This window comes from Triturus cristatus, chromosome 7 (assembly GCF_964204655.1).
Source record: "Triturus cristatus chromosome 7, aTriCri1.1, whole genome shotgun sequence".
NCBI classification, from domain to species: Eukaryota; Metazoa; Chordata; class Amphibia; order Caudata; family Salamandridae; genus Triturus; species Triturus cristatus.
Genome location: NC_140590.1, coordinates 936481741 through 936770098, shown reverse-complemented (window position 1 = coordinate 936770098; position 288358 = coordinate 936481741). Strand labels below are relative to the sequence as shown.

The 288358-nt window shown below is 44.3% G+C and overlaps 1 protein-coding gene and 1 long non-coding RNA gene across 2 annotated transcripts; both read left to right on the top strand.

The window, feature by feature from the left end:
* The first annotated feature begins 138087 nt into the window (after window positions 1-138087).
* LOC146810879 (uncharacterized) lies at window positions 138088-264177 on the top strand. The gene is made up of 4 exons (XR_014966641.1): window positions 138088-138401; window positions 185311-185474; window positions 257485-257600; window positions 262856-264177. It is a non-coding gene; the product is annotated as an uncharacterized LOC146810879 (long non-coding RNA).
* PURA (purine rich element binding protein A) lies at window positions 165560-167556 on the top strand. Its single transcript, XM_085617908.1, has one exon. It carries the CDS (start codon window positions 165969-165971, stop codon window positions 166821-166823), a length of 855 nt encoding a protein of 284 aa, XP_085474034.1. The 5' UTR covers window positions 165560-165968; the 3' UTR covers window positions 166824-167556.
* Window positions 264178-288358: the final 24181 nt, after the last annotated feature.

The following is a 288358-nucleotide window of genomic DNA, read 5'->3' as shown; positions in this document are numbered from 1 at the left end:
ATCACATGTCCTACCTCTGAAGGCATAGTTAGAAACTAGCATTTAAAAAACCTTTGAAATTCACTGAGAAAACCATAGGTTTCAGGCACGTTATAGTTAGAAACTAGCATTTAAAAAACCTTTGAAATTCACTGAAAAAACCATGGGTTTTAGGGAAAGTTATAGTTAGTTGGACATTTCACTCGTACAAAACCATAGAAATTCCCCCGTTATAGTTAGTTCAGCGAACTATAACTCGGGCCCCGCAGTGCACTGCTGATGACGTTACATGTTACATCACTCATGACATGGTCAGTGACATCACTGATGACATCTCAAATGACATCACTGATGATATCATCCATGTGATAAATTGATGCATCTTCTCACACCCTAATATAACCTTTGATACACCCACTCTAAATTACAGACGGCCATTCTCAAAACCAATGACACTCCAACACCAATATCTGCATACCCACGCACTGATTCTTAGGTCTACACACACATCCACTCACTCACCCGTACAATCACTCATACTTATGGTTACTCAGCACAGGACTATCATATGCACTCATACATCTATATAGACCCTCACACACTGCCACTCATCCATAGAGGTACTCACACACCTAGTCAGTCATGCAAATAATTATTCACACTCCCATTTACTCACCTATACAGTTATCCACACACCAGAACACTTACTCTTTCAAATACTAGCACATTCTTACGCTCTTATACAATCACTGATACAAGCACACACATCCATACAGCTACTCTCATAATCACACACTCTCACTTCTAGCCATTTATATACTCTAGTGCATTGCCTTTACTTGTTTAACATTCATTGTTCGTAAATCAATCCAAGTTTTGGGCATTAATGTTTTGGGCATGAAAATAGGGCCAGTTTTATCACCATACAGCAGATAGCTGTCTTTACTATAAGCACATATTTCTCCCATTGCGCTTGACACTGATCTTTGGATCAACTTTGGAAGGGAATAAAAACGTTTTCATCTTTTGGATACATTTTTTGGGGGAACAAATACAGCCAATCTACATCTAAAGGGGCATGCAGTCAGGGCCTAGGGTGCCACAGTGAGGGAGGTTAGTGTGACCAGGAGTCTCAGCACAATATACATAACACAAAATTTGCATTATAACACTTACCATTACCGAGGACAAACCCCAATTCACACATCCTTCCATCCACTCATAGTGTGGCAAATGGGAAAGGATGGGATCAATGCCTGTGTATGAAAGATGGTTGCCTTCATGCTGGGACTGAGACTCCGATGCCCGAAACCGTGACGCTGAAAGCTTCGCTGGCCTACAGTATTAAAAATGTATTGTAAATATATTAACTTAATTTATAAATAATTGTTTAAACTATAGTTCCAAAATATTCTTTTTGTAAATAATTATGTTTAATTAATTCAAATTACTTTAGCATGTCCCTCCCCAAACCCCTCCTTAATGTTCCCTACAACCCCCTCACTTATGAGTGAGCATTTCCAATTTTCTAACCGCTCCCCCTTGTCCTCCCACATTTACTATCAAAATGTATACCTATGAGTGTGGAGATCTCTGCACAGAAAAGATCGGAGAGGCGGAGTTCTCCACCAGTATGTTTGTGAATAGCATTTTGCAGTGTGTGAACAGTACCAATGTAGCACAGCTTTACGTACTACAAACTGCAGTTTGTGAATAGGTTCCAGTGCCACTGAAGGGGCATTAACGTCGAAGCAACTGTGGGATTGCTGTGTGTGTGTATAACATCCAAGATATTTTGACAAAAACATAAATTAGTGTTACCTATCGATTTCTCAAATTTGATATGGCACATTACAAACTGAAACAATCTTTAATTATCCCTTTAAAAATAACATTTTGCCAAGTATAATAGTAAATGGTAGCGTTTTTTTAGGGAGGGTTGTGAAGTGAGCAAGCTTCAGTGATTCTACTGTGCACCCTCCTGGACATCCCTTTTACCACTGGTTAATAGACCTCATTCAACAACAATATTATCTTACTAGCTTTCCTGAAAGCAAGTGAGCAGGTGGAGGCCAGAGTTCTTTTGTGAAGGGAGGATGGGGTGGGAGAGTTGTGCATTCTACAGAGGTGGAGTCTGGCCAGCAGGTCTACTGGGCTTCTTAGACTTGCAATGGAAGAGCAATGAAGTGTCCCGTTGTGGTAGAAAGGCACTATCAGGAACCAAGTACAGTAATTTTCTGCGAAATAAATAGGAGAAAGGTAAGCAGAAGCCACCCTTTGTTGACGTAGGTGCCAGATTATTCATTTTACACGAGTGTGACTGAGCTGCGGTCCCAGTCAGAGTAATCACAGACTAGGTGAGATGTACCTCTATTCAGAACTGCCTCCTGTGCTGATATCCCAGCACTGGACCTTTGACAGGGCTTCCACACACATGTCTATCCTGACTTGATCATGCTGTCCTACTGCTCAGAGGTTCATTGATAATCCCAATTTTGAAATATTTGCAGAAATGTCGTGACGCATATCGTTTCTGATCTGCAACATGCATAGTTACCCTCCTATTGTGATATAAAGAGAGATTGTGCAACGCACCTCTATTCTGACCCGCATGATGCACTGATATCCCAGGGCTGATACATACACAGGCTCTCACTAGTCACCTCCCTGCTGCCCTGGATCATGCATTGCGTGCCCAGTATTAAGACATTGTCAAGGTTCTCGCGACTCGCCTGTAGAATGACATGCAGCATGCACTAATACCCCAGCACTGAGAGATGCATAGTGCTGCTGCAGTGCAGCTTTATACTAACATGCATCCTGCACTAATATCTCTCTATTCCGACGTCTCCCATGAACGGCTACCCTACTACTGAGACATCACATAGCTCTCACAAGGCCCCTCTACTTTGCCCTTCCCCGTGCACTGATATCCTTAATATCCCAGTACTGATGCATTTGCCTACCTTTCATTGTGTACATGCTTCATGACTTGTAACAGATGCAGTTGTTCTGCTACTGAGCTGCCACAATGTACCTCATTCCTGATTTGCATCAAGCCCTTCTATACCAACACTGATGCATCTACAGAGTTCTCACAATGCACCGCCTTCCTGACATGCATCATGCACTGGTTTCCGAGCACTGCGGCTTCCATAGAGTCCTTTCAAAGCACCTCTGTCTTGGCCTGCATTGTGCTTGTATTCCAATCCTGATATGTCTGCAGACCTCTCCCAGTGCTCCACTGACTTGGTTTGCAGGGCACCTTGCTACCACAGGACTGATGGATCCACAGGATTCTCTGAATACACCTCTGTCCAAATATCATGCATTCATACTAATCCATCCACAAAGCTCTCACAGTTTCTTGCACCCAGTGCTAATATTCCAAAATAGGCAGGTTCACAGAGTTGGTAGAGACCCCCTTTTCGTACATTCAGCAGGTACCACTATCCTATTGTAGAGACATCCATACAATTCTTCCCAACCCTGTTATACAGAATTAAGTGGTAGCTCCATAATGACACAATTAAAAAGGTCCCACAAGGCACAGCTGTTCTTGAGTAGTGTGTGCTGGAGCCTCTGAATTAAAAGATTTAGAACACTTTAACAATTAATTAAGCCGCAACGCACCCTAAAGCAAGAGTAATTCTAAAGACGCCAATGCAGGTTTTCTACCTTATACAAATTATAAAAAGAATATCACTGAGTGTAGTGATAATAACACATCGTCCTCTGTACGCCCGAGGTAAGAAGCTTACGGGCTACCACTTCTCTTTTCTCTGAGTGTTAGGGAGAGAGGAAGAAATAGAGAGAGAGAGTATGTTTACGATATCCTTTCAGTGGGACACAGTGACTGTGATCCAAAGTAGAAGTCACATTGAGGTGAGTAAAGGCCATACTGTCATATTTTCCCCTGGAATATCTCCCTTCATGGTACTGCTGTTGTGTGATTCCAGACTATGCCACCTCCACCACCATCCACCCCATTTATTTTTTCTCTTTTTGGCTTTGGGCTTCCACTTCACATAGTCCAGGTCAACGACCAGTCCCAAACTCTTAAAACTATGAACAGGGCGGTGTGCCACGCTCTTGTGTTCAATTTTTTGACACAGGATATCTACCAACCTACATGAGTCTGGACAATGCCCCTTCTGGGACGTGTTGAGCCAATACACCTCCCGAACCATTTAGTGCACCCTCTCTGTTTCCTTTAGTGAAAGACATTAAGGATGCTATTGGAATTCATTGGGTACCATTTGAGTTTCAAAGGTGCCAGCCATTGAGACTGGACACCAGCATTTGCTCCATTGGCCAAAACTTTGGCTATATTGGCACTCCCAAACCAGTAAGCCGATTCCCTTTTGAGGCCTGAAGTAGCATTTTTGTCTTGAAGAAGGCATTGTTCAGTAGCAGGACCACGTGCTGTCATGAGCTTGAAGGCCAGGAATAGCCCTAGGACAGTGGACGGTCTCAGCTAAAGTATGATAAGATAAAGGAGCCCAACTGCCTGAGCTTTTCTTTGTCAACGAGACTTCCAGGAGTTGACCGAGGCATGTGCTGAAATAAGCCACCGTCTTGGACTCGAATCCTGGCCTGACGAGGAGCCTCGCTAAATGTTAGAGAAAAAGTTCCAGAAACACGACTAAGTGGGAATGTAAAAACTTGACCGAGGCCTTCCGCTCAGAGTATCTGATCCGTGCTCCATCGGGATCAGCCTCAAACTTTGACTTTGTCCCTGTCAAGCATGACCAGATGTCCCAAAGTTGCACTTTTAGGCACTAGAAAGTGTTTATTCTTTAAAAATTAATTTCTCCGGTTCGCTACATTCGACTTGGTGTCATTTCAATCATAAAAATGATCCTATTTTTATAATACTTTACTCACCTGTCTTCTAAGTTAAGCCTGCCTGCTTGTTGCCAGCTACCAAGGGTTGAGCAAGGGATTACTTTATTGAGACCTTGACTGGACCTTATATTGTGATTGTGGCCTTATTACTAGTGGTAGGTCCCTACCTACACCTAATAAACCACCTTCCAACAGTCATTATGTTACATATGGTATAGTAACTATCTTTTAAAAGCTGGTCTGTTTTTTAACCTTTCAGTAAGTATTTGTAAACCCATAGCAATAAAGAAGTAATAAGAGGGCTAGGGATTGCAGATCAGCACCTTAAAATACTGTCTCTTATCAATGTGAAGTATACAAAACCAATTAAAACAAAAAACAAACTAGGCACAGGGATAAGGATAATACAAAGAAATGCAGCAGGCAGGACAATTAAGATGTAGATGTTATTGTAAAGATGTAAGTTCAAGCTACTCACCCACGCCTACAAAGCTCTCTACAACACCGGTCCAGATTACCTCAACCACTGGCTGAACTTCTAACAACCCACCAGACACTGTCAATCTGCGTCCCAGGAAAAGCACACCTCCCTTGCATCAAGTAGACCAGAAGCGGAGGATGGTCCTTCTCATACCTTGCAGCCAAGACCTGGAAGGACCTTCTGAAACACCTCAGAACCTCCTCCCCCTTCATGGACTTCCAAAGGAACCTCAAGACATGGCTCTTCCAGACAAAACCGGCATGATCTTCTTTTCCCCCTCAGGCCTTCCCTACTCAGTACCTGGATACCCTCGCAGATGATTAGCCGTGCTCTATAAATTCACATGGCATAACAAAAAAAACAGATGCATAGTGAGTCAGGGAGAATGAGGGGGGTGAAGCAAATACTGTTCACCTAATTAAAAGGGCAACCATGACTGCAGTTCATACCCTAATTCCACTAGCCCATTAAAACAAATGAAACTTTCCCCTCAGGAGTGTATCTGCCATTGGTCCAGCTGGTGCAGTGCACTGGGACCGAGGTTCCTGCGGGCTCACTTAACCCGAATTATAGCTGTATTTAATCATTCAAAGAGCTGCCAGGAGGCCCATTTCCTTCCTTGCACCTGGGCCCATGACACACTAGCTAAACCACAGTTCCCTCTTTGTCACTTTTGGACAGTGCTTTGTTAGAAGTATTTAGAAAACTGCAAACATCAAACAAGCGCCACACCATTAATGCTGACCACTGGGACACCTATCAACTGTGCTTAATTTGTAAATGAATGAGTGCCAGTGTCCAAACTCTGCTCAGAAGCTTGTGTCAGTGTGCCGAATACCAAGGCTGCATAGTCTTGAATCCATCTGAGGCCTCTTTATTCTACGTCCAAACATTTCATGTCCTTTTATCTCAGTCTTGTAAGTTCCTATAAGGGGCGTAGCTTTGGGGAGGGGGGTGTTTGAGGTGTTATACCTCCTTAATAAATGTTTTCTCCAGTAAATAGTTTGGGTGCAGGTGCTTTCAGTTGAGCATATTGAGGGGGCTGTCAGATTTCACCTAGGATTTTTACATTCACACACAAGCAAAAACATACAGACACATTCTCTCTTCTCTGTTTTGATGTTCTTAAAACTGTTGGCTAGTTTACAACATATTGTCTTTTAAGTAACCATAAAAATCTGCACTGCAACTTCTTTCCACAAAAGCCTCATCATGCTCTGCTTCTCAAATAATGTATTTTACCATGAAATGCCAGCGTGATTACTGACCATTCTTACTGACCAAGCTACGCCCCTGGTAACACTCCTCCCTTAGTGACCGTTTTCCGTCTTTCCATTAATTTTTCTTCCTTTTTGTGCATTCTCAACTCTCTCGCTCTCATGAAATGTCTGAGCAGGGTTTTAAGTGGGCTGGCTCTCACCGGTGCTGGACACCGGCAGTTTTTTTAAGGAGGCCTTGAAACAGGTCTCTATCGGGCTCTGTTTTGTGCCCTGGCACAGGCGGTATGCTTTTTTTTGGACTGTAGTGACAGCAGGCACATCAATGTGTGCGTGCTAACACTGCTCACTTTTTCCTAGTAGAGAAGTTACGGCATGACGTCATGCCAGGCGAGCGTTGTAGGGGAAGGGGAATCCTTTAAAGAGAACTATTTTCTCTCTGGATTTCCCTTCTTTTTTAAAACTAAAGAGCAGCAACATAGTGGTGTGACCAGGGCTTTAAGTGGAACCTTTTTCAATATTATATACAAGATTGGTTGCTGCTTATTTATCTTATGCAACTAACAACCACTGACAAAGCCAATAGTCATGACTTGTTGTAGGTATTATGTTACTTGTTGCATCATATATCTGGATGCAATGACAGAAACAGCAAAATACAAGTCGGGCGGCACACTATGCTAAACACAGATTTTTAGCTTACATGTTTTCAAGCCACGCCCTTAATTATACTGGCCACGCCCCTTTGAGAGAACCACCCCCCCCAGTTTTTTCATCCCACTTAAAGCTTTGCCGAAGAGGAAAAATAGGTGCTTGTCCCCAAAAATAAGTTCAGGTGGCCCTCCACCGGCTCAGATTAAGCATTGCAGATTTAGCTGGGAAAGTAGGGACACTGGTGAAACAATTTACCGCTGAATACATTTCGAAACGTGTTTTGGAGCAAAGAATGAAGCTTTTAAAAAAAATCTTTGTCCCATGGGAGCTGATGTGATACCAGTTCTATACACTAGAGGGCAGCATCACACCGCCTGGGCACTATAGAAAGATCTGCGACAGAGATCAGTACTTCCGTTTATTTTACATTACCTATAAAGCTAAATAAAGCTTAATGCTACAAACGGATGTCGAGTCATTACAATGTAATGATAGCAGAATCGACGGTAAGCTCCCTTTGACTCTCATGAAATCACAGTGTATCCCCTTCGCACCACTTGTAGCGCTATTTCTAGATGTTTGCATATAACTGCCTTGTGTTTGCTGCTGAGAGGGTAGAGTTGGGGACAATCTTTAATTTGTAAAAGAAGAAGTTTCAGTCCCAAAGGTTTGCTTAGAAGACCGTGGCCGGCGCTATCAGATGTCGAATACTAAGGGTGCAGGGGCGTAGCTTCCATCGGTGCAGCAGGTACAGTGGCACCGTGGCCTGCCGGGCCCATTGAACCAAAATGATTGGTGTATTTTACAATTCAGACAGCAGCGGGGGTCTATTTCCGTACTTGCACTAGGGCTCATGACACACTGGTTAGGCCACTGCAAGGCTGCGCTGTCTTGATTCCACCCCATGGCACTTTCCTCCACCCCAGACATTCCCTGCATCTTGATCACAGTCTGGCAGGCTCTTTCTTTTTCACCCCTTGCTTCATCCTCGTTTCCCTGTTTTTCTCTCTACTCTCTATCTTGCTCTGAGTTAAAATCTGATGAAGAAAAATATGTGCTGGTCTCCAAAAATGAGTGACAATGGGCCCCACCTGCAACCAAAAGCTCAGATTAACCAATGATCAGGGAAAATAATACGAACTGCAATATGTAAACAAGCATTTGCAATGCAATAGGTCTCGCATTTGCCAGAGTTAGAGCTATTGGCGTTGTAAGTGACAATGTCTTTTATGTATGTGTTTTTGTTTGGAGTGGAGTGTATATATGTGGGGTAGTGTGGAATCATGTGGTTTGAATTGAAACTGTTACATGTGGAATTGTTTGGGGTGGAATTGTGTGATGTGTAGTGCATTTGTGTAGTGGAATTATGTGGCATGGTGAATAGATAGGGATATGTGCTGCACAGAAAAGATAGACGCCAAGATAGAGAGGGATAGGTAATTTGTGTACAAAGTGGTCAAAGAACTCCAGACAGAGGAGCAGAGAGAGTATGTGAGAAGAAAGAAAGAAGGGAGAGCAGGCCATAATGCATAAAGAGAAAGCTCCATAAATGCCTAAAGAGGAAGCTCCTGTGTAAACAGAAGACAACATAAGACGAGAAGGAGCGTGTGGGTGTGCTGGATGGAAATCTTGAAAAGGCATGGTAAAGAAACTGATCGAAGACCTGAAGTGAACCACATGAGAGATGTGGGAAGAGTGCGTGAGAGAGAGGTGTGAGAGAGAGAGAGGGATGAGTGGGAGGGGAACCCGGAGAGGTGGAAAAGTGCCCAGAATGAGGAGGTATAGGAAGGTAGTATGTGGGAGCAGGCAGTATAGAGAGGAGACATGGAGTGTGAGGGAGGGTTGCAGTGGAATTACGAGATAAGAGGGGTAGTGGTAGTGTGAGGGAAGAGGGGAAGTGGATGTGTCGGAGAGAGATGACAGGGTTGGTGGAAGTGTGAGGTAGAGATGGGCTGTTTTTGAATTGTTTGTTGTGGAATATTGTGTTGTGGAATTGGATGGTTTGGTGTGAACTTGTGTAGTGGAAATATGTGGCATAGTGTGCTGTGGAATTATGTTGATAGTAATTAAATGGTATTAACTGTCATAGAAATATGTAGAGTGAGATTGCATGTGATGGACTTAATTATGTGGCATGGTACTGTGCATTGTGGAGTAGTGCGGGGTTGAAAGGAAAGGTGCAGGGTAGAGGGGAGTGATGCAGGGTAGAGTGCAGAGGAATAGAGTGCAGTGCGATGATGCAGAATAAATTAGAGTGGCGTATAGTGGAGTGATGCAGAGTAGAGTGGCGTAGAGTGCAGTAGAGTTGAAGAGGTGATTGCAGTGGCGAGAGTGCAGTGGTGCAGTGGCACAAAGTGCATACTAGAGTGGGGCAGAGTAGAGTGGTGCACTGTAGATTAGAGTGGCATACAGTAGAGTGGTGAGCAGAGTATAGTGATGCAGAGTGCAGTTGAGCAGAGTGCATTGGCATAGAGTTCGAAGTGGCATGGAGTGGTCTAGAGTGTAGTGCAGTGGCGCAGAGCAGAGTGGCACAGAGCAAAGTGGCGCAGAGCAGAGTGGAGCCGAGTGGTGTAGAGTGCATTGTAGCAGAGTGGAGTGGTGTAGACTGGTGCAGAGAAAAGTGAAGTTGAATGCAAAGGTGTAAAGTAGAGTGGCGTAGAGTGAAGTAGAGTCGAGAGTTGAAGAGTAGCGTATACTGGGGTGCAGTGGTGCACAGTACATTGGCGTGCATTGCAGTGATGCAGAGTGCAGTGGCATAGTTCGTAGCTGTGCAGAGTGGAATAGAGTGACGAAGAGTAGATTGTTTTGAGGTGGAGTGAAGTGGCGTAGAGTGTAGTGGTGCAGAGTAGAGTAGTGTAGAGTAGAGTGCACGGGTATAGAGTACAGTGGTTTAGAGCAGAGAGGCGTTGAGTAAAGTGGCACAGAGTGGAGTAGTGCAGCGTAGAGTGCAGAGACGCAGTGTGGAGTGGGATGGCATAGTGTGGAGTGGTACAGAGTACATTGTAGTGACACCGTGTGGAGTGGTGCAGAGTAGAGTGGAGTTGGGTAAGGTGGAGTATGCATGGTGTGTTAGCGCACTGCCATTAGGAACAACACATCTTCAATTGGAATGAAAAATGCATCTGCCCTGACATACAGTTTTACTGATAAAAGTATACAACACACAAATGATAATGTGTGGAAATGTCATCACCTACTGCATTGATTTGTTCGCATTAAAATATTTGTTTCCACCATTTTGGAGCCGGCCTCGTGGCGTGGTCCTGTTCCCCCTCGCTAAGCCGCACGAGGTCCCATGCACCTCGGGGCGCCTCCATTTTGGATTGTACGTGACTCTACGTAACCACCTGCGTGACCCCGCTCCACCCGGCCTCGGTCCCAGCGAGGCCCGACATCGGGGTGCCAACCCCTGGCCAGGGGGATACCACGTGAACACCTCCCCACTCCCGGCGGAGGGCAGTATCGATGGGACCCCCAACCGTCCTTCCACACCTAGGTGCGATCGGCCCACAGCTCTCTTGGGCCTGGCGCCTCTCCTGCTGGGCGTCTGGCCGCTCCCGACCCGGCCTCTCCGCCCCCCGGGCGCAAGGGTCCGGACATCAAAGGGCTCCAGACCTATATCTGGGGCGACCCGGGAACAAGACGACAGTTGTATCCCGGAGTCCAGAGCCCTGCTGATCGGATCGCGGCTGACCCTACGGAGAAAGACTCATCCTGAAACTACACTCTGAGCCCTGCTGACGACATCGCGGCTCCATCGTGCTTAAATGACCTTCACGAACCTTTGGGGCCCTGCTGACGCTGTCGCGGCCCGACCTTGTTGAACTTACCATCAGAGCCCAGCTGACCTCGTCGCGGCTCGACCGAAGCGGACCTACCACCGGAGCCCTGCTGACTGTGTCGCAGCTCGACCCAAGCGGAACTACCACCCGAGCCCTGCAGACACCGTTGCGGCTCCCCACGTCCGAGCTGCTTTGAGACCAGCACGCAAGGTCTGGCGCAGAGCCTTCCTGTACCAGGCTGGTAATACGACTGTCCCGCTACCCTACCCCCACAAAGACATTGAGACTCTTCTGGATCACTCGATCCCCCTGTAAGTATATTGAATGTGCTACCATTGATAAAGTACCAAGATAAGCAACTGATACGGAGTCCTGTGTAGTGGTGTTACTGGGCCTAGTACGATCACAGGAGAAGGACCTCTCCTAGGAGGCTTCTCGGCGGCGCTCGGCTATAACTTTGCGGTAGGAAGGGGCCCCGGAGTAGTCCCCCCGACTCCCCGGTAGTCCTCCCTCCAACACACCACATTGTGAATTATCAAAAAATTTGCTTAGTTCGTGCTTTCCATATTTTGAAATATCTACAGAGTTCATTTACAGACATTTACATTTTATTTTGTGTCAGAATAGAATTAACATGGTACCGCATACCCGGAGTAGCCAGCATGATTGACACATAAATCCTCTCACTTTGAAGTCAGAGAAAGAAAAGTAAACATCTAAATCCCTGACACTGACATTTGACCTCTGTCTTTGAATGCACATCAAATGTGACAAGATAAGAACAAGATTTAAAGGCCTGTTTACAGAAATTGTGTAATGGTGGAAGAATACACTAAAAAGGGTTTGGGCAAGGAAAGGGACGAACTCAAGCTGGACAGCTTAAAACAAATAAAGCCAGCAAACAGAATCCAAGCAAATGTGAGTTACAAACCACAAAACCAATGGTAAGCATTGGGCGGAATGCATTCCCAGGGAACCTTTCCAAATGTCCGCAAGATGTTGTTAGGCTTTGACCTAAAAACAGCCTCCCTTGCATTCTACTGGAGGACACAGTGAAATAGACAAGAGAAAAATGGTGAGATGATCAATGATAGGCCTGAAAATGTCTCATGCCAATGGCTGAAGGTTACGGAGCTAAACAAGCCAATGGCTTGTGGCGTTGCATTCAAAGTCCATTAAAGTAAGTACAGGAGACTCAAAAAAAAAAAAAAAAAAAAAAAAAAGAGGCTTGGCAACCCATTATCCACCTACCCTCTTGTCACCTCCATTCAAGATGTAGTACTGACAATGTGAAAGAAGCAAGTCATTCTCCAAAAACACCATTCTAATTCCATATTATCTCAATCTGTCGATAGGTGCAGAGAGATGATGTGCCGTCCACTTCACTAAGCTTAGTCTGGTTGTTTTTGGAGCATTCTTTGTGTGAAACTACTCTTTCTTTGCATCTATCTTGTCACATTCTTTTACCCTCCACTGCTCCTCAGTAGCAGACGCACCCTTTTCTCACCAGCCATCTTCATCCATATAGCACTTTCCAAGATGGAGAGCAGTAGGCCTTCGACTGAACTGAAATTTGGAATGACTTCCCATTGACAAAGTGTGTCAAGAAGCACCAAATCAATAATAGGAACGTGCAGCTCTTGAGCTAAAAAATTGCTTCTCTGTATACAAGTCAGACGTCACTCAGAGGGATGATTAGTTCATGGATGTGAGGTAGGTGAGTGTCGGAATGGCACCCTGAATGTCTCTGCTGTGGACAAGGGTTCAGGCAAATAGAGCAAGAGCACCATCACCAACGACAAGGAGGGGCTGAGCAAAGAGGAGATCGAGAAAATGATACAGGATGCAGAGAGATACAAAGCAGATAATGAAGCCTAGAGAGAGAAGGCAGCTGTCAAGAACTCAGTTGAATTCTACGCCTTCAACATGAAAAGCACCGTGGAGGATGGCAAACTTAAAGACAAGATCAGCGAAGAAGATCGTGGACATATGTAACCATACCATCTCCTGGCTGGAGAGTAACCAGCTGGCAGATAAGAAGTATGAGCACCAGCAGAAAGAGCTGGAGAAGGTCTGTAAACCCATAATCTCTAAACTCTACCAGGGCAGGATTCCCAGTGCCGACTTTGGCGATCAGGCTTTACCGGGTGGTGCCAAGGCTCGCCTTACTATTGAGGAGGTGGATTCATCTAACAGAGACCTTAACACCTTCTTTCACTTTCGAATGATAATGGGCATGTTAACTCCCACTTGTTCAGTTTTCTGCCTCAAATATTACTTTACAAATGAGATTTCAATATGAAAATCACTTGTTTTTCCAGCTTATGTTGACAACAAAATATACATTAGTCCAACACGAACTGGTTTATCTCACATTAAGACTTAATTTAATGAATGTTTCAAATCTCAATTGTTGTGCTTACTAACTCTCTATTTCATATTGGTATTCTAGGTTCTGTCATGTTGGTGAATAGGTTTAGAGAGATTATTTTTCAAATATATTTTTGTTAAGAAAAAGACTACAATAAAGCAGCAAGAAATTATAATGTTTTCACTTTTCTTATTTCAGAGGGGTTTTCTCATGGCATTAGATTGCCAAGTAGGGTTAAATGGCAACTAAAGTGCTGGCTGTTTGGGTGGGTTAGATGTGGGTGGGGATCTGTAGCTGGCGGGGTCTACAGCTGTTTATTCAAGCCTGCCTGCTGTTATTAGCCGTGTTACGTTGCAAATATTTATGCATACATTCAGGGAGATATTTATGTTGTGACTGTATCTCTTTGGTGCTACCATTGTTTCATGGTAATTTGTAGGAGGCTACATTAAATGAAGTAACGTAGAGCCCCATTTAAAATGCTTTGCTGTGTTAGTCCAAACAAAAATAACGCTGCAAAACATTGCGGTTTTAAGGATACTGCACACTGCAGTTTTGCTATATGCTTAAAGGGCCACCAGGGTCATCCACTGATTGTAATGGTTCCCCTCTCCGCTTCTCATGCCTGCTTCAGGTGTCCACACATCTCCAGCTCTCAGGCCTACTTCTGTTGTCCAGACCAGGTGGCATTTCTGACACAACTGCAATGCCAATACTTCTTTTCAAGGGGCAGCACCTCTGTTCACACTGCACTGTACAAGTGTCCGCATCTCTGCATGAGTTCTGATTCAAGAAGCAGACCTTGGATTTTTGACGGGGTCTATTTTTGGTGTTCTTGTTCAGTGTGATTTTGGACAGATCGGCATAACATTCTATGTAGATGCATCACACAACACCATTTTGGGAAGAAATGTACCTTGGGAGAGGTGTGGCTCAGTAGCCAGAGCAGCTGACTCTAGAGCGCAGGGTTCACGGTTTGATCTCTGGTGCCGGCAGGCAGCTCAGCTCAGCAATATGCGACTCTGGGCAATAGCCAGGCAGATGACAATGATCTGATCCTGGAACATCCAATTCCCCTAGAAGGTGATGGAGAGGAACACAATGGACCCCTCTTTGTCCCTCCTGGAAGAGTTGGTGGTGGGCCTAGAAGGTCAAGATCTCTCTCAGTGAAGTCTAACCATTCTTACTCATCAGTAGGGACCTCTGTTTCCTCTCATAGGAGGGAAACCTCTGAGGAGAGGAGGGAGAGACTGCTTAGGTATGTATGAGGAAGCTCAGCTGGAAATCAGACAGAGGCAGGTAGCACTAGATAAGGAGGCCCTAGAGCTCTACAGAGCTAGAAAAAAGTTGGGACTAGAGTTCCATGGTGGCAGCAACATCCCTAGAGATAGGGAGAGGTCTTATGACCATAGAAACCTGAATAAGATTGTCCCTCCCTACCAGAGTGGGGTTGACATCCACAAATGTATAACTGCACTGGAAAGGGCATGTAAAGTTCAAAGGGTCCGCCAGGAGCAGTGGGCAGCAATCTTATGGCTCTCCTTTGCAGACAAAGGTAGAGATAAGCTCCTCACTGTTACAGAGCGGAGGAGGCAGATGATTACAACAGTCTGAAGAGTGCCTTGATGGGTTTGGCCTAATCACTGAGCAATACAGGTTAAAGTTCAGGGATACCCAAAAGGCACAGAATCAAGATTGGGTAGACTTTGTAGATTGTGCTACTAAGGCTCTGGAAGGTTGGTTACTTGGCAGCAAAGTGCATGACTTTCAAGGATTGTAAAATTTGATTATGAGGGAGCAGATCCTTAATAATTTTCAGAATCAGCTGTTGCACCAGTACCTGGTGGACTCAGATCTGACCTCTCCCCAGGAATTGGGAAATAAGGCAGACAAATGGGTCAGAACTAGGGTGAGGCAGAAGGTACAGCACCAAGGTGGTGAACTCAAGAAGCAAGATCCTAAAACATCTGACAAGGGTGGGTGGGGAGAAGGGTAAAGACCAGAAGTCTTCACAAGGCCCCCAAAAATCTTCTTCAGGTGGGGATTCACAGTCTACCAAGGGAAAAGGCCAAAAGAAACCATGGTGCAAAATCTGTAAGCAGAAAACTCACTGGACCAGTGACTGCACCAAGTCCAAAGAATCTACTCCAGCCACCATTGCCCCTAAGGCAACTGTTCCCCCTAGTACAGCTACAATTGGTGGTGGTAATGTTCAGAATAAGGGTGTAGTAGGGTTGACCCTGGGTTCTGAGATGGACTCTGGCCTAGTCAGAGTTCCAACTCAGGCTGTTCTAGTCTGTGATGGAGGCATGGATATGTCCTCCATTGTGAGTCCCAGTAATCTGGGTAAATACAGACAACAGCCTTTAATAAATGGAAAGGAGGCTTTGGCATTCAGGGACACAGGAGCAAGTGTCACAATGGTGACAAAAGATCTTGTGGATCCTGGGCAGATTATACTTGGTGAAATGTACCAAGTGACCAATGTTAGCAATGTCAGAACAGACCATTCTCTGGCAGTTGTTAACTTCTCCTGGGAGGGGTAACTGAACAGATAATGTTCCTGGCACATTTTAGAGTGGTGACTCAGGGCAAATGTTAGCACTTGCGTTCTCCAGAAGGTGTGTGGGACTGGTTGGATGGATAGAAAATGGCTGGGCCAGCAATGGGTGGAATGGGGCATAAGTAGGCTGTCCGGATTTCGGTTTAAACCGACTCTAACCGACAGTACCCTACCGGATGAAAATCAGCTGACCCGGTTTAAACCGAGTGTCACTGATTTTCATAGTTGGCGGGGGAGAGGAGCTGTTGTGGTCTGCCGTCTGTCTGACTGCGGCCGCACCCGAGTACTTCACAGGTCTTTAAAAAGACCATTTACATAATCTTTTACTCCAGCTCTGTTTATAAACTTGGCCTCTGGAGGTCAGTGTAGGCTTTGTTTTGTGCTCTCGCCGAGGACTTTCGGTGCGCCAATTTCTAGTAAGAAGCGTTCCCTCTTCAAGGTGTTTTAGTCTAATATTTAAATGCAATTAACTTTCTTGGTGGAACTTAGAAATGAATAAGGAATAAAGCACGAACGAGAGCGAACAGATGTGAAATATTAGAAGTTGTTAAAAAATCTTGATTGTGTTGTTAAGAATTCGTTGTAATGAACACAAGGTTCTTTAGGTTCTTTAATAATGCTAATTGCATGCAAACGTGTTCTGTGTAAATCACTTTGGATAAAAGCTTTATAAAGATAATACGGTTTAATTGTTTTAATTCCAGACAAATCAGACAGAGCATCACACAACCCATCACATTAGGTATTCTATTCCCTGTAATAAAATCCCTGTGTCACTGTTGTGGGCGGCATGGGAGGGATTCTCACTCACTCAGATGTTATGGAATCCAGAAGACACGAATGAACAGGTCACGTTTTGTAGGTCAGTTTGTGACAGTTGGAAGCTTCTAGGGAGCCCCATCTCGGTCGCTTTTCAGTGATAACACGTAAGACTCTGGTGGGCGGGGGGGGAGGGGGGTGCTGGAGAGGGGGACAGCACACCGAGCCCCTGCGATGAGATGGGTTTGTTTCTCTTTTGCGGGGAGGGGCGCTGTGCTGTTGGAGCCCGAATCATGATTTCTTTGAGTGGAAGGGGCGCCACGCTTCAGGTATGAGGGGGACGGTTCCACCGACACACATGGAGGTGACACCTGCCGATATTTACAGATGCAAAAATGCCTGCTAATGTCCCAGGACGTGGATTTTGTTGTTGCAAGTACCAGCATCGGCATATTAAAAAAAAAACCTGGCAATAGGTTCTAGTTGTCCCTGCTAATAAACAACGTATCTTTATTACGTGGTGCATTTGATTCAACACCTAACACAAGGCAACTCGCCCTGTAACATAACTCAACACAAATTCATTTTGTGTGCAGGTTTCAAGACCGATAGTGAAAGTAGCAAGACCCAGAGAAGGATCTCGCCACTGTGCAAAGGAGAGTCACCTGGATATGCAAATGATGGTCATTTCAGTCACTCAAAGCCATCAAAATCTCCCAACACACATCTGCCGTTGGTTCCTCGTGAAATGTAGACGAACAAAAACTAAACACACACACTCTGCCTCTCTCTCGCTCAGTCTGCCTGTCTGTCTCACTAACTTTCTTTGTCTTACTCTCTTCGTCCCTGTCTGAGAGAATTAAGTAGCCCCCTAAATATATATGAGAATTATAGTTGACTAGTTCTACTTTTCAGCAAAGTTGAATTTAAGCAGCCAAAAAGTTCTTAGCAGCAATGTTGCCCATACCACAGAAATGACAAAGGATTTTCAACTGCATTTAAAAGCGGATTACGTCTACACATTGGATTTAACTGAAAATGGTGTTATTTGGAACACCTGCCAAAATCTCACCTAATGTCAAATTCCAATTATTTAAAAACAGAACACGCTTTGCGGGAACAGAAGGGAAGCTTCACTTTCCTACAACTTGTTCAGTGTTACATTATGTTGCCCTATCCTGTACCAAACATCAAAGAGTGACTTACTTAGGAATACAGTCTCTAAATAATTTTTCATCAGTCTCTCCAAGTTTACACTATTTCTCTCAGTACACACAAACAGCTTCTTTACTGCTTTTTATTTTATAACTGAAGGTAGAGAAGTTTGTCAGAGCTTTATATTATTCAGAAAATAATGTTTATTTTCGTGTGTTTAGTTAGCATAATTAAGCTACAAAACTAATTTGCTGGGGCCTTTGTCCATTTCCACTGACAGCTGTAAACGTGGCTTTTAAAGGTTGCACAAATACGTTTCCTGCATGCCTGTTTCTTTCCCTCCTCTGTGTTTTTCTTTTTCATAACTTGATGCCTCTTGTTAGTGCACATTGCAAAATATAATCTGCAGGGGATAAGGATCCCTCATCTCATCACTAGCCAGAACCAATTACAATCTGCACAAGGAAAATAACAAGCAAAATATCAAAAGGACTACTGAGTTGGAGGCAGAAGAGAACATGAAAAGATTCTAGGTGCAGATTGATAGACTAACATGGAGACCAGGGCCGGACTGGGAACCAAAACCGGCCCTGGCAAAGTGCTCAGCTGGCCCCCCGGGGCTTGGGGGTGCCGCCGAGCTCTTTGCCAGGGCCGGTTTTTGGCCGATTTTGTTACAGGGCCGATTTTGCAGCTAAGCTGCAAAAACGGCCCTGTAACAAAAACGGCCCCCAGGGGCCCAAAACCGGCCCCCAGCCGTGCGGCGCACCAGGGGAGTGCCTGCTACGGCCAGTCCGGGCCTGATGGAGACCGTTCTCTAAACGGATCGGCAAAGAACCTAAGCAAGTAAATTGGTCTGACACAGGGGTCTACCTCTAAGAATATCAGGAAAAAACTTGGTTCTCCTCCAAATGGAGAGTCTTTACACACTTTTGGCACCGGGTTGTTACCACGCATGCCATTACATCACAAGTCGTATCACCGACTTGCTGTAGGGGTCGTGCAACACCAGGTAATGTGTTGGATTTTAAATCCAACACCTTCCCTGCTGTTGCACAAACTGGAGTAGTAATAGTAATTAATACTATTCCTAAATCCAGCGCGCCCCCTACAGCAATTCGTTGATATGACTTGCGATGTAATGGCACGCGTAGGAACAACGCAGTAGTTGTAACGACCGCGTCGCAAAGCCTTGCATTGTGAATGTATGCGTTGAAACGTCATGCATTCCATCTAAACAGGATCAGTGAGGAATCTCTGAACATCTGTCAACCAATAGCCGTAGATAGCATTAGGCGGGGAACTATGAGAACTGCCTGCCTTGCCTACAACGCCCAACACCCCCAGAAATCTCTCATTTCCAAAAAGTTCTCTCTGTACCCCGCAGTTCAAGAGGTGTGCCTTGCACAGAGCCACCCTTTTCAGGCAAATTTCAGAAAGTGCTGACTTAACCTTCGACTTGTAAAAATGTATTTGGACCTCATCTACACTGTACGTACACTGGCTATATACCATGCATCAATGAAGAAAGCAAGCAATAATAAAAGCGAAGCGTTCCATAAACACCGGTAAAACACCGTTTCGGTTGTTTTTTATGGCGCGAAAATGAGTAACCACTGAAAAGCACTGTTTTTTTGAGGTTTTGAAATCACTGGAAAACACTGAAAAAACACCACCAGAATTCACCAAAAATAGAAACTGAAAACAGGAAAGCCTAGGCATAAGAGACAGAGATTGGCAAGAGCTTGGAGATGGTGAAGAATTGCGCTATACAACAAAAGTGATGACACCCAAGATGATCAATGCACTGACCTGATGTAGAACACACTATTGACTTAGTTAAAGGATACTAATGGAGATATTGTGATGGGATCAAACTTTTGCTCCTCCACCCTGCCTCCATGACTTTGGTTAAGAAAGTCTCCCTGTGGGTTGTCACTGGGGGAGAAATGGGCAGGTGGCAGCAAGCAGTCTTCCCCACATCACAAGACAACAAAACCAAATAATACAAGAAGCAGGTTAAAAGTTAAAAGCAGGTTGCTGCCTGGGAGTTGTTTTCACTGATACCTACCCTTTGACCTCTCTAGTGCAGAGATCAACTGGGTGAAATCCTCCACGTTATCTCCACAGTGCAGAAGATGTCAGTGGGTCACCCTGAGTAGGAGTGTGGGGTGTGGGGGAACCTCTAGTGCGAGCATTAGATGCTTCCCCCATGTGAATTCCTCTGAATTCCAATGCGGAGTCACTTAGCAATGGCATCAGATGCCAAACCCCTCGACCCATCAGTGATGTCAGTATATTGTATGGTGTGCTGATGTTACAGATTCCACCCGAAGGCGCCACAACAAGCAGGGAAGATTGGGGAGAGGATGTGGCCTAACGGCTAGGGCGGTCGACTTCAATTCTGGGAAACTGGGTTCGACTCTCAGCAACGACGCTCAATATCCTGTGAATCTGGGCAAATCACTAAATCTCCCCGTGCCTTACAAAAATGAATGTGTCCTTAGGGCTCTGTCCACTGCTGTTTAAAAGGCCCAGGCTACTGTACCTTGCTGCTCCCTTCGCCTGCCGCCTGTCTCCCCTGCCGCCACTGCCGTTCTTGCATCCCGACGCGGCCGCAGTGAGGGGAGGACTACATCTCCCACCAGTACTTGCGGCAGGAAGCCGCACACGCCTCCTCGGCGGCCGGAGGTGTACTTAACTCGAGGAGAGCCCCGGTGGAGCGGGGGCTCTGTCCACTGCTGTTTAAAAGGCCCAGGCTACTGTACCTTGCTGCTCCCTTCGCCTGCCACCTGTCTCCCCTGCCGCCGCTGCCGTTCTTGCATCCCGGCGCAGCCGCAGTGAGGGGAGGACTACATCTCCCACCAGTACTTGCGGCAGGAAGCCGCACATGCCTCCTCGGCGGCCGGAGGTGTACTTAACTCGAGGAGAGCCCCCGCGTCACGGGATCGCGCGTGGGTGGTGCCGGGCTATGCCCGGGCAAAGGGCGGGCCGTCTGTGGCCGTCTGGGGCTGTACGAGGCTGGGCTGGGCCTACCTTCTGAGGTATAGTGGGTCCCTTGGCGTCCTGCTAAAGGTAACGTTCCAACCATTACGGAGATATCCGTCTGTGTTGGACTTCTCCTTTTGTCCCTGTTTTCTCCTCCTGGTTTGGTCACCTATTATGACTCTCTGACACTAACATTGTAAGTTATGGGCAAGAGGAAGTTGCTAGATGTTACTGAAGTGCCCCAAGCAAACATAGGTGGGGCAGCCAAACGGAAAATATCCAAGAAGTCTTGTAAGAAAGCCCTATTGAATGGCCCTGCCGCAATGGATCGTATTGAATCGTTGGTTGAGGACTGTGAACTGATATTACAAGCTGTCCCGGATGCAATACCTACACCCGGTACGGAACCTCTCACATCGAGAAAAAAACGATCTGGCACTAAATCCATCCCTCAAATGTTTAGCAAAATACCCCCTCGTCTTCCAGCACCTCAAAATGAGGAGAAAGGGAGTGATGAGGGAAGCACTCTGGTGGCCAATCCTGGACCAGATCCAATGACTATTTATGTAATCCCAGCACCCCTTGACCCTGTAGTGATTGTGTGCTCCAACCGCTATGCAGTCTTAACTGATAATTCTGATTTGGCCGCACTACCTGAACGGGCCTAGAGCATGACCAACGACTTCTGACTAATATGACAAAGGAATGTGGGCCCCAAGATCGAACGGGTGGGGGGGCATTAGATGTCAGGCAAACTGTTGATTTGTTAAGACAGGAAATTGGTGAAATGAAAATGCTAATCTCTGAACTGATGTCGATTATCAAAAAATCTGTTCCACACTTTGTATTAACCCCTACTGATAAACCTCTAGATCCTGCATCTTGCATTCCAACTCAGCCTGCCACCTTAAGATATACCGAAACTCACACTTCTCCTGCTATTTTATCTGAATGTAGCAGAATAGAACCAAGGGCAGCGCACAGACTAGACCCTAACTCTGTTAACCTTCCTAAGAAGTCCTATTCGACCCCCACTCTACCCAACCATCTTAGTCAGACCAACCAATTGCGTAGTAATCTTGATTCTTGTCTACCTATGCCCTCCAATTTAGCCAAAACATCTCTAGCCCCTAATAAGCCTACGGTCTATATGGTTGGGGTTCCGCTAGCAAAAGGTAGAGAAGATGGAAGGATCATTAAAAAATAAGGTCACCCATTGGATACGTCATGTTAGAGGTTGTCGATCCCTAATAAGGGATGATATTATCCGAGCACAAAGACATAGATCTGAGGATAGTCTCACAGAAACCGTTGAACTTACTCTGGCTAACCATTCCTTGGCTGAAGTCCTTTTAGCTTTAGAGTTTAGAACTTCTCCTTCAGATTCATCTGCCATCCAATTTAGGCAACACCCCCACGTTAATCTTAATAGGAGAAGGGGTGTAGAACAGGACCCAAAAGAGGCAAACCACTCTGTGCTTGATAATATTGACTGACTAATTCCTGATGTGATGTTGTCAAGTAATCTAGGTACTTCTTCTGGTTATGATATGCAAATGGCCCAATCCCAAAAATCTTCTGTTATGATTCATAATATTAATGCTATCGATGTAGGTGGAGTGAATACACCCCAATTACATCTATCCCATGTTAACGCTACTGACATCTCACCGCCCCCTCTCCCAAACCTCAAAATAATCTCATGGAACATTGCTGGCCTGCGAACCAAACTTTCTCTTCCAGATTGGAATGAGTTGATTGCAGGCCATGACATATGTATCTTCCAAGAGACCTGGAGCCTTGCTCCATTACATAAACATGGCTATGCCTGTTTTTGTGTTCCAGCAACCTCGAAGGGGCGAGGACGCCCCTCGGGAGGACTTATAGTCTGGGTGAGCATCGCCCTCAATCTTGAGGTTTGCGGTTTTCTCAACATTTCCCCTGACATAATGAGATTGACGCTGAGAGGGTCTAGGGGCGGCCCTGTCATTGAGCTTTTTAATGTCTACATCAGAGGAACAAGTGGTGGCTCCAAATCATCGATACTAACAGATCTGGGAAACAAACTCTCTTTGTGTTCACCTGATTCTTTTATTTTGGTGGCCAGTGACATGAACTGTACGTTCGAACCCTTGGCCACAGATGATTTCCTTGAGGTGGAGAATGAGGATGCCAGGTGGTTTATTCCACCTTTAACACTACCTCCAATTAAAAAATGGACACCAGTAGCAATCCAACTAAATGCTATAACATTAGAATTTGGCCTAAGAGCAGCCAATGGTCGTTTCCCATCCGATCTCCACGGTGCTAACACATTCAATAAAATGTCTTGCCCATCGCGAATTGATTATATCTTGATTGATCGCGACTATGGAAAAACGCAGTGGATATGGCCGTAGTTCCATCTATCGAAAGCGACCATAATCCTCTGTGCTTAACTCTGAAGAGTCCATGGTCTTCTGTCTCATCAGGCTTTGGTGTTGGTCCCATTATTCTTTCTAAAGAAGTAGTTCCATCAAATTGCAGGAGATACCTCAAATGGCCTAAAATTATTTGTAATGGGCAGAAAATGATAGCCATAAAGGAGGTCCTGCTAGCTAATATTATGGAACTGCAAAAAGCATGCAGTGATCCAGATGGGTGCCTAAGGGTGGGGACCATTCATAACGACACAGTCACGAAGATAGGTTCACTTTTTTCGATACTCTGTCCTTTGAGAACCTCTAAAAAATCTCATAACGTAGCAGGCTCATGGTATAGTCCAGAGTGCAGGCAAAAAAAGACTATACTAATATCCGCCGTTAAAACCTCTGACTCTTGCCTAGCGCAAAGAGCTAGAAAAGAGTACAGAAAGGCAGTGACGCAAGCAAAACGCGTATGGGAGGAATCCCATTGGCAGGATCTTAAAGCCGCTAGTCTGGCTAAGGACGGAAATTTCTTTTGGAAATTGTGTAGAATGTCCTCAGGTTCGGATTTTGACACTATACCCAATCATATTTCTAGCCAAGAGTGGTTTACACATTTAAAAAAACTTTATTCTGGGGATGATGCACAAAGCCCTAGATTTTTACATCATCCAATAGTAACCACCTCCACCATAGATACATGTGATCCTTTTGTTGAGTCTGAGGTTTTGATTGCCATTAATAAAATAGTCCCTGCTAAGGCTTCCGGCCCCGATGGTCTCCCTGGTGACTTGTTTCGAGCTGATTCTCGAAATTGGGAAAAGTATTTTACTCTTTTGCTCAATGCCCTCATTAATTGATCACCTGTTCCGGACTCATGGAAAGGAGCGGAGGTGGTCCCAATATTTAAAAAGGGCTCTAGAGGGGACCCTGCAAACTACCGACCGATCAGCCTCATTGATGCTGGTCAGAAGGTGGTTGGCAGAGCTTTGCTGGAGAGAATCCTGCTATGGGTTAATGAGAATAATATTCTGTCTCATTACCAGGCAGGATTTAGATCAAATACAGGCACAATTGATCAGGCCTTTAGACTCCTCCTTTTGCACTGGAAGGTGGTCACGATCGGCAAAGGCAGCCTTCATCTAGCTTTTATAGATTTGAAGACTGCCTTTGACCTGGTCCCACGTGACCGTTTGTGGTCAGTCATGAGGGAAATGGGCGTGCCTACGCCAATCCTTGACCTTCTGATCCGCCTGCATGAGGGCAATTTTGCCCAGATTAGATGGGGAACCCAGAATCAAAAAACAGCAAAAATTCCTGTTAATAGGGGAGTTTGCCAGGGCTGCGTTTTGGCACCCACCCTATTTTCCTTATTTGTGACTGGGGTGGTAAAATTTTTACAAGACATTCCAGCAGATGCTCCGGCCCTGGCGGGCGATAAGGTTCCCGCCGTCCTTTTTGCAGACGATACCCTGCTAATTTCTAAGACCCTGGCAGGGTTGCAGAAGCTCTTGGACAGATTTCACCTGTTTTGCAATTTAAGAGGACTGATCATAAACACCTCAAAGACCAAACTTCTTTCATTTAACTTACGTAGACCATCTAAATTTATTCCTAAGTTAGACGGAGTCCCTCTTGAGTTTGTGAAAACTTTTGATTATCTTGGCATTAGAATCTCTGATAACATTAGTTGGAGACCCCATTTAGATAAGATGCTTCTTAATCACAAGCGGGTTGCGGGGGCCATCATCAAAGAACATCGCTCCTCACAGAGCAGACCCATCGCACCCGCCTTAGTGATTTACCAAGCAAAAGCCGTCAGCTCCGCCCTATATGGTGCTGAGCTTTGGGGCTTTGATGATGTTAAAGAAATTTCTGGGTCAGAAAATACATTCTTGAGGGAATTGGTCTCAGTTCCAAGGTATACCCCCCTTAAACCCTTATTTTGTGACTTGGGCAGGCGTGCAATCAAGGATCTGGCAAGACTGCATCCCCTGCTTTTTTGGGCCCGCTTATGGCGAACCCCCGAGTTATCAAAGTATACAGAGGGCCTCAGAGAAGTGATAAACACTCCGGGCTCACATAGAGTTGGCTTGCTGTGTAATATCAAAAAGCTTCTTCTACAGTTAGGATTTAGAGAAGCTTGGGAGTCTGGCAAACCACTAAACAAGATCGATCTTAAAAGAGCCTATTGGTCATGGATTGATACCCAAGAGATTAGCAAACCTAACCAAGGTAGATTAACAGAAGCCTTTTATTCACACAAACAAATCGTCAGCCTTGAGCCTTATCTTGACCTCATCCAGAAACCAAGAGACAGAACACTTTATATTCAATTTAGATTAGGCACATTACCTACCCAAGAGTATACTAATAAATGGAAGCCTCCCCTCCAGACCACGGCATTTTGTCCGAGCTGTAGTGAGAAAGTTGAAAGCATGGCACACCTTATGTCCGAGTGCCCGGCTTATAAAAACCCAAGAGGCAGATGGCTAAGTCCAGTCTGCAGACAGCTGGGCACATCGAACTATCGTGTAGCCCTCAGGATTTTGCAATCAGATACCAGCCTAGTACTGGTTTGTGGTGTGGCGAAATTCCTTGGGTGGTCTTGGATAATTAGGGTTAAGAATCTTCACCCTGATACAATTTCTTAGCTTTTTAAAAATCTTTTTTTATCTTTTTAGCTTGTTTACTATCAAATCAAAAGCTTTGGGACATATATGGAAATTTGATTCCTTTTTATTTGAATGTAAATATTCTGCATCAAATGGACTTATTTAACTTTTTAATATTCTCTCCCAATCGATAAATTGCATTTCTTATGTATGTATGTTGTTGCTTTTATGATACAATTTTTATCGAAATAAAGCTTTGATGATGATGATGAATGTGTCCTTATGTAACGCAACTGGTGCTCATGTAAAGCGCTCTGATACGTGGTAGCTATGGCCAAGTTCACGCTATATAAAACTCTGGGGGGAAAAAAGGTGAGCTCCACACGCATCCAGTGGGATTGCTCCCTTGAACTATCTTTGTCAAGTTTGAGGGACAGTCACCCCTTTCCAGCAATGCCTCCCTCAAATGGAACCATGCTCTTGGGTCAGAGATGCATGGCAATCCACGGGCAGGGATCCCAGTACCCAACATATATGTTTGCTTTCGCAGATCTAGTATGATGCTCTTGGTACATATTTTCCCTGTAAGGGTCTTTAGAATAGTCTATCACATGGACCGCACGATGGAGAGACCGCTCCGTGAAAACAAATTGTGATAGACTATTCTAAAGACCTTTACAGGGAAAATACGTACCAAGAGCATCATACTAGAGTTGCGAAAGTAAATACGGTTGCACACAAGAGTGTTTTTAAAAGGGGAATACTTGCCATAGACCCCAATATTGTAGGAGTACAAGAAAAAAACCCTTATATTTCAATTTTGCCCTGAAGAAGTCCTTAGGGACGAAACGCGTTGGCTACGTTGGTTTTTAAAGAAGAAGTTAAATAAAGAAACTTGAAACCAGACGTGCTGAATGGAATGATATTCTTTGTCGTGCAATATTGTATTTTACAATGATTATGTGGAGTGCTGGATCACAGTGTTTTGTTTATGATTTATAGGGTCTTAGATCCTAGGGAGTTTAGATGTATTGAACCTCTGATCCTTGGCACCCAAAAAAAAGTAGGACCGACTATAGCCTCACTGAATGATAGGTGCATTCATCATTGCCTCATACCTCGTTCTTTTTGTGCATGGTCATTTAAACAAAGCACTTAATGCTTTATTTAAAAATAATCACAAACATAGTGGTCTGCTGTGATGGCAACTAATCGTAGTGGGTCAGAAATTGCGACCTACCTCATTAACATGCATGAGGTAAGTCAGATTTTGAGACACTGATTCAGATATTTAAGAAGCAACTTATAAGTATATAGATCAGTTCTTAAAAAATCTTTACTGGTTGCAAATTTCAATAAAATTTTTACGACCAATAAATAGTACATACGGCTCTTATTACATGTATTAGTACTTACAAAGTTATGCACTCTGCCTTATTTCTGCATTTAGTTCTTGGTTTTCCTCAAGACTGCTGGGCGATATTTATCTGAGATTTTACAAGAGAAAGACAAAAGCTAAACTGTGCTCTTTTCTTCTTTCAGTTCAGAAGAATGGATGAACGTTCAGGCTTTCAAGATTTTCTAGATGTCTTCCAGGATCTGGTTACGTCTGCTTTGGCTTAAACCACACCCTTTTCTTGACTGTTAATGCTGCAGTGGGAATCAGTTCTGAGTTAAAAGAATCTCGGTTTACCATCACAGAGGCTAAATCCCATTCTAAATCAAGGCAATGGATCTTTGCTGTTGTTTTGGAGAAGATCAGCAGCAATGCATCACATATAAATTCACAATTACTAATCTAATTTCAGGCAATCAACTAATTCACTACTTTATTCTACAGGAGCCAAAAAAGCAGGCATAAACATAAAAAATACAAAACTTTTGACATTTCAACAAAGACATAAAAGGGGTATGAAGATATGGGCACCATTGATTGCCTGGATGCAAGAAAACTGATTGCGGAAAATGGATATTGATATGTCATATATTGCAAAATTCTGTTTGCCTTTCATATCTTGTTTTTTTTCTTCTTTTCTTCTATGTACAAATAAGCTCTCTGTTGGTTAAATACACGAGTCACTTGTTCCCCGAGTGAGGGTGAGGGGGAGGGGGGGGGGGGTTAATGTGCTGTTTTAAAAAGAAATAAAAATGAGTTAAAAAAAAAAAAGACATAAACTCAAATCAGTGAAAAGTAAAGTGCTCATATTAGGTTCATGGAACATCTATATCACAGAATATTAAAAAAATGTGTATATTAATTCCTTTGCAATAAAACCAAGCATTAACATTTCAGCAAAGGCATAAGCTTGTTCAGTGGGGAATAAAAGTGCTCCAGTAAAATTCAAAGACCATATCTTTCATAGATTATTAAGATTTGTAGTGAAGACAGGGTTCTGCCGGCACACATTGCTATGTGAGCATAAGCATTTTAGAAGTTAAACGCCATCTTGCCACTTGGCTGCTTTTTGCACACGATACTAAAGGTAACTGTTATTATAAATAAAACTGTTTGCTTGCTTTTTCTTCACATGAGAACGGTCTGTTTTTCACATCCCTAGACTTACACCGCCACCTAAATCTGAACACTGTGTGCAGGAGCCTTCGAGGTCAAATAACAATGTATGCTGTTGAATTCAGGTTGATCGGCCCACGCTCTAGACACAACCAGCACACAGCTGCAAATATCTGAAACTCGGGTGCCTTTAATATTGCATTGCATGCATGATGCTGGCACTTGGAGAAAACCTTTCCGGACACAGAGAGCAGTGCGGATCCTGTGATGTGATTCACCTAGGCTGATCTTGGAGGTATGGGGTTCCCCATTCAGACCTAGAGACCTTCTATTATTATAAAACTAGCTTATAGCCAGGGGAGGGTGGTACACAAGGCGCTATAAGACCTGTTTCCACTATCATTATAATATGATTTCTCCCTTTGTGTTTTATGGAATTGTAACAATGCTGATGGTTTTATTTCTAATCCTTTGTCTGCTTATGTTTGCCAAAATACTGCATCTTAGAGCACGTAGTTAAAATAAACATTTAGGGCCTCATGTAGGTAGCCAAATACCGGTCGGTAACGGCCGATTTTCGGTAATTATACCGTTACCGACCGGTATTTTGGCTATTGGTATGTAGGGGGACAAGTTTTGGCTTCGGAATTTACCGAATCGGTAAAATTACCGATTCGGTAATAATACCGAATCGGTAATGTTACCGAATCGGTAACTTTTCCGAATCGGTAATTTTACCGATTCGGTAGATTCCGAAGCCAAAATCGAGATGTAGGGGGAGTGTGTGGGTGTGTTTTAGAGTCGGTATTTACCACCAACTTATAGTTGGTGGTAAATAATTAATGTATGTGTTTAAGCATTTTTACGCGCGTAGCAGTGTGCAATGTGGCATACATACATGCCCTTAGGGCATGTATGTGTGCCACATGTGCACACATGGCCGAATCAGGGGTGCAACAGGGTGTCAATGTGACACCCTGCCACCCTTGCAAGTGTTCCCCCCATTACCGAATCGGTATTTACCGATTCGGTAATGAGGCATACCTTCCCATCAATGGGAAGGTATGCCTCATTACCGAATCGGTAAATACCGATTCGGTAATTACCGAATTGTAACGAATCGGTAAAAAATACCGACTCATTACCTACATACGAGTTACCACTTCTAAAATACCGATTCGGTATCGTTCGGTATTTTAGAAGTGGTAACTGGTATGCTACCTACATGAGGCCCTCAAACTTTTCTGTGTCTCTGATTACTCACGTTGTGGACTGATATGAGAATAAAGACGAAAGAGTGTTCTTGATTCCCACCATTCCTGAGAGTGTCCTAAGTCGCTTGTTCTGGGTTGTCTAATCATTGGTTGCTTCGCTGAAGTATGGCGAACCAACGAGACACTGATGCTAGTCGGATAGGGGTTCTGGGTACTGAGGTGAGTTTCTGGTCCACCACAATTCGCTGAGGTCCTGGTTTCCTGCGCATTGTTCTGTGCATGAGCAGAATCCCCGCAACATGGCGCACCTAACGTTTGGTCTTTTATTCGAGACGCTTTAGTAGCGCTTTATTTGTCCACGACACCCTCACTCCTGTTTCCGGTTGTCAGAAGTGACTGATTAACCTACCTATATGAATGCATAATAGGTTCATTCAAGCTTGATAATTTTAAAGGTTTCATTTTGAATTACAACCCCTTTTAGGTGCTACAGTTTAATATAGATTGTTTTTCTTCTTAACGTCCATATGGCTGAAGTTGCTATTGCAGCGCATAGCCGATGTCATCTGACGCAGTTTGGGGTGCCCGACGATGGAATGTTAGTAATCTTTGTAGTGAGTGCCGATGCATCGTTCCCCTTTGAGCTTTTCTACTCTTGGGTTACGTTTCCTGAAGTGGATGCAGATGATAACATGTTCCACTCTTACACTCCTACGGCAGTTCCAGCGAATTACACACCATACAGGACTCAGGAAATTCCGATTTCCGCATGGCAGCATCGTTTTTGGTTCAATGGCGCCCTCCCCCACACCGTAACTTCGGTTCGGTTAGGTCCCTTGTCCATTCCTGGGGCCACTTGGCCAGTCTTGGCCAGGTTCACACCTCATCCACGTTATTTGCTAGCCCCGGTGGATGACTTACATCAGCTACATACCGCCTTGATAGCAGTGAATAGGGCTTTGGTACAATACGTCTCGCTCAATCTCCAGGTGGGAGCGCCTGGGGTTGCAACGCAGCCAGTTGGACCAGCCAGGATTACTATTAGTCCCGTCATGGTTAATTCGGTAATGGGCAAGCACCCCCAAAATAAGGATGATATGCCTTATTGGCTTGCTGAGGAATTTGACCAACTGGAAGCGGTATTTCCTAATACAACTCCTGTGGAGAAACACAGGATTCTTACAATTAGTTTGCAGAAAGACTTAGTCCCTGAGGTGACGGATTGTGAGAATTGGGGTAAAGTATTTGCGGCAGTCTACGCGAAGTGCTTCGGCACACCGTCTATGACTGTGCTGGCCTCCGTGATTAAGCGTGTTCAGGATGAGCACGGTCCGGAGGCGGTGGTCTAGCTGGGAAGGAGGCTGGTCGGCGTGTTTGACGTAGTTGCTGATCTCATCCTTGCTAACGTCAAGGGAGATGCGGTTAACTGTTAACTTTCAAATGTCGAATGAGCTGCGCCTCGTCGCCGACGCCGATAAACCCCGGCAGCTACCGAGAATTATTATAAGACCATTGGCCGCAATAGTTTGTATGTTAAGACTTTTGCTAAAATAACAGCACAACCGCAAGCTCTTACGGTTAAGTCTACTAAAGACGACCGTCCTTTTTTTCATAAACAAAATTGGAAGAGTAAAAAACAGGGGAAGCAGCAACAGAAACAAGGGTTACGTCCCACGTCACCAATACCAGTGGCTACTGAACGCACATATGAATTGCGCGATCGTACAAGAATTAGGTCTCCTGATAGATTTCAGGTTCCTGATCAACGTTCTCCTCGTTCTTCACAGGAAACATCGGTCTCACAAGCCGGTGGAGGTGACTGCGGCAGAGGTTGGGGTGCTCCTCAAGGACGTGAGCAGCCCCGCCCGGCTGATGGTAAAGGCAAGCAGGACGACTTTCCACGTCTACGACCTCAGTTTCCGAAAAAGAAGGTTGCTGCACTAACAGCGAGGTATGTCGCAAATAGTGAGAACACAGCTACGGAACCTGACATGGGCACTAACGCTGCTAGACAGCATAGCGGAGGTTACAATAGTGTGGCAAGCACTGCGTTCATATCTGAAGGCGACAGCAACTGACACGTTTATTACTGTAGAAACTGCTGACACTAGAGTGGCTCCCCCTGACAGACTATATGATATAGTCCTTTTAATTGAAGGTGACATACAACGTACAATAAAAGGGATTTTTTGTGAAAATCTAACCTCTACATATGACATTTTGTTAGCGGAGGCGACTGGCCCCCTCCTTTCGTTTTGGCGGCTCCGAGAGGGGAGGAGGTAATCCTCCCATCGTTCGCGCACACTGTGCCAAAGAAGCAGGTGCAGAACTTTGCAGAGGAATAGGCACAGGTGCTTGCACAGGCGTTGTACCGTACTCCGGTTGGGTGGGATAAATTATTGTCGCCGTGACATGAGATTCCATTACGGCCGATGCCACAGCCACAACCCCAATATCCCATGCGCTGAGAAGCTAGAGCTCACGTCGCAGAAATCCTTGACCAACTGGAATATCAAGGCTGTCAAGAATTCCTGTCATACGAGGGGAGGAAAACGGTAACCAGCGAAAACGGACTACATCTCCCAGGATGCTTAGCGGTTGAGAGGTTATGTAAACAGGAGAGCTGTTACATAACTCAAGGGAAACACGCCCTTATGTAAACAGGAGAGCTGTTACATAACTCAAGGGAAACACACCCTTATGTAAACAGGAGAGCTGTTACATAACTCAAGGGAAACACGCCCTTATGTAAACAGGAGAGCTGTTACATAACTCAAGGGAAACACGCCCTTATGTAAACAGGAGAGCTGTTACATAACTCAAGGAAAACACGCCCTATAAAGGGAGGAACCGGGAGGTACAAGGCTGTCGGATATAGTGTTTACACCGACGTACCTGCTTCGTGAAGAGCAGTGTTCCGGAGTGGTGCTCCAGTAAGGCAAGAACGGAGGTAGGTCGAGTCGTTACTCCCTGGGCCGTGTCTTGCCCCATCGTCACCTGTGAAGGACCCGGAAGCTCTACCGGTCAACCATTGAGCTTCGCTTTTTGACTCGGCTGAGTCCAAGCGCAGTGGCGCTTTTGCTGGTTGGAGTCGTAACTCCCAGCCCGACCAGAGACACAGGGACTGCCAGCTGTAACGCACACCAGGAGGTGTTTGCCGCGTTACAGACTCGGAAGTCCACAGGATCGATCGAGCGGCTGCTCTCGGTTCAGTCTTCTTGCTTGTGATTGGGGTATCGGTGACGCATCAGCAGGAGGTGACTCCGCGTCCCGGTGCAGTCTGAGGAAGAGGTTGAGCGGCTGCTCCCTTCAGGTAGAGACCCCGGCTGGGTGTTTCCCTGACTCCTCGATTCTCCCCAACACTCTTCGTGCCCCTCACAGCCTACCGATTGGCATTGTCGGCCATTTCATTTCTGCCCTCTGTTGGCATACGCCGGGATCGGCGTATATGCAGAGGACGGTTAGGACCATCCGTGCTGTGGGCTGGTAACGTACTTAGCCTGGAGGATTCCAGTGACTATAACTTTTATTTGTTCTTTGTATTTTATTTGCCTTCATTAAAAGAACTAACCCTTCACAAGTGGTTGCGTCCTCATTGTCGTGTCTGTTAAACGATCCTGAGACGTTCAGGGCGTCACAAAGGCGTAATTGAAACATGTGTGTCACCCATGAATAATCCTCTTTTCACTGTAACCAAACCTGATGGATCGTACTGCCTAGTTTTGGATTATCGGCATTTGAACTCTCATTGTCGGACATGTGCGGTACAGAATACCCACAGTTCTGCCCTGGTTGATAGTCTCGTGAGAAAAAGCTTTAATACCACACTTGACATTTCAAATGGCTTTTATAGTCATAACCTGTCCTCTATTAGTAGTCAATGGACAGCCTTTACTTCTGGCGGCAAACAAAAGAAATTTAATAGATTAGCCATGGGCTACAAAAACAGTCCAGGTCTCTTTGCCACACGTGTTGTCTCTCTGTTGGAGAGCATTGACCCTGATGCGTACTCGTATGTTGATGATATTTATGTCACAGACGACGAATTATGGCCGCACCTGTGTCGCGTTGACCGCATCATTGTTATGTTTGCGGACTTCGGTTACAAATTTAACTTTGCAAAATCGCACATTGCTGAGTACACAGTGTTGTTTTTGGGCTATGAACTCAACAACAAAGGACGAGGTTTAGCACCTCACTTCCTGGAGAAATGCGCATGTTTGCGCGCTCCGACGACTCTGAAAAAACTACAATCCATCTGGGTTTTTTGAACTTCGGACGTACTTACATTCCTGATTATGCCCAGCGTATCAAGCCGCTATATGCCTTGGTACAACCTAATTTTACCAAATCTTGCTGGCTGCCAGAACATACAGCTATACTGAACTCTTTGCAGGCTGATCTACTTGCATCTAAATACTTATTGACACGTGATAGCCACACAAACCTTGTAATAAGAATTGTGCCTGGCGCAGTGGCTTTCACGTACTTAACATTTAATGAGGGAGACACAGTCCCTATTGCTTACAAGTCACACTTGTACACTTTGGCTGAAATGCACTTTTCCACCGTCGAGAAAGTATTGACTGCTGTACAGATGGCGATTCTGAAAGAGGGAGTGCAATCGCAAGGGAAATGCATGTTGGTTGTCACACCGTATCCTACCCTTGAGGCAGTGATGAATGCCAGTGTACCTAATTCAAATCTGAAATTGAATTCTAATTCAAATCCACGTTGGATACAATGGGCCACTTCTTTGACGTCTCCGGATGTCACGTTTATCTTTGATTCCTCATTGCAAACACAGGAGTACTTGCACTGAATTTGTTCATCCAGGTCCTCTGTCCATGCGCCCATTTGAGGATTACCATTGTATCATTTACACTGACAGTTCGGCGCAACCGGTGAGGAATCTAAGCATGCGTATTCAGCGGCCAGCTTAATAGTTGCTGGTACCATTGTAAATGGAGAATTCAAGTTTTATGTTGTGCGCATGCAGACATTAGGAGGCTGTACCGCCCAGTTGGCAGAGCTACGTGCTCAGGTGCTTGCACTAGAGTTTGCTGATCCCCGTGTGACTACCCTTATTGTGAGTGACTCTTACTACTGTGTCCAGTATTTCAATGACAATTTTCCTTTTGGATTCGGAATGAATATCGAGATTCCAAAGGTAGCACAATCAAACATAAAATGCTCTGGGTCCGAGTAGCAGAACGTCTGCCTCTCGTAAATGTAATTCATACTCTTGGTCACCAGCGCGTAGGGGTACACGCTGTTGGCAACAGTGTAGCTGATGATGCAGAGAAAACAGCAGTGGCAACATATCTAGTAGCAACAGTTACAAGATCCAAGATAAGATTGATGATGACATCTTGGCGGCAATTGCTGCGACAGAGAAGGGAGATGATTACCCTAGAGGTTTCCCTTCTAAATACTCTTATCATTTAAGTCCTGATAAAGTTCCCTATGTGAGAATTAACGACGTTGGTGACAGGTTGATTCCCAACGCGGACTGCAGACTTTCCTTGATAACAGCCGCTCACGAAGGTATGGACTCAGCCCATGCAGGCATCTCAGCGACTGTCACTATCTTGCAACAACGTTACTGGTGGCGTGGATTGTATAAACAGACTCGTGATTATGTCCTTAGTTGTGACATTTGCCATCAGATTAAACCTTCGACTGCTGTGCGTTCACCTCAAACACAGTTGTACAAATCTAATAAACCACTTGGGTGTGTTTATTTAGATCACTGTGGTCCTTTCTCTTCTGATACTGCGTATAAGTTCATCTTAGTTGCAGTGGATTCGTACACGCGTTTTCTATGGGTTTGGCCACAAAGGAGTGCTGATGCTCGAACTGTCATCAGGGATTTGCGTGTCTTTGTGGGAATTTTTGCATGTGGTACCCTCCATTCGGACCAGGGTCCAGCGTTCGCCTCTAAGGTGTACAAGGATGCCATGAGGTCTTTGGGGGTCCAAGTCAAATTTTCGTCTCCATACCGGCCTGAGGGCAATTCTGTTGTGGAACGAATGAACCGTGACTTAAAACAATCCTTGACAGCTAGGGTTTTAGGTACTGGCAGAAACTGGTTGGCCCATTTGTATAGCGTATAGCGTGCACTTAATAATCTCCCAAGAAGGTCTCTGGGAAGGCGGACCCCATACGAAATGCTCTTTGGCATAAAAATGTTTGTCCCAGACCTTGATGGTCTAGACATGGTGGCGTCGGCCGCACCCTTTGACGTAGATGATCATTCTGCTGTGTTATAGAATCTACAAGAGGCTCGAGACAGTCTTGCAAAGGAATACTTGCCCTCCACAACTGATGCTGCACTTCAGATTAAGGTAGTTGGCTGGCTACCTCGAGTCGGTGACCTGGTCCGTGAGAACGTGGAGAACAAGAAGGAGTTCGGTTCCTCTTATCGTGCACCTGTTCCAGTGCTTGGTGTGCAGGGTACAAGAACAGTCATTTGACCTACACTTCCTGGTCGCAAGGATAACACGTATATCTCCATTGACAATGTCAAACTACAACAAGTGGCCGATTCTTCTTAGTATGACTCCAGAGGTCTCTTGTCCAGCAATGCTGAGAAATTCAGTTTTGGCTCCGGCAAATACGAGCAGGCCTGAGATTGCCATCGAGATGCATACAGTTACAAATCCTTTATTGACTCCACCAACTGGTGGTCCCCATGAAGATGCTGAGTATGCCTATCTCACAGATGTGTTGTTGCCTGGTGTGCAATCAAGTGCAGTTGACCAGTCACGTTTTTCATTTGACACTAACTCTACAACATCAAATGCCCCATCGAAAATCTCTATTTTTGCTGTTTGGTTTAAAAGACACTTTTTGATTCCCCCATGGACTTACATTTGGCTGGTGCCCATATCTATTTTTTTGTTTATGTCGGTTGGATTTGTGATTGTCTTTTTTCATCTAGTGAATCGACATTATCTTACAAAAGATCTGCAATTAGATTAATTGATGGAACTTTGGCACCCCACTCCTCATCACACATCATGAAGAGGGACCAGACTTTTGTTAATATTAATGTCTGGCCTGTGTTAGATTGGATTGTATGGGATGCTGTAAAATTTCAAATTCATGGCCCTACAGAGGTGATTTTTTTTTTTTTTTTTTTTTGAAAAACCTTTATTAGCATTTCAACCAATAACAAGTATGGGCCTACAACCCCCCGGGGCCGGCCGCTAAGCAGACAAAGCAACAGAGATCCAATGTTGACACAGGCAGAACCTCAGGGAGCCGATTCTCCATGCTAATATATTCTCGGCCAGTGAATGGCGCAAGTAGGACACCAGGATTAAGAAGGCTTTCATTTTATAATAGGGAAAGACGAAAGGATCAGGTGCCAAACAATTTCCCAGCAGCGATAAATGGCAGGCAGAATAACAAACGTAAACATTAAACGGCAATCTATCGAGTCAATGGCGCTAAAACAGGAAGTGCAGGATGTAGAGAAGTATCATGACCAGTTGCGCCTGCAGTCCCATGCCCTAAAGCCCAGAAAACACCCCGGAAATTGTGGCACACATGAAAAAGCAGTGATTCACAACAAAGGAGTTGTACCACGCTGATCCCAGTAAAGAAAAACAAAGAAGAATCAGAGAAGAAAAAGGAGGCCATGGAAAAAAAGGGTAAAGACTAAAGAATCCCCTTCCCCAACCCCCCACCCTGCACCTCTGCAGATGAGTACGGCCCCCCCCCCAGCAGTGTGCCTGTCGCCCTGGAACCAGACCCGAAATATAGAAGAACAGAGAAAAGGGAGTAAGAAAAGAACCCCACCAGACGGGGGGGTAGAGAGAGTATTAATAAACTGGAGGAGGGCCTTCAAAACATGCCCCCGGCTTCTCCCTCCCGCACGGTAAGTTTTCCCCAAGGCAAACAGTAAGCAGCACAAAATCGACCATGTCAAAGAAAGATGGGGAGCATTATGCACCAATTATACTAATAGCTATGCCATGAGAGCACGCAACCCCTGAGCCCGCCCGTCTACTAGATGACCACCCCTGAAGGATCAGCCTTATCCTTGACCACTCTTTGCAAATCTGCCCACGCATACCCCTCGACCCAGCGCCATGTCCAACGTTACAAGGTAAAGGAGTGTCCAAAAACGACCGGGAAGCGACGCACACAGGTGGGGTGGAAGTCTCTGAGTACCAACACAGTCCGCATCATGGAGGGACGTCTTTCCCAGTGTTGCCCCAGGATCTGCACTGCACACAAGGTCCAGGAAGTCAGAATCAGCCAAAGTAGACAACTGTTGCTTGAATTTTCCCTGGGTCGCCGGAGGCCGTGCACGGGACGAGGCCACCACCTCCCACTCAGGTCCAATACCTCCGGAACAGATCAGACCCACAGCCAGCCGATCACACGGAAGCATACTGTCCGGAGTTTCCAGCTGTTCACTAATCTCAGGGGTGGCCGCGGCATTGTCCTCCTGTGTGCAGTGTGGGAAGTCCCTGTGTACCTGAGGACAGGCCGGCCGCAACTGTCCCGACGCTGATGCCACACCATCGAGCTTACTCCCCAAGACCCCGATGCCATGAACCAAGGTGGAATGAAGGGCACCGAGAGCCTCGAGGAGGTCGCCGTACCCCAGCACAGCTCTCTGCGATCGCTCCGCCACACTCCCGAAAGTCACACACTCCCAATCCTGCTGTGACCCGGTGGAAAGGATGGTAGGCTTCATCATAACAAGATGGCCGCCGGGTAGGCCCGACCCGTATTGGGACCGGGACCCAGGGACAAGCGCCTCAAGGTCCACGTCACTGGAAACAGGGTTCCGGGGGCAGGCAAAAATTATCCGTTGTGTGGTCACGGGCAACAGTCGTCCCCACCACGGACCAGCGCCCGCGAAAATCCGGGAGCAGCCCGCAAGAATCAGGGCGAGTTACGGGCGGCGTCCGGGCAGCTCACCGTCAAAGGCAGGGGCAATCACCGGAGAATCTCAGAATTGCCACCCCGGGCATGCACTCGGTCCGCTACGCTTAGCGGTAGGAATGACCACGGCGAAATGTAGGCCGAGGTGTGCACCGCTCCGGTGGTCCGACTCCACCCAGTCACCACAGGCCGCTGTTGTTGAACTGCCACCCGGCCAAAGCGTCCACTCGAGGTCCTGGCTCCAGGGCTGCACGGGCCGCAAATTTCAAAGGCACATTTCTCCGGCGGTACAGCCGCCAGAAACTTCGGAGTCAGACGGTCGGTTGCCACTCTCCTTCACAAATACGAGCGCGTAGCGCAGGCTGAGGATCTCAGGCAGGATATCCGTGCGGGATGCGGAGGTTCACGGAGCCGGGAGTCTACGCTGCCGTCCCGGTCGCCATCTTGGCTCCTCCTCTACAGAGGTGATTAATATCCCCAAAGTACTTCGTGTTTCTATGGGGGATGTTGTCAAACGAAACATACGCTCTGACGATTGGGATGTCCAAGCCGTTAAGGCTCTTTTTTCTGATTTGAAATATTATGCTGCTTTTGATGCTGAAGATTTGTACTTAGACTCAGTGAATTATGGAGAGTTATTTTGCTACCAACATTATGGCAATCATTTCCTGCATTAAGCAAATACATTTAGAAATTTTGTTAATTATACACAATGGAAACATTGCCCAGCTCCCATTGAAGGTAGTTCGAAAACTCTATTGAAAAAATTTACATATTTTACAGATTTTAGTGAATCCAAGCCTGAAGCCTTTGATTTAAAAAAATCTGCTAAGTCCACTTCCACATACTAAATTACTGTATTCAAAGTCCTTTATGGATGAATTGGCTATAGGGGGCTATGAGCTGTGGAAAGTTACCATTGATCTTAAATCTGTTTGGGGTTCTAAAGCCTGGCAAGTCCAAGGCACAGAAGCGCTGCATTGTGCATGCCTTATCCCCAACCACATGTTGTTTTGAATTCTACTATTTTTCAAACCACCTGTTTTGGATTGGCTACTTCTAAAAAGATGAATGCCCCTACTATTCCTGACCTGGGTGCTTATCCAACCTGGGATAATCACACAGATATGTTCCTTGATGAATTGCAGTCCATAATTACTAATACATCCTTTAATATTTCCAACCTGGATCCTCAAGGATGGTTATTGTGGCAAAAAAGTTCAGATTCATGTCAACATCGTTTTCTGGGTATGATCCCAGGATATACACAGGTTAAAGTAGACCCCCGATTTGAATCTTCCCATTCTGTTACTACCTATTCGGTATGCAAATTATGTCAAAGCTGGCTTAAACATTCCACCTTAGCGTCAGTCAAACTTCATTTGTCCCAATTGACTGACGATGTTGATCTGAATGATTTTGTTAAAGGCCCTGTGGGAGGCAGGTCCAAAAGATGGGTATATGCTATTTACAACGAAGTTTGGAAATTATCTCAAATTGAAGCTGCTTCTAGATTGAGAGCTATTGATCAAGCTAATTTGGAAAAAGTGCTTGCTGCCATTGATAATAGCATTAACACTCTTTCTTCTAGAATTTACACATTAGATAATATTGTTTCATCTGTTGTGGATATTGTACAAGATGACATGTCTGTTTTATACCATAGTCAAAATCAATTGCGTTCTATAATGCAGTTTGCATGGACATTACAAACATTGAAGGCTGGGAAAGTTCCCTGGGACTACATGAATACGTCATCTTTGTTTTTACCATTTAATCTGACTGATAAACAACAATTCATGTCCATGAAGGATGCTACATATTGGCTTTTGCATATTGAAAGGTTGGAACCTTTACCATTTTCTGTGGCCGAATCAAACTCGGCTGTGTGGCTTATTCATGGGTTAATCACACTACCTTTTCCATTATTTAAATTCAGTTCATGTATGAAACACTATGCCTTAGGCAGATATGAACCATTGGGTAGCGCTTTTCTCCATGAAGTTTGGTCACTCCCATTCACATACAGGTGCCTGAGAGAGGGTAAAGAGGTTTATTTATAAGGGAAGGAGTGTATTTCTACACCTGATCACTCATTGGTTTGCAAGAATTTACAATTGCATGGCGCTTGCAACGTTCATGCACCAAATTTAGCTTGCATATTAAAGGGAAATCCTGTGCCAGCTATTACACCTACTTTCACATTATTAGCTAACGGTAGTTATTTGCTTTTAAATAATGAAGCGTGTTGCGGGATGCTAGCAGGGATTCTGTACATTGTAACTGTCTCCCAGCGTGTAGTTTGTTGTAAAAACGTGCTTTTCCCGCCCCCGCATGGGAGACTCGACATATCCATCTGGCCTTCCATACCAACCTTGAAAGCAGAGTTCAACCAGATGAGCAGAATAAGGGCTCTATTGTCCCAAAAAGAAGTCGCCCTAACATCCTCCCATGAAACATTTGTCCTTCACATGGCTAACACCCGCACCGAGGTGCATGCGCTTTTAAATACTGATCTCCCATTTAATTTAGGCGCTCTGATTCACACACTATGCAATGCCTCATCAACAACTGGCTTGGTGCATTTTTTCAAAGTTTTGGGCTCTGGCCTTGTGACCTCGTTCCAAACTATATTTGGTGTGATACCGGCATTTTTTCATTCTATTTTTTCCAGCGTCTTTGGCGGGTTTCCATTAATCCTCGCCTTGGCTGCTGGTGTGCTGCTGTTGGTTTGTTTGATCCGCAATGGCTGCACAATCTGTGTCACACGGCAGCCTGCCCCGGCTGCTCCCACTTCGCACCCGGATGCTTGAATACTATGGAACATTACCTTTGGCCACCTTAAGTGTGGCCTATGGATTGTCCTTCTGGTTCTCATACTTCACTTGCATGCAACCTGTTTTCCATTGCCTATAATGTTCATTTGAATGGGCTCTGGATTTGTGCCTCTCAAACACGGCTTGTCCTGCCCCGGATTATGATCGACTAATGAGTCCCATAGTGGCTCATGAGTTGGACTGTTCTGGCATCAGGATTATGCCTGTGCGGCTGCACATGGAGTCCTGGGAAATTGGGATATATGTGCAGCAGCCAGTGACTTCCTGGCACAAAGTTATCTCGAAGACCACGCAAGTTGTCCTCTGATGGTGCTAGAGGCTCCGGCTATCGAAGAACAGATATGTTCATTTACTTTATTGAATTGGATGGCTGACTCCTTTGCTGATGATTACAATGACTTCCTCTTAGAGGCATTTGCAACATACTGTGCCTATACGTTGATGGACTAAATTGGACATCGTCCATCTTCACGCGTACTGACTCACATTTTTACCTTTATTTTGGCTCCAGAATGGGCTGTATACCGCCCCTGCTTGATTTTGCTTTTTTTGCTTTTTTACGTTGTTCACCTCATACTTTCGAACTTTTCACTAACAATTGTCCGGTTTGGCTTAATATGAACTTGATTCTGTCTCGCTCGAACTTGAACTCTGTGTTCCTACTTTGCTTACCTGTTTTGTTCGTGGTCCGATCAAGGGAGGGTGTAGTGAAGACAGGGTTCTGCCGGCACACATTGCTATGTTAGCATAAGCATTTTAGAAGTTAAACGCCATCTTGCTACTTGCCGCTTTTTGCACACGATACTAAAGGTAACTGTTATTATAAGTAAAACTGCTCGCTTGCTTTTTCTTCACATGAGAACAGGTCTGTTTTTCACATCCCTAGACTTACACCTTAGTCTGAACACTGTGTGCAGGAGCCTTCAAGGTCAAATAACAATGTATGTTTTTGAATTCAGGTTGATCGGCCCATGCTCTAGACACAACAAGCACACAGCTGCAAATATCTGAAACTCGGGTGCCTTTAATATTGCATTGCATGCATGATGCTGGCACTTGGAGAAAACCTTTCCAGATACAGAGAGCAGTGCGGATCCTGTGATGTGATTCACCTAAGCTGATCTTGGAGGTATGGGGTTCCCCCATTCAAACCTAGAGACCTCCTATTATTATAAAACTGCTTATAGCCAGGGGAGGGTGGTACACAAGGTGCTATAAGACCTGTTTCCAATATCATTATAATATGATTTCTCCCTTTGTGTTTTATGGAATTGTAACAATGCTGATGGTTTTATTTCTAATCATTTGTCTGCTTATGTTAGCCAAAATACTGCATCTTAGAGCACGTAGCTAAAATAAACATTTTAAACTTTTCCGTGTCTCTGATTACTCTCGTTGTGGACTGATATGAGAATAAAGACGAAAGAGTGTTCTTGATTCCCACCATTCCTGAGAGTATCGCTTGTTCTGGGTTGTCTAATCATTGGCAGGTTCGCTGAAGTACGGAGAACGAATGAGACACTAATGCTAGTCGGATAGGGGTTCTGGGTACTGAGGTGAGTTTCTGCTCCACCACAAGGTCCTGGTTTCCTGCACATAGTTCTGTTCATGAGCAGAACACCCGCAACAGATTTATATTGTTTCCTAATATTAAAAGCCACTCTTGTAAAATTTAAAATTGAATACTAAATATCTGGTTATCCTAGACACTGCAAAAATACAAGCTCATCCTTAAAATGTCTCATATTTGTCTTTTGCAGAATGGGGACTAGAAAGGAGAGCCTCGGAGCTGAATACAAAGTGGGCAGAAGTATAAAGCGGCTAGTGTTCTGAACAGAAACATTATTGCAAAAGCATAGGGTTAAACCCTTTTGCCAGGCACCTGACAGGGGGAAAGCAAATTTAAAGTGCAAATGTGCAGAGCCTTAGAAGTGTAAGGTAATGGCACTGAGTAGGATTCAGTACCATCCTAAGTAGGGCTCTATGCTCCTTGTTGTCAACACTAATAAATATTTGACTATCGATTCCTTGGCCTGTGCTTTCTCTAGGCGTCAGTTCATACAGGGGTCCAGGTGGCGTTGCTTAGCCTGTTCTTTGTGTTCTGGTCCAATTATAAGAGGATTATTATGTATCTCTTGAGGGCCTATAGTCTTAAAAGATTCCCTCAAATAGGAAATCCAGTGTATCTGATCTGCCCTGTCAAGTGACAAACAGTAAGCAATAAAAGTTCTGACAAGGCCAGCCTCATGGGTTCCCCAAACTTTATTCCAAAATAGCAGTGGGGCAAGCCCAATCAGATCCTCCAGATATGGAATCTCAAGCTCCTCATGGCACATGAGTGTAGCAGTGCCCCCAGGAACTGTCAATAATCTGAGCAGAAAGTGGTTTTTAGCCCGCTGGAGGAACCCTGATTTACAATGGCCCCATAACCCGGCGCCGTATACCCCAACCGAGGTGCATTTGCATTTATATAGACTTAGCATTTCTGCGATTGGTTTATTCTTTAGCCTCTATGAAAATCTAAAATTGACTCAATGTTCCTATTACGGTACTGCATGCTTGATGTTAGAAGGGCAGTCAGCTAAAAAAATGTACTAAAAAGAGTCCCAAAATAATTTAAAAAGTTTACCTTTGCCCAGTGAAAATGCCCCATAACAAAACGCTTGAACTTTGTGCTTGGACGACCATAGGTAATTTGAGTAATACACCTGGAGGTCAAAGCAATTCATCTAGGCTAAAAACCGGTCTAAAAGAATCTGAAGACAATTTGCCGTGCGGGCGACAACACTGCATCATCAGCATATAACAGAATAGGTATACATTTATTTTCCATATGTGGGAAATCTTTTCCATTTTCCAACAAATATATATTCATACCTGTTAGGCCTAGCATCTTTGGCATGGTTCCCCCTATTTTGTTCCCTCTGACCTCCTGTTTTGCTGACTTTATGATTCTGGGCACTTTACCACTGTTGGCCAGTGCTAAAGTGTATGTGCTCTGTCCCTAAAACATGCCAACATTGGCTTATTCACAATTGGCATATTTAATTTACTTATAAGTCTCTAGTAAAGGGCAGTACATGTACCCTGGGCCTGAAAATTAAATGCTGCTAGTGAGCCTGCATTACTGATTGTGAAACCCACTTCAGTAGCCCTTTAAACATGGCTTAGACTTGCCACTGCAGAGCCTGTGTGTGCAGTTTTAAACTGCCTTGCAAAACTGGCAAGGTAACCGACTTGCAAGGCCCAAACCTTCCTTTTTAATGCATATATGTCACCCCTATGGAAGGCCCTAGACAGTCCCAAGGGAAGGGTGCAGTGTATTTAGAAAGTTGGACATGTATGTGTTTCACTAGTACAAATCCTATCATGCCCATGGATTAACATTGGGATTGCATTATTGCATCTTATAAGTGTAATTCCCAATTGGGACAAGATAGAAATTTCAAGTTTGGTGTATCTGGACTCACAATTTAAAATCACAACTAATAGTGAATTCGGATTTTAAATTGTAAATCTGAAAATGCCACTTTTAGAAATTTTGAATTTTCTTACTCTAACCATTCTGTGTCTCTGCCTGTCTATGAATCCAGGTCTGGGTTGAGTGACAGCTGGGCTTTGTGCATTTCCTCTAGACAGTCACACACAGAGGGAGCTGTGGTGAGTCATTTACATATTGATGGCCCATCATCAGGCTAATGGGCCTTCCTGAGCTAGATAGGGAAGGAGGAGCAACACTTGCACCTGAATAGGGCTGTGCCTGTCCCCACACAAAGAGCTGCATACCATCCCCCCCGGTAGTGTGTCTAGAGCCAGTTAAAAGGCTTAACTGGGTATAAGAACGGGACCCTTGACACCACCAACTCAGTACACTGTGGACCTGAGGTCACTCTACATGGAAGAAGGACAGCTTTGCTGATGAAAGGACTGACACTCTGCTGGACTCCTGCTCTGCTGTGCCAGCCCTGCTGCCTGCTGCCCTTGCCTGGTGGTGAGAAGGAGTGGACTTGAATATCTACATCCCCAAAACCAAGTGCCTTCAAGGGTTTGTTGGCTTTAGTCCTGTTCTGAAGTCACAGGGACATCATCAAGGACTTCTTCCAACTTTGTTTAAGCTGATGGGCCCTGCCAACTGTAAGTCCTGCCCTGCCAAGAGATGCCAATCCAGTCCTGGGCCTTCAAAGGGGGTTCTGCAGCTGTTTTCTATAACAATTCATGCATCGACTGCTTTGTGCCAGTTAGAACCAGCACATTCACATTTGCCACACCACCACATCAAAGACCCCACAGCGTCGACAGTGCGGCTGGGCGATTAGACAGCACCTTCACCATTAGGGGTTTGACAACAACGTAGGACCCGCCTGCTAGGCCCAACGACGATGCCGTGTCTTTATTGTAAGGTGTTCGACAACACGAGACCCGACTGCGTGACGTGGAACCGGCGAAGTTCCTCTTTGATGCTCCGGAAAGGTACTGTGTTGAGCCGGCCTGTATGGCTTCTGTATCTGAGCCGCGCTCCATCGCGGTTGGCTTGACTTTTTAGATTTTACCCCTTTGTGCGCAACCTTATATCACCTGTTGGTGCTTTATGCTTTTAAGCACTATATTCCAATTTAGTCTTTACAAATTTATAACTCTGGTTCTACTTATTGAATTTTTGTTTTTTTGGTCTTGTTTTGTTCATTACATTAAACTCTATTTTTCTAACCATGTGTGGACTATTTATTGTGTGGTGTTTTCACGGTTTTACTGTTTTAAGTGTTGCGCTAAAAGTGAAAGTGAAAGTGAAAGGTGAGAGTGACTATATTTACACTAGGGGAGCGCATGGTAAAGGGCCCCTTCGTTCTGCTGTATAACCTGACTATAAGGAGCGCCTGGCAAAGGGTTCCTAATCACGCTGTAATATCACCTGCATATTGCTTTTAAGTTGAACAATTTTTTAAAAAGTACACCGATACACTCTGTGTTTTAAAAAACCTATTTGCGCCCACACTCACCGCCTTAGTAGCACACAATCCCCGGTCCACCACCGATTTTTCGGATTGTGTGGAGGGATTCCCGTGCAACAGGAAGGGCCCGGCACTTCCGGAACAACCATCCAATCTGCTGCTGGCAAACATAGTCAAAAGCCAGATGCCAAGCGCAACGCGCAGCGGACGCGTTGAAAGTGAAAGGTGAGAGTGACTGTATTTACGATAGGGGAGCGCCTGGTAAAGGGCCCCTTCGGTCTGCTGTATAACCTGACTATAAGGAGCGCCTGGCAAAGGGTTCCTAATCACGCTGTAATATCACATGCATATTGCTTTTAAGTTGAAATTTTTTTTTAAAAAGTACACTGATACACTCTGTGTTTTAAAAAACCTATTTGCGCCACACACTCACCGCCTTAGTAGCACACAATCCCCGGTCCACCACCGATTTTTCGGAATGTGTGGAGGGATTCCCGTGCAACAGGAAGGGCCCGGCACTTTCGGTTCAACCATCCAATCAGCTGCTGGCAAACATAGTCAAAAGCCAGATGCCAAGCGCAACGCGCAGCGGACGCGCGCAGCGGGCGCACCGCCGCGCGCCAAATGCGCGCCAAAGGCAAGCCCGTCTGCGCCCATCCGCGACAGGCCGGGACCAGGGGCCACATCCCCTGCCCAAACGAGTAGTGACACCCCAGGAGAGACGAGCTGCCTTACTTACTACTGTGATGAGCTTAGGAGTCTCAACAGTATAAAGGTAGGCAAATCTGCACTATGTGCACGAATGGGACCATTAAACACCATGGGCCCTTTCTGCTGCAATAACTGCAGATGGGAGAGTGACACCTGGTAGGATCCCACTCCAACAAACACCCCAAATCTTGCCCTCAAATGCATCTACCTTAACGCCAGATCTCTTCCCAAACACGCGACGGAGATATGGGACACACTGACCGGTCTTAAACCCGACCTGGCCTTTATAATAGAGACCAGGCTGGACAATCATAGCACCCACGATGTCGCAATAGCCCTTCCAGCTGATTACAAAATACTTCATTTAAATAGAGTGAAGAAAAGAGGTGGAGGGGTAGCTTTGCTATTTAAGGACTCCCTCTCTTGCAGACAAGAGGTGATCACACAGGCCAATAGCCATGAAGCTATGGCATTTTCAGTGTCTATAAATACCAACATTCTATTAGGCGGAGTGATAATCTATAACCCCCCGGGCAGCATGCTGGACTTTAGTGTCCAGCTTCTTGCACAAATCATGCCAGTCTGTCTTAAAAATAAAAATATCCTGCTGATAGGGGATTTCAATATACACTACGACAATGGCAACAACCCCCTTACTAAACAGCTACTGGAGGATATGGAAATCCTACAGCTGACTCAGAGAATTGATCAGCCTACACACATAGCAGGACACACATTAGATCTGATGTTCTCTAACATAGGAACCATTGACATCAATGAGATGAAACCAATGACATGGACAGACCATTTTATGATTGTGTTCTCCATCAACCTATTTACTAAACACTTCAAATCACCGGCCTTGGCAACAGTAAAAACAAGGAGCTGGAAAAAAAATTCTGTAGAAAAATTCCAGCAATGTTTCACACATGTAAACACAGGAACCACTAACACGAACGACGAAATAGAACTACTCCAGAACAACATCAGGAGTGCACTGGAACATTGTTCAGTATCACACTCCAAACACAAATGTAGATCCACAATATCAGAGAAATGGTACGGACCAGAACTAAAGTTAATGAAAAGGAAATGCACATTATATGAACATAAATGGAGACTCAAAAAAAAACAAGAAACTAGAGCCACATACAAAAAAGAACTTACACTTTAAAACAAAGCCATCAGGAAAGCGAAGAAAGAATATTTCTCACGTAGAATAACAGAAAATAAAAACTCTTCAAAAGAACTATTTAAAATAGTCAAAGAACTATGTAGCCCTGCGAGTCTCTCACTCGATCTCACTCCTTCGCAAGAAAGCTGCAACAAAATAAACAAATTCTTCTGTGAGAAAATAGACACAATTTATGCCTCTTTCCCCAATATCGAACTGGAACACACCGAACCTCATGTACCATTCTCAATTCAGGCTAACTGTCCCAGGTTCGGCCCCTTCTCAGAGGAGGAGGTGGGCAAAGTTATGTTAGAAGTAAAATCAGGCTCTTCATTGGATCCATGTCCACATCATATTTTCTCGCAACTAACTCCAATAATATGCCCGGCTGTAACAAAAGCATTTAACCTTTCTCTAAACTCCGCTGAATTTCCAAAAATTTGGAAAAACGCCATAGTTACCCCTTTATTAAAAAAAGCGGGTTCTGATGTTAACAACCCGGCAAACTATCGGCCTATATCACAACTACCCTATTTATCTAAGGTATTAGAAAAACTAGTCAACAGGCAGTTGTCCAACTTCCTAGAAGCCAATGATCTACTAGATATATCTCAAACAGGGTTCCGGACCAATAACAGTACCGAGACAACACTCCTGGCAGTGATGGATAACATTAGAACCCAGGTAGATCGGGGGAAAACGGTCGCCCTGATATTATTGGACCTCTCGGCGGCATTTGATACCGTACCACACAATCGGTTACTGGAAATTCTTGCAGCAAAAGGAATCCGGGAAAATGCCCTAGGGTGGCTACAGTCCTTTTTGCAAGATAGGACACAATCAGTACGGATGGGTGACTTTTCATCCCCTTCCTGGAACATCAAGTATGGGGTCCCACAGGGGGCCTCATTGAGCCCGACTCTGTTCAATGTGTTTGTCTCTTCACTGGCCGAAATAGGACGAAAATGGGGTGTCGATATCTGTTTCTATGCAGACGACACCCAACTGATGATCACACTGGACGAGGAGGATAACCCAAACGATACGTTACTAAATTGCCTCACGGAACTAGCCAATTGGATGCATAGTCACTGTCTTAAGCTAAATGCAGATAAATCCGAAATATTGTTGCTCTGCAGACATACACAGCTATGGGACAGCAGCTGGTGGCCCACAACATTGGGCACCCCCCCCTAGCCCAACATTGACGGCTAAGAACCTAGGTGTGACACTAGACAACACTTTAAGTATGAAAACCCATGTATCAATAATCTGTGGTAAAGGCTTTGCACTACTGAAAATGCTCAGAAGAGTCTTTCCATGGATTCCTACTGAGTGCAGAAAGATCTTGGTCCAGTCTCTACTAATGAGTAGGCTGGACTATGGAAACTCCTTGTTTGTGGGAATGGCTGACTATCTCTTTTCCAAACTACAGGTCGTACAGAACGCTGCAGCAAAGGCAATCTGCAACAAAGGAAAATACGACCCAGCCAAGAGCTGTATGAGAGAACTGCACTGGCTGCCAATGAGACAAAGAGCTATCTTTAAGCTACTGTGCATAACGCATAGAGCACTGCACAATATAGGCCCACGTATTTTAAAAAACAAAATCAAATTCTATGCCCCATCTAGGAATCTACGCTCCCAAACAACAGCAAGAGCAAGAACCACACGTGTAAAAACAGCAAGGATGGGCGGGCGAGCCTTCTCCCACCTGGCGGCGACCAGTTGGAACGAGCTGCCTGTGAATTTTAGATTAGCGGACAGCTACCTGTCCTTCAGGAAGCAATTGAAAACATTTCTCTTCCCCAAGCCTGATTAAAATAATGATCCTGTTACCTGCCTTTCACTCACCACTGACACTATAGCGCCGTGATATCCTACCCAGGATGATTGTTCGCGCTTTATAAGCACTATTAACATAACATAACTTAACTTTGACCATTTTCTCTTAAGTTAAGCCTGACTACTCTGTGTCAAGCTATCAGAGGGTGAGCACAGGTTGTGTATCTGACTTACTCTGACTTGGATTGTGGTCCGTACTTGGACAGGGTGCAAACCATTTCCAAGTAGAGACCCAATTTCTAGCACTAGTAGCAACGGTAGAATAGGACTGGTGTTTGTGTAGTGTCTTACAGTAATTTGGTGTACACTACCATCCACATATAAGGCCAATTCGAATCAATTGTCTCTTATCCTCATTGAATTTTTTTTCCCTACTCTCTCTTGTTGCCATTTTTTATTTTTTTATTCTACCTGTTTGGCATTTTTGCTTTTTCCTAAAATCCTGTCTCTAACTGGAGGTTCTACGTTTGCATCTACAATTGCAAAAATGGAGTTTAAGCTGGTCAAGTTAGATGGTTACACAGTGACCCAGCTCTAGGATATCTGCAAGGACTTTGGGATTCCTGTAAAGAACACCACCTACCTACCAGGGCAGGGAGCAGTTTTTTTCATTTAGAGGCCTGTCCCCCAGAGGAGTTGGAGGACAGGAAAGAGGAGAGGGAGTTCCGATTGGAGCTGGCCATATTTGAAGAAAAGAAAAAGCAATAGGCCGTAGAAGAGGAGGAGAAAAAGGAAAGGTTAGCTTTGAAGGAGAAGAAAATGATGTTAGGTCAGGAACTGAGCTTGAGAGAGCTGGACATCAAAGCCAAGAGGGGTGAGTCTAGCAAAGATGGTGGCAGCATTTTGTCAGTGTCCTTTGATAGGTGGGCCCACATTCCCAAGGTTTTGGTGTCTGTGTTTGTGGTGGAAGACAACATAGACAGATGGTTTAAGTCCTATGAGATTGCTCTGCAGATGCACAAGGTCCCTGAGAAAGATTGGGAACAATCCTTGTCAGGGGAGGGACACCCTACTGACCCTAGAGGGGCTGTCATAGGGTTCATAATTTCTCAGTAAAACTGTGCGTTTTTTGGACAACATAAATGTCACACCATCAGAATATGTTGGTCTTAGTCATGGCTAACTCACAGTGCACCATCTGTTCCCCGAACCGAGCAAGGTAACAAGTGGTATGTGCAAACACAGAACATGACAACCCTGACTCCACAAGGAGATCGTGGAAACACTCGAGAATCCCTTTTGTTTGGTAACTCATGTATGCCCAAAGAGAAGCACAAGAAATAATCAAACTGGCATTTCAATATTTATTGAAGCAATAAGATTCTTGTGTAAAATATGTGCACTGCAATAATCAATAGAAAGAAACAAAACAGAGTATAGGCATCACAAGAATGGTAAAGAAAATGAACAATTTAACAACTGTGCTGTTACATAGAATATATACTTGCGTATAAGTAGTTACATTTGTGCTCCTACCTAGCGCTCCCAATCCTAATGTGCCAAGGGTGGGTGAATCTGCCAGAATGGCTGTAGAGTGATCTAACTCCCCAGTTACATCTGGGTGCCCATCTTGGTGTACAGCTGGGCACCATCCTTCTCAGGAGGTAGACAGGATTTATGTGGGCTGGAAAATTGGTATGGGGCGACCTCAAGAGTGTCAGCGAAATGCTCCTCTGACGACACAAAGGAGTGTTACATTTATATAATAAACTTCATCCATGTTGCCATGCCGAAGTCCTGGTCAGGCTGTCATTATTGATTCTATCCTGACAAAGCTGTGGCCGAGTGAACAATAACAAAGTTATTTCATTGAACATTACCCATACAAGCATGCAAGCAAATGTGTGTCAGATGTCAACGTTCCAAAAAATATGTCAACTTTAAAAGTGAGCATGTAAAATGATGGTGTTCCTTCCCAGGATTAATGTGACCACATGACACCCAATCCTTGGATGTGAGGTGACTAAAAAGCCATATGCAAAAAATATAGATTTGTATATAAAACCTAAAATCTTAAAAGCTTTGTGCTTCTTTAATAATTAAAGCATAGCGAAAGCAAAATTGTATTAAATGTCAATAGGGGAATAAAACAAATAAAAGCACTTGAATTTAAAAGCAATTAAGTGAATAAAAACATAGCCAAATTAAAAAGTCTCCGCTGCTCTAAACTGCAAGATTGTTTAAATATTTAAGAGGAGCAGCCAACATTGCTGTTCCCAGCTCCCGCAGACAATTGTTCTGGTGGTACCTCTCTCACCAACTTCAGGGAACAAACATGTTCAAATCCAACCCCCTCAGCAGTCACTGAAGTACTGACAGCCAATAGTGCATCTGCATCACCAGGAGCTGAAACATCCCAGGAAGGCTCATAATATGCATTTTGAAGCAACGGCAATCGCGCATCTATACAAGTGAGTCTTTAGGGGACCCAGCAGTGCAATTTCTGTAGATTGGATCAGTTGCATCCCCAAGCATATATCCAGGGCACACTCGAAAATGCACAGCTGACAGCGGAATACGGGCTGCACCCAGCATAGCCAGACAGGCCAAAAGGACAAGAACCAGTTGTCATTCAGTTCAGAAGCAAGGGTGTGCCAAAGGACTGCATCATTCTCTCACGATACAGTAGCACATGCGGTAGTGTCATGCCATTTGGCTGCATGGCAGAGCATCCATTGCGGAGAAAATAGACTAAAATCAGTGTCCCAACAATTAGGAATAGGATAAGAAGTAAGCCTGCAAAAATGCTTCCCAGCATCCCAGTGTTGTGAAAGATGGAATAACTCCAAAGAGCATCTTATGGTACTAACAAACCTGAAGCCAACTGTTTTGAAAAAGTGCACCATCCCCGCAGCATTGGAAATGTTAAAAATGCGGTGCACTTGCTCTCAAGATTTGGTGTGGGAGATTGATGCGAAGTAGTGACTGTATCTCAGAGGAAGACCTTGCAACTTGAAGATCAAACATCTCCCTTGCAGATGTTGAGGCCACATCCTTTTGAAACAATAAGGCTTTTAGTCTGCTTTAAGCATCAAAGTTCACATTCAAAATGTTTATTGAAGGCCAACTTTTTGCATCCCTAACTGTACGGGCAGTTCAAAATAACACTTGTATACAACAGGTCACAACCCCCAGAAACTGTCACCATATACTGTATTCCCGGTTTCATCCCACAGTAACCTTGACTCTTCAACATCAGATAACTCTCCTTAGAGAGCAATATGAGCGATGAACGAATCAGAGCAGCTGGGGAACCTTTCAGATAAAATGACAAAAAAATGATAAAAGTTTGGCTTGGATGCATTACAAGTGCCAGGAAGTGTAACCTCTCTGCAAACTAGAGAATGGCCTAAAGTATTCGAGGAGTCTGTACCACTAAGAAAAGCTCAGTTGCACCATTCCTACAATGATAAGTGAAAGTTAGGATCCATGCCTCATGTACAAACCCTTCTTCTAGTGCTTCATATCTGTCTACTTGATGGTGTTGCAAGCAGTATTTGATATGGAAAGTTGAAATTGGCAGATAAATAAATCTGTGTATTATCCAATCTGCTGATGGCACCTCTGCGACAGTAAATGGTAATTTTCTAACTTTTCTATATGTAACATAGTGTATGTTGTGTCTTTCCTAGCCATAGTGTTCTGTTCTTTTGTTAAGTTGCATGTTAAAAAGAAACTGCAGTGTTTCCATGGTACGCGACCAGTGGGTAGCGTCTGTAAAGTCCAACTTAGTAGCATAATAGACCTACGCTGTGATTGCTCAAGTTACAAAGAGAACATATCACTCTGTATGATGTCAATACTCGATGACACAATGTTACCTAGAGAGTATATCCTAGTGGATAATGTAGTCATACCATTGTCCACTACTGCTAGAGCCTTTTTCTAAATTTGCTCTGTCAATCTCGTGTAGTCTCTTAGCAACTTCCTGCTGTGAAACTTTCCACACTTCATTATATTTTGCATACAGAAAGCACTTTTGACGTGGCTTCTGGGAACCCAACAAAAATATTCTGTAGGGCCATGTCATCAGAAAGATGAGACAAGTGTTGCTTCACCTCAGACAATGTTAAATGTTTTAGTCACTCAAAGGCACAGCTTTCGAACGCTGAAGGTAGTGACCACTCCTGCGTGTTGTGTCTGCACGTAATGTGGATCTGGCCTATTTATCCTGAACCCTTTTGTGTTGTCAAAACATGCCTGATATCCGTTAGTATCTAACGGCCACACTAACCATCCCTCTGGATTTGAACGTGAAGAATTGTATGACCCAATTTTAAGTATGCTGTCAAAGGTGTTGTCCGTGTAATTTGTGAATTGCTGTCAATTCAGAAAATGTGCAAAGGAGGGAATTTTTGATGAATTGAGATCCTTTATCTTGGCCAAGTCGAGACAGGACATTTGCTGCACAGTTTTATTCAGGAAAATTGGTTTGTGTTGACTTCTTGTGTAAACAGCATCTTATTGGGTATTTTGTATGTTTTATTCGCTGTGCTTTTATGGATTATTATTCATCCGAATAAAGTTTCATTGACTTGACTTGACTTGTTTGTGTGGTATAAGGAATACTCTACATGAAGGCTTGTCCCCTGAATTTGTCAGTCTCTAGTTCCCCATATAGATTTTAAATCGATATTGTCTTTCCAAAAGTCATACCCTTATGTCGACAACTGGGAAATGAAAGATGCAGGATAAATCAACTTCGTGTCAGTTAGCATATTTTTCTTTACCGGTGAAGGTGTAAGTTTGTAATATTAGGACTCTGGGTCTGCTGGATTGTGACCAGAAAAATATGCAATGTTCAGGGCAAATGTCTTTGAGCAATCTTCTGGTATAAAACAATGTTCCCGTTGGGTGTAATTAAATGCTGCATGTGGAGTACTTGCTTGATGTAAATAATTGTGACCATAATGTGAAAACAGAACATTTCATCATAATTAGATGTACCATCATACATTTCTTCACCTTGTGATGCTCTAAAACAGCAAGCATGTCTTTGAGCTATCCTGTGGTGGTGTAGGAAAATGTTTCTATTGGGTGTAATTAAATGCTGCATGTGGAGAACTTGTTTAATGTAAATAATGGGGAAAACAGAATATTTCATCATAATTAGATGTACCCTCATACATTTCTTCACTATTAAAAACTGTGTAATACTCTAAAACAGCAAGCATTTCTTGCACTGTGTTAATGTACCAATCATCAGAGATAGTACCAGGAGTGATGACATCACTTACAGAAATACAAAATACATAAGGTACTTGTAAAGTTTCTGATAGTCCAAATCTGTCAAATGATACCTCACCTGATGCTAATTGCAGAAGCACTATAAAGCACCCTTCTCAACCCGGGCACGGCATATGCTATCAGGGCTACAAAGGACTACAGCCCCCAGAACCTCAATGGCGTGAAGAGAGGCCCTTTCTGCCAGCACCTGATGTTAATTGCAGAAGCGCTATAAAGCGCCTCTTCACCACTGTAGTGCAGGATGCGCTATCATGGCTACAAAGGACTACGGAACCTCATGGGCGTAAAGGGGAGAGCCCATTCTGCTTGCACCTGATGTTATTTGCAGAAGTGCTATAAAGTGCCCTTCTGACCATTGCGGCACGCAATGCATGCAGACCACGCCCAGGATGTGCCAGGGCTAAGAGCAGCCCTGTCCTGCACCCTTCAGTGCCAGGAATAGCTGGGTAGGGGCTACCCCCCTTGGCTCTACAATCAGCCAATGACTGTATATGTGCACTGGAGGCGCAAATTGTCCCAGACTTGTTTCCTTCCTAATGAGTGTCCATTCATTTGTGTGGAGCCCAATTTAGCCATTGTTTACAAGGTACAGTCAGCCCTGTTGTCAATAAGCTCTAGGGATTTTTAGTGGGTGTGCCCTAAGATTAGTTTTGGACTCCCAGTAGTTTACATTGCTGTGTCTTATGGCCCCCTCTCTTTTTCCCTCACCTTATTGAGTATCGTGTATGAGAAGGGGCTTACAGCCCGGTCCAATATATTATGTTATTTTTAATTAATATTTTTATTATTTTTTATTTTTCCTTAGTGCTCCTTTTGAGATTTTCATTGAACACATTGTTGAATATCCTGGCAGGGGTGGTGCCTAAATTAGATGCGCTATACTGTTGTTATATTGTTGCCTTGTGCTTTTGTTTCCTCCCTGGGAGCTCTTTTTATCTGGTCTAATGTTTTCTAATTGTTTTCCCTTCTTTCTAGTGGGGGCTTGGAGGTCTCTCTGTCATAATGGGGGAAAGAAAGTGTATGGAATAACTCACACAGTGAGCCCCTTGTCAAAAAATCTCCTTCACATTCAGTGCAGAGCTGCACTTTACATGATATAGGCTCACTTATTGAGAAGGTGGAGCACATTTTACACCCTGATTTATTGACCAACCTAGGAGCCAAACCTAAAAAATCTCAAGTTGCTCCCTTGTTTATCAAACCATCTGGCAAGTCTAAAGCCAGTCCATCTCCTAACAGTTGTCCTAAATCAAAGGAATGAGTGTCTAATATAAACTCAAATTCGCTCCCTCAGCCTCCTGTTTTCCTTAGTGCCTACAATTGTTTGTTCTAATCGCTTTTCTCCCCTGGCCCCTTAAGATCAGGCTGCCCACAGTTCAGATGTGCCCTTAAATCCAACCCCTCATCACTGAGCACACAGTACATACTATAGGCGATTTCCTACGGAAACATGCTTTGCACTTGTATGCCTTCTCACATCGACAGTGACAACTAAGTAAATACAGTATGTGTTAAACTCGGAAGCTTAGCTTTATATAATGTCTTGATGTATGTTTTGAAGGATGTTTATTCCCGACATAACTGCAGTGTATGTACAGTGTGGAATTAAGAAATGCCAATAAAAATGATTTTGCAAAAAATAAATAAATCCAACCCCTCGTCCTATGGCTACTGAAGAGTCTAGCGCACAAATTAGAAATCTTTGGGAACTTATTAATTCCTTGAGGGCGGAAACAGCAGACTTAAAGTGGGAGGTCTCATTACTAAAGAATTCACAGCATCATGGGCATCCACCAGCAGGCCCCCGAAAATGGTGCGAACAGCTTTACAAGCAGGGAAAAACTTTTCCACCCATTCCCCTCTCTAGCCCGATTCACCGTAGATTGCACACAGTAGTCCCCTTGACCACTTGACTCCACCTTGACTAAGTGACCCCACTAGGCAATTACACACCTTACCGCCCGTTGCACTGCATTAAATTCCATCTAGGGCTGGTACCCTCTACCGATTTCTTTAATACATCTTAGAGAAGGGAAAGTGAGATGTTTTCTATCAGATCCAAGTAACCTCCATAGCCAAAACTCTACTTCATTGGGTGCAATCCAGAAACCTGATCCGTTATCTGAATCCCACTTGTACAATGGCGTAGAGCCCAATCCTAAGCCTGACACCTTCTCATACTTTAGATCAATCTATATGGTAGGAGTTCCTGAGCTTCTTCCATTTGCTAGAGAGGATGAGACCTCACTATCTAATAAAGTGATTCATTGGATTAGAGACGTCAGGAAGTTGTACAGTGTTATTCACTCTGATCTTATCAGGGCCACCCGTCTATCAACTCATGGTAGCAAATGTGATTATCTTAAATTAGAATTCTCACACCCTTATATTGTTAATGGCCTTGTCTCTGTAAGCACAATTTCTTTCACCCACGAATTCTATGATCCAGTTTAAAACCAGACCTCAGCTCCCAGATCCTGTGGAGCAACCCGTTTTACATGCCCATTATCCCTCGTTGATTGACTGGAGACTGAAGAGACTCCTATTAAGGCTAATAGACTGACAAAATGCATTTTGTTCTCCACAAGTGTTCCCTAATAATATTAACCCTTCTGTTGATATTTCTCCGCTAACTCCTGGTGATTTTAACCAACGCAGTAGGGATGTGTTTCTAGATAGTTTGACTATCAACATAGGTCATCCTACCACTGAATTACCCACTCCCAATCATGGTGCTCATGTTTCTCCTAAAAGCAGTTTTAATATTAACTTTACCTTGATCTTTTGTAATATAGCTGAAATCTGGAATAATCTTGTCCAAGTGGACTGGGGAGCTTTTATTGATGTTCTTATGTTCCAGGAAACATGGGAAATGATCCCTTCACACAGGAAAAGTTAGGGGACTTTTTATGTTCCAGTTCACAAGTCCCACTTTGGTAGACCTTCAGGTGGTCTTGCAGTTTAATTTAGGATTGCCTCATGCTATCAACTCTCCAGATATACTTCGTTTATAAGTTAATTTACAGGAACACAATAAAATTCCTCTTTATAAATGTACATTGTTGAAGTGTCCCAAAGACAGCTGAGTCTTCAGTTTTACATCTTCTGAGAAACATTATAGCTACGGCTGGACCTCTGTGTGAATTGTCACTTGAGAGCCAGCAACGGCAGACCTAAGTGTGACACCGAGGGGTGTCCCGCCTTTATAAGGAATTCCCATTGAAGTCATCTTGATTACATTCTTGTAGATGCACATTCCTGGGAAAAAATACTTGTCATGTAGGTTATGCCTTGATATGAAAGAGACTTTCCTTTGTCCCTTTCCTTCTGGGATGACCTAAACAGTCTAGCCTAGAATCATTGTCTCCCTTGTGGAGACTTAACAATAAGGAATAACCGGAAGCAGGTCAGGTGGGAGTGTTTAGCAAACATGAGGGCGTTCATGCCTAATTATATCAGGATTTTATCCCGATTCTGCTCTTTTTTACCGAGCCTGTTCCTCACAAAATATTGGCTGCCCATGACAAATGGTTTAAGAAATTAAAAACCCATTTTTTTTTTTACTAAACCCCCCTCTGCCAGGAGTATGCACTCGACCACAGATCCTACATGGTTTAATAAGAATTATAGGGCGGCGAAGAGCTATTTAATCAACACTCTTAAAAAAGAAGTCCCCAAGATATCCGGTCTGCTAGAACTGCCTTTAAAGCAGTCTCAAAGAACACTCAGATTTCTTGGGATGCTGCCATATAGGATGATATTTTGATTGCTGCTCGATCCGGGAACCAAGCAGCTATTTTGCATTCCATATCGCGTGGTAACAGAATGACAAAGGAGAGGCCTGACTCAACCACATGACTGGGTTAACTATTTTCAATCCCTTCACAGTGATCTTATGGTTTCCTCTGCGCTATGTTTTATGGATCAGGCTAAGTCGGAATTGCTCCTCTTGCTATCCCTCGCTCTATTCATCCAAGTTTCCCTCCAAATGATATACCAGAGTTTTTTACACTGACAGAACCTTGTTCTGCCATATGTTCTAAGAAGCCTGGTAAGGCTCCAGAGATGGAAAGAATCCTGGCTGACCTCTTTATTTCAGAACCTTACATTTGGGCTCTTTAGTTTAACTGTGAGGCAAATGCTATTATGGTGGGTACCAAAATCCCTGTCTCCGGGAAAGGTGCGGAGATTATACTGATTTATAAGAAGAGTCTTAAAAGCGACCCAGAGCATTACCTGCCCATCAGCCTTATTGACTCTATTCAGAAAATATTCTGTAAGCTGGTCTTGTATCATCTTCTACCCTGGATTGATGATAATCAGATCCTGTCCTAATTCCAGGATGGTTTTTGTTCCAGCACTGTCAACCAGGTCTTTAGATTCCAACTTATCAGGTGGAAGGAGGATGACATAAATAAGGGAAGCTTATGTAGTTTTTGTTGACCTCATAGCGGCTTTTGTTATGGTTCCTAGAAGTAAACTTTGGTACATTTTGAGAGATCTTCTTCTTCTGAGTCCCTTTTATGATATCACTATGTGCCTCCATAGCGATAACTTTTCACAAATTTGCTGAGGAGACCACAGATAACTTTAGGGTTGACAAGGGAGCCAGGCAAGGCTGTGTCCTTGCCCCTATGTTTCTTCTTTTTATCGACATCAATGATTTCCCAATAATTGGAGGCACAAAAGTACTGACTCTTGTTCGCGGTAAACACTCTACTGATTTCACAAACTCTGAAAGGTATTGAGACTCTCCTTTTGAGGTTTAAATTATTTTGTCCTGACTCTGGTCTGACCATTAACACTAATAAAATGAAGTATATGGCTATACATCGACATAGGGGTTTTAGAAGAGCATTAACACTTGATGGATTGGAGCTGGAAAGTGTTCTCCATTTTGACTACCTTGGTATTCGGATATCCAGCTCCAAGTCATGGGACAGTCAAGTTACAAAAAGTTTGCTCACGTTGAAACATAGTGTGCTCTGGACCCCCTCCCAGGACCTGTAACTGACCCTTGCTGCTTGTAGTTAAGGACGGACTGTAGGGACCACTAGATGTCTTTGGGCGTAGTTTATTAAAGGAAATAACAATGCTCAAACAGAGGCTGCTGAAGACCTCTTATTCAGTCGGGAGTAACCAAAGAAATGAAAACTAAAGTCCTCCAGAAAGGAAACTGAACGATGCCCCAGGTCCGGTGGTCGCTTCCTCCGGTTCCTCTCCTACTCGCTTTACGTCAGCTTCTTAGGTTTCTCTGGGAAAGGTGGCGTCCCCGGGAGACAAAGGAAACAAAAGAACAACCTCCCGTCAGTAATAGGTCTCTCCTTGGATGTGACAAGCCCTCCACCTGCTTTTCTATCACCACGGTTTGTGAGGGTGGGGAAGTTGTGAGGGACGGGTCGGTCCTGGCTAGTGCCCCGTTTCTGGCGTTCCCCTGGCTTTCCCCCTCCCCGTTAAGCGCTTCAAGTAAGTCAGGAAAGGCACTGACCTGAAGCTACAGTCCTCCAGGACTGTAGCATGGGGTGTCTCGGCGTCCTGGCTCTCCCTGGGATGACTGGACACTAGAGCGGTGTCTGCTGGAAATCCACGGCGTCTCTGCTCTTCCTCTCCGGTGCTCCCTCGCTCCTGCCTGCTAGCCTCAATTCTCCCTGGGTCTGCTCCGCCTTCTCCTCCGTCCCTCGCTGTGCCCCTCTCCTCGTCCGTCCGCGTTTCTCTTGTCCCGGCGCGTGACGTCAGCTCCGCGCCGGCCGGGAGGACTAGAGCGCTTCCGTCCTCAGGACGGGCCTCCGCCGCCGCCATCTTGAAGGGCCCGGAGGACGAGTCTCCCGTAGTGCCCAGATCACATTGCCTTTCTCCTGGGGATGGACGATCGGGCCATTCCGAAACAGGACAACGGGAGAGGAAGTCCACATTACTTTGTAACCACCCCGGGAGGTGGATAGTCTGAAAGGAAAAGGGTTGTAGCGCTAAGAACCATCTCAGTATTTTAGCGTTGGTATTCTTATTCGTGGCCAACCAGGTTAAGGGTGCATGGTCCGTTATCAGAAAGAAATGTCTCCCCGATAGATAGTATTGCAGGGATTCTACGGCCCATTTGATGGCTAAGCATTCTTTTTCCATGGTGGCATATTTAGTTTCTCTAGGGAACAATTTCCGGCTTAGGAATAACACAGGACGTGGAAGCCCTTGAGTATCAGGTTGGGATAGGACAGCCCCTAGCCCTCTATCTGAGGCGTCTGTTTGTAGTACAAACGATTTCTTAAAGTCCGGACAGGACAAAACAGGGGCACTGCATAGGGCTGTTTTTAGGGAACTAAAACTGTCCTCTTGCCTCTGTCCCCAGTCTCTTTCTATTTTTGTAGTTGTGTGTCTCAGTAGGTCCGTGAGGGGACTGGCCAGGTCAGAAAACCGGGGAATAAATCTACGGTAATACCCCACTAACCCTAAAAAGGCCCGAACATCTCTTTTAGTAGTGGGGCGTGTAATTTTCTGTATGGCTTCCAGTTTATTGTGTTGTGGTAGAATCGTACCATCCCTGATGGTGTACCCCAGATATTCGATTTGATGGGTCCCAAGGGTGGTTTTCTTAGGATTCAGGGTAAGACCAGCGTCTCTCAAGGTTTTGAAGATCTGGTTGAGATGTGTTAAGTGTGAGTCCCAATCGGGACTGTATACTACTATGTCGTCTAAGTAGGCGACAGCATATTCCCGATGTGCTTTTAACAGAACGTCCATAAGTCTTTGGAACGTCGCAGGCGCTCCGTGCAGTCCAAACGGCATTACCTTAAACTGGTAGAGCCCGGAGGGGGTGGAAAACGCTGTCTTTTCCTTCGCTGACTTGGTTAAAGGAATTTGCCAATATCCTTTCGTTAAGTCAATTGTGGACATGACTCTAGCCTCTCCTAACCTCTCGACTAACTCGTCCACCCTGGGCATTGGGTAGTTGTCAAATTTGGAGTGTGCGTTCACCTGGCGGAAGTCTATGCAGAAACTGAGACTTCCGTCGGGCTTAGGTACCAGCACAATGGGTGAGCGCCAGGGGCTGTGAGACGGTTCGATTATGTCGGCCTTGAGCATTGATTCCACCTCTGCTTCTACAGCCCCTCTCCTAGCCTGGGGTATCCTATAGGGTTTTAGGTTCACCACTACTCCCTCTGGGGTAAGGATGTCGTGAGCCACAATAGAGGTACGTCCTGGTTCCCCAGAACTCAACCCTGTGTAGTGGGTTAGCAGATTGTGAACCTGTACCCTTTGTTCGGGGGATAGCCTGGATCCCAACTGGGGCATTTCTTCTCGGGACATACCTTCGTGCTTCATGCATACGTCCAAGGGTTTATTGAGGGTCACGTGGCATACCGGCTGTATCCCTCTCCCACCCCCGTTGCTGTTCACTCTCTCCTCCCACTTCTTTAAAAGGTTTATGTGGTATGTCTGTCCTTGATCATTAGTGTGAGGGACGGCTATTCGGTAAGAGACCGGAGTAACCCTTTGGGTTACGGTATATGGGCCTTGCCAGGTTGCCAGCAGTTTCTTTTCCGAAGAAGGCAACAGAATCAATACTTTATCCCCTACGTTCAACTCTCTCATTTTGCTGGTCCTGTCATACTGAGCTTTTTGGTTAGCCTGGGCTTTCTCCATGTTTTGATGAACCGTGTCCCACAAGGTGGCTAGGGTTTCTTTCAAGGTGGATACATAACCTAACAGGGGTTTCCCTTCGTCCTCCTCTTCCGTCCCCTGTTCCGCAGCCATCTCTAGTAAGGTGCGAGGGGTACGTCTAAACAGGAGTTCAAAAGGACTAAACCCTGTGGACTTCTGTTCGTGCGTTCTAATGGCAAAGAGGACCAGAGGCAACTTCCGGTCCCAATCTTTTCCTGTATCCCCAATCAGTTTCTTCAGGATGGTCTTGATGGTTCGGTTATAGCGTTCCACCAGTCCATCTGTTTGGGGGTGATATACCGAGGTCCGGATTTGGCGTACCCCTAGGATCTTGCAGATGTCTTTCAATAATTTGGCCATGAAAGGGGTCCCTTGATCTGTTAAGAGCTCTAATGGGAACCCTACACGGGAGAAGAAGGAGATCATAGCCTGGGCTACGGCTACCGTGGTCATGCTAGTGAGAGGGATCGCCTCTGGATAACGAGTAGCATAGTCCACCAGGACCAAAATGTACTGGTGGCCCCTTGCTGACTTTATTAGGGGACCTACCAAGTCCATGCCTACCCTCTGAAAGGGAACATCAATGATGGGTAACGGGCACAGAGGTAGTTTTCGATCTTTGGAAGGATTGATCATTTGGCATTTGGGGCACTCCGCACAGTATCGGGCTGTCTCCCTAAACACTCCTGGCCAATAAAACCTGTCCAGTAGGTATTTTAATGTATGTTCCTGTCCATAGTGTCCCCCCCCCGTTTGGTTGTGAGCAAGCTGTAGGGCCTGTTCTCTAAACGCTACTGGGATGAGCAATTGTTCAGCCCTTCCTTCGGGCCCGTTAACGGCCCTGTACAGGAGACCTTTTTTTACAAAAAAATAAGGGCCTACCTTGTTGGGGTCAACTTCCTGAACTTGCTTACAGGCCTGTAACAGGGTGCTGTCATCTTTCTGGTCCGCTCGAAAGCTGCGGGCGGGAGTAGTGTCGTTGTCTAAGGAAGAAAACATACATGAAGATACACCAGAGCAGGCCTGGGCGTATTGTTCCTTATCTCTTCTTTTCTCGCTACGGGATTTTTTTTCCCTATCTTGGAGCCTAGATATGGGTTCGGTACAGAACGGAGCCTCTTGTAGCCAGTCTGCCTCTGCCTGCATGAGTCTGGTTAAATATTCATGAAAGAGGGGAAGATCCGTTCCTAACAACACTCTTTCAGGCAGTCCCGGTACTATCCCTACTTTTCTCATTTGCGGATACCCGTCTATCTCTAGTACAATCTCAGCTAAGGGATAAGACTTAACATCGCCGTGTACACAGGATACCAACACCGTCTCCCCCTCACACCCTTTTTCCTCTTGAAGTATCTCACTGGCTATGACGGTATGGTGACACCCGGTATCCAATAACGCCTCAATAGGCTTCCCGTTTATCCTGACGGTTTTCTTATACCTTTGGCTAGGACTTCCTGTCACTAATACCCTCCCTCGGGACCACCCAACCTCCATGGGCTCTGAGGTGTCAGCGTTTAAAGGGCAATTCCTAGCTATGTGTCCCCATTCAGCGCAACGAAAACACTGGGGCCCCATGTGAGCTGGAGGTTGTTTTGGAAGGGGTTTGGGAACAGGTTTTGACAAGGGTCTCCTGGCCCCGTCACTGGGTAGTTTGGGAGGAGTCTTGAGAGGAAATGGCGGGACTCTTGCTGGTTGGGCTTTAAAGTCCGGAGACCGATGATAAGCACATGCTAAGTCAATGGCTGTTTTGTTGAGTCAACCCCGGGTGCTGTTTTACCCAAGCCCTAGTGGTGTAAGGTAGAGCTTCCAAATATTGGTCTAAGAACACCTTCTCTACTACTTCCTTCATGGAGGCAGTACTGGGTTGAAGCCATCGGGTTCCCAGATCTTTAATGCGGTAGAACAACGCTCTAGGGTTATCTTCGGTCACCCACTTTTCTTTACGAAACCTAGTCCTATAATACTCGTGATCACAACCCAGTCGTTCCAAGATAGCCCTCTTGATTTCCTGGTAGGGCGTGGTGCCAGCGGGGTTGGCAGCTTGGTAAGCGGCTTGTAATTCCCCCGACAACAGCGGTGCGATATACTGTCCCCACCGTTCCGGTGGCCAAGCAGCAGTGGTAGCCACTCTTTCGAAATTCGTAAAGAAATAATCAGGGTCCTCTCCCTCTTGGAACTTTTGTAGTACACTTCCCGGGACATGTGGATGCACCCGGGTGTTGGCTATCACATCCCTGAGTCTCAAAATAGCCGTGTCCTGTACTTGTTGGTTGTTGGATAGTAGGGAGGCCTGGTCGGTCATAGCCTTTTGGAATGACTCCCTCTCCTTTTGTGTGTTTTGGTTTTGCTGTTCAAGGACTATTTGCAAATGTCGCTGTCCCTCAGCCAATTGGGTGATTATGTCTTGTAGGGTCACGGGTTGTGTCATCTTCGAGCCTCAGATGACGATCCCACTTCTGACACCACTGTGCTCTGGACCCCCTCCCAGGACCTGTAACTGACCCTTGCTGCTAGTAGTTAAGGATGGACTGTAGGGACCACTAGATGTCTTTGGGCGTAGTTTATTAAAGGAAAAAACAATGCTCAAACAGAGGCTGCTGAAGACCTCTTATTCAGTCGGGAGTAACCAAAGAAATTAAAACTAAAGTCCTCCAGAAAGGAAACTGAACGATGCCCCAGGTCCGGTGGTCGCTTCCTCCGGTTCCTCTCCTACACGCTTTACGTCAGCTTCTTAGGTTTCTCTGGGAAAGGTGGCGTCCCCGGGAGACAAAGGAAACAAAAGAACAACCTCCCGTCAGTAATAGGTCTCTCCTTGGATGTGACAAGCCCTCCAACTGCTTTTCTATCACCACGGTTTGTGAGGGTGGGGAAGTTGTGAGGGACGGGTCGGTCCTGGCTAGTGCCCCGTTTCTGGCGTTCCCCTGGCTTTCCCCCTCCCCGTTAAGCGCTTCAAGTAAGTCAGGAAAGGCACTGACCTGAAGCTACAGTCCTCCAGGACTGTAGCATGGGGTGTCTCGGCGTCCTGGCTCTCCCTGGGACGACTGGACACTAGAGCGGTGTCTGCTGGAAATCCACGGCGTCTCTGCTCTTCCTCTCCGGTGCTCCCTCGCTCCTGCCTGCTAGCCTCAATTCTCCCTGGGTCTGCTCCGCCTTCTCCTCCGTCCCTCGCTGTGCCCCTCTGTAACGCCCTGAACGTCTCAGGATCGTTTAACAGACACGACAATGAGGACGCAACCACTTGTGAAGGGTTAGTTCTTTTAATGAAGGCAAATAAAATACAAAGAACAAACAAAAGTTATAGTCACTGGAATCCTCCAGGCTAAGTACGTTACCAGCCCACAGCACGGATGGTCCTAACCGTCCTCTGCATATACGCCGATCCCGGCGTATGCCAACAGAGGGCAGAAATGAAATGGCCGACAATACCAAACGGTAGGCTGTGAGGGGCACGAAGAGTGTTGGGGAGAATCGAGGAGTCAGGGAAACACCCAGCCGGGGTCTCTACCTGAAGGGAGCAGCCGCTCAACCTCTTCCTCAGACTGCACCGGGACGCGGAGTCACCTCCTGGTGATGCGTCACCGATACCCCAATCACAAGCAAGAAGACTGAACCGAGAGCAGCCGCTCGATCGATCCTGTGGACTTCCGAGTCTGTAACGCGGCAAACACCTCCTGGTGTGCGTTACAGCTGGCAGTCCCTGTGTCTCTGGTCGGGCTGGGAGTTACGACTCCAACCAGCAAAAGCGCCACTGCGCTTGGACTCAGCCGAGTCAAAAAGCGAAGCTCAATGGTTGACCGGTAGAGCTTCCGGGTCCTTCACAGGTGACGATGGGGCAAGACACGGCCCAGGGAGTAACGACTCGACCTACCTCCGTTCTTGCCTTACTGGAGCACCACTCCGGAACACTGCTCTTCACGAAGCAGGTACGTCGGTGTAAACACAATATCCGACAGCCTTGTACCTCCCGGTTCCTCCCTTTATAGGGCGTGTTTTCCTTGAGTTATGTAACAGCTCTCCTGTTTACATAAGGGCGTGTTTCCCTTGAGTTATGTAACAGCTCTCCTGTTTACATAAGGGCGTGTTTCCCTTGAGTTATGTAACAGCTCTCCTGTTTACATAAGGGCGTGTTTCCCTTGAGTTATGTAACAGCTCTCCTGTTTACATAAGGGCGTGTTTCCCTTGTATGACAGGAATTCTTGACACCCTCTCCTCGTCCGTCCGCGTTTCTCGTCCCGGCGCATGACGTCAGCTCCGCGCCGGCCGGGAGGACTAGAGCGCTTCCGTCCTCAGGACGGGCCTCCGCCGCCGCCATCTTGAAGGGCACGGAGGACGAGTCTCCCGTAGTGCCCGGATCACACATAGGGTGTCCACTATGTTAAGATTTGCCAATAAGACCTCCTTTCATGCTGTTTCTTCCATCTTGGAACTGTGGAGAGCTAAAGCAGTAGCAGCTGCTGCGTAACTATGGTGCAGAACTATGGGGCCACATCAACTCTGACCCAATAGGGGTTGCTCAAAATAAGTTCCTGAGGGCAGCTCTTAAATTAGCCCAAAACACCCCTTTGGTTTTTAAACAAGATCCAGGCATTCGAGCTATCTTTTCCACAGTGCATATTAAACCTATACTCTACTGGATGCGAGTTTGGGTCACTCCTGAGTGGTCACACTATAGGGTGGGCCAAACTGATGTGCTGGGTAGACAAAAAAGAGGAGCCACCCTTTTATGGTTAGAACTTGTAAACGTTTTGGTTAGATACAAACACTATCACACTCTGTTAAAAAGTTGAAGTCCCTCTATTTGGACCAAGAGGAGATGAAACTGCTAGATCAGTAGAACTCAAAGCTGGGAAACCAGGTTCGAGTTTCGGCAGGGACGCAAAACATCCTGTGATTCTGGGCAAATCACTTAATCTCCCTGTGTCTAACAAAATGTATTTGTCCATCTGTAACTCAACTTGCGCTCATGTAAAGCACTCTGATACCTCTGAGTCAAGTTCGTTCAATATAAAACACCCCCCAAAAAAACCTGATTAACCACCTACACCTGGGCTGTCTCACCAATTTTTTTTTTTTTTTTAGAGTTTAAGCCATGAACAGTCTTTAAGACTTATATGGATGAGATTAATCCTCCCTTTAGTAAAGCCCTTTACATAAGGTAAATATACTCTTCCTCTAGTCACTTTTACAGCTCAATGGAAGGGTGATTTGGGGAGTAGTAAGCTTTGCCCAGCATGTGAGGGGGAGTGCTTAAATTGATGCCCATCTCTTCTTCTTTTGCCCTAACTATGCTAGGCAGCATAAGCGCTGGATTGCCCCTTCATGTAGTCTCCTAGGAGTTTGCCAGTTTAGAGTTGTTTAAAGAATCTGTATGGCTGTTACTACTCCTAATATTGTTTTTTCTATTTCTACATTTCTGGAAAGTATTTGGCCGATTCGATGTAAAATTCTTTCGTCATGTGCTTCCACAGCTGCAGCTAAAAAATACAGAGACTGATGGGTCTCAGTTAAACTAAATTAAGTATAGGTTGATTGACACCAGTAAAGTTACTAGAGTTATTTTCGTGCCCTTGTATGTTAGGCAAATTCTATATTAGATTTTTAGATATTTATTATCGCTCGTCTTAAGATATGCGATTTATATTAATTTATGTGTATTTATGTAAATTTATATTTATGTATTATTTATTTGAGTGTTGTAGAAGCTACGAATACTTATGAATGTGTACGATTATTTATAATAGATTTTTTTGATGGATTTTTATGATTTTTGTCATATTCTTGCCTCTGATCTTGTGTATTTATAAATATATTTTAGGATTATTTAAATATATTATTCATTGGTTTTATGTATTGTATAGTTGAACTGTGACTTTTAGGGTCCATGACCAAAATTAAGTATCAAAATGAAATTAAATTTACCTTACCCCAAACAATTTCATCAGGAACTGGAACAGCTAAGATGTTTACAAGGGAAAGATCCTTTTGCACTTTGCGTAATGAAGAATGGGGTTTCAAAACCTCATTTACCAGTTTAACAGCAGAGCATTCTGGGTGAGAGCGTCCATTCAGAAGCAAGAAAAAGACAGTCACAAAACCAATCCAACTGAAGAGGAAAAGTAATGATATTGTAATCCAAATGTATATCCACGGAGGGATAAGGTATGTCTTTTTGAGGAATATGACTCATTACATCGCATAGTAATACCACGGCTGCCTTACAACGCGGGTAATACTACGCAATGTCAATTACATCGCAAAATTTTACCACGACTATGCCTTTACCACGCATGCCATTACAACGCAAAGGCATGCGTGCTAAAGGTATACTCATGGTAAACGTTCGCAAAGTAAGTGACTCTACCCTACCCCAAACCCTAATGTAGAACCCCTGCACGACCCACCCTGACCCCCAGTCCTCTCCCTACAATAGCACTACACTACCCTGCACGAACCTCCAACACTAGCCTAAATCCTAAAACACTACCCTACACTACACAAACACCACAACACTACCCTAAACCCTAAAACACTAACCTCATCACGAGCCCCCCAACCCTCAGTCCTGTCCCAACACTCAAACACTACCCTGTCCGACCGTCCGACACTACCCTTAATCCTAAACCACTACCCTACACTACACAAACACCACAACACTACCCTAAACCCTAAAACACTACCCCAGCACGACCCTCCCCCTACCCCCAGTCCGGTCCCTACACTCAAACACTACCCTGCATGACCCCCGACACTATCCTAAATCCTAAAACACTACCCTACACTACACAAACACCACAACACTACCCTAAACCCTAAAACACTACCCCAGCACGACCCTCCCCCTTCACCCAGTCTGGTCCCTACACTCAAACAGTACCCTGCATGACCCCCTGACTCTACCTTACATCCTAAAACAAAATCCTACACTACACAAACACCACAACACTACCCTAAACCCTAAAACACTACCCCAGCATGACCCTCCCCTACCCCCAGTCCAGTCCCTAAACTCTAACACTATCGTGCACGACCCCCGACACTACCCTAAATCCTAAAACACAACCCTACTCTACACAAACATCACAACACTACCCTAAACCCTAAAAAGTAACCCCCACCCTATGCCCAATACCCCTTACCTCTCTCTCCTCATGGTTCCTCTCTCCTGGTTCCAGCGTCGTCTGAGGGGCGGTGCACATAGTTGTGAGGAAACGGAACAGCCTCAGTTTCCTCACAACGATGTGGATTGCCATCACATCGCATGCGTTGTAAAAGCGCATGCGATGTAATGGCATGCGTAGTAATGGCTACGCGTTGTTACATTGCATGCATTGTAACGCATGCGGTGTAATGACTTGTGGGGAAACAGCAGTGTTGTAATGGCTATTTCCCCTTTTTGAGGCAAATAAAACATTCACATGGTCCTCTCTGTGGAGGTAGGGCTGACAAATTCGAAGAGAAGTCATAAAAAAGTCAACAAAATAGCCAAAGGCTGTTTGCACAAACATGGGAGGCGTGTGAAGCTGTGTAGAACTGGTAGCTGCCTCCAATGGCGGTACATTGTAAACACCATCATTGTCTGCTTGCAGAGTTGAAATTTGTGTAGTCGTATTTGATGATGTAACTGGAAGTAGTGACACTTCAGTGTAAGCTTTCCCTAGCCGGGAAGAAGAAGCTTCATTATTGGTCAAAGATTGTAACAGGACTTCCTGTAAGGTAGTGAGAGGAGGCAGGTAACTACCCAGACGCCCTCGAGGCTTACTATATATAGAACTGCCCACATGATGTGTTGTTTGATGAGATCAATAGACACAAATTGCTTGTGATTGCTGCCGGTAAGGGGTGGTGAAACCACAGTTTTGGTACCTTCAACAGCCAGGACAGTCATAGGCTTTCTGTAAGATGACCTAAATTCCTAAATGTCAATTATTTTCTCCTGTACTAGATCCTCAATTTTTGAGAATCCAACCATGAGTTGCCAGTTCTTCCTTCACTTCACCAGTGGCTGAACGTTTCTGTTGGACATTGCTCTGAGTGTCTCTGAAGTTGTTCAGGTCATGTAAAACATCTAAATGCTCACTGATATCAAAAGGTGTTTCCCCTGCCACTGCACTGGGACAACCAAGATCTGGAACCAACAGATTAACCCCGAACAGGACTTCATAGGGAGGCCGACCATCCAAAGATCTTCTAGGCAGATTGTTTAGGCTCCTCTGGATCCCATACAGGTGGTGAACGCAACTGTGACATCAACCTAAGACTCTAGCTGTTACAGACTGCTTTAAGTCACGGCTTTTCCTCTCCACTACCGCATTTCCCTCCGGATGATAAGGGGACATCCAATTTCTTATGGTGTCTCTTTATGTCCTACAGGTGAATGCCAGATCCTGGCCCGAATCAAATGTGGTTACTGCATATGAGCCAATAAAGACTTGCAAGTCCTTTATAACAGTTCAAGTATCAGCCAATCGCTGTGGCCAAGCACACAAGAATAGAGCAGGAATCTACTGCTAACATGGTGTATTTGTAAGACACATCTGAGTTTAAGGGTCCTCAGTGGTACAGATAAACACAAGCTAGAGGCTTGTCTGAGAAATGAAAAGAGGTGTCTGTGGTGGACGAGCTGTGGTGGACACTTTGATTGGCTTGCATGTGCCACATTTAAGGATGCAGTCAGCCTTGTTTGTAAAGGCCTTGCCACCAATAGTGTCGCTGCAATAATTAAATTGCAGCCGCCACCCCTACATGAGAAAATGCTAGACCCTCAAGTGCTGCTAGGATCAGTCCTAACCTGCGATCTGAACTAGGTACTACTCTATGCCCCAATCCGGGAATAGAAGAAAATAAAATAAATTACACACTTAACTGGTAGGAGTATTTTAGTTGGAAACCTTTCAGTAAGTGGTTGTCCTTGCGTTCAGCATTGATAACTGTCATGAGGTCTCCATCTTTCCTCGTACTAGAACGAGTTATTGCAGTGACTGAAGCAGTTTGCACTGTTGCTTTTGTGGCTTCGTCAGCCATTGAACTCTCTGAAACGTGTATTCCTAACCTGTTGGTGGCTCAGTGAGTGAAGAACATGAGCCCATTACAAAAGTAATTTAATTTTGGCTATTTGTCCCAAAACATCTTATGCTTGATCATGTACCCTGTGGAATCTCTGAATCCATTCGTGCTCCAGTACTGCAAATACTCATTGTAAGACTAGACATAATAATACGAATCACACACTATGTGTGGGGAATTCAGGATCCGTATTCTCAAGCGCCAGAATTTGAGATTTCAGGTTAGCCTGCTGTGCAGTGCAATCACCAAGTGACTGTGTGTATGTTTTATGAGGTTGGTTTTCCTGCCCCTCATCTTACACTTCACCACCATGCAAGCAGAAGAGCATTAGTATTAGTATTAGTATTAGAACCATCAGCGTAAATAATAAAAACAAGCTGATCTAAAGGCATTATTTCATTGGGAAGAGGATATTTGTGTTCATGTTAAAGGTATGCTTGCGTTTGTAGTGTAGAGCCAAATATGTAAGCTACATCTGTTGCTGTGAGTGAGTTGGCCCATTGCATCTATCTTCGATGTAAAGCTTTTGCGTTCGGAACACTGGCCTTTGTGACCGCCTTTAAGACTGGAATGGCAGCCACGACAATTATTAGTTTTCCCTGAGCCAATGATCTTTCTTTCACTACATCTGCCTGTACCGCTGTCGGGATATTTTTGTTGGTGCAAAAAGCATTTCTGCATTTGTATATAAATGAGATTTATATGCAATTGGTACAGTGTCTCCTTCATTGAGTATATTCAGATGCACCAGCAATTATGCGAATCACCAAGTTTGTGGTATTTACCCGTGTGTGAATGTTTTGAAGCCAACATGTCAGCTTGTACTGAACACAAAATATGTGTGCGCTCAGGTGCCCAATGTGTGCTTGAAACGTCTGGGCGAATCAAGTTGTAAACATTTTTTTCCCGTAGTGCATAATCTGGTATGAATGTTCTGCCAAACTTCGGAAAACACAATAGTGATTGGAGATTTTTTAATGTGTTTGTAGGTTGAAAAGCACACCCTTCTCCAAGAAATTTATCACCAGGCTCTTGCCTTCACTTGTCAGCTCGTATCTTAAGAACAGGACACTAAGATAGGCAATCTTTGATTTTTTTTAAAATTAAATTTGTAGCCCATTTGAGCAAACCCTACAACTATGCGATCAACTCTGGACAAGTGTGTTGTTAAGTCATCATCTATTAAGTATATGTCATCGACATAGGCTAATTCTTGGTCATCAAATTCTTGTAATAGCTCTGTGGCATGGTCTGAAAACAGCCCATGGCTATTCTTTTTTTTTATTATATATACATATATTTTTATTATGCTTTTTTGACCCAGAAAAATAAACCAAAACAAAATCAGGTACAGTCGTGCAGCGTCGTACATTAGTAATCCATACCTCAAATAGTACACTTTTATAGCCATGGCGGGCCATATGAAAAAGCATCAGTGCCAACCCCATACTGTTGTATCGTGGTACCATGGGGACTCCCTAGTCTTTGGGTGCCAAAGGCCCGTTACTGGTAGTTTGGCCCGACAGGAAAATCCGTGTGGGACCCGGTTAATCGTCGCCCACCGTGACATCAAAACCATAGTATTTCCTCCATTTACCCCATATCCTGCAAAATTTCTTTGGGTATCCTCTCACCTTATAGGTGACCCTTTCTGCTGCCATATACATGTCCATCCCATCTCTCCACTCTCGGAATAGTGGTGCATTGACGGCCCCCCACGTTCTTGCCACTTCCCTCTTTGCCACCACCAATGCTAATGCAGCAAAGAGTATTTGCGACCGGCTCGGGGTCTACGTCACCCGAGATTCCCAACAGTATAAATTTAGGGTCCGAGGGTATATCAACCTCCAGTACTTTACTCAGTTCCTGCAATATCCTACCCCATTAGACCTGTATTATAGTGCAGTCCCAAATATTGTGGTAAAAGTCGCCCTCCTCAGGTCCACATCTCTGACAGGTAGGGTCACTTGCTCGTCCCATTTTATGTAATCTGGCTCGGTCGTAATAAGCTCTATGGAGTATTTTGTATTGAATGAGGCGAGGGCGTGATTTAATTGCTACCTCTCTAGGGTGCATTAAGGCTGCCTCCCAGTCTATGGTCTCAAGTGTTATCAAGTTTCTCTCCCGGGTAGATTGTAGCTTGCCCAATCTGTCCGGGGCATTATTATTGAGAGTCCAGTATGTAAGTGACACTGCCTTGGTAGGAATGTGCTCCTGGAGCAGTCTCCCCTCCAGTGGTGCACAGTCCAGCAGTGGGGAATCACCTATGTTCTCTGCTTGCCATGCGTGCCTGATTTGAGCATACATGAGGAATTGGGAGGTCTGTAGTGCAAAGTCCAGTTGAAGGGTATCGAAACTTTAAAATTTGCCCTTAACCATAATATCCCCTATGGTGGAGATACCTATATCATCCCAACCTTTAAAGCCTCGTAACTTCCCTATTTCTGTTAGCCAAGGGCAATGCCAAAGAGGTGTTTGTTTAGTAAGTTTCCGATCCCACCCCATTGCCTTTGTTGCCCTCCCCCACGCCTCTATTGTAGCTTGGGTGGCCGGGAGAAGTCTTCCTTTACCTCTGCCACCATAGAGATAGTGTAGGCAGGTGCATCCCGCCATGGCTTCCCTCTCTAATCTGTAGGTGGGGTGGTCTCCTGATGCATGTAGCCATTCATTTACTGGGGCTAGTTGTTCTGCTCAGTAGTAGGCCCCTATATCAGGGAGCGATATCCCTCCATTGTACTGGTTTCATTGTAAGGTACAGAGTGCAATTCTAGGTTGTTTCCCCAGCCTCAGGAGTGAGCGTAGCTCAGCGTCTATTTCCCGGAAGGTTGCTCGCGGGAGGGGGAAGTACGTGTTCTGTGGTGCATATAGGAATCGGGGCAAAGTGATCATTTTGAACATAGCGGCCCAGCCTAGTATGGTGAGTATGCGCTTAATGTTTTTCCGATAGCAAAGGTCTCTATCAGTGGTAAGGTAGATACCCAGGTAGGTAAAACCACCATGGGCTATCTGGAGGTCCCTGGGGAGGGTGGGTCATGTGGTCAAAATGCCTGGGCTGTATATTACCGATTTGTGCCAATTGATTGTATACCCCGAGTTATGTCAGTACCTATCTATAGTATGAAACAGGGTAGGAATCGTAGTAGTCGGGTGTGTGATATATAAAAGTATATCGTCCACATACAGGAAAATCTTTTCTTCCAAAGCATCCCCTGGATGGATGTGGAATCCGCGTATCTCAGGGTGCTGACGGACCGCACATGGCAGCGTTTCTACAGTAAGGGCAAAAAGCAATGGTGCTTGAGGACAGCCCTGGACATGTGAGCAAAACCTCTGACCTCCTGGTCAGAGACTCTGCTCTCCGCCCTAGCAGCTCCGCTGTTGTGCTACTGCCGCTGCCTGCTACACCTCTCTGTGGAGGTAGGTGTTTGAGGCTCCTGCCTGCGCCTCATCCCTGGTGGTCCAGTGGGTGAGCCTTGCTTGTCTGCTGGTCCGCTGATGTCTGTTTTCGTGTTTGTGCCTGTCTTTCTGTTTTTCGTCTGTCTTTTTGTGTTGTTTTTTGATATTGTGCCTTTAATTTTCTGCCTTTAATTGTATTTGTATCTGTACCTGTGCCCTTTGTTTGTGTCCTCTGGGCCTGTTTTTTGCCGTCCTTTTCCCGTCCCTGCTGCCCTTGCGGCCCCTCCCCCCCGGCTGGTTCCTGCTCCCCCCCACCCAGCTGCGCTTCCCTCTTTAATGGCAGCCACTGCTCGGACGTGTGAGCAAGACCTCTAACCTCCTGGTCAGACTCTGCTCTCTGCCCCAGCAGCTCCGCTGTTGTGCCGCTGCCGCTCTCTGTGGAGGTAGGTGTTCGAGGCCCCCCTCCACCAGCAGGCTCCTGCCTGCGCCTCATCCCTGGTGGTCCAGTGGGAGAGCCTTGCTCTTCTGCTGGTCTGCTGGTGTCTGTCTTCATGTTTGTGCCTGTTTTTCTGGTTTTTGTCTCTTTTTGTGTTGTTTTTTGTTATTGTGCCTTTAACTTTCTGCATTTAATTGTATTTTTCTCTGTACCTGTGCATTTTGTTAGTGTGCTCCATGCCTGTTTTTCGCCATCCTTTTCCCGCAGCTGCTGCCCCACGGCCCCTCCCACTGCCAGTTCCCGCTCCCACCTCCCGGCTACGCTTCCCTCCTCCTTCCCTATTTAATCGCACTAAAGGCAAGCCTGTCTGCACCCGTCCGCAACCCTACCAGCGCCAGGGACCCTGGTTCTCCGGCCACCCACTGCTACAACTCTGCTGCCCTCCTCACACTCAACCCCAGAAGGAACAACAACTGCCAGCTGTCAATGCCAAACACCACTCATGGGCAGTTCACCTGCCGACATGGCCGACAAACCTTCACTCCACACTTCTATGGGCGCCACCCCCACGCTGAAAGCTAGCACCCCCGAGAACTGGGACCTCCTCGACACCCTCTCACTAGGCGTCACCTTCTTCATAGAAATGTGGTCCAACCCCACCTCCGACCCCGCCACAGACATCCACAAAGGATTCAAGATACAGAGAAAGGACCGCCCCTACCGCCCAGGAGAAGGACTCACCATCGCACACAACAGCTCCCTCCGACTCACCACTTCCAGCACGAGCAACCCCCCCCGTCCACCACCGAACACCTTCATGTCAAGATCCAGAGCAGCCCCAGAACGACCATGCGCGGAGCTCTTGCCTTCTGACCCCCGGACCTTGAACCACGTTCACCACTACCATCGCTGACCTCATCGCGCCCCAAGCCATCGCCCCCATGGACTACATACTCATCAGAGACCTCAACTTCCACCTCGACAACCTCAGCGACCCAAACTCCGCCACCTTCCTGGACAACATTGCCAACCTCGGACTGAAACAACTTGTCACCACCCCTACCCACAAGGCAGGACACACCCTTGACGCGATCTTCGCAGGAGGCAACAACATCCACGTCAGCCACACCACGCAACCCTCCTGGATGGACCACCACTGCGTACACTTCCACATCGACAAACCCACTGCCCCCATTCCTGCACCACGGCCTCCGCGAAGAAACTGGAGCAAGGTCACTGAGGAGCACCTCAACTCCACGCTCAACCACGATGCCCCCCACCTCGCCAGACGCCAACTCTGCAGCCAAAGAACTTCACAGATGGATCACCAACAGTGCAGACAAGCTCGCCCCCCTCTGCAACACTGACAGACAGCGGCCCAGGAAGGCCACCTGGTTCACCGCCAACCTCCAAAAATCCAGACGCACCTGCAGACATCTCGAGAAGAATTGGTGAAACAGCAAAACTTCGGAAGACCGCACCACATACAAGAACACCATGACAGGATATCACCAACTCATCAGATCCATCAAAATGACCCTAATCTGAACCAAAATCCACGCCAACTCCAGCAAAGCCAAGGAACTCTTCAACATCATTCAGGAATCCACCAAACCCCCCCCCCAGCGAAGCCACGGACATCACACCCTCACAGGATCTCTGCGACAGACTCGGCTCCTACTTCCACCTGAAAATTAGATCCCTCTACGACAACTTCAACGAACAGACTCCGGACACCCACTCCACTCCTCCCCCCAGCAACGTCAACCTGCCCACCATCTCCTCCTGGACCCCAGCCACCACCAAAGACACCGCGTCGACCATGAAAGGCCCCCACGGACCCCTGCCCTCCACACATCTTCCACAGAGTCTCCACCACCATTGCACCAGAGCTACAACGCACCATCAACGCCACCTTCGAAGCCGGCATGTTCCCCGACGACTGGAAACACGCAAAAGTCAAGCCCCTCCTCAAGAAGCCCTCAGCAGATCCGACAGACCTCAAGAACTACGACTCATCTCTCTCCTCCCTTTCTCGGCCAAAGTCACCGAAGAGATCGTGAACGGCCAACAAACGAAATTCATCGAAGAGAACTCCATCCTTGACCCCTCCCAATCCGGATTCCGCAGAAACCACAGCACCGAGACCGCCCTACTCGCCACCACAGACGACATCCGCTCCCTCCTCGACCTAGGTCACACAGCGGCCCTGATCCTACTTGACCTCTCTTCAGCCTTTGACACCATCTCCCACCGCACTCTAAGTGCCAGACTCCACGACGCCGGCATTCAGGGAACCACCCTCGACTGGCTCCACTTCTTCCTCACCGACAGAACCCAAAGAATCAGACTCCTGCCCTTCCTCCTTGAACCCACAGAGATCAACTGCGGAGCAGTCCAAGGATCATCGCTTAGCCCCACGCTCTTCAACATCTACATGCCCCCCCTTGTCACCATAGTCAGACAGCATGGACTTAGCATAGTATCCTACGCCGACAACACCCAGCTCTTCCTCTTCCTCACTAAGGACCCCCTCACCACCAGACTCAGCTTTCAGGAAGGAATGAAGGATGTTGCATCCTGGATGAGCAGCAGCTGCCTGAAGCTAAACTCGGAGAAGACAGAAGTCCTCATCCTCGGACCCTCCCCCTCTGCATGGGACAACACCTAGTGGCACACCGCCCTCGGCAGCCCCCCTACCCCCACAGACCACGCTTGGAACCTGGGCATCATTCTCGACTACTCCCTCACCATGACCCTACAGATCAATGCCGTTGCCTCTTCAACACCCTCTGCATCCTCCACAAAACCTTCAAAATTATCCCCCTGAATTAAAAACGACCATCACCCACGCACTCATAACCAGCAGACTGGACTGCGGAAATGCCCTCTATGCCGGGATCAACAAATCTCTGCTCGGCAAGCTCCAGACCATACAGAACACCGCAGCCAGACAAATACTCGGCATACCATGACACGAACACATCACCCAACACCTGTGAGACCTTCACTGGCTTCCCGTCGAGAAGAGAGTAACCTTCAAGATACTCACCCACACCTACAAATGCCTCCACAACACCAAGCCCCAATATTTCAATGAAAGAATCTCCTTCCACGTACCCAAAAGAAACCTCTGATCCTCCGGCCTCGCCCCTTGCTGAAACCCGCGCATTTGCAGAGCTAGAACAGGTGGAAGAGCCTTCTCCTACATCGGGCAAAGACCTGGAACGAGCTACAGATCAACATCGATGCACCCCCACTCTTCACATCTTCAGGAAGACCCTCAAGACCTGGCTCTTCGCCTGACAGGAGCTGCACCCCCCCGAAGCACCTTGAGACCCTGACGTGTGGGTAGCGCGCTTCACAATTCCCTGATTGATAAACAGGATTCAGCTGAGCTGGAAATCCGTCATGGCGCGACCTCAGCAGTGTCAGCGAAATGCTCCTCTGACTACACAAAGGAAATATGTTGTTTATATAATAAACTTCACTCATGTTGCCATGCTGAAGTTCCAGTCAGGCTATCATTATTGATTCTATCCTGACAAAGCTGTCACTGAGGGAACAGTAACAAACAACATTTTGCACAGTGAACTTTAGCTTTCGTACAGCATGTTCAAGGCTCTAATAAAATGCCTACGAAGATGTGTAAATGTAAGCAAAGTTATTTCATTGAACTTTATCCATACAAGCAAATGTGTGTCAAATGTCAAAGTTCAAGAAAAGATGTCAAATTTAAATGTGAGAATGTAAAATGGTGGTATTCCTGCTCGGGCCTTATGTGGCCACATGACAGGGGGTGACAGGATGAGGTATCCCCTCACGAAAGAGGCCCTGGTCGTGAAGTTTAGTCAGACCCAGAGAAATACAGACAGAAATTCTGGGATAGTCAGAAGCTTTCCCAGCAGACCGGGGTGGATTGTGTAGATTTATTTTGCAAGGCACGTGGTGGTTGGGTGAAGGGCAGTGAGGTAAAAAAAGATTACAAAGGGTTCTACAATTTGATTGCACAAGAGCACCTGTTCAGTCTTTGCTTTCCAGATCTGTGGCAACACCTTATTGACAGTAGACCCCACGGAGCTTGCTAAGGAGGACCATCGCTGGGTCAGCACCAAGGTCCATAAGAATATATCTGCGGTGGATCACCACAACGGTTGGCAGGGGCCTCACCACAAGAAGGAGGGGGGGCAAACATAAAAACAAAGAGCTCTCCAAAGGGCCACAAACTAATTCTGTGGGTCGGGGCTCCAATTCCCTGCCAACTTTGAGTGCTGCCCTGCCAACAGAAGTCAATCCAGTCCTTGGCCTTCAAAGGGGGCTCTACAGCTGTTTTCTGCAAAACTCCATGCATCACCTGCTTTGCGCCAGTCGGAAGTAACGCACTCGCCTTCAACGCCAAAGCAGTGCCACTTCGGAGACCCCACAGCATCAACCGCATAACGATGACGCAGCACCTTCATTGTAAGGGGGAAGATGACGTGGGACCCAACTGCGAGGCCTGATGATGACACAGTGTTCTCACCGTAAGGGGTTCGATGACGACGAGGGACCAGACTGCGAGGTTCAACAACGATGCAGTGTCTTCATTGTAAGGTGTTTGAGCGCTATATTTAAATGTAATCTTTAAGAATTCCTAACTCCGGTACTACTTATTGGATTATTGTTGTTTTGTTCTTTAAATGAAGCTTTATTTTTTAACCTGGTTTGGGTTATTTCTTTGTTCTGTTTTCACTATTTTACTGCTTTACATGTTGCACAAATATTTTACACATTGCCTCTTAAGTTAAGCCTGACTACTCTGTGCCAAGCTACCAGAGGATCTGAACATGTTAATATAGAATGTATCTGACTTACCCCGACTAGGATTGTGGTCCCTACTTGGACCGGGTGCAAACTTTTGCCAACTAGAGACCCAATTTCTAACAATACCATTGATATAGAGCAGGAAGAGAAAAGGAAGAGAAAAGGAACCAAGATGCACCCTTGCCTAACACCCCTGGTGGAACATTCGCCTGAGGGGCCGTAATGCACCCTTACTGCGAGGTCCTGAAGTAGGTGCCTAATAAGGGTAGGTTCTTTATCAATACCCATCTTGCCCATCAAATCCCACAGCTTGGAGCAATTTACTAGGTCAAAGGCACTTGATAAGTCTATAAAGTCCAGATGTAACTAACCCACTTTAGCTGCTATGAGGATGAGATTTAAGCACTGTTCAACAGTGCGATACCAGGTCTAAATCCAAATTAGATTTTTGTCAGAACATTATTTACCGCAGCCCATTCTTCAAGGCGAGAATGTAATACTTGGCCCAGGTTCTTGGTACTGGAGTTCAGTAGAGAGATCGGCCTATAACAGGTTGACTGAGTTCTATCCCCCTTTTTAAAAACGGCGACAACAGTAGCTGTCCTCCAAGAATCATGGATACGGCCTGACACAGTAGATCTAAAAACATTTGTCAATAATGGTGTCCACAATTTATACTAGTTTTAAAGATATCGTCTGGAACTCTGTCTGGGCCTGGGGGCCTTTCCAGGAATACATTTTATAATGGCTAGGGTCACTTTGTGGACTTCAATAGGGCTTGGGAATTTGTGGGAGTGCTCGAAATTTTTGCTGCAGTCTAGGCTTAAATCAATGGGGTTGATTTTCTGGAAAAAATATTTATGATTTTGTCCTGTTCTTCGTCACAGCAGTGGCCGGGCACATCCAGCGCAGCAGGATTGTGAAGACCTTTTAAGCGCGATGTCGTAAGATGCGGGCAGCACCTCTAAGCAAAAAGCAGACTGGAGCTTGAGGTCTCAAAAGCAGCCCCAGCAGCCCAAAACACAAGTGTGTGCAGCAGTACAGTCTAATTTAAATCAATAAAGAGAGTTTGGCATGAGTTAAAGGGTTTTATTATAAATCTTTCAGTAAGTCATCTTTATTAAATCACAAGTAAATCAATACATTTTAGTCATTATAATCTTATTAAAAGTCAATAATCAATAATCAAAAATGCAATAAAATACATTAAGTGTATTCCATAAAGGAAACAGTCCCTATTCTAAGAATTAGGAAAAGGAGCCAGTCAGAACCCATTAAGAGTTCTGGTTCGAGAAAGTGAGAAAAATCATAAAGATTTAACATTAAAGTAATCTCCATAGATCAAAAATAATTCAACGCAGAACTTCCCATAAAGAGAGGTTTATGAAACTCAGTAGAGTCTCAGAGCAACGTAAAATAGGATCTGGGTAAATGGGCCAGGGCAATTGAGTAAAAAGTGGGGTCAAAGGGGTCTGAAATAGTGGTCTAAGCCTGTCTAATTACTCAGGGAACACGCATTATTATAGACATCACATTCTGAAACATGTTGCTTCTTCCTTCTGCAGACAGACAATCCGCATTTGATGCTTTCATGGAAACAGAATCACTCCTGTTTTTCTCACCGCAATACAATAGTCCCACAGACAGCAATGTTAGGTTTGAAACTATGTTGTATAAGTTTTAAGTTCAAGTGGGTTACTTTCTCATTCAGGTCTTCTTTCCCACGTTTAAACTACATCTCTAACCTTCTAATATATCAAATTTGATAGCTAACAATGGTCTATGTACAAATTGAAACATCTGTATTAATGAAAAGAAAACATTAAGCAAAAAACATTCAGTGGAAAAACAGGTATGTGAAAAAGGTCAAGTTCATTTCTAAAAATTGTGCATCTCTGTAAATAAATATCTTCATTACCTCACTAAATGACAAAAACAAATCAGCAATTAACAGTGTTCTTTGTGCAGGTAGAAACATTTTGCGGAAACATATGAAAACATTTAAGCAACTATTATTTATTATGAAAAAACATGTTAATGGAAAGGTCAAGAATTAAACATTTTATGCACGGTTAACATTTACATACTGTTGATCCAAAATGGCCACCAAGACTTGAGAGGTCTTATGAGAATCTGAAAACTCCAAATCTCGCAGGAATACTGAGGTCTCAGCATTATGCAGTTTGATAGCCAAGATAACCATAACCTTTGGCCACCTGGAGAACAAATTTACTAACGTGTGGGCGTAGCCTAGAACTTGTCTCTTTCTCCTTCCCAGACAATAAGCAAGTAATGGATGAAATGAACCAATAAAAGTTGCTTGTTCCACATTCATTGAATTCTGTTCATTACACGCAACTTCCGCTTTCCATCAACCCATCATTAAGTTTGCATAGGTCGTGTGAATGATGTCCCTATTGCGGTTCCCTGAACCCAAAGGAAGTGCTTGTTGTTCAAAATAAATACATTATGGTGCAAACAGTAGTCCCCGTCTGTTTGAGTGCTTCAGGAGAGATATTGAACACAAATTGAGGAAGTATTTGCATGCATTGATCCCATCTACATTCTGAATGAAAGTATATAAAGAAACCACATTCACTATTGCCATGTTCCAATATATGGGGGTGTGGCCAACCAGGATTGGTGCCTAGTCACTCTTTACTGAGCTCCTGCCAGCATCTGTCAAGATTCTGACTAATCCACCCATAGAGTGCCCTGTTTCCCCCCCATCCTGCTCTGACTGTGCGAGGAAGCAGCTGGGACGATCTTGATTGCGGTGATGCCTCCTTTGGTGCAGCTGGGTGTGCCTGGAGATGGCGGTGCTCGCCTCGTATGGCGCTTGGCACCTAAGGAGGGCCCAGCGGAGACCCAGATGGAGACCGGGGCTTGGCGCTAATCAGAACATAACTGGCTCTGTGGGGGTTTGAGTGGTGCCTCTGCGCCGTCTGACACTGAAGGACTGAGCTAGTGTCAGCTGCATCCAGGTGGAATCGTCCGGAACCTTGGTTGGCTGCCTGGTGTGGTGAGCTGCGGACTCCCCTTAAGGCTGTTACAACCCTGATGGCGGAGTGAGGGTAGAGCGGCCGCAGGCTGTGAACAGCGCCTAGGAGGCCTTGTCGGGGCGGCTCGGGCCTATGTATGACTTTGATGGCCTGGGGAACCCATTGCATGATCCAGTAAGGAGGCATGGTGCAGCTGGCTTGGGGGCCAACCTGGATAGGCAGATCCCACGCCTAACAGAACTGCTCTGTTGCTGCCACAACCCTCGATAAGGGGGAGGCATCCCCAAGACTGTCCACGGGACTTGTAGGGGCAGACGGACACCTCACTACTATGACCATGAGATCCCTGCCTGGGGCTTATGCCTGATTGACCAAGGAGGCCCTGAAAACTGAAGGGGGTGCTATTGCTGTCGGGATGAGCTGCTGTGAAACAGAATGGACCGTATCCCTGCGAGGCCCCCAGTCTCCCTGTTGGGGGTGGAGACCCAGGCAAGGGCAAATTCAGCCTGAGGTGGGTGCCCCTACTCCCCTCTGGCCCATACCTTGATGCACCATATTGGGTGCATGTCGGAGTACACCACCATGGAGGACCTGGCTGCTATTTTGTCACACCCCCTGGGGCCCTGGCTTATCTGACAGTGAGGTCCCCTCAGATAAATTAAAAGGTACTGTGGCCCTGGGGAAAAGCTTCTGAACTTTCACTGAACCCTGCAGGGGATCCCCCTGGTACTGCTGTGCGATTGAGAGGCACCCAGCGGCCTAAATCACTGAAGGGGTAGCACGTTTTCTGGCAGTTTGAAAGAGGAATGCAGGCTGGTTGTGAGACTTCTGTGGCCCCAGGAGTGCAGTCATGGTGATGGACAAGACGGCACCCTGCCCAGTCCAATAAAATCATCAACTACACCCACCCTGTCCCAGCGGGTGAGTTTTCCAAACAAGGGATGCCTGGGGAAGTTGAGTCTGGACTCAATAACCCTCCTGAACAAACTCCATCACTGCTGGATGTCATGACAGCCATTAATGGTTCTCGTGCTGAACTAGGCAGCAAAATTAATGCAGTAGCCATAGATGTCAATCTCCTCGGCACAGATCCTCGGAAAGTGGCTGAACGAGTCAACATCACTGAGGATAATGTGGGTACACTACAACTGGAAGTTCCTGTATTGTAAGAGACCGTATCGTAGCTATAAAAGCTCATGGTGTGCATGGAAGAATGTATAGAAAATGCTGAGGGAAGATCACAGAGAAATAATCTCAGATTCGTAGGTTTTCCAGAAAAGGAAGAGGGTCCATCTGCAGAACTGTTTTTGGAGGACTGGGTTACTGCCACCCTGCTCCCTCAGAGGCTTTCCAAATTCTTTACCATAGAGCGGGCCCAACAGGCATTGGTAGCCCTGCCACAACCGGGTGCACCACAGCGGACCCTTACAGCACAACTGTTCAATTTTAGGGAATGGGACACCATATTACAGCAGGTCCATGTCCATGGCCCCCTACACTTTGAGAGACACCCAATTTCCATCTTACCGGACTACAACCAAAAGGAAAAAAAATCAAAGAAGTTAATTTACAGCAGAAACGCCTCCATGACCTCAATATATGCTACCGTTTGAGGTTTCCTGCAAAACTAAGAGTGGTACATGAGGGAAAGGTCCTCTTCTTTTTCACATCAGAGGAGGCTTGCGAGTGGCTCGACGGACTGCCTGGGGGTTCAAGCCAGGAGACTGGTTGGAGGGACATGTCTGGCACGAACCTGTGACAGCATTCAACTCGTCTGAAAACATGGAAGAGACAAAGGACCGGGACGTCCCTAACGCGACAGGAAAGATTCTGGTCTGCCCGGACAGCCCCCTCATGGAGGGGGGTGGTGTGCAGAGTTCCGTGATCGGTTCCCGCATTGTCAGAGTGACCCAGGCACAGGCAATAATAGCACTATCGTGGGTCCCTCCGTATAGGTATTTCTGACACTCTGAGGTCTATACGACTGTGCATAGGGCCCGGATAGTGGCATCTGGTGCAAGGGGGGTTAAGGTTACTGTTGTTTGGACATCCCTGGAACTGCTATTATAATATTTATTAGGAGGGTGGACATCAGATGATTCTTGGCTCTCTTATGTACTGTATTGCTCCTTTCTTTCTCCTGATGTTTTTTTCCAGTTGGAGGATAGAGAATGTTGTGTGATTTGGTGTGGATTTTCTGCATTTGAAAGATTTCTTCAATTGGCAGTAGCGGTAGGGGCAAAACGGGGGTCAGAGTGCAGGGGAGGCTACTTGAGTGCCTAGGCCTAGGCCTTGTGGCCCCCACTGGGCTTTGGACTCTAGCATGGCTTGTATGCGAGGTTTTTCACTTTTCTTCTTACATTATTTAATTTGTATTGATTATTTTGTATTCTTCTGGGCATGGGGAAGCAGATGCAAATTTACATCCTGCGTCGTTCTGGTCGGGACAAGTTGGTGCTACTGCCCATGGGGTGGGGGGAGTTGGAGGGGATCTACGTTTTCAAAGTCATACATTTGGGGACTTACTCAATGTTCTCATGTTTGCTACTCTAGTTTCTCCTGCTGTGGTGTCCTCTGACCGTGTTATCCACTGACTTGATTTGGAGCTTGAATGGTGGTGGGGCTTGATTTTGCATGATAATAGCAGATGATGTGTTCAAATTCATGACATGGAATGTTAAGAGGCCTAGCCCAATTCAAAAAACGTTGTAGAGTGCATGGCTATATGAAGCATTACCATGTTCCCATTGCTTTCTTGTAAGAAAAGCAAGTTTGGGGTGACTGCATTGCTATGCTCCAGAAGAGATGGAGGAGACAACTTTACGCCACCTCACACTCCGGCTATGCCCGCGGGGTCCTGATATGGAAGGCCCCAGGGTTCCCTTCTGCCATAAGGGGCACTTGATTGATCCGGATGGACGCTGTGTGATTATGTTTGGCACCCTTGATGGGCGTGAGATGTATTTGGTAAATATTTACGCCCCTAATTCGGATTGCTCTGCCTAATATCCGTCTGTTGACAGTGGACATTAGACCATACATGAGATCTGAAATGATTCTGGCCGAGGATTATAACTGTGTTCTAAACGGCTCACCTGATCGAACATCACCAAAACCTCACACCAAGCCACACATGACAAAGATACTTACCGCTAGGATACGTGGCCTTCCGCTAATAGACTTTTGGAGGGAAAGGCATCCTCACACTAACATGTATTCCTGTTAAACATTTGCGGCCGGGACATATAGTAGACTAGATTTCTGACTTCTGTCATCCAGACTAGCCCAGGATGTGAAAGACATTTCCTTTTTTTTTTGTTTTTTATTATTTTAGAATCTAGGGAAAACCAATAAGGAATATGCTACTTACCAGTATGCATCTGTTCTTGGCATGTAGAGCTGCAGAGTTGTACACTTAGCATAGATCGCCATCTGGTGTTGGGCCCGGATGTTTGCAGTTTGTTTTTCTTCTTGGACAGTCTTTGGAAGTCACGAGTTTGGTGACTCCTCCTTCGGTCCGTACTGCGCATGGGCTTCGGCTCCATCCTCAGATTGTTTTTCGCCAACAGGGAAATGATGGAGCGTAGTAATAACAGTGAGAAACCCATGTGTTGTATCTAAATAAGATGTACTGGAACGGATACAGGTAGCCGGGGAGGCGGGTGGGCGTGTACAACTCTGCAGCTCTACATGCCAAGAACAGATGCATACTGGTAAGTAGCATATTCCGTTCGAGGCATATGAGCTGCAGATTGTACACTTAGCATAGATTATATAGCAGTACCCAACCTTAGCGGCGACCACCGGTATCCGTTGCAGCTGTTTGAAAAAGTGTCTTTAGTACAGCCTGGCCCACCCTAGCTTGCTGCTTGGAATGCACATCTACACAGTAGTGTTTTGTGAAGGTGTGCGGTGTAGACCATGTGGCTGCTTTGCAGATGTCATCTAAGGGTATATTCCCTAGAAAAGCCATAGAAGCCCCTAACTTTCTTGTAGAGTGGGCTTTAGGAGGAACAGATAATGTTCTCTTTGCCTTTTGATAGCAAATTTGAATGCATTTTACAATCCACCTAGCTATCCCTGATTTAGAAATGGGGTTGCCTTTATGTGGTGGAGAGAAGGAAACGAACAATTGTTTAGTCTTCCTGAAGGGTTGCGTTCTTTGTATGTAGTATAGCAACGCCCTTTTCACATCAAGTGTGTGTAAGGCCCTTTCTGCAACAGATTGGGGTTGCGAAAAGAAGACAGGTAATTCCACTGATTGATTGAGGTGGAAGGGGGAAATGACTTTGGGCAGAAACTTCGGATTTGTGCGAAGTATGACCTTGCTGTGATGCATTTGTATGTAGGGTTCCTGTATGGTGAACGCTTGTATTTCACCAACCCTTCTAAGGGAAGTGATAGCTACAAGGAAAGCTGTTTTCCAGGTGAGAAACTGTAGCTCACATTTGTGCATTGGTTCGAAGGGCGGACCCATTAGTCGTGTAAGAACTAAATTTAGATTCCATACAGGGGAAGGTGGTGCCCTGGGAGGAATTACTCGTTTAAGGCCTTCCATGAAGGCTTTAATAGCGGGCACTCTGAAGAGTGATAAATGCTGTCTGTTTTGTAGATAAGCAGCGATCGCTGCTAGGTGTAGGCGTATGGATGAATATGCCAGGTTACACCTGTGAAGATGGAGCAGATAGCATATGATGTGCTGTATGGATGCATCTAGAGGGTTGATTGTATTGTTACGGCAGTAAATTACAAATCTTTTCCACTTTGCGGCATAGCATGCTCTAGTGGTAGGACGTCTGGCTTCCATGATGATGTTCATGCAATCAGGGGGAAGGTTAAGGTATCCGAATTCTAGGATTTCAGGAGCCAGATCGCCAGGTTGAGCTGAGCTGGGTCCGGGTGCCTGATTTCTCCATGGTTCTGGGTTAGGAGGCATGGGGATAGATGCAGTTTTTGATGTGGTACCACTGACAGTTGTAGTAGCGTGGTGTACCACGGCTGCCTGGCCCACGTCGGAGCTACCAGAATAAGTGTGAGGGAGTGCTGTTGTAGCTTCCTGACCACTAATGGAATTAGTAGGAGAGGTGGAAAGGCGTATGCAAATCTGCCTGACCAGTTCATCCATATCGCATTGCCCTTGGACAATGGGTGTGGGTATCTGGCGGCGAAGCTTGGGCATTTTTTGTTTTCGTGGGTGGCGAAGAGGTCTATCTGAGGATGCCCCCACTGTTGGAAGAATGGGTGAAGAACTTGTGGATGCAGTTCCCATTCGTGTAGTTGTTGCGTTTGTCTGCTGAGCAGATCTGCCATGGTGTTTTGTACGCCTGGAACGTGCTGTGCCAGGAGGAAGATGTTTTGGGGAATTGCCCATCTCCATATGCTCTGGGCTAAGCGGGAGAGCTGGGGAGAGTGTGTCCCCCCCTGTTTTTGGATATAATACATTGCAGTCATATTGTCTGTGCGAATGAGGACTGCTTTGTCCGAAATCTGTTTTTGGAAAGATTTTAGGGCTAGAAAGATCGCCAAGAGCTCCAGATGGTTGATGTGGAGCAATTTTTGCTGTGGCGTCCATAGACCTTGCATTGTGAGGTGTAGGAGGTGCGCTCCCCAGCCGGAGAGCGATGCGTCCGCTGTTAGAATCACCTGAGGAACCGGGTCCAGGAACGGCCGCCCTTTGGAAAGGTTTGTGGTGTTCCACCACTGCAGAGAGTGATGTGTGCGGCCGTCCACCAACACCAGATCCGTCAGCTGCCCCTGGTCCTGGTTCCACTGTTGTGCTAGGCACTCTTGAAGTGGACGCATGTGGAGTCTTGCATGGGGCACTATGAAGATGCAAGACGCCATAATTCCTATGAGTTTCATAAACACTCTTGCTGGAAGAGAGTGTTGAGGAAGGAATGTTTTGCGTAAGGCTTGAATGCTTGTGATTCTGGCTGAGTTTGGATAGGCAATACCTTTGGAGGTGTCTATAGTGGCCCCGAGATATTGCTTTGTGTGAGATGGTATGAGGTGGGACTTTTGGTAGTTCACCGTGAAGCCTAGCTGGTGGAGCAGTTGGATGGTGCTGTTTGTATGTTGCACACATTGGTCGTAGGACGCGGCTTTTATCAGCCAGTCGTCTAGGTAAGGGAAGACGTGAATATGTTGACGTCTGAGGTGTGCTGCTACTACTGCTAGGCATTTGGTAAACACCCGTGGTGCGGTGGTGACCCCGAAGGGGAGAACCGTGAATTGGTAATGTTGCCCGTCCACCACGAACCTGAGGTATTTCCTGTGAGAGGGGTGTATTGGAATGTGAAAGTATGCGTCTTTCAGATCCAAGGTTGTGAGAAAGTCTCCCTGGCAGAGGAGTGGGAGGACTTGCTGTAGGGTGACCATGTGAAAATGGTCTGAATGTATGTAGGCATTTAGAGGCCGGAGGTCGAGAATGGGTCTGAGGGTCCCGTCTTTTTTTGGTATTAAGAAATATAGGGAGTAGACCCCTAGATTTTGTTGATTGACGGGGACCTGCTCTATAGCGTGTTTTTGGAGGAGTGAGAGTACCTCTTGTTTGAGCAGTGTGGAATGTTCTTGAGACATTGGACGGTGCCTTGGTGGGATATTGGGTGGGGTAGATGTTAGTTCGAGACAGTACCCTGACCGAATGATTTGGGTCACCCATTTGTCCGATGTTATGGACTCCCATCTGTGGATAAAGTCTTGTAGTCTGCCCCCGACCGGAGTGGGATGGTCTGGGGGGAGCGGAGGGGAGTCATTGTGCGGGTGGGGTGGCAGAACGGGTGTTGTTGGTTTTGCCCCTGCCCTTATTGTTGTTGCCTCTGTAACCGCCCCTTTGATTGCCCTTTGAAAAGGTATTTTGAGGAGGGGACTTGTAGGAGGTAGAGGCGTTATCGGTGGAGGAGCCTCTGCCTGTGCCACGAAAGGACGAGCGTCGAAAGGAACGTTTAGAGGCTTGTGTTTGGAGTGCCCCCATAGACTTTGCTGTGTCTGTGTCCTTTTTCATCTTTTCCAACGCTTCGTCTACCTTTGGCCCAAAGAGAGTTTGCTGGTCAAAGGGGTGATTGAGTATGGACGCCTGGACTTCAGGCTTGAACCCTGAGATCCTGAGCCAGGCATGGCGACGAAGCAGGACACTTGTATTTATGGCTCTAGAAGCAGTGTCGGCTGCATCGAGGGCACACTTAATGGAGGTGTTTGTAATTAGTTTACCCTCCTGTATTAGGTCATGAGCCTTGCGCTTGTGTTTTTCTGGAAGGTGCTGCATAAGAGCCTCTAGTTCGTCATAGTGTGCTCTGTCATATCGCGCAAGCAGTGCTTGTGTGTTTGCAATGTGCCACATGTTTGCAGCTTGGGAGGCGGTGCGTTTACCAGACGCGTCCAGAAGTTTAGATTCCTTGTCTGGCGGTGGGGCTTCTCCTGAGGATTGGGAGTTAGCCCGCTTTCTAGCTGTGGAGACAACTAGGGAATCTAGGGGAGCAGGGCCCTTAATGTATGCAGGGTCTGTGGGTGCCGCTTTGTACTTCTTCTCTATTCTAGGGTTCAGTACTCTGGCCCTGACAGGGTCTTTGAACACCTCTGTAGCGTGCTTGGTGACACCCTTAAGCATGGGTAAAATAGAAGTGGATTTGTCTTGTATGTCAAATGTATCCAGTAGGAAGTCTTCTTCCACTGGTTCACTGTGCATGTCCACCCCATGGTAGTGTGCTGCTCTCTGCACTAAATGATGAAACCCTAAGGAGTCCTCTGGAGGAGACGGCCTGGATGGGTATAGGTCATCCTGAGGTATATCTGGTATATCAGGGTTATTGTAATCCTCCCATGGGTCTGGGGTCCCTGGTGGAGTGGGATCCATTGGGGCGTCCGCCGGGTAATTGTCCGGGTCCCCGTCATCCGGATCTGGGGATGGGGCCGGATCGTAGTGAGGTGGAGGTGGCGGAGACCTGGGAGGGGGAGGGGGTGGAGGTGGTGGAGGAGGTAGGGGAGGCGGTAGTGGGGAGGGCACTCTGAGGGGAGAAGTAGCAGAGTCCTTCCTTTTGGGTGGAGGAGGAGGAGCCGGAGTATCAAGGCGTCTTTTCTTGGTAATTAAAGTCAAAAGCCCAGTCTTTGGATCTTTGGACAGAGTCTTTTGTAGAGGGTCTGGTGTAAACAGAGCCAATGGTGCCGGATCGTCTGTCGGCACCGGTGATTTCGGAACCGAGGGTTTCGATGGTTTGTGTGCGCCATGCTTTTTTGAGGTCTCCGGGTGTTTCGGCGTCGAATGAGGTTTCGGCGCCGGGGCGTCGGTGCCGACAGATTTGTGTTTGTGTTTGGTCGGCACCGAGTGTCCAGGCTTCGGCACCGGTGGCTTCGGAGTCGAGCTGGATATTGCTTTCTTCGGTGCCGGATGCTGTTTTTCGGCACCGGGCGTCGGCTGGCTCGATCCCGAGCTGCCGTGAGACTTTGGAGGCTTCGACACTGGGCCCGTAGGTGGGGTGATAGAAGCTTTGGTTTTGGTTTTGCCCAGGCCGGCAGGCGAGGGAGTAACCGGAGTCTCTTTGGTTTTCGGCGCGGGGGTGGGAGGGGGTATAGTACTCACGGCCCGCTGCGCCGGTGTAACGTCCTCCACGTCGGAGTCGTCGGCCTCGGAAGCGCTGACGATGTCTTCCTCCTGCTCGTTGTGTGTTTGCCCCGAAGCTTCGGCGCCGTCTCCGAAGATGTCCGGTGGAGCTGCAGAGGATGAGTGCGCCATGGTGCGTCGAGCTCTTCGATCTCGGATGGTCTTCTTTGATCGAAAAGACTTGCAGGCGGGGCAGTCTCTAGCCTCGTGTTCTGGAGAGAGGCAAAGGTTACACACCTGATGGAGGTCGGTGTGGGGAAATTTAGACCCACATTTTGGGCACTTTTTGAACGGAGTCCTTTCCATCGGCCGGGACCGGAGTCGAGGAGGGCCCGAAGGCCGGTGCCGATGTACGGGATGGAGAAAGTGCCGCTTCGAGAGATGAAGATGATGATGAAGAAACTCGAAGAACGAGGATTTTCCGTCGAGGCTGGAACCGTAGAAGTTCGAAGCCGGAGCACGAAGTATCACATCCGAGCCCGATGGCGGAAAAAAACAATCTGAGGATGGAGCCGAAGCCCATGCGCAGTACGGACCGAAGGAGGAGTCACCAAACTCGTGACTTCCAAAGACTGTCCAAGAAGAAAAACAAACTGCAAACATCCGGGCCCAACACCAGATGGCGATCTATGCTAAGTGTACAATCTGCAGCTCATATGCCTCGAACATACAATTATTTCAAGCATTGACACAAAATCAGATTCATCAGTTACTTCATCAATACATACAGTCATGAATAATTATTCCTAACTTAGCTTACTGCATACCAATTATCCTACACATAAATCCTACACATAATGGGTGGGTAGAACAAAAAATAATGAGTAAGGTCATGAGTGGGAGGGAGGAGAGATACAAAAAATACCTTTTTTAAACTATTAACCTAATTCTCCTCTACTTCCCACAGTGGGCCCCACACTTGGCGTCCTCTTTTTTTTGCACTCCTTCCTTTACATTTATACAGTGCCTTCTCTAAATTAAAGACATGATAAAACCTGGCATACCACTCCTGGAAAGTCGGTGGATCTACATCTTTCCATTTAGTTGCGATTATTATACGAAAAATGGCTGTTACCATAAAAGAAAAGTATATTTGAGACAAATCCATCTGTAGACTATCGTCAAAGCCAAATATAATCAATGTAGAAGTTAATGGGACTAATCGTCCTATAGTTTGGTTCATAAAGTTTTCTATTCTTTGTTTCAAGTCGCACTATTTGCTACATCCACAAAACATGTGCACTATATCAGCCGGGCCTGAACCGCATCTCAGGCAGCAGTTAGTTTCCCTTTTTCCCCTTGAAAGACATTTCCTATCTGGCCCGTTACTTGTCTGATCATTTCCCGGTATTAATGAGCCTAGGCAAACAGTGTAGCCGCCCAGCGATTCACTTTGGCATCTTAGGGCGAAGGCCCTTATAGAATCTCCTTACCAAGCATAGGTGTGGAGGGATTATCTACTATTTTACCACAAACTGAGTAAGTCCAGAGAGCAGTGCCCTCAAATGGGAAGTGATGAAGTTTGTAATAAGAGGTATATGCCTCAAAACCTTATATGGGGCTAAAAAACAACTGGAATGAGATCTGGGCAGTCACGAGTCCCATTTAGAACAAACAGAAAAGGAGCTTCTGGTTCGCCTGTCTAGGTTGGGGGAATGGAGACAAACCCACAAAGACCTACTGGATGACTATTGTAGGCTGGAGAAACACACTGACACAGGTTAAATTCAGACGGGGACAAAACGAGAGCGCTGGTGGCTCGCCTGCTGAAACAACAAGAGGAACAGGAGCCGGTCCTAGTGCCCCAGAATAGAGGGGAGCTCTGGTAAACTTTCAGATGGCCATTAATTATGATTTTCAGGACCATCTAGCTACAACATACACAGGGCAGGGCATTGACCCAAATGATTGTGGGTGCTAATCAATAAAGGGTTCTGGCCCTTCATCAGTAAGGCTGGACCAATCTATAATCAATACAACAAAAGAACTGCCAATACTGATAATTATTCACCACTTCACTCCTAGCAATCACACGTGACACTCATAGTGATTGAAAAAATTAATAGATTTATTTTTAGTATTTTTTATCTTTTTTTCAAAAGCAACTACTTCATGTTATTACTTTCATGAACATTTCAAACGTTTTTTAGACTACAAAGAACAATACAACCATATAACACAAACTTTTACATTTACAAATAAGACACTACATTACATTTCATGATTAAAAGCATTTTACAGAATATGAGCAAGCTCAAATTCCAGCAAACACTAGAGAAGGAAAAAGAGGGAAAAATGAAAGAACCCAAGGGAAAGGTTAAAAAGATACACCACAGCAGTAATCTAGGATGCAACACAGACCCAGGGAGGAATTTGGCTGAACAGTTCAGTATTCAGGTCATAAGAACATAAAAATCATTAGTTAACATGAAACATTGTGGACCTGATACTCAAAATTTGTCAAAAGCACTTATTTGGACACAAACAAACGGTCAACGCGTTTCAAACCCCGTTATATTTTAGGGTTAATCTCAGGACCTGGAAAGTGAGCTAAAAGACAAAAGAAAAAGAAAACGTGCATGTGTTACCATCAAATCAACTTAATCTACAAGCACTCTCACGTACCTCCGATTTTTTAAATCATACTAATTTACCTTGTACACTCTTTATCCTGGCACCTCCTGTGCCGCTTGACGCTTTTACCACTGTCAACGTCAATACAAATGTCACTGTCGGGACCAAAGAAGTAAAGAGAAGGCTTTTAGTTTATAAGCCTCCACATCCGAAACAAACAGCAATTAAGAGTAAGAGAGAACCTCATTTTACCTTGCTAAAAATAGCTTGTGGACCACTAGCGGTTTTTTGGACAAAGACGGTAAAGTCAGGCGACCAGCTACATGAAACAACAGAGAGGAGAGGAAGAAGCGCTTGAGTAAACTCGGGATCGGATCACATTGTGTCAAACTGAATCTTATTTAAACAGAAGTCCATTCAACGTACCTTAAAAGTTTGCCATGATGGCTCTAGGACCGAACTCTACAACTTCGTCAAACGGCCATGCGTGTATATTTAGTCTGCAAAGGCAGAGAAATGGAAGATATCAATCAGAGTGTTCAGTCACTGTTTACGAAAGTGGCCGCAGTTCCCAAAGCGATCCATATTTATCTCACGCTTGTAGTTTTTTGTCGCATCCAATTGCCTGTCTTTCTCAAAGCCAGCGCGTATGTTGCGGTCGCCGGCGCATTTACGCGCCATCACCGGAATCTCAGTGTCACACGACTTCGGGTTTGAAGCAACTTTATTTTTTTACGTTGCTCAACATGTTTTTGATTGTCTTAAGGTGCATTTAAGGAACGAAATGCAACCTAGTTTGTGGTTCAGTTGGCCAGTAGGAATGATGTTATAGTGAGGCAAAATGATTTGGACGGCTCCCTAAATTGAATTCGAAATCCACGAAAATAGTGCATTATGGATATTGTATGCATCGTTGTCCAGATTTTTACCTCTGCATTTCTACCACTCTTTGTATACAAATAAGACGATATCAATGGTGGTTGGCTTCAATAAAAAGCCTTTGATTGAAAAAACTAAAATGCGTCAAGGAATTTCCAAACAAAAATCATAATGCACAGAACGATGATTTATGTACGCACGATACTTGAATATTCCACGTAGTGGCATGGTGTTCTCTGCTCTTGAATGCAGTCTGACATTCAATCTCTTATAGATGGAGCTCTGCAACAGAGTCCCTTTTTGCACATGACAGTCAGTTTTAAAATTTTCATAAACAAACAGCCCGATCTATATTTATCCACAAGACGTTATTGAAAAAGAAGTTATTTGAAACAAAACGAAAAGAATGAAGGGCGTCGAGAAATTTCCAAACAAAAAATCTCCAAACAAACAATCATTTCCATAATGCGCAGAATAATGTGAATTATGTACGCACAATACTAGAATATTCCACGTAGTGGCATGGTGTTCCCTGTTCTTTTTTTTAGTTCAGAAAAAGTTTTATTAAAAGAATATGCTCAAATGTTACAAAATAAAAGAAAAATAAGAAAAGTTAACAATTAGAAGTACATATCATGTTAAGTAATGACGATAACATAGGCTGTAATATCATACATCAAAAAAAAAAAAATTTGAGAATATTTATAAGCAAAAACTGGCAGTTAATATAAAATAAGGCAAGAAAGAGGGATATAAAATATACATTACAAGCATAAGAAAAATCAATAAATAGAGAAAAAAGGAGTATTCTTGTTTAAACAAAGAACAAGACGTCATGGAGGTTTAGAAACTTCTTGTTGTAATGGGGATAAAGAGAGAGAGGCACGAGCACTTGAGTAAAAAAAAAAAACGTGATTGGATTCTACAATTCTCTTCGTTTAGTAGCTAAGGCCAAGGGGTAAACAAAGGTTGTATCTAATCTATGATTGTAGCAAACTGCATACCACCAAGCCTTAGAAGATAATTTGGTATAATCCTTCCAATTTTTAGTTATTTGCTGAAATGCTACTGCTAACAATAAGTCTATTATTCTAGTGCTACAAGTGCAATGATCCCAAATGGGAGAGAGACTCCCTAAAAAAATATGAGCAAAAGAAAAGGAGTGAGTGGAAGAAAAAATCTTGTTAATTTGAGACCAAACCTGTGTCCAAAAACTAAGAACAAGGTGACAGCTAAAAAGCATGTGAAAAAGATCTGCACGCGGAGAGGAGCAGGACCAACATTTGTCAGAGGCATCTGGGAAATGTTTACTGAGAGTGAGTGGGGAAAATAATAAACGATTATAAATAAAAAATAGTGTTTGAGCGGTATTAGCAGCTCTGGAGGATCTACGAATCTTCAACCACAACTTATCCCACAACTCAATAGGCCAAGCGATTGTAAGATCTTTTTCCCAATCCTCCTCTATTGCGGTTTTTATGCGGGGGGACGACAAAGTGTGGAGGAAAGCGTATATTTTTGAAGCCTGTCAAGAATTCCTGTCATGCGAGGGGAGGAAAACGGTACCCAGCGAAAACGGACTACATCTCCCAGGATGCTTAGCGGTTGAGAGGTTATGTAAACAGGAGAGCTGTTACATAACTCAAGGAAAACACGCCCTTATGTAAACAGGAGAGCTGTTACATAACTCAAGGAAAACACGCCCTTATGTAAACAGGAGAGCTGTTACATAACTCAAGGAAAACACGCCCTATAAAGGGAGGAACCGGGAGGTACAACGCTGTCGGATATTGTGTTTACACCGACGTACCTGCTTAGTGAAGAGCAGTGTTCCGGAGTGGTGCTCCAGTAAGGCAAGAACGGAGGTAGGTCGAGTCGTTACTCCCTGGGCCGTGTCTTGCCCCATCGTCACCTGTGAAGGACCCGGAAGCTCTACCGGATAACCATTGAGCTTCGCTTTTTGACTCGGCTGAGTCAAAGCGCAGTGGCGCTTTTGCTGGTTGGAGTCGTAACTCCCAGCCCGACCAGAGATACAGGGACTGCCAGCTGTAACGCACACCAGGAGGTGTTTGCCGCGTTACAGACTCGGAAGTCCACAGGATCGATCGAGCGGCTGCTCTCGGTTCAGTCTTCTTTGCTTGTGATTGGGGTATCGGGGACGCATCACCAGGAGGTGACTCCGCGTCCCGGTGCAGTCTGAGGAAGAGGTTGAGCGGCTGCTCCCTTCAGGTAGAGACCCCGGCTGGGTGTTTCCCTGACTCCTCGATTCTCCCCAACACTCTTCGTGCCCCTCACAGCCTACCGATTGGCATTGTCGGCCATTTCATTTCTGCCCTCTGTTGGCATACGCCGGGATCGGCGTATATGCAGAGGACGGTTAGGACCATCCGTGCTGTGGGCTGGTAACGTACTTAGCCTGGAGGATTCCAGTGACTATAACCTTTGTTTATTCCTTGTATTATTTTTGCCTTCATTAAAATAACTAAACCTTCACAAGTGGTTGCGTTCTCATTATCGTGTCTGTTAAACGATCCTGAGACGTTCAGGGCGTTACAAAGCCTTAGAATGATTAGTAAGTAAAGAATTCAGCGAGGAAGCATCAGGGGGTGCATGAATTGATGGAGGATGTATAGCGAGATGAGCATCATAGGCGTGCTGTAATGCGTGTGTCAACAACAGGTATTTGGTTCGACTAGCTAAGGGTAGATTAAAAGAAGTGGCAGCTAAATCGAAGGAGATAATCTGAGTATGATGAAACAATTGACGCACCCAAATAAGACCGCGCATTCTCCAGGACCTCCAATAAATTGGTTTACTATTAATGAGGATAGACGTGTTATGCCAAATAGGTTGATCAAAAAAGGATAGAGTGTGTGGACAAGGAAGAATTTTGGAGGTATATTTAAGAATGGGAGTAGATAAAGATTGAGGTCTGCGAGAAAACATGAGATATTCTTTGAATGAAAAGGGAGAAATGAAAGACTTCTCCAAGGTCAACCAGAGAGGAGAGGATAATGAGGGATCATCAATCCAGTGAGAGACTTGATGTAAGAGAAAGGATTTATGATATAAGGAGAAGTTTGGAAAATTCACCACACCCTCTCTTTTAGAACGCATAAGCCTAGACAAAGACATACGAGATTTTTGTGCCCCCATAAAAAGGAGGATAGAATAGAGTTTATTTTCTTGAAATATTTCAAGGGAATAGCAAGTGGTATATTAGAAATTGTAAACAAAACAATTGGAGAAAGCATCATCTTGATTGTATCCAATCTACCCCACCATGATAGATAAAGAGGATGCCATTTATTAGTAAGAGTAGTTAGTTTTTTAATACAATCTTCCATACACTTAGTAATTGTACCAGAAAGAGAGGAGTGAAAATTGAGACCCAAATATTTAATCTAATTAGTGTTCCAAGTAAAACCTGAAGCAGAAAAGTCGTATTTGAAAGTCACTTTAGTGAGTGGTAAGATTTCGCATTTGTCCTTGTTTAGTTTGTAACCCGATACGTGAGCAAAAGAATGAACTTCATCTAAAAATGCTGGAAGGGAGGTATCTGGTTGAGAGATAAATAGTAGGACATCATCCACATAAGCTGCCATTTTAATGATAGATTCCTGAAAATTAAAACCATGAATGTTATCATTCTGACGGAGTCGTAAAAGGAAAGGTTCTAAAGCAAGATTAAACAGAAAAGGTGAAAGTGAGCAACCCTGCCTAACCCCTCTTCCCAGTGAAAAATAAGGAGATAAGCCCCCATTTGCTGAGATTGCTGCTCTAGGACTAGAGTAAAGGAAGGAAATTAGGGAGGAAATCTTTGGACCAAAACCAAACCACAGTTTTAAATAGATAAGGCCATTCAACCCGATCAAAGGCTTTTTCCGCATCCAAAGCTATGGCTGCGAGGGAATGGGGATAATGAGAGGACTTGGAGAGAATGTCAAAAAATAATCTAGTGTTATCTGACAACAGTCTGCCCTTAACTAAACCAGACTGCTCTTTCCCTAAAAGCTCGGGTAGTAGAGACTCTAAGCGTAAAGCTAATGCTTTAGAAAACATTTTGTAATCAATGTTTACTAGAGAAATAGGGCGATAATTTTTACAATACTGTGGATCTTTGCCCGGTTTCGGGATAATGCAGATAAGGGCGTCAGAGAAGGATACAGAAGCGGAACCAGTTTGAAGGAAATTAGAGAGAAGCAGATGTAATTTGGGGATAAGCAAATTTGAAAAACAGGAAAAAAATTCAACAGTGAAGCCGTCCGGCCCTGGGGCTTTACCTTGTTTGTGAGTATGAAGAGCCTGGAGGAGGTCCCTGTGAGTAAGATCGGATTCTAAAGAAGAAAGGTTCGGAGGAGTATCAAAAGGAGAAGAGATGGTCGACAAAAAGTGGGAGATGGACTGATCAGAGGAGGATGCTTCGGAAGAATACAATGCATCATAAAAATGTAAAAATTCCTGTAGGATGTCTTCGCTTTTGTGTTTCAATAACCCATCATGACCGTAAATAGATTCAATGTTGATTTTGTTTGGTCTCACCTTTAAATAATTGGCCAACAACTTTCCAGCCTTATTCTGTCCACCATAGAACTTGACGCTAGATTTTAAGAGAAAATTAGAAGCATTAAAGGTGGAATCTTTATTAAATTGATATTTGGCAGAGATAAGATCGTTTAAGCAATCTTTTGTTTCAGAAGTATAATATAAGTGTTCTAATCGTTTAATTTTGGAATATAAGGCATTAGTTTCTTGTTGGGCTTTCTTCCGCTTACGAGAGACATAATTAATGATGAAGTCTCTTGCTGATGCTTTAAAAGCATCCCTAACTACAGGGAATGGAACTTCACCCGTGTGATTAAGCAAGAAATACTCGTGGAAAAAGGATGTAAAAGAAGAGACAAAATGTGCATCAAGAAGAAGAGCGTTATTAAAACGCCATTTTTTAAGAGAAGTAGGCTTTCGTACAACATCCAAAACAATAGAAACTGGGGCATGATCCGAAATTAAAATGGAGCCGATGTCCGCAGAGATAAGGGACTGGGTAAGGTGATGTGAAATAAAAAAATAATCCAGTCGAGATTGAGTTTGGTGAGGGGGTGAATAAAAAGAGTATTCTCGTAAAGTGGGATTACATAGTCTCCAAGCATCAGTTAATTTGTATTGTGCAATGAGGTGAGTGAAAGATTTTTGTGACTTATGTGGAATGTAAGCACTAGCTGAATGTCTATCCAAAAAAGGGTCAAAAACTTCGTTGCAGTCACCTACTAGAATAAAGTTATCAACATAATGTTGAGTAATTAGCGGAGCTAAAGAAGTCCAAAAGGAGGCGTCGCCACTCGTTGGAGCGTACACATTTAAAATGGACATAGGGACATTATCTAAAATGAAATTAACTAACACCCATCTACCTGAAATATCTGCAAAATGCGTCACTGACTTGACTGGAAGAGATTTTCTAAACAAAATCAAGACGCCGTTACGTTTACCGTCACCTGGAGAAAAATACACTTCACCCACCCAACCCCTATTCAATTTAGCAGATTCAATTGCCGATAGATGTGATTCTTGTAAGCAGGCTATATCTGCGTTAAGTTTGGTCAAATGGGATAATACTCTCTGTCTTTTAATTGGTGAATGTAAACCTCTAACATTCCAAGAAAATAGTTTCAAAGGCATAAAACGTCATTAAGCATGCATATCAAAAAACCAGTTGAGGAAAAATCATGAAAAAGAAAAACGTGTAAAACATAAAGGCATATTAATGAGATACATCTGGAAAAAAAAGAAGAAAATTTCATATAAAGCAACAGAGTAAAAGCCAGTTACTTGATGAGAAAAAGAAAAAAGGAAAGTACAAAAGAGGAGAAATAGTGAAAACATAAGGAAAGAAGTTGGAAAATGAAGGAGCTGGATCAAGAAGAAATGATAAAGAAAGTGGTGAAAAGAGACAAAGCCAAAAGAAGAAAGAAAAAGAAGTGTAAGAACATAATAACAGAAGAAAAAGAGCAAAAGACTTGCATAATGTCGAGAACAAACAGGTGGTGAGGAGGATGGAGGCCACATAGAACGATGACGGGTCAGAAGCTCCAAAGGGAGGGCAGGGAAGGAAAACAACCGCAACGAACTCCATGAACATGAAGGTGAGTGACGATACGGATGAGAAAATCTGTGCAAGGGGGAAATAGAATAAACATTAAATATAAGAACATAGAAAAATGACGTAAAACAAACATTAGTAAAACTGTGTAAGCAAACCAATCATGTAAATCAACAAGGAACGCAGTATAAAATCCTTAACAAATGTGAGTGAAAACCAATTGTTAAGTACTTGAAGAAGCAGCAATGTCCATTCCTGTGAAAGTATGAGAATACAAAAAACTCTTGAGTTTCAACGGATCGTCATAAGTAGTAGTCTTGTTATTAAAAGTCACCCTGAAAAGACAGGGATGGAAAGTCCATATCTCGCTCCCATAGGACGTAGCTGTGGTCTAAGTGAAAGAAATTCCTTGCGCCGGTCAGCAGTGGGTTTAGCATAATCTTGCGAGAAGAAAAGCTGATTGCCAGACCAGGTGAGTCGGGGGATAGCCCTGGCTGCAGATAATACTGTAAGTAAATCTGTGTATTCCAGGAAGTAGAGGATAACACCTCTCGGTCGTTTAACGTGAGTAGTAGAAAACCCAGTAGGAGGAGGACCTAAACGATGAGCTCTTTGTATATTGAAATTGGTGGTATCTGGCAGCTTGAGAATCTTCGGCAAAAAGGATTTGAACAAAGTAAGGGCATCGGATCCCTCTGAATTTTCCGCCCGGCCATAAATACGAAGATTGTTCCTCCTATTTCTGTTCTCCAAATTCTCAAGTTGCTTGTGGAGTGTAGAGACTTGGACGCATAATGGATCAACTTTGGCAACAGATGAAGTAAGAGATTCAACAGTTTGTTCTAGGAGGGTAACACGACCATCAATAGTTGACCACTTGTCAGATAACAGCTGAAGAGTAATTTTGGTGTCATCAAGAGTAGCTTTAGTTTCTTCAATAAAAGGACGTAAGGCCCTAATTTCCTCCAGTAGGATATCCATTGTTACTTGCGAGGTTTGTTTGGGAGGAGAAGGTGGGTCTTTTTTTAGCCTTTTGATAGAACCTTTGGTAGTGCCACTTGGTTGCGAAACTGAAGCAGAGGAGGAATTTTTGGCAAAAGGGTCAGAGGAGTCATCCATCTCTAAACACTGGTATCTAGAACTCGTGTGAAGGAGAAATCTGCGAGAAGTTGGAGAAGGTTTGCGTAACTCCTTAAATGTTCTACCCATAGAAGAGGTGACAAATGCACTAGAATGAAACAGAACAGATAACGAGCAATTTGGGATTCCTGATCCTGAACCCAAAAAGGTTCAGGCTAGCGCTTCCCTTCTGATAAGTGCCCGTATCCAAAGGTTAATCCGTTGTCATACCTGTCGTTTTGATAGTGAAATAACTAAAACAACTTGGTAACCACAGTAAAAATGTCAAGAATTATAACTTTGTTTTATCATATAGAGGTAGTCTGCTCAAGGGTCTGAAGACGCAACAGCCGAAGTAAAATTCATTTTACTCAGTCACTAAGAGCAGGGCTCCAGTCAGATTTAATTAAAAGAATAGGATTCAAAGAGCATTGTATGACAGAGTAAAAGACATCGTCCCAAGCTTAAAGGAGTTAAGTAATCCAGAAACATAGGAGAATATCAGCAAGCAGAGGGTTCAGAAGGAGGTGGAGCCACATCTTGTACAGTACCTAAAATATTGTGAGGAGAAAAGCGCCACATGTATTTGCACGGAGCATTTCTGTCACTGGAATTTTCCTCACAAAGAAGAAACGTCGATGCATTCAAAATGGCGGCCGCCGTCAGCGCTACGAAAGCGCTGAGCACAACACAAAGGATTCCCGGTGCCTCAGGCAGCAAAATGATTCATGAAACAGCTTACGTGTGTCCAGGCATATTCCAACGTCAAAATCCGATCACCATTTCGGAAATGAAGTCCTTAGGATACGGTTGCTCCGACCCACGCTGCGGAGCTTCACAGGAACACCGCCATTCGCGCCGGGCGCTAAGCCACGCCCCCATGGTGTTCCCTGTTCTTGGATGCAGTCTGACATTCAATCTCTTATGGATGGAGCTCTGTAACAGAGTCCCTTTATACACATGACGATCAAGTTTGGAATTTTTATAATCAAACAACCCGATCTATATTTATCCACAAGAAGTTATTGGTGCACGAAAATGATATCATGGGGAAACCTTGTCGGTGTGTGTATCAGATTGTAAATTTCTGAGAGTTCATTTAGTCCATCGACAGCGGTGTTATATTTTACTATAAGCATTGCTTCCCTTTGCAGCAATGTCCTTTCCACGTCTCCTCCTCGAGCATTGCTCTCAATTTTCGAAAGAATGGTCCATTTTAAATCGTTATGATTCTTCAACATCCAATGGTTCACCAAGGCCGTATTAGCTACTTGTTTTCGAATCCTAGACATGTGCTGTGTAATGAGTTGGCGGGCTTCCTGATTGGTCTTGCCAATGTACAATTTTGGACACAGGCATACAATGCCATATACTACATTCTTACTTTTACAGTTAGTAAACAGATCATGTTTCCACTTAATGGCGTTCTTATCCCGCCATCCATCACCCATCACCCTTCCTAAGGACCCGATTGTACCGCTTGTATTGAGTGCTGCATCGAGAACTCACCACTCGCTCACTGCCTCGGATGATTGGAGTTGGCTCCTGTGCGGATTGACCACACTGCAGCCGTCCGTCTCCGACCATGTACTGGAGACAGACACATCAGCCCCTCTCACTCGGCGGTCGAGGCGCGGTCCCTCACAACAAATGAGCCTCGGAGGCCTACCCAACTCTGTGCGAGTCATCTTCTCTTCAAGACCGGGGAGGGCTGCCTCCTTCCACTGCCTGACCAGCTCTTGGAAGGCAGCAGACTTGTCTGCGGTTTCAGCGAGGATCGCTAGGAGCCGGAGGGGAAACAGGGTGAGTGCCTCCCGTGGCAGCTCCTCTTATTAAATTGGGAGTCCGTCGCCGTGGATCGTTGCAGCCTGTACTGCCTTCTCGAGTTCACCTCAGACAGCTGACCCCCGCACCCTGTTATGTTATGTTAGGTTATGTTAAAAAGACTTTTAGGGCGCACATTCACCAACGGTTTCTTGGCGCTTGAGCAGAGACGAGTTAGAACAATCACAGTGAGGAACAGTCAATTAATTATAGGCCAGGGTAAGGAGCCTTGTTTTGAGAGATTTCCTAAATTTTAAGTAAGGGGAGGTAAGGCGCAGTTCGGGTGGGAGGGAGTTCCAGAACTGTGGGGCTAAGGTCGAAAATCTTAGACAGCCATGTTTTTTCCTTTTAAAAGGGCAGGGGGTCAGGAGGTTCATGTTGGAGGAGCGAAGCTCTCGAGAGGGGACATATTGCTGAATTTTGGTGGCGATAAAAACTGGTCCATAGGATGAAAGGGCTTGAGAGATCATACAGCCAAGTTTAAAGAGACAGCATTGAGTGACGGGGAGCCAGTGGAGGCTTTTAAGCAGCGGTTTAACGTGGTGGGATTTAGGCTGGCCATAGACAAGCCTGGCTGCTTGGTTCTGTATTAGTTGTAGGCGGCGGGATTGGTAGGTCGGAATGCCGGAGTACAAGGAGTTAGCGTAATCGATGCGAGATATGACAAGGCTCACTTGGATGAGCACCTCCATGGAGAGAAATCTGCTAATTTTACGAATTCTTTTTAAATGAAAGAAGCAAGCAGAGACCACAGAATTTATCTGAGCCTTCATGGCAAGATCACTGCTGATTATGATCCCAAGACTCTTAACCAAGCTAACTGGAGAGGGGGACATCCTAGTGATTTGGGCCAGAAGTTGGAGCTCCAAGGGTTGGCAGGGGCCCCAGTGAGGACTAGCTCGGTTTTATCAGGATTGAGCTTGAGATGATTTAAGTTCATCCAGTTACTGATAAAGTTCATAGTGGATTGAAAGTTTTCCATTGAGGAGGGAGAAGAGTCGATGGTAAAGACTAGCTGGAGGTCGTCGGCATAGTTAAAGGTGACGACTTCTCTCTTGCGGAGGGCAAGGATCAGAGGAAAGATGTACAGGTTGAAAAGGAGAGGGGAAAGAGAGGAGCCCTGCGGGACTCCACAGGACAGTCTTCTCTTCTCCGAGGTGAAGTTAGAAAGGCAAACTGCTTGATAGCGATCGCTGAGGAAAGAGGAGATCCACTTCAGAGGGAGCCCCTGGATCCCGGCACTATCGACCCGGTCGACCATTAGATCGTGATCGACGGTGTTGAAAGCCGCCGACAGATCCAGGAGCACGAGGGCCTGCGAGATGTTGTGGTCTGCCCCCTTCCTAAGTTTGTCGAGGACTGCCAGGACAATAGACTCTGTTGAGTGTTCAGGTCTGAAGCCCGCTTGATGTGAGTCATGGTAGTGGGTGTGCTCAACAAAGGTGCTCAAGCACTTGGTGACATGGGCCTCCAGGATTTTACCAAGGAAAGGTAATAGAGATATAGGACGGAAGTTGCTGAGTGTTAGGGGTCAGAGCCTGTTTTTTTTAGGATAGGCACAACTTCTGCGCTTTTGAAGAGGTTGGGGACAATACCCTCCGTGAGGGATTTGTTAAGAAGCGATAGCCCGCTTTGACTACTGATTTCTTTCCTGGGCATGGGAGTTTCTCCCAGCATTGCCTGTGCAAGATCACTGCAGGCTCTGCCCTCTACCCGCTTTGACTACTGATTTCTGGGTGAAGGGCTGCCTGTCCTGGTGATCCGGTGTTGGGAGGCACAGCGGCCTTGCTAGCCTCATTGTGATCTTTATGGAGGGGTCCTCTGGCCCGCCATTTTAGGGCCCCCACTGCTCCTCTCTCGCGTGCCACTTCAAGAGAAAAGAAAAAAAAGAAAATTCCTAAGATGGCGACCTTCTACATGGGAAGCAGAAATAAAGGACTCTGGCCTGGTGAAACCTTTTTAAGAATAGAAAGAGGACTAAGGAAGGATCCCTTACTCTAAAGGAACCCTGATGTCAAAGGGGGCAGCCATCTTAGAATAATGGTTTAACTCTAGTCTCTCTTATTTTACCATCCCATTGACCCTCGCCTCTCTTTCTCTTCATCCATCTACACTTGTGATATTTCTCAAAACGACTACTTTCCATTGAAGAGACATCCTGGCACACAACATGGTCGATGGTTCCTGAACATAGACCTCTCCTCCTCAAACTACACCTGTGGTTATTCTGCAAAACGTTCGCACCCTGTTAGAATTGCATCTTGAATGCAACATGGTCAAGGGATCCGGATCACAGACCAAAGCTCCCAACTACCCTCCAGGACCTTAGGGTCTAATGATTACTATAGCGCCCTCATGCTACCTTTTGGTCGCACCTTGACCCAATGACAACAGTATTCACTCACTTTCTTCTACCCCTTTAGCTTGCTCCATGAGTTATGGACGCAACACTAAATCCAACAGGCTTTAAATCCAACACAATTCATTTCCTCTCTAATCTCTTAAAAAATGCATCAAGGGGGGGCGTGGCTTGGACGCACATGGTGGCAGACATGTGCGCTTGAGCCTCCGCACCGGTGCCTCTGATGTCCGCCTGCTAACCGGATCACTGGGCCAGCTTTTGCTACCGCTGGCCTGCCACGGGTTGCTGAGGTGTGGAGGGGTCGCGATGGAGCTGTAATTGCTTGGACTGTCCTGGTTCTACCGGCACCTCTTCTCCGGACGGCTTGGAGCTCCTGGCTCGCCGCCATCTTGGGTGTGCGAGGTGCGGTCCCGGGTGGCCTCGAAGGGGGCCCTGGGCCTCGGAGCCTGCACCCTGCGCCACCGGCAACGCCGCTGGAGAGAGTGGCCATCCCGACTACGCTGGTGATCAGGGGGCACCCAACCCCGGCCTGACGATCGGCGCTTAGGAGGTTCCTACCTCCCGGCGGAGGACGACAGCGGTGAGAGGCCTGCTATTGGGGTGAGCCGGGGAGGGGCCCAGTGGGCCTGAGCGGTGGCTTTGCCAGTTGCAGGGGTACCCCTCAGTGTGCCCGCGGACACCCTATCCCTTTGGCCCCTACCTCCTTACGGACCTGGCGCGAAGCTACCCTTCTGGGCCTGGGCGCTGATCCTGGCCCTGCTCCTGGGGCTCCCGGTGACCTGACCCGCCTTGCCCTACAATTTTGCTGGCCCCCCCGGCCGATTGCCTACCTGAGGGGGGCCCCACCTGCAGAGGCCTGACCTGACAACGGATGGGCCGCCATTTCAAAGCCCGCACACCCTGATGTAATGGTGGCCTGGCTCCTGCCCCCGCTGGGATGTAACAGCGGTTGGCTGGACTGCTCCTTTCTCCTGACTCGGAGGTGCCGCCTGCCATCTATTGGGTAATTCACGTCTGGTATCCCCTCGCCGATCCTGCTAAGGTACTGGGGTGTTGAGTCCCTGGACAGCTGGTGCTGGGGTGGATCCTTGGTCGGCCTGACTCCTGTGGATAGGACTGGCGAGGCCTACCTCTCTCAACTGCATCCACGCCTGGTTGTCCTCTGCCAACGGCTGCAGAGGGGGGTGACAAAGCGCCTCTTGGGGAGAAATCTGTCAGGACCGGGGGGGCCATGCTAAGGCCCTCTATCCCGGACTGGTTGCTTTGGTCTCTCTCCACCCCCTTCCCACTTGGAGTATCCTTTGAAGGCGACTTTATAATCGGAGCCTCAGTGCAGGGGAGCGGCGGGCCTGCGGCTCCTGGGGTGTGGGCTTGGAGGCCTGGGGGAAACTGATACCTTTGCGCCCCCTTCCTCTCTCTTTGCAAGGCCCAACCGACCCAGGTGTTGGAATTATCCACCCCTTGCTGAGATACCACCTGCTCGCCCTCCTTTCCCTAGCGCCTTGGACACTTTGACATTGCCCGCTATGACTCCCAAAAACAAGGGCAATAAGGAGGCAGATCCCACGACCGCCTGGGACAATCCTGTTACCCTGCTCTGGTCTAAAACTAACCCGCCCTCCCATGATGGCTCTTCTGCCCCCTCGTGGCCCGCCGGTCAGGCTGCATCGGCGGAGCCGATCACACAGGCCTTCATGACATCCTTCCTGCAGGAGATCAAGGAAGAAATTGGGGCCCTCCGCGGCGACTTCAAGACCACGCTCCAGGATCTACGTATGGATGTCACGGAGATTGAGGACAGAGTGGATGGCCTTGAGTGCACAATGGACTCCAGGACGGAGGATCTCGAGCGCCTGTGGCAGAAGGTCTCTGTGTTAGAGGACCAAAACATCTCTCTCCAGCTTAAACAGGAAGACCTAGAAAACCGCGGACGGCGGAACAACCTCCGTATCCGTGGTGTTTGCCCTAGTGGTGGAGCACCTGGCGATTGCTATACACCGGATTCAGGAGATACGGGGCATACCTATGGCTGGTATAGAGCATAAGTGCACTTTCTTCTCAGATGATCTCCTTTTGTCTTTATCCTGCCCATCCTCTTCTCTTCCTGCTGTGGCGGTACTCTTAGGGACCTTTGAAACCGCTTCTGTTTACTGTATCAATCTCGCGAAGTCTCATGCTCTTAACCTCACGCTCTCAGACTCGGAGGTCCGGGGACTCCGAGACCTCCTGCTGGTGCAATGGACTGGGACTCGACCTTACCCCCAAACTGACGTCCTGGACGTCCGCTAATTGGCCTCGGTACCGGGGAGCGATTAGAGAGGAGATGCGGAGGTGGGGGGGGGGTCTCCCTTTAGCCTGGATGGGGTGCCTTAACGCCATCAAAATGTCCCTTCTTCCTAAAATTCTATACATGTTCCAATTCCTTCCCACTCCTATTCCGCACGCTGACATTCAGGCCCTGCAACGCAAATTCACAAAGTTTATCTGGGGTAAGTCACGCCCGTGGTTTTCTCATAAAATTTTGATGCTCCCTAAATCCCGGGGTGGTCTTTCCTGCCCCAATCTACTGGAGTACTACTGGGCTTGTCATTTGCGTTTTATCACTGAATGGATTGTCCCGGAGAATGAGAAACATTGGTTCCATATGGACAAGGCTGTGTCCTGCAGGCCCTTGTGGGATATCGCCTGGTTTGCTCGCGGGGACCGTCCTCGGAGTGCATTCATTGCCACTCCTACGTGAACGGTCTTGGACATTTGGGATAGGTTGGCTGTGCCCCGGGGACTTACAAACTTCCCTTCTCCAAACACGCCACTGACGCGCAATCCCGCATTCCCCCCCGCCATGCCACCCCAGGCATTTGAGGCCTGGACTGTCGAGGGATGACGCGTCATACAAGATTTTTTCCAAGGTTCGGATCTCCGCTCTTTCGACCAATGTAAGCAGACTTTTCGCCTTCCGGAGTCTGCCCGTATGCAGTATTTTCAACTGCATCACTAGCTGAGCTCCCCGACCTTATACACGAAATGCTATTTGGCAGCTTACCCTTTTGAAAACTTGGTGCATAGGTTTGATGGCTCTAGAGGCCTCATATCTCGCACCTACTCGGTTTTACAGCACTCTCACTCAGTCGCGCTTCATGGTTACCAAACTCGGTGGGCTTCTGAATTAGCCACTGACATATCCCCAGAGCAGTTGACCCACCTGTGGAGGGACATCCCCTCAGTTTTTCGTAGCATACCGCAAAGAGAATCAGCCTACAAACTGATGACACAATGCTATTACACTCCTGCCCGCCTCTATCGGATGTTCCCGGATTCCTCTCAGCTCTGCTGGCGCTGCCGGGAGGGGCGACTTCTTGCACATCTGGTGGTCCTGTCCTTGTCTTACCCTATTTTGGAAGGAGGTGCGTAGTCACATTAAGAGGGTGGTGGGCTATCCGGTTTCCTCTACCCCAGCCCTCACGATTCTTGGTCTCAAGCCCGACACACTTAGACATAAGAGTTTGGCTGAATGGCAACTAATCCTTCACTTACTGGGGGCGGTGAGACAATCTATTGCTGCACACTGGAAGAAACCCCATGCCCACTCCATCGCCACCTGGGTTCTGCGACTATGGGATATCCTGGCACTCAAGATCCTTACCTCACATCTTAACCACACAGACACCCGATTTGAACGCATCTGACAGCCCCTTATACACCACCTTTCCAGACCTGAGCACTCTCGTCTGTTTCCCCCTCGACTGCGAGCACTCCAACTCTTTGAAGACTCCCTGGAGGCCTTCTCCCGGGGCGCGGGCCGGAGTCCCCTGCTTGATGCTCTCGCCTTGGTGGTCAGCTCCCCAGATTCTGCCCATTGAGAGCCCCTGTCCCCTCCCCAGGCTCTCTTGAGCACCCCTGTGGTTGTTTTTCTCCCCACGCTCCCTTTTCTTTCTTCCACTGGACGAGGGGTTCTCTCTCTCTCCCCTTTTTTCTCCCTATCTCCTCACCCTCTGTCCTATCTTTTCTGTCTCTATCTATTCTTGTTGACTTCTACATTAGAGGTTTATTGATAGGTTTTTTTCCCTCCTTTTTTTATTATGCCTCTTTTTCAACCAAGCATATATGCCAATAATGCCATCGCATGAGGGTACAGGCACCCTCGTGAGGGGTGAAAGTATATGGTACCCGAGCCTCTTACTGTCTACATGTGGGTTTTGTCTAATGCTTTCTCCCAGGGCCCATTATATCCGACTTTGTCAACCAGCAATGACACTCCTGTCTCCTATACCGACAGGTCTCCTCCTTGGAACTTGGCTCTTCCCAGCCCCTTTGCCCGCCATGCGGACGGTTTCTGTAATATGTCCTAGGTGGCCTTATGTCAACTTGTGGAGCGGGAGATGTGTTCTTGAGGACTGCCACGTAATCCTTTATTTTTCATTGATGTACGATGTATGGCTCTTTCTTAACACCTTCCTTGGGACGGCATGTGTGTGCTTTCTTTGCTGCTTTTCAATAAAAAGATGTTAAACAACAACAAAAAATGCATCAAAAAGTTCAAAGACTCTTTACTCAAATCCCACCCGGAAACCCTTATCTCTGACCCATACTTCTGCTCAAGTAAGGGCATGCTAACTAGTGACCTCATCTTCTACACAAAAAGACTTGCACAGAAGAGAACAGCCATATGCTCCGAATAACCAACTCCAGGAAAACACCTCATGGGCTTAACTATCAATATCCCATTCACCCATATGCTGAGCAGTCACTATCATATCTCTCTACAACAATGGCATCATCCTAATTCAATCCTCTAATGACAACCTGACAGTACTGGACAATATTTTCCCTATCATAAAAAAAACCGTGAACAAAAAGGACCCAACCACTATCCGAAGACACCGCAACGCACCTGACATCAACCCTGCATCCCTTGGTACACCCTATCCTATACTGGCCTCATCCAGCACTTTCTTGAGTGATAACCCAAGCCCCCACTCTTTTTCTCTGCCCACCACTACCCCGACTCCTCACTCTTTATCCAGATTGAGTCCCTCTCCTTACGTCAACATTGCTGCCCACATACACCAGATCCCTCCACAGCCTCAACCATGAAGTCCCTCCCTCCGGATCCTATTCCTGCCCCCGCAATCCCACCCCTACTTCCCGAATGAATCCTACTTAGACCTCCAGAAACCACCTACCAATACACTGACAACGGATATGTCTGATTTCATGTCCCGTGACATGATGACCCATACGCCTTCTAGATCCTTCAATCAGCACACTTCCTCCTCCGCCTGCCAGCCTCAGGCTATCGCCTCTACTACTCTGACAATCCCACCGGAGGGTATACATCTGACCTTCAAATTCTTCATTCACCCATTACTAACTCTTCCTCCCAACATGATACCCCCTTCCCAACCCAAAACCATCTGCCCCCACCTCTTTGGAATCTCGACACGATGAGATCTCACTTTACCTGCTACATCTTAAGGAAGATATTCTAAGACTTACCTCCTTAAACACTGAGCTGTTGCTCAACTAAAGGATTGACAGTTTGAGAATGAAGCAAGCTGGCTCCGAGCTCATCTCGCTCCTAACCGCAACCCTCACACGCCTCACTTTAATAGGAACTCCTCCCTTCCCCCTGGCTCCCCCTCTCGACCCAGGAGATTGACCTATTGCTTCTCAGACAGTGACATCCACGCACTTCTCCTTTCCTACACCCCCAATGAAGACACCACCAAGATGTGTCCAGCGCAAATCCAAACTAGCCAAAGTAATCCATACAGACTATTGAGTCACAATCCTAGAGAGATTAACAAAGCTAATCTCTAGCCAATCAATCCCAATCGGTCTGTCACAACCCACTCCAATACCCTGCTGAAATGCATGTCATTAATTGCAGATTCGCTGTTAGCCATGCATCTGACATCTATGACCTCACCTGCACTCATGAGCTAGACCTCATTATCCTGTCAGAAACTTGGTTAAACGACTCTTCAACCCCTATTTTAGACCCCCCCTAGTCACACATTATTAGACGGGACAAAACCCACAGAACTGGTGGGGGAGTAGCATGTATTTACCGTAATACCCTAGCAGTATTCAGACAGCTTTGGATGTCCTTCCTGCACAAGACTACCTTTGCATCAATATCATTATCAATGACAGACCTATTGGCAAACTTCATCTAATTTACCACCCTCCTGGAAACAACCTAGTTTTCATAGAACAAATTATGGAAGTAATCTCAAACAATGCTGACCACCAGACTACTCAGATCTTCCTTGGAGACTTCAACTTTCACTGGTACGACTTGAATGACCATTTAGTCAACACCTTTAAAGCCTTCTTATCAGACCTTGAGTTGACCCAAATTTGTGATCGCCCTACTCACAATAAAGGCGAGACCCTAGACCTAATGATCGCAAAACGGGGCATCACTACACTGGAGTCCATTCTACCTTGCAATTGGACAGACCACTACCGTATTACCTCCCTCATCAATGCAAATGTGACCCCAAAAAGAGCTCAAGTAAAAAAACAAAAACATTGGAAACGAAATCTACAGAATGTAAACCTTAATGACCTATCAGCCCTTATTCTCAACTACCTGACCCCCCCAGGTGGACATTGTAGACGTCCACAACCTTACAGAGCATTACAGTACCTACATCTTGAACATCCTTGACTCGATTGCTCCACTACAAATAAAACATTTATCCAACAAAATTTCTAAACCCTGGTTCAACAAAAACCTCAATACTGAAAGACACAATTTGAGACTAGCAGATAGAGCCTGGAGATCCTCACCTTCCATGAAAAACTTAGAAAGGCTAAAGTCAGTGGGAAACACTTCCAACAAAAGAATCAGAAACTCGAAAGCCAATTTCTTTAGAACCCACCTGGACCAAGCCAGAAATCGTCCCCAAAAACTTTTAATTGTCAAGCAACAATCCAACCCTACCCGCCTGGTATCGGTTCCAACAAGTCTCCTAATTGCGAAGTATTTGCTACCTTCTTCATGGGAAAAACGGTCATTATTGAAAAGGAGTTACAGACAAAGAAGGAAGCTGGTACCATCTAACTTCACCACCATTAGTCATCCATCACAGTCTGCTATCCCGATCGGTCACCCTGAGCTCTCCCCCAAAAACAATGCCTCCTGGCACACATTCACCCCCTCAAGGAAAGTGACATTCACTACTTGCTCACATTGCTGAAACCATCGAATCACTTCATCGACTCTTTATCTCCGATTAGCTTTAAGGAGACCAAACGGTCTATCCACCCTCTACGGATCAAGATCGTGAATGCCCCTCTCCTTCAAGGCACCATTCCTGATTGTCTAAAAGTAGGACAGGTAACACCCATCCTAAAAAAAAGCAACTCAAAAGAAGTAGTCACAGTGGAGATACATTAATCATTAGAAACAACATCACTGTAAGTAATTCCGAGTTAATTATACTTAAATATATTCACATCTGCATTCAGATTTGCTGAGTATCGGCATAGTTATACTAAGATGCTCCAAAGAGAAAGGAAATGAGTGGTCGAAGATGCGCTCAGGTGAAGGTTATAAGAAAGGGAAAGGCAATGTGCAATATTTACATCAGACAGTGACCTGTCCAGCCACATTAAGGGCTACATATACATGAGGAAGTATAGTGTTACATTGACACAGTAAATCAATTGCTGTTGTCTATACATGATGGTAACCCTGGTACAGGTGGGGGGCTCGCCGAGCAGCAAGATGGCAACTCGCTGAGAGGGCTCTGCCGGCTAAGAAAGAATCCATCCATAATCCTGATGAAAATGTGACTGCACTAATATAGAAAACTTGTGTGCAACGCTGAGGAGTGCTGAGCAGCCTATGCACCCGAAAATGCCACAATAAAAGACGCGCTGGAGCTTCCAATCCGGTTGGAGAACGGAGCGGTAAAACAGGCCCTGCATGGCTCGTGCGTCGGCTGAAGCCCTGCTGCTCGAGTAGCCCAGTGATCCAAAGAGGACGGCGGGGTGAGCCCGGCAGGAACTGAGCTGCCCGTCGTGAGTCCCGGACACAACCAGTAAGTAGAGGGAAGCGCAGGGTGCCGCTGGCGGTGCACCCCCCCCCCCGGTCGGCATGCGGGCGGCCTGAACCGTTCCAGAGGCCACGGGAAAAGCGGGCACAAATAGTCGAGAGAAAAGGCGACTGCTGCACAAACAAGTGGCACAATTTTTTTTGTGTTTTTTTTGCAGAGTTTTATATAGCGCGAACTTGACCCGAATCCAATCGGGTATCAGAGCGCTTTACATAGCACCAGTTACGTTACATGAGGGCACGCATTCACTTTTTTGTTAGGCACGGGGAGATTAAGTGATTTGCCTAGAATCACAGGATGTTCAGCGCCATTACCGAGACTCGAACCCAGTTCCCCAGGTCCGAGGTCGAGCGCCCTAGCCGTAAGGCCAACTCCTCTCCACAAGTAAGCCTCCACCATGGGGAAGCATGAGACACGCGACGAAGCTAGAACAACCAGCTGACGCTGCTCTATAACGCATTTACCCCGATGAGAAACATTTGAAACTGTGAGTGCACGAGAACGAATGGAGGTGCTGACCCAGGAGGGGCGCTCTGAATAGACACTCGCAAACTAGTACCAACCTAGTACCATCTAGCAATCGCCACCCAGAGAATACAATGGGGAAAAATGACGCGAAGCAAACAAAATTTACATTTGAGAATAAAAGACAAACCCTTCAAACGGAACCTGACCAGGACAATGAGAACGGGGCAGCGGAAGACATGGGGGGGGGTGGGGGAAATGAGGATCTACGCAGTCTACTACTAGAAATGAAATCCAGCCTCAAAACTATCAACTCTAAATTGGATGGGCATGTCTGGATCAAGTAAAAAAACAAATAGACACAGATGAACTTCGCATAGACCAGATCAAAAACCGTCATACAGAGGTGCACGAGTTTCAAATAGAAACAAAAGAGCAGATGCTGAACATGGGGAAAGTCCTAACGATCATAAAAGCCAAAAATGAAGATCTGAAGGCACGTGTCCGGAGAAACAACCTACGCATCGTAGGTATCCCCAAAACCACAGCCACTGGCAAAATGGAACTCTATGTGGAAGGACTATTAAAAGACATATCTGGCTCAGAACTATCTCAAATGTTCATAGTTGAACGTGCTAATCGCACTTTGGGCCCTAACCCCCCTCACCCTCCTCTGTAGGAGCCACCCCAAGACCAAAAATATGAAATTAAAGGGACAGAGATGCTATACTTAAGGGGGCCAGAGAGAGCGGTGAAATTAACTATAGAGGGGACACTGTAGCATTCGATCCGGACTTTACTGCTGGGGTCCAGGCGGCGCGCCACAAATTCACTTAGGCGAAAAGGATTCTGCAACAAGCTGGAGTGGCGTATGAACTACTTTATCCTGCCAAAGGTCACGCACAACAACAATACTCACTTTTTTACGGATGCAAAATCGGCACTTAAATTTGCCAAGCACATCGGAGGGACCAAGAAGCTGGCAGCGTGCACCAGTAAACCACATACCTCAGACGAGGGCCTAAGCGATAATGACTAACAAATAGTAATACATGCTCCTTAGCCTGAGCTGAAACAATAACTGTGATAAGCTCCTTTGTAAGGTGGGGCGTAGGCTGTGTCTCTTTGGTGTACGTGTGAAGGAACACAATAATTTATGTGGAATAGTCAGCGCGTGATGCATAGATCGATTCCAAGCTTGGCCACCCGGTTTCTTAACTGGGTTGTATGCCAGTGCCTCCACACCCCCGGGGGAGAGCTCCCAAGCAACTACTCAAATTCAAATGAGTGCCTAGTTCATTTCTGTTTATTCTGTTAAATAAGTTTTGTTGGGAGGCGTATGCAGACTCAACCTGTTTGGGGGGGTTGGAGTGGGAAGGGGTGGGTTCATAAAGGGGGGAATTATTAGTTCACTGGAAAAGAGGCAGCAGCACACCATGACACATAAGACTTATCATGACACAAGTGGGAAAGAGTACACAACCTAATTGACCAGAGAAGACAATGACTACTTATAATTGTTTTACATGGAACATAAGAGGGCTTAATGATAATAGGAATGTCAGACTGGTGCAATCTTATTTGGTCAGACACAAAATAGATATATGTTTCCTACAGGAAACGCATCTTCAGAACATGGCAAGCACCACACTACAGCACAGACAATGGGGAAACATATACCTAGCAGCTTACTCTAACTACGCTAGAGGAACTGCAATCCTTATTCGTAAAGGTATTGGCTGGAACCAGATTAAAACGAAGTCTGACCCGGAGGGCAGGTATGTCTTAATGGAGGGTACACTGGGAGTGGTTAGGGTAGTGTTGGTGACAGTGTATGGCCCCAATTCCGATTCGCATGACATTTACTGACCTCTGGGGCAATATAGTGCAAACTGGCTGTGCTGCAATACTATGGGGTGGGGACTTCAATGCCATCCTTGATGACTCTCGAGATCGCAGGGGAGCGACTCGCAAAATGCACCCTAACGCCAGTAGTGTACTAAATGCAATAATAAACGACAGTGGGCTAATAGATATAAGAAGAGAGTGGCACCCAGACACGATGGAGGGCACATGCGTGATAGCACAACATTCAGCTTGGTCTCACATCCACTTTTGGCTGGTATCTAAACACGTAGTGACGTGGACTATAGACATCAAACACCTCCCTCGAACTCTCCCGGATCACGCACCATGCCTGCTCCGATTACAACGACGGCACCCACCTGAGCGTTTCAATGGAAACTCCCATCTAATGCCCTACTAGTTGCTGCATTTAGAGAAGAAATTGGAAGTGACATCCTAGATTACTTTTCATTCAATGAGGGATCAGTATCCTCTCCATCATCTCCTTGGGAGGCATTTAAGGTGGTAATTAGGAGGTAAGTGCATAGCTAGACAAGCCAGAGTACTTAGGGATTTAAGACAAACACTCAAAACCCTAGAAACACAAATCCGAACACTTGAGTTGGAATACTACCAGTCTGGCGATCGCAAACTGCTATCCCAAATCAGGAGCAAACTTGAGGAGTTTGGGCAAGAGGCCCAGAGGGAAGTTCAATACTTAAGAAAAAACACGCAGACTAGAAGATATGGTGAATGCGATAGGCCTGGTAAAACACTGGCAGCCTTACTCAGACCCTCACGCACTATAAATTACATCACAGAACTGAAAGATGAGGCACAGTAGACAATCAGGGGCCCGCAGGAATTAATGAACCACATCACTAAGTTCTATTCAGAGCTTTACACATCTCAACACAAGAGTCAGCCTGAAAATATGCAACCTTACTTTGGTTCAATAGAGCTGCTATGGCTGAGTAAAGCACATAGAGCATATATGGACGAACCCTTTACCACAGAGGATGTAATCTAAGTTATCAATAGTTTACCACCTGATAAAGCTCCTGGCCTGGACGGCCTGCCAGCATCCTTTTATAAATGCTACGCTTCTATCCTCGTTCCTCACCTCATGGCGGTATACCAGGAGTCACTTCAAAATGACAGACTACCCCCTTCCCTCAGGGAAGCAAACATATTGCTATTGCTTAAGCCTGATAAAGCGCCAGATCTCTGTGACTCTTACCGTCCATTATCCCTAATCAATACGGAAAATAACATGTACGCCAAATTACAAGCCAATCAAGTACAGCCACTTCTACCACTAATTGCACGACCGGATCAATCAGGTTTTATTCCTGGGAGATCGACTGCGCATAACCTGCGCACTTTTTTCATGATCCTCCATTACCTCAACCCACAATTCCCTGAGGTGGCGGCACTCCTTGATGCCACTAAGGCATATAATTCCCTGGAGTGGACTTTTCTTTTTGCAGTCCTTGGGAGACTGGGGTTTAGCCCGCTCTTTATAAAACAGATTTGATTGTTATAATCTGATCCCATAGCACGTCTGTTCGTAAACGGCCAAATGTCAGACGCTTTCACTATAACACGTGGGACGAGACAAGGGTGTCCCCTTTCCCCCTACTATTCACGATAGAGATGGAACCACTCACAGCACGACTGCGCCAACACCACGCAGCCAGAGTCTTGGGTTTCTCTTCCAGAGGTATAGTTATATCACAATATGCAGATGATATTACCTTATATATTAATAATCCCCATACGAATCTGCTACCGGCACTCCGAGAAATTACTCAATTTGGCAGTATGTCTGACAGAGATAAACTGGAAGAAATCTACACTGTTTCCATTGACTGACAGCACAGCCTCGTTCGAACTTGAGTACCCGCTCAGTTGGGTGGAAGACCCCGTCAAATATTTGGGGATTTGGCTGAGCAGGGATACCCAGGAATTATGGCACATGAACATAGGTCGCGCAATTACCTGGCTAGAGGGGAAAATTAAAGTTCGGTCCAAAATGCCATTGTCCCTAGCAGGACGAATAGCAATTGCTAAAATGATAGTCCTCCCTAAATTTCTGTATATTTTTCTAAACGTTCCTCTCATACTTACCCAAGCATTCTTTCACACTATACGCTCCCTGCTGATATCATTAGTGTGGGCGGGAGGGCAGGCCAGAGTAGCCTGGAAAATACTGACACTTCTGCAGAGCCAGGGAGGACTGGGTGCGCCTGACTTTCCACTATACGCATAATGCACACAAGGGCAATTCCTCCATTTCTGGGTGCACCCGACCCCCTTCCAGCCTCATGTGGCGGTCGAGTGCGACATAGTTACGCCTACCCCCTTAGATGTGGCACTATACCAACCGTACAAACGCCCCCGCCATACCATTGACACCACAGAAACACTGAGATGGGCCTGGGATGGACTACGGAAAAGAGCCAATATGGAGATATGTTTGCCCCCTCAATGGTCTTGGCCAAAAACTCACAAATGCCCCCGTTAAGACGAGCAAGGCGCCATAGAGCGAGCTCACAGGCCTGGCATTAGCAGCTACGCAGATTTATACCGGGAAGAAGGGTTCATGGGACCGCCAGACCCGACAGACACGCCATATCCTAACTTTTCTGACACACTGTTGTACCACCGCATACGGGCGGTCTACCCACAGATACACAGCACATTTCCGGATTCCCCTCCAGTACTACAAGCCCTAGAGCTCGTACTCACTGCTCCCTCAGCGCACAAGTTGATTACCAGACTCTACTCATCCATGAAAACACACTGTCCAGTGATAATACCAAAACATAGTGAACAGTGGAATGCTGAGTTGAACCTACAGATCACAGAAGAGGAATGGTATTTTTGTTGTGTGTTACTCGAGCAACTGTCCCCAAATTACAAACTCTGGCTAATTTATTTTAAATTTATAAATCGATATTACAGAACGCCTATACATTGTTTCGTATGGGCATCAGGCCCAATGCGGAATGTTGGAGATGTCATACAGACCAGGCAACTTTTTTGCACCTAGCATGGAAGTGCCCCCAGATTGCAGAATATTGGAAAGAGATCTTTAACAAAATTAGCGAAATACTCATGATGCACATAGAGCGAAGGGTAATTATAGTGAGGTTAATGGGGTACGTTAAGGACGCGTCAGTTGGGGTCCACAGATTACTAGCTATGCTGTTATTATTGGCAAAATGCAGGGTAGCCATGAGATGGGGCAGATTAAACCCTCTTCTGCTTACAGACTGGATCCATGATGTCACATTTTGCCAAGAGAAACGTACTGCTTTTTGGGAACAAATGCCCTTTGCGTCTCGACCAAAGGACATTTGGGGTCCGTTTGCCACCTGGGTGAGAGTGTCAGAACAAAACACACCAGAATCCGGTGAATTGTTTAATGTTAGTTAGATTGTCCAATGGATAAGCAAACTAAGCTCTCACGCACCAGAACTGGCTGTGCCTAGTACGATGGTTCACTAGGATGACCTCTTATGTGAAAATTATGTGGTTTATGTAGTCAATATGTTATTCCTTTGCCACTTATACAACTGTATAAAATGCCAAATAAGTGCCTCTCTAATACTGTGTATGTCAAAAGGTATAATTCAAAACTGCCAATAAAAACATTTTAAAAAACCCTGGTACAGGTGTAGACAAATGAGACCGTCTACGTTTCGACCCTAATAGTGTATGAAGAGAAGTTTGATCCTTAGAGTAGGGTCTTCATCAGGACGTGAGGAGACACCTTTGTTCCACCTAGAAAGATTCTTGGTGGATCCACTCGAAATGGTGGACCGGTAGGCTCCCATGTTGAGTAGGCAAGCGCTCGCACAAGGGTTGTGGCTTTAGACGTGCCTGTATATGGTCTTGTCAGTGGATGAGATAGTAATTTTCAATTGATCGAATGCTTCAGAGAGGAATTAATCCCAAAACGATCTCTGCACTCGAAGTCACCAGATCGACTTTGATCGAGCACAGAGATCGTGTTGGGATTAATTCCTCTCTGAAGCATTCGATCAATTGAGAGTTACTATCTCATCCAGAGTGTGAATGGTTATCTGGGTCTCTGAGTGGGCATGTGAGTGGCTGTATGGATGTGTGAGTGTGGTTCTGGCTCTGTGAGTGTGTGTGTCAGTGGCTGTATGGATGTGAATGGGTGTATAAGTGGTTGTGTGGGTGTGCAAGTGGGTGTGTGAGTGAGTCTGGCAGTGGGTGCATTTTTTTAATTGAGATCACACAAGGGGCTGGACTGAGCGCTGCGCTGGATCCGCAGATCGTCACATGCCAAGAAAATGTTTTTGGACAATTTCTTGCCCTTGAGGAGTCCCTCACAGACCCCTTCATCAGTCTCATGGGGTTAAGATACCGCTATCCTGGCCTCTTATATCCTACTTACTCTTCATACCACACCCCCCTCCCCCGGATCAGTGTCTCAATTGACAAAATGGCGGCCACAAATTGTCTCTCAGGTGTGGCCAGCCAATCACAGCATTTCTGTTGGTGCATGGTTCCATGTCTTCAGATATACATAAAACTTTTCTTTAATAGCTCCAAAACAACATCTATTTAGCTTTCTGCCATATTTGGTGTAATTCCGTTCACCAGTTCGGAATATAGTTGTTTCTAGTATCCCTATAGGAAATTGCATGGCAGAAATGCATTTTAGGACCTCCCCTTCTGGAGCCATAGATGGCCCTGGGGACAGCCACCCGAAAGGGCCGGCTCCTATGCCCTGAGGTGCACATTCCCAGTAAATAGCTGTTTGCTATGGCTTGGCGGAAGCTTTACTGCTCCTGCCAAACCATAGCAAACTGTGCTCCACTTCTAGCAAGCGAGAGCACAAACAAATGCTCTTGCTTTAGGCTCCCCCCATTGTTCTCAACAGAGTGGGTGACCTGGGTAGGACCAGGGCACCCACAATTGAGGCCGGACCCCGGGGATGGGGTCTCCGGGGCTGAAATCGGCCCAGGAGGGGGTCCAAGTGGACCCCTCCCATTAGGCCAGGCCCTTAGGGATGGGATTGGTGGAGCCGAAATCGGCCTGTGAGGGAGTCAGCTTGCCCCCCCTCCCTTTTAGCTCATGAAAGTAAAAGTCTGGGCCCTGCAGAATGGGATCCCCAGAGCTGAAAGTGACCCAGGGAAGCAGGGTAACTTGACCCCCCCTCCCCGAATACATTTAAAAAAATTATTTTAAAATGAACGGCAATTTGCCAGAGGCTCTTCCCCCTTTCACCACCACTCTGCAAACGTGTCTCCTGGTGCACAACTGGTTGGGGGATGAAGTCCCCTTGGCTGCATAAGGTCCTTGGGGCCAACAAGCCCTCCTTTTACCTCCAGTAAATTCCAAACAGCAGGATTGCTGAGTGGTCTTTGGAGGCCATGTCCCCTTTTTCCACCACTCTGCAAACGCACCTCCTGGCGCACTGATGGTTGGGGTATGAAGTCTCCTTGGATGCTGAAGGTCCTTGGGGACCAACAAGCCCTCCTGTTACCTCCAGTAAGTCCCACACAGGGTGATTGCTGAGAGTACATTGGAGGCATCCCCCCTTTTACCACCACTCAGCAAACCCACCTCCGTGTGCACTGGTGGTTGGGGGGATGGAAAAATGTGATATGTCCATGTTGCTTTTTTGCCCTTTCCCTGCTGCAGACAGTATGCCTGCCACACCAGTGAAGTACCATTTCTATTGAGAGACGTAGGGTGTTTAAAGTGCTACTTAACTGGATGGCACCATTAGTGCCGTGGGCCCACTATCAGCATTTAATATACAGGTCCTGGGCACAGTTAATGCCACCTTATTAGGGACTAACATGTGAAAATGTCAATTGGGTAGAACCCAATTGTACCATGTTTAAAGGAGAAAGCACAAGTAATTTAACACTTGTTAGATGTGGTAAAGTATGCAGATTCCTAAAGCCAGCAAAAACTAAGTCAGCAAACAGGAGGGCTAAAAGCAAAAAGTTAGAGGCAAAACCACACCAAGGATGCCAGGTCTAACATAATTCTTTTTGCAGATACGATTGTAAAGACTGGATGTTAATGAGATTAGGTGTGATATTGAGGTTTTAAAGATACGTTTGACTCATAGTGAGAGTATTTTTTTGATTATTTTGAAATAAATTATATACATACACTAGATGGCCCTGATTAAGTAATGAATGTAGCAAAACACATGTTGGCCTTTATTGTGAATAAAATGTTGGACTAAATAAATCTTTCTCTACTGTGAAAAAACGGAGACTGGACTTTGCTTGTTGGTTTATTCAATAGTTTGAAATACCAACTGGGCAAATTGGTTTTTTTTAAAAGAGGGAGCACATGCAGGTATAATGGTTTTTAGTATGGCCAAGCGTGATTTCAAAATGCCAGACAGAAATGGGAGGAAAATGTGTTTTTAGGCAGAGGTTGTGGTTTCTAGGGGCTTGAGTAAAAAAAAAAAAAACTTATTAGAACCACATAAGTCACCTAGAGCTGGCTCACCGGGTAGACCTTGATTTTTTTTTGTTTTATTCTTAATCCTAAACATTGCCGGAATCTGCTGTACTAGCTCGGCGGCACTCCGTTCTCAACATCCGTCACCGGCTCTGTGTTAATAGCCAGAGAAATCTCAGGCTCAATACTCGCCTCCTGGCGATTACAAACCGCCTTCTCGAGCTTGTCCCCCGCCTTCCCTCCTGCGGCCGTCTGCCGCGTCTTAACCGGGGTACTCACGGGCTGATTGTTGGCTCTGTTACGAGCAGTCCGCTGATGCACATTCTTTCCTGGCATGCCTCTTCCGTAGACGGAACGTCTGGAAGACCCCAACAACAGCCACCGAGACCGTAGCAGGTTCCGCAGGCTCCGCAGTTCACTCCAGGCAGCCGCGGCACTGACAAAACGCCAAAGCATAGGGTGCAATATCCTCGTAGAACCCCCTCACCGACGAACTCTAGGATTTGAGGCACTGCTAGCACCGAGCATAAACGTAAGCCGGAGAATTAACTAACTCAGATGCCATCAAAACAACCCATGTACGCTGCCGTGCTGGGGCACCAGCTTAACCGGCCACTGATGCGGCCGCCATCTTGCTCCTCACCCACGCAGGGATCATTTGCTTATGCGTTTTGGGTAAAAGAAGGAAGGGGCGTGATGATAGGCGGCCAGGAAGGACAACGAACTATGGAAGCAACTCCTGTTATCCTGACCCACTCACCGGGGGCTGGCAGGGGGATTCTGGGTGATGTAGTCCAGGCAGGATCAGACCAAATACATACCGAGTTAGAAGAGGCAGCGCAACAGCAGCAGCAGCAGATTGATGAGGAAAGGCTTCCCATTGTGGGTGCCAGGGACTTGGCCAGTCTGTCCTTGGCGGGAAATCTAAAAACTGGAACTGGAATTACAGAAATGCCGAGAGAACTTTCTGACTTATTGGATAAAGCTCCTACAACGGAGGACTTTTTTTCTCTGTCTCATAGGTCCTCGGTGGATAGTGCAGTACGGGACTGGCTGGATGGGGCAAGTACAGGGGGAGAGGAGGAAAATCTGGATAATTCCGCGGAGAACTCGAGGGGGTATGGTCAGACTGCTGGTGGGGTGACTGGGATAGGGTCAGAAGCCTCTTCCACTTGGGATGAACAGTGCTCACCTAACTATGCCGGCCCTGTGCTGCCCAGTTTGGCCGTATCACCTGCTCAAGGTCAATTATTAGAGAGAAAACTGGCCCCAGGAGAAATCACCCTAAATACAATTTATGATTTAATAATGACCCATAGGGCAGAAACACAGGCCGGTTTAACCCGTACTCAGAATGCTTGCAAACGAGTACAGAATGCTGTTAGAAGAGTTGCTAGGACCTGCTCGGATGTGGCTGGAAGGATGAGTGAGGCCGAGACAAGGATATCTACATTGGAGGACGAACTGGGTGCTCAGAAGGAAGCAGCGGAGTCCCTCAAAGCTTATAGGGATGATATACATTGGAAAGTAATCGACCTTGAAAATAGGTCGAGACGTAATAACTTGAGAGTGCTTGGTGTGCCGGAGGGAAAGGAGGGATCCGACCCATTAAAATTTATGGCAGAGTTATTCACAGAGGCTTTTCCAGAGTTGGGACACTGGGAGTGGCAAAAGGAAGTTCAAAGGGCCCACCGATTCCCATTTGTGCAGAAGAAAGGGCAAGGGGAAGCCTTTCCTAGGGCTATTCTGATCTCATTGAATAATTTCCGGGCGAGAGAAGAACTGTATGACTTGGCACGACCAAATAAGCGAAGAAACGCTAAAGGCTGCGAATTTTTTGTTCGCCCGGATTTTTGTCAGGCTACAGTAGAGCAGTGGTGGAAGTTCAGACAGCTTATTCCAATGTTTCAAGCCAAGTGGGCTCAGGTGTTCCTCCAAAATCCGGCTAAACTGAAGGTAGTCAAAAGTGGTCGTAGCCAATTCTTCACATCTGAGGGCAAGGCGAAGGAATATCTACAATCAATCTAAAATACTCTTTAAAGACCCTATGCGTATGAGAACTGATGTTGGGCAAGTATTTAGGGGGGTTGTTTGGGCGATCTCTCTTGGGGTCTGTGATTTGCCACCTATATGAAGGAGCAAGGATCAACCTGGCAGCAAATATGCACTATTATGGCTAGCTGTGGACTTACAGTTATGGACATTTATATGCAATTTATGGCTAGCTGTGGGCTATCAGGGCTGGATAATTTGGGATAATTTGCGATAATTATGGATTTTTTATTGAGTTTATAGGCTGTTATTTGCCGAATCTTAATTTGTTCTCCTTCTTTTACTTTATTATGTTGGAAAGGCTGCCGAGCTGGAGGTGAAGGCACTGAGCTTAACCATCACTAGGGAAATATAATTTTCCCAATGCTCCATGAGGGGGGTGAGGGGGGTGAGGAGGGCAAGGGGGGGTGGAGGGTAGGTGTTGAAGTGGGGGTGAAGGGGGTTCTCTGGGAGGGCTGGGTCGGGGGGTAGCGGTGGAGGGGGTGGAGGGGGTGAAAGAATCAGCGAGGAACAAGGATTTCATGGTTTATTTCAATATGTTTCAGCCAAAGCGAGTGGGTATATGGAGTAAGAGTAAAAAAGTCGAGTTAGGCTTTAAAAAATATGACTTACTTAGTGGGTCAGCAAGCTGTCGGGCTAAAGTTTTTGGGAGGGAGGAACTGTATTGTCTTGAGTCTCTGAGACAAAATCCGGAAACTGATAAGGATTCTGGATGAGGAAATTAATATGTTGTACTCTGAATATTTGCGGGTTGAACGATGTTAGGAAAAGGCGTGTATTAGCCGGAATTATACATTCATGTTCCTGGGATCTGTTATTCTTACAAGAAACACATATAGCATGGTCTAATAGGGCTTGGCTTAATTCTCTTGGCTTGGAACTATTAGCCTGTACATCCCAGTCAGTCAATACTAAAGGAGTTGCGATACTTGCCAAGAAAGGATTGATGGAGGTCAGGAAGCATAAAACAGATAAGTCGGGACGCTGGGTTATTATGGAGGCAGTGATCTCTCATCAAGTTATCACATTGTGCTCAATATATGGGCCAAATTTAGATGATTCGGAGGTCTTTCAAGTGATTAATACAGAACTGTCACTGTTCTCGCAACCTATGATTATATGTGGGGATCTAAATATTCATCTTCATTCAGGGTTTAATCTTAGAACGGAGGAATCCTATATGGGAAGGAAGTCACGAGGGTTTAGGGCCCTGCAAGCGCTGGTACAAGATCAAGGGTTGTATGATGCTTGGGTGGAACTTAACTCTGGCCAAGATGGATATACATATTTTTCTGTCCCCCATGGAAAGTTGGTACGGTTGGATTATTTTTTAGTTTCTGATATTATTTTATTGAGTGCATCTATTAAGATCCTGCCTAAAAGTATATCGGATCATAATCCCGAGGTGCTGGAATTTGAATGTACTGATTTAAGGCTGAGGTCTACAAGATGGTCCTTCGATAGAAGGCTTCTCTTCAATGAAGATTATTGTAATTGGATGAAGGAATGGATCCCTGAATTTATCCAGATGAATATGGGGTCAGCCAGGAAAGATATTGTCTGGGATGCATTGAAGGCTGGGGTGAGAGGCGAGACACTGAGATTCGTTGATAGGAAGCGAAAAACCGACCGCTTAAAGACTATAAATGATTTAGCGACTCTCACCCAGCTGGCACAAAAATTAGTCCAAGAAATAAATAGTGGGGGTTGCGTTAAGGAGGTCCAGGTGCAAATCGCAGTTTGTCGAGCGAAAATATATCAGGGTTATGCAGATGAGGCAGCGGCTAAGTATCAAGCATATAGGAATGAATGTTATGAATATGGAGAGAGGATTGGGAGCGCCCTTGCTAATAGGTTACGGCAAAAAGAGGTTTACTCTAGGATTACTAAGATAAAACATATCGAGGGTAAACTTGTGGAGACCCCGTCTTTGGTTCAAGACTCTTTCAAAAATTACTATGAAAGATTATACATGGCAGAGCCAGTTGCAAGTCCGGAGAGTTATCTTCAGGAAATGGAGGCTTCGGGGTTAGAGGAGAGGGATAAAGAGGTATTGTCCGAAGCGGTTTCATGGGTGGAGATTGAAACTGCTATGCTGTCGTTAGCATCAGGGAAGGCGATGGGTCCAGATATGATCCCCTTAGAGTTTTATGTTAAGTTTAGGAAGGTCTTGGAGAGGATAATGATCTCGGTATTTCAAGGGGCTTTTGATGGGGTTCCCCCAGCTTCTTGGTCTCAGACAGTAATAGTAGTTTTTAAAAAAAAAGGAAAGGATCCCCATGAGCTTTCTTCATATTGGCCAATTTCTTTGATAAATGCCGATAATAAAATTTACTCGAAATGTCTCGCAAAGAGATTAGGGGGAGTTATTACTCCATTAGTCTCACTTCAGCAACACGGGTTTATCGCTGGGAGGGGGACTACGGATCATGTTAGACGACTTATCTCTGTTTTTGATTGGGCCCAGGCGATGGGGGTGCCAGTAGGGGTGGCTCTGTTGGATGCCGAGAAGGCATTCGACAGGGTCTCCTGGGAGTTTTTATGGGCAGTGATGAGGTGGAAGTCTTTCCCTAATAATTTTATACGGGCAATACAGTCAATGTATATCACTCCGGGGGCAATAGTACGGTTGGGGGGAGAGGAATCACAGAGATTTATGGTCAATAGGGGCACCCGGCAGGGTTGCCCCTGTTCCCCACTTCTTTTTGCTTAATTTATAGATCCTCTCATATCCAGATTAGAGAGTGATATGGAAATTAGACCGGCAACTGCGCAGTCATACTCGGTCAAAGTCTTAGCATATGCCAATGATCTCGCGGTTGTGTCTACTGATATGAACAAGGCGCTGCAGAGAATTGAGGTTATTACTAGACAGTTCGGAGCAGTGTCTGGATACAAACTAAATTTAGGGAAGACACAAGTGTTGCATACGGAGATCGGATTACCTCTGGAGGTAGAGGTAGTTACAGAGGCAACGTATTTGGGTATAATTATCTCACCCCAAATTCAAAATATCCCAGGGATTAATGTAGAACCGATGCTTGTATCCTCGAATAAGACTTTGGAGCGATTAAATCGGCTGCATCTCTCTCTGTATGGAAGGGGCAACGTATTGAAGATGACGATTTTTCCGAAGTTCCTCTATCTGTTCCGGGCCACCCAATTGTATTTCCTAACTCTATTTTTACTAGAATAGAACGAATGTCTTCAAGATTTTTGTGGGGCTATCGCCGATCTAGGAGAGCAATCAAATGGCTTTATTTGCCAAGGGAACGCGGAGGTCTGGCACTACCAAATTTTTACTTATACTATTGTGCTTCGTTACTTCAATTTATGGGAGTACTGGTCTGTGGAGAGAAGGCGCATTAGGACCCCGCTTTTTCCAAATCAATATATGAATGGTGTCTAGGGAAACTGGCGCAAGGGTTACTTCTGAAGGTAGTGGAGCCAAGCTACTACAAAAAAAACAGATTTAAAATTATACAGGCAGCATATCTAGTTTGGAAGAGGCTACATAAGCAGCTACATATCCCTAGAATTACTTGCCTTACTCCATTGGACTCGATTGCCCTACTACCTGCGGTATTTCAGGACTCGATTATGCGGAGGTGGGCACAGCATGGTATTAAACTAATTGGGGACCTGTTGGAGCAGGGGGAAATTCTTTCTTTTTCAGCCTTGCAAGAAAGATTTAGCGTTAGAAAGTCTGATTTTTTTAAATATTTACAGTTAAGAAGCTTCTTGCAAGGGGCAATTACGAGGGGGGGGGATCCCAGACTAGCCAGATCCGAATTCTGGATTTATTGAAAGGGAACTGTAAAATAGGGCAAATATATATTGAACTTATGTTAACTCAATCTGATGATATGGCCAGACAGGAAGCAATATGGGAGGAGAAATTGTTGGTAACTAATATTGATCTACAACTGGTTATGCAAACTGCTAATTCTATTTTACTTTCTGGCAGCCTTAAAAGCCAATCATATATGGCAATGTTTAACCTCTATTATACCCCTGCAAAGATTGCAAAATGGAAGTTGGGGAGGGGGGATAAATGCTCGCGATGTGGACTTCAGGCGGCAGATTCGATACACATGTTTTTTTCATGTCCTGTTCTCCAGCCACTTTTGTTGGATATTGAGCATTTTATGTTGCAGTCCCTGGGTATTTCTACATCTTTAACAGCAACCTTGGTTTTGTTTGGTATCGAATTTGGAACAGAGGCCGATAGCCGAGCCGTATCCCATAGGGGCTTCAAGTTCATTTGTATGTCGGTCCTGAGGCTCTGCATAACTTCTCAGTGGCTGGACTCGGAGTCCCCGTCTTTTGTTAACTGGAGGGCTAGGGTTATTTCAATATATAATATGGAATCAGCATTGTATACATTGAAGGGTATATCAAGGAAAAAACTGGGGGCTGCAATATGGGATCCGATAAAAAAAACTGGCTACAATAAGGTCTTCAAGTTTATTTGTATTTTTGTTATACTTATGATGTATTCCAGATGTTCATATTTTTGATTTTTTTGTGACTTTTTTTCTCCTCTATTTTTCTGGTAAAGTTGGAATGTAACCTCGCTGAATCAATAAAATTAAAAAAAAAAAAAAGAACCACATAAGTCACACTACCCTGGACACCACCAAGTGTCTAGTGTTCAGAAATGTCTAGGTATAGTAGGTTTCCTGGATGGCGGATGAGCTAGGGACCAAAATCTGCAGCTAACCATGTTGTAAAAAATAATAAATTCTGCTGGGTGAAATATGATGTCTCCATGTCGCATTTTGGGATGTACTGTGTTTCAGGATCTAGGCTCAGCCACACAAGTGGGGTATCATTTTTGTCTGGAGATGTGTGGAACACAGAATAGTAGAACATTTGTTGTTACGAAATGGATTTCTCTGCAAGTGTGCCTTCCAAACATAAGCCAGTGTGTAAGAAAGGAGACATTTGGAAATACTCTCTGAATCAAATTCTAGTATGGGTACCCACAAATTGAGAGATGTACAAATAACCACTGCTCTTAAACTCAGTATCTGGTGTACATTTCAATGAGCCACAGGTTTCCTTCATGTCCATTTTCACTCTATATTTTATCATATGAATTGCTGTATAGTTCGGTACACAATAGAAAACATTGTAAGGTGCAGTTCATTTGTTGGCTCTGGGTACCTCGGGTTCTTGGAGAACCTACAAACCCTATATATCCCGCGACCAGAAGGGTCTAGTAGACGTAACGGTTTATTGCTTTTGTAGGTCTGCCAACGAGACAAGAAGTTACAGATGAATCATTGTCTCAAATGACAGTTTCTTCCTACTCATTTTTTATATTTTTTATTTCACCAATGAGTTTATTTTGGAGGAATCTACACAAATGACCACTTGCTAAATTCAGAATGTTGTCTACTTCTCAGAAATATATAGCTTTCCAATATCACCCACGGGTTTTACTACTGTTTCCACCACAAACTGGAAGTAGGTTGAAAGCACATAAATTAAGACAAGGATTTGCAATGCAATAGGTCTCGCATTTACTAGAGTTTGAGGTATTGGCATTGTAAATGACAATGCCTTTAATTTACTTGAAGCAAATCCATTTTTGTGGTAAATGAAGCTAATGGGAAGAGAGGAGAGGATGTGAGGTGTAAAACTGTGCCCTGGTACAGGAGAGGAGATGCTAGAGAGGGGGGTTGGACTTGGAGGTGCAGGATGAAGGGCGAGGAGGGACATTGGGGAGGAAGCAAACAAGGGTGAGCCATCACGGAGGGAAGTGGGGAGGAAGCACACAGTGTGAGCACATGACGGAGGAAAGTGGGGAGGAAGTACACATGGGTGAGCACATGACAGAGGAAAGTGGGAGGAAGCACACAGGGTGGGCACATCACAGAGGGAAGTGGGTAGGAAGCACACAAGGGTGAGCACATCATGGAGGGAAGTGGGAAGGAAGCACACATGGGTGAGCACATCAGGGAGGGAAGTGGGGAGGAAGCAAACAAGGGTGAGCACATCACGGAGGGAAGTGGGGAGGAAGAACACAGGGTGAGCACATAACGGAGGGAAGTGGGGAGAAAGCACACATGGGTGAGCACATCACGGAGAGAAGTGGGGAGGAAGCAAACAAGGGTGAGCACATCACGGAGGGAAGTGGGGAGGAAGCACAGAAGGGTGAGCACATCACGGAGGGAAGTGGGGAGGAAGCACACAGGGTGAGCACATGACGGAGGGAAGTGGGGAGAAAGCACACAAGGGTGAGCACATCACGGAGGGAAGTGGGTAGGAAGCACACAAGGGTGAGCACATCACGGAGGGAAGTGGGGAGGAAGCACACATTGGTGAGCACATCAGGGAGGGAAGTGGGGAGGAAGCAAACAAGGGGGAGCACATCACGGAGGGAAGTGGGGAGGAAGCACACAGGGTGAGCACATGACGGAGGGAAGTGGGGAGAAAGCACACATGGGTGAGCACATCACGGGGGAAAGTGGGTGGAAGCACACAGGGTGAGCACATCACGGAGGGAATTGGAGAGGAAGCACACAAGCATGAGCAGTTTACGGAGGGAAGTGGGGAGAAAGCACACATGGGTGAGCACATCACGGAGGAAAGTGGGAGGAAGCACACATGGGTGAGCACATCACGTAGGGAAGTGGGAGGAGTACACATGGATGAGCACATCACGGAGGGAAGTGGGGAGGAAGCACACAGGGTGAGCACATCACTGAGGGAAGTGGGGAGGAGTACACATGGGTGAGCACATCACGGAGGGAAGTGGGAAGGAAGCACACAGGGTGAGCACATCAGGGAGGGAAGTGGGGAGGAAGCAAACAAGGATGAGCACATCACGGAGGGAAGTGGGGAGGAAGCAAACAAGGGTGAGCACATCACGGAGGGAACTGGGAGGAAGCACAATAAACATACAGGATAATGATACACACACGCTGGAAAAATGCCAGAGGGATGGAGCGGGTGGGCCAGCAGCGACAGAGGGGGAGCAGTGTTTAGCATATATTTGTGTTTGTCTGATATGATGGGAAACTTTGCATTGCATATTTGTAAAAACACTATGTGAGACACATTAGACGTTGACGCGGGAGAGATGGGGGGATGAGGGGTGGTCCCAACAGCGACGTGGGACGGATGGGGGGTGGTCCCAGCAGTGATGCGGGTGGGATGGGCGGTAGGTCCCATCAGTGACACAGGAGGGATGGGAGTGTGGTGGTGGCCCAGCAGCGAGGCAGAAGGGATGGAGGGGGTGGGCTAGCAGCGACGGGGCAGTGTTTGGCATATATTTGTGTTTGTCAGATATGATGGGAAACTTTGCATTGCATATTTGTAAAAACACTATGTAAGACACATTAGACTTCATTCATTAGGCACGGCAGTGTCGAGCAACTAACCCAGCCTGCTAAGCAGAAACCTAACGGGAGCGTCGCGGCGCCACAGGGGACGGCCTCAACCAGGGAGCGGCACAGGCAATGAGAAGATTATTTTTATTATATTGTCGCAGGCAAGAGCTGTAGTGGATGAGCCAACCTGCCTGCACCTTTCAGCAAACAAGCACTGCCCGCTGGAAGCAGACCCCGGCTTCTCACACCCCGCGTGGCGCTTCCCAACACACGCAAAAGTCACACTTGCAAACGGGGAGATCTTACTGCCATAATGGGAATAAAAAAACGAGTGGTACGCACGAGCAGCCCACCTCTTTTTCCTTCTTTTATTTAGTTGCTTCCCTGGGAAATGGATGCAAACTAGAAGAAGCCCCCGAGTGGTGCGCATGCGCTACAGCGAGCCATGTGGTTTCAATTATCGCGCCCGTGTCTGGGCACGATAATTGAAACCACATGACGGCCGGTGCGCGAAATAGACACCAATAGGCCATGGGCGGAGCAATGCGCCCGCCTTTGGCCTATTGCGTGCTCTGCTTGTCAAAAACACGCATGCACAAGCCAATCGCGGGGATCAAAAGAAAAAGTACACGCACGAGCTGGTGCGATTTTAGGTACATTTTGAAACCCCCTACAAGAGGTCTCTCGCTGCGCGAGCAGTTCTGCGCACTGCAACACTAGGTGCGAGACCTAAAAAATTAGTTACTTCTTTAAAAAATGCCAAAACTGGGGTACAATTATTCTTTTGTAGATTCAGCTCTGCTTGTTCTTGAAAGATGGGAAGATGATGATTTTAGCACAGCAGGGTCTTCGTTTATGCCATTTTTAGAGGAAAAAAAGCAGATGTTTCTTTGTGCAGCACTTTTTTCACTGATTTTTTCCAAAACACCCAATCTTTGCTATATTATGGCTATTTTCCCGGTCTCCCCAGGATAATCCATAAACCCTGGGTACCCTTAGAATCCCCATGATTTTGGGGGAAAAGGATGCAAATTGGTGAGGCTACCTTATGTTGAAAAAAATGTATGGCAGCGTAAACGGTAGCCAAAAAAGGGCTTTGCATTCTAGAGGAGAAAAGTCTAGCAGCAAAAGTGTTTATACGCTAGTCCTCTTAAGAAATATAGGTCGGTATAAGACTTCATCAGACATGGGTAGTAGGACCCTGAAACGCACCTGACAACATGGAATAGAGGTTGAGGCTTTTGAAACCACTAGCAAACATTTAATAGGAAGGATTAACTATGTAACATATATGTGTATTTAAATGTGAGTCAGAGTTTCCATAGGAAGAGAGGTTTTTTTTTTTTTGCTAATAACTTCGGTGCCATTTGATGAATCTTTACAAAACTTTCCCCCAAAAAGTTAACCCATCTCAGCTGCTTTCTGGAAAGTTTTGGGTGGTCCATAAAGTGGGAGTCGGGAAAAAGAGGAGTCCCAAAAGACTTTTTCCCTATACAATTTCCATACAAAAAATTAGGCAACGAAGCAGAGAACACAGCTGTACAGAATGACACCAAATTTGGTAGAAAGCTACATATGTACTCTGAAAATGTGCTTTTAGTGATTTGATGTAAATCTGTACAGCAACTTTCAAGACATTAAGCTTCAGAAAATATAGATATCTGGACCGTTGGTCAAAACAGGCGGGCTATACAACCTGCATGGGTTGGATGCAGGGCCTTGCCGCAGGACGTGCACAGCGGTGGTTGGCTGCCCGCCGTGGGTTGGCTGGCCAGGCCCTGCAGCCTTCTACCCACTGTGCATGGCCGAAGGCCATGTGCGGCAAGGATGGCTGCCTGTGGGGATTGTTAGCATGGCCTGAAAACCGGCCAGGCCCTGTGGCCAACCCTCCACGGCACACAGTCAAAGGCTGTGTGCGGCAGGGTGGTGTCCTACTCCAAGCACGAGAGGGCGGTTGGCCGCAGACGTATCGTAATAAGATATTACTTTAACAAAGGTTATAGTGGTTATACATAAGTAAAATAGTACAATTTTAAGTTATGTTAAAAAACCTTTGAAAATCGCTGGAAAAACACAAAGGTTAATGTGGAGTCATATATAGGCCTCGCAATAATAAAAAACTACTTTTTTAAAACTGAAAAAACTTAAATTCACCAGTTATACACCAATGTGATTCCCTGTTTATGACTGTTCACACTGCATCACCAATGACATCTGAAATCTACGGCAGTGCAAATTATACGAGAGAGAGAGAGAGAGAGAGAGAGAGAGAGAGAGAGAGAGAGAGAGAGAGAGAGAGAGAGAGAGAGAGAGAGAGAGAGAGTGTGTGCGTCTTTTTTTTGGTTTTTTGTTTGCATTGAGTTGGTGCACTTATATCCCATTATGCCAGGCATCGATATTTTACAGCAAGTACAGGTACAGGCCATGTCTGTAATTTCTGCTTAATAATACCTGCAATGTATGTCGCTGCAATGCACCCTTGTTTAGAAGGGATTCGTGTATGGATTAGTTTCTCTATAAAAAAGAATAGATTTTGAGCAGACGTCTACCGTATCAAGGTGATAAAAAAAAAAAACTTTTTCTAGTTGCACTTCTGTTAGTATTGGTTTTATGTTGCTTAGCTCTCAGACGTCGTCAAAATCACAACTCCAAAACAAAAAACAATATATAATATGCCGGCTTCTCAGTATAAACCCTTACACATTTCATGAGGAAGCTGCCGTGTTTGGGAAATAACATGCGTACCTGAAGTAGGCGAAATGCAATGCTGATGTTTAACAATGAAACTGCTAATACCACTTTTACATGAAACACGTGAAAAAAACACACGCGCTTACACAAAATTTGAAACAATTGAAGGCAAAGGAAGGCGTCTTGGCCGACAAAACTGTGTGTTTGGTGTTAGTTTTAAAAGAAGTTGGATTCCAGTTGGGTAAGTATGGAACGATTCTAGTGCAGGCATGGTCGTCGTCTTTCACTAGTACAAAAAGCGAAACGTGTAAAGTAGCACGAATCTCTCTAGATGTTATGTACACATCTGAATAATTAATCATTTTTGCGTCTCTCCACTTAAATGATAATAAATTCTGTTTGAGTAGTGCCTCATACCTTACGATATAATGCTCCAGGCGCTGCAAGCGGTTTAGAACGGTAGTTTATTGTTAATATTAAACAACAGTACATAGCCTAGGTCGCTCAGTCGGAAAATGAACTTCCGATCTGTACTTCACGGCAGATATTAGCGATGAACGTTCAACTAGTAGAGCCTCTGTGCTTGTATTTGTGATGTAATTGACACCTCGTGTCGAGGCGCGCTTCCTTCGATCCGCAATCGTGCTTTCAGCGCTTTTATGAAACACGCCATTAAAGCTGGGCAAACTCTGATTATCGCACGTGCCACCGGAGTCAAATCTACACGAGTAAGTCATTAAATGTATTGTAAACCCGCGTCAACTCGTGTTAGCTTATTTCATATACATTTTAAAACAGAACGTTACAAATAATGCAATATTTTAATATATATATATATATATATATACATATATATATATATATATTCATAATAGTTCACGTGTTGGTTTTGGGTGCAACAATAAATAACAGATTAATACGAGAAGGATTGTGATTAACACACTTAAGCGAACGGGGACAGTAAATTCAAATTTGGGGACCTGAAGCGTACCCGATGACTATTAAAAAAAAATCTCATAGTTGTTTACAACTACTAAACTGTATTTATTTTACCCTCATGTTTAATTTGGTTTTAAGACAAATACAGAAACAAACTAAATACTGTTTGTTATAAAATGCCTACCCAAAGAAGGCAAAATCGCATACAGATTTGTTACACCCGTCTTTAAAACAACCCTACGCCACAGTGTTCTTAAAGCTGAGACATACCAGCCTCAGAAAACAATGTGCGCCTGGGTGCGCACCGGTCCGTACTCGCCCGCATTGATTATAACGGTGTCAGCGCCACTGGAGAGAAGGCGGTGCCTGCAGCGGGGACGGCTGCACCGCGAGGCCGGCTCCACCACACCTAGAGCCGGCGTGGAGGGTACGGCTGCGCCCTGGAGCCCGGACCAGAGCAACGGAAATGATCCGTCCTATACATGTCATATAGCACCGCAGCACGTGTGGGATCCGCATAGACACAGCAGACAACCCCTCTCGACGTTTCATTTGTTTCCGGTGGTGGCAGGCTGATCACGAGGACTCGTTTCTGCGCCCCTGACTTATCCCTCACCAGACTTTGGCAGGGAACAAGGGGCATGCGGAAAAGGGAGAAAGAAGGAAAACATGAACACATGAAAAGATACCCGCATGATTGGGATAAAATGAAGTGTAGGGCGGCGGAAGAATGAGGTATGAGGTGTACTGAACCCTTGGCAGTCTTGATAGGAGACGAACCACGCAATCTGCGACACTGGCTCCGGGCGAATAAGAAGGAAAAATCTCGGGCCTTGTAGTTAGCATGTTTTATTTAATGTTTCAAAATTAAGCTGTGCTGCACGGTGATACACAAATGAAAAATCCCTACGCATAACCTCCCCTAACACTTTACGACGCCCTCAAGAGCGAAAAACTAGCGTGCACTATTGAGTGAAATCAAAGTACAAAACCAGTGAATGGTGTTAATAATGACTACTACTGTTAAACAAATAAACAACTGTGAATAAAGTGCCCTTTCACGAGAAGCCGCCACTTAGTGAGAAGCCCCGTCACCACAGCCTTCTGACAACCCCGGGGCTCGGGTGATTCTTTGGCAGCGCGGCCTGCGCCTGGCACGGGCGCCCCCTCGTGGCCCAGGGGTGAGGGGCTTTGGGAGCGGGGACAGGCCATGGGTGCGGGTAGCCAGCCCATGAATAGACCTGCACCCGCTGCCAAGGACAAGCCCTCAAATCTGGGAGTGAGAGGATCTGTGCAGTCAGGATCCCCTGAAAGAAGCTTTACGCTGGCGCTTGGCATGGAGCCCCTCGGGCCCGGCCCCCGCCCTCAATGCCAGAGCATCCACCTGGGCCAAGGCCGGCGCCAGACTTGCATAGCTTTGAAGCGGAAGGGAGCCCCGCTCCGGGGCCGCGGCGATGGAGACACCTCGGAGCCTGAGCACAGCGTCTGGGCGCTGTCCCCCACAAAGAACTTACCGCTGTGAGTAGTCTTATAGCGCCTTTCGCCTTATTCACTTCTTTTAACGGTTTGGGGCACTGTGAGTTTGGTATACTGTTATGCTGACCGCAAGTCAACCATTGCCATGCTTGTGAACGGTACCGTGGCCACACAGGGACTGCGAATGAACCCCAGGGCGGCCACTACTCAACACCCTCTTTTTCTGAGCTTGGAAAGAGTGAATCCGCGAGGCTCGTCCCGCGTTCCCTCCAGACACTCACCCGTCAGCACGTCTGACCGGAAGGAGTGGGGAAGCGTGCATGAACAGCGCTTCGCCGACTGCTCGCAGCCTATCTTTGCTCCTTGTTTTAGCAGCTTGATACTGCGCCTCGAAGCAGCCCCCGTGAACGCCGAAGCTTGCTGAAACCTTGCAGGGCTGTTACCGACCGAAGACGCCGTCCATCCTCCCGGGCCCGGACTGCGCACTCGCCGCAGGGGAGGCGCTTCGCTGTCTTTTGTTGTAGCGCCTGCAACGAAAAAGAAAATGAAACGGCCACAAACACACTTTATTTTTAACTATCGAATGCTTAGTGTCTTTTAGATAGGATCGGGATGTTATTTATTTATTGATCTCGACATTTGCAGTAATGCTATGTTTAATAATTCTTGTATTATATTATACTGTTATAGCAAAGAACAAGAAAAAAATAACAATCAGTCTCGTTTGCATTTTTCTCTTGGCTTGTCTTTAGAAGAATCATTCGTGCTTTGAAGATACATTCGCTTTGATTTTATGTAAGTGAGGCAGCATTTAAAAATTAGAAAAAGTTTACGATAAAATGGATTTTGTTTGCGAACACTCATTTATAATCTAATAATAGTCAAATAATTCAATTGAATTAACCCAACCAATATACATTTAGTGCGCTCGGTTGGGAAAGACGAAGCGCTTCCCATAAACAATAATACTTAACTATAAAGAAAATAATTGCAAATTCACCCACCTCGAAATGATACCACGCAGTTTGCTCGACATGCTCATAACGAATAAATATACGCCAAGGCAACAAGCCGCCACAAAGTACCTCCTGGGCATCGTCCCTCGCTGATGTAATATCCGTTTCCTAAAAATCAAAAAAAGAAACAGATGTTATTCAAAACATTCACGTTAAACTTATCCGAGCACACATCTATAAGCTTCACCCACTCAGCAAAATGTCATTTAAGGATTGGCTATGAAAACTGATAAGACTACAAACACTCCCTTCTTCGGTGAAGTTCAGCCACAACATCTCAGCTACACACTTCACAATCCGACAAATGTAAAATAAACCGCAGGGCGGTGGGGCGGCTGGGAGACTCCGTTCTACAGGGAGGACTTGGTAACTGTTTCAGCAAAATCTAACTTGTCCCTTTTACAGCAGTAAATTTGCTTGAAAAATACAAATCCAATGTCCCATGCTGCCCCTTGCACGGTGTCCTGTCAGAAAGTGAGAATAAAAAAACCCAGATCCGATTTGTAAAACTGGACACTCATATTGGTAGCCATGGACTGCACAAAAATATTAGTTACCTATTTTTTTATCACTTAATCACTGTATGAGGTACCACAGTGCCGTGGAATAGACCTTTCTGCAATGAAACTCAAACTAAGTTATTTTCTCGGGAATTTTATCCTGCCTTAAGTTTGTAGCATTCTTCTACAAAAGGTGTTAGTTTGCACCCACGTAATAAATATTGACCAAACATATCTTCTTTTAGACCCGAAGTAATTTACAAATCATTACTGGAAGTATTTTGTATTGAGAGAACTTCCTTATTCGACAAAAAACGTTTGGAGATTTTATGTGGGGGCTTCAAGGCGCTAACCCTAGAGCTAAACTGACACGTCTTGAAGATTCCGAGTGATTGGATCAATTTGTCTTTATTTTTAGTGTCATAGTAATATAATAATGGATATAGCGCTTCATGAGGCGCTTCTGAGCGCAAAAATAACAGGTAGTAAATGCCCCCAACCAAAGAAATTTGAAAATGGGAGGTGTGGCACATGAGCAGTTTTATTTGTGACAAAATCTTGTGTGTTCCTGTATTTGTCCGACTGGCTGAGGCTCGAAATACGAACCCTGCTGTTGGTTGTAGTGCCGCAAGACTGCGCAACAAACACGAGAGGTGGGAGGGAACAACGCGACCACGGCAGCGCTTTTCCCCTCCCTCACACGTCCAAGGGTGACGGTGTGTGCCCTGACAGCACCCACAACCTTTGGGCTGCTTCCTACACAACCATGCGCGCCCTGATGGCACAGCACGCAGTGAATATATACACCCTTTGTCCAAGCGATGACAACAAATACCCCTTGCACAATATAACGCACTGCGCCCTTTGTGCGCCGTCGCATTGAGCTGACTGGAGCGCGAGCTGGTTTGTTTGGCTATTGAAAAGCCACAATGAGCACCCACCAGTGCCGTTTTGCAGACACATTCCTATCACATTCTTTACCAATCTGCAGCATTTTTGCAGAGCGGATCTAAGCAACGGAGCCGTATTCATTTTTCGAGATGTGCAAAGTACATCTCTGTTTTTGAAAAACATGTTCTCAACCTCCTTAAGTCAGCCTCTATACCCACTCCTGTTACTTTGTGTTTGTAGCAAGCTGCTCTTGAATTGTGCTACTTTCTGCCCATCGAACTATTTTCTTTTAGAGTCAAAACGGCATCTAGATAATGCGACAGAACTAATGAAATATGCGTGCCCGGCTGCATTCTAAGCCATTACACTCAAAATCCCGGCGAGTTAGCGAGCCAAGCATGTCGTTTTACACCCAACATGGCTGCACCTATACATTGTTTCACATTCGAGCCCCACCATTGCATCAAAGCAAACCACTCAAATTGAAAATGGTAATATTTAGCTCGTGCACTTTAAAAAACCTGCACTTTAAATACATTTAAAATTACAAACTCGAAAAATAATCAAAACATTACATAGGCCATGGTAATACCCGACAATGGCATAACTGTTCCCCAAATACATGCGCCCTTTTTGTTTAGATTTGATAAACCGTTTTTGGCCCGGGTCCTGCATTCTGTACTACTGTTCCCCAGGACCTCATCCGCCAGACACTACTACCACTCACGCAGCCAGGGCCGAGGAGCCGGAAGCATGTTCTGCAGAACGTTGTCTGTGAAGGACACCCTGGGCCTTGGAGTACACTTCGAGTTAGAGGTCAGCTCCAGATCGGATGCTCTCTTTGGTCAGGACAATATCTGTCCTGTTGGCTGCCTCAGCATCTGCATTTCCTAATGTTTGGAGCTCCTCCTCGCCTGGAGTCTAGGGCTCAGAGGTAAGTACACCTTACTGCCTTACAAAGCCCCTTGTTTTCTGGATCTACAGCGCCTTTCCCTCCAGTGACCCACCTGCTGTCCCCACTCCCTTTATGTCTGTGCCCCCGAACATCCCAAATGTGTAGTTCATGGTATCTTCGGGAAACTTTTCCAGTTTTCTGCTCCCCCTTCCCAACATCATACGGGGATCCCATAAATGCGGGGGAAGTTTGATAAACTGGAGGACAAGAATTCATTTGTATTATTTTCATGATATTTATTTGTGTGTTTGTCTGTAATGTTGTGTTGTCTATATATTGAATACATATTCTACACATTCATAGAAAAATACAGCTAAAGTGATGTTAACAAAAGAATGCAAAACCACACAAGGTATGAAAGACCAATACATAGGTTCTGTTAGAGCCCTAAATCGCCCCGCTTTCATCAATGATCTGCTCATGACATTACATGTATGCCAACAAAACTGACATTCTTGGCGACATTGCCAACATTATCAGCAATAACATAAAACAGGATAGTAAGTCTGGTCAGGTTTGTTTTACTAAAACTACCACTCTTCTATGGCTCCACTATTCTTTTTCAATCCAAATAACAGAAGAACATGTCCACCACTCAAATTAATTGAATATTTCCCAATACTAACTCCCCTCCACCTCCTCTTTACTCATCCCAAACCCCCTTCTACAGCTATAAACTCCACCCAAAAACATTCTAGACCCTTCAATCTTCTATGCCTCCACTATTCTTTTTCAATCCAAATAACAGACCAACATATCCACCACTCAAATTAATGGCATATTTCCCTATACTAATTCCCTCTAATCCTCTTTGGGTTCCAGAGTAGCACTGTTTGCTCTTGCTTCATGCTGGACAAAGAATCCATGACAGCTAAGAAGCGAAGCGTCCTTCTGTTGAATACATATTCAAGGAAGCTTGTTCAACCTTACGTATTTTGGAATTTACCACACGGCATTCGGAGATTTTGGTTTCTCTTGAGGCAAGATCTATTGCCGCTTAATTCTCTCTTGGCTAAATGGTATGGGTCTTCCCCCGTATGTAATTTTTGTAATATGTCTGCACAGGATTGTACTCACGTATTGTTTATTTGTCCTGCATTGCGTTCATTGCGTTTAAAGTGGCTACGATCAATTTGTTTACAATTGGGAATTCTTGATGCGAATTCTTTTTTAAAGGCTTTATATACTCCTCCCAATGAAATGTTTTGCTTCAATATTTTTAACTTTTTTAAAGGTTTTTTAGATATTTATTGATGAAATAAGGAGGGCTGTGTCGTAGTATGTCCTTTTTAATGGAGAGTGTTGTAATTGTTTTCTTTTCTTTTTTATGATGGAATATGTAAATGTATTTTGTGCATTTTGTTTATGTGGCCCTCTTCGGAGTGCCAAAACATAATAAATAATTGAAATAATTAATAATTCCAGAGTAGCATGCTACTCACCGAAAAGAGCTTGAACACCTCATCAGGGGTAGGAAGCGATATATAAATGCAAACCTTTTCCCTCTTCTATCCTTCTCAATCAAAATAACTCACTAACATATCCACCACTCAAATTACTTTCATATTTCACTATACTAATTCACCACTAATCCTATATGCGTTCCGGAATAGCGTGGTACTCGCTAAAAATGCACTTCAACACCTCATCAGGGGTAGCACGCGCTATATAAATGCAAACCTTTTCCCTTGTCTATCCCTCCACTGTCCTCTCAATCCAAATAACAGACTAACATATCCAACGATCAAATTCCTTTTTTTTATTTCACTTTACTAATTCACCACTAATCATTTATGGTTTCCAGAGTAGCGATTTGACGCATCGGCAGGGGTAATAAGGGCTATATAAATGCAATTACAATATAATACAATTCTCGTGAAATTTCGGAAGCTTCCAACACTAGCACATACTACATGAATGTCTAAGAGGTATCATGTCTTCTGCAACACTGAGCTTATTTGGGTCAATACTTTGTTCAATAGATGTTTATGGGTAAGTGACCTGCATCATCAAGAGTTTGTGTCTAGGTGGTTTCACCATCAGGGGTAGAGGTTTAGGTCATCTCTAATGCCCAGCCAACTTAGGCCTCCCTCTGACACTTCCTCAAGTGGCCCAGCCCTCTGCAGGCTGAGGTGTTGTGACAAATGGAGAACTGTGTCTCTTGTCTGCATTTAGACTGTGGTTAATGCCCCTAAATAATGCACACAGAGAGAACAGTTGCACTATTGTCCCAATAACTAAAACAGTGTGGCAGGCATTAAATACTGTCTAGTCATGTAACTCTCAACTAGTGTGGTTGAGGATGCATTTGACAAGGCTTCCTAAAGTCTTTATTGCAAAGGGCAATGTCCCTTTTCTCCGATCTTGATTTGGAGAGAAACCTCATTGGACAATCCGGGATGTACCCCAAATCACTGCCTCATTAGAGGCCCTTGATTCTGCATATGCTGTGCAACTATGCCTGGAGAGGACAATTTAAGACGCGTCTCTAAAGCCAAGAACACAATTTTGCACAATGAAGGCAGCTGTCGCTGCTATATCTAACAAAATAACCAGAAGGGTTGTCATGAGGCATGTAGCTGGCTAATAAACTGGAACGTTTGTTGCAAACAACAAGAGAGAGAGGGAAAGCGATATATGTAATATATACAGGAACACTCTCAGTCCCTCAAGGTAAGTATCATCAAGATCAACAAAAGAGTATGCCTTGCAAACTAAAAATTGTAGAGCATGACAGGAATATCCGAATTGGATCTTAAAAAAAGGCTTCACTCACCAACTTGGTTGGTGACATGCTTCATCATAGGGCCCCACTGGGAGAGGCCGAGTGCCACCCCGGTGTGCTGCGACGCCAGAATTACTGCGGAGCTGGTTTTTCATGTGTGGTGAGTGGTGAAGAAGTGAATCTTAAAAGTATCACATTTGTGGAAAAAATAAATAGGTGCTAAGTGTGAAAAAGATATAAAAAGAAGATAAAAAACGTGTAAAATACTATGTACACGTATCATCTGGTATCCCTCTTGTGTGGGAGGAAGCAAGTTTATTCTGTTTTGGACAAGACAAACAAAGACACACATAGAGAGGAGAACAAATAAAATTGTTAGCCATGATCCAGTCCGTAACATTGCAGATGAAAAACGAATGTTAATGCTCTACGCAGTGCACATAAGCAGTAATACTTAACAATACGTGCTGCTTATGAAGAATAAAGTGCACTATAGATGATCAACAAATATCGATTCCGTGTTGGCCCTCCCGAGGCCCATGATGTAGTTAGTGACTACATCTTATGTGAGATATATATACTTTTTCCTTTTCTTGTTACTTTGCCATTACTAAGTGCCCAAATGCGCTAAATGTTTGGAGCTTTACGCTTAGTTACTCTCATATAAGTTTCTGCTTATCGATAAACCTCACGATGGGCATATCCTTTCGATTCTTTTCCAACACGGAATCGATATAGTGCACTGTATTCTTCATAAGCAGCACGTATTGTTAAGTATTACTGCTTATGTGCACTGCGTAGAGCATTAATCTTCGTTTTTCATCTGCAATGTTACGGACTGGATCATGGCTAACAATTATATTTGTTCTCCTCTCTATGTGTGTCTTTGTTTGTCTTGTCCAAAACAGAATAAACTTGGTTCCTCCCACACAAGAAGGATACCTTGTAACGCCCTGAACGTCTCAGGATCGTTTAACAGACACGATAATGAGGACGCAACCACTTGTGAAGGGTTTGTTATTTTAATGAAGGCAAAACTAATACAAAGAATAAACAAAAGTTATAGTCACTGGAATCCTCCAGGCTAAGTACGTTACCAGCCCACAGCACGGATGGTCCTAACCGTCCTCTGCATATACGCCGATCCCGGCGTATGCCAACAGAGGGCAGAAATGAAATGGCCGACAATGCCAATCGGTAGGCTGTGAGGGGCACGAAGAGTGTTGGGGAGAATCGAGGAGTCAGGGAAACACCCAGCCGGGGTCTCTACCTGAAGGGAGCAGCCGCTCAACCTCTTCCTCAGACTGCACCGGGACGCTGAGTCACCTCCTGGTGATGCGTCACCGATACCCCAATCACAAGCAAGAAGACTGAACCGAGAGCAGCCGCTCGATCGATCCTGTGGACTTCCGAGTCTGTAACGCGGCAAACACCTCCTGGTGTGCGTTACAGCTGGCAGTCCCTGTATCTCTGGTCGGGCTGGGAGTTACGACTCCAACCAGCAAAAGCGCCACTGCGCCTTGACTCAGCCGAGTCAAAAAGCGAAGCTCAAAGGTTGACCGGTAGAGCTTCCGGGTCCTTCACAGGTGACGATGGGGCAAGACACGGCCCAGGGAGTAACGACTCGACCTACCTCCGTTCTTGCCTTACTGGAGCACCACTCCGGAACACTGCTCTTCACGAAGCAGGTACGTCGGTGTAAACACAATATCCGACAGCGTTGTACCTCCCGGTTCCTCCCTTTATAGGGCGTGTTTTCCTTGAGTTATGTAACAGCTCTCCTGTTTACATAAGGGAGTGTTTTCCTTGAGTTATGTAACAGCTCTCCTGTTTACATAAGGGAGTGTTTTCCTTGAGTTATGTAACAGCTCTCCTGTTTACATAAGGGCGTGTTTTCCTTGAGTTATGTAACAGTTCTCCTGTTTACATAACCTCTCAACCGCTAAGCATCCTGGGAGATGTAGTCCGTTTTCGCTGGTTACCGTTTTCCTCCCCTCGCATGACAGGAATTCTTGACATACCTGATGATACATGCACATAGTATTTTACACGTTTTTTATCTTCTTTATATATCTTTTTCACACTTAGCACCTCTGGTCAGGGTGGGCCTTAGCGCGCCCAAACCGCCGGGGTCAACACCTTCCTTGGTCCTGAAGAAAGCCTCTTTAAATCACAAACACATAGGCAGAAACATGTTGACCACTTCTTATAATGGACTCTGCTGAACAATCTACTCAGTATCCTGTCCTCCACTTGTTTTTAATGTGTCCGATTGGCTATTATTAAATTTATTTTTGACACAATCGTGATACTTTTAAGATTCACTTCTTCACCACTCATCACACACGAAAAACCAGCTCCGCAGTAATTCTGGCATCGCAGCACACCGGGGTGGCACTCGGCCTCTCCCGGTGGGGCCCTATGATGAAGCATGTCACTAACCAGGTTGGTGAGTGAGGCCTTTTTTTTAAGATCCAATTCGGATCTTCCTGTCATGCTCTACAATTTTTAGTTTGCAAGGCATACTCTTTTGTTGATCTTGATAATAAACTGGAACAACTACACAGATAGAAAACTGAGAACATAATGGAAGTTAAAGTCAGGAGATGGAACTACACAATGGTTAAATATTCTGTACATCATAACAAATGATGCCTTCAAAATGTGTTCCCACTTGTGCATTGAATTACACTAGGCACCTAATTCAGCCCACACATTTGATGAACACATAGTCAGCATGGGGCATTACAATCAAGCTTTTTATTCACCTTGTGGAAATGTTGGTGTCTCAAAATGAGATTAAAGCTATCCTACACACAATCATGAGCAATGATGAGCAGATAACTGACCAAATCATTTGAACAACAAAATATTCACAAGTTTCTCATGAAGAAACCAAAATACATTAATTAAAGCAAAGATGAAGGTCTCAATAGTAAAGAATGACAAGTGTTTCCCCCTCACCGGTGTCCCATTAAACAAAAATAGACATAGGGAGGAAGTAGAAATTATTAAATAAAATGTGATGCACTAGGGGGATACAAGCTACACCCGACTGAGCAAAAACAGAGGTACCACTGAATAGATGAACATCAAATAGATCTCTTCCAGTATTCTTCATCTAACCTTTACGGGATTAGGTTTCAGAAGAAAACACAACACCATTCTTCACCACGTGAGGCATTCAGGTTTATCATGATCAACAGGAAATGGCTAAATAACAATGTCAAAATACCTAGGGAAACACAACAGCTTAGATGGAAGAATATTGCAGATTATTTTCATGAAAAAAAACTAAATTCCAAGAAAACGCGTGAAAGTAAATCAATCTAGATATGATCGTCAGAAAGGAGAAATAGTTTAAAAGTATCATTCTGCAAAACACCCCTTTCCAGGAAATTGATAGCAAAATAGATCCCCCAACAGCAGAAATGAAAGCTTTAATCACACTCAGTCAGCAATGAAATAAAAATTTTAAAAAACTCAGAACCTTCCGAGCTCATACGGGATATAAAACATCTCATTAGAAGTAACTGGTCGAGAATACTTAGGGCACTAGTCTAAATCTGGGCCCAGTGAAAGCAGTTTCTGGAAATAATCTCACACCACCTGCGTCATGCAGGGGACATTATGGATATAATGTTAAAAAACATAAAGTTTGAAAGAAACACAAAAGGCTGTGCTAGCCAGAACATTAAGACAGCACCTGCTGGCCGAATAAAAAAAACAACTGGCAAAGATCACATTGACAAACAGCAAGTTAATCCAATCTGAATATGATAACCAAGTTGCTCTGTTATTCTTTACGAAGGACAAAAGCAAATCAGCATCAATATATTCTAATAATTTACAATTTAAGATACCATACATGTAACACATTCTACCAAAAATTACCCAGCTTCAAAATCTTCGATTATTTAGAAATTTGTTACAAGAGGGAAAAGTGAGGCAGACTACAGATAAGTGTACAAGAGAACACATTATCCAGTCACTAAAGAGGAAGGTAAGTTGTGTATTGGGGGGAACGTGAAGCGGAAAGCTAAAAACACACGCTTAACACTCATGCCAACGTTATAATTTCTCCTACAAAATCAAATCATAAAATCACTTTAGAGAAATAGACATCAAGCACCCTTTACATGGTTGTGGACACTGACAAGCATACTTTCTAAGCAAGCTGATAGATAAATGCCAACAGAAAAACCGTACTGGCTAGCAGAAAGGCAAGATTTATTTGTATAAGAATGGAAGCAAACAATATAAGAGCTCTTCCAGTATTTCAGACAATTTTAAGACCTATGAGTGACCCATCTCTGTCTTTAGCGCAAGACCTGAAAATGGCTGTTCATATAATAATAGGTTGACCCTTTACGACATAAGCCATATGTAAGAACAAAGTTTCAGCTTGGTTTATCAAAGGTTGAGCTAGCCGTGTTATTTGTATTGTCTATCAATCTTTAACTACATTAAGGAGAAGGAACGTTGAAAAATAAGGATAACAAAAGGAAGCCCCGCCAGGCCAAAACTGATACTGTGAAAGCATACTTTGCAAAAGAAACAACTTCATCACTTTGCATACAGTGTCCAGTACATTGGAAGAAGAACTAGGCTAATAGTCAAGCCTCGCTCTACCTAGAAATTACAATGGCCTACCAAAACCAAAACACATTTTGACTAAAAGATAACCAGCATTCATAGTGTTACTGGACAAAAATGGCCTAGCCAAACATTCAAAAGATAGATTTCAGACCAGGCTCACATAATAAATTAGGCACTTTCAACCAGTTGCCATTGAACAAGTTCTTGCTTGCTATAGTGATTGCATGTATATAGCATGCACAAAAAATAGACAACATTCTGCTGAGAAGACTCCTTCCAATTCTGATACTGAGAGAATGTACCAAAATAACTATCCCCGGGAATAACAAAAGTTAGAAACAACTATTTTAAATCCCTAAAAGTATTTTAGACTCAACATTCCTAGCAAATTGTAGACACATTCCAACAGCCAATTACAGGTGAAAGTTTTGGAACAGGCGGCTACTAATCAAATTCAAAATCAAAATAAAAGAAATTATTTACACAGAAGTTGATAATCAGGCTTCAGAACTATAAGAGTCGGGAATACATTAATTCAAGTAGAAGAAAACATGTCAAAAACAGTAGAGGATGGACAAATTACATTGAAGATACTGCTCAAACTGCTCGTTCTCCAGTCCACCCAACCCTCGGACTCAGACAATTAAAGATGCAGGAATTTGAAACAAAGCCCTGAAGTTTCTTTATGGGATAGATGGCTTTTACAGTTTACCACTCAGGATTATATACCAACATAGTTTAAGCAAAGCCTAGTTCCACCCTGCTCAAGGGCCCTCCTTAACCTGCATGGTTTCTCTTGATTTGACTTTTAAAAAATTCACAGCATAGGCCTTCCTACATATGTTCATGCCAAACATGTTAGGATCACAGAGTATTGGGAACAAGACAAGAACAGCAAGACAAAACTCCAAACTAGTTTGAAAGAGGGAGGCAGAAAACTGGCTGATTTAAATGAGCATAAATAAATAGGCTAGTGTGGGAGCGGGCATCGAATTCAAGAAAGGCACAATAGCAGACCCCTCCTCTCTGGAATGTAGACCAGACTACCACATACAGAAATATAACATGCCATACATTGTGCCCGAAATATTGTTTACAAAAAAATCGTCCAATTGGTATTTTCTCTTATTTACTCCAATGAAGTGTAAACGATATGTAGGACACCATATTTATGTCACACGGTATTATAACAATCATATTCTGGTGCCACTCTCCCAGATTACAATAAAGGTAAACTATTGGGATGCCCCTTTATTGCCACACAGGCCATTCAACTACATATAAGAGCAACCAGCAATGGACGTTAAGCCATACTTAAACAATTCCCAGTTTACTGGAGTTTTCTAAAAAAGAAAATTACATCTCCTACTAAAAAAAAAAGAAAGAAAATCACCTGCAAAAAACAATAAAAAGCAGCAAGAAATTACAAAAAAAAAACGAAAAAGGACAATAGTAATATATAGAGGAAAGCCCTTATACTGGTTACTTGCCCAGAATGAGATCTGATTTAAATTCCTAACAAATGTGTCCATTAAGCCACCTTCAATACTAAAGACTCATCCCAATCACAGGCAAGCCATTGCTCCCAAGTCCAACACATAGGCACATAATGCTATTTACTAACTCATTATCACCCCCACTTTCAAGCAAAACAGAATAGACGTTCTTACCTAATCCTCTAGGAAACAGCAGACCAAACTGAGAGAATTCTATTTTAGGATTTATTGCTGTAGAAGAAACAGAAACAAGATGAATCAACAAAAATATCTTTGCATATGGTGTACTAAGTATATATTTTCAGGCAGCATTGAAAAACAGTTCCCAGCGTAGAGGTATCAATACACATTTGAAGTCCAATTTGGAGTTTTGTCCACTGACCACCAAAATGCTATTGTGCCAGAGGCCGTTTATTCAAATCTATAGATTTCCACCACATGGGTGGGTATTTATTTTACCAGTAACAACTCTTGCAAGCATGTGGGGGTAAATGTGGCAGAAAAATGTACATGATGGATTTGCCATGATGGCATGGTGGACACTGAGTCATGAATGTTGGTACATAAATTATAAACCCGAAGTGATGTGTGTTTCCAGTACCCCAATGTTTGAAATGGTTTACCATGCAACATTTCCATATTTTACATAGTGGTCTTGTGCAGAAGTGACATTGACGGGAATGTTGGCTCGTTGGTAATCCTGAATTGGGTAGTTGGCATCACACTAGGGGCTTATGTATCAAATACCGTTGTTGCGATTCTCAAATAGCGATTTTTAAGGAATCGCTATTTGAGAATCGCAAAACGGGATGAAATAAAAAATTTGTAAATAATTTGCGGTTCCTTGGCATTCCTTAAATGCGCTTAGCAAATTGCATATCGCAATTAAGGAATACCTTCCCATTCATTCCTATGGGCCAGGAGGCCCATAGGAATGAATGGGAAGACATTCTCAATTTGTGATGCGCAATTAGAGAATCGCGAAATGAGAATGCAATTTCAAGTGTGCCAGGGTGTCAAAAGGACACCCCGTTGCACCCCTGAAATATGTATGTGTGCACATGTGGTGCGCATACATGCCCTAAGGGCATGAATGTGCGCCACATGGCACTTGATGCAAAAAAGGTAATTTTTCAAAGAAATCGCAAATTACCACCAACTTGAAGTTGGTGGTAATTTGTGATTCCTTAAGGCCAAATTGCCCTTTTTCTGTGCTTCATACATTGCATTTAAATTATAACAATTTGCGATTCCTTAAATGCAATCGCAAAATAGAGAATCGCAAATTTTGCGTTTCTCTAATTTGCGATGCCCTTCTGGGATGATACATCCCAAAAGGCCTTTACCCGTTTGTAAATGGGCTGATTCTGAGAATTGGCCCGTTTGCGAAAGGCAAAAGGGCTTAGTACATATGCCCCATAGTATGGGAGCATCATGGCCACCAGGTAGGTGTTCTTAAAGACAGAGCCAGTGGTGGCCCCATCAGCAGATACACAATTCACAATCCACTGCCCAAATTATGGGGAGGCAAAATGATGACGAGTGTGGAAGGAACATCTGCTTTTTTTGTGAATCCACCCTTACCAGCCTCCTGTAGGCCATTAGTAATTTATACAGTGCATCATTTTGCAGAGGAGTTGCTGAAGGCACGAGTTATAGTTACTTGAGAGAACTATAACTGGTGAAATTCTGTGTTTTTTAGAGTTTAGAACGTTATGTTGTTACTGAACATTTCCCCTAACTATAAAATTACTTTAACCTTCGTTTTTTCCAGTGACTTTCCAGTTTTTTTTAACATAAAGAAGTATTTTTTTTACCATACATAAAGCCAATCCCCCGTCGTGCACAGCCTTTGGCCTGCAGCCAGCCCCTTGCAAGCAGCCAACCCCCATGACAAACATGTCCTTTGGCTGTACAGCTTGGGGTTTGTGGGGTTAGCCAGCATGCCAAGCCCAACAGCCATTCCCGGCAGGCACCCAAACCTCTGGCTGTGCACGGCCGGGGCTGGGGGTGTGTTGACCAGCAGGCCACGCCCAACGGATATCCACCACAGGCAAGCCAAACCTCCCATCCCCCCTTCGCACCCAACATCCACCTTATATATGAAGCAAATCTATCATCTTTCTTTAGAAATTACCAATAATTTTAACCAATGCACACTTCAATAATGACTTAAAAATATTTAATACATTCTTTTTGAACTACATGTTTGTAAAAACAATTTTACCCAGTTTTTATTATTACATTTAGGGGGTGAAAATGTGAAAATAAACAGATATATCCTTTGTTTAAAAAAAACTATCTTTCTGACTTCCAGAAGAGTCCAGGGGGCTGTGCAAACTCCTGCAGGACTCCCGCTGGATTGCGTCACCCCAAAAATACATTTTTGATAATTTGACCCTGAGGGGTCCTTCCTGTACCCCCACACAAGGTTCAGGGGTCACTGCCCCCTTACACCTTTTTTTTTTATTTTCAGGCCACGGGGACCGAGTCCCCAAGTCCTGTAATGGCAGCCACAACATTTCTCTTCATAGTGCGGCCAGTCAATTAGAGTGTGAGCTCCCGCAGGACTCACACAAGTGAGGCAGCTGATGGGGTAAAAAAAATCCTCAGCCAATCAAATCACTCTTTTATTTGAAGTTGTCTGTCTGTGAGATTCCTGCGGGAGTCTGCATACCCTACTGTTCAGATATCTGGACATTTTGAACCTTAATTACTCAAACACTACTGAACAGATTTACATAAAACCACAAAAAGCACGCTTTCAGGGTAAAGATCTAGCTTTCTACCAAATGTGGAGCAATTCTGTAGTACTGTTCGAAATTCTTTATGAAAAGTGCCAGGGGAAATTGAGAATGGGATCCCCTTGCCCCAAGCCCCAGCTACAGCTCGCCCCTGAAACTTTCCAGGAAAGAGCTGATGTGGGTGAACTTTTTTTGGGAAAGATTTGTGAAAAATTGTCAATCTGCGCCAAAGATATTAGCAAATTAAAAATTCAGTTTCCTATGGTAACTAGGTCCTATCTATACCTACACAGTGGCGACTGCCACTGTGCAATATGTAGATCCCCACTTGGCCTCGACATGTATGTTCACATCTTTGGTACGAACATACAAGTACATATGTAACTCCGTAAATATCCTGATGAATATTATCATCAAGGCCATTAGTGAGATGGAAAAGGTAAGTCAAAAGATGAATGCTTATAGTGTCTTCTGCCATTTTAGGTTGGTGCTCTTGGCTCTAATGTGAGGTAAGTCCATGTTTCTGGGCATTTCATTTGGAGAAACGTGCATACAAGGCAGGAGCACATATATTTGCCTGTTGAGATTTCTTTGGAATGTGTTTGTCACAGATTGCATTATGGGAGAGAGTTAGAGTGGTCTTTTATATTCTGCAGGAAGCCAATGGAGAAATGATTTATCATCCTCATGTTTTGCTGTCTTGTGTTGCATATTTGAAAGTTTTAGTTTGTTTTCCCTTAGATCTGTGCTCATCACATTGCATTGTTGTAATCCATATCGTTGAAAAATAGGATGCAGAATATTTTATCTGTGCATTCTCATGCGCAGCAACAGAGAACAGAGGATGGTATTAGTGTAATCTCCCTTGCTAAAGTTACACATCTAAAATTGGTTCATTAAGGAAAAACGAAACGCTATATTTTAAAGTAGACTTTAGTAACTGGGAATAGCGCCTAGCCTACGGCGGTAAGCAATGTGAAGGACATTTGGTTGAGTAGTAAAGAGGATTCCCATCAAAATGGTTTGAGAACATTCACTATCCCATTAGCTGTATGTGAGTTATGATGTGCTTTCATGAACATTTTTGATTCCTGAACATAGGAACACATGTTCATCATGTAGGTTTGTATAGACGTGCTTTGTAGCTCACCTGGCCAAAGACCTTTACCAACAGGTGGTTTGTGTAATAACAAACATTGTACTATTAGGTGCAGAGATAGTAGTTTTCCACACATATTTTCTTTTATGGTACATGGTGGGTAAATATGCCTATGGTACTGAATAGAAATATGGAGCACTGAAAGAATTCACATTATCTGGATTTGCATGAGCGACTATGGAAATGTCTGTGAATGCATGTTGGTTTGAAGATAGAGGGAATACATATCTTTAACCGTTTCTGGACTTTATTGGTCTCATTCGGGGTTCCATGGTATGATTAAACGGGATGCAAACCTTTCTGCCTGATTCTAAATCATGGATCATACACAAATTGTGCTTAGTACATGTTTATTTTAAATCTGCATGTACAATTTCCTCCACGTAATACTGGAGGAATTTGTGGGATGAAAACAGTGGGCAAAAGAGAATACTCTGTGGTAATACCGGTCTCAAAATGCGTTACAGCACACTATTCCCTGTTTGATAGAGAAAACACAGAATGTATCGCACAGAACAGACTTTTCCTTGCCTGTCTGTGGGCCCGATTTTTTTACACCACGTCTCAGATTTAGGCATATATCAAGATCCTCTCATCCTATAATGCCTCTATCCTACTATTTTGATCCAAGCCTGATTCACTTGAGGTAGGGCACGTTCAGCACAGACCTATAGAGAAAGATCCCAGCCTCGCCTTTACACAGGGGCTACTCAAGGATGAACCCTGCACATCACAATTCTCTTTAAATATTCCTGGTCTAGAGGGTAGGGTGGAAGGACCAAAACGTCAAGACTTTATACCGGATGTCTGATAACATATGAAATGCTCTTTCTTCCAGCAGGCTTGCAGAGGAGTTATCAAAGGTATGCAGACTACCACTCTGGGGAAAAAGAAAATATTTGCAAATTCAATCAACCAGCACAGAGCGGCAGTTTGAATCCACACTCTGGGCTGGGTTTCCGAGAGCAAGCATGGCAGATTTCAAAGGCCACATAGTGCAGAGCGGACCAGGGATGAAATGGGAGTTTGATGCCCTGCCCTGTTCAGTACATAGGTACAGAACATGTGTCCTATGTCAGTCCAGATGAGTTGTGTCCAATGATTGATAAGCATATAATAGACATACAGATTCATTATATGTAGTTATTTTACGTGTATAGCCTCAAAATCTAACATGCCTGTGGCACGCATAAACCAAATCCTGTCAACTTCTAACCTAGAGAATTTTAAGGTTCTATAGGCTCCTTGTCTCTCCCTGTATCCTGCAACTATGAGCTTGACCCAGAGTTTAAGGAGTCACTGATGAACTGACCATCTGCCAATTTTCTAATGCTTCCATCTCTTCCATGCCATTTTTCCTAATGCTTATCCCTGCCATGCCATTTTCTGCTGCCTGTCAAATGAAGTGAGGCCTGGGAGGGACATAAGAGGCTTTAAAGCATTTAAGAAACAGATCTCAAATCAACTCAGAATCAGATTGACTAACACATTGACAGCTGATACTAACTGCTGGGCAACAAACCTTCCAAATCCCCTATTACCCATCTTCATATTGATCTTCATGCATTTCTGGCAACAGCAGCAACAGTACTATCTTGAATAAGAAATACAATTTCCACCCTCTATTGAATATACCATAATTGGAACAGAGAAGCAAGTGGCATTCACATAAAGATGTATGGTATAATAACGTAAAAGAAATCACGGTGATGGTTGATCCACCAAACTTGGAGCGAACCCTCTGAGCTTACCCCATGAAAAGCAAAAAGGATGGTGAACATCCAGCAAAGGAAAATACACTCAGATCTTGGGGTTGCAGAAATGGAATGAGGTGTGCTCATTTACTGGTCTCTGAATATAAAGGCGCACTGCAACGGTGTGTAAAAAATATACAAGGTAGGAATACTAGAAGATTGATGATGAAGATAAGACTGGGAAAAGTCCTTAAATGTATTAAATGGAAGATAAATAAGATGAAGTGGTTAAGTATGGATAATACTCTCGTCTGTAACTTTGAGACTTGGACATTTCTACCCCTTTGAACACATTTCTGTGCATTATGCACATATTTTTAACCCCTAGAAGGGAATTATTTTCAACTGTTTTAGACAGCTGCAAATACGAAAAGTTTACGTAAGTTTAAAATTGACGACATAAATATTGTAAACTAAAGTATAGATTGTCTATGTGAAGTGAAGCCCAGGCTCAAGACTGAGTGTTAACTAGTTCTGGGCAGCTATTCTATGAATGGGCATTATGGAGCCAGGTATTAGATTAAGGATTTATGTAAAGAAAGAATTAGGTAGAACTGCTCGGATGGAGGCTGTTGTCACTAAAGAAAATGTCTTGACACTAAAAAAAAATATCAGGATGTGAAGCTATAGTTAGCTATATAGAATAGAAGGGTTTTAACTTGAGGTGCAAACTTTCTCTTTAGACTTTATTGAATTTTGCACTTTAAAGTTTTTGGTACTTTGCTGTATTTTGCACACGATTGCAGAATGCAGTTGGCAGATGCATAATATAGTGTACACCTTTTTGTATTTCATATTTTTTGTACTGTGCATACATATTTTAGGTAGTGATGTGTAAACATTTTATATGGGATCTTTTGGGATAGAGGTGTTGTCTGGGTTATGTTGCTATAATATTTTAAGACAATGTGAGATTTTTAACCTTAAAGTGGAAGTAAAGGTTTAGTGCCATTTCGAATTATATTTACATGGATCTGTGATCTAATAAATTGCTTCAGTGATCTTGTTTCAAAATGTTGATGTAAATAAACAATGCATTAATGGATGTTTTAATGTTTGTTTTGCCTAACTGGCATAATAGATAGATAGATAGATAGATAGATAGATAGATAGATAGATAGATAGATAGATAGATAGATAGATAGATAGATAGATAGATAGATAGATAGATAGATAGATAGATAGATAGATAGATAGATAGATAGATAGATAGATAGATAGATAGATAGATAGATAGATAGATAGATAGATAGATAGATAGATAGATTCTCAGGGAACCCTGTCTTTCTGGCCTAGAATGTCTTTATGGCATAGCAACAGCGGGTTACAAGTTTTGTTATCAACTGTTGCTACGTTATAGGAGTGAATTAATTACCAAATTAATGATAAAGGCACTTCATTGTATTTTGCCGTTTATATCCCTATGCAAGAAAACATTTTTTGTATTCCATTCTCTGCTCCTTTAAGATAAGAATCCACAAGGAGGCATTTGTCTGCTTGCAGAAGTTGGATAACAAAGAGAACTGTGTGGCCGTGGTAAATCTGTATGCCTCGCCTTGAGGATTAGAAACAGGTACGGCTCAGTGTAACGATATCTAAGGATATCTGAGCCTGGAGCCATGGTCACTTTATACATTGAGGCTTTTAGGTTTGAAGATTCTATTCCAGACCTCCTTTATGTTTTTCGATGTGTTTTAAGGTTTTACTACTGTGTTTTAATGTTGATTAAGTGTTTTTATTATGTGTATTTAGTCTTATATTGACGTCTTATTTATGAAATGTCTGTTATTGTACTTTTATGGCTTAATGATGGCCTAATAAAGTTTGATTGACTGATTGGGGCTTCCTGTAGATGCTGTGCATAACAACACAGTAAATTAAGGAGTTCATAGTGAGTCAATCCTCAATTATATATTATGAAGATGAGTTACTGTCAAATTAACAATTATCTAAAGTACAGTATGACGCAATGGCCAGCAATAGGAGGCGTGCAAGCAGAAGCAATTGGAAAAATAAGATGAGGTGGGCAGCTAAACATGAACCACTTTGATGATCACATTATGAGCCACATTAACCAACAATCGTCAGCAACTTTAGAAAGGTAACCAGAAACATAAGGGATGTAAGCCAGTGGTATGAGGCATGTCAATGTGTGAATGTGAGGCTAAAACAACAATAAATAGAAGACATGGAGACAAGTGAATGAAAGGTAGATTGACTAGTAAATGACAGCTGTTGTCAACAGTGGACAGGAGGTAAGTCAAGAAAAGAATGAAACAGACTATTGATTGATTTGGAGGCTCGGTGATCAGTGGGCGCATTAGGATATAACTCCAGTGAATGAGGAAGTATTGTGTATGGCGACCAGTGAACAAATATGGGATAACGTACCCCCAGCTGTACATTATAAGGATACTGGAAGTCACAGAGCACTTTCAAGATCGTATAGAGGAACGAAGACAGAGGCATGGAACTTCAAGTTGACTTGCACAATCCTTTTAAAGTACAGGAAAGGGTTTTTTATTCCTTATAATACATGGGCCACCATCACCCTTCCCTCAAGCCCTTTAAATCCTTGGTGTCCTGCTATTGCATATGAAAGAGAGAGTTTGGTTGCAGATATGAATACAAGTGAAATTTATAGTACAAGATTAAAGATTCCAAAAATCAGTTAGTAATTTGTTTTCAAAAAGTATTAGAATCAGTTTAACATAAGTGATATTAAAAATGTGGTAGATCAGAATGTGCACAAACTTGCAGAGAGATTCTCTTTCCTGTGATGATCCATAGCACCAAACATAAACATGTTTCCAGGAGAATATAATATTTCCCAATACTATTCATTTTAGAAAAACAAATCAGAAGAAGGAAAAGACAGTTCTCAATTTCGTTTTTTAAACAGCAGCTGTAATTATGACCTGCATTTTACTCTGGTGGCTGGCAGCAGGCATCCTGACATCAAAACTCAACTGTGCATACCTGTTACAGTTGAGCAGCTATGCCATTTCTTTATTACAGGTTACTAGAGAAGTCATAAGTCGCCTGTAATATGTTAATTGGAACAGGCTTTTATAAAGGGATTGCAGTTTCCCATGTATTATATCAAGAATGCAAAACAGTAGGACAAGTTAGCAGGTTATAGAGGCAGTCACCAATGGCTGAGAAAGGGTGACCATTGTATGAGGTATAGTAGCGAGTGAAAGTAATCAGTAAATGAAGAAGGAAGATAAGTGACAGAGCAGTCTGGTCTGTGAACAAGGAAGCGTGAACAGTGAATGAGCCAGGCTCAATAGGGAACAGGAATGGTGACCAAATGAAAGGCATTGCCCAGTAATTGAAGCTGGGTGATCAATGAAAGGGGTGGAGGCAGAGTCGGCTTTAGGGCAGTGTGACCGGTGCGGCCGCACTGGGCGCTGACCTGTGGAGGGGGCGCTGACCTCCGGTGGGGCATTGTGTTTAGCAATAACTTATGATTGGAGAGATGAGGGGCACTCTTGCCCGGTGGTAGTGAGAGAATCTGAGCAGGCGGTCATGAGGTGTGGGGGCGGCAAAAATTATTTGTCACACTGGGCGGCACCAGCGTTAAAGCCGGCCCTGGGTGGTAGGAACAGTGAGTGAGGCAGACGGGTCACTGTATGGGCAGTGATGTCCAAAGAGGAAACAGGAGACTACTCTTACTGTGGCTTACTGAGCAGTGAAGGGTAGGTGAATGTAAGGTGACCATAAGAGGAGGCAGGGTGGCCAACCAGTAAGGAGAACGACAAGTAAATTCGGTATAGTGAGGAAGCAATTTGGCAATGTGAGCAGTCAGTGGAGCAAAGAACTAGGTGAATGACAGCGCCACCAGCTACGCTAAAGCAGGCAGAACCCAGATATTTAGAGCATAGAATGCAAAGCTCCATGTATAACAGGCAAACCCTTGATTGTGGCAGACCTGGTGATCAATGTATATGAGGTTTTCTGTCCACTCATTGAGTAAGAGAGACCACAAGGCATCTGATGCGTGGGGGAGGCAAGATGACCAATGAAAAGGGTGGTTCTTAACAGATGGTCAGTGATGAGCTGAATGGCTGACCAGCTAATGACGCAGGCTCAATTTGATTCAGCGGCCGGCGAATGAGAAAAGATGACCCAGGACTGTGGGTAGATAACGAAGGCAAGAGTTGAGGGAGCATGGAATGAGCAGGGGGAATCCAGGGAATGCCGAATGAGAACTAAGGAATTCTATTAGTTGACATTGTTCTGGGTAGAGTGTTATAACCGGGAAATTAATTAGATATGCTGTTCTCTGTAGAGCGTTTCATTGCTCCTCCAGATCACGAAGGGGGTCATCAGCTGCATTCCTCCTCTTCCAGTCAGCCCAGCCGTGCTTCTTCTCTTCATGGTGCTTGTTAATGTTCTTGCTTTCTCAGGTTTTCTTCTTCCCCTCATCTACATAAACTGCCTCCTGTAAGCCGGTTGTTGGGTAGAGAATCCATCACGGCCTTATCTTGTCACCATTATTTTCCACTTGTGTTGTCGCTGCTCTGAAGATTTTGATCCACCCTACAGGTGGCCATTTTTCCCTGTGGCACCTATATTCTCTATATACAGAGGATACCTTTAAGTGGTACATTACGATAATCTTGAAGGTTGAAGTTAACGCCTTAGTTACTCGATGCAGAACACCTAACTAAAGAAATAATGATGGGGCTGGGCCTCTTTTCTGCAGAGCTGCATCTTGTTTTGCATGTAGAAGTTGATGCTTAGGGCAGTGGAGGACTGGTTGAATGTCTGCAGATATACACACCCACTTATTTTAGACTCCCTTGGCATCTGGAACTACGTCGTGGCTTGTGGGTGGAGATTAATATAATGAGCCTTTCTGCCTCAGGCCAGGACCCCCCAACATGTACAGCTGCCCTCCTTAAAGTTTAGGTTTGTGAGTGTTGCCTTATTAGGAACGCTGGTAAAACTTCCGAGTAATATTAGCAAAAATACCATGCAATGACACGGTGTTCCCTGGTATCTGCGTGCAGCCCTTCCCTCTCCAGATTGTATCTTGTGTTGCTGGAATGTGCTGCAATCATTCTGTTTCCTCTTTTATGGATTCCTTTTCTCTCGCCTGCAAACCCTCTAGCCCCCGTCACCATATCACACTCCTTATGTGCCCTGGGATTTGTTGCAGAAAAGACGTATACGCGTTTTCCCTTCTGCTTTCCCTTGACTCTGCCCATTTCTGTGCGGGGGGGGCTTGTCTCTCCAGCTCTTCTGCATTGCCGTTCCTCCCTCCTGCAGTACCATGCACGGCAAGCGGGAGGCTTGTCTTCTCTCTGTTTCCAACTTCATTCTTTGCTCTCTTGTTCCAACTTCAGTGATTTCTTCCAGAGTCCCTGCTCCCACATGCAAGGACCACTTTTCACTCCTGCATTTTGGGCACCCCGTTGAGGTGCCTCCCGCTCATTCAGAGGGGAACCCCCTCACTGTTGCCTTTTCAGATTTCCTCACCTCTGGGGTCCTATGTGGCCCTGCACGGAACATTCCTACTCTTGAGGCTCTTTGACTGTCGCCCATTTCCTAGTCTCCGTCACCGTCGGGCCCATGCTCATTCTTGCAGAAAGTCCTTCTGGTTTATGTGTGCCTCAGCCCTTCTCCTCTCGCCCCTGCCTCTGTTCTTTCATGCTGAGTGCACTTGCTTCTGCATTTTTATTTCTCTCTCCTGAATTGAACATGTCGCTGCAGCACGGGGTTCTCTCTTCTGCAGTTCATTATTTTTATTTTTTTTGCAGTTTTTATATGGAGCGAACTCGACCCGAAGGTACTGGAATGCTTTACGTGAGAACCCGTTACATTACACAAGGACTCATTCATTTGGGGGGGGGGGGGGGGCACGTAGAGATACAGTGATTTGTCCAGAACCACACGCTCTCGAGCTGACGCCGAAACTCGAACCCGGTTCTAAACTCGGCATCTCTAGCCGTTACGCCACACCATCGCCAGCCAAATCCTCATCTTCCCTTTTAAAATCGCCTGAAAGAGCCACTGCTCTTTCCTGCAAAGTGCCCTTCTCCCTCTCTCTCTGCATTTCCCTACTCCTCTTTCCTGCACTGACTGGTACCCGAGCCACGGTCTTCACAAGCGGCAGTAGTTAGGACCCAGAAGAAAGCGTTCTGCCCTCTGTCGGCTTCTCCCTTGGCATCATATTATCCAGGCAGATTCGCTCTGAAGCATATACATTGGTTTCGCGCGGCCAATCAGAATACTTCATGCTAAAAAAAAAAACGACTCAGAATTATAAAATGCGATAGATGAGCCCTTCTCCCTTGTGTGTGCAATGCACTGGCCTAGATGCAGCGCGAGAGAGCTGTGGTGCCCGTACCCCGGGGCACAGCTCCCAGTATGTCACTCGGGTGTTAGACAAGGCCAGTGGCATGAAAGTCGGATTCACGTAGGGCTAGCTACAGTAAGTCGCAGTAACTTAGTAGGGACATCACGTGCCATGGTTGAGTGTTCTGGGGCGGATCAGCTGCTTTGGTCTGTTCGACATATCCAGTGTGTAATTGCGTTATTAATCCCAAATCTCTTTTGGAGAAGAGTTGGGAGTCACAGATTATAGCAGGTGGCACGTTTCTAAGGTGTGTGAACACTGGAATTATGACTCTAAGGGCCCATTAAAAGGAAATATTTTATGACATTTCAACACGGTCATTAGAGGCAATATTGTGGATGGTTTTAATACAGAATTCCGAAACCATCAAGCTGAGCGGTAAATTGGACACGGTTCATCGAAGAGTTTAAATGGGGCTTGAGGGTTATAAATGATGGAGTAAGGTAAAATGCCCAGTTCTGTAGTTAGCCATGAATAACTGGTCTGTTGACTATAAAACACAGCGTGTCACTGCTGATTTACCAACAATCTTAAAAAGTAGCAGCAAGCAAATGTGCCCATCAACACATTTCCATAACAGTTGCAAAATGTGATATAGCTCCCATCTTTCTTTTGCCTATGGCAGCTTTTTTCAATGTTCATTGTGAGCGGGACTTTCCGAAATTCTGTTTCTTAGTTGGCCCTCTGTCTTGCCCACTGGTACAAACAGTGCAATATTCCTTCTTCCATCTGCATTTTTCCTACAGAACCCTAATCCAACCAAGCACGAAAATGAGTTGGCAAGAGGCTATGCCTTAGTTTCATGGAGCAGAATTATACACTATTTGGCTGATGGAGATGCGCGGCCCCGACAACTTACCCTGCTTCCAGCCGCTCAGCTGGAGATAGCAGTCGAGGGGGAAGACTGGCTTTTCCCATTTTCAAGGGTTCGTGTATGTAATTAGATGTTCTTGGAATTCGATGGGTTGCAGCTTTCCCTCCAAACCTGCACATTACACTACAAGCTGAATAACGCATATATACGTCGAGGTCTACGTAGTATTTATTAACTTCTAGGAGGGAGCAAGCACAGTTAGAACTGTTCGGGTTGTCACACCGACGTGGAACTAACTGTGGCCAGAACGGCGTCGACGTGGAAGGGTGGGAATTCTAATTGAAATGCTTCAACAAGATGTAGAAAGAAAAAAATGAGAGCGATGGAGGGGTACGTTGTTGCTAGTTTAAAGTCGATGGGGCAGCCTGCTCCTAGGGTTCTATCAGTGCACTACGAAAATCAACTAGTGAGACACGGAATGCTGCTATGATTCTGTTGTGGGTTGGAATTGTCTTAGCTAGGAAGAACGATAGGTTGGTGCTACCCCGGTCTAGTGAGGAGCAGGTCATATTGTGAGATATGTCTGTTGGATAAACATTGAATGTTGCCTACCAAGAGCTGTTAAAGCAGACATGCCATTTCAAAACGTTGCATTTACTTAGACTAGCATTATGCTATTTTTCCTCTGCCTTATAATGTTCGGCCCTGTGTTCTGCTGTCCCTGAGATTGCTGTGCTGCAGCCCTATGTATTATATACAAGGGCTAAGCTGCCAATTAGAATTTTTGTTTCAGCCGCAGTGCAGCTGGCTTTGTGCATTTGTGCGAGGTGCGTTCTATGTTTATCTCTCTTTGGTGGTGCTGACCCAGTGTACATAGGTGGAGCGACAAGTGCTTTCTTGCTATATCGCGGTAAATTTAAGATCGGATTGAGATAAGAAATAGGCCCGGGCACTAAAATAAAAGTGGCCCATTGTTGAATTAGATGGCTAAATAAAAAGTGACCTGGGTCTGCAAATTGGGGGGCAGTTTTCAACTTATAAAGATACGCTGTGTATGCATTTAGCAAGGTATGGAAGACTGCATGGATTTGTGCTTGCTGCAAACAATAGTTGTGATAATATTAGGAAATCAACAGTAAAAACAGGTGCAGCAGACCTTAAGACAGGCCCACAAACAGCCCAAAAACGGCCCATACTCTGATCTGTCAAACTAGCCCTTCTGGCACTGACTGTTTGCCCTATCGGCCAGTCCGATCTTGTGTATTTTAGTGTCACACATTGTCACGTTGTTCTGGTTTTGTAGTGCAAATAGCTGTACTACTATATGTGTTCTACTGTACACGTTTCAATGGTATCCAGCTGTGCAGTATGATAGTGTCAGGCGTTAAGGTGCTACTTTTGTATTGTCGTGTCTGTCACTGTGCTGCAGTCTCCGAATGTCAGTGTCAAGTGTTTCTGTCCTTGTGTTGTAGTACCAGGAGCTGTAATTTTGTCCATGTAGTGGTGTCAAGCAACGTGCTGCTGATCTTTAATTTTAGTGGGAGCAAATGTCTTTATAGCCTTGTGTCTTAGGCCTAGGTGATGGGTTGTCGTGAGCTTAGTCTTAGACGATGAAGCAATTGTGTACTAGGTGGCAGGCGCTGTTGCCCTTCGGTTTTAGTGTCAGATATTGTGTTGCTATTCCTGAAATTTATTGACAGACTGGGTTCTGCCTGTTTTACGGCATGCATGATGCACCGTCATGCGGTCTCTTTCAGTGACAGTCGTTGTGCCACTGTCTTCGAGTTTAGTGTGACGCAGTGTGTTGCTGCTTCTGAGTGTCAGTAGCAGTCACTTTACTCCCTCTGACTTTTAGTGCTGCTCACTGTACAGATTTCCGTTGGTTACTGTCGCTGCGCCCTGCTTTGTGGTTCCTGTGTTTAAAAGTATGCATTTGTAACGCGTCGCCTATGCTTTTTTGTCAGGCTGGGTTAAGTGACACTCACTGTGCAGATTTCCGTGGGCTTAGTGTCGTTATGCTTTGGCTTGCAGTCCCTGTATTTAAAAAATCCGTATATTTGTAATGTGTCCCCTGTGCTATGTCAGGCTGTGATGCTTCTATTTTAGTGCTGCGGTCTTTGCACTTCTATCTTGGGCGGTGTGCTGCGGTCTTAGTTTGGTGCTGAGCAACGTGCTGCTGCCTCTGATTTTCAATGACAAGACTTGTCCTACTCCTGCCTCTATTTTACTGTCATGGCCTGCACTGTAGTCTCTGCACTTCCGTGTCCGGCGTTATGTCGGAGCCGTGGGTTTAATGCCGGGCCGTGTACAGGTGCTCCTGAGTTTCAGTATCTGGCCCGTGTCAGCCGCCCTGCCCCCGTGCAGCGATTTCACGAGCGCGGCTGACCTGCTGCTGCTGCCGTCCCCAGCCCTCCTTCCGCTGCTCCTGACAGCCCCGTCATCCCAGGGAAGCCGGCTCGAGCTCTCTCTCTCTCGCCGGCTCGCGCAGTCTGTCTTCTGCTCTCGGCGGATCTCGCGAGAGCGGCTGGCCGTGTGGGGGCGCAGCAGCAGGAGCGGCAGAAGGCGGAGGGGAAGAAGGCAGGAGGCATCATGGCGGACAGAGACAGTGGAAGCGAGCAAGGGGGTGCGGCGATGGGCTCGGGCCCTGGTTCGCTGCACCCGGCGGCAGGCGGAGGGGGCTCCGGCCTGCAGCACGAGACGCAGGAGCTGGCCTCCAAGCGGGTGGACATCCAGAACAAGCGCTTCTACCTGGATGTCAAGCAGAACGCCAAGGGCCGCTTCCTGAAGATAGCCGAGGTCGGGGCCGGCGGCAACAAGAGCCGCCTGACGCTCTCGATGTCGGTGGCCGTGGAGTTCCGCGACTACCTAGGGGACTTCATCGAGCACTACGCCCAGCTGGGGCCAAGCAACCCCGACATGGCCCAGGACGAGCCGCGGCGGGCGCTCAAGAGCGAGTTCCTGGTGCGGGAGAATCGGAAATACTACATGGATCTGAAGGAGAACCAGCGAGGCCGCTTCCTGCGGATCCGCCAGACAGTGAACCGGGGGCCCGGCCTGGGCTCCACGCAGGGCCAGACCATCGCCTTGCCGGCCCAGGGACTCATCGAGTTTCGCGACGCTCTGGCCAAGCTCATCGACGACTATGGGGTGGAGGAGGAGCCCGCAGAGTTGCCCGAGGGCACCTCCTTGACTGTGGACAACAAACGCTTCTTCTTCGACGTGGGCTCCAACAAATACGGGGTCTTCATGCGGGTGAGCGAGGTGAAGCCCACCTATCGCAACTCCATCACCGTCCCCTACAAAGTCTGGGCCAAATTTGGGCACACATTCTGTAAATACGCCGAGGAAATGAAGAAGATCCAGGAAAAGCAACGGGAGAAGCGGGCATCGGAGCATCAACAGCAACAGGAAGAAGCCCACGGGGACGACGTGGATGAAGATTGATAATTGTAAAAAAAATATGAAACCCACAAACTGTACTGTAAAAAAAGAAAGTTAAAATGTAACTGTTAACTCCAAGGGAGCGCCACCCACAACACCTCCACAGACTGACAGTTCTAAACTCTCACCCATCGCTGGATGTTGTCCACTTATCCACCTTATAAACAGTAAGCAGCTGCTAAAAACAAAGTAATAACATATATGAACTGTGTTTCCTACTTGATTACAAATATAAAGAACTGAGTGTTTATTTCCCCAATTAACCAAGAACTTTTGTACACGTTTAAGCTATTATTATTAAAGTGTTTGCAATGGTCAGATAATATTGCTGAGTTATATAAAAAAAGAGTCCTTTTCATGTGAGCTAACATTTGACTTTAGCACAAAAAAGAGATATTTTAGAACACGTAAATAATATTTTTAGTTTTTCTCATTTTGTTACCAAAATTCAAACCTTAATGGAGGTTATAGTATATTTGACACCCTATATACCTGTGATTAGAGATGTGTATATATACAGTATATGAGGGCTAGGCATGCTGTGTGTCTGAGCTTTGTCTAAATGTTATGCAGAAGTTTGTAGAGTTAAAGGTACGTAGGTTTATTCATGCAAGGTAAACGATAAGTGCTTTCTTTTATACAATATGCATTGCATCTGGACCGTAAACATATAAAACTGGTCAGTGAAACTTCTGTGAACATGAAGAAAATTATTAAAAAAGGCATTTAAATGAAATTTGCTAAGTTGTGATTTTTACGTTTTAGCCATTTTCAGCTAAAAGCAAAACCTCCACAACATGTTACGAACCTGTTTATGACTAGATAACCATATTGTTATTGACTTGTATTGTACTAATATATAAATATATATATAAATAATTTATTGATCTATCTTCAAGTGCAAAACAAATAACGCTACGGTACTAACATTGCACCAGTTCCCAGAAATTGTTCAACACAGGTGCTCTTTGTATGTGGACTCTTGTTTCTAAATTACCCAGAAATGTACTACTTGGTTTATGTTAGCAGCAATATTGCCTCGTGCACCAAGCTCTAAAGCTAAGCATGGTACAACTGAGCCATGCATTGAGCATTCTCCATAAAGGGGAAAACCACGTGTTATGTTGAGTTATTTTCAAGTAGCTACAGTGTGATGTTAGCTCATGTTGGTTGCACAAACACACTTGGATGTGATTAGTGAGCAAACCATATGTTTGTAAATTACAGGGTGCAGTAAGTATGTAACTGAAACAGTGAGGGTGCCGAGTTGCCATGTACATAGTGTTTTAATGTCAACTACCTTTCTCCAAAGCGATATACATATTTCTAATATACTATCACTGGTATTAAGTGTGTACTTTAAATGGACAACTAACTTACTGGTGCTATATCGTAAAATATTAATATATTTTTAAAATTGAGATGATGCATGACTGTCAACCAGTGAATAGAAAATATTAAAGCAGTACATTATTTTGTAGTGTTACTCTTGAAATCACAAGAAACAAATCTTTCTTTTAATATAGTTCGTCTGAATGTCACTTTTTTAAGAAATAGAAATCTAACAAATGTGAAAAAAGGCTGTATGCGAAGTAAAACATCAATCACTTGTAGCAGCAGAAGTTAACTCTGCTGCTGTTTTATTGCACAAATGCAGACACGTTCATCAAAGGTGTCGTATGTTCTAAAAAAAAAATATGTTGAACTATTTTGAGATATTTAATTGATTACCAAATAAGCTGTATTTCTATTGTATTGTGCACTTCCTTTTTGAAATAAGTTTGCGTTCACTTTTACAAGTATATTAAATCTGGAAAGGAAATGCATTACTCAAGATTTATTTTTTACGTGTTACTGGAATGTTTAAAATTTTGTCTCATGGCTAAAAAACGTTTTTGGTCAACATTAGTGTAGAATGTACATCTGAGTTGTCTTAAAAATAGAACTGCACTGAAGTCTGTTCCATCTAAGCTCCATCATGATGGTAATGTGCTATATTTCGTTCGGCCTCTACTTTATCACATAAGGATCTTTTTTATGATCATAGTTTTGTGCGGTGGTTTCCATTTCAGGGTTGTCAAATGCCTGTGCATGTGTTGAAGTTGTTCAGCTTCTCACTTTCAATGAGGTGTTCCTAAATGATGATTCTCAAGAGTTGTATCTTTTGGGCTGGTCTGCTTGTCTGCTTAGTTGCAACCTCTCACTAGAACAGGTCTTCTGGAGAACACAATCATTTTCTAATAAATGTTTATTTCCAATTTTGGTTGTGAAATATTTTGGATATGCGGGTGGTGGGGTGCTCGGCTGCTATTTTTCATATGTCATTGACGATGGTTTAATAAGTACTTAAAAAGGAACTTTTTTGTTTTAGTAATAGTATATGTGTTAGTTTGCTAACAAATTGGCAGACAGATTTTTTTATTATTATTATAAGTGGCGGTCTTAAAACATAAATTGTGTGTGGTCCAATTCCAGTCAGTCAAAAACGTTTATTCGGGGTAAGACCCCATTATACATAATTTCATTTAACTCAAATTTAAGACAAATCAACATAAAATACTTAATACATTCCAGAATCCATCTACCTTTAAAAGAAAAAAACAAGTTGCCTAATAAAATACTGCTTAATATAATAAAAACACACATCCAAGAAGGTTCCCAAGTCACTTGGATACCAATGCTGTTGCATAAGATGTTTCTCAAATGCCACTTGAATAATAATACAAAAATCTGGCTTTGCTAAAAAAAACAATGGTTTCACTGGTATCATGTCTCATGATTCTTGAAGCTATTGCAAAAAGAGCAACCCCAATCTGACAGCATATTGAAACTAGTCATTATCTATTATGTATCTCTTAAGCCGTATTTAAAAAAACTAACTCTGCTAAATACTCCTCACTCCCATATCCATCTGGAATGTTACAGCTAAAATGCTTTGGTGCATAACCATAGACCTGAGAGAGCCTTTTTCAACTCTCACCAGAATGATCACCTTAAAATGCCCCCAGAGCGCTATGCAAAATAGAGAGAATCCCAGGGCTTGTACATTGTATATATGTGTAGTGTGAGGGAAGCTGTTTGTCATGGTCACTTTCCATATTCTTAATATCCCCACCGTATAGTGTTGTAATTTGAGCGTGCTCATTGTTAGCTGCATACCCCAAGACATGTCAATAAATTTCACACCCAGATATTTATAGACCATAACTCTTTCAAGCACTGCCCCATGAGGTTTGGGAGCACACCTAGAGATTTTATGTGAGTAGAAGACCATGAATTTGGTCTTTGCAGTATTCACTTCCAGGCCTCACTGTTCTTAAGTCCGCAAAATGATCTAGTAGCACTTGAAGACCAATTGGTGTATTTGAAATTAATAGTGTATCATCTGCAAACAAGGAGGACTGGAATCTCACACTTAGTACATTTGGGGAGTCATTCTTGCATGCGCTTAAAAAATCTACAGCACCATTTATAAATAGTGTAAACAATGTTCATGCTAGAACACATCCCTGTTCTCCTGTGGCATATGGTTGCACTGTTAATTCTCCACACATAACCCCGCCCATTTTGCACATGCTTTGATCATACAACCTTATTGAAATGGATAGAATGTTATCAGGAACTTGCTTTTCCCGTGGTCGCCTTCAGCAAATCATGCCACTTAGTATCATCCCAGTCCCTTTTTGCTGTTTTCTAGGTATTCTTATATAATTGCCTTGCACTGTTAATGCAGGTACCGTTCTTGCGCCTAACTGCTGCGGTCAATTTGTCCTTTGCAGCTCTACGTTCCTAGCTGTACGAAGAAGATTCTTTGGAAGTTAATGCATTTGACCTAATTTCCCTCGAGATAAAATTAAGTAGGGAAGTGAATATTTCTTTGTGGACCTTACCCATAGTCATGACTGCAATGTTCACAAAGTTCTTGTGACAGTTTTTCTATTCCACCTGCCACCTCTTTGTACACCTTGGTTACTTGATCTGGTGACTGTATGAAAGCCCCTTATATAACAGCTTGTCTATTATTTGAAACACAAAGTTTAATATCTGGCTGGTTAAGGTCTAGAGATTTGTTTATCGATATTGAGCCTTTCAATGTCAAATTCAGGACGTTATGGTCACTATCAAATTTATCAATTGTATCCATATCAATCATATCTTTCCATAACCTTTCATCCAGCAAACTGGTCAAATTCCATACACCCTCAGCGTTTTAGTCATGTGATTTTCAGCTTTGCTTTGAAAGGCGAACTTTGAACGGTAAACAAGAACAAACTGGAATTTTAATAGACAGCAATTCTCTGTTCAGTTAGATATATTTTCACCAACTTAGTAGTTGCAAAGTATGTGCTATTTGGATGTGACACATTTATTCTCACTGTTGAAATGTTAGGTGTTAGTTTTAAAGGAGATTAAATGTTTGTAGTGTGTGTTTAACAAAAGGACATCACATATTTATAAAGTCTACAATAACTAAAACCCAGTTCTTCTAAAGTTACAACGGCACACTATAGTAAATGTTTTACAATGTATAATTCATGAAAGTAATAAAGATCATAAACAGTCTGCGAGAAACTAGGCCTCTCTTGCTTCACCATGTGTGGTGGCCATAACTGGCCATCTTCCTTTGGAGGTGGAATGACCATCATCCAGCATAACTAGTTCAATCTGTCTCAGAAGGTTTTAAATCTTGATACCTCTTTTTATTCCTTTGATCAATTTTAGACTCTCCACTTCGATGCACAGCCACTCTGGTTGTGGTCTTTCTGCTCTCCTCTTCACCTAACTTCCCATCACTTCCAAACTGATTTTCGTTGTCTGGTCCTTGGTGAGCACTTATTCATCTCAAAGTCTTCTAATCAATTTATGGTAATGGAATGCCAGCTTTACTGGGCTTCTACAAGCAGCTATAGCTGTCCCATCAATCCAGACAGTATGAATCTTGTTTTTGGTTTCCTTTCTAAAATACAGATGGACAGATCTCTTCCTCTTATATTTGGCCATATAATTTAATAAACTGTCCGAAGTAGTCTTCACCATGTCTTTGCAATCTAAACACCCTCCTCATTTCAGACTGTAGAGGAAATGACTCACTGTTGTGGTAGAATTAATGGGATTTTCCATCTTGACTACTAGGATCTGTCATTATCAACCGATTATTTTATCTAGTGCTGAGTGTAATTTTTATTTCTTTAAAACTTATCTTTTGTATGCAAGAAGACCAGTTCCAAGTGGTTTTCACCCGTAGCTGCATAAAGTGTCATGCTCACACTGTGATGAAGAGGGAGGAAATATTATTCCTCAAAGCACCTTAAAGGTACACACATTTATAGTTAGAAGGTAGAAAGTAAATTACATTTAGGGCTGTTCTAACTCCTTGCAGCTCATTCCAGCTGTTTGCCAGTCCTTATCTTGCTCAATTTATTGGCAACATTGTTTTAGAATAAGTGGCTGAAATGCACTATGATATTCTCGGGTAACTATTTCTCCGATACCCCTTAGGATTGTGAATTGGCAATTTCACATTTCTTCAGGAAAGGTTCATTCTTTATCTTGATAATAGATACTGCTTGTCTGAATTATACAGACCATGTTTGCTGTTATAGTTATCGAAAAGGTGATGGCCAGTGCCCCATACAACTATTTCCCCGAAACCCTAAGTTGACTAGCTTACACTGCCCTGTTAAACACATCTTTCATATCTGGCCAAGTTTGATGAAAACCAAATCATGAAGTGACGACATCCTTTATGTTAAAGGTGACGCTCGCCAAAGAAAGTTATAGGGTAGTATACAACCTGCTGGTCTCTGCCAAATAACTCAAAAGATGCATTTGGGTAGGTTCAGAACTTCACTCAGCAAAACTATATCCTCTAAATCTTTCCCTACTGGTTTCATCCCACCATGTGTACGGAATCGTTCCTGATAGCACTAATTACTGACGTGCTGTTTAGATGTCAGTATATTGATCTTGTTTCTATGGGTGGTTTTTGACATCACAAAGCATTTTGTTCCAGGTTCACCTGATCTACCATAGTATGTGCTTTTGTAATTGTATAGCTTCAACTTAGGTGTGGAGCAAAAGACCGTCAGGGAGGTGGAATTCCTTTAACCCGACGCCCAGGGCATATTGTTTGGGGTCAAGGGCAACACGTTTTCTTGTGTATTTTGTCCTTGGGACAAGTAAGCAGCACAAACCCTTTGGCTGCCAGTTTGCAGTACACCATTATGGATCAGGGAAGGGCACTTTCTGCAGTTAATGTAATATTTTTGCCCATATGTAAATGCTGTCTAAACTTGCATTTATGGTTCATTAATTGAAAGCCTTTATTATTAGGGTAAGCGCTCTAAGTAAATGTTGTAAGCTCCAACTGCACTGCTGACAGTGGTTCCAGTATAAAAATGTGTACACGTTTTCAAAGTTTAGCAATATAAGGCTATTTATAATGCTTTCTGATTTGATGCAAATATTTCCAGACGCTTGAAAGCAAGATTGAGGATTCTTTGCTTTCAAAATAAAAAGTTCATTAAAAAAATGAACTCGGGGGGGGGGGGGGGGGGGGGGGGGGGAACATTTCGGTAATTTCAGTTACCATTTCTTTGCAGCATCATTGAGTAACGTGTTGATGCATGCTAGTATTTCTAAAAAATATTCATAATGTAAAATCAGTGCAACCAGTTTCAATAAGATTATGGGAAACAAACATAAACAAGCATTGGTTAAGCCAGTAGGTCTGAAATTGGCGTCCCAGCTTTTTAGTTTTGTCAACATGTGACTTAATTTGTCATTTTTATTAAAAACCTTATTGGTGTGGGAGCTGCTGGGTCCTCACGATTATAACAAACATTGGCAAAAGCAAAAATTGTTTTTTGGTCTCAAAAAGCACACACTGCCACAGTAGTTACTGGCACTGAACAAAACTACTTTGTGTGCAGATATGCTCCTTGTGAAAGAGCAGAATGCTGTCACTCACAGTGAAGATACCTGATACAGAGAGAGAGACAGAATTTTAATAAACACAAAAGCTCACAGTGAACGCCAGACCAAATTAGGGGCACAATTATTAAAGAAAGTCTCAAAAGGCCACCCATGTTATATGTCCTTGCATTAAGTGAAGCTATACGTCTTTTGTGAATTCCCAAGAATTAACAGAAGTAGGAAAAGAAATAGTACTCCTAGAAAATATTTATGAACTGCATTTTAGCATGAGCAAATTTGCATGTGTAGATTTGCTCATTCGAAAATCTGAGTGTTTGCAAGTTCACTTTCCCTCCAACCACTTTTTTCCCAACTCTGGAAGAGGTTTACGTCAGCCATTGTCAGGAGTACATTTTCAACATTTCTCAGTATGGGAAAAGATTAGAGAAGAGTTCTTGAAACCCCTTAAAACATGCATGTTAGTAGGTTTGCACAGACTCAAAAGGGCATTCTAACCCTGGAACTTTTGCTTACCACGACCTTCAGCCCCGGTATGTAGATCTGCAGAAATGTGGCAACATAAGGGGATTACAAGTGTTCAAACACTACTATGGTACGAGCCTTCGCATCATCAGAGAGGCTATATCAGAGCTCTTATATAATGAGCTTGTTGCCATAATTTGTCGCTGCACTACTAGGCACCAAGTGGATTTTGTTACAGGGCAAGTAGATTTATGAAGCAACCTGCCCCATGGACAAGTAGATATTTTATTAAATTCCACACCCCTGAAGACCGATGCGCAGTGGGTAAACATCCAAGGGTGTCCATCAAGATAGTTTACGCTGAGGTAGTCTGCAGTTGTTGAATACTAGCACTCAAGCTTTTTTCTCATGTTTTTCTCCTAACAAGTTTTAAGCTGCTGGACTCTGGGGTACCTCATGACTGCAATTTCCTTTCACAATTGGCACAGGTCTCTGCTCTTTGGTCGCATTAATTTCTTCCTTTGACCATGCTTCTTTTGCGTACTAAGATGACAAAAACATGTCACAAAACACTATGACTTCTAATTAAATAGCAATTCAAAGCTGTTGAACTTCGGTCTTTTATCAGATGTGTCAAACTAGGTGCCTTTAAACTTCCTTGAACCAATGCCAATACAATATGGAACTTCAATAGATGGATATGCTCTTATATAGCTTTGGTGATAATTTGCAGTGAAAACTGGTGGGCTACTTCTGTTTTCTGTCTAAAAAGTATGACAGTTATATTTATGTAGTCTAATGTTCCACAGATTGAAGATATGAGCTCTAATGCCTTGGTAACTGTATGGCAGTAGTGTCCCATGATGTAGTGGCCTTATTTCCACCTGTTATATAGAGAAAAATGATTAGGCGGGATACTGTAATTTAGTTCCTAATTTATTCATCCAATGGTTGTACACAGACAATATTGTCCTCTTCTTAGGTCTTTTCTCTTTTGGCTGTGTGAGTTTGGGAGTATTCAGGCCAAAAAAGGATTCCTAAGATGTTTCTGGTTTCCTCACTACGCCTCTTGATCCTTGGCGACAACCGTTCTTAAAAAAAAAAAAGAAAACAAGGCTTCAGGATTACAGCCCTTTGAGGACACGATTTTTGTGGGTATAGGGGTGAGGAGGCCAGCTATAAACAGCCAAATGTACCAACACCAGTGTCGTATAGGTATATTCAACGTGTTTTTTAAAAAGTTTTTTTTTAAATTCTTGCTACATCAGGATGTTGCGCTGCACTTCTCACCGCGAATGCACGCTTCCCTTCCTTTCTTTATATCTGGATCGGGGATCGCGGGATGCGGGTCTCGTTTAGAAAATGGGGTACGAGTACGCACCTTAGTAAGCCACCCTCCTCCAGGACTGTGGCTAGAATTCTCGTTCTGCCGGAAAAGGTCCGGTTTCTTCTTCGCGACCGCTGGATTTCCCATCTTGTTCCTCGGCCTTCTCGGGTATGGATTTGACAAGGGCGCCAATAGCAGCAGGACCTTCACGTACCGGTTCTTTCTCAGCCTCCCTTGTGTCGTCTTCCGGGTCTCCTGAACGCCGTCTGTTCAGCAGAGAACAGGCTAAATAGACCTCTGTTGTTCCGTCCGGAATCCTGATAGGTTCACGTGACGTCATCATGTGACTGGCCTCTGTCTTCCGGAAGTCTGTATTCTTAAAGATATCGTCAACGTTATCTAGTGTCGTATCTAAAGACTAGAAACCGACGTTAGGAGAGATAAAGGGGGAAAGGTATCTCCACTCTCAACACATTCAGGTATGTAGTGACACTACCTAAAGTATTAATATCCAGCTAGGATGTAATTGCCTAACTATTTTCATGACTTGGTTAGCATTGTCACTTTTTATTTATTCTGTCGGAACTGTAGTGGCTTTTGAAGCAAGAGTTAATTTTCAAGATTTATTCACAGTATGATTTTTCAATGTACATAGATCCTTAAACTTAACTCTTGATTCGGAACACTCTAACACCAGACATACTTTTTATTCAGCATTCATGTTTTAGGTTTTCTCACACTTGCAGGGCTTTCTTCTCAGAGGAAAGTCCCTCTAATCTCACTGCCCCCAATATCTTTGTCTACTCACTAAGTAACTCCTTTCCAGTACCCATTATGGGATCTCAATTCACATCCTTCTTTTTAATAAGCTAAAACTTTTAGTTTTTACTCAAGCCTTTATCCAGTTTGGCAGTCTTCTATTGTGCTCAATGTCGAGTTGCTCAAGAAATTTTTTAATTGTAGGTCAAGGTTTCTTTTCTAAAAGGGGACTGAATCTGAACTCACTCTTAAGTTGACTAAAGTTGACGTTCCAGCTAAAGTGGGCAAAGGTTAACATTGTTGCCGACCTGTATGTTGGATCTGTTCTGAATGGTTTTCGATATGTGGTTTCATTGTCTTCTGTAAAATACACTATGCGTTGGTGGGCCCTTGATTCCCATCATATTTTATCACATCATTTGCCATGAATTGTCTCTTTTTTTCCCCTTAAGTGCTGCATATTGTAAAGACTCTTTAAGAGCATCACAATGATTAGCATACACTCTCCCTCCACTACACACAACTGGGCAAGCCACTGGGCAAACCAAGAAAACAAGATGCCTCCTATTTAAAAAAAGAGAGGAACTCGTGATCTGCCAACTGGATACTCGCAGGTGCATTATTCCATTCTTTGATACTTTTTAATGCCCAGTTTAGGCTATTCTGAACTTTTCCTTTCGTATTTCAGGTCATTATGCAGTATACCTTCCATTTATAGTATTGAGCTGTATTTGGAGGAGATTAATGCCTTAAGAATAGTTGGTGATTTATTCCCCTCAAAATATTTGTGAAAATGTGCTCATTACATTAGTCAGTCTTGCATCCTTGTTCTGCTCGCATGAATTTTGATAATGCACTGCAGTTGAATGCCTCAAAGCTTATTAGGGTAGAACTACAACTCATATTAGAGATTAGCTACTCAAAGTCTAGTTACTATAGACTATCTGTAAGAATGGATGGGTAACAGCTACATTGAGAAACTACAGTACCTGGTCAGTTTGGGACCTGTATAGTTTCCCCATTGTGGGAGGTATTTGGGTGAGCACTGCAAGAAAAGTCGTTTTTTTCTGAGTGAAATTATGTTTTTTTGCTCAGTTTCTCACAACTAGGTTAAACTTGATCCAATTTCTGTTTATCTAGTGTGCTTACCGTATTCACTTATTGGTTACTGTTTTGGATATTGTCTATGTGAAAGAGAAGTTCATTAGGATATATGACCGCATCCTTTTTTAGGTCTCGCCTGACCCAGCGCTTGCGCTGGTCTGGCGAGACTTTTAGTGAGGGCTCAGAAAATGCTACTATGGCCAGCCTAGAGCTACAGTGCATGTACGCGCGCTTAGGAACAGAGGCACCATATGGCAAACCTCATCATGCTCATTAAGCACCCGCGATCACTTTCACTTTTGCCTGCGATCACTTTCGCGGCGCCCCTTAGATGTTCTCGTTAAAAGAACATCAAAGAACATGTTGTGTGTGCAGCGGCTGCTAGACGCGTTGAGCAGCGAGAGGAGGCGGAGGATGCCGTCTCTCCTCTCCTCACCGCACCGCTTCATCCCTCCATTCCGTCTCATCTGTCTCTCCAGTCCTTCGGGGCAGAGTTGCTCTGAAGCCCATGGAGGCCTGCTGAGGTCACCCGCCGCAATCCGGACACCCGCGACCCCCACGGCAGCGGCGGGCAGCTTTATAAATCTTCATAAATCTACCGCGACCCCATCCAATCGCTCCCCCGAAAAAGAAAAGTGGTGGAGTGCAGGGGGGGGGGGGGGGGGACAGCACAGCTGCCAAACCTTCCTCTGCCCACCCTGGTGAAGCCCCGGTCAACGCGGACAGCGCGTGAACGCCTACTTTTTATTTTTTTTTAACGGTGATTCCATCATGGGCGAGCAGAGAGTGAGAGACTGGTGCACATCTAGGTGCGTGCGCGGCCGCAATTAGTAGCGGCCGGGACTGCGAACCAGGTGTCCCCACGGCGGTAGTCCAACTGGGTTGCTGTTGTTTATCAGCGTGCCCTGCGCGCCCCTGAGCTCACCCCGATTGCCCTGCCAGAAAACACAGAGGCATTGCTCCAAGCACAGCCTTTAATTTGCCGGTCTAAGCCGGGTTTTGCATATACCTCAACTGCCAGCTGTGGGAGCTGTAAGCAATGTGCAAGGTACAGGAGGAGGAGGATTCCAGCCCGGACGACCTTAGAACCCTTTTTTTCTTTTCTTTTTTTTTTTTCTCTCTTTCTTTCCAAGTTCTCCTCAAATGACATCAAACAGCTTCCAGGACAATAGGAAAATTAGACAAGAAGGACCAACTAAGCGAAGTGCTATTGCCTATGAAGCACATATAACTTCGGCACCCAATGAGCTCAAACATCTGGTATATAGCTGGAAATCGATCTACAGACTACCATTCAAACTTAAGGATTGGATTGCACGAGGACATCAAAAACAAGCTTGCGCACAACAGGGGAGGGAAATGATAAAGAGCAGGCCAGGCTCCAAAATGCGCAAAACTAGAGCCGGCACCGGCACTGAGAAAAAGTCAGTTAAGGAGATCCGAGCGCAATTATAGTCTACCCCTATTGCACACACAATTCTAAATCCAAATACTAATCTAAATAGTATGGGAATCTGCAAATATTTGATTCCAAAACTGTCCGGACAAAGAACATCGGGGAAGGGAGAGCTCTGCGGCAATACATCAAAACAGGAGAAGCAACAAGCTGAAGATGGCCCGAGCCAGGAATTAACCATACAGAGCACTGAAAAACCGGATGATGGGAAACTTTCCTTTTTCTGGAACAATGGAGTAGTCCCCTGTCTGCCCCCGGAAGGGAGAAAAGACACGCTAGGGCAAGAAAACCCAGAGGCTTTCGAAACTCCTCCAGCATTGGAGCTCCATGTAAGGGGGCAAGATGCACTGGGGCAGGGAAACCCAGAAATCCTGGAAATATCAGCAGCCCTGGAGTCTCCCATCAAGGCCAAGCAGCAGACGCATGGGGAGAGTCCAGAAGTTCTGGAGATAACGTCAGCCTCGGAGCCCCCAACCAAGGTCAATCTGCGGATGTATGGCGACAGTCTGGTGACCCCACAGGCAGGCGATAGAAGAACTCGGCATGATCTGTCTCAGTCACCATATCTGTCAGCGATCAAACTTCTCACCTTTAACTAAAGTCCATCCTCACTGGGATCGAAGTTGAGAGAGAATAGCCATTTGGGGGAACAAAACCCCCATCAACCAACTGCAGAAACAAAGAGTACAATGCCAAGCAATTCCCACCATCAAAATACTCTGCTATCCTCAATAAATTCTACACTGACGACGGCCATCAAGGCGCTTACCTGGCAAACACAAAAACTGGAAATTCAAATGGACACAATGCAGGCAATAGCAACAGCTATGATTAACATAGAAGGTAAAATTGACATACTAGCAGGAAATCTGGAGTCGTTGAAATTGCAGACAACAGCCGGATGCTCTTGTTCACCAATAGTTGAGAAACTTAGCTCGCTCCCCGAAATCTTAACATCAATAATTTCAGAGCTAAAGCATAGACAATTAAAGCTCACAGATCAATCAAATCAAAACTCAGCTGAAAGAACACTAAAACAAGTAAAACACAACGGTATTAATGCCACAAAAGGGGCTGACCGCTCCCTCATTTCGTCACACCATAGAACAGCGAAGAGTGTGCTCCACAGTCCAAGACCAGAAGACAAATCCTTCACGCACAATAAGACTCAAGATACTAAATCCACTCCAGGGTCGGACACCCCCCCGTCATCGACGCAATTAGCGTCAGTAACATGTGAAAACACCCCCCACCACGAGGAACCAGTGATGGGTAAGACCCTCCATAGCAATATTAGCCATTTAGGCAACCTGCAAGAAGCCATGGAACCTGTTAAAGCACTGACAAGGAGAGCAAAAAAACACTAGAAGAAGCAGGCAAAAAATAATAAACAACATGGGCGTGCAAAGGAATTACAACTGGGCCTGGCCTCATTGCACGGTAATCAGAGTCAAAAAACGATCTCAAAGAAGGCCCTTGCACAAAGCCGCCCGAAGCCTCAGAAATTTTATTCTATATTCCAAAAGTATAAACCAGTAAATGATGAGTCAAACAAGTCACCACAATAAATTATAAATTCAAACTATGAGGATAACCAATCAAACAAATTACCAGTAATCAAATTAACCACAAGCACAAATTTTGAAGCTGGTCACATTACCGAGAACATTAAGCAGCTTACTAGAGCCCCACATGAACCCGAACCTCCATTAAAAATAGACAGCCGAGGGTGCCACTTCATAGAAAAGAGCACAGAAAATCAAGATCTGGTTGCATCTTCACAGGCTAGGGGCAGAGAAAGGACATTTCTCACCTTATTTGAAAATCTTGGGTTAAGGAGTAATAAGGCTGCCCACGATGAAAATAGAGTAACCACAACAACGGCCCAAAGCCAGCAAATACAATCCCTCGCGGTCGGTCAAAGGGCCCAAGTGTATAGGGAATCGGAGAATAATATCATAATTCTGACACCCGAATATATATCTCGTGGAAATTCCGACACATTAAATAGGTCCAACATTTTACAAATTTTTCAACACATCCCAGAGCTCTCTTCCATTGTGACCGAAGATCTTACTCAAATTCAATTTAAGATACTGGGGAGTAACACATTAAGAGAGTCAACAATATTAAAATGGAAAGATAACTTAATAGTCCACAAGATTATGCAAGAACGAGATCAATTTGCGAAATGGGGGATTAGTGTACACATACCAAAAGAGGAAAGGTACCCACACCTGTTAGGAGGTGGACCTACTGATAAAAAGACACAAACCCCAAGAAAGACCATCTTAAAAGGGACAAAACCAGTCCCTCGCATGTTAGCGTTTCTTAATTTAAAAATACATCTTTCACCTAACTCCAACCTAACAGAAAGAGGTCCACTTGATCAATCTAGAAACCCCCAAAAGGGAGCAGTAATGACCCGAACATGCATAAAACCAAATTGCTCCTAGCACAACAAAGGAACTACTGTCGGGAGAGTCGAATGACCACCATTGTGAAAGTCATCTCATGGAATGTGTACGGTCTAAAAACCACGCTGTAAAACAGAGCTGCACTCGAATTCTTACAGTCTGGGGACCTGTTGTGTCTCCAAGAAACCTGGTTACTCGCTCCAGTGGTCATTCCAGGCTTTGTAGAAATTCAACAGCCAGCAAAAAAGTATAATATATTTGGTAGGCCATCTGGGGGCTTATCCATATATATACGAATTAGCCGCAATATAAAAACTGATACCGTGTTAGCCATGGACACAGTACAAGCTATTTATCTGCAGGGATTAAAACTGAATGGCCGTCCATTAACTATTCTCCTTTTGAATGTCTATTTTAATTGCAAAGACAAACCAAGACACTCTGAGATGAGGGTCTTGGTCGACATACTTGAAGATTTGCTCAGTAACTATCCAAATAGTGGGATTATATTGGCCGGGGACTTTAACACCCAGAACTTGGGGACTGCAAATGATGCATTAGTGCACAAGGATCGGGCTGGGACTCTACTAAACACATTTTTAAACACGTACAGCTTGAGGCCAATCCAAGATCCTCCCCTTACCATCCATGGCACGAACAATGCCTCACAGGGAAAAATGAAACTCCCAATTGATTACATCTTCATGTGCAATCGTTTACACGATCAAGCAGCAGCTCTTCAAAACCCAGTGCTGCAGACTAGTGACCATCAACCATTAGTCACAGCCATTACGCTGCAAAGAGATAGTCTTCCGTACATTACCCTCTTAGGCCATTCCAATGGAGAGGAAATTCACACGCTTCTAAGAAGGCTAAAATGGAATAAAATAGATACAACTAGACTTTCAAAATGGAAAAGTAACTGGGCCATATTAGTGAAAGACTTCGCCGCTGGTAACATGGCTGAGAATTGGACTAACCTGGTGCCAGAGCTGTATCGCCTTTTGTTAGGTAAAAGAGCACACCATCAGCAAGACTGTGGAGAAAGGGAGTGCTGCCAAATGCAACCGAGATGTGAAAAAATCGCACAAAGCAAGCGGTCCCTGAGACAAGCCAACCGTGAAAATAAGAGAAAGGGTAACAACAAAACACTACAAAATCTGTTGCTAGCAAGAAAAGCTCACAGGAAAAATTTATGGGACCACAAAAGGCAATTGCAGGACTCGCAATGGTCTCATATTTTCAGCCTGCTGATGTCCAATAGACAGGCTGAATTTTGGGCATATATCAACAGGCTGTCTGGCCACGGACACGACTGACGCAATGGGGTCGCCAGCCATACATGGGTCTCCCACGTGACCACACTGTACTGTAGTGCTCCAGACCATGGACCAGTATACCATCAAATAGGTTTCACTAATTCCAGCATGACCAATGCTCGTATAAGTGGCACGGAAGAACCATTTGAAACTTCTGAAGTAGGAAATCGGGTAACGCCAATTATAAAAAACATCAGAAAGGATGGGGCCCCTGGACCCAATGACCTGCCCGGAAGCCTTTTCAAAGATGACAGCGACTTCTGGGGAACCCTATTTACTCCACTTTATCAGTTCTGTCTGGATAACTCAACGGTGCCTGAAGCCTGGAAAGGTTCCTTGCTCCAACCAATTCATAAAAAGGGCGACACTGGACATCCATCTAATTAAAGGCTGATAGCCCTTTTGGATATTGAGGCAAAAGGATTTGCAAATCTCCTTTTGCAAGATTTGCAAAATTGGGCCAATGAAAACTAAATTCTTCCAGTATATCAGTCCGGCTTTAGGCCAGGAGTTTCGACACTAGATAACATCTTAGCCCTTGCCTACCTGGTAGCACAGTCTACCAAGGAAAAACAGCCCCCACTGTTCGCATGCTTTGTGGATTATACTGCAGCATTCGATGACGTCAATAGGAATTTGCTGTGGAGGAAATTACTAGACTGGTGTATTCCGACTACACTGTTGAAAGCAATCACTGCTCTCTACACCGGAACCTGGGTACGAGTGAAAGTAACGATGAACTCGGAGACCAAAAAGATTTACACAGATCGTGGTCTAAAACAAGGGTGTGTATTGGCACCCCTGCTTTTCAATCTCTACACTGCAGACCTTGGTAAAACAATCTCCAAAGCGAATTTGTTACCCCCGAAAATTGGGCCTACCAGACTGTTTTTACTGCAGTACGTGGACGACATGGTGCTTTTGGACCATACCAAAACGGGTATGCAACGATTACTGGGTGCATTAAACATCTATAATAATGAAAATGATCTAAGAGTAAATGTAGGGAAAACAAAAGTAGTAATTTTCGGGAAGTATGCGAACAAACAAAAAAAACAATGGCAAATGGGTAACCTGAAAGTAGCTACAACAACTAAATACAATTACTTAGGGGTTTGGATTATGAGCAGTGGGAAGTCTGCAGCACACACTGCATCTATTGAATCAAAAGCTAAGGCAGTGACGTACGCCCTGTGCAAACTAAACTCCAAATTAAGTAGTCCGACAACAGGTCCCGTTAGAAAGGTTATTAGAGCCAAGCTACTCCCGACAATTACATACGGCCAACTAGCATTTCCCGCGGTATCAATTAACATCACGGAACGTGTCAGTTGCCGGGCATTTAAACAGATCTTTCACATCCCCGCCCATGCTGGGAACACCTTGGTACGTCTTGAATTTGGGCTAAATAAACAGCGTTATGAACATTGAGCATCGTTTGTTCGTTATTATTGAGGGGTCTGCCCTGCCCCCCCAAACACAATGAAGGCAATCTTAAAGGAAATTTTCGTGAAAAATGACAACCCATGGGCAAATGGCCTTTTAACTGCTTGCACTGAATTGCACCTTGACATGTCCAATTGGCGGGATTTTATTAATCAACCTGGAATTTTAAAAAACATTTTAAAGAAACAAGTTCGATTGCTATCAAAGGAAGAGGACTTGAAGGAACTAGAGTGCTCCAGTAGTAACATCAGGATATTAGCCAGTTCCTCACAACCACATCCACACACAACCACATACAACACAACCACACCCAACCGCGCACACACAACCACACACACACACAACCACACACAAACATGCACACAGCCCCACACACACACAACCACACACACCCAACCACATATCCACACACACAACCCCACACACAACCCCACACACAACCACACACACACAACCACACACACAACCACACATACAACCACACACAACCACACACACAACCACACACACAACCACACACACAACCACACACACCACACACACAACCACACACACCACACACAACCACACCAAACCACACACCCAACCACACATCCACACACGCACCCACAACCGCACCCACAACCACACACACAACCACACACACACACACACACCCACCCACACACACAACCCCACACACACAACCACACCAAGCATTGTTATAGCCAATAGGTCTCGTCTTTGGGACCTTATAAGTGTTTAGCCACGCAACAGTTGATGTGGTTGCACCAAGGATATTGTGCTGCATAACTAAATACTTAGAAGGTCCCAAAAGCGAGACCTATTGGCTATGCCAATGCTTGTTTCTTCTGTCGACAAAAGCATGGTCTTTGATATTTCATTTAGAGTCCACTGTTATTCAATCAATCTTTGGTAAAAGTAATAAGTGATTTGCCTCACCCTTCTCTATAAAGGCACAGAAAACCCCCCATTTTAATTGAATGTTGTCAGCATAAGGTGCATTTTTCAGTTTGGAATTTGCACCCATTACATTATTCTTTAATTTGGAGCAAATCTGCGACATTTTTGGAATTTACAAAGATTCCTACGAGTGCTTTTGGTATAAAGTATGCTAGCCATGTATTTTTAGGCACGTGTTTTCATGTGTTTTTCTGCATTGGGAATAGTACGTCTAAAATGTTGTGCACTGTAATGAAATGCAAATAAGCATTAAAACCATCCATTTCTTTTAATCGCTAAGGAAAATATTTTTCTCATGTAGTTTCCTTGCTGACCACCGTCCCGGCCTTGAAATATTCAGCTGTCCACTTCCTGTTCCTGAATTGAAGAAATGCTTAAGCCTATCCTTGACGGAGTAATTATGTATGCTTTCCCATGACTGCAAATTAGATACTAATTGTTGATGAATCTCCACAAGCCCTGAAGGTTTGTAAGTGTTATATCTTTACTGGTGAACTCACTCAAAATGTCTACAGTTTGGATTTTCACACGTGGAAATCCACCATATTGGCAGTTTTCCGAGTAAATCCCAGTTGTGAGGGTAAAAGTCTACCAGCCAGGAATGTGTCGTTATTCGTGAACATTTCTTTCCTTTAAAAGTGGAATTTGTCACATAAAGGTGTATTTTCTTGCTATTTATTACAGCTACTAGCTTGATAGCTCAGAAGACTAAAGAAGAGGTGTAAAATGTGATATGTTTATGACACAGGATTGAATCCAGACATAGATAAAAGTCTGTGTCCTTCTTTGTATGTTTACAGTGCTTGTTTTTCCCACTCTTTTAGATATGCCAAACATCTATTAAAATCAAGGTCGAACATAATATGCCAAACCTTTCTACTGCCATTTTATTGGATGAGTGACCTATCAGTGTTTTGCGAGGGCATAACTTTCCCTATAAGTTGAGGCTAGCTGTTGTAAACTGCTTAAATAATTGTAATACTTTAGGGAAGCATACCCAGACTTTGATGTTCAATTGCTGGTGACTGGCTTTTGTACGCACTCCAAAAATACAATGTTAGTTTGGATTGGTCACAGGGTTGGTTTTTGGGATGATTTTTCATAACTTATGGAAGACCAGAGGTTCTTTTACCGCTCACATTTTTATGTTTTACTAAAGTTATGTGAACATGTTTCTTACGTACTTAGGCTCACTCGGTGCAAAACTGTTAGCCCTTCATTTCTTATACTTTGTGTTAGTTTTGATGCCTACCTTGAAAACATAACATCTTTCAAAGCAAAGAAGCCTATTTAACTTCTCTATTGTGAGAAGGTTCTTGGTACAAAATACCTTATTTATTTCAAGAAAAATATCTTGTCCAGTTTTTATACATGACCCAGTGGTTGGTATAGCTGCTAGCAGGGTACTTCATCAGATTAAACGAGAGCCTCGCAGAATTGTGTGACCCATGGCTAAATTCGGTTACTAAAATGGTGCTTGATGTATTATGCAACTACTCACTGCGAAAATGTAATTTCTAAATTGTATGCAAGTAGAAATTACACAATTTAAAATACTGTTCGAGGAGATAAAAAGCACATTGTTTCTGTGCCAGTTAATAATTCATCAAAAGTTGTGCACCCAGAAAATAAAATGCCTTCAGAGTTATTCTGCCATGGTTCTTTCATTGCATATTTCAAATATTTCTTTGTGCTGCCTATATTAAAAGGTTGTTGCTTACATGTACCCGTATGCTGTTAATCATATGATGCTCAATGTGTGACTGCCAGTAGACTTGTTCAAATTGTCTATAGAGTTCTGCTCCTTGTATCCACCTGCCAGTTTCCACATTGTAATGTCAGTTTCACATTTCCCCAGCTACCAACACTGCAGTGCGAGTTTCTGTACTGCTCTCAGAATATTATCAGGTCCGTTTTACATGGGCATACACTGCAGCACCAATTTCTACATTGACCTTTCTTCCCCTTGCAGATTGCTGAGAGAGTTTCACTACGCCACATTTAAAGACATATTGTCACGGCCGAATATTGCCTTGCCCTTCTGTTTTCGACATTGCTGTGATATTTATGTGTTGTCATGCAATTTTCACATTGCCCCAGAAAAATGTTTGCTGTGTTAGTGTCAGTAATGTTCCAAGGAAAGCCTATTTTGCTCTTGGAAACACACATTGCCAGCCATTTTCAACACAGACCCTGTAAAATGTCTATTACAGAAATAACATTACTCTAAAAAATACTGTCATGTCAGTTTTCACATTGCCGGCAGAAAATTGCCAGGGTTGTGGAATTTAGTAAAATATCTACTTGTCCAATGGACAGGTTGCTTCATAAATCTACTTGTTCTGTAAAAAAAAATTATCTTTAACCTTTGGTGGTAAGTAGTGTGGTGGCAAATTATGCAAGACATTTCTTTATATAAGCACTCTGATAATTGTATCTCTGATTATGCAAGGGCTAATATATAATAGGGTTTGAATCCTAACAATTCCCTTATTTCACCACCTTTCCACAGACCTACATAATGGGGCTGGAGGTAGTTTTAAGCAATAGTTCCAGGGTTGGAATGTACTTCTGACTCTATGCCAACCTACTAACTAGCATGTTCAGGGGTATGGAATTCCTATAGCCCAACTCTCAGGACATATTGTTTGGGGTCAAGGACAAAAAGCTTTCAAGTTTATTTTGTCCTGGGGACAAGTAGGCCCAACCTCCTGCAGCACAATACCTTTGGCTGCCAGTTTACAGTACGGATCAGGGAACGCCATTGTCTGTAGTTATGATAATATTTATGTCAGTATGTTAATGCTGTTTGAACTTGTATTTATGGTTCTTTAATGCAAATCCTTTATTAGTAGGGTGAGCACTCCAAGGAAATATTGTAAGCTCTGACTGCACTGCCGACAGTGGTCCCAGTATAAAAATGTATACACATTTTGCAAAGTTTAACAATGCTTCTATCTTTGCCAGGAGTAAATTTCCAATATTGCTCAGTATGGGGGAAAGATTAGACAAGAGCTGGTAATTTTTAGGAATACTAGCATGCATCAACATGTTTTACTAGATGACGCATCAAACAAATTGTACCTAATAATTTAAACTAGTTTAGCTAAATGTTTTATTTCCTAGTTGCATTTTTTTGTGAACATTTTATTTTGAAAGCAAAGACTCGCCAATCTTGCTTTCAAGCTTCTGCAAATATTTGCATCTAATTAGAGGGCATTCTGGGAGCATTACACGTAGCCTCATATTGTTAGAGTGCTCACATTTCTAATAAAGGCTTTGCATTAATAAACCATTAATACAAGTTCAAACAGTATTAACATATGGACATACATTTTACCTTCACTTCAGACAATGCCATTTCCTGATCCATAATGTGGTGCTGTAAACTGGCAGCCAAAGGGTTTGTGCTGCAGGGGGTTGGGCCTACTTGTCCCAAGGACAAAATAAACATGAAATCTTGTTTCCCTTGACCCCAAACAATATGTCCTGGGAGTCAGGCTATAGGAATTCCACACCCCTGTATCTTCATTTCCGGTGCCCCAAATACATTCTTGAACCAAATACGTTCCCCATCAAGGCTGAATCCATCATTTAGTTTCGTACCATTCCTTAACTCTCTTTCCGATATGATAATTCTGGCCACAATCTCAAAGAACCATGTGGTATAAATGAGCAATATGCTGATCCAACAGCATAACAAAAACTACCATTGACAGCATAGGTAATATCAAGAACTATTCTGTTTTGCAAAACGACAGGGCTTCGGGCTTCTAAGAGGTCAGAAAGTAACCATAACTCTGTGGCAGTTGGGTTTGCGACTTCTAAGACTTTGACTGAGGTTTGAATTTCCTCAATTGGCAATCTTATTCTGTAAATAATGAACAGGATAGTGAAGTGGGAAGTTTCGAACATTTCTCTGGGCAGTAGTTTCCTGTCCAGAGATCTAGGAGGATGTAAGCAGGAGAGCAAGACCCAAACCAGTCACAGGGCAATCATGAATGCTCCCCCTTGCAGCACACAAAGCAAGTATCAGGTTGCCCTTGAATTCGGAAATAAAGGACTCCTGATGGTGGCTCAAAATAATAGGGGCTATGTTGTGATCTACATCAGGTTGCAATGAACAGATCATAATTGTTGTGACCTACGTGGACATGGTCTATTAGAATTTTGCAATCATTCCATGGACTGTGTCGGTAAGGTGGATACCAGTGGGCATGATATATTGGTTAAGGAAAAGGATTTTTGGATGGAAACATTGTCACACTTGTCACTGTAGTGCCAATGTAAGTACAAATCAAAGCATTTTTGTTCATCAAAGGAAGCAAGGACCACAAGCATGCCCCCTCGGGCATCAGTTGATAACTGAACAGAGATCCAGTAAGAGGAATGATTGAGGTTCTGCAGGTATTGCTCTAGAAAGTGCAAAAAGGTGCTTATACTGTACAAGGATCATCGATCTAGATGGATGATGTTGCTCTCTGGGCGCCCACCAGCTGGCCCTACTCAGCAAAGCCATACAGTGTGCCCGACAGAAAGACTTGTAGCAAAGATCCTCTTCCAGATTCCTTGTAAAATCAAGTAACTGGGAGGCTTTCAGATACTTGTCAGAAGTGCACTTGTGGGCAGGAGAAGCTTATGCATCCTGGTAAGAACAAGGTCCCTGGACCTTTTGCCTAAGTTCCACAACTGTTGGAGCAGGAGCAAGATGCATAGGAACAATTTGTTTCACCTGCACAGAGGCAGCTGGAAGGTACGAGTGGATTTGGTGGTCCTCTTGCAATGGCTGGCATGCAGCCAGGTCATTACACTGCAGCACTTCATTGCAGTGCTCGTGGTGCACAAAAGTGGGAAATGACCTATACCTCAGGGTTGGAGGACAGACTTCTGCTGATGGAGTCACACAGGAACCTGATTCTCTTGTTACAGATCATGGCAAGCTTCATTATGACAGGGAGGTAAGGCAGCTCAGTCCTGCGAAGGGCAGATGTAGAACCTGTGAGTAAGTTGTTTGCAGTATTGGAGGGTAACGTAATTTAGGTGTAAATCAAGTACAGCTAGAGACACGGGGGGGTTTGGCAAAAGCCGCATGTCGCCGTTAGTGATTTCAGAGGCACCCATGAAAACTCTTGATTATCCTTTTTAGGTCTGGCATTAGACAAGACTTTCATTCTAGTAAAATTATATGTATACTATACTTACTCTCGGGTTTTTTAACCAGTTCTCTTCATCCATTGGACTGTTTTCAATCGCATTTTCTTTCTTCCCACTACAGCATACTGCATGGAGCAGTGGTTCAGCCCACTCCAGCCACTGACTAATTTCACTGTGAGTGACTGTATTCCACCCTTTCACAAGCAGCACATCTAGAGACAAAGTAGTTCCCTTCAGTGTTGCATTCAGTCTGTGTTTAGATCCTGATGTGATAGCAACATTCTTTTTTACCAGCTGGTTCTATTGTTTTTGATGTGAGCATAGGGCACATTCCAGGCATATCAGTTTCTGAGTATTGCTGATGTAAATTCCATTTTGGAGTGGCCTTTGTTTATTTGAATGCTGATATTTCACAGCATACCAGATTGTGTCCATTTGAAACAATTCCTTATGAAGTTGTTACTTTTTTTTTGTATAAGCGCAATGAAGTGCATTTAGAACTGCACTTCCATATGACATGCTGGTATATATTTTAATTGAGGACTACAGTAACAATTTAGTTTGATTTCAGAACCCCAGTATGTCTTACTTGTAAATCTTTCTATATTTTGCTATCTGTGTTCATGGTGTTGTGCTTATATAGATAGTTAAGATTTATATTACCAATTGAAGCTATAGCTTTTATTCCAATTTCCGGTCCATTATCTATCTATCTTTGCAAACCTGTCCCACTTTGCAACCATCTCTATATATCTCTTTACAACAGTGTCTATTTGTAGTAGTGATTTACAAAATCATTATAAAAAAAGTATTGGCAAAGGCAGAAGGCCGGCTGCCAATGCCACACCTGTTGGTTATGCAAAAACAACAGTTGATGGACAGAATGCATAACAATGTCATACATTCACCCCAGTACAGAGATCTGGGCCTAAATCCATCGTTTTTTTGCTCACCATGCCAGTCCAGTTTGAACCCAGCCATATGCAAATCAGTCTTGACCCTGTGCCTCATGGGAACAGTCCAGCCCGAACTGCCAAGCCAAGTCCTCCCTGGACTGGAACAAGCATCCTAGGACCAGTTTCGGGGTTTCACCCCTCTTCAGCCATGATAGCTTGATTCCAGTGGTATGGAGAGCACGGGACTCACGTCTGGGCATACCCGTCCTTCTCGGGGTGACAGATGCATAAAGAACAATTGATGGACAGAATGCAGAACAATGTCATACATTCACCCCAGTACAGAGATCTGGGCCTAAATCCATGGTTTTTTTTGCTCACCATGCCACTCCAGTTTGAACCTAGCCATATGCAAATCAGTCTTGACCCTGTGCCTGACCTAACCTGTTGGTTATGTCAGTGTTTGTTGCAAATGTAATCACGTCACCGTGATTACCGGGGTAAGTTTGATCAGCCAGAAGACCAAAATGAGGACATATGTATATTTACGTTTGGAACCCATCTAAATGTGAACAGAGGGGCCCCCTTGGAGGTGGGTATGCAGTGGGAGTGTTTTTGATTCTCTTTCCGAAGTTGTGGGCTTGGCAAGTAGTACGAGTGATGGGTGGGGGTGGGGGGGGGGGGGGGGGTTCTGCCAAACTACTCTCCCAGTGCTGTCTCTCCACACTCCATCAGGATCCCTTTTAAAGTTCTGTCCTATCAAATCTGTTTTTCTGCCTCAATGTCACATTCTGCAAATCAGGTAAATCTCACAGAGTTACATAAGAGTCTACAGTTTGAGAAATATGCAAAGTTATTTTAAAGCTTGGACGTTACATGGACTCTTTTGACAGTATAGCCCATAAAAGTGTTTATTCTAGAAATTTCATATTGTGAGGATTGATAGTAACACACTTTTCAATAACCTGTTTAGATGGCAACATGAGAGCATCAAGCAGTCCTTTAACATAAGTACTGTTTTGAATCCTCATTTGCTGAATTAAGGAAGCCCCGCTGCATCTAAGTCCAAAATCATAGGCCACTCCAGACGTGATGTCTGCCTTATCCCCCTTCCATCTGAGTCTTGTGCCATTGGGGCGCTCAGCCTCAATACTATTAACAGTGCGGCCCGAGATACTGGCACCATCATTTTCCCATAACTTAGCCTTTACTACCAGGCAGTTATGGTCACTAAGTTGAATATCTATTACTTTTGGGGCCGTAATCCAGGCCTCAAGACCCGGGGAAATACAGATAAAATCTATTACTGAATTCGTTCCCCGGCCTATAAAGGTAGGACAAATATCCCCCTTTGCATTTTTCTCATTGGCCATAATATACATGTTATATGAGGCAAGGAAGTTATTTAGGGCGTCTCCATAATAATTGTGTTGAAAATGAAGAATCCCGTCCTCATGACCGTCCACCAATCCGCAGATGTTGACCTCTGAGAAAGGACAGGTAGTAATATTAAAATCCCCTGCGAAAAACAGGTCAAAGACTTCATTAGGGTCCTTGAAAAAGTCTTCCAGTGCCTTTGAAAGATCTTTAACCGGCTGATCCCTAGAATCAGTAAAAAGATTATAATAAAAATTAATGAAAAGAATGTTCCTACCTCCACTTATATGCAGCCATAAAATCTGGGAGTGAGCCCCGACTTGAACATATTTAGTGACTGACAAAGGAGCTTTAACTGAGATCAAGACAAGCAAGCCCCCCTTAGCTCTTCCCGATACCGAGCCAGTAGCGGGTAGCTGGTATGAATTAAAACCAATATAGCTTTTGAAATCAGTGCACCAAGTTTCCTGTAAACAGATTATATCAAAAAGATCTAAAAATTCCAACCACCCCAGACTATCTGCTTTCGATCTAATTCCAGCGATATTCCAACTTACAATATAACAACCAGAAGAGGCATGGATACCTGTCCCCAAATTCGTATAGTTACTACCCTGTTGGGAGGTGACAGTGTTAAGAGTCTCCTTATCTAACACAGGGTTACCTGCTGAATCTCCCTCCTCACCCAGGGGCATACAGACTATTGATGACACAGGAATTTCCTCCTCCAACCCTGGCGAACATACATTTAGGCCTCTAACCAACAAATCTTGGTTCCCCGGGGGTTCCGGGGGTACCATACCCACCTCTGTTCGGGATTCCGTGCAGACAACGGGGACGCTCGTCTTATCCATTAATATGGGATCTTCTGTTAACCCTAAGACGGCACCCACCTCCTGTCAGTCATTTTGGTCCAACCTGCTCAGGCATTGAAAACGGTTAACAGTATCAACCTGGCTGTTTGTCAAGCTAAACACCTCTTCTCTCCTCAGTCTCCCTCCCCCAGGTGCACTGAAAAGTGCTCTATATGTTGACTATAGAAAAAGCCAAGAGGACGGAGTGAGATGCCCTGGTCAGTGCTGGGGCGGGACGTAGCACGAATCAAAGCTGTCGTGGCAAGGTGGGGGGTACTAAAATTGATAATAACACAATCACCAGGAATGTTTTTAGGGGACATTCCAATCCAATTGGTTCTGGTAGTAGCCAAAATCTGATCCGCCATAGCCACAGGAAAGCCACATTCACGGTTAAGCCATGCCACAGTTTTGTTTTTGAGGGAATCATGTGATTCCACAGAGCGGTAGGGCCCGTCCTCTCTGATGGGTGGCACGTTGGTCAAAACTGCCACATAAGGTGCGCAGTCAGGTGGCAGATTTGGTTGGGGGAGGCCACAGTTATTAAACTTCCCCCTTCCAGAGGTCCTAGTCGTGTTCCCCAGGTCATAGGTAGCTGCGTTTGGTGGGGTACCATTAAGGCAGGAAGGCTTGGCTGGAATAGCACTAGATGTATCCCCAAGAGCGGGTCGTGTTAAATTACCAACAAAGCCCTGCCGTTCAATAGCAGGATTGGTCCTACTCGTTGGCTGTGAGAGAATAGTAGAGCTCGCACATATCTGGCCAGTACTTGATAAGTCTTTGGAGGGTTGCACGCGTTTACCCGGCAAACCCGCAGTCCCACTTACCGCAACGGGCGGTTGAGGGCTATTATTGGAATTAAATCCAGATTGCACCAATTCGCCCAGTCTGTTCACTTCCCTAGATACAGCCTCAAGTTTATCTAAGAGAGGTATGATCATTTTATCTAGCTTGCTATCGATCATACCAATTAGCAACTCGAGCTGATCTGGGGCTAATATCATGTGGGTAGAATTAACGCCATTATTTGAACAGGTGTGCTCAGGGGAGCCTGCGTTAGAAACAAAGCCAATATTCTTTTTACTTTTGCGGCCTCCCTTTTTGGGCGGAACAAGTCTATTAAGGTGTGACCCTGATCTTAACACTCTATGCATTTTAGGGACCACAGGGGTCGAAACAACAGTAACATTAGGAGACCTACTAATATCAGATACCTTGGAGGGATCGGTATCAGGCAAGGGAACCTGAGTTGACTCAATTACGCATGCACCCACCCTCGCTGGAGAGTCTATAGGAGCCGATACTTGGCTATCATCAGAGGAGTGGATCTCAACAGAAACTAGTTGGCTCGTAAACTCAGGTCCACAATTACTGGCCAGACCCAGGGATAGTCTACGTTCCTTGTTGATCTTGTCTACAACTTTAACTAAATAATTATCAAGTGTAGAGACAATAGGGCGAGGAGTCCCAGTTGACTTGGACATGCTGCCCTAAGATAAAAGATAACAAAGAAAACAAAAACTACCAGTTAAAATAGCACTTACTATGAAATGATACCAACAATATAAACATTAGACATAAAATAAGAATGATTCTATACCACGGATAAGACACCTTAGATAGAACACTAATTAGTAAGGATTCTATGTGAGAGCAAGTCCAAAATTCCTGGGACCACAGAGTGCAGAGTGCGAAGGCCAACTGCACACCACGGAAGCACACTATATAGCATGCACAGGGCACAGACCTAGTCAGCGTAGTACAACATAATTGAATCCACAACGTGCAGCAGGGTGCCAATAGTCCCACCGAATATAAATTTCACAGTACCTTACAACAGTGTCCTTGTCAAGGTCCAATTTAGGTCCAATCAGGGGGGTGGCCCAGCCCGGCCTCCGTTGGCCCCGGACGGCCACAGACGGCCCGCCCTCTGCCCGGCGCCGCCCGCGCGCGTCCCGCGACGCGGAGGGAGCCTCGCGTTTATCAACGGCTCCGGGCGCGATGTCGGGCGGAAGTGCCCCGCTCAGGACCCTGGGAGCTGTAGTCCTCTGCGGCTGGCGGTGTCGGGGCAGCGGCAGGGGCCACAGAGCGCGAACAGCCAAGGCACAGCTGGACAAGACCCCAGGAGCCTCAAAAGCCTCTTACTTCGCCTGGGTAAGTTTTTTGAAGATGCCCCCACTCCACCGAGGGAGCCTCGCGTTTATCAACGCCTCTGGGCGCGATGTCAGGCGGAAGTGCCCCGCTCAGGACCCTGGGAGCTGTAGTCCTCTGCGGTCGGCGGTGTCGGGGCAGCGGCAGGGGCCACAGAGCGCGAACAGCCAAGGCACAGCTGGACAAGACCCCAGGAGCCTCAAAAGCCTCTTACTTCGCCTGGGTAAGTTTTTTGAAGATGCCCCTGCTCCACCGAGGGAGCCTCGCGTTTATCAACGCCTCCGGGCGCGATGTCGGGCGGAAGTGCCCCGCTCAGGACCCTGGGAGCTGTAGTCCTCTGCGGCCGGCGGTGTCGGGGCAGCGGCAGGGGCCACAGAGCGCGAACAGCCAAGGCACAGCTGGACAAGACCCCAGGAGCCTCAAAAGCCTCTTACTTCGCCTGGGTAAGTTTTTTGAAGATGCCCCCGCTCCACCGAGGGAGCCTCGCGTTTATCAACGCCTCTGGGCGCGATGTCGGGCGGAAGTGCCCCGCTCAGGACCCTGGGAGCTGTAGTCCTCTGCGGCCGGCGGTGTCGGGGCAGCGGCAGGGGCCACAGAGCGCGAACAGCCAAGGCACAGCTGGACAAGACCCCAGGAGCCTCAAAAGCCTCTTACTTCGCCTGGGTACGTTTTTTGAAGATGCCCCCGCTCCACCGAGGGAGCCTCGCGTTTATCAACGCCTCCGGGCGCGATGTCGGGCGGAAGTGCCCCGCTCAGGACCCTGGGAGCTGTAGTCCTCTGCGGCCGGCGGTGTCGGGGCAGCGGCAGGGGCCACAGAGCGCGAACAGCCAAGGCACAGCTGGACAAGACCCCAGGAGCCTCAAAAGCCTCTTACTTCGCCTGGGTACGGTTTTTGAAGATGCCCCCGCTCCACCGAGGGAGCCTTGCGTTTATCAACGCCTCCGGGCGCGATGTCGGGCGGAAGTGCCCCGCTCAGGACCCTGGGAGCTGTAGTCCTCTGCGGCCGGCGGTGTCGGGGCAGCGGCAGGGGCCACAGAGCGCGAACAGCCAAGGCACAGCTGGACAAGACCCCAGGAGCCTCAAAAGCCTCTTACTTCGCCTGGGTACGTTTTTTGAAGATGCCCCCGCTCCACCGAGGGAGCCTCGCGTTTATCAACGCCTCCGGGCGCGATGTCGGGCGGAAGTGCCCCGCTCAGGACCCTGGGAGCTGTAGTCCTCTGCGGCCGGCGGTGTCGGGGCAGCGGCAGGGGCCACAGAGCGCGAACAGCCAAGGCACAGCTGGACAAGACCCCAGGAGCCTCAAAAGCCTCTTACTTCGCCTGGGCACGTTTTTTGAAGATGCCCCCGCTCCACCGAGGGAGCCTCGCGTTTATCAACGCCTCCGGGCGCGATGTCGGGCGGAAGTGCCCCGCTCAGGACCCTGGGAGCTGTAGTCCTCTGCGGCCGGCGGTGTCGGGGCAGCGGCAGGGGCCACAGAGCGCGAACAGCCAAGGCACAGCTGGACAAGACCCCAGGAGCCTCAAAAGCCTCTTACTTCACCTGGGTAAGTTTTTTGAAGATGCCCCCGCTGCACCGAGGGAGCCTCGCGTTTATCAACGCCTCCGGGCGCGATGTCGGGCGGAAGTGCCCCGCTCAGGACCCTGGGAGCTGTAGTCCTCTGCGACCGGCGGTGTCGGGGCAGCGGCAGGGGCCACAGAGCGCGAACAGCCAAGGCACAGCTGGACAAGACCCCAGGAGCCTCAAAAGCCTCTTACTTCGCCTGGGTACGTTTTTTGAAGATGCCCCCGCTCCACCGAGGGAGCCTCGCATTTATCAACGCCTCCGGGCGCGATGTCGGGCGGAAGTGCCCCGCTCAGGACCCTGGGAGCTGTAGTCCTCTGCGGCCGGCGGTGTCGGGGCAGCGGCAGGGGCCACAGAGCACGAACAGCCAAGGCACAGCTGGACAAGACCCCAGGAGCCTCAAAAGCCTCTTACTTCGCCTGGGTACGTTTTTTGAAGATGCCCCCGCTCCACCGAGGGAGCCTCGCGTTTATCAACGCCTCCGGGCGCGATGTCGGGCGGAAGTGCCCCGCTCAGGACCCTGGGAGCTGTAGTCCTCTGCGGCCGGCGGTGTCGGGGCAGCGGCAGGGGCCACAGAGCGCGAACAGCCAAGGCACAGCTGGACAAGACCCCAGGAGCCTCAAAAGCCTCTTACTTCGCCTGGGTACGTTTTTTGAAGATGCCCCAGTCATTAGCATGTTCAGACCACAAGGTACTTGAGGTAATCGGATTTAGATTTTGTCATGTCATTTTTGCATTCAGTATTGTCAGCGCAAACAGTAGTTACAAAACAACACAGCTAAGACTTAATTTTCATTGCTTTTTGGTATATTTAGTTGGCCACGATATCTATTGCAATATACTATATAATTTAGTTTACACAAGAGGTCACTCCCTAAAAGGTTTGTCAGAGAGGTAGACTCAGTAGAAAGGCATGAAGGGGGGGGCGGGACAAGGCATACCAGAGAGAGGGGTAACAAAACAAATTCATCAGTCTTCAGAGCAGAATGGCTAGCTAACCCCTGTAGCAATAAGGCAAGAGGTGGCTTTCCTTTAATAATACTTCATACATACGGTCTATTTCGATCTACTGGAATCAGTGTGTTTACAATCGATTCTGCGCCTCTTGGCTGTCTGAAAAGATGGGAAACCAATTTTGACAACTGACAGTAAATTCTTGTTATTTGGATCGTTGATGGGGCATTGGAGTAAATTTAGGCTATCCTGTCTCTAGAATCCCTGTTGTCCACAGTTAAAACATGTAGAGCTACCATGTGCAACTGGAGCTCCTCGATCCCTCCCTCAGCTTCTACCGTACTTCCATTTATCTGCATATCAGCATTTGTTCCTTGCCCACCCCAATTGTAACACTATGCGTGGCAAAGACGCATTAGTTGTAACACCTGCGTTTTAACAGCTGTGCTTGGTTCGCGCTGTGTTGTAAATTCTGTTTCTCCCAGGAAAACAGTTAGGTGTTTGTTAGACTTGTGCTGCAGATCATCTGATGAAAGGGGTAGGATGGAAGAAAAGTAAGGGTAGTGTGGCACTAACAGCTTCTTTCCCATCTGTTTCTTATATAAGGAGATAGGAAAGTTCTTGCACACCTGACTATTGACATCCTAGCTTTCAAAAGTCTCCAGTCACAGCCCATCAAGGCTTGCATAATCTCCAGTATAGCTAGGTCAGTGGCCCTATTACAGGCATGCATTATTAATGCAAGGTTAAATGTCCATAAAATCAGTCACCGACACTCCTGCGACGTTAAAACAACCGCACGTAAATCGCCACAGAAAGCACGTGGCCTGGTATACCTCTGAACTACGTAGGGAAAAGTCTAATTGCAAAAAATTGGAAAAGACATGGCGAAAATCTCAAACTATGGAGGAAAAAGAAACTTATAAAACTACCATACCACTTTACTATGAGAATATTAAAAAAGCACGAAAAGCCCATATTACCTTTAGGCTAAACCAAGCAGGCAACTCTGCTAAAGTACTTTATAAAGTCCTCAACTCCTTTACCAACCCAATTACCTCTATCAATCAGACACCCCCTCCACCCCTCAAGTGTTATGAGATAATATCGCCAATTACTTTGAGGAAAAAATCAACAACATTTATGATAAATTTCCAAGAGACTAGAGATATTTCCTACTTTTCAGGTTGCAAAAGTGGAAGAGATGCTGCAAGCAGCCAAATCTGGCTCACCCCTCGATACTATGCCAGCCAATTTGTTTGCCTTATTAGCTATGCAATTAGCCCCTCCCATTTGCACTATACTGAATGCTTCTTTGAGTGAAGGGAAATTTCCACATGTATGGAAGGCGGCACAAGTGTTTCCGATCCATAAGAAGGCACATGTTCCCCCAACAGAGCTGGCAAACTACTGCCCCATTTCACTCTTTCCACTTTTGAGTAAACTTTTGGAAGGACATATCAATTCCAACCTTATGGAGTACATAGAATCTCAAGGCGGCCTCAACCCCTCACAACATGGTTTCACACCTAATCACTCCACTGAAACCACCCTCACAGGTGTCACTGACTCATCAGACTTCCCCTGGACAACAACAAGGCTGTGCTGTTGGTACTGCTGTAGACTTATCTGCAGCTTTTGACACTGTGTCTCACCACAAGCTACGGCAAAGATTGAGTGAAAATGGAATCCATGGACTTGCGCTAAAACGGTTTGCGAGTTTTCTGCACCAGGTCACCCAAACTGTTAATCTGGGCCCTTTTTGCTCCCACATCATGAAACTCACGAAGGGAGTATCAGAGGGCTCTTGTCTGAGCCCTACCTTGTTTAATGTATATGTGGCCCCTCTCGCAAAGAGATCACGGGTTCACTCCCTTTTCTTATGCGGACGACACCCAACTGTTTTTATCATTTGATAACAATACGACCTCGACCAAATCCCTCTTTGCCGATGGTATGCGTGCAATTTCGGACTGGATGACGGAAAACTTACTCCAGCTTAATGCCGATAAAACGGAAATCTTATTATTTGCGGGTACCCAAACTTTATGGTCCCCTTACTGGTGGCCCCACGGAGTTGGGCTTAACCCCTACCCCAAAAACAGTGGCATAAAACCTAGGTGTTCATCTGGACTACCCTCTTACTATGAGAGAGCAAGTTATGTCCATTTCAGGTACTTGCTTCCACACATTGAGTCTCTTCCGTAGAATGTTCCATCTTCTTCCTCTATCTATTTGCAGGACCCTGATTCCAGCCATGGTAATCATTCGCTTCGGTTATTGCAACGCCCTTCTTCCTTGCTGAATAGACTGTGGGTGGTTCAGAACATGGAAGCCCGCCTGCCACTTAATATGCCCCCCCCAGAACATCCTCCATGACATTGCTGAGACATCTCCACTGGCTTCCCATCCGCTAAAGAATCCAGTAAAAAATGTGTTGTCTAGTCCATAAGACACTCAGTGGCAGAGGTCCAGGTTACCTTGCGGAAAAACGTAAGTTTTATCAGCCTTGCAGATCTCTCTACTCAGGGGAAACAGCTCTTCTTGTTATTCCCTGTGACAGAAAACTCCACGCTGGGGTCAAAACCTTTCTCATACCTCACCCCACGGTACTGGAACTCACTACCTGTTCATCTACGTAAGTGCCCAGATCATCTCCGTTTCAGGAAACTCCTGAAAACAGAACTTTTCAGTAACTGATCTCTCAGACCTGCATACCCGCACCTCTAGCACGGATATACCCCTCTGGGGGCGATTACGGCGCTTTAAAAATTCCATCATTCATTCATGCATGCATCCACTTGGGTACATGCTGGGATTCTAGAGACTCCTTTTCTCTTCCTCCATTCCTGCAACTCTAGAGACGCCTGCTCTATACTGTGGATTTCACTTACACCTCCAACTCCTAATATCCTGGGACTCCCCCGTTCCTACACCAAGACCAGTTCATTATCAACTGCCCCATGACACTTTTTCACAAAGTCACTTTTATGTTTAGAGCCAATAAGACAATCCAACGTCACATATCATGAACTTTGCATCGTGCTACACTGTGGGACCTGATCAGTGAATCGAAAGCTGCGCTTTCCACCTCCCAATCACCCTTTCCTGGAGAATTCTCCAGCTTACTTTCAGTGCTTACAGTTGTCGTGTGGAGTTTAGCTCAGCCTTTCCTTCTTGGCACTGAAGGGCAATTCCCTTCAGAGTTATTTTTCTGCTGTCCTTATTCGTAGTCTAAGTGCTGAAGGGAACTGCATCTTTAAAGTCCTAGTCTTGGTCAGGTGGCTTCCTAGCTGATACAATAGATCAGCTGAAGTCCAGATACATGTAAAGAACTTCCATTGAGGTGAAGTTCGTATCCATTTCATGGAGTCCTTGACAGCAAGCTAGGGTTGTTTCATGTTTCACACTTTTGAAAAATCATACCCATTAAATTCATTGCAAAGCATGTTTTACTCATCAGAGCAGAGGGGGCAGCCTTAAAAGTGAATTGTGAAGCCACAGTGTAAATGTCTTGAGTGTGGCCTCCTGTTTCCAGAAAGTCAAAGCCTAACACATATAAAGAAGCCACAGATGGCTACAGGGATGTGTATTCAAGGTAACACAGTGTAGGCATAGGCATCATGAGGAGGGGTAAGCAGGTGCTGGATAGACCAAGAGATATAGTGGCCAAAGCAGTCATACTGGTTAGGGTCATTGCTTTTTCCTCCAGCCGTGCTACTGCTTAACAAGTTGTGAATACCGATTTCATCAACCCTTGCAGATGAGCTACAAAGTTGCACAGGTAAAACTATGTAGAAGTTGCCACACACACAAAGCCTGAGGGGTACCTCCATCTGATGTCGCTGTCAGTTTGTCTTTACAGTGGAATCCATTCAATTAGCATGGGGCTCAAATATATTCATCTCACAACACAAGCACAGTACACACATGCCAGCCTCAACTATATAATGCACATGGAGATTGAAGGACCCATCTATGAGGCACTAGTGGATTGTTTAGGAGGGGTAAGTAGACCCTCTTCCAAGGATACAAATACAGTGTCTGTTCCCCATGTGTATTTATTTGGAAGTGACCAATCTCTGTGTTCCTGTCATTTAGGAAAAGCAAAAGCAAAATGTGTGACACCCCCAGTAGACTCAAATGTGTTGAAATCCTAAGTAGGGAAAGACACAGAGTAGTCCAGAAAATATCAACAATGGGCACAGGGGAGGACTTTTGACTCTCGCTGTCTTCAAGTCATTAAAAAGACAGAAGGCATTGAAGAACTTTGCAATACAAGGAATAACTGCTGAGGCTCCCATTCAAACCTATTGTTCTGTCTTACAGTAGATCCTGTATTCGTCACTTCAGTGGCCTGCTTCCTCAATGGATTCCATTGCTAAGGTATTACAACCAAACCAAATGAGCACCAGTCACAAAAGTTCTGTGGTGTAGCCACATTGGACCACATACAGAAGCTAGATCTCTATATGATGCCTGTGCTGAATGGAGATGAAAGTCACAATGCTATTCCCCAATAACTTCAATTGATGAATTCCACAGTACTCATTATTGATTGCTGTCTGAAGTGGCGATAGCTACTAAGAAGGGGGACCCCTGGAGAAGGATATAGGCAGGTATGTCAGGGGAAATGAGAAACAACCAAAAAATATGATACCTGCCACAAATAATAAAAGAAATGCCCTAATATGAGTCCTAATGATAATAATCACAAGCCCTCGCGGCAGATGAACATAGAAATCAAGGTAAAGCGAATACAAATACAACTACGCTAGATTTTGATAAAGTAAATCAATTACATTTATTTATATTTTTCTGTATTTTTAGATAACATTTAGTTATATGTGCAGATATATTTTACAATGCATCAATCCACGATTCAAAAAGGCTATCAAATTTCTGTCCCACAACTCTCATCCAGGAAACAACAATCATACTATCAAACCTTCCAAAATAACATACTCTACTCATTCGCGACATACAATTATATTCAAAAGGTAAAAAAAGGACATCAATATGATGAATCTGCCATATATTAATTAGGGTAACAAAACGGCAGTTAGCATCCACAGTGTAAGGGTAGTGGAGTTCCAGCTACCACAATGGCCTTCACTAGCGCCGACGCGGGTTTCGGTGTACTTCCCCAGCCGGGGCTACACCTTCATCAGGGCGAGGATGCCTCAATTGTGTGGAACAGAAAAACCTATAATCATAAACAATGTATAAACAATTTCAGAATATAAAACGTAGTATTGTACAAAATTCAATATCCTCTTGTATATATTTTTTAATTCAAGTTAGCCACGAGGGACAAGCACGCATAATTGATAAACAATATAGGTGAACACTTGGAATAGAGTGCAACATACAAATATAGTAAAGGAAATAATAACATGAGGAATTAAGAAAATAAATACACATGAGTGATATTATGATAGATGGACTAAACAGGATCTTCTTTATAAATTTCTATCCCAGAAAAAAACTAAAGATAAATAAATAGAGTAGGAAAGATCTACTTAGGTGGGGTGATAACACACCTCCAGGTGGTGAAGTCATGACTGAACAAGTGAGAAGACAAGTAATCCATCACCAGATAGTGGGTATTCTCAACCAAAAAACCACGGGAACCTGATGGCGGGTACTTTATGGATGGCCAAGAAAGGAATTAGTGGCCACTCAGGGCAGTAGTAACGACTTCCGGAGGGGATGGTATCCTTAGAATGAAAATTGAATAGGTAAATCATAAAAGCTAGGTTCTCACAGACAATAGAATTAGCTCAGAATGATAATGACAATGTTAACAAGATTGGACCCATAGGGGATACCGGCAAGCATGGCAAAGGGGGCGTCACCAAGGCCTACCTGTCAGAGTCCATCAATTGTTTGTCCGCTGGACAAAGATCAAATGGGCCCACAGGAAGAGGACAACAATGTTATGAGGCAGTCACAAGATGATCTGATAAATAAACCGTCTACACCGGATATCAGTATTCAGCTCAGAAAATACAGGCGAATCTGTAAATATGCAAAAGAAAAAATAATTTTATAGTATGGGAAATATTGAAAAAAGAGGATAGCAAAGTAAAAATAGAGCGAAAGAGATATGCTGTTCTGAGAAACTGTAGGTGGAAAAGTTCAGTAAGGTCCGGACGAATGAAATATACAATATATCTGCCTGCTACCGATATGAGTATAAATTAGTATAAGAGGAGCCCGGTGGGGATTTCGTCAGCGGCATGGGCAAAAAGGTGCACCAGCAAGAGCTAAGATGGCTAATATCATGCAGTAGCAAAAACGTGCCAACAAATTTTGCGCGCGATAAATACTAGTAAACGAGGTAGAATTCAATAAGGATGTTGCAGGTAAACGCGTCGGAACGGAGCTTACCTAGATAGATGGGTGAGCTCCAAACGTGTGCTTCGATATTTTCCGCAGCTTAGGTTGGAGGCGCCGTCCTTAGAAGTCGAGCAATTCATCAACGGGTGCGTATGCAATATACGCTATTTCCGGGCATTAATGGGCCAATCAGAAGCTATTGGTAAAGAAGGCTGGAAAAAGAAAGCGGACTCGGCAAAACTAAGGCTGATCCTAAAAAGAGGGGGCCATTTTAGACTCCTTTAGAATGGTATGCTGAATATAGCGTACCTAGCGAGTTTAAATAGACCTAGCAGTTCTACTAGGAAAAATCAACAATTAAAGATAATAAGTATAAAGGTAAAACAGTAAAACAAAAACGGGTGAAAATCACGTAATGGTTCTGCATCTCTTCAATTTGAAGAACGGACAACATTTTTAAGCAGGAGATAGCGAGAGAAGATAGCGGTCAAAGCTGTGACAATAACGCCAAACATTCAGGTGGGGTGTAAGCGGATATGTTTTCGTCAAATGAAGGACAATGGGCCAATACGGAAAGCAGCCAAAGAGAGGGTATTATTCATTATCGGCACAGGGCCCATCCTAGGCAACCATCGTTGTGGCAAGTGTCAGGCTTGCCCCAATGCCCTGGTGGGAGATACTCTCCACACCTCTGAGCGGATGATAAAACTCCAAAAGATGACAAACTGTCGCACTTCTAACATCATATATGTTATTATCTGTCCCTGTCATCTCCTATATGTTGGAGAAACCGGACGTGAAGTGAGAGTCAGAATTGGGGAACACAAATCCAATATCCGCACCAAGAAACTATCTGCCCCGCTAGTAGGACACTGGCTTGACAACAACCACACTGAAAAGGAACTTAAATGGTCGATTTTGGAAAAAATTGCTGCCACCCCAGGAAAGGACACGACTTTGATACGCAAAAAAAGAGAAGTGTTCTGGATCTACTTCCTCAATGCGGTCACTAAAGGCCTAAACGAACATTGCCCCTGGAAAATGCTAATATATAACCTAGTACACGTTTCCCTCCTCACCACGGGTCAGCTTTAGCGGGACTCTTTGGCCTATTAAATTCCTTTTTCTGCCACCCTATGGATAATTTATTGTCCATAGGGTCTCCAATATATCACTTCCCGATTCATCATCTAGAACAACAGCGGACCATAAGTGATTCACCTCATCATCTGTGGGCTCACAGGCAAAGTTGTGGTTCTCAACAAAACCCCTGGATGCTTTTCTACTTGACAGTGTCCCCAGCACCTGCATCCAGAACCAATAATTGATTTCCACGTCCTGTCTGCATCTCAAAAGCCCAAAAAGTAGTCTTTCCCTAGAAGAAGAAAGAGTAGAGCAGAACATTCTAAGCTGCTATGCTGTTTTACATAATCAAATTGCTAAAATGGACTACAGGCAGGACTATTCTATGCACTACAGATGAGCAGTTTTTGCTCGAAAACGAATTTTCAATATTGACCATACTCGCGCCTCTGTAATCAGAGTTTGGTGTCACACAATATGCTTGACACCTTTTAAAAAGAAACAGAGGTGGTTTGTTTAGATCATGCCAATACTTATACCCTTTACTTTAGTGGGGAGGATGGAAAATGTAAGGTGCAAATGATAAGAAATGTTATGAGAAAGACAAAGTGGTCATGACTGTTCATAAAAATTTATTGACTCCTGCTTTTGTGCTGACGCATTTTGGGCCTGGAATACTTTACTAGATAAAAACCTTATTTGTTGCTGCCTAATATACTTTTCAACTCCTTTAAAGTTCTACATTTTAACCTAGGCTCTATTCGCTCTTGTTTTCCAATGTTATTTCGTATTAAAGTTCTATTTTTCCTGTTAAGTACTGCAGTCAACATTTTCATATATATTTTTTGTATAATCCATTGTACTTTACCTTGTGCTTCAAATATATATTAGTTCCACAGTACAATGAGCACCTTAAGTGGCTATACTTTTTAGAGGAAAATGCAGTTCTCTTTCACCAGTTCTGCATGGCTAACGATCACTATCAGTAGACATACCAGAATGCTAATTTGTTTGAGGATGTGTGCCTGGGATGTGAGAAGACCTCTTTTAACATTCTTCACCAGATGGCTCCTTGAAGATATGAAAATATTTACATAAAGTATTAACTTTTTGTAACTGTATTGCATCAGGTGGTGTAAACCTACCAAAGAGATCTTTGATATCACAGACCCAACAAGGCTGATTTCTTTACGATATCACACTTCTTGGCTGTAATGGATACAACCTGCTGTGGTAAAGTGACATATACTTTATTAGAACATTAGAATATTAAGCACTCCATTACACACAGTGGACAGCTCTGGGCTTCTACGGGCCGGGAGAAGCCTGCAGAGCAACATTCAAATGTTTTTTTTCTTCATTTACAGCTGCTGCTGTGTACAAAGGCCTCTCGGAGCGCAAGAGGATTTAAATCCCCTCGGGCTCAGATAGTCTTTTGTTTTATTTGTTAAAATATTCTTCCCTCTAGTGGCAGAATGTTCTTATAGCCCGCGGTAGCGGGGCTATACTGGCCATTAAAGTCCCCCTCCCTTGTTAAAGGCCCGCGCCTCGGGCCTTTAACGCTGGAGCGGGACTTTAATGGCCAGTATAGCCCACTACGGCGGGCTATAAGGCTATAACATGTACAATATCTTAATCACCAAGCCGCTCACTTACTAAGATTGGTGTTATGAAAAACAAACATGTTTCAACATATAATTGACACAGACGAAACAGTCACCACAATTATAATACCCCTTGAAAAAGATAGGTTTTGAATGGAGCATAATGCATTGTAAGTCAACTTGTATTTTGATTACAAAGCCATTGGGGGGTGGTTTATGTAAAGGAAGATGCCTTAATGTATGTAGTATGTAACATCAATAAGAAATTACAATGTTCCCATACTTGTATGTGCAAGACTTTGTACTGGTGTAGATTGTTTTATGTAGTATGCCTCACTGAAACATGCAACATTTGAGACAATCTGATTGACCAAAATAAAGAAACACTTGAACCCTTATAGAAACCTAATTGTTCAGTCTTCTTTTGTGTTCTGCCTGGCGGCAGATGAGGGAATCTGGCATATTGGTCCAGCAGTAGGAAGCATGTGCATTTTGCCTTAACTGTCCAAAATGAAAATGAGGAGGTGGTTACTGTGATCCAACCCATTGCTCCCATAGACTAATGGCTGCTCTGATGTGTTTACGGTACAGTTGGATCATCACAACCATTGTGGTCGTTGTTATCAGCTGAAAAGATTTGATGGTATTGTATTCTGTTACTATACATGGATTCATCACAGATAGGTTGACTGATTGCAGAATATTCAGGATTTTGTGCAAATCTGTCAATTTTGTTATACGCTTTGGGGAAGGTTATAACTGTTGAATGTGCAGAATGGTGTAAATGGTATAGCATTTAACTCTGGTGCATTTCCAATGATTTCCCTAAGGTATATCTGTGGGAAATTAATTATCAATTTGGAAGGGGGCACTCCGCCATGTAATAAGACAATTATCTTGCCAGGTTTAACACAGCTCATTGAGAACACTCTACTGAAGGCCTAATTGCTGTAGCAAAATATTCACGCTTTTCCACACATAAATGTGTGATAGGTTCATGCAGTACCAATTAACACCTAAGTCATGAAACAACACAAGAAAATTACCAAACTAGTTTACAAAATCGAAGAAAATGAAAAACAAAATGACAAGAATGCTAAAACCAGATTGAGTAAACATTGTAAAGGTTTTAAGTCAAACATGCCCGTAAGATCAATGATTTTATAGGATCAATTATTTTATAAAAGTCAGTTAGTTTTTGTGCATTCCCAAAAGCAGCAGCAAAAGACCACTCTTGCTCCAAAGATAGCAAGCATTGACAATGCCAAAAGGTCTCACAATGGCTTTGCTTTTATGTTTCCCCCCAATCCAAGTTGGATTGGTAAATTTAAAAAGTGTAGCACAAAAGCATTGTTTCCAGGTGGTAGTAATACAGAAGACTCACGTGGAGAGAAGCTACACGAAGGGTGCAGGTGGGGAATGAAGCATAACAGGGGTAAAGCAACACAGAGGGCGGGGTGCAGAAGCAACACGAAGGCACAGGTGGGCATAATTACAGTGGCTTTGAATGTTAAACATGATGGAAGGCACATATGTAACCATTGCGCAGATATGTGTCTTACAACATATGCGGTATCAAGTTAAGACAATTTACTGACTGACCCAAAACTGCATGCAAAGATGATAAAACGTAATAAATAATTGCATCATTTATCAGCCATCAATATAGAATGTATCCTCTTTGAAGTTAAATGGGTACAGTGAGCAATAACTGCTTATCTATTTCAAAAAGATAAGCTGTACTTCACTCACTGTGATATGTTAAAATAATATAATATATTAGGCGCACAGTGACACCCTGACACAGTGTCTCCCTCCGCGCACCTTCTTTGTCTCATGGCCGGTTCCACCTTATTGCAAAATAACTCATGCATGGGGCTGTTTTAGCAACAACGTTTCATATGTTTATTGTATTAAGTTTTAATTTTTTGATATTCAATCCAAAACCAAAATGCATTTCGGACCTCTAGTCCTTCATCAGGAGTGATTTTCACTATGGAAAAAAAAGTGCGAACATTTTATCCCATTAAGACTGTTCAAAGAAATGACAAGGAGTGAATAACCATAATTCGAATCCATAGTTTACCAATGCTCATAGGGTCACATAATCCAAGTACATCACCAAGAATCAAGGAGCTCAAGGTATCAAAGGGTAGGCGACCATCTGTAATTCTGAAAATAGGTATCTTCTACAATTATGAAGAAACATGCGTCCCAGCTTCTTAGTGTGATTGTCCTACAAAAATAAACGTGGACCTTCTAAACAAAAATGAATCACATGCCCAATGTTTGCCAAAAGATGCGGGTAAACTACCCTTAACGTGCTCAGTTCATCCAGACGCTGTGAATAAAACGGAAATCAAGTCCACAGAAGTGAACCTCGTTTGTACGAAATTGTAAACGTCTTATGAAAATAGCACGTGCAGGGTAAACCATATCCATCCCAAACCAAGGTGCACAAGTGCTTAAGACGTTTTTCCGTTGTATGCACAAAGATTCAAATAGGAACCGGGTAGACGCGGTGCATGATAAAAGTTGCTGCGAAACTATTGAACAATGCCTGTGTAAATCATTAGTGTGCACAGTTATCACGTTATTCCCCAATATTGCGATGGTGCCGAAATTCGCTACTGACCCCCTTAAGGATTGTGCTCTTCCTTGCCTCGTGCCCCCAAGTCGTGGCAAATTCAAACGGCTAAAGTGAAAAGCTCCCAAAATGCACTTCTCTACTAATTGTAATGCCACATGTAAGTACTGACATGTACTTTGCAGTGTAGTGGACTGCCAATGGAGCCCATATTTTTGTCATGCGATATAACACCTGCGATATAATGGTGGTATACTCCGAGTGTGTTAGGCTGCACAATTTGTTTGTGTTTTCACGTTTTAGAGGCAAGGCGGGTTTAACTGTAAATGGATTAGTGCTTTAGAAATGCCCTTGCATAATGATTGTCTAGTTCTGCCATATCGTGTTGGTGGAGCCACTGCTTGTGGTCATGGGACAGGCTAATGATCTTATAGATGGTTTACTTCTGGCATTCAACTGTTCATTCAGTCTGATATGGCCACGGCTGCAATTCTGTGGGTTATGTCGTTAGAGGCTGTATAACTAATGTAGCTGCTTCTGTGTGCATTGTAAATACGTCTTATTATTGGTGGGTGAGTGAATTATCCACATTTTCATCGGATCAAAGTTAAATACAGAATTAATCACATGACGCATGCAGCATTCTTGCACATGTGCAACCCGTGCCCGTCAAAAGGGCATAAAACTGTAAAACCAGAATGCCTTAAATCCTTGGTTTCAAGAACTTCATCTTAAGAGTGAATATTTGTGGAATTGTGCTTACTCAGTCGAAGAAGTATGTAATTATACACATATTACAGAGGTAAAAACAACCTTGCTCCGCTGTTACACAGAAATTACCCAAAAGGATGATGAAATGTCAAAGAATAGGCGCAGACACAGATGAACACCCCTTGCTCAAATTTAGTAGTATACTCATAACAGGGTTTGTTTGCTAGTATACCATTATCAATAACTTGTTTTTAAAGGCAGCATGTAAACCAATAGTTTAAAGGGTTTTAATGTTATAAATGACAGTTTGGTGGCATTCCTATCGGCTTTGAAAAGATGACACAGTTGTCTTCTCTAGAAGGATTAAAAACAGCGTCAGACACAAAGGGTTCCCATGGATAGCTGCGGTAGGCGCATTAACCGGCTGAAATAGCTCACAAAATCTGTTAATTGTCTCTGAAGCATTAATATATTAGTGTGGACCTCTTTGCCATATCTGATACATTTTGATGGGATAATGTGCTACTAACTGATTCTGCACAGAGGGAGGGGGTGCATGCAAGTTTTCCTTGGTCCAAAACCCACCCACCCATCAGGTGCAGCATGTTGCATCTACAAGTGGCCAGGGTCGGACTGGAAACCAAACTCAATCCTTCCTTTAAGGCGTACCCGTTATAAGGAACATCTGAGAGACACGTTACGACAAACATGACTACAAAGATGTTTAAAGCTTGATAACAGAAAAAGCTTTTATAGGATGGCTACCACAGCGAGCACTAAAGATGAATGAGAATTTTCCTAGTAAGATAGGAAGGAAAGTCTTAATTTTATTAAAGACACAGAGGTGAGTATTATGCTTCTCTGATCTTGCTTTATTCTAATAGCAGCAATAAAGAAACACAAAGAACTACAAATCCCATAAGGCCTGGAGGCAACCAGCCAATTGCAGTACAGAACTCCCTATAATACTCAGCATGACTGCAAACAGTCCTCTTTTTTAGGTCTCGGCTCGAAGGCTGCGCTTGCGCAGTCTCGATCCGAGATTTAATGACTTGGAGAAGAGGGGCTTGAACCCACCCCTCTTCTCCCCTGTTCTCCATTGGCTGGCATCTTGAATGCTGGCCAGCCATTGGAGAAGAGGTCCGTCATTCCGATTAGGCCCCGTCCTTTTCGGATTCGGGGGCGTGTTTTTTTCAAGAAGTCTAATTATCTCCACCAGCCAATGGCAAGAGGAGAACACGCCCCCGAATCCGAAATCGCCGCTGCCTTTCTCCGAGGCATTTCTGCTTCGCCTCGGAGAAAGGCAGTTGTCTCTCTCTCTCTCTCTGTTTCTGTTGTGTTTCTTTCTCTCCCCCTTTCTTGTTTTGGACGGCTTTCAACTTTCAGAGCGAAGGGAAAAACATTTGTCTCAAGGTAAAAAAAGAAAAAAAAAGCGAAGCAGTCAGGCGCATGTTTTCTAAGTAGATTAATGTTTCATTTTCAAGCGAGGGAGATTTACTGGGACATGCCATTTTGTAAGTGTATGTTTGCCATCCGTGTGTAGTGAGTAATGTGTTTAAATAAACTTGTATTTTACTTTTCTTTGATTTCTTACCTCTCGCGCATGGTAATTCCCGATTTGATAACCATGTAGTTGTGCACTCGATTTGCGATAGCTTGGTAGTTGTCACTACTGTTTAAAAACAAAAAAAAGTAAACCGTGTGTAGTTGGTGTATTGCATTGTTTACATGTAAGTCTCTGATGGTGTTGTTGGGGAACAGGCTTTAAATATTGTTTATACTTGTGAGCAGTGTAAGCCTAACGTTGCCCGCTCTTCTGGAGCCTGTGGTAAATAATTTAATTACCGGGACTTAATTTGATGCGGAAAATCTATAACAATAGCTCAGTAAAATAAGAGGCAGAATCCGTGGTATTAGAGGTTCGGAACGGGCTTTATTCCAAAATCGATTCGAATCAATGGTCTCCATATTCCATCACCACGAAGGTTCAGGAAGTGAAGGGCGCTACTTTATTGACAGGTAATCATTTTTATACAATAGGCATTACGGTGAAACAAATGCAGGAGGCGTAACAGTTGATAACAAAGATAAGAACATACATGCGTCACTAAAGTAGGTGTAACTGGGCGTAGTTTAAAGAACGTCATTGGGTCTGATGTCATAAATGGGTGGTTCCATGAAAGAATTTCGCAATGTCAGCAGAAATACTTGGTAGAGATGCGCGCGCAGCAGCATGACGTGTGATTGACGTGCAACTAGGGGGTGAAGGGGACTTGACATTTAGCTCTACATGTGGCGACAGAAGTCTGGAGAGTCAAGTCAACCTAATCCCAAATCATATCTAACATCCTATGTTTAGAGAACTATGTTATCCAAAAGAGAGGTCTCTTAGAGTAGAATCTTATTCTATACTGACTATACTGACTGTTAGTGCGTGTACAAGCGTCTAAGTGTCTACACAATATGCGGGGGCAGAAATCTTCCATAGTGACAGGGCTATGAATTACTTGCAAAAAGACAGAGAAACCGGGTTTTTTGCTCGGTAGCTGGAAGAATGTTTACTTAAACTACTAGACAGGAATGCATTGGATAGGGAGCGGAGCAAAGCAGATAATCTTGAAGGTGAAATACAGTTTTTGGCAGGCAACAGGCTGATGTCAGACACCGTTAGCTGCGCAGGGAGTAGGACAAAGTTCATGGATACAGATGCGAGCTCAGACTGGAGCTTTCAGAGGCAGAAGGCAGAAAAAGGCTTGATGGCAGAATCAGGGCCTACTTGCCTGGACTGTAAAATGGCATAAGTGAACCATATAAAGGCGGTGGCCTTTCATACTTAGGAATGGAATATCCAGCCCATTCATGGCGGATCTGAAAGAGGACATGTTGGCGGTGGACGCACATGTGTTTGCGTCTTCATAACTGGAACTGGAGGGAACATACATGTACTTGTGATTTATACATGAAACCGTTGGGGTCCAAGATAGGGGACATAACTGACCAGAAAAATCCATATTTCCACATTCCCTCCTTGTCCCCTACTTGCCCGTCAAGAGATATCAATCTTCATTAATCCATCGATCTGTTCATATAGCATCATTTGTTCTTCTTTCTTCTTCCGTGATGAATGAAATCTTGGTGGTGGAATACACGATGTGGCACACAGACCACAGATCGCTGGTCCACATTGTAGGCATAGACAGCAACTGAATAGTATGAGAAAGCCAATACCTAGGAAGGATAGGACCCTCCATCCAAAGGTAGATAATACACTCCAAAACCAACTGGACCAAGTCCAGGTGCCTGGATTCTGGTGTATCTGGCTTACAATCTTATGAAGGCGAGTTATGGCTTTATATACAGATGGCGAATTTTCTGGTATGAAAATGCAACAGCTTGATCCGATGACCCTACAAGCTCCGCCCCTATCGGCCAGGATGACGTCAAGGACAAGACGATTTTGAAGCACAACAATCCGCATAGCAGACTGCTCTTCTGTTAAATTGCCTAAGGCGGAAATAGTTTCGTTCACTACTGCTTCAAGGGTTCTGGTTAATCTACGTATCAGCTTACTATTGGTAACTGTACCTATATAGGGAAAGAGACCTTTATTGAAATCTGTGTATTTTTCCCATGCTGTCTCAGTGTAATCAACTATTGGGAGATCTCTCCTTTCTCTATTGTGTACTAAATGAGTATTTCTGTGATAATCAGGAGGAGCTAGGAAAACAGGTGGCAAAAGGAATCCAATATAGCAGGTACCATCCCAATCTAGAGGCAAACGTATATATGCAGTCTGACCACATACAAAGTAGGAATGGCGAGAAGCTCTAAATGTAGACTTGCCTTGATCACTGAATTCTATTACAGTGGTGCATTTACTGTGGCCCATGTGTATAGAGCCATTCTTTCTTATACATAATTCACCTTTAACTGGAAATACTGACATAGCGGGCAAAATTGAGGCAGCTTCAGATTCAACATTCAGGATCATGAGATTAAGCGTGAAATTACCTAATCCATATACTTCATTTTCTAGATCAGTTCCTGTTCTTTTGGGAAGTCCCTTCTTGTCAGGGTAGCAGACTTTAAGTAAAACTAAGTGCAAGGTTCCCCATACCCAGTTGTCTTGATAAACTGCGGAGTTCGAATCTTGGGAATTAATTAAACTAAACCATGCTCCACAGGAGCCATTGTGTGTGAACGGGTATGGGAAGAGAGGTAGAATTCCTTGATAGTTCTGATAGGGAGGGAGTCGGCCACATATCCAACAATTTGTAGCATTGCTAACCTGATGGGAATGATGTAACATACTAATAAAAGTGTTATTGCGCAGCGCGAATCTATATGACAACTCATGCGGGGGAAATTCACTAAAAGAATGTTCAGCAGTAACATTATAAACATGTTTAGAAATAGGATAATATATGTGCAACAATATACTTGCAGCTATTATTAAAAGACATAAGAAAAACAAAATTAATAACGTCACTGTACAATGACTACGCAGTGATTTACAGTACGCATGTTTTTTCAACTGGGTTTGATTATCTCTTTCTCTATTCCGGTCCAGAGGATACATGTCAGAGACAAATTCAACCGATTCACCTTGGAGAGGACTTAAACAATCAAATTGTCTGACTTGTTGGACCGTAGTTTTAGTCTATATTGTTCTGAGTTATTTTGTTCAACCAAAGGAAGCTTTGAGTCTGTCTTTGAGGAAATACAGGGTTTAGTCACTATATCGGGTGGTAGTCCATGAAATTTCTTGATATGACTTGAATGTATCCAGCCTTTTCGACCTTCGATCTTCACGGCTGTCCTCGTGGTTAACAGTACGATTTGAGGCGACTTCCACCTAGGATCCAGCTGAGACTTCCGATCAAAGTTCCTCACTAGAACTAAATCCCCTGGAATTACGTCATGGGGTTTCACCTCGGTGTTGTCGGGAAAGGCTGCAGCTACCTGTGAACGACAAGATTGTAGTGCAGACATCAAGGAAGCCAAGTAATCTGTCAGCATGTTACAGTCAACATCAGTTATTTTTCGTGGTATAGGCGTCCCCCACATATTTGGTGGTCTACCGAAGATCACTTCATAAGGGGATAGCCCTGTTCGAGAGTGTGCTACCATTCTCATGTAAAAAAGTGCAACGGGTAAGGCTACTACCCAATCGACACCTTTCTCTCTGCATATTTTGGACAATCTAATTTTCAGAGTTTGATTATGTCGTTCCACGAGACCTGCTGCCTCGGGGTGTCAGACACAGTGGAATCTCCACTGATAGCCTAACAAAAGTGAAACGTGTTTCATTAGTTCGGAGGAGAACGGCTGGCCGTTATCTGAGTAGACAGCACGTGGTAAACCGTATCGTGGGAAGAATTCTCGAACCAACTGTTTGGCAGTAGTCGGGGCAGTGTAATCTGAAACCGGGTATGCCTCTGTCCAACGGGAAAGAGCACAAACAACTACGAGAACATATTTGAATCCTCGACATCGTTCCATCTGGATATAATCCATCTGGAGGACTTCAAAAGGGTGATCAGGAGGCTGAAATCCACCCTGTTCTACGGGAATGCTTTTACCTGGGTTAAACTGACAACAGATCATACAGGTACGGACTTTTTGTTTAGCTGCTGCTCGTAAATGTTTGTTGAACCAAATGTGTTGAATGCTGTCTAGCATAGCTTTTTCTCCTAGGTGCGCTGGACTATGTACAGTGTTAATGATAACTTGGACCATTGAATCAGGAAGGAACCACACAGATTTTTCCTTCGTCATCCATCCTTGATCCGTTTGGGTCCCTCCTAATTCAGTCCATTTCTTTATTTCTTCTGGTGTAGCATGTGTCTGTATGTCAATTACGTCAAGAGCGGGATCCTTAACCGTCATGCAATGTGTTGGTGTCGGAACTATTGTCTTTGTCATGTCAGACGTGTGGGTTTGAGCAGTTTGTTTAGCTGTTCTGTCAGCTAAATCATTGCCTTGGGAAATGATATCAGTAACTTTCGTATGAGCTTTACATTTCATAATTGATATTGCAGTAGGTAGATGTATTGCATCTAGTAAGGCATGAATAAGGGGTCCGTGCTGAATGTGGGCACCGTGAGAAGTTAAATAACCTCTCTCTCGCCACAGCACGCCGAAGTCATGTACAACTCCGAATGCATAACGTGAATCAGTATATATGTTGACTTTCTTATTCGTAGCTTGAATACAAGCTTGTGTCAGAGCGATGAGCTCTGCTGCTTGAGCGGACAAGGTATTAATACGATTTGTTTCAATGACTTCAGTGTCTGTTGTGACTGCATACGCGGCCACTAACTCTCCTGTGCTTGTTCTCATACATGAACCATCTACATACAACGTCAGGTCTGGATCTGACCATGGGACGTCTGTCAAGTCTTGTCTAGGTTTCGTCGTGATAGTGATAACTTCAATACAATCATGTGCAAGTGGGTCTGTTCCGTTTACTGGTAACAGTGTGGCAGGATTCAATGTACTACAACGTCTGATTTCTATATGTGGCTGAAACAATGTTAATTCGTAACCAGTGAGTCGTGCTATAGTCAAGTGTTGTGTCTGTGTGCGGTTCAAGAGAACCTCTACTGCATGTGGTACTTGTACTGTCAATTGATGTCCTAACACTATGGCATCGCTTTGTCTAATTGCTAAAGCTGTTGCTGCCACTGATTTCAGGCACGCAGGCAGAGCCTGAGCTACGGGATCTAATGTACTAGAAAAATAAGCACACGGTTTGTGTGATCCTGCTTGTTCCTGTGTGAGTACTGACAAAGCAGTACCTTCGCGTTCTGTAACAAAGAGTGTAAAATGTTTATAGTAACATGGTGTTGCTAAAACGGGTGCTTGGCATAAAGCTTTCTTTAGGCTTTCAAAAGCTTGTGTATGTTCCTGTGTCCAAGGGAGGACAGTCGATGTGGCTGCCTCCTGTGTTGTCAACTGAATGAGTGGTTTTGCTAGAAATGCATACTGAGGGATCCACTGCCTACAATATGAAGTGAGACCTATAAAAGCCCGCACCTCCTTTTGTGTCTTGGGTATTGGCATGTTAGCAATTAACTGGATGCGATCTGGTGTAAGCTGCCTTCCCTCCTTGGACAGCGAGTGACCAAGGTAAACAACTCGCTGGACACAGAATTGCAGCTTAGAAGGGGACACCTTGTGCCCCTTTTCGGCCAAAAATTGTAATACCGTCAGTGAGGCTTTCTCACATTCAGGTTCGCTTCTAGCGGTGATCAGCAGATCGTCGACATATTGAAGCAGGGCAGTGTTGACTGGCATGTGTATACTGTCAAGTTCTCGTTTCAGTGCTTGGCTATAGATGCTGGGGCTTTCTGTGAATCCTTGAGGTGCGCGTGTGAATTTAAAGCTTCGTCCATTTAAACTAAATCCGAACAAGTATTGGCTTTCCGGATCTATTGGGACGCTGAAAAAGGCATTCTTGAGATCAATTACAGTAAAGAATGTTGCTTCGGAATCAATAGCTGTCAGTAATGAAGAAATGTCTGGAACTACGGGGTATTGTGGTACAATACATTTATTTAATTCGCGCAGATCAATAACCAATCGATATACTGGCGGAGCCTTTGGATCAGTTCGTTTAAGAATCGGAATTATCGGTGAATTACATACATTGGAGTCGGTCTCCACAACCACTCCTTGGCCAATAAGCTCGTCAATGATTTGCAGTAAAGCCACTACAGCATCTGGTGGTAACTTGTATTGTCGCATTCGTGGTAGTACCACTCCTGCCCTTAGTGTAACTCGATATGGTGTAATGCTCATGCAACCAACATCTGTAGGGCCTTGTGCCCATAAATGTGTGGGTAAAGTCTGCAGTCGGGAATCCATGTCTCGGGACACATAGTGCTCTTAGAAATCACGTAAAAACAATCTTACTCCTTCCGGAGAACAACATATTATAGCTCCTAGAGCTTTCAAAGTTTTTTATACCTAACAAGTTTTCTGGGCATGATTTAGTAAGCAATAAATCTGTAGTTCGTGTCAAAGGACCAATCGTAAGGGGAAGAGGCTGTGATACTTCGTTAACGATAGGTTTTCCTGAAAACCCAAGGGAAATATTCTGTGAGCCTGTGAGGGGTGCCCCTGGAACTTCACTACGTTTTATGGTTGTTCGGCTTGCCCCTGTATCAAGTAAAAATTTTCTGTCTTGACCTAATAGTTCACTGTGTACATAAGGTCCTTCTTGATCTACAGGGACCTCGATAAGGGGTAAGCCAAGTTCCCTCTCTAGGCTGTTTCATGAGTATCGTTGATAATCAGGATAGTCATACTGTGCGGTCTGGTACATCTGTCGTGTCGTTGTTTGTGTGGCAGCAATAGGCTGCTGTGGTGGAGCTGGCATGGACTGTTGCGGAGCTGGCATGGACTGTGCATGCTGCGGAGCTCCTTGTTGATTCTGATCCTGTCTAGGTGGCCGTGGTCTTTCTTTTGTATTACCTATGGCGATATTATGTTTTAAAACTGGACAATCGTGTACATAATGACCTGGCTGTTTACAATAGTTGCACGTCCCTTTTACAGGACCTGTTGAAACACTGGACTGTGTCATACCCTTTTTATGACCGTCAGCTGGAACTGTCTGGGAAACTAGCATTTTCATTTTCGTGTCTTTCATGCGTCTTAACTTGCTTTTATTCCACTATTTATACCAAAACATTTCTCAAATCGGGAATAGAAATCACTAGTGTCTTCATCTGATTTTTGTTTACAGGCTGAGATTGCACCCCAGTCTTCCTTTTTCGTAGTTAATAAACGTGGCAGTACCTGTACTAGTAAACCTGGTAGTGTTTTGGTCTTCTCCCCAAGCCCTGCACCTGGACCTCGAGCTTTTTCTTCGTTTTCTAATGCTGTCCAATCTATCTTTTGGTCTCCCACCTCCCAATCCTTTTCCTTGAGTTTTTCATAAATGCCCGCAGGCATTAATACCTTCAATATCGTCATAATGTCTGGATAGGTATACTCTCCCATGAGCAACATGTCTTTAATTTCACGGTGGAAACCCGCTGGGTCTTTGTCATGACTGGGTACCACCTTCTTCATTTCCAATAGTTCTATTTTAGATATGGGTGTGTATACAAACACACGTTTAAACTGATTGTCATCACCTTTTATCGGGTGCACTTCGCGTAAGGGATTCTGTCTATCCATATAGTACGTCGTTCTTTCCTTGATGGGCAGTGAAACATGTTCGGGACATACAAAAAGAATGTACTGCTTTCTGGATTCTAGTATTTCTCTAATTAACTCAGTACCTGAACCTCTCCATTTATTCGTGAGTAATTTAGTCAATATATCAGGTAATGGACCAGGATCGGAGTGTTGGCCTTTATATAATATAAGGAGTTGTTGAATCATATAGGTACCAGCTAAACGCTGTTCATCTGGGGCGAGGTTCAAAAACGTGTGTGCTAGTGTATCATCACTATATTTTCCGGGACTGTCAACCCAATGAACGGCTGACCTGGCTAATTCTTGTTCGTCCATAGAATCGAGTATATGATAACCCCTTCGTTCTCGGAGTAGGTTGTCAGCGGCTTGGAACGAATGTTCGGGAGACCTTATATTTATTATAGGAGTTTGGAAATTTCTGCTATTATCTGGACGTACCGGACGTATCGGATCAGTGAAGCATCTAGTATTATTGCAAGATCTTCCTCTACCTACATAGGCCATGGTTTCTAACTGTCCTGTGGGCAGTTCCAATTCCTCCTCCTCCTCGGTTTGTTCAGGTTCGTCTACTGCTAATCTGTCTTCGTGTATTCGTTCTATTTCTTTGCGGATCTTTCGGCACATGGCTACTATACATGATCGTTTATCATGTCTCCCCTCTGATATATTCTGACTCCATGTGGTAAGAATTTGCATTTCTTTCGGATTTACCCCTGGTCGGTCTTGATTTCTGATCACACAATTTATGAGGAAACGTAACAGTTCCCCCTGTATTTCCACTTTTTGGTACTCCATGGCTCTGTCAATACTTTCGGAATCTCGTCCTGACTGGACAAAGTGATATATATTTTCTAAGTGCGTAGTCATTCCTGGTAGCTTCCCTAAATATATAGCAGCTCGTCGGATACGTAATGATGCTAGCATCATTTCGTCCCCTTTTCCGGGCACCGGGTCATATCTACAATCTATTAGAAGTTCCTTGAGCGTGTTGGGAGTTACTAGTTTGGGCGTACGTTGGTGAGCTAATTCTTGAAAGGAAAGTTTATTTACTCTGGGTGGCGTGGAAAAAATGTTTGATGTACCTCCGGTAGCCCCACCTGGGGTGCTGGATGTGAAAGGATTCGTCGAACGTGATATAGCAACTATAGGTGTGGATACAGATGTCGAAGCAGATGTGCTTGCCTGAACTTTTGTCGGAGTTTGCTGTTGCGGAGGTACAGACGGAAGAGGGTCTTGGCGTTGAACCCCCTCTGCAGGCGGTCTATGTGGCGCAGCATTAGTATACTCGGGAGCTGCGTCGTCTAAATAAGAGGAAAGAAAAACATCTTCTGCGGTTCTGGGATGTCCTTTGGGATGTACCTTTATCGGAAACAATGGGGTGGCAAGTCTCTTGGTATCTCCGGAGTAGCCTTAGGTAATCCTTCGGCCAGGAGAGGATACATACCATTCATAAGGGTATTTCGTTGTCTGTCTACTTGTTCTGATTTTACTCGAATACCTTCTTCAATTAATATATTTTCTCGAACTTTATTTGAATTCTCCTTACTCTTCTCTTCCTGTCTACGTGCTTTTTCCGTGCGTCTATACGATTCTTTACGCCATAATTCAATGGCGTCTTTCTGTGATTGTCTAGCTTTCTTTTTCCATAATTCTTCCTCTACTTTCACGATGCAATCTGCATCCCAGGTCCCAGCTGCGGGCCACCTCTGACTTTCTGGTAATTCCTTAGTGTAGTCTACCCATAAATCAAGAAATAATATGGCGTCTAGGCCATGTTTATGATACATAAAGTACCCTGGAGTGTCCCTAGGAGGAATGGGAACAGCTTCTTCGAGTAACCCTTTTCTAGTTTTGATCTGTCTTAATTTCGAAAAGAGCGGCATTTTGAGAACTGATCTGATCTGATACCTAAATTTTGACCACGTTTAATACAACGAAAACACAATAATGAACAGTCATTCACACCACAATATGCAGAACGTATTTAAAACATTTAACGTTTAATGAACAACAATGATGGCCGTTCACTAAGCATAATACTCGATACTAACTAGATAATTCTGACTTCATATACTAGACATACTGGATATACTGTTAAACAGTACAGATACACTGCTGAAACAGTGCAGACCGAATTTGTGTACCCAAACCCGTCTTGACCGGCACAACCTATGTGCACGTCAGAACGCCTCCCCGATAATGGTACTCACCGGGTAGCTCGGAACGGAAGGCCTCGGAACTGAACTGAACTGGACTCGGACCGGACTGGACTCGACTCGATACTTCGGAACTTCGGAACTGGTGGGCCTCTGTATACCTCGGATCTTGCTCTCTCAGCTAGGCTCTGGTCGGTATACTTCGCACTTCTCACCGCCTCGTCTGGGTGTTGATCGCAGCCTCAGTTACCCCCGCTCGGCAGGAGGGAGATACAGGAAATCCTGTGGGTACGCGTTGTTGTCCGTCCAGCTGTGACAGGAGACCGGGCCTGCAACGCACCTCCGGCGCGTGAGATGAGAAAGTGTCCCTGTTCGGGCGCCATTTATGTGGTAAATAATTTAATTACCGGGACTTAATTTGATGCGGAAAATCTATAACAATAGCTCAGTAAAATAAGAGGCAGAATCCGTGGTATTAGAGGTTCGGAACGGGCTTTATTCCAAAATCGATTCGAATCAATGGTCTCCATATTCCATCACCACGAAGGTTCAGGAAGTGAAGGGCGCTACTTTATTGACAGGTAATCATTTTTATACAATAGGCATTACGGTGAAACAAATACAGGAGGCGTAACAGTTGATAACAAAGATAAGAACATACATGCGTCACTAAAGTAGGTGTAACTGGGCGTAGCTTAAAGAACGTCATTGGGTCTGATGTCATAAATGGGTGGTTCCATGAAAGAATTTCGCAATGTCAGCAGAAATACTTGGTAGAGATGCGCGCGCAGCAGCATGACGTGTGATTGACGTGCAACTAGGGGGTGAAGGGGACTTGACATTTAGCTCTACATGTGGCGACAGAAGTCTGGAGAGTCAAGTCAACCTAATCCCAAATCATATCTAACATCCTATGTTTAGAGAACTATGTTATCCAAAAGAGAGGTCTCTTAGAGTAGAATCTTATTCTATACTGACTATACTGACTGTTAGTGCGTGTACAAGCGTCTAAGTGTCTACACAATATGCGGGGGCAGAAATCTTCCATAGTGACAGGGCTATGAATTACTTGCAAAAAGACAGAGAAACCGGGCCTTTTGCTCGGTAGCTGGAAGAATGTTTACTTAAACTACTAGACAGGAATGCATTGGATAGGGAGCGGAGCAAAGCAGATAATCTTGAAGGTGAAATACAGTTTTTGGCAGGCAACAGGCTGATGTCAGACACCGTTAGCTGCGCAGGGAGTAGGACAAAGTTCATGGATACAGATGCGAGCTCAGACTGGAGCTTTCAGAGGCAGAAGGCAGAAAAAGGCTTGATGGCAGAATCAGGGCCTACTTGCCTGGACTGTAAAATGGCATAAGTGAACCATATAAAGCATGTAAACCAATAGTTTAAAGGGTTTTAATGTTATAAATGACAGTTTGGTGGCATTCCTATCGGCTTTGAAAAGATGACACAGTTGTCTTCTCTAGAAGGATTAAAAACAGCGTCAGACACAAAGGGTTCCCATGGATAGCTGCGGTAGGCGCATTAACCGGCTGAAATAGCTCACAAAATCTGTTAATTGTCTCTGAAGCATTAATATATTAGTGTGGACCTCTTTGCCATATCTGATACATTTTGATGGGATAATGTGCTACTAACTGATTCTGCACAGAGGGAGGGGGTGCATGCAAGTTTTCCTTGGTCCAAAACCCACCCACCCATCAGGTGCAGCATGTTGCATCTACAAGTGGCCAGGGTCGGACTGGAAACCAAACTCAATCCTTCCTTTAAGGCGTACCCGTTATAAGGAACATCTGAGAGACACGTTACGACAAACATGACTACAAAGATGTTTAAAGCTTGATAACAGAAAAAGCTTTTATAGGATGGCTACCACAGCGAGCACTAAAGATGAATGAGAATTTTCCTAGTAAGATAGGAAGGAAAGTCTTAATTTTATTAAAGACACAGAGGTGAGTATTATGCTTCTCTGATCTTGCTTTATTCTAATAGCAGCAATAAAGAAACACAAAGAACTACAAATCCCATAAGGCCTGGAGGCAACCAGCCAATTGCAGTACAGAACTCCCTATAATACTCAGCATGACTGCAAACAGTCCTCTTTTTTAGGTCTCGGCTCGAAGGCTGCGCTTGCGCAGTCTCGATCCGAGATTTAATGACTTGGAGAAGAGGGGCTTGAACCCACCCCTCTTCTCCCCTGTTCTCCATTGGCTGGCATCTTGAATGCTGGCCAGCCATTGGAGAAGAGGTCCGTCATTCCGATTAGGCCCCGTCCTTTTCGGATTCGGGGGCGTGTTTTTTTCAAGAAGTCTAATTATCTCCACCAGCCAATGGCAAGAGGAGAACACGCCCCCGAATCCGAAATCGCCGCTGCCTTTCTCCGAGGCATTTCTGCTTCGCCTCGGAGAAAGGCAGTTGTCTCTCTCTCTCTCTGTTTCTGTCGTGTTTCTTTCTCTCCCCCTTTCTTGTTTTGGACGGCTTTCAACTTTCAGAGCGAAGGGAAAAACATTTGTCTCAAGGTAAAAAAAGAAAAAAAAAGCGAAGCAGTCAGGCGCATGTTTTCTAAGTAGATTAATGTTTCATTTTCAAGCGAGGGAGATTTACTGGGACATGCCATTTTGTAAGTGTATGTTTGCCATCCGTGTGTAGTGAGTAATGTGTTTAAATAAACTTGTATTTTACTTTTTTTTGATTTCTTACCTCTCGCGCATGGTAATTCCCGATTTGATAACCATGTAGTTGTGCACTCGATTTGCGATAGCTTGGTAGTTGTCACTACTGTTTAAAAACAAAAAAAAGTAAACCGTGTGTAGTTGGTGTATTGCATTGTTTACATGTAAGTCTCTGATGGTGTTGTTGGGGAACAGGCTTTAAATATTGTTTATACTTGTGAGCAGTGTAAGCCTAACGTTGCCCGCTCTTCTGGAGCCGTGTGGTAATTTATCTACGTTTGTTTGTGGTGCGTTGATACCACATTATAGCATAGACGCTCTGTAACCATTTAACATCATTTTTGTTTACTGATGAGATTATGTACAAAACTTACAATGACGTTGCCTAAAGTCAGTCCTCCCTACACACTAAATCTAGGGGTGGCCAGCATACGGAAATGTTATATAATTGCTTGGGATGCGTTTTTTTTTTGTGTAACTGCACTCTGTTTGCTATTGAAAGAAGGACATTCTGTTGGTCAGGTGACTGTTTAAGATCTTTATTTGTGGCTTTCAGTTAACAAGAACGTCAATTTACTGTTTAACATGCGATGCATAATTATCTGGACTGCATGCAACGTGTTGTGTTTTTTCGCCAGCCAAGTCTCTTGACATGTAGCTGGTCAAGGCTGTCTCGTGTTTTTAACTGTCCGACTTGTAACAAAACCTCATGGGGAACGTGTGCACCCCATCTGACAGGTGGTAACTATCTACAGCATTGGTGCCCATTTTCCTCCGGTATTTGTGCCACACGAAAGTAGCTCTAAATGCGCCTTTTCTGTTTATGCCAATGGTGATCTGATGACGAAAGAGCAGTCTGTGATTGATAGACTCCATCTTGGGGTTGTTTTTACAGGTAGCTCACATTAATACAATGGATGGGCTGTCAGTAAAGTTGTTGCTTCAGTTGAATGAGTCACTTCTGTGCAAGTACTTCAAGGACGCCTGGGCTTTCTGTAGCCATAGATGCATCGTGCGTGGCTGCAGAGGTCTATAATGGGGGTGGCTTGTCCACAGGGGAAACAGGGGCTCCGTACAAAAGCCAGTGCAGAGTGACCGATCCAATCCGGCACCTCCACCCCCATCCTCCATGCCACAGAGGGAGGGCGGGCTGGAGGGGCCGGTGGGAGCATGGAGGATGGGGGTGGAGGTGCCGGAGGGAGGCATGAGGGGTGACAAATCGGAAGAAGAATGGCAAAGTAAATGAGTGTGGAAAGATTAGAGCGATACACACGTCGCACAGAGAATTCAGTGCTTGTGAGGCCTGCGTGTTCCACTTAGAGCGCCTCACTTTGGGGCAGACCCCCTCCCCCAACCAGGTGCGAGCTCAGACCTTGCATGAGCCGGAGGCCATGTCTGCACCATCACTGAGCGCCAGGCTCTCCCGGCTCAGGCCTCTCTGCTGCGCTACCTGGCCTCTCTGTAAGTGAGCGTCTCTGCTCTCCTCAGACCCTACCCATCTCTTGGCCTCTCTGTCAGTGTGCTTCTCTACTGCCCTCAGACCCTATCCATTGGCCTTTCTGCTGCGCTACATGGCTTCTCTGTCAGTGTTCTTCTCTGCTCTCCTCAGACCCTCACCATACCCATCTCTTGGCCTCTCTGTCAATGTGCTTCTCTGCTCTCCCCAGGCACTATCACTTGGCCTCTCTGCTCCTTTACATGGCCTTTCTAACAATCTACTTCTCTGCTCTCCTCCGACCCTCTCACCGGGCCTCTACTCTTTCACTGACCCTTTCTCAGTCACTTGGCCTTGGCGCTCTCTTATTTAGTCTCTCCACTCTCTACATTTTCAGGGATTATCCCGACTTTAATCAGATATGCGATGCGTTAACACACAACAAAGGGTCATTTTCTCAAAGCGATTTTTTGGGGGGTGATATTGATTTTGCAATAATTTTGGTTATTTAGTTACCACGTTTGTAATATTCGAATGGACACAATACCATGTACACATGCCTGCACGAGTAGAATCGATATTTTATTTAATTTGATGAACTTTCAAATCCTATGGGGTTCTTAATTCGTGACAGCGTAGGAAGTATCATACAACGGGATTATCTTTATTTGAAATGTTTTTCCTTTTTTCCACCACATCCTACCTATCAAAATACAATTTCAACATTTCGCATACGAATAGTACAATATTTATATTGTGCCTGTGTGTGGCTCTGTGTGGGTGGCTTTTTTTGTAGGTGGCTCTATGCGTGGGTGACTGTCTGTGTGTGGGTAACTATGTGTGTAGGTGGCTCTGTGTGGGTGGCTCTATTTGTGTGTAGGTGGCTCTGTGTAGGTGGCTCTGTGTGTGTGGGTGGCTCTGTGTGTGTGGGTGGCTCTGTGTGTGGGTGCAAATGCAATAGGTCTCGCATTTGAGAGTGATTAAGCTATTGACATTGTAAATAACAATGCCGTTTCTTTAAATGTTTTAAAAACAAAAACATAAACAAAAATAATGACATGAGCAATGCCAATAGCTCTAACTTTAACAATGCCGAGACCGTTGCATTGTAAATGCTTGTTTGTGTGTGAAGTTAATAGTAGACATTGAATAACGGAAAATGGATAACACAACTGAAAAAGCCAATGTAAATGTGAACAGATCTTGGCAAAAGTCTATAATTCCGGGTCCCAGTAAAGCTGGAGGAGAAGGCGAAGAACCAGAAACATTCAGAAAATCCATGGCAGAAGAAGCATGAATGGAAGAAACAGCGCCAGTAGCGAATTCCTTAGGCAGAAGAAGAAATAACTTTGGAAGCCACTGACAAGGAGGGAAAGAAAATGAAGTTAAACCAGGTTGAGGTGGGGTAATACTTGCCTCTGTGTCTTTAATAAAATTTAGACTTTTAGGAAAATCTACAATTTATTTCTAGACCGGAGGCTCCTATTATGCTTTTTTAAAGCATTCTAATTGCAACAGAAGATGCATTATGCACAGGTTTACTATAAAAGGTACGCATCAAATCATCATTAGACGAATCAGCTGATCTCAAGATGAGAGCCTGCCCAAAAAACTATGGAGGCCATAGCTCCTCTGGAAGAATGGGCACCAAAAATGGAATTATCAATACCCACTGGAGATATAACCGACCCAGTGGAGAGGTGTGGTGCAGCGGCCAGGGCAGCTGACTTCGGAGCACAGGGCTCACGGTTCGATCTCCTGCGGCAGCTCAGCTCAGCTCAGCACCATGTGACTCTGGGCAATATCTCACTTAATTTCCACAACGGCCCCCAGCGCCTTGAGACCCGTAAAGGTGAGTAGTTTGCGCTTTACAAATACAGATTTAGATTTAGAACCCAGCGATCGAGGGTAGGGGAAGACACAGGTTTTCTTTTTAATTAGATGAGAAGCTGAGTATCTCGGGATGTTCTGAGATCAACTGTGTTCTGTTCATATACTTTAAAACGTTTTCCAACGCAAACTTGGGATGATCAGGAAAGTAGGGATAGAAAACAGGTGTTAAATTTGTTTTAGTACATTTCCGTACTGTAAAGAGAACACCTGTAGGAGTAAACTGTCAAAAAGAGATATCCAGAGTTCTAACATCAGATAAACGTTTAATAGATATCAGACATTATAGCATGGTAAGCTTTGCAGACAACATCTTCAGAGAAAAGTCAGCATTATCTGGCCATGAAATGATCATATTTGTTAGCATGGCCGAGTACAAGAGCTTATGTGTGGGGAAAAATATTTTTGGTTGTGTTGTGTACTATACGTAAATGTATTGAAAAAACAAATTAAAATGAAAAGAATTGTTAAAAAAAAGAAATTGTTAACATGGTAAGCTTTCCAGACAACATCTTCAGAGGAAGGTCACCATCATCTGGCCATAAAATGCATACATTTAAAACCAAATTAACATCCCATAACGTACTGTACTTAGGAACAGGAGGATAGCAAAATGTTACTCCCTTTAACAGTCGACAGTCAAGAGGCTGCTCTCCCACCGGTTTTCCATCAATGAAAGGATGATGCGTAGAAATTGCAGATCTGTAAAGACTTGCAGTACAATAAGTTTTCCCCCAAGGAAGGTTCGGCTGCCAGGAAATTAATGATGTAGGTTATTTCAGCTGAAAAGGAATTGACAAGTTGTCCCACACACCAGCTTGCCCAAAAAGACCACGCTGACTTGTGAGCCTTGGTGGTACCTGGGGCCTAGGATTTATTAATGTATTTTGACGCTTCTGGCAAAATGAGAGAGAAAGATCTGGAACTCCTGATATTTTCCATGCCGAAAGAAAGGAAGTTGTCAAACACCAGACTGTGCAGAAGGCTGCATGGATCTAGGAGAAGGTTAGGAAATGAAGGGAGAAGAATTGGAACATCTGTTGCTAGCTCGAGGAGGAGGAAACCAAACCCGAGACTGCCTGAAAGGAGCTTCCAAAACCAGTGTTGCTTGTTGGTGTCTGACTTGAGCTAAGGCCCTGTTGATCATGATGAAAGGAGAAAAAGCGTAGTTGGTTGACAGGGATCAATCATGAAGAAAAGCATCTGAGGCTAAAGCTAAGGGATCTGGGCTCCAGCTGAAAAAGAGAGGAAGTTAGCAATTTAGTCTGGAAGCGAAAAGGTTTATCTGGAAAGGACTCTATTTGTGAAATAAGGACTTGAACACCAAAGAATGAAGCGTCCAATCGCTTGAGTCCCAAAGGTGGCGGTAGTGCCAGTCTGCTACAGAATTTAGCTCTCCGGGCAAGTATTCTGTGCATACAGAAATTTTGTTTAATAACATAACGTGCATTTGTAAAGCGCACGTTCACCCAGAGGCAGAACTCTCAAAACCTTTTGGCCAGTTCTGCTAATGGCGGTGGTTGGTGTAACGGACTGCAGTAATGTTGTCCATACAAAGAAGAATGGAGCAATGAACCCTGTTTTTGAGAGGCTTTTGATTGCAAAGGAGCCTGCAAGCATCTCTAAACAGTTGATATGCAACCTGGGCTCCTCTGGAGACCAAGTACCATTGGCAGCTCCATCCCGTCTGACTTACATCTTATTCTAACACAAGATCAGGGGCTGACGCGAAGATGGTTCTGCTGTTTCAGGCATCAATGGTCTATGGTAATGGTCTATCCACCATTGAACTTCCAAGCGGGATTCTGGAGACAGATTGATGGAATCAGCATAAGCTAGGCCTTTGTGCAAGTGATGAATTTTTTATCTTTGTAGAGCCCGATTATGGATAGACCTGGAAAGATCGCCTGTATGGAGGACGAGAGAAGGCCCATGATACTCGCTAGAGTTCTGAGAGAGATCACCAAACTCAAATGGGTCTGGAGAATCTCATATTTTTGCAGAAGGAACATGAAGAGTCACACTCGAAGAGTTGAACAGGAAGCCCAAGAACTCTATTTGTTTGGAAGGACTTACCATGGATTTCTCTGTGTTGATAAGAAAACCCAAATTATATAGGAGAGAACATGTAAAATGAACCTGTGAATGAAGAGTGAAATAGTTTTGGGCCACTATAAGAATTTCATTGAGATAGATGATGAGTCTGATGCCTGGGTCTCCGAAGAACACGGCAACAGGTTTCATGAACTTCGTAAACCACCATGGTGCCAAGGAAAGTCTGAAAGGAAGGGAGGAAAGTTTGACCTTTCCACTGAAATTGGAGAAATGTCCTGTAATCTGGAAGAATGGGAACTATGAGATAGGCATCTTGAAGATCCAAACAAATCATCCAGTTGTGCTGGAGTAGAGAAACCCTGAGATGGAAGATGGTCTCTATCTTGAAGTGTTGATAAACGACAAACTGGTTGAACTGACAGATTTATCACTGGTCTAATTTTTTTTGTTTTTCTTCAACACTAGAAAGAGAGCGAGCTGAAGAAGCCTGACGGGTCGGGAAAAGTGACTTGAATTACCTGTTTGCATAAGAGAGACTGTATTTCTAGACAAATTAAGTCGGACATCTCAGAAGAGAATTTTGGAATAACATAAGGAGCAAACACTGAAACAAGGAAAACAATGCCATAAAAGGGATTAAAACAAAAGGGGGGAGGAGAAGAGGCTTAGCCACTCCCAATGGGCATGACAAAGTCTGAGGAAGCCGAAGAAAGCAGTGGAAGAACCAGGGGGCAGGATCTTAAGCCGCCTCAGCGTCGAGTTGGGGAAAGATACTGACCTTAACAAAGCAGGAGACTGGGGAAGAGAAAAGGCAGTGAAGCGTCATAAATCGCACCAACTTGAAGGAGGAGAATGTGAAGAGACACGCACGTCTTGGACTGCTGACAAAATGGCGACCGCAGCCCGGGGCACGCAGGAGCACGAGGCGCAGGCGCTCAAGGACAGATCCTGCAATGTACCGACATGGGTAAAAAACAACAGCACAGTATGTATACGGTCCTAATAGCCAATATAACAGCAAAAAAACAGTAATAAGAGCAATGATGGCCGAAATGAATAACTAAATAATACTTATATTGACTATGAGCACCAAGAAAAGAGGCATGTTCGCAGTCAAGCTGAATATTATAGGGGATTCTGTACTGCCATTTGTTACTGTTTTTCTACGTTTTGTTCTCCCATTGGCTGATTGTCTCCAGGCCTTATGAGAAGCATAATAGGAGCCTCCGGTAATGGAATAAAACTAAACATTTCTAGCTGTATATATAGGCAGTCTTCCATCGCCTGTTACGGCCCTAAACCCCTCCTCCCGGCAGCATAATGGTGGTGCAGTCTGCGAAACGGACAGCCTGCATCCGGCCGAGGCCCAACGCGCCAGGAAAACAACCACCAATTAGCCAACTCTCTCCCCATGGGGCCCTGCTTCCAGCCGAGGCACAGCGCTTTTTCCCAGCCAAACACACTGACACCTATTCCGAGCTGCATCTGGAGAGAGAATGTGGCGTAACATACAGAGCTGCCGACTTTGGAACTGGGGAACCGGATTCGGGTCTAAACATCGGTTCTCCCCAGTGCTTACAAGCAAAAAACTAAAACAATGTCAAACGGAAAGAATACAAGTACGTTTATTAGAAGTACAGCAAATGAACTGCCGTTCAGGTGAACATGTTCAACCGACATCATCTTGATAACTTAAAAAATAGTGCGGTGGAAACAAACCTACATGCACAAAAGGGCAAGCCCACTAGTAATAGCGGCATGCTCCATGGGTGGAGTCAGCAGACAAAAGGGACATATAACCCACATTAACCACAAGCAAGCCTTTGTGAAGGACACGCAAAGCAACCAATTAAAAGCAATAGGTGGGCTGTAAGCCCACAGAGTAGATACACCATGTCTCGAAGAGACAATGCAAGTGCTGCCTAGGCGAGGCCTAAAAACTGGTAAAAGTTACCAACAAACTATTCGGCCTCACAGAGACCGTGAGGGCACGAGAAGTGTAGGTTACTATGCATGTTGATTTCCTGGTGCTCTTGAGGGGCTTCAGTCATAGCCCAAAGGTGAACAGACCTTTCTTCCCTGCCTCCTATTACAATACCCCAATTTCTTGAAGATTCTGAAAAATGTACTTCTGGGCTATACCAAAGCCTCTAAGCTTCCAGGGCAGACTCCAAGGGTCCAGGTCCCTCTCCAGGAAGGGCACGTAAGACCCAGCAGTCCATTCTCAAATGAGCCTCCAGTTCTCCCTCGCTAGATGGTGCACTGTGACAATCAGAAGGCCCTGCGCTCAACATGGCATGGCATGGCATGCATCAGAGTGCTGAACCATACGTAGCATGTAAGAAACATCTTCCTCTTCCAAAACTGCATGAACTTGAGTAAACTGTGATCTTTCTCTTAGTTTTGGGCACAAATGTGACAGGAAAGTAGGGTGCTCCTCACTCTTCCTCACAGGCAGGCCTATGGGCACACATGCCTGGTGAGATCCCCCTTCTTCTGAGAATTCACCAGGCCAGGGGTGTTAGGATGAGCTGAAGGAGTGGTGCCATTTTTATCTTGTATGCTAGTCATTCTTTGCCTTAGTCCCTGCAGAATTTGTATCACTGAGCCCGCCTGCATTTGCAGCAGATCCTGCTTGTGTACAGACTATTCCATAAGCCTTTTTCAAGATGGTTGGAACCAGTCTCTTCATCCTAGGTCCTGCCTTATGGAAATCATTATGCACCCAGTCTGGCTCTGTTGGAACAGGCACCCTCACTACTAGGAGCAGTGCTAAATAAGCGTTCCCTGTTTAAAAGGCGTCTTCCACCCATGCCCTTTTCTTAACACAACGTTGTGGAACTACAGGCCTCCGCTTTGGCCCTTAGTACTGTCCACTCCCAATTTCCACATTCATAGATAAGTAGACAGTGATTATTCCACCCCAGCCTTACTACTTTCAGAAGAAATCCCTTTAATACACCAGCAGGGAAGATTTTCAAAACTCATCAGCGCTTAAGGTGTTGAGATTAATGGGAAAATGTCTTATATTTGTGAACTAAGACGATTAACTCAGTTCAGAGGCGCTACAGAATTATAGATCGTCTAATTGTATTCTGTTTGGAAAGGACCCACCATGGGCCTAATCCAGCAGTGTGGCTCAATAAACTGAATGTTTGCTGTTGAAATCTGCTGTGATCTGTATTTCATATGTTTGAAATTTGACATGACTGATTCAACCTTCTTATTCTCCCGAGGTTTAACTGAATTGAATACTATCACAGTGAGTCATTAAAACACCTTTGGTACAGAGAATGGAAAACAGCAGAAGTGTGGTCTAAGGCATTGTGTAAAAACAATTAACTTTGTAATTTCAGCAATCAGTCTCGGAAACTGTGTTCTATGGTCCAGATTACTTGGCTATGTTTTTTTTTTTTATATTTTATTTTTATTTTAAGTTTATAATGATACAAAACATGACAAGCATATTGTACACAACATAGTTATAAAAAGAAGAGAAACTACATGTACAACCAACATAAAGCATGAAAAATGAAATAAATCACTATTTGCCTAGATAGCTACAAATCCTAAATACTATCAAAGATAGGTCTATTAAGGCGAATACAAAGGAAGGTCAAAATAAAAAAAAAATATGAAAGACAGGGGCACGACATATGATAGAAATAAATAGCTATGCAGCCGAAGCCTGCACCAAATCAATCAAACCCATCAGCCATCAGACCACTCCTTAAAGGGGGCCCAGATTCTAGTCCCGACCTCCCGCCTTTTTCTCCCCCTTAACAAAAAAACAGAGGACTCGAGATTATATAATGCTAACATCCTGGCTCTCCAATTAAAAAAAGTTGGAGCTTCCGGACTAATCCACTGCGAAGTAATGCATAACCGGATCATTGCCATTGCTAGAAAAAGAAAAGCAGCCGTATATCTAGAGCCCCCAGTAGACCCGGTGCCATCGCAACCCATTATCACAAATTCGGGGGAAATTTTGACCTGGATCTTTAACACCACATTAACGAAGTGCTCAATTTCATGCAAAAATACTCCCAGCTTAGGACAAACATAAAACATATGCACTGCATCCGCACTTTGAGATCCGCATCTAGCGCATCTATCACCCTTCTGCCCACCCCATTTTGCAATCTTAGCAGGTGTATAATATAGGTCGAACATCGCCATATAGCATTGAGTCTGTAGGCTGCCTGAGACTGAGATCTGACTTGCTAACTGTACCGTAAACCTGATGTCAACCCCCCTCTTACCAAATTTCTCCTCCCACTTTAAATCCTGCAAGTCCAAGTCGTCCGGTAGACAGGATAGAAAATACTGATAGACAATACCTATTCTTACTTTCTTTCGGGCCATTTCAATTATGGTTATATTTCTGAATTTGATAGTCATCTCGTTCCGGGGTTTATCGAGAAAGCTTCTAATCTGGAGATATTTAAAAAAATCATGGGTATGTAAATTAAACTTCTCCTTAAGAAAAGAAAAAGTAGATATTTGCCCCCCCGAACACAGATCACCAATAACCTGCAATCCACATGACTGCCATCTTAAAATAACCTGAGCCTGAAAAATTGATGGCAACGTACCAACAGCAGAAAAGGGCGTATATATGTTAATATTTGCGATTGCACACCTGCGGCGAATCTTCCGCCAAATCACGAACGCCGCATAGATCACTTTGAACCTCGTCTTTTTAAAATAACTTGGTTCAAGTATCTTTAATAGAATACCTTTAGCAGCATCCCCCAGACCTATTTCATAGATAGTAGGCCTATTTGCTAAAGGGACAACTGCCCTATCCCCTACTAAAAGTATACCAAAATGTTGCAGCATAGCTGACCAATAATACATTAACAAATTAGGGACTGCCCATCCCCCTCGAGCTCTTGGGAGACACATCCATTTGGCAGCCCTCCGTGCTCGACGATAGCCCCAGAGAAATCTAGATCCAGCCCTCTCGGCACTACTCAGAGAAGCTAAAGAGAATTCTAACGGAATAGTTCTGAACAGATATAGTAATTTCGGCAAGACTAACATTTAAAGAATATTACAGCGACCATATAAAGAGAGATGTAAATGATCTAATGTTCCAAGTTTCGTATTAATAGATTTAACCACTGGGAGCATATTCATGTCTGGGATACCGGATACAGAAGCAGAAATTTTAACCCCCAAATACGTTACTTCTGTAGTAATAGGGATATCTGAGGGACACATAAAAGCTGAATGAAGAATCTGCATCTTATCGACGTTCAGCTTATATCCTGACAATGCTCCGAATTGCTGTGCCCGATTTATTATAGTTGCAAACGCCGTGGAGACATTGCTTGTTAAAATGACAAAATCATCAGCATATGCCAGCGTCTTATAATCTGTACCATTAACCGTAACCGGCAAAATTTTTGAATCTTCTTCAATTTTTGTGAGATGCGGGTCAATGTACAGAGCAAAAAGCAACTGCGAGCACGGACAGCCTTGCCTTGTACCCCTACAAATATTAAATAAGCTAGTTTCCTGCCCAGAAATACGGATCGATGCCTGCGGAGAAATATAAAGTGCTTGCACTGCCTGTATAAATTCGGAGCAAAAACCCTTCCAGCGGAGCACTGCCCATAGAAACCCCCAGGAGACCCTATCGAACGCCTTCTCGACGTCCAATAGGATCACCCCGAGGGGAGAAGCCGTGGGCTGTGCCCAATCTAGCAAGGCGATAACCCGCCTTACATGGTCAGCTGTATCCCTACCAGGAATAAAGCCGTGTTGCCGAAGAGACACTAAAGGGGTAATTACCGCAGCGAGCCTAGTAGCTATGATCTTTGAATACATTTTACTGTCCGTATTAATTAATGAAATAGGGCGATAGGATGACGGATTCTGGGCAGGTTTATCTTTCTTTTTAAAAAGCACAATGGTTGTTTGCCTCCAAGATGCAGGTATAATGCCCCTCTGGGCTTCCCTTAAAACTGATAATAAGTCCTGTTGAATTACTTGTGCAAAGGTCCTGTAAAATTCTAGCGGAATAGCATCCGGTCCAGCGGCCTTCCCATTAGCCAACGATTTGATAGCCAATTCAACCTCTTCCCAAACAATAAGAGCAGAGAGGATTTCATTCTGACCTGTTGTAATTCTGGAGGTATCCATGCCCTGCAAAAACCATCAGTCATAAAGTCGACAGAAGCCATGGCCTCCTCTTCCTTGTATAACTGAGAATAAAATTAAAAAAAAACATCTAGAACCCCCTCATGAGTAGCCTGCAACTGACCTTGCTGATGCAGAACACTGATAATTCTATTTGACCTATTTCTCTGCTGGAGCCGTTTGGCAAGAACTCTGCCACAGTTTTCACCAAATTCAAACATCGTCGCACGGTATTGAGTATATTTTGCAGCTATGTTGAACACATTTTGCACAATACATTTAGTTACCAGCAGAAAGCAACTTCTCTATAGAGAAATTATTGTGAGCACTTGTGGTGGGACCATATCCTCTTAAATTAGAAACCCTCCCAGTAGCCTTAAATCTGCAGTCTATTGTAACAGTTCATGCCTGTAGAAATAGTTGATCCATTTAATTAAATAAAAAAGTGTTACTTAGGTTTCCGGGCATGAGAAATGGTTTATTCCATTGCTCAATCACATACACATGCACAAGTCCATGATTTAATAACAATAAATGTGTATGCATTAATAATATGGTTAAAGATCTAGCTCTAAATGCATTGTTATGTCTTTTTGTATAACAGACAAGTGGCCAAATTGTTTGTGTAGAGCAATTGAGAATAAGAACCTTACATTATGCACTTTATTTTCTATAAATATATTTGGAACTGATGATTTGAAATTTTCTCAATATTCAGTAGAAAATGCAATCATTGCTAAGATTCTTGGTGTCTCGGATTTCAGTGCATAACAAGACTTTGCCCCAGATGTTTTGGTAGTCACAATAATACATTTAGCCTGCTTTATTTTAGTAGTAAATTATTGGCCCTATCTAGCATGGCACGATATGTGACTTGTAGTGCGATAGCTGAAGGAGGGGCTCAGAGAACAGTGCTAATGAAGTATGCACCTCTGGAAATACTTTCCTGGTACCCCTCTGTATGCAAAAAGCTGGTAACAAATTCCGATTTATCACTACAGCAGACATTGAAGAAAGAAAGTGTCAAGCAATCTATTTCTAATGCTGATCATATGTAGTGCCATTGACCCTGTAAAAGGCCTTTTCTGTATTAAGAAATGAGAGTGGTAGCGTGAACAATAACTGCTCCACTATTGAGTTTTGTGTGATCTGTAGTGTTCCACGCAGGAACAAAACTATGCTGTTCCAAAGAGGCTCTTTTGAATAACAGCTTGTTATGACATTTAGTTAGAATGTTTGCAGAAATGCTGTCTGCTTTTGGCATTCTTTGTTTTTTGATTAGAATACAGACCAGGGCTGAATATCCTTTATTAAACCATGCTGAATATTCCTTATCATTACTGGTCAACAAAATGTGTAGTGGATTAAATAACCATAAGATGTAACTAGGCATTTTCTGTAGTTTGTTGTACAGACCTTTCGCTGGGAGCCATACTTCTTGTGTACAAAAAAAGCTGGGGCACAAAATTCAGGCAATGTTCCTTCTTTCTACAAATTAGGTCTGTTCGTCAGTTTTTCTAAGCCCGCAAATCCTAGAGATGAACCCTTCTCTAATAGATCTATTATGCTGTAAATTAGCTGCAACAACATTTTGACTGAAATTCTAGTTTATAGACTTATGGTGGTGTACGCAGAGCAAAATGGATTCTTCCATGATAGAAACAGAACTACAAATAAGCACTATTTGACAGTGGCGGGTCATTTCTTAGCTCTAAATAATATACCAGACATGTTTCTAATCATCGAAAGCATTTCACCTCGTCGAATGGGAATATCTCTACTGGGTCTTTGAAATTACAACTTCTTATTCCACAAGGTTAATAAAATTGCTTTATAGAGACTTAGCTGTTATTGTCATAGTAAGGTCAGAGATTACATGTTTAATTAGGATGCAAGAGGCACATCAAGGTGTCATTTTGCCAATTTTGTTTAAAATGTTTAAAGAGCATTTGCCATGGCTATATGTAGGGCTCCTGTAACTTATTGCCCATTTCTAGCTCTGGCAAAATTAAAACAGATATCATGGTTCTCCTTCTGCATGGTGATTTGAGAAATATTAATTGAACTTTAGCCTTAATTCAAACCTTAACCGATTTAGGGGTGATACCATGTAAGTATTCGCATGATCAAAACCTTACTGATATTTGCACGTTCGTCCTCCCTGATGCAATGCTTGCTGGATGTTGAAAGCGTCGAAAACATTTATTGGAATTTAGATAATGGAAAATGAAAATGAACTCTACAATCTAAATTATATTCTACTTTATAAGAACATTGTGGTGCTATTTGAGAGGTGTAATTGATGCCCAGTATATCTGTCATGGGTCTTACGGCCCTGGTAAACATGTTAACTTTGCTGTTTTTAATCTTTTTACGCCGCACTGCTAAATATACTTAAAAAAACGTATTTTCTAAACCTGAAACCTGTACCACTGTTGTTTACAGTCTACATTTTTGAAGAGCATCATGGGCACTATTTCAAATTCCATGTTGTCAAATAAAAAGCTGTACATCACTCTAAAATATTTGTACATGTCTACTTCATATAGGGGTTCATTTGTATTATGAAGCATCAATTTTCATTTATATTATGACGCAATATTTACACTTCATTGTACTAGATTCTTTCTTTGTAATACTGAACATTATTACCATGATTCACTATTGATATATATATTTTAAGGAATATACCATGTTGACTTACTATGCTGTTTAAGATTGGCCCGCAGCCTTAAATGAGTTAGATATGTGGTGCTGAAAGTAGTATTGAAATGTAGAAAGGTTGCTTATGTTCTGGTTCAGGGAGAGCCTGGTCTGGCTGTCTGGGCTGAACTGTTACCTTTGGAGCAGGTTTGGGAGTGATTTGCATATGGCAGAGTCAAAACTGAGGTGACATCGTTCACAAAATAATGATGGACTTGGTTCAGCCCCAAGTCATTTCTAGTAATTGAGATTATTTCAAGTATGTCCACACAAAGTTGTGAAAAAGTGACAGCAATTCTCCTATCTTTCTGTTTCCTATGGTTGTAGAGTGATGTGGTTTCGATCAAGAAATTAACATTGAATAATGCTGTCTCTTTAATTACGTTTATGAAACCTTCTGAACAAAGCAATGAAATCTTCTTCCTTTGTGTGGCAAGATCATAATCTGTTTGTTTGATTTTGCCAATGTTTACCAAAATCATGGCACACTGATTTGGTGTAATTAGTACAAATGACTATGTCTTCTGTAATCTGAATAAGGAGACTAGAGATCACATGTCAATTCATGAGTTCCAATTTGCAGAATTCATTTTCTACCTACATCACCGGTTGAATTTTGGGATTTGTTTACCCATAATGTTATATAACAGACCAAGTCAATAACACTTTATTTAGCTGTGCCATGCTTAAATATGTTTCAGTATTTGGTCTAAATATGATGGTAAATGTATGAAGCATAACTGCCAATCTGACTTCAAGATTATGGCTTCTTTTTAATAGCATCCTTACATTGCCTATTTTAGTTTTCTTATTGTAATACCTAGTAAAGCACCCTTCAGAAAGGAATCATAGGTATCTCACACTGTACATGGATGCACAACGCCTTTATTAAAAGATTTACATTTTATTCAGCTGGGTCTCCAGTATGTTCAACAATCAACTTTAAAAAACTGATAATCTCCTCCTTTTTTATAATCTACGCCCATTGGTTGCTTCCTATGGGATGGTAACAGAAGCATGGTTGGTTAAATGTCTTAGGAGATGATTCATGCCTACTGTTTTTTTTCTATACCAGTCCTATTTTATAAGAAGAAAACAAATCTCAAACTGTGTTTACATATTCCTGAATAAAGTTGGCCAGAATAATTGAGGAGAATAACCAGCCAAAGTGATCAGAAGCTCATCACATTACATGGCGTTCCCAATATGAGATCCATATATTGGGACTCAGGCAAATTCGTGACCTTCTAATAGAATTTGAAGAGATGATTTTCATTGTGATGAATTTCTCTTTTGCTACCAAGATATCAAACTCTTCACACTGAAGGATCAAGAGGAAAGTGCAGTCCATAAGGTCACGTCCTTTGATATTTCGCCAGCATCCACTTCTGACAAAAAACTTTTTTTAGCAAAACAATTATTCTTCAAACACTCTCAAGTTTTCAGCAAAAATATTCTTTTATTCTTTTTACAAAGTCCGTTCCTTTTTCATTATACATTGATTACATTTCACATACTTATCTGTTAAAACCTGAAAGCCAGTTGTAGCTTTATTAAAACCCCATGCTCTGCTCTTAGTGTGGATATTACTTGATCGCCATGTCCTATCCTGTAGTATGGTAAATAATTGCCCCCTGCAGTGATAGGATGAGTGGAAAACTTGTGCATGTGGATCCGGTATGGGACTAATTGAATGCTTAACGTCTGACCTGTATTGTTGAGATTTACTGGGAGCCATTGCTTATTTTGCAGGGCTGTCCTGCAGTACTGTGATTGACTGGGAACCATAACATCTGCAGTGTTTGAATCAACACATAGTATGCCCTATAGAGCAGTGATCGATTGAGCACAAATCTTGTTCTGCAAAGCATGGTTTGATTAAATTCTGCTGCATAATTATTGATTGCTAGCAGTAGCCTGCCCCACAGTGATGGAATTGATTGGCCTGCACTTCTTGTGCACTGACTGCTGTGACTGAATGAATGCATAGCCATGCAGTGCTGAGATTACTTTAGAGGCCCAGCTTGTTTTGCACTGCTGATATTGAGGTCTGGCTTGAATTTGCTAACTCATGTAAAACAGAATTTGTGCATGCCTGTGTTTGCATAAATTAGCACATTGCAGTCAGACATATTGGTTTTGCCAGTGTTTGTGCTTTATGTAGGCACATGCATATGTGTGCTTCCCACTTGTTATAGAATCGTTCTTAACTAAAATTAGTGTAGCATGAGCAGCTTTTATTCAGTATTGTCAACAACTCTAATTATATGATTTATTTTGTCTGCAGCAGAATCTTTTTTTAAAGATGGGACATTTTATTTTGAACCATTGTTCCTATATGGCGCCATCCTTTTCCTCATCTCTAGATCTGCTTTGACTTAATACGTCAGACCTAACGGAAGTACTATGCCCCTTTTCTAGAATGCTATTTAGATGTTGCCTACAGAGAACTTTAGCTGTTTGTTGACCTGTTGCTTTCAATACAGAAGAATTAGGCTTGGGTGAAATTCGTTTAATTTCCTTTGTGGAAATGGTGTGAAGTGCTCTATAAATTACGTGAAATTATATGTTATAACTTCAAATGGCTATCTGACAGTTTTCAATATTTTTAGTGTGAAATGCATGCACAGTTCACGCTAAAACAATACATCAACGTTGCATGTTATGCAAACAACAGACACTTGCGTTCTGTTCGTTTGCATTGTTCTCGTGCTCCCACAATAGAAATTTCACTCGGGGAACAACCTTTACAACGCAACTTTTACAACGCACTACCATTACAACGAAACTATTACAACGCAAAATCTGTTACAACGCATGCCATTACAACGCAAGTCTTTACATCGACTTGCACTAGATGGCGTGCTAACATTAAAAATAGTGTAGTTTACTATCCAAACACCTTCCCTACTGCAACGTGGACTGGAGTTAGAATAGTAAATTACCCTTTTTTAATGTTAGCACGCCATCTACTGCAAGTCGATGTAAAGACTTGCGTTGTAAAGACTTGCGTTGTAACAGATTTTGCGTTGTAAAAAATGCGTTGTAACGGCATGCGTTGTAAAAGCATGCGTTGTAACGTCATACATCCTTTCACTCAAATAAAATCTCAAATTATGCAATGTGGAGTAATTACGGTCGATTCCTGTAACAAGTGTAACAGCAAATGCGAGAAATTAAATAAGATTACGCCTTGGGGTTTTGGTCAGCCCAGTACTTGTGATTGGATGGTTTCTTTATTAACTATCTCATCTTCTTGCTTCTAATTTGATGGCCTGCCTCACTAGTCTTCCTTTGTCCCACAGTTGGAGCATTGCTTCTATACAATGTTTTGATTGGATGACTTGTGTCCTTCTGCTTACATTGAAGAAACTACTTTTATCTTTCCTTTGAGAAATCCACGGAAGTGTATGTCTGCTTGCTCACTACTCTCTGTGTGGCTTCCCTCTCATACTCAGGGCTACAGGAATTATGCAGCAGGGGACGGCCAAATTATGCAGCAAAATGTAGTAAATTATGTGACGAGTAAAGGCAAATTATGCAGCATTATGCATCATATTTTGGGATAGTATTACTTCATTATTTTGCAATTTTTACATTTAAGACTGTCTGGGCATTAGTTGCAACTCATTTGTATCAGTTTAACACCCAAACACATCAATAAGCTACAGAAAAGTGACCAATCAACCTCTGCAAAGGTTTATGCCTTCCGCTGCGCGTCAAGACGTCACTGCATTTTTAGTAACTTTTGAACCGCTTATGCTAGAAACAATTTTTTTAGATTATGCAGCAGATGATGAATTATGTGGCAAATGAGTCAAATTTACTAACATGCGAAAGTCAATGCAAGCGCCCAATCGCATAATTCAAGTGGTCCTGCTCATACTCCAATGCTTTCTGTGTTGCTTCCCTCCTCCAGCTTCCATTTCTTCACTCACCCTTTCACAACCCACTCTGCCATCTTTTAATAACCCCTCTCCTCTGCTGCTCCCATACCCCTTTATGTTTCCTTACAGAGACATTGCGCTCCCAGCTTCTCTGTTGCCGCTCCTTTTCTGTGTTTGTTTCTAATTTCTTTATTTCTAAACATTTTAGGAGGGCCCCTTAGCAGCAATTTACTGCCAAGCCCAAACTTTTCTAAAAGCCATCTTGGCTCACCTTTTATTTTTTTTATTCATATCATTTACCACTCCAAGGGTGTCTGGTATCTTATAACGGTTGATAAAAATAAAAAATAAGGTCCTAATATATATATATAGGTGGGGAGGGTACTCCGTCGCAACGGAGTTCCCTCCCCACCATTATAGTGGTCCACTCGCCAAATTTAATTGCAGGCGGACTGTAAGTTTGACCATGGCAGAGACTACTTTGTCTCTGTCGTGGCCAAACTTCTTCAATGGCCGTGGGGAGTGAGGAACGTTGAAGAAACTGCTACATGTTCGACCCCCCAATTTAGATAGGTGGAGACGTAGTCTCTTTACTGTTCCTTAGCACCAGGTAAAACATGGTGGTAAGGAACAGTAAAACCACGATAATGCTCCCAGTGCTATGGGAGAAGCTTTCAATGGTGAGAGCAGCATTACTTTTTTCTTTTCAAAAGGAAAATCCTGTCTAAGCATTTTCTTTTTGAAAAGAATACTGTTTTGCCACAGGGCTACATCCTTCCGACACAGCTCTGTAACAAAAAATAAAATGCATTGACAGGAACATATGTGACAGCGATTCCGGCCAATGCCTTTATAAATGAACGCCTGCTTGGCAGTCATTTATAAAGTAGGTGGGCAGTCTCTCCACCATGGGGACCAGTAGCGGACACATGGCGCGTTTTTTTAAATATGAATCAGCCCCTAAATGTCTGCTACAGCATCACATATGCATACAAATGCATGTTGACACGTGCACATTTATGTCATCACGCAGTGGGCAGCCGTAGCTTCTTGATGCATACCTGCTTGTCCGTTGCACTTTTTTTTTGAGTTGCTAATAAACATTGTCAAGAACGATTTTTTTTCTTTTAGTTAATGCTGAATAGCTAAGACAATAAGTCTGCATTGGTAAGGCAAGACCGATGAGCTTTACCAATGGTTGCTAATTTTAAAGCTTCAGGAAAACATTTTTCGGTAGCAGAGCAATTAAAAAAAATAACTAGATGTTTTGTTAGTATCTGTTACTTGTATTCTATCTGAAGTGATCCCTCTGAGCCTCCTCATTTCCTCATTGAGAGCTATGGAATGGAAAAATAATCTTACAGGATTAAATACGTTGATAATAAATCATTTAAAGTTAAAATTTGAACCAGTCTTTGTCGTATTGTGAGAATTTACTAAATCTGAAATTGTTTTAAGAAGAATAATCTTCCATTGTCACTTCAGACAGCATCGTTCCCCTAATATTGATCAGATTTTGTATTGGATATGATGTCTATTTGACTTGTTTGTGCTACAGTTTCTAAGAAATTTGTTATTTGCAACAGGTCCTCCAAATTCATATTCAACTTGTTTTAAGACTACTTGATCTGTTTTAAGTGACTTTCTGACAACAAGAGTATCTTCTTTCCCATCTAAGCATTTTCTCCTCCTTCTCTTACATTTAGCAAGATTTCACTCCTCCTCTTAATCACAGGAAATACCTGGTGTGTCATATCTTTACTTGCTGGCCCAAAGCTGTGCACTGTACTATAAAAATGCACCAAATATGGTTTGGCATTCAATGTAACTCTTAGTATAATTAGTGTCCCTGAACAATGCCCTTATGATTTTGAATTTGGCTTGGCTGACCATTCGCATAAACAATAGATGTTGCAGATTATTCCGGATTGGTTGCTGACTGGGGTACATGTCATGTTTAGACAGAATATCAGAAACAGAAATATCATAGACGAAACATTGTGTCAAGAATATCGAGAACACAAATATGGTGAAGGTAACTGTCTATAGGTAAGGAAAGTTTTACTATATATAACTCCACATATATCCACCATGACAACATATATATTTGGGTTTTTAAACTGCACGCATTATACCCTGCACCCCCGCACAACCACATGGTGTTAATCTCACCCCCTCGCACCACCTACCTGGATTCACAACAATGGATTCTGGGTTTTGGAGTTCAATTAAGCATCGTGAACTAAAACAGGTGAGCGGATAATTAGAGGGCGGAGCGGGCTCGGACCAACAAAAAGGAGGCAGGACTTACTAACATCTTACTGCAAACCCCCTGGACACTTGGGTGCTGATGAAGGCTAAATGAAAAGCCGAAATGCATTCGCCAAATACAAATTCAAGAAAGTGCTTCCAAAGGTTCTCCCCCTGTGTGGCCTCTGCTCTCCCTCAGGAAGGAGTTTGCTGGATGTGTTGTCGCGTCAGCCAGAGGCGCGAAACAGAGGCCCCCGCTTCGCAAGATGGCCTGGACTTCACTGGCTCTGCTGTGGCAGTTTTTCTTGTGTTCCAAGGTATTGGATGGTCTAGGCCCGCCTCGGATTTTGGGAAGATATTAGGCGGTTGTGAGGTTATTAACCTCATGCTGGGCAGTGTGCACTGTCACTGCTGCCCCCACCGTAAGGAACCCTGACCTCTGGGGCTGAAGCGGTTAGGGGACCGGAGGAGGTGCTTTTCTTGAACTTGCAAGCAGGAAATTGGGTTTTTAAAGTGCACGCATTATACCCTGCACCCCTGCACAACCACATGGTGTTAATCTCACCCCCTCGCACCACCTACCTGGATTCACAACAATAGATTCTGGGTTTTGGAGTTCAATTTAGCATCGTGGACTAAAACAGCTAAGTGGATAATTAGAGGGCGGAGCGGGCTCAAACCAACAAAAAGGAGGCAGGACTTACTAACATCTTGCTGCAAACCTCCTGGACACTTGGGCGCTGACGAAGGCTAAATGAAAAGCCGAAATGCATCCGCCAAATACAAATTCAATAAGTGCTTCCAAAGGTTCTTCCCCCGTGTGGCCTCTGCTCTCTCTCACGAAGGAGTTTGCTGGAGATATATATATATATATATATAATCTTCAAGGTACGTAGATGTGGAATTAAGAATAGTAAATCTATACTTACCTATTTGCACTTACCTTCTCGATATTTTGGTCCTCGATATTATTGACACAATATTATGTCCACACAATATTTCTGTTTGCGATATTCTGTCCGTGATCCCATGGAAGTCTAATATAGTTCAATGTTTCATTTTGATTCTTAGGGCCACACGCATCAACGAGAAAACTGGTCGCAAACGGGCAGATTAGCAGAATCTGCCCCTTTGCGACCGGTATTTTTGCATTTGGGATGCATCATCCCAAATGCAAAAATCGCAATCTAAGGAATCTCTAAATAGCGATTCCTTAAATTGTGATTGCATTTAAGGAATCCCAAATTGAGATTCCTTAAATGCAATGCATTAAAGTTAAAAAATTAGCGATTTTGCTAATAGGGGGAGCAAATTACCATGAAGTTGAACTTCATGGTAATTTACAAAAACTTTGAAAAATGCACTTTTGAGCATGTGTGTGTGTGCAACATATGTGCACAGATCAATTTCAGGGGTGAAATAGGGTGTCATTTTGACACCCTTGCACCCTTGAAATTGCATGAGCAATTTGCGAGTACCTACTGGTACTCGCAATTTGCTCATGCAATCTCCAATTTATTCCTATGGGCCTGGAGGCCCATAGGAATGAATGGGACGGCATTCCTTAATTGCGACTCGCAATTTGCGAGTCGCAATTAAGGAATTTGTAGGACTCGCTATTTTTTTTTTTTGTAAATATTTTTTTTATTATTTGCAGAACAGTTACAACAGATGACACTGATCCGAACCATCGCACACAAATCCTTAGACCAACTGCTATCCAAATGCACAATCCCTCAATCAACCCCAATGCTAATAATGCGACACAAAACGCGCCTCGCCACCCCCCCACCATCCTGTCAGGCAGTTCAACCATCCGAGTCAGAGGAGTCCTCATCAGATATTGATGGTGGGTCACATATTCCCCCCCTACACTTGTTCCAGGCCCCCCAAACCTTTTCCCACTTGCGGGGGCCTCCCCGTCTGATAAAGACTGATCGCTCAGCGAACATGGCGACATCCATATCTCTCCTCCATTTAGACAGCAACGGCACCTCCACCGCTCCCCATTTTTGGGCTATGTTCCTCTTGGCCGTCATCGTCCCCAACGTCACCCAGCTCTGCACCTGGCGGTTTAGATCATTGGATTCCCACACATTTAATAGACAGCGCCGAGGCTCCGGTAACAACGAAACCCCGCATGCCTGCGACATTGTTCGCAACACTCGCTTCCAGAAGTCTTGTATGACAGGACAATCCCAGATAATGTGATAAAAGGTGCCCTCCTCCCCGCACCCCCGCAAACAGAAGGGGTGTAGCGCCCTGCCCAGTCTATGTAGTAAGCACCTGGTATAGTACGAGCGGTGCAAAATACGTAGCTGCACCAGCCGCAACGGTATGCCCGCCTCGCGTGGCGAGGCCAGCGCCTCGCGCCACTCCGGGTCATCAAAGTCACCAACCTCAGCGGCCCACTTCTCCCGTAGGGGTCCCATAGGGTCAGGTCGGTTGTTGATAAGTTTATGGTACGTGAAGGACGTAGCCTTCTTTGGCATATACTCCATCAATAGCCAGTCCTCCAACGGGGAGGCCTCCGGAACTTGCATACCCGGAGCCAGCTGTGTAACCAAGGCATGTTTCATTTGGCGGTATCTGAACCACTCCGACGGGGCCAGCGCGTATTGCTGTTGCAAGTGCTCAAACTGGACGACCGCCCCCTTCTGCCACACGTCCCCGACGACTGAAATTCCGATGTTGTCCCACGCAATCCCTCAAGCGTCCCAGTTTCTTAGCATCCCAGAGAGGTGTGAGCTGAGTCAGGACCCCACGCCATCCCAACCTGGCCTGTGCCGTGTGCCAAATAGACACCGTCTGTCTCAGAGGGCCGATCAGTGTCGAAGTTAGTCTGATGTCATACAAAGGGGACAGCATACCCCTGTCGCCCAGCACATCTCTGTCCGCCTTGAACGCAGGGTCAGACTGCGGCGCATGGAGCCACTGGTTAATCACCTTCAGCTGCGCCGCCCAGTAATAGAACTGAATATCTGGGAGCGCAATTCCCCCATCGTACCAACCACTAACTAACTTAGATTGCGCAATGCGTGCCGGCTTGTTGCCCCAGAGTAGACTTGAGACCTGCGCCGCTATCGTGCGGAAGTAGGCCGGAGGCACCAGGTAAGGGGTATTCTCCAGCACATATAACAGTCGCGGCAGAGCCATCATTTTGAAGAGCGCCGCTCTCCCCACCAGGGACAGAGGCAGCGCTTCCCAGTGCTTCACATCTCGCCTGAGGCGGTCCACTTGAGGGCTGAGATTGCGCCTGAAGAACTCCATCTGGTCCATCGTGATGTGCACCCCCAAATATTTGAATGTCCCCTCCGCCGTCTGAAGCGGGCAACCCGCCGGCAGCCGCGGAGAAGGACCCCGCAGCACGAAGAGGACCGACTTCGACCAGTTGATCGTGTAGCCAGAGGCTCTGCCGAAGATGTCGCAGATATTAAGGAGCGTCAGTATTGAGCGCCTAGGGGAGGCCAAATAAAGCAGCACGTCGTCCGCATAAAGGGAGACGCGGTCTTCCCAATCAGCAGACCACCGGAGGCCCCTCATCATGGGCTCCCACCGTATCCAGGCCGCAAGCGGCTCGAGCACCAGGGAGAAAAGCAATGGCGACAAAGGACAAACCTGACGGGTCCCACGCCCCAGGGGGAAGTCCTCCGACATATGCCCGTTGATCGCAACATGGGCCAGCGGCTTAGTGTATAAGAGACGGACCCTAGCACAAAATTTGGGCCCGAACCCCAGATGCGACAACACCGCAAAGAGAAGGGGCCATTCCACCATGTCGAACGCCATACGTGCGTCAAGCGAAAGAATCACTGCCAGTTCCTGCAGTCGCTCCACCCGGGCCAGCACACCGTGCAGTCGCCTCAGATTGTGCGACGTACTTCTGCCGGGCATAAAGCCGGACTGGTCCGGGTGCACAATATCAGGTAGGTGCGGTGTTAGTCTGACAGCTAACAGTTTCGCGAGGATCTTGGCCTCCGCATTGATCAGCGAGATGGGACGATAGGAGGTGCATTGGTCTGCTGGTTTACCCGGTTTCGGAATTACCACAATGGTGGCCGTTCGCTGGTCCACGGGGAGCTCCCCCAACTCCAAGCTACGAGTAAACGTCTGTAGTAGGTGCGGGGCCAGTGTCTCGGAGAGCCTCTGATAGAGTTCAATGCCGTTTGGACCCAGCGCCTTACCCGGTGGCAGTGCACCGATAGCCGCTTGCAGCTCATCCACCGTGAGCTCGGCCTCAAGGGCCTCCCTCGCCTCAGGGGAGAGTGTGGGCATCTGCAGGTCCTGGATGTACGACAAGGCCATTTCCACCGTCATGGAGGAGGCGGAGGAGTAAACCCCACGAAAATGCTCAGCGAGGGTACGCACTATCACTCGCGGGTCGGTCGCCTGCACCCCCTCGGCAGTGCTAAGGTGTGCAATCCACCTGGCACCACTGTCGCGTCTGTCTAGCCACGCTAGTAGCCTACCCGTTTTGTCGCCCACATCATAAACTGTGTGTCGGGAGGCCTCTAGGCGTTGTCTAACTCGCTCCGACAGGTGCTCCCTATACTTCGTCTGTCTCACATGCAGGTCGTGGGAGGCCTCGGGGGAGGGGACCAGGGCCTGGCGCGCCTCCGCCGCCTGGAGCTCTAACTCAAGGGACCGCAACTCAGCTAGCTGTGCACGCCTGTACCCCGAAATGGCGGCCATCGCCTGTCCCCTTACTACCGTTTGTATGCCTCCCAGAGAATCGTAGGGGAGTTGACCGTCGCGGTGTTTTCTTGGAAGTAGGACTTCGTCGCCTGCGCTATAGATTTACTAATCTTCGGTAGCCGGAGGTAGCCGGGGCGTATCGGGTAAGTGCGGCGACGCAGCAGATGATAACCTGTGTAATGTAAGAGGATCGGCGAGTGATCAGAGATGCCCCTGGGCCTGATATCTACACTCTCGATATTGTGGAGGCAGCCAGGGGAGCCCAGAAAGTGATCAATGCGGGATAGGCTATTGTGCACCCCGGAGTGAAACATGTACCCCCGCTCCGTCGGGTGATGCAACCGCCATAAATCAGTGAACCCGATCGCCTCCACGAAGCACGCAAGGCGCGACCCCCCCCTCCCCTACCTCGGGGTGGGCACCGGTCGGTGAGGTCGTTCATAACAGCATTGAAGTCGCCACCCAATAGCACCTCCCCTTCTGGCAGTGTAAGCAGAAAATCGCTGAGCGCCGGGAACGCCACCTCGTGCAGTCCGGGTGGGATATAGACAGAGACTACGTTAAGGGGCCGCCCCTCCCATTGAGTGTGGGCAGCAGCGAAGTGCCCGGACCCTTCAGTCTGTACACTGAGCACAATCAGGGGGGACTGCCTACGCACCAGTATGCCAACCCCCCGGGATCCAGAGGTAAATTCAGAGTGCGCCACCATCTTGTACCCCCATCTGTCCAGCGCTTTAGTAGTGGTGCCTGTGAGGTGAGTCTCCTGGAGCAGGACCACCGCTGGGGTGCACCTCTTAATACTGTGTAGGACCAAGCCCCGTTTAATTTTATCACCCAATCCCCGCACATTCCACGTAAGTAATGAGAGGGGCTGCGCCGGGCCCAAAGTGCCGTCCGGCGGCGGGTCGTTCGTCATGCCAGCCATAGCGTCGGGCAAGTAGGGGGCCGCATCCAGCGCGGCGCAGCCGGCTCAGGGCCGGTGTATCGCAGTGAGGGCGCGCATTGTGCAATACAACTGTCAGTGTCATCACAAACTCAAACCCAACAAGAAAACAAAAAACCAGTCCCCAACCCTCCACCCCCCTCCCTGCCTCCCTGCCATACGGACCTACAACTGCCCGCCACCCCAACTCAGCAGAGTGCTCATGTCCCCGAACCCCAATCAGTACTTGCGTGCCAAGGAGCGGGAGGTCCAAGGAAGACCACGACATCCCCTGCCCCAAGGTCACAGAGATTGTTCGATTAAGTCCCAGCCAGCGGGCCATTCCGGTGGGACGAGTCCTCAAGGTTCACCGGATAACAGCATGCCCAAAACAACAGCCACAGGGAGTCTCATCCATCGGGCTCCTCCTCAGCATTCTCCGTCCGCCGGTCCCTGCCACTCGTAGCCTCTGGTTCCGCTGCGCGTCGGTCCCCCCGGTACACGCGCCCAGAACCCGGAACCCGCTGCCAGCCCTCGAGCCAGTCATGAGCCTCTTCTGGTGTTTCGAAGAACCTTGTTTTCCCATCCGCCACCACTCTCAGCCGCGCCGGGAGGAGCATGGCATAGGGAAGCTCTCGGGCCCTTAGCTTCTTTTTGACATCCAGAAAGCTCCTCCGCTGCGCCGCCACCGCCGCCGTGTAGTCCGGAAAGAAGGAAACTGTGGAGTTCTGGAGGCGGAGAGGCGGCGCCACCCGTGCCGCCTGGAGAATGATGTCTCTATCCCGGAAATTGAACATGCGAGCCTGAACTGGCCGAGGGGGCGCCCCCACCTTCGGTCGGCCGCCAGGCACCCTGTGGGCGCGTTCTACCGAAAAGAAGGCCGAGAGTCTCTTTGGTTGCAGCCTGGACTTTATCAAGTCCTCCACGTACAAGTCGATGGCAGGATGCCCCTCGCTTTCGGGAATCCCCGTGATGCGCACATTATTGCGGCGGGAGCGGCCTTCCTGGGCGTCCAGCCTGGCCGCCATGCGTTTGTTCTTCGCCTCGAGTTGAGACACTTTTTGTAGAAGGTAGCCAGAGTCTTTGGTTAGCGTAGCAGTCACCTTTCCCACATCAGCGACCCTGGCTGACATTTTTTGAAAGTCTGCGCGGAGGAGGGACACGTCTGAGGAAATCGTCCCAACCGTGGACTGCACCTGCGTCAAGGCCGCCATGATGTCCTCCAGCGTTACCTTTGGCGCCACCGACCCCGCCGCCGCCGCCCCCGAGCGTCCGCCTCGGTCCTGCTCCGGGTTGGTTTCTTTACTGTAGGCAAATTTATCCAGTTTGCCCTGCTGACCAGCGCGGGACCCCTTTCCACTCATGGCCGCCTTGGATGAGTCTACCGCTGGTATCGCCGAACAGACACCAGATAGGGGGGGGGGCCCTGACGGGGCACCGCCAAGCCGAGGTCCTCTCCGGATCTGACCACTACCACGGGTCACACCTTCGTGGGCTGTTGAGGCCGGTCGGCGCAGCGGTCCCAGCAGTCCGGGGTCCAGCACCGGGCACCCCCACAGCCCGCAGCACACCCCCGGATCTCGGCCGGTGCAGGAAGGAGGGGGAGGGGGGGAGCCCAGGGCCCCAAATACCGTTCTCCGTTGGCAGCACCAGGCACTCCTCCGCAGACTCACGATGGGCAGGGACCTTCGCTGGGCCCACTGCACTCCGTCACCCCCGCCAGGAGGCCCGCCGAGTCAGGCCTGGAAGGCGCCCGCGGCGCTCGGGACCCCTCCACAACTCGAGGCCCCGGCTTCAGATGGCGGCGCAGGCCGCAACTTCACGGGCCGCACCGGAGACGTTCCGAGCCACACACGGAGCCGGGGAACGGCTCAGGCTGGGTCGCGTCAGCTGCGCTCCACGTTACGGGACCTTGGGGCACGAATCAAGCACGGATGGCTGAGCGGATGATAGGGGAGTCGGCCTCACCCTCGGAGCTAGATCAGGCTGCGGCCATCTTGCTCGGCTGCCAGCCACGCCCCCAGGAGTCGCTATTTTTATAGCGATTCCTACATGCATAGGCTTTTGCAATTCCTTAATTGCGATTCCTTAAAAATCGCAATTAAGGATTCGCAAAAGTCTTTGTTGATGCATGTGCCAGTTAGTGATTTATAATAAAGTAGCAACCTACAGATTGAGTATGCATGTTTTTTAAAGCAATAACACCACCTGAGTAGTTTCCTGCGTTTCCTTAGTCTTATCACACTCTTTACAGTGAACGTCTCACTTCTGATTTTCTGTTTTGAAATAAAGGCATGCCCATGATGGTGACCAACCTTTACATATTTTGATTTATGGAAATGGCTGCTCATACCTGTCAACAACAAAACTCTTCGACAATGTGGCATGCTATTATGCAGCTTCTTCCAGATGAGCAAAGCTAGATGTCTTACGCAGCGTTGCACCAACCATCATCAGTTTCCTCTTCTGAGCTTCTGGATTGTGATCCTGCAAACCATTTCCAGAAGCACCAGACCCCAAATCTTTGGTTAGTAACTTCCAGCCAGTGGCAGACAACCAGCTGGGAAAAGACTATGTCTTGAGTCTTATTCTATGTGATCACACACACAGTTATCAGCACATACAAACCACATGCTTGCTGCATTCTCAGTTCCTTCTTGCTTTGCGTGAAGTTTAAGGTCTGGTGCTGTCTGGTTTCTCTTTAGTAGCCAGTAAGAAACAATAGCTTTACAATTTGTATTAAAATTGATTTAGACTAATTAAATAACCCAAAACTGTGCTACAGTGACTAAAAACCTCGGTTTAATATTGACCTAGGGCACAGGCAACTTAATATCCATTAACTAGGCTACAAAGCCAAATTGATCTGTCAGTAGCTATATGGCCTAAGCTGAGCCTCATTCAGACCAGAATGAATAAAATAAGGATGAATCTGCTGCCCGGAATTTAATACATAATAATATGTTTTGCATCAATTTTGTGTCCAGTAAGTTGTAACCATTACTTTTAAAATTTATTAAGGGCTCCCAAGATAAATTATCATTTTCATGTAGCAAACTCATAGATCCAATGGCTATTGATGATTTTGGCTTTACTGACATTGGAAACTACATGACAGCTTTGTGTTAGTCTCAGCCTTAATGTTAAACAGTTCTTCTTTACAATAATTAATGACGCACCTAATTGGAAGCACATGGGTTAAATAGCCACTTCCATTAAAAGTCCTTTTGATAGCTGATAGAGTACGAGTTTGGCTTCCCCTATTAGACTTCATAAAAGTTTCATATCTAACCATATCTAGCCTCAAAGAATACTTGATATTTCCTCAATCTGGAATAATTCTGAACTAAAATATCAGAGCAAGAATCTTCACAACTCTAATAGAGCCAAAAACATTCATCTTATTGATCACATTTTTCTCGACCACTCATTTGTTGCCTTAACATAAATCCTGTTTGCTGTCCAGAAATGAACTGCGGATGTACCTTAAACTTAGATCAGTAGTAAATCATTAATTGGTTCCAGTAAGAACTACACTGCTCGGGTGATCAACCTGGTCACTTATGTGTTCTTTACTGTTTTTATGGGGTATCGGCTACTAAGCTTTACAGGTATATTTCTGATTATAACGAGGGAAGTATCCAGAAACAAAGAATAGATTGGGAAAATAAACTTCAGACATTTGGTTGGATTACTTGAGAATTCCAAATGGTAGTCTAAATCTTTACACTGTGTCCTCACAGCAAAGATTTTTTGTGCACAAATATTGGTTACTTTTGAGGATTCCAGAGCTTCGATAGAAAGAATACTCAGACACACAAGATAAGGGGAGGGAGGTTCCTCTCCTTTTATGTCCTCCCACTAATGTAACCTAGCACACACAACAGCAGGAAAAGGAGGTAATCACAATGAGATTGCACCCTCTGTGCGAAAAAAAACAAGGTTTTTTAAAAATGCCCTCACCCACTAGTAGTTGCATGCTTCATCATTGGGCGTACTACAACATCCCTACGCACACCAACACCCGAGTTGGAGCAAAGGGGTTAAAGGGAAAGATATACAAACATTTAGGGGGATCCACCATGCAGAAAAACGAATTAAATGAGTTAATCCGTAACGTCCCTGATTTCTCTTTATTATTGGGCCCACTAGTTAGGATTAAAAACAATTATCTAGTGATGAATCAGGGATATTAGTACCCCATCATCCTTTCATCTGCTCTGTCGACATGTTTCGGCCTGTCTTTGCACCCCTCTAGGCCAATCGGCCTTCCTCAGGTCTAAGATCTATCGCCTAGACTCCACGACGCAGGTATCCGGAACAAGACCCTCGACTGTATCTATTCTTTCCTCTCTGGCAGAACGCAGCTGGTCAGACTCCCCCCTTTCCTCTCGGACCCTCTTCAACGTCTACATCGATCCTCTCGCCACCATCGTCAGAACCTACGGACTCAACATTGTTTCATACGCAGACGACACCCAACTCATCCTCTCCCTATCCAACGAAGCCAACGCAGCCAAACACAACTTCCAAGAAGGCATGGAAGCTGTTGCCAAATGGATGAAAAGCAGCTGCCTACAACTCAACACAGACAAAACAGAAGTATTCATCATGGGCCTACACCCCAACGCCTGGAATGACACCTGGTGGCCCCCCGCCATCGGTAGCCCACCCACACCCACAGACCACGCACACAACCGTGAAATCATCCTAGTCTCCGAGCTCAAAATGGACCGCCAGATCAACTCCGTCACATCCTCCTGTTTCCATATCCTCCGCCTCCTACGTTAGACCTTCAAATGGATCCCTCTCGAGCACAGAAAAACCGTCACCCACGCCCTCGTCACCAGCAGACTTGACTATGGCAACGCACACTACACCGGAATAAACAAAACCTCACCCGTAAGCTACAAAACATCCAGAACGCCGTCGCAAGACTGGTCCTCAACCTACCACGACACTGCCACATCTCCCAACACCCGCGCACACTCCACTGGCTCCCCATCGAGGCTAGAATCACCTTCAAGATCCTCACCCACACACACAAAGCCCTCCACAACACCGGACGAGCATACCTCAACAGCCGAATCAACTTCCACGCACCCCAGAGACCCTACGATCAGCCCAGCTATCCTACGCTGTGGTTCCCCACGCCAGAAAGACCAGATCAAGAGGCCGCTCCTTCTCTTTCCTCGTGGCCAGAGCATGGAACGCCCTACCGCTCCACCTCCCAATCTTCACAAGAAACCTCAAAACCTGGCTCTTCGACAGACCCCCTCCTTGATGGACTGGAACCTGCACCTCCCCTCCTCCCCAGCGCCTTGAGACCCTTACGGGTGAGTAGTCGCACTTAACAAACCCATGATTGATATCCATGCCCTGTTATTAGGACAGTATCAAGTATGTGGATTTGTGTTCATATAGTGACCTTACTTGTCACTCTTCATTTTCATACTCATGGATTTCCTAGAAAAACAGAAAAGAACAGCATCAATAGCCTTTACTATGCAGGCACAATAATTTGCATGTGTGCAGTCTCTGTATCTGAACCATACCGGTTCATTGCCTTCAGGTAGGGGTATAACTTATTTATCCCCCATCTATACAAAGTGCCTGCACTTTCGTGTTTGCAGACACCCCATCACCATGATAACACCCAAACTGAGTGATGGTTATAGGAAGAATTAGTGGAGTGAAATCAGTGTTCTTACCCTAATTCATACTTTTGCCGCTCACACTGTTCATACTACTCAGGGAGTCCACAATCCCCCAAGCACTAACTCAGTTGGAGGGTTGGGACACCTTAGTAGGACTCAAAAAGAATCAGGTGAAAACAATTTTACATAGGGCAATACTTACAGAATATCTAATAGCCAATGCAGCACCAAGAGGCTTATTAGTCAATAATGAACCCCATAATATTTTGGAAGATACATCATTTAGACAGGATAGGGGCCTAGCCAATTGGAAGTGCACAAGAGATTGGCTCACTCTCATTATTTACACAGCCAAAAAGATTTCAGATGCTTTACTGATTTCGATACATATGTCCAGTGAAAATGCACTTAAGACCCAGATTCAGATTAACATGTTCAAGAAGAAGCTAGAGGAAGCTAATAACCAGGTAACATAGTACAAACAGTTCCTGATGCAATCCAAAATAAACAAACTACAGAAAGACCTAAAAAGATTCTCGAGAGAGAAAGAATACCTGTACATCACAGATGAATACATCCAACAAAAAGGATCATAAGCCAAGCAAAGTAACCCAACAAGGGTAAGGGAAGGGGATGCCTCTAGCTCAGGGAGTGATAGCAGTGACTATGACTATAGACCCTGGGGGAGATAGAGAGGAAGAGGGTTCTACCCAGGATATCCACAGATGTATAACCCCACGCCATCCGCTGGGCCTGGCTACGGATGTCCTGGCTATGGATGACCTCTAAGATTTTACAGTACCATCAGAATCCCCAGCCTTTTTTAGCTTGAGGAAGAGGGAAACAAAAAAGAGGACAGAACGTACAATGGGAGGATCTCAACCAGAGGGTGACAAGGAATAAGGCCCGTGAATTCCTACCAGGAACAAGCAAGGACTAAGCTTAATCATGAATCTTACAGACATCACTTTGACTGAACACCAAGAGAGGGTCCTGAACAAGGGATTGGGGTTCATCCCAACCAACGTGGTTGATACTTTCTAACTAAGACGCGAACTAGCCAGATTTTTCCGAAAAGCCCATCTGAGGATCTTTTTAAGAATAATAGCCTGCAGACCACACAGCAGGGGGGCACGGGTCTCCACCCTAAATCTATTTTTATACCAGTGCTCTCACAACTTCCTCCAGAGATGGCAGCCTTTGAGCAGGCTGTGATACATGATGTTGAGAATATGAGTACAATTGCGAACCAAGCATTCAAGAATCTCTCAAAGTTGGAAACACAAGCCATGCAGGAACTAAGCCAAAACGCCAACATAGTGATAAAATCAGTGGATGGTGGGGGGGTCGTGATTCAGACAAAGTAGTCTACGAACAAGAATGTTTGTGCCTGTTATCAGGCTGTTTCAATTAGAAGATTCATTCAGTACAGGTGAATCAGATTCTTGAATAGCTGCATTGGAAATGTGTCTCATTCAAACAGATCTTGGCATTTCTTTTCTTTCTCTCCTCAGATCAGGACTGAAGCAGCAGACCCCACCATGCCTAAAAATACTTTTTCAGTGTTCTATTCTTCAGGCTATAAGCAGATTTTGGTTGGTGAATTTGAATCCAGGCCTTCACAAACAATGTATGATGAATTTCAAATTGAAATAAAATGTGATGTGTTGTTTGGGCAAATAATTTATGTATTCTCGCTGATGTTGTAGATACGCTCCAATAAGAGCTGCGCTCCACCTAAACTTGAGAACTACCCTGAGTTCCTAGCCTTGTATTGCAGAAGTTTTGCAGCATTGTAAGCTTGTGAGTGCTTGGTTTTGATCTGTTTTACCATGCTCAGTTCTGTATCTCCTCAGAATGTTTCACTGACATTGACTTGACAAAGCTCTTTATAGAGCGTGTGATGCATACAAGATTGAAAGGTAGATAAAATCTACCTTTTTCATATGATAAATTTGCTGCTCTTCCCCCATAGATCCATGGATTAGGATAGAACACTGTATTTTTAAAAAAATTTAGTCGTTTGAATTTTCTTTAGGCAAGCCTGTTGCATTGGGCTTCAGAGTGCCATGTAGAGACACGTGGATTATGACTATGTTACATTGACATAAACGTTTAGTTGAAGAAGTACTCATTAAAGCAAGTTTACACAAGTAGCAGCAGGTCTATAGGTAAGCATAAAAGAAGGTACAGCAGAGACATCTTCAAAGGACACAAATGTTTTGGTGGTGAGATGTAGATGGTGAAGCCTGTCTGTGTACATGGACACATTTATTTTGGGGGCCAAGTCTATATTTCCATTAAAAAATGATTTACACCAACACAATGGTGGACAAAAAGTATTTTTCATTCAAGATTATACCAAGCAAATAAAGTGTGCCATAAATGAAAGAGATATTGTACAGGGAGCTGGGAAAAAACAATGTCATGTATAGTTGGTGGTTGGTTCGAAGCACTTATAGAAAAAAAGGTTTTACTCTTTTTTTTTTTTTTAACAAGCCACAGTTTAAAGCATCTTTAAGGTCCAGCGGGACAGATTTCTAAATTTTCAGTGCTGTGTTTGAAATATATTCAGATATGGACTTGTGATTGTTAAATTTGTAATTTCCGGAAACAGTTCTTTGCTCCCTAGCTGTTTGCCTTCTTGATATCATAAGTTTGAATGCTAAGCAGACTAGGGTGTCTTCGTGTACCTCTTTGAAGGTGATGCAGGCATGTTTTAGAATACTCTCACACCCGAGCAACTGATTTATCAAAATAATTTTCCATGGGAAAAGTCTTTCTTTCTCTTTCATGAGGGTAAGGGATTCCCTCCTTGTCAAGGAGTTGGTATTCACCTCTGCAGTATCCACAGATGTGGGGATATCCAAAGATATTGGAGTAGATGCCCCACTCACTTATTGTGACATGCTTTATCATCAGCGCCTATCCACACCTTGGTCAGATGGTACCACCAGGGCGGATTCAAAAATAGATGGAATGGGAGTTCTTAGATAAAGTCAAGCTGGACATGCAGGGATCCAGTAAAGTGATTAGTTAAAAATACCTCTAGGTATACCCAAAGATGTTTCTTTATTATTTGGGTACATGGGGTATGAATAAAAACGTGAATGTTAGGGTTCTATTGAATGTAATTGTTCAATTATACCCTTTTCGCCAACATGTTTCGGCCCACTCAAAGAGCCCGATCAGGTCTGGGGCCTTCGTCAGGGCTGAATTTTGTGTATTCCTACTCTCTCGCGCATGCACACCATGAACACTTGTGAGGCCTAACGCTCTCACCTGTCTTGATCTTTTTCCAGAGGATTTTCTGTAAGACAGAAGGTCAATCAAGAAGTAAACATACGAGGTGACTACCAACCCAATGTTACATCTTGAATTTGTATTTGAGTCTTTAATCATTTTTAATGATGAGCGACTCCCATCTTTTTAATTCATTGATATGTGATACTTTTCCTTATACATCTATTATGACACTGACTATATACTTTCCCTTGTTTGTTTCTTGGATGATCCATACATCCGCTATACTGACATTCGTTCTCTCACTCAGTGACTCACTCGCATCTCCTTTTGTAAGATTTTTTAGTATAGAAAAAACGATTGTCACATAATCGTGCCTAACCGAGGAAAATAATAGCCTTCGAAGGTGCCCAAAGCTTGAGGGTATATTACTGTTACAGTTTTTATTTATGACAAACGGACCTCTTCCGGGTGACCGGAGCCATTTGCAGTCATTGTCATAAAACATTTTTTCAAGGATCTCCTTCCAACATCACCCCTTAAATGATTCTTTGTTGTTTGATTTGTTTGGGTCCTGCCGCACTCAATATTGTGGAAGAAGTGATGCTACATCCTTACATCTAGCGAGAGTGGACATCGCTGTGATACCTAGTAACCTGTTTATCTACCTGGTATTTATACACCCTATACCCTTTTTCCCTAAGAGTGTGACTACAAGACTACACAACCTGTATGAACTGCATGACCCTTGGATTTAAAAAGTAGAGGGTAAGAAAGAAATAATGTGCAGATTTTCCTCGCCACAATGCATAGGTGGTCAAGATTTAGTCTACTCACAAAGCTGATCATATAGAAAAAATGAAATCTAAGCAAACAATGGGAGCTAGATTTGAATGTATATAGAAATAAAAGAACTGGGCACCATTCACCTTAAATAATGAGAGTAAGTCATACATTTTACCAACACCCACCGGGGAGCACCCTATTATCGGTCTGAAAGGATATAGTCGGTGTCATAATTGATGTATAAGGAAAAGTATCATGTATCAATGAATTAAAAAGATAGGAGTCGCTCATCATTAAATATGATTAAAGACTCTCAAAATGCCAATTCAGGATGTAACATTGGGTTGGTAGTCACCTCGTATGTTTACTTCTTGATTGACCTGTCTTACAGAAAATCCTCTGGAAAAAGATCAAGACAGGTGAGAGCGTTAGGCCTCATGAGTGTGCATGGTGTGCATGCACGAGAGAGAGCAAGGATATACAAAATTCAGCCCTGACGAAGGCTCCATACTCGATCGGGCTCTTTGAGTGGGCTGAAACATGTTGGCAAAAAGGGTATAATTGAACAATTACATTCAATAGAACCTTAAAATTCACATTTGTATTCATACCCCAGGTACCCTAATAATAAAGAAGCATCTTTGGGTATACCTAGAGGTATTTTTCATTAATCACTCTACTGGATCCCTGCATGTCCGGCTTGACTTTATCTAAGCACTCCCATTCCATCTATGGTTGAAGCTGCCCTGGTGGTACAATCTTACCAGGGTGTGGATAGGCACTGATCATGAAGCATGTCACGATAAGTGAGTGAGGCGTCTACTCCAATATCTTTGGATATCCTCACATCTGTGGATACTGCAGAGGCGAAAACCAACTCCCTGACAAGGAGGAAATCCCTTACCCTCCTGAAAGAGAGAACTTTCCCTTGGAAAATTCTTTTGATAAGTCAGTTGCTCGTGTGTGAGAGTATAGACAGCAGGAGAGTGCAACTGGTTCAATTGTCTCTCACTCTCCTTTGTCAAAACAACGTTGTAGAATACACCTACTTTCCGTGGAGAGCCATTTTGGTGAGCATAGTGTTGGGGTTTTTCTGGCTGCAGAGTGAATGGTGGTTATCAAGGGAGCCAGTCTCGTTTTGGGAGATAAGTGAGTATGGTTTTGCCTTAATCAAGCTTTCAGATAACTAGAGTCTGAGTCTTAGTGTTCATGTCACACTCTGGATTGAGGTGTTTCATGTGTCTAGGTTTCAGTTGCACAAGGATTACCTCTTTCATAATGTACTCTTTAGAATGAATCCCAATGATTTAGCATTGTTTCCTAAAGCAGGATAGACCCCAGACGTTTTCGGTCAGCCAGCCATTTTTGGTTAGGAAGAGAAGAGGTGAATGAAGCACTGAGGACGTTATCCGTGTTTAATGGTTTTGGGTTGTGTATGGAGGATTTTATTTCAGGTGTTTTCTTGCATGTTCCATTGTTCATCGGCCATTTGCTATTCGTTTAATCATGTTTCCAGTCAAAATATATCAATCCACATGTTTCTACTGCAACAAGTCCCTTGATACCAGCTTACTGCAGAATCCTTGAAGTGCGAGCATAGTAGGTGGTTGTGTCTTACAATGAAGCACTAAGTTCCAGTTCTTGTAGTAATAAAGCAAAGAGGGTAGAAGTTGTGGAAGTGTGTTACTGTAGCTGGAGGTTTCATCCTTAATTTGCACCTGGAAAGTCAAAGCAGCAGGTTTTGCAGCATTCTACGGTTAATAGTGAATGGTTTCCATTCTGGATGTTAAAAACATATGTACTCAGATGGCAGATTGTACGATTGTTAAATATGCATTGTTTAAGGCAGGGTTCTCCAAAGTCTGTTCTTTACGGCCGGATCCATGACAGATTTTTAGGATAACAACATTCATCTATAATGGGCTAAGGTAATCATCTGGCATTAATCCGCCCCTCCAGGACCAACTTTGGAGAACCCTGGTTTAAAGCATCAATACATTCCTGTGGTGATCTAAAGCTGTAGCCCTGCAAGCTATTGTGTGGCATCTGATAGCCTGCTCATTAAGTTATATGCTACCCAATTAAGGTTGTTATGCAAAATCAAATTGTGTGAACTCTTTCTTGCAGGACCTCTAGGTTGCTAGAAATAAAATTGGTCCTATAGATGGCCTTCAAATGTACTTTAAGAGTGTCATAATTATTTTATTTCTCGATTCTATTAGACACCATCCTTTCAAAATGTACAGGACGTCACAATAAATGCTGTTTGAAATAGACTTCATATCGTAGTATCTGAGTAATGATGAAATAACTTTAATCAAATATGATAAATGTTCTTCATTTTTTAATAATCCTAGGAGGATTGTATCCATTTTGCATCTAAGCCTTTTTCGAGAAAACTATTTCAGAATGTGTATAAAGGTGCATTAGGTTTCCCAGCACATGCTTTATGGCAAGCATGAATCCATCCTCCTTCATGTGTGATGGAAAAGTATTATGCAAAGATAGTCACAATTGGCAAAGAGTTTGAGAGGACCTGATGCCACCTTATTATCCATGCTAAGTATTTTCCCAATTTCAGATGCAAAAGTTATAGCGAATCATGAAGCATTCAGGCAATGAGATTTGCCTGCAGCTTTGCAGGCAGCAGTGAATCCACTTCTCTTATAAAGCAAGTTGTTGCTGAATAGATAAGTTTGCATTGTATAAATAAACACGCACATATATACAATAAAGAGAGTAAGAGAAGAAGTCACCAACACTGTAAATGTGCACATCTGGAAGGAAATTGATTGATATCTGTATTCTTTAGGTGTAATTGTAATGTCATCTTCTCTGTTAAATGCTATGCTATAGGTCGGCATGTTGCTGCATCTGGATCAACAAATTGTCAAGATCTGCCGTCGGACCAAGCACGCTATACCTCTAATTAAGCTCAGCAGGAAACAGAGTTTCTGAAAACGTGGTGGATCTATACTGGCTTGTATGCTTCAAAGCTTTCAGGAGTGTATTACTAAAGAACTCCATCTATGGCTAAAAATAACATTTATATAAACTACTCTGAAATTGTCAGATACAACGTGAAGGCCAGTGAACTTTGTAACTGCAATCGAAAAGCAATATTCAAGCCTTTGTTATCTGAGAAAGCTGTGAACCATGCAGACATGAGATTCTGATACACTATATTTTCCAGAAAGCCTGGACCGTGGACATATTGTGTGTAGTCATGGAAGAAAAAAAGATGGCTTCCTTACTTAGACTGTGCCTAACAAAGACATTCAGTGAACAACAGTGCACAGTTCCCGGTTCTATGGCATCTACTAGAAGCACCTACCTTTCAATTTGAAGCCAAGACTCTTCAGTTAAGATGCAGATACATGTCCTTGTGCATTAGCCTTCTGTGCAATAACAAACATTTTTCAAGATTCATTTGTGAGTACAATAACTTGAAGAAGCTGAAAACATAAATCACATGGGTCTTACAAGATAGGAGAAAAACATTTAGTTATATTTATCAGCAATCAGAGTTGTTTTGCAATTGAATGTTTAATTTAGCCTAAGCATGAGATGGTGTTACAGAGACAGCCAGTAGATCTGGAAACATTTCAGTGTTAAAGAACAGTCTGTTGGGAAGAAACCGACGTAATCCACAGTGATATAGAAGAATTTGAACAAGAGTCTCCATGATGTAACTGAAAATGTCTAGGGTAATTGCCTAACTCTTATTAAAATGAGTACTTTTCGGTGCTATAATTCCTTGAATTCAGTGTTTGTTTTCTCGTTACAGATTCAGCGGTTCCTATGTGTCGCCTCTCCTTTGCCCGTACAGGTATCCAGTTGACACCAGTTACCAATTCAGAGTTTTAGGGTAATAGGTACAATGAGGTTAGAGTCCATATTACCTCCAGAGTGAAGTGGAAATGTATTTGCAAGAGGAGCCTGGTGTTTCAAGTGTAGAAAATGTGACTCACTTGCATGCTGTATTGTCTCTCGTCATGCTTCAGAAACACCGTGCCATTAACCATGCATGAAGGAAAGGTAATAGTGCATGTTTCACAGAATACACAACTGTTACAACAGCCTACTTTTAAGAGCTTACTTAGCACTACCATTGGATCTGTCAGCATTTCAAGGTGAAGTATCATACTTGGAGTTTTAGTTGCGTGGACCACACTACACATAGGGCCAGATGTACAACCGTTTTTTGCAGTCGCAAACTGGAAATCAGCCCGTTTGTGAACGTAAAATTGGTCTGTACCATGTACAAACCATATTTTGCAAGTCGGTAATCCATTACCGACTCGCAAAATAGGGTTTGCGACTCCCTATTGGGAAGGGGCATGCCAAGGGCAACCCTTCCTAATAGCAACTCGCACTTCAATGTACAATTGTTTTGCGAGTGCAGTTGCGGTCGCAAAACACTCGCAGTTTACCACCTATTTCAAGTAGGTGGTAAGCCACTCGCAAATGAGAAGTGGCCCCCAGGGGACTCCTTCCCCTTTGTAAATGGATGCAAAAATATTTTTCAGGAGCAGGCAGTGGTCCCATTTCATTTTCATTTTAGAAATGCATCCCATTTTCTTTTAAGGAACGGGATGCATTTTGAAAAAAAACAGCTTTTTGTCTAAAAAGCAGTCACAGACATGGTGGTCTGCTGACCCCAGCAGGCCACCATCCATGGGAGGGCTAGCCATTTCCAATGGGGTCGCAAATTGCACCTGCCTCGTGAATATTAAAGAGGCATGCAATTTGCGACCCCATTAGGAATTGCAAGCAGTGTCTGAGACACTGTTGTAAATTACAATTTGCGAGTCGCAAAACAACGCAATTTGCAACTCGCAAATTGTAAGGGTTGTACATCTGACCCATTGTCCAGTATTCTATGAATTGGGCATGATCAATTGTTAATGAACAGCTGGAGATTAAATTGGAGTATCAAATTATTTTGACATATTTTGTTCACTTAAATAGATTAGTGACAGGGGTAATTTGGCCAAAACTTAAAGAAACATGGGTATTCTATTCTCAGTGAATTAAGATCTGACACATTTTCATATGTTTTAAGGAAAATCTGCCTCCACCAATCATACACCCGGTTTCAAGCGAATGAACCAATAATCCACAGCTGGTCTGCTAATGTTGTTATTAAAGCGAAGTTATGTTTTGAAGCCGTTGACACATTTATTGTATTCATTGACTGTTACGTTATGGCCTTAGAGTGCTGTCCGATTTGGGTACCTTCATATACTATTCTTCAGGATTCCATCACAGATCTTAGTGTTTTGTTTTAGTTTGAGTACCACAGTCAGCTGCTTGGGTGCATTGGTATTTCTTAAATATGTTTGGTTGTAAGTGTGTTGTAATGGGTAATATTTAGTGTGTGTAGCTAAAGATCTTTACCAGTTTGGCCATGTGCCACCTGCAGGATTTGTATGTGCATTGCCTGACTTGAGGAAAGTGTATGAATTAAATACGGTTTTTGATTCTTCTTAGGGTCCACATTGTCCCTTTAAATCAGCCAAGCTCTAGAGTGTTGGGTGGGTGTTGGTTCAGTGTGTTATGTGTTGTCTCAGATGGCATATTGGTTAATGAAGAGTGAAGTGCTATTGGGAGCACAGTGAGTTCTAGGTTTGTGGTGCTTCTGAACAGTTGGATGTGTGTGCATTGTTCTATCTAATGTGTTCTCTTGGAGGCTGTGATTATTACTAGTGTTGGTGCTGAGTTGAGCTTGTTGATACCCGACTCTATTCAGTATGAGAGCAGTGTTGCATGTGTTCTCAGTGATCTGGTGAGTGTTGCATGTTATCTAGTGGAGCATAGTATTTGTGCATAAGCACTCCTAAGTACTAGCTGCATCCTCACGGCTCTACCCTACCACGAGCAGCTCTGGGATGTATTATACTCATTGCCATCGTTCTTGTTTGAACCTGTTGATAAACATCTATATTGAATATCTGAGCTGTTGTGGGTGGGTGTAGAGCATACTGTCGGATGTTCTGTGTTTTTCTTGTAAGTAGCAGGGGTGCTGCTGTGAGAACAGTGATATACATCTATGTATTGTATGTGTGGATGGTGTTCCGGCAATGTATGCAATGCAAGCCACATGCCCACCTGAACCACGCAACCAGGGCAAGGACACCACCAACAAGCACTGAGCAGCCAAGAGGTGATGATCATTTCCTTTATAGGGACTTCCATTCTTCAACCTCTCCCCTACCACTTGACTGATCAGGAGTCACAGTGAGGTCTGCCACTCACTCTTAAACCTTGTTGCTGCCGCAGCCCCTCAGCTCAGTTTTCTTGGCCTAGTCAGTGTAATTCGTTCTTTTTCCCTTACCTGAGCAAGCGTCTACTTTCCATAGGAGCTCCTCCTGTACAGACAGTGTTGATCCAAGAATGCCAGAGCGTCATCTGACATACCCATACATTATGCAGAAATGTGCTGTTAGAGAAAAATAGCCAAGGATGTGATGCTATAGGATTATGTTTGTAATATGGGCAAGGGGTGAAAAAAAGTGCAGGAAGTGGAATTTTGGTTTAGAGGGTATGGGGAGATAAGCCTGTTAATCTGGCTGCCTTAATAATGTTACGTGGTCCCGGAAGATGTGTCCAAGAATATTAGTACTGATGATTCCCAATGGGTATAATGATAGCTACACAATAAGGATCAGGCAGGATTGCTGGTACTCAGATGAATGGCATTGCAAAAGATAGAAAGATCGATGACTGGGAGTGCTGTGGTATAATGAGTGTGTGATATAGTCTGAGATAGCTGTATTTGAGGTACCTGAAAATGAGACAACTATCTGGAAATACAGGGCAGGTTTGTCAGCTGAAAGAAAAAATATCAGAGGCCTTTAAGCACAAAATAGTCTATAGGTGAGCGGCTATTTCAAGAAAGGTAGAACATTTAGAAATGTAGATGTTTCTATGATTCCATTTAAAATGCAGAATAATTTTTTCAGTCGGCTCAAGTATGCTTTCCTAGCCACAGCCTGGAATACTGGAGGCACTTATATCCGAAAAGGAGGTATTACAAGCCATATGTTAACCATAAGGCTCCTGGACTATACGGTTATACAGCTAGTTTTATAAAGTTTTTGCATGTAGTCTGGTAAAGAAGGTAAGCATGTTTTACAATCACTTTCAGAAATGGTAAGAATGATGCCGTCTAAGACCAATAGCCCTTCTTAAAACTGATGTACAAATCAGTGCAAAGATATTGGCCACCTGATTTGAACTTCTGTTGCCAGGGATGATCCATTCAGAGCAGGAAACCGCCTTTACACCTCAGCTCGAACCACGCTGTGCCTTAACAGCGCAGTCTGAATCACTAATGCATCTTTACAGACTTCCATTACCATGCACGTCGTTACAATGACCTGCCTTATAGAAAGAGTTGTTGGACTGATGTTGGACTTAAAGTCCAACACTTTCACTACTGCTGCAGAGTTGGAACAGTAAATTATACTATTCAAACACCAGCGCTTTCACTGTGGTAAGTCATTGTAACAAATTGTGCAGTAACGGAATGCGTTGTAAAGATGTATTAGTTGTTCGGACCACGATATTACAGCAGGCGTGATAACTGCCTGCATGGTTCTAACATACAACCATTCAGAGCAGTCTGGATTACTGAGGGACAATATCAGGAAAGTAGTTCACCTGATTGAAAAAATCTGAAAGGATCATGCACCGGAAACCTTGGTATCATTGGATGCTGGAAAAGCTTTTGACTGGATGGACTGGTCATTTTTGTGCAGGCTTTCGAAACGATTGGGCTAGATTATAAATTGCTTGCACTGATAATAGATAACTTTTATAGTAGCCCTACTGCAAGGATAGCCCTTAGTGTTCATTTGTCCAGTTCAGTCCACCTGGAAAGAGGAACCTGGTAGAGTTGTCCACTCTCCCCACTGCTTTTTGTTCTTAGTATTGAGCCCCTTGCTTGCCATATTTGACAGCCGGCAATGTGTCTTTCGATCCATTACACACAAAATAACTTTAGTTGCAGAGGATATTCCCATTACACTGAGTAGCCAAGGCATATCTTTTCTGGAGCTTATACCCCCACTGTATTTTTTGAGGAACAAGTGTTGTGAAACTTCCCATCGTGGGAAAAGGATGAAGAGGGGACATGCATTTCGATCTTGTTAGCTCCAAATTGTAATGTGTGTCACTCACCCTTTGGAGAGAAGGAGAACAGACAGGTGACTCACACTCTCCCCTGTGATGCGTTAGACTCATCCAGATTCTGAGTATTACGAGTCAGGCAACCCTGCTAGATAAACTCTAATTCTCAGGGGTTATTTGCAGATGTTTGAGCTGTCACCTCAGAATTAATAGACACTCACAACTGTTGGTATTTTGCAATAAAAGGCCATTTATTATGTACAAACAGTACATACATCTTATGTATTAGAACAACGGTAATTATTATGGTAATCTCAGCAGTCATTTTATAGAATAAGATGAACATGGAAAAATCCCAAAGCATTTCACATCATACATCCTATTTTATGCTAAATTATGTATTTATCCCCACATGGCCCAGAAAGATATTGGTACTGCTGTCGGAAAAAGGTGCCCTGGTATATCTCCTCAAGCAAACAGTCTTCATGTTTGCCCCTCCCATAAAGTTTCATTCTCATTATACCCTTCTCTCCAATGATTCTCTTTGGAGAGGGGAAGTGGAGCTGCTATGCAGGTTTTTGTATCTGCATTGCGCAGAACAAAAGGTGCCTTAGTCAGAAATGTGTCCCAAAGGCAAGCAGTTGTATCTAAATGTACTTCCTTTTTCCTTCCAAATTTGCTTCATGTGCGGTCCGATGGGCTTGCAACGTTAAACATTTGCAAATACCAATAAAACAGGGTGAATGTGTGTATTTCTTTAAACACGGGTGGCACACTTACACAAGTGTTTTAGTATGTGGTTTACATTATGATCTATCAGGAAGGTTGAGTCCAAAAAACTGTGGCATGCCTGGGCAATGCATTGCATGATGCGGTCTTTCGCTCTGAAGTGCAAGGGGCGAGTCTTGAGTATTTCAGACTCAATGAGGGTTCTGTATCATCTCAGACAACACTATGGGTTGCATTCAAAGCCTTCATCTAGGGCATCGCCATAGCCAAATGGACAGGGGTCCTAAAGGACATTTGCGGACATCTAGAGAAGACGGAACATACCATAATGCGGCTGGACGATGTTGCCCCATAAATGGAACAGGTTTCTTACCTCTTAGACCACCATAATTTACACCACACATATAGAGACTTGGCAGATAGAGAAATAAAATAGCTGGGCAGATATGCCCAAGCCTGACATTGGGAGGGAGAATGACCTGTGAGGACAATGGCATCATTCCTCTGGGGGATAGGCACACAATTCATGTACTCCAGTTAGACACATCAACCAGGGAGATACTGATCTCTAATGAAGACATCACCCTTGAACTTGTTCTATATTATAGCCAACTATACGCTTCGCATTTCATTGCGACTGAGTCCATCATCCAAACCTACCTCAACGACATAGCAATGGTATGGCGCGATACGCTGCCCGTCAGCTCCTGGCCTGTTACTATAAAAGAGATCCGGGCCACTACTGACAGCTTAGCATGCAGGGCCACAGAGCTCTGGGCAGCAACAGATTCATTAGGGAATTTTATAAAGCCTACCAACATGTGCTGGCCCCCTGCCACCTTGAGATCTGAACGGAGGCATTTAACAAAGGGATCTTTCTGTCATCCCTCCGGGAAGTGGTGATTACACTATTGCCAAAACCTGGCAAAGACCCTCATGCAGATCGTTGTCGCCTTATTGACATAATAAAATACTCACCAAAATTATTGCCACTAGGCTGTCAGTGTTAATGGAACAGCTGATATTGCCAGCCCACTCTGGGTCCATGCCCCCACCGATCGACATCTATAAATCTTTGCACGGTCTTCGTGGTTCTTAATCAACAAAACCCCCGTTAGAGGCCGTAGCAGTACTTCTGGATGTCGAAAAGACATTTGATTTGCTGGATTGGCTGTTCCTCATAGGTGTGCTGCCTAAAGATGGAATGCTGTAAGACTTTACCATACTGTTTTAGCTGTTATACATATAGCCAGTGGCTATGATATAGGTTAATGGCCTCACATCAGACCTTTTTCCGATATATATCGGGGCAGCAGACGGGGTGCCCGCTCTCCCTTTTACTGTTTGGCCTAACAATGGAACCCCCGGCGAGGATCTTACTGGAGAGACACCTCCACCAAGGGCTCGCCTTGCCCACTGGCCACCTATTATCCATGTATGTAGATGACATATTACTGTTTGTCAAAAACCCGGCAGAAATCATGGCGCTTATAGTCCCAAAAATCATTCGCTTTGGGAGATATTACGGATTATCTATCAACTGTTCCAAATAGAGTTATTTCCCCTCACCGAGTCCACCTCACAATTGGACTTGAAAGTCCTGGTCCTATGGAGGATGTTGTGCTCCACAGTGACAGCGAGACGATAATTCGCCTCAATTATGGCCCGATCATGTAACGGCTGTGGGTATCCAGACTCTACAGGACTTGTGCATCACTCAGCGCACCTCACACAGACCATGCTAGATTGGCTTTGGAGCGAAAAATAGGTGCTTCTATCGCACAAGCTCAGTGGCACTTCTGCTGCATGCAGACCAAACTTGTTTCATTAAGTAATCGTCATAAGCTCTTACATTTCAAATTCTTACAGCGCGCCTACTCTGGTCCAGCCAAACAGGCTAAGATAGATAACGCACGGTCACACAACTGCCCCCAAAGCGGTCAAGACGTTGCAGATTTTATTCATCTGGCCTGATTGTCTTGCTGTGCAGACATTCTGGAGTGAGATGGCAACCACATTGTCAGACATACTGGATCATCACTTGGCCCTACAACCTCTTATGGCCCTTTGGAACTATGTCAAAGGTATACCAACAGGGATTTACCGACTGGCTGACCTCGCACTTCTGCTAGCTCTCAGGACAATTGCCATGTACCCACGTGCAAGGCTGGCTAGGAGACTTGGCCCTCTGCAATATGAGTTACAGAGTATATGCTGACCTATCCTGCCCCAGAGATATATGGGGCCCCTTTCGTATATATATAGCTAGAACTGCAGCGGACACCTCTGACAGAGAATCAGACTATTTGATGCCGGAGGGGCCAGCAGACCTTGTGGTCCAGTCATTGTAGGGAGCAACTGGCTGTACCAGAGAGAACCATCACCCACCACACTTCCCCCCCGACCCGCTGCCCAGATGGCAGTTGCGACTATGTAGTAATACTGACATGTCTAATGATGCAAATAGAACCGCCATATCTGCAATAGCAATATGAAATGTGTTTCCTACTCTGTAAACATTGTGTTTTGTGTCCACGCTAATTATTGTTCTGGAAAACTGTGCATGACAAAATTTATTACCATTTGTAACAGGTCCGCACTAAATTATATGAAGCTGAAGGTTGAAAATTCAATAAAAGAAAAGAATCACAAAAAAATTATTTGGGCTACTGACATAGGCCCCACTCTACTTCATTTTAATTAGCTGTTTCAATTGCTATTGGTTTCTGAATGTCTCATAAGGATGATCATTGTGAACACACTTTTATTCGTTTGAGACCAGTGTATAGCAGTAAATGAAGATATGATTAATTCAAATGTAGAAGCACCTGATGACTCTCCAGATAGACCTTGAGATTCCACTATACTTAACTGAATTTGAAATTGTTTGCTATAATGTCCATCTGTCTCCCATCGTAATACTCAATACCCCCTTAGCCCAGTAGGACAGTATGATTTCAACTTCCTTGTCATCAGTGTTTGCCCCTAATTCAGTGCCATACAACTTCTAACACCCTGTTAGCATTCCATGTCTCATACCTACATGCAACAGCCTGGGCCTCTATGTCCATGTCAGAAACTCCTCCACCAACCCCATAAACTATCCCCTACCCTTTGCCACTACTCTGGGCATATTACTTCTTCTCATCATCTCATGCTCTGTTCCCCACAGGTATATTATGCCTTTAGCAGCCATTGGCCTTATGTGCTTTCTACCATTGTCAGCCCTCCCTTCCTCATCACTCTTTATTACACCCCAAATAATCGCCGTTTTTAACTGGCACTTTTGTTCAAAAAGGTTTTTGCCACTCCTTCATCCTAATCACGAAAATATCTCTAGTCCCTTTGGCTATGTCTTACCTTAGTTGCTGTAACAGCATTTACACTGGTCTCCCAAATCAATCACTCTCAAAACGCTATTATGATATTTGCTCCTCCTTAAAGAACAAAGCTGTTTTCAGAACCTTTTGTCTATTCACATAATGCAGCATGACTCCTGCTGGACGACCTTATCACATTTTCACCCTTACAATGTAACCATACTTCTAAAGTCTGCAAATCCTCTATCTATATGGCCATCACGGTAAAAGAAATTCTGTGGAAGGTTAATTTACAGGCTTCTACCTTTGCTAAGACTAGAAAATTCATTTTCGACTTCCCTCCCGAACCTGGCTTATGGGTAGCCGTTCCATACCTATTCTAGGCTCTTTAGAATATTGGTTATTCAGATCTGAGGCTCTACCTCTATTCCTCACCCTATATTGACTAATGTCCATACAAGCTGATCCTATCCTTCTTTCACTGACTGGCCCTCTGCCTTCAAGAAGTTTAGATTCTCTCTGTATATGTACCTTCACCACAAGCTCTCTCGGGCCGTCACAAGGTGGCATGCAGTGTTGTACTTAATCACTAAATTAAAATAAATTGCAGTGGTCTCCTTGAATAACTGAAAAGTACAAGAGTGTACCTCACATTCCACTCTGCCAAGAGGGCATTCAAATGAAATGGTCTGCAACTGACATAGGCATGTGGTGTAGCAAAGACAGTCGGTATTCCATCTAGAATGGATTGCTTTATTAAAAGCCACCGTACATATTTACCGATTTACTATGACAGGAATTAATACAGTACTTATTCTAATTAAACGTTTGGTAGCACGGTCTTCTGATGAACAGGACTCAATACGTATACACATGATGTGTGTTTAAGGTGAAAGGCTGGCAGCACTGCAGTGCAAGGCTGATTACAACCCTTGCCATTCTCCCTTTACCCATGGCATAGTATCAACATGGATTTTATTGGAGATTTGCCACAAGTGTTAGCTAGCAGCACCAGCTTAGTAACAGCAGATGTTCTGAAAATTACAAGAATGTCTCTGGAATGCAGAATTTACATACAACAACATCCACCTTCCCTTTGCATCTCAGTATTGTTTGCTGTATATGGTTGGTACCCATGAGTCATGCTTGGAACCTGGGACCTTATTTAGAGATTGGCAGACAGGTTACGCTGTCACATCTGTGACCGATATCCTGTTCACCTTATTACAAGTACTTTATAACATATCACAGTTGCAATAAGTCTCTCCTGCGTCAAATAACTTTTGAGGATAACTCTTTAAAGAGTGTCATAGTACAGATTAAGTTAGAATGAGAATAGCATAAAATATTGTCTAATGAAGTAAGCTACCAAGGATTTAAAGCGTTGAAAATGGACAAATAATTTAAAACTCATTGTGTTACCCAAGAAAACTGAAGGTGACTTTAATAATTAAAATCCTGACTCTTATTGCTTCCAAAGGTCTTAGACATATGTGATTGGGCAGCATTATAGATTGTATTATAAGCAGAATACAAACACTGCAGGAAACTAGAGAGTTTTTATTGTGTATGTACTGTTTTAGATAAAGATAAACCTGAAATGTATCAAACATGCAGAGGTAATTATGTCATGCAGGGTGTGGGCTGTGTATTTTGCCAGATTTCTCAACCAGTATTTTATAAATTAATGGTTTATTGTTGGTTAAAATAAATCCTATAAACATTATACAAATTACAGTTTGTCATTTAAAATTATTGCATTTAAAATAAAAATGTATGGTAAATCCCTTGAAGTAGTCTCAGTATACACTCACTGACCTAATTATTGCTTTATCATATGAGTCCATTAAGATGTTCACTGCCCTTATCAGTTTCACCGCATCATTATCAACACATATGCATAATGTCAATTCGCAAATTGCCAAACCAGGTCTTCCCTGGACCGAAAACAAGCATTGTGCAACCGGTTTCGGGGTATCACCCCTCATCAGCCAAGCTAGCTTCAATAAAGTGGCACAGCGAGCAAGGGACCCACGTCTGTTTATACTCATCCCACTTTGGGGAAAAAAATGCTGTGCAAACAAATGATGAACGGAATGCTGAACAAATCTGTTGTATTTGCTTTTGTCACCCTAAGTGGGAAGGGTATACCTAAATGTGGGTCCTGTGCCCACTGTTCCACTTCCTCAGAATGCTTGTTTCCAGTCCAGGGAGGACTTGGCCTGACAGTTCAGGCTGGACTCATGGGAAGCGCCATCAAGACTGATTTGCATATAGCAGAGTCCAAACTGGGGTGACGTGGCGTGGTGAGCAAAAAAACAATGGATTAAACCCAGATTTGTGACTGGGGTGAATGTTTAATTTGGTCAGCATTCCATCCATCATCTGTTCTTTAGTCTTTGAGGATTAACAGTGAACTAATAAAACTGACTGTCATTTGCATGAGAAGTATGTAAGTTTACTTTATGTGAACATCCTAAATTTTGTGGCTCATTCCACTGCCGGATTAACCCTGTACCCCAGTGCTACTACGTAGGAGGAACCATATTACCAGAAGGACTTTTAAGCATGTTTTTGATCAGGATGCTGTGAGGGTGACTAAAATGTAAGAAACCCTGTATCATTAATGAAGAGAAGAACGTCAAATTTCGTATATCTTCAGTTCAGAGGACGATGTAAAGTTATGCAGGATTTTCTGATAGACTATTAGTAACAGTAAGACATAGCACAATTTATAAAAGAAGCAATATCAGGTGAAAAAGATGCATTAAAGAATTCTTTTATAGTACTCTTTATATATTTTTTTTATTTTTTACACATGTTAACCACACCCAATTCCAAGGGAAGTACAGTGCCATAAAAAACACAATTCTATAAAAAATGCATGAAGCAATAAATGCTTCAAAGGCATATGGACGGAAAAAATACAATCACATTCTGATTAAAATAAAAAAAGTGAGACAGCCATAACTCACAAAATATAACTCTTTTTCCTAGACAAAGCAGACTGCCTAGAGGCGTGTCAGCAGGTGTGGCTTACCACTTTTGTCTCGGCATCTGGGGAACGGTACTCCAAACTCGTTTGCGCCAGGTTCAAAGCAGAAAAGGGAAGGCCAGAGGAGTTCAGAGAATTAGCGCTGCCTGGTGCGAGGCTTCGAGTGTGGAGAACGCATTACATGAATATGCATCAACGACAAGCTACGCTTCTCAGCAGTCCTTAAAGTTTCAAGTTGTTTGGAGATTTCGGCAGCCATCTAGGATCTTTGAGTATAACTTTCCTCGTGTTTCGAGGTAATCCTTGCTAAGCAATCATGCTACATACAGTGTTGGTGCCTTTAGGACTTTGCTGTTTATATTTCAGATTTTGTTTGCAAAGAACTTCTACTTCCTTGAAGGTTTGTTGAAGGACATTAAGGAATACAGAGAGTTATTCAGAAAATTAGGTAATGTTCATAAATGAACTTTGAACTGTTTTGGACATTTGACTTTTAGCATTAAAAAATACCCCAAAAATTGTTGCCCTTAAATGTGGGGTTTGATCCTGTGAAGGAACAGGAAGAATTCTCACTTTAAGATAATAGTTACACATGATTTCTATATATCAATATGCGTAAAGTACAAGGTGTCCTTGACAAGAGATATATGTACTGCTAACAAAAGTATCATAGAATATTAATGCTTGTTACTTACTTTCCAGTGGCGCAAGAATCAAGCAGAAAACTAAGCTTACCTTCATCAGAGCATGACATTACAAAACCTGAGTTAGTTATTTTACTTATACGGAAGAAGTGTTCATGAGAATATTTATAGGTACTCTTGTTATATTACAGTATCAGGACTAACAGCTTCACAACAATAACACAGAGAGTAGTTACATAGACATAAAGCTAATAGATGCAGCACTTTGATGGCAGGTCACTAAGATATCCTTTGTTGCCTTCAGATAGCCACTTTGACCTGTAAATATTCAGTGCCCAGCAGTGATGAGTCAGGGTGGTGGTATTTGGTTTCTCGGTTTTCTCTCCCACATGCCCTGGTTTTGCTATTGGCCCTCATATCTTTGCAGTATGTGGTCATTAGTGAAACGGTGAGAGACAGAAGAGTGCATTGCTCCCAATGGATCCAGTTTACAAAGTTAGTGCCTTCTGACACAAACCTTCGCATATATGTGGACACGTGCTATCCGCCCACCCTGTCCGGTGAGCAAAACAAAAGCCCAAATCTGCACGGTTATGGACACTCAACTCAATTTAAATTTGCAGTAGTAGCAATATGATACGTTTTAATCCCTGTTGCTTCTTGAATTCAGTCTTTGTATCCTTGACCACCCAGTCTAAGATCCACACAGCATGAACTATGTAGTGTCGATGAAAACCATATAATTATGCCTTCCTGAAATACATCCTATATTAAGCAAAGACAGTTTCCTGTTAGTTTGAAACAGGCAAACGGTGCTAGATTGCTCAACTTCAAAATTTGGTGTTGCACAGCTTTATTTACTAGATGCCACACTAAATTGCTCATCAGTTTACCCACCAAGCTAGGCATGAATGAAAAATCCTATGCAGTGAATGTATTTAAAACTCAGGCTATCACATATCAGTGGTCCACGTGTATTATTTATGATTGAAAGACAGTGGAAAATAATACCTAAACATAACCACAGTAAAAATGGTGATAAAAGTAGTTCCTGAAAGTGTAGGAAAAATGAAGCAGAAGATGGAAGAAAAATAAAAAACCTAAGAACACCACATCATGAAAAAAAAACACAATATATGCACACTTTAGTGAGTTGAAAAGAAATCACACACACCTGTCCACAGGGCAAGACCTACATAAACAGCCAAGCACAGGTGAAACACTCACAGTTTGAATGCAACAGCTCCTACATCTACTCGCAGTGCACCACATGGATGCAGCATCGCTTAGCCAGATCCATGTTCTGCAACAACTAGTCATGAACGAGGATGAAAGCCAGACCACCTAATTAGTCCAAGGGATGCATGTTGAGAGACAGGATGACAGAGTAAGTCTTGATCCCTTAACCCTTTCGCTGCTAGGCTTCCCCCCCCCCCCCCCTTAGAATGCTAAGCCCTTTTTTAGCTGTTTGAAGTAGTTCACACTTAAGCTCCCAGAACTTTTTTTTACACACATAAGGAACCCACGCCAAATTTGCATCCTTTTTTTTTTAACATCCTGGGGATTCTAAAGGTACCCAGGATTTGTGGATTCCTTTGGAGGGTACTAAGAAAACAGCCAAAATGTAGCTACATTTAGTTTTTTTACAACTTTTCTGTTGTCGCTGTGATTAAACATATAACATTTATTACAGCGATAACAACATCTCTTATTATACAAGATAATAAAATACATCATTTCAGTCGAGGAGTTCCATATATTACTTATACAGTTCCAGCTCCTGGCTTCTGTATTACTACCATCTTGGCAGGGCCCTCCAGGCTGCTGCTCTCAAACCAATTCATTCAGATCAATTCTAGTGACAGGTGCGCACAACATTCTTCTGCTCTCATTCCACCTCCCCCAGACTTTCAGCTATTTATGTGGACATCCTCTGCCCTCATAGACCACCCTTTCTGTCTGCATGCACCAATCCATATCTGCCCTCCATTCCCCCAAAGTCGGGGGACAAACCGCTCTCCACATCTTAACTCTGTTATGTTTGGCCATGACAAAGCCCAGGGCAACCCAGAGCCTATCTGTAGTTGTTAGGTCTGTTGCCTCCCACACGTTCAATAAGCACCAATTTACCTAGACCATCATGTCTTCTCCACATATCTCCATCATGCAGGATGTCACTGCAACCCAGTATGTCTGAAGTATCGGGCAGTTCCACAGCATGTGGAAGAATGTTCTCTCCCGACCACACCCCTTAAGGCACACAGGTGACTCAGCCCTGCCCATCTTGACCAAAGTTTTAAAGGAATAGTAGGTCCGGTGTAACATTTTGAGTTATACTAACCTAAAGCTGGAGTGGATAGCTACTTCTCTTGGGTATGCCAGCGCTTCCTGCCATTCATCGTCTTCCAGCTGCCCCAGGTTGGCCACCAATCTCTCATGAAGCTGCACCATGAGATCATGGAAATTATTTAGGATTTTACGACAGGTCAAGGAGATTGCCTTTTTGGGCATATATTAATCGAGCAGCCTGTCTTCTAATGGAGAGGACTCGGGCAACTCCTCTCCTCTCGTGTACCGTCCCCTAAATGCATGTCTAATCTAGAGGAAGTCAAAAAACCACCCAAGAAGTGGAAATATGCTGCATGCCTCATATAAAATAACGCAGAACTATCTCGCTTATAGAAAGGAAGTTTTAAATCATAAGCATGGATCGAGATTTCAGGTAAAACACCTCAAATAGCTACATGCACTTTTCCAATTTGTTTAATGTTCATTTAAATTTTGTATCCAAAATATTATATAAATAACTAATCACCACTATAGACATAACTATAGTGATACTGTCATCTCTTTTCTTCTTTTTTTCTCCCACCGTTCACTCAAAATCAGTCACACCTAAAAACAACTTTCATTCATACCACAACTGCACTCATTCGACTTGCATACTAAAAATCAGAACAAGCCAACTTTGATGAACATAAACAGGAATAAGGGCAAAGTGTCTGACCTTACAGTGCTAGATAGATCTATTACTAAAGGGATTCTCTTTAGATCATTGCAACAAATCCTTCATGTGCCATGACGTAACAGGCCACAAAACACCAATGGGTTTGGCTCTAATCAGTAAGGCTGAGCCCAGTCAACAACAAAAACAATGAAGATGCCAATACTGATAATCCTTTACGAACAGGTTATACCACGGCACATGAATACTCATCAATGACAGCCGGATCTATTGAATAGTTAGGTCTTCAAGTCTCAACTGAAAATCTGATGCGGATTTTTTGTCAATAGCAACTCGGTCGTGTCAAAAAATGAAATTCTGCGTGGCTGATTGATGGCAATGTTTCTAAATCCCAATGTAGGTAATTCAGCTTGTGTCCACCTCATTGACTTGGAAAACACTCATGTTCTAGCTTTCAATCCCAACTCTTCTCAGGATGGAATTGGTAGCTTCGTACTCCCTCCTTGGGGTCGTTTTCTAACGGACTCTGATTTCCTAGCGTTTCGCTTCCATATGAATTCTTCCGTATCTCCTCCTTCAAACAGCCAGACTTAAAGACCTCGAGCTTTAAAGAAATGTACTGTTTGGTCCTGAGGAGAACCCCCTAATGAAGAGGGTTCAAAACGCATCGACCTGGCGTTCTTGACTGCCAAACAAACATTCTGTAAAATATCTGGTTTTTGTGAAGTTTGTACTGTTAAAATCGGAAGGTTTTGCAATTTGGTTTATGCACAAAGACTAGTAGCTAAAATTGTAAGTTGTTAGGCTTGGTACCTTGGTCCAACAAAGTGACAAAATTGGTATGTGACCAAGGGTGGTGGTGTGAGTCGAGTGAGTGTGGTATGATATCAGTATGGTAGGAAGTTTGTGGATGTTTGAATTAATGTGAATGTGACTGGTGAGACGAGTCCAGATTGTTGGATTTTTGCTTTTTTGTATGTTTTCGTAAGAAGTTTGGTAGTGTTTTTGTAATATTGTATATAATTGTTGAAATGTGATTCTCAAAAAAGATAGTACTAAAAAAGAATTTTTTTTCTAAAATAAAAACTATTCAATAGATCCGGCTGTCATTGATGAGTATTCATGTGCCGTGGTATAACCTCTTCGTAAAGTATGACGTAACAGGAACATATGAGCACTACTGGAGTTGAAATACAAGGAGATTCTTATACCAGTGTTAAATGATCTACAAAGAACTGCCATGATGTTAAGAATAACTGTTGAGATGAAATGTATGAAGCACTGAAGAATTTGTTGAAATGGTCTAATGGTTTTTGGCCTCATGGTTTTCCCGGGCCTCCTGCCTACATTCACTTCGGGAACCCTCCTTTTCTCTAGTAATCTTGAGGAAGTGATATGTCTCTGAGGGCACCAGTTGGTATTCTCTTTGTAAATCGTCAAAGGATTTTACCTCCCCATTTGCCCACAAGTCGCCAACCTGTGAGATTCCTATTAAATCTCACTTTTGGAAACCCTTGTACCTAGCCAATAGGCCTAGCTGTGTAGAGTGGGTGAGCTTGCCTCGACCAACCCAGTGCTGCTGTGTGCCAATTTGTTTGTTAGTTACTGAAGTCGGGTTGGGCAGTAAGTCAGTGCGTTTCCCTCCAATGGAGAGCTCTGAGGTAATCCCCGGTTGCACATTTGCTGGTCCATCTTGTAGGCAGGTTCATCCTGAAGGAGGTGCACCCAGTGATTCACTGGCAGTAGCTGGACTGCCTGGTAATACTGTTGGAGTGCCGGGAGCCCTATCCCTCCATCAGACCAGGCCCATGTCAGTTTTGGCAAAGATATCCTAGGGGCTCCTCCATCCCACAGGAACGTCCAGACAACAGCATCTACCGCCCGAAAATATGAGGGGGGAACCAGGTACGGTATATTGTGGAGGACGTATGGAAAAGTAGGCAGAGCGATCATTTTGAACAGTGATGCTTTCCCCAGCAGTGACAGGGGCAGGGCTCTCCAGTGTTGGGCATCTCCTTTTGGCTTTTGCAATGGGGGCTGTAGACTGTGGTTGTAAAACAGCACTGAATCTCTAGTGACAAATATACCCAAATACCGAAATCCCTCCATCACTATCTGGGCCGTACAGTTCCTGGGGAGACACACGTCCTCTTCATTAAGTATATAAATGAGAGTTTTGAGCCAGTTTATGGTATAACCCGAGTATTTCCAGTAAAGATCAAATATATGAAATATTCTATGTAAAACGGCAGGGTTACGAAAATATCCTATTGCACAGTCTTGGGAGGAAATGCTAACGCACCCACAGGCAACGCTGCAGTCGCCTCCAGCGCACCAGACAAGACCTGACGCTTAAAGAACCTCCAGGTCGCTGACACCACGCTGACTTCACATGCCACCCCAATAGTATACACTAGGCTGGGCAGGAACCTCACATTCCAAAACCAAAAACCAAACAAAACAGAAAATAAGAAAGAGGAAAAGAAAAACGTCATGTGAAAGCAGCTCCTGAAGCGCATCACTTCCACGCACATGCTCTCATACGAAACGTTAGCAAAGCAGCTCACACATCATACTTGCACGCCAGTCCGGCCCCTACTTCACCTGAAAGGTACTCCAAACAGAGGTATCATACGCCCTCAGTCAACTGATGTCTCCACTTTTTCCTTTTTTTTTTTTTTTTCCTTTTATAAGTAATTGTTGTAGGATAAAGTTGAATTGTTGTTGCATAGAAGGGGGGAAAACAGAAACAAAAAACAAAAATATATATCTAATGCATAGACTTGACGTGGGAACACCCATTGGTCTATTTACCCATAACACGTTATATGATGTAATTCCAGAGTTGGATTTTATGGCGAACTGTACTTATCAGCACGCACTGATGTTCTTGCAAACCGCCCTCGCTGGCATGGAGAGGTGTGCTTAGTGCCTTCCTCCTGGCCCTCCACTGGAGATACCAGAGTGTGTGGGCTGTAAGAGCCCGAGGGGATTTGTATACGTAAATGTAACTCCCACGCCCTAGGCATGGCTGATAATGGAGTACACTGACGGTAATATTTTGATTTATGTGCAAAGTGTCTAGGAACAAGCGACATCGTGGACTAATGTACCAGAAAAGATAAAATGCAATAAAGATATTTAAAATAAATAAATAAATAATGAAATATTCTATGTAATGTAGTATACGGGCTTACCACACAGAGCAGGATGTCGTCCGCATTGAGGGAGATTCTGTACTCCCAGTCTTCAGGCCATTTCAATCCCCTAATTAATGGGTCCCCTGATATCCAGACAGCCAAGGGTTCCAACACTAGGGCAAAAATCAGCGGGGAAAGCCCTGACTCGTGCCTCTCTGTAACTGGAATAACTCAGATGTACCTCCATTCACTGCCACTGATGCTAGAGGGTCCACGTATAGGAGTCGAACCAAGAATAAAGAATTTGGACCAAACCCCTGTTTCTCTATCGTATCAAAAGCCATCCACACATCTAAGGAGAACAATTTACAATTTACCCTTATTACAGCTTTAAATGCCTCGCACAATCCCCTAGACGACTCCACCATTCCCTCATTTCCTTCAAAATAATGATCAGTGGCTACCTGGATGTATGTCCTTATGTGTGGCACCTTAAGGTACCAGAGGTTAAGTGTCAGCATGTAGCCCCAATCCTTAGATCATCGTCCATATGTTGCACAAACCGGGGAGTGATCGGAAATGCCTTGCACTAAGTGTTGTATCTCACTGAAAGCTGGGAGTTGCTGGGCCAGGGCAAAAAATATAACCTAACCAGGATAAGCTCCCATGTGCACCCGAGTGAAAAGTGTAATGACAGACTGTGGGGTTAAGGACTCGCCACACATCTACCAGGCCCAGAGCTTTACTGGAGGTCTCTCCCTGACGTGGGGGCAAATGATCTATGTCTTTGCAGAGGGCAGCATTGCAGTTGCCTCCCAGTAATAGTTCTCCCTCGAGGAGGTGGAGGGTAAGGGACCCCAAAGCCGAGAGCACTGCAGTGTGGAGTCTCAGGGGTATATAGAGTGAAATTATATTTAGCAATCGTCCCTCCAAATATACCGTAAGTACCACAAAACAACCATGTGTATCCTGGGTAAAGTGCTGTATGGTGAATGAGAAGTAGTTACGGAGAAGGATGCCCACTCCCCTGGAAACCCTGCGTGAGCCACCATTTTATAGCCCCATCTGTTTAATGCACAGTAAGTGGTCCCCTGGAAGTGCGTTTTCTGTAGGAGTACTTCGGCAGGGGCATGCCATTTTAAATATTGCAGGACTATTCCCCATTTTATCTTGTCCTCTTGGCCATTGACGTTCCAGGAGAGGAGTTTAAAATTAAATGGCGTTGTGGGTAGCCATCGGGCATTTAATGGGAATTTCTGAGCAAGGGTTAGAGTCCAAATTGCATGGGCTCTCCACTGTTCACCCACCGCAGAAACGGTGGGGGAGGGCCGTAAGGCCAAAAGTGATTCCAATAAGGTCCAGGTCAACCTACATATCTCAAATGTACTCTTCTTTCTCAAGAGGCCGCCATTGCTGCATTCATCACGCACTTCAAAAACATAATAACACAATAAGCTGAAATAACAACCCCCTCTCTGCATAGCAGACTCAAAACTGAACACCTCCCCAGCTTTGCAAAGTGGTTTTCAACCCAACCCTTGTAACCTATTGAAGGGGAACGTGGGCCCACAGAGGTGCCGTCTTACCACTCCTCTCCACATAACAAGTATACTCTGTTACCGCTCTGCTGCCAACCAGTCCCGTGGTTGCGTTCTAAACATTCTGGTCGGAGGGTAATCTCACTCGTGTCATCCGGGGCGGGGGCGTTGGGGATACCACTTTGCCTGTCTCAGTCCCCCGGTGGATTCCATATCCAGAACAAGACCAATTAGAGACTCCTGCAGCGTTGTGATTGAACCAGTTCATGAGTAAAGTTCCTAAGGCGCCACAGTCCCTGACTTTTCTCCAGAAGTGTCATGTCTAGTGGGTTTCGATGCTGACCCTGAGATTCATGCTCTTTTCCATTATAGGTTCGCCGGTAGCGGAATCTTTTATCATTCACAGTTCACCATCCACCAAGCCAGTTCCATACCTCTGCTGGGGTTTAAAAAAAACAGATCTAACCCTCCGCTGCCACTCGAAGTTTGGCTGGAAATATCATTGCATATTTCAGTTCTCGATCACGTATGGCTTTTTTTACTTCAAGGAAGGAGCGCTGCAACTTCTGCCCTCTGATGGTGATATCATGGAAAAAATGTTAAGGAATATACAGGGGTTTTCACGGCGATTGGCCGGAGCCCCATCATGTCGCAGCCCTCTCGATCGGCAGGAATTGGAAAAAGTGCTCCACAAAAAGTGTCTGTTTTTGGCATCAACAAACGTTTTGCTGTACTAAAGTCATCATCTTCCTAGCTTTCAGGAACATAGAGAGCTGAATCAAAAGCCTATTTTTCCCACAGTTTCAGCATTTTCAAAGAGGTAGCCCATTTTTCTTACTTTTTGTGATTTCAACCTACTTCCAGTTTGTGGTTGAAAAAAACACTCTGAAACCCATAGGTGATCCCCAAAAGCTATAGATTTCTGAAAAATAGACAAAATTTTGAATGCAGCAAGGGGTTATTTTTGTAGATCCCTCAAGATTTTTTCCCCAAAACTAAACCGTTGACATAAAAATACTGAAAATGAATAGGAAAAAAACGTCCATTTGTGATAACATTTTCAATTGTAACTTCTTGTCACAATGGCTGATTTACAAAAGCAATATACCATTACATTCGATAGACCCTTCTGGTTGCAGGAATATAAAGGATTTGTAGGTTTTACAATAACTGAGCTTCACCTTACAATGGTTTTTCTTTGTGGACAGGGTATAGAGCAATTTGTATGGTAAATGACAAATAAGTATCGCGAAAACCTAGAGTGAAAAGTAAGTATCAAGAAAACCCTTGTATTTCTAAAATGGGCACAAGATATGGAGTTTAGAAGCAGTGGTTATGTGTACATCTGTGAATTTGTGGGTATCCATACTAGCATGTGATTCAGAGGGCCTTTCTCAAAATGTCTTACACACTGGCTTACATTTGGAAGGCAAGACTGCAGACAAATACAATTGGTATTAACACTAATTCTACTATTCTGTGTTTCCCCAAGTCTCCCTAAAAAAATGGTACCAAACCTATGTGGGTAGGCCGAGTGCCTACAACAAGAAATGGCCCAAAAGGCACCATGGACACATCACATTTTTCCAATGAAAACTGGCTTTTTTTGCAGTCTGGGTAGCTATGGGTTTCAGGCTCTAGCCCCGCTGGCACCTCAAGAAACCTACCAAAGCTGTACATTTCTGACAACTAGACATCTGTGGGAATCTAGGGTGAGGTGACTTGTGTGGCTCTCACCATGTTTTCCTAAGCAGAAGCCTTTCCAAACCTCAAACTTTGACTAAAAACACACATTTGTCTCACATTTCTGTGATGAAAAGCTCTGGAATCTGTGGAGAGCCACACATTTTCTATCACCAAGCATTCCCCCAAGTCTCCCCATATCAATGGTACGGCACCTGTATGGGTGGGATTGCCCGTGACAGGAATGGCCGCAAAACATGGACACTACACTTTTTTCCATTGACCAGTTTATGCAGTATGGGTAGCTGTTGATTCTGGGCCATAGCTCAGCTGGCATCTAGGGAAACCTAACAAACCTGCATATTATTGAAAACTAGATATCCGGGGGTAAGCCAAGGTAGGGTGACTTGTGTGGCTTGCACCATGTTTTCATACTCAGAAGCCCTTGCAAACCTAAAACATTGATTAAAAACAAAATTCCCTCACATTTTTGTGATGAAAAGCTTTGGAATCTGTGGAGGGCCACACATTTCCTACCACCTAGCATTCCCCCAGGTCTCACAATAAACATGGTATCTCACTTGTGTGGGTAGATCTAGTGCCCGTCACAGGAATGGCCTCGAAATGCAACATGGATACATCACATTTTTCTACTGAAAAGGGGTCCTATTTTAAAATGTGGGTACCTATGAATTTTGGGCCCTAGCTCAGCTGGCACCTAGTGAAATCAAGCAAGCCAGCACATTTTTTAAAACTAGGGTTGACTTGTGGGGCACACCCAAGGTTTTCTTACCCAGAAGCCCTAGCAAACCTCAAACTTTGACTAATAAACACATTTTCCTCACATTTCTGTAATGGAAAGTTCTGGAATCTGTGCAGAGCCCCAAATGTCCTAGTCTATCATTCACCCAAATCTCCCCATAAAAATGGACCTTATTTGTGTGGGTAGGCATAGTGCCTGTGACTGGAAAGTACTCAAAACGCAATGTGGAGACATCAACATTTCCTGTCACAAATATGACCTGATTTGGCAATTGAGTAGCTGTGTTTTTTGGGCCAAGGCTCAGCGGCCTACCAAAGTCTGGTATTTCTGAAAACTAGACAATTAGAGGAGTCCAGTGTGGTGTGCATCACATGGATCCCACAAAGTTTTCTCACCCACAATGCCCTGCTAACCTCAAACTTCGTCTAGAATTGTGCAGTTTCCATGCCTTCCGTGACGTAAACTTCCAGAATCACCAGGAACCCCAAATACTTACCGCAGAGCTTTTCCCCACTTGTCCCGATAAAAATGCTACCCCACATATGTGGCTCGGCCTAGTGACCACAAATGGCACGCATCACACACTAGTGAATGGGAGTCCTGTGGGGTTACTCTCATTGACCCTGGTTGGATGTGTGCCTGTTGGAGGCACTAGCCCAGCCATACAAGTGGGATAGCATTTTTACCCGGACAAATGAGGAATGCCGAGTGGTAGGAATTTTGCGGATCCCTGTGGTTTCCGGAAGTTTACTTTACAGAAACGCAAGGAAAATCTGCAATTTTAGTCAAAGTTTGAGATTTGTACCGCATTGTGGGTAATGAAATGCTGTTGGATCCACATGAGGCACACCATCTTGGACTGCCCAAGGTGCCTAGTTTAAAAAAATTACTGGGTTTGGTACGTTCCCCCAGGTGGCAGCTGACTTACACCCAAAAAGTGCACTCATTAAGCCTAGATGTAGGACAATATTGGGACTTAGCTCCACTCTGATACCCGTATGTAAAAAAAAAAATCCAAAACAATCAATCAAAATTTGCAGTCTTTCCATAGGGATGGGGATTCTTTAGTCCTCAGGAAGGCAGAAAAACTCAAACAGCCATTCTGGGGTAGGAGTATTGTCTCAATGCCAGAGCAGGTCACCCTAGCATTTTGTTTGTTTCGGCACCATGTTGAAATATCTGGTGTCTACTGCCTTTCTGTCCCTCACCCCACCTCCGTCTCTCAGGGCAGATTTTGGGTAAACACCCTCAGTCCACCCAGGGGAGGGGGAACGAAAAGACTGATTCTAGTGTGGATGCCTGGGTGAGCCACCCCACATACCTTTTTTGGCCCAAAAAAAGGGTGCAGTGTGTGCTCACCCAGGCAACACGCCAAAAAGGGTGTGTGAAGCTCCCCCTCCAGAATAGGTTCATCAATTTTTCTGCCTCCTGGGGTTGGATTGAAGATGTTTACTAAAATCTGTCCCTTGGGACAGAAAGATCTCTAGAAACCAGGGGAAAAATAGTCACAAAAATAAGAAAAAATGGGTGGGAGTGGCTCACCCAGGCATGGTGCTGTGCTTTCACCCCAGAACAGATGCCTCAGCCTTTCTGACCCCTGGTAATGACTGAGGGTGTTTTTGAAAAAAAATGCCCCTGGACAGAAAGGCCACTAGACCCCTGGGGAAAAAAATATTAAAAAAATAAAAACAAAAGGGGGTGGGGCGACTCTCCCAGACACTGTGCCCTGCTCCCATCCTAGAACAAGCGCATCAGTCTTTCTGCGCCTGGGGTGGATTGAGGGTGTTTAGCAAAAATCTGCCACAGGGCATGGCAAGACCACTAGAAACCAGGGGAAAAATATTCCCAAAAACAATTAAAAAGGAGTTGGGCTCCGCTTACCCAGGCATCGTGCCATGCTTCTACCCGAGAACAGGTGCAGGAGCTGTGATTCCCCCTGGATTGGATTGAAGGTGTTTACCCAAATTCTTGCCCGAGAGTCAGAAAGGCCACGCAACACTCAGAAATAAAAAGGCCCAAAAAAGAGGGTGTGGCAGCTCCTTGTTCCTAGTCCAAAATAGGCACAACAGTCTGACCCCCCTGAGGCAGGTGGTGGGTAAACACCCTCCAACCCTTTTTTTACATGCCACAGAAAAAAAAAAGTCCCAGGTGTCTAGCAGGTTTCACCTCCAATCTGCCCCTTGAGAGGCAAAAAAACCCGCTAGACAACAGGCAGTTTTTTCTGTGCCACATAAAAAATGGGTTGGAGGGTAAGGGTCAGTTTGGGGGTGGGGTTCGTCTTGATGTCTGGGCAGGCAACCCCCACCACTGACAACAATTAAAAAAAAATTCTGGTGTCCAGTGGGCTTTCTGATCCCTCCAAAGAGCAGATTGAACGTAAAGACCCCTTATCTGTCCAGGAGGGTGCAGAAAGACTGCTGGGGACATTTTGGGAGTGGGGACTGGGCCT

What these genes read in the sequence shown, in the direction of transcription:
- PURA (XM_085617908.1), top strand. Translation starts at nt 165,969, where the DNA reads ATGGCGGACAGAGACAGTGGAAGCGAGCAAGGGGGTGCGGCGATGGGC.